The sequence below is a fragment of the Trachypithecus francoisi genome, unplaced genomic scaffold (assembly GCF_009764315.1).
Source record: "Trachypithecus francoisi isolate TF-2019V2 unplaced genomic scaffold, Tfra_2.0 Lachesis_group10, whole genome shotgun sequence".
NCBI classification, from domain to species: Eukaryota; Metazoa; Chordata; class Mammalia; order Primates; family Cercopithecidae; genus Trachypithecus; species Trachypithecus francoisi.
In genome coordinates this window covers 83,063,454-83,340,249 of record NW_022681455.1, presented here as the reverse complement: position 1 = coordinate 83,340,249, position 276,796 = coordinate 83,063,454, and the positions used below count along the sequence as shown (strand labels likewise).

The following is a 276,796-nucleotide window of genomic DNA, read 5'->3' as shown; positions in this document are numbered from 1 at the left end:
AGGCCCCCTATGGTGTTCCCTAGGTGTCCTACACAGGGGTGGCTGACTAAACTGGCACCCAATAAACACTTCCACCAGCACAAACCCAGGGGGCCATGCTCTGCACTCAGAAGGCACCACCAGGGATGGGGCTGTGTGACCGTGGGTGGGTCCCAGCTTCTCAGAGCCTCGTTTTCTTCCATCCGTAAAATGACAATAATAGTTCCCTGCTCTGGTCGGGCACGGTGGCTCACGCCTGTAATCCCAGCACTTTGGGAAGCTGAGGCGGGTGGAGCACTTGAGGTCAGGAGTTTGAGACCAGCCTGGCCAACATGCTGAAACCCCGTCTCTACTAAAAGTACAGAAATTAGCCGAGTGTGGTGGTGCGCACCTGTAATCCCAGATACTTGGGAGGCTGAGGAGGAAGAATTACTTGAACCCCAGTGGTGGAGGTTGCACAGAGATCGGGCCTCTGCACTCCAGCCTGCGTGACAGAGCGAGACTCCATCTCAAAAAAAAAAAAAAGAAAAAAAGTTCCCTGATCACAAGGTTGTGGGGAGGACAGAGGATGGGAGGCATGGGTGCCTAGACCTTCCTCCACATTTGGGGTGCCTGCTGGCACCATACACCCGGTCCTTCTGGCTCCACTGTGGAACCAGCTCTCGGGGGTCCCATGCAGGATGCATGCCAAACACATTTCAATCTCCATTGTGTCTTTCTCTTTTGTGACAACACCAATCTGGATGTGAATCCTGACTGCCACTCAGCAGCGGTGGAAACTCTGGTTTTCACCAGTTTCCACATCTGGAAGCCCCAGTTTCCACATCTGGACAATGGAGTTGGTGGCACTGGTCTCACGGAGTTGTAATGAGGATTAAATACCTTAGCAGATGTTAAGGAGTCTCGACCTGATTCCTTCAGAGCCAGGATTCTTTACTGAGGGATCATGGATGGGCTCTGGGGGAGTTCATGAACCCCAGAATTTGCACTTGAAATTGCGTGTCTTTGTGAGAACACAGTTATGCATTTTTCTGGGAAGGAGATCCATAATTTTCATCAGATTCAGATTCTTTTTTTTTTTGAGACAGTCTCGCCCTGTCGTCCAGGCTAGATTGTAGTGGCATGATCTCTGCTCGCTGCAACCTTCACCTCCCAGGTTCAAGCGATTCTCCTGCCTTAGCCTCATGAGTAGCTGGGACTACAGGCATAAACCACCATGCCCGGCTAATTTTTGTATTTTTAGTAGAGATGGGGTGTCACCATGTTGGCCAGGCTAGCAGATCCAGATTCTTTTTTTTTTTTTTTGAGATGGAGTCTCACTCTGTCGCCAGGCTGGAGTGCAGTGTCGTGATCTTGGCTCACTGCAACCCTCGCTTCCCGGGTTCAAGTGATTCTCCTGCCTCAGCCTCACAAGTAGCTGGGACTACAGGCACGTGCTGCCACGCCCAACTAATTTTTGTATTTTTAGTAGAAACGGTTTCACCATGTTGGCCAGGATGGTCTCGATCTCTGGATCTTGTGGTCCGCCTGCCTTGGGCTCCCAAAGTGCTGGGATTATAGGCGTGAGCCACCGCACCCAGCCCAGATTCTTAATAGAGTAAATGAAAACCTCAAAAAGTCAAGGATGGAAGCTGGGCACAGTGGCTCACGCTTGTAATCCCAGTGCTTTCGGAGGCTGAGGCAAGAGGATACCTTGAGGCAGGCCAGGAGTTTGAGACCAGCCTGGGTAACATAGTGAGATCCTGCTTCTAAAAAGAAAAAACATGTCAGGGTTGCTCAGGGATGACATACCCACATTGTGGCTTTCCCACCATGTAATTCTTCTGTTGGGTTTTTGTTTTTTAGAGACAGGGTCTCACTCTGTGGCCCAGGCTGGAGTGCAGTGGCAGGATCACTGCAATCTAGAACTCCTGGGCTCAAGTGATCCTCCCGCCTCAGCCTCTTGAAATCCCAGGCTCAAACGATCCTCCTGCCTTGGCCTCCCAAAGTGCTAGGATTATAGATATGAGCCACTGTGACTGGCCCACTGTGTAATTTAGAAATGACCCTGGAGCCAAATGCCTGGGTCCCAGTCCCATTCCTGCCACCTGCTAGCTTTATGATCTTGGACAAGATGCTTAGCCTTGCTGTGCCTTGATTTCCTCATTGAAAAAGTGTGAGTGTGCCTTCCCATAGGATTGTGGTGAGGATTCAATGAGATGACATGTGTCTGGCACCTGACAGACAAAAATCACTTGGTGAGCCAGGCGCAGTGGCTCACGTCTGTAGTCCTAGGACTTTGGGATGTCGAGGCAGGAGAATTGCTTGAACCTAGGAGTTCGAGACCAGCCTGGAAAACATGGTGAGACTCTATCTCTACAAAAAAATCCAAAAATAAGCCAGGCGTGGTGGCACATGCCTGTGGTCCTAGCTACTCGGGTGGCTGAGGTGGGAGGATCACCTGAGCCTGGGAGGTTGAGGCTGCTGTGAGCCATGCTTGTGCCACCACACTGTAGCCTGGGTAACAGAATGAGACCCTGTATTAAAAAAAAAAAAAAAAATTGTCACTTGGCAATGGTTTTGCTATTGATTTTATTGGCTCCTCACATTTGTTTCTCCGGCTCTGAGCCCTCCCCAGGCTTCAGTTCTGTTCTGATTTGTTTTGAGACAGAGTCTAGCTCTGTTGCCTAGGCTGGAGTACAGTGGCACAATCTCGGCTCACAACCTCCGCCTCCCGGGTTCAGGCAATTCTCCTGCCTCAGCCTCCTGAGTAGCTGAGATTGCAGGTGCACACCACCACACCTGACTAATTTTTTTGTAGTTTTAGTAGAGACGGGGTGTCACCGTCTTGGCCAGCCTGGTCTTTTTTTTTTTTTTTTTTTTTGAGACGGAGTCTCGCTCTGTCGCCCAGGCTGGAGTCCAGTGGCCGGATCTCAGCTCACTGCAAGCTCCGCCTCCCGGGTTTACGCCATTCTCCTGCCTCAGCCTCCGGAGTAGCTGGGACTACAGGCGCCCGCCACCTCGCCCGGCTAGTTTTTTGTATTTTTTAATAGAGACGGGGTTTCACCGTGTTAGCCAGGATGGTCTCGATCTCCTGACCTCGTGATCCGCCCGCCTCGGCCTCCCAAAGTGCTGGGATTACAGGCTTGAGCCACCGCGCCCGGCCATGGCCAGGCTGGTCTTGAACTCCTGGCCTCGTGATCCACCTGCCTTGGCCTCCCAAAATGTTGGATTACAGGCATGAGCCACCGTGCCTGGTTTCCTGTTCTGTTTTTAAAACCCCTGACTGTCCATTTCTACCTGACATCTCTCTGATGTGTCACATTCAGAATCCTCTCTTGCCACCAGCTTTTCCTTCTGATATCTCCATTTCTTTCTTTTTGAGACAGAGTCTTACTCTGTTACCCAGGCTGGAGTGAAATGGCACAATCATGGCTCACTGCAACCTCCGCTTCCCTGGTTCAAGTGATTGTCCTGCCTCAGCCTCCTAAGTACGTGGGATAACAGGCGCGTGCCACCATGCCTGGCTAATTTTTGTATTTTTAGTAGAGATAGGGTTTCACCATGTTGGCCAGGCTGGTCTCAAACTCCCGACCTCAAGTGATCTGCCCACCTCGGCCTCCCAAAGTGCTGGGATTATAGGCATGAGCCACAGCGCCTGGCCTGATGTCTCCATTTCTGTTCCTGCCTTACCAGCCTCCTACTCAGACTGGAAACCTCAAGGTCATCTTTGACCACTCACTCTCCCTTGTACCCCAGGATCCAAAGAGTCCTCACATGTTCCTTGGACTTACCTTCATGGCATCGCCTGACCCTCTTCCTTTGTTTCCACACCCCCTCCCTCTGCGGGAGCAGCCTGTTTGAAGCTTCCTTCTCCTTGCTGCCTTCACGCACGTGACGACAGCTGATGCTGAACTCTGGGCTGGGCCAGGAGGGTTGGCGCTGGGATCATGGACCCAGGAGAGAAGAGATGAGCCCGGGGATGGGGCAGAGGCTGGGAAGTGACGGGTGAGTCCAGCGTGGGTACATACCAATGTGAGGCCAGTGGGCAGAGGCAGAGTGGTCCACCAGGGGCCAGGTGTGGGCAGCAGGGTCAGTCACATCATCTTATGGATATGGAGTCCAGGTGGCCTTTTCCTACACTTCACCCTGGCTCACAACAGCTTTCCATCTTGTATGCATCAAGAACTCCAGACACAGTTTAAATGTTTAAATTTCAAAGTTGGCTGGCCGTGGTGCTTCACGCCTGTAATCCCAACACTTTGGGAGGACAAGGTGGGCGGATTACTTGAGGTCAGGAGTTCAAGACCAGCCTGGCCAACATGGCGAAACCCTGTCTCTACTAAAAATACAAAAATTAGCCGGGCATGGTGGTGGGTGCCTATAGTCCCAGTTACTCAAGAGGCTGAGGCAGGAGAATCGCTTGAACCCCAGAGGCAGAGGTTGCAGTGAGCCAAGATTGTGTCATTGCACTCCAGCCTGGGCAATAGAGCAAGACTCCATCTCAAAAAACTAAAATAAAATAAACAAATAAACTTCAAAGTTTTTTTTTTTTTCAAAGAGACAAGGTCCTTCTCTGTTGCCCAGGCTGGAGTGCAGTGGCAAGATCATAGCTCACTGCAGCCTCCAACTCCTGGGCTCAAGAGATCCTCCTGCCTCAGCCTCCTGAGTAGCTGGGACTAACAGGTGTGCCCCACGATGCCCAGCTATTTTTAAAAATTCTTTGTAGAGACGCGGTCTTTCTATGTTGCCCAGGATGGTCTTGAACTCCTGGGCTCAAGCAATCCTCCTGCCTTGGCCTTCTGAAGCGCTGGGATTACAGACACGAGCCATTGGACCAGCCCAGTTCATTTTGATCGTGTGACTTCTGATAGAAATTTTGTAGTGACTTCCCATTGCCTAGTGAGAGAAGCCTAACTCTTCCTCTCAACCACGGCCTGCTCAGTCTGGCCCCATCCTATGATGCGGCCTTCTTTCCCCACGCCCAAGACTGGGCACCGTCACCTGCATGTGCCCTGTGCCTCTGCTGCCTGACCTGTGCTCTCTCCATTCTCTCTGCTTGGCGAGCCGTCCTCTCCTGTCAATTCCAGCCCATTCTCAGAACCAGGCTTTCTGGCTTCTCTTATTCATACTCAGATTCTGTGGCTCATTCTACTATATGTGTGCAGGGCGGTCACATTTGGCCATATTTGGAGGTCACTTCTCTTCTCCAGGGAGTGAATGGAGGGGAAAAGGACATTTATCCGGGACCTGAGGTGCTGACCAGCCTCTGTCTCCACCTGGTGTTTGCCAAATGAGTCAACAAATGAACAGATGGAAGAACAGAGCTGCCAGAGTCAGACCCCTGGGTTGAGGCTTCTGGCCAGGCACTGACTCAGGCGCTTTATGTGAATTGCCTCTTTTGGTCCTCCCAGCAGCCCTGGAATTTCCATGTGAAACTGACACTCAGGCAGGTTAGCGCCTTGCTGGAGTCACCCAGCCTGTAGGTTAGGTGTAGCATAGAAACACGGTAAAGAGCTGAACATGATGGTGTGCATCTGTGGTCCCAGCTGTTCGGGAGGCTGATGCAGGAGAATCGTTTGAGTCCAAGAGGTTGAGGCTGCAGTGAGCCGTGATCACACCACTGCATTCCAGCCTGGGCGACAGAGCGAGACCTTGTCTCTAAAAACAAAACAAAAACAAAAAACAGTAAACAACAACAACAACAAATCAGTAAACAATCCAGAATAGAACAGCAACAGTGCCAGAGGGGGGAAAATCTTTATCTATTATGTCAGAGTTGTCAGTAATCTGTATCTTTACATGATTTGAAAAGAGAGAAGATGGCAAATAATATCCCAGGATACCCTGATCCCCTCTGAGCAGAGATGCCAATTTTTTTTTTCTTTGAGATGAAGTCTTGCTCTGTCACCTAGGCTCGACTCACTGCAATCTCCGCCTCCTGGGTTCAAGCGATTCTCCTGCCTCAGCCTCCCAAATAGCTGGGATTACAGGTGCCCGCTACCACACCTGGCTAATTTTTGTATTTTTAGTAGAGATAGAGTTTCACCATGTTGGTCAGGCTGGTCTCAAGCTCCTGACCTCAAGTGATCTGCCCACCTTGGCCTCCCAAGGTGCTGGGATTACAGGCATGAGCCACTGTGCCCAGCCTTAAATATGCCAATTTTATTAGAGTTTTATTAACTCTGGACAACCAATTAAGAAGGGATCGCCTTGAGGGATCAAGGTTATATCCCACAGAATAAAACTCGAATCTCTGAAGTCCAGGCATCTTGGGAGACCTTTTACATGTCCAGCCACAAGGCTAGGAGGCCGCTGGACAGGGAGGGTGCAGCTGCCTCCTCCATGCACATGGCAGCCTGCCTGGCATTTCTCTGATGGGCCAGCTCTCTCCTTGCCAGCTGTAAAAGTGGCTTCCCCTCTCTGAAGTGCCTTTCAGTAACAGCTGCTAATTAGGGGAGCCCCGTATTTTCAAAGCTACCCACAGGAATTCCTCTTGTTGGAAATGCATGAGAGAGTCAGGGCCTTAAAAAAAAAAAAACACCCAGATGTGTTTATTTATTTTTACAAATAGAACATGGAATGTGTAACTGTTCCCCTCTCTATTAGACAATCAGAAAGACTGAGCTCCAAGAAGGGGGAAAGAGGGGAACCCTGCACATGGAAGCAGCTTTGAGGTTCTTTTTTTTTTTTTTTTTGAGACAGAGTCTCACTCTGTTGCCCAGGCCAGAGTGCAGTGGTGTGATCCAGGCTCACTGTAGCCTCAACCTCCTAGACTCAAGTGATCCTTCTGCCTCAGCCTCCCAAGAGTAGCTGGGTCTACAACTGCATGCCGTCACGCCTGGCTAATCTTTTAAATTTTAATTTTATGTATTTGATTATTATTTTTTAGACTGCATCTCCCTCTGTTGCTCAAACTGGAGTGCAGTGGCACAATCACGATTTGCTGCAGCATCAACCTTCTGGGCTCTAGCAATCCTCCCGCCTCAGCCTCCTGAGTAGGTGGTACCCCAGGTGCATGCCACCATGCCCGGCTAATATATATATATATATATTTATTTTTAGATAAGGATCTTGTCATGTTTGCCAGGCTGGTGTTCAACTCCTGGGCTCAAGTGATCCTCCTGCTTCAGCCTCCCAAAGTGCTAGGACTGCAGGCATGAGCTCCCGTGTCTGGCCTCAGGAGCTATGATGTTCTTTTTTTTTTTTTTTTGAGATGGAGTCTCGCTCTGTTGCCCAGGCTGCGTGTACCACCATGCCTGGCTAATTTTTGTGTTTTTCTGTAGAGATGGGGTTTCATCATGTTGGCCAAGCTGGTCTCGAACTCCTGACCTCAAGTGATCACCCACCTCGCCCTCCCAAAGTGCTGAGATTATAGGCATGCGCCACCATGCCCAGCCAGCAGCTGTGATGTTCTACAGTACCCAGCTATGGAACGGGAGGACCTGGGCTCATACTTACCATTGTCTAGCTGCATCATTTTCTAGCTCTACTCTTTAAATAATTCCTCTTTATGTTTCTGAGCCTCGGTTCTCCACCTATATTTTTTATTTATTTTTATTTTATTTTATTTTTTGAGATGGAGTCTTGCTCTCTCACCCATGCTGGAGTGCAATGGTGTGATCTCGGCTCACTGGAACCTCTACCTCCTAGGTTCAAGGAATTCTCCTACCTCAGCCTCCTGAGTAGCTGGGATTACAGGCGTGTGCCACTGCGCCTGGCCAGATTTTTGTTGGTTTGTTTGTTTGTTTGTATTTTTAGTAGAGACGGGGTTTCACCATGTTGGCCAGGCTGGTCTCAAACTCCTGACCTCAAGTGATCCACCCGCCTTGATCTCCCAAAGTGCTGGGATTACAAGCGTGAGCCACCACGCCCGGTCTTAGTTTTCCACCTATAAATACAAACGGCATCCACCTTGAGGCCCTGTAGGTGAGGTTTGGGAGGAGGTATGAGAAGCGCCAGGCACATAGTAGGCACCAATGCATGGTAGCTATTATTGTCTTCCTGTGGCTCAGAAGCTCTCAATTCTTTTTTTTTTTTTTTTTGAGATGGAGTCTCGCTCTGTCGCCCAGGCTGGAGTGCAGTGGCCACACTTTAGCTCACTGCAAGCTCCGCCTCCCGGGTTCACGCCATTCTCCTGCCTCAGCCTCCCAAGTAGCTGGGACTACAGGCGCCTGCCACCTCGCCCGGCTAGTTTTTTGTATTTTTTTAGTAGAGACGGGGTTTCACCGTGTTAGCCAGGATGGTCTCGATCTCCTGACCTCGTGATCCGCCCGTCTCGGCCTCCCAAAGTGCTGGGATTACAGGCTTGAGCCACCGTGCCCGGCCAGAATTATTTTGCCATATTTCAGACCAATTATATCAGAATCTCTAGGGATGGGGCCTGGAGCTCCCCCATATGATTCCATTGTGCAGCAGAGGTTGAGAACTACTGCCCTACCCAATGGTGTTATGATTTATAATAAGAAATGTGTATTTTACTCTTTGTCCTTGGTTCCTGGCATAGAGCTCCTGGAATCCTTGGAATTTCCTGAACAACAGAGGGGCAAGGAGAATCCTTTGTTCTAATATTTGATCTTTGTTTTGTTGTTGTTGTTGCTGTTGTTGTTATTGTTGAGACAGAGTTTTGCTCTTGTTGCCCAGGCTGGAGTGCAGTGGCGTGATCTCGGCTCACCACAACCTCCGCCTCCCAGGTTCAAGCAATTCTCCTGCCTCAGCCTCCCAAGTAGCTGGGATTACAGGCATGCACTATCCTGCCCGGCTAATTTTGTATTTTTAGTAGAGACGGGCTTTCTCCAAGTTGAGGCTGCTTGGCCTCCTAAAGTGCTGGGATTACAGGTGTGAGCCACCGTGCCTGGCCGTTGTTGGTTTTTTTAAATTGAGACAGGATCTCACTTTGCTATCCAGGCTGGGGTGCAGTGGTGTGATCACGGCTCTCTGCAGTCTCAAACTCCTGGGCTCAAGGGATCCTCCCACGTCAGCCTCCTGAGTAGCTGGGACTACAGGTGTGTACCACCGTACCTGGCTAATTTTTCTGTAGATATGGGGTTTTGTTATGTTGCTCAGGCTGGTCTTGAATTGCTGTGCTCAAGTGTTCTGCCTGCCTCGGCCTCCCAAAGTGCTGGGATTACTGCCATCAGCCACCATGACGCCTAATTTTTGAAATTTATGTAGTTGGCTAGGTATGGTGGCTCACGCCTGTGATCCCAACACTTTGGGAGGCCGAGGGGGGAGGGTCACCTGAGGTCAGGAGTCTGAGACCACCCTGGCCAACATGGTGAAATCCCGTCTATACTAAAGATACAAAAATTAGCTGAGCGTGGTGGCCGGCGCTTACAATCCCAACTACTTGGGAGGCTGAGGCAGGAGAATCGCTTGAACCTGGGAGGCGGAGGTTGCAGTGAGCTGAGACTGCGCCATTGCACTCCAGCCTGGGCAACAAGAACAAAAACTCCGTCTCAAAAAATAAAATAAAACAAAATAAAATTTATGTAGTGATGGAGTCTTGCCATGTTGCCAGGCTGGTCTTGAACTCCTGGCCTCAAGCGACTCCCTCTCCCCAGCCTCCCAAAGTGCTGGGATACAGATGTGAGCCACCACACTGGGCCTAATACTTGATTTTGACCCAAGTTCCTGACAGAGCTCCTAATCCCTTGGAATTTCTGGCTGATCAGAGGGTCTTTTGTTCCAATGAGGTGATTCTTGGTGGGCTTCTGGAAGGGGGCCAGTCACCAGAGAGGTACTACTGCAATGATTAGAAGTTTGGTACCCTCAGCAGTATCCTTCATCTTCTGGGAAGGGGAGAGGGGCTAGAGATTGATTTAACTATCACGCCTGTGAGATGACACCTCCATAGAAATCCCTGAAATAAGATGTTAGGAGAGCTCTTGTGTTATAGGACAGATAAAGGTGCCAGGAGGAGGGTGGTACCCAGGAGAGGGCATGGAAGCCCTTTCCCCCGTACCCTGCCCTATGCATTTCTTCCAGCTGGCTGTTCATTTGTGTCATTTGACAATGCAGCCAGGTGTGGCAGAGCACCTATAGTCCCAGTTACTCAGGAGGCTAAGGCAGGAGGATCACTTGAGCCCAGGAGCTCAAGAGTGTTCCTGTAGTGTGCTATCCTCGAGCCTGTGAATATCCACTGCACTCCAGCTGGGCAACACAGAAAGACACTGTCCAAAAAACAAAACAAGCTGGGCGCGGTGGCTCACGCCTGTAATCTCAACACTTCAGGAGGCAGAGGCGGGTGGATCACTTGAGGTCAGGAGTTCGAGACCAGCCTAGCCAATATGGTGAAGCCTCATCGCTACTAAAAATACAAAAATTAGCTGGGTGTGGTGGCGTGTGCTTGTAATCCCAGCTGCTCGGGAGACTGAGGCAGGAGAATCGCTTGAACCTGGGTGGCAGAGGTTGCAGTGAGCTGAGATAGCGCCACTGCACTCCAGCTTGGGCAACAGAGTGAGACTCTGTCTCAAAAATAAATAAATAAATAAAAAACAAAACGATACGAAACAAACAAAAAGTGTTGTAATACACCAGCAATAGTAAGTAAACTGTTTTCCTGGGATCACTGCTTTAGTAAAGATCAAATACAAGCAGGAGTCATGGGAACGTCTGATTTGTAGCCAAGTCACACAGAAGTTGTGGGTAGTCTGGGAATTTCTTACTACTTGAGGCTGACGTCTGAAGTGGGGGACAGTCTTGTGGGACTGAGCCCTTTTGCTATGAAGTCTGCACTAACTCTGGTTATGGTCACAGTTGAAGTGAATTGTAGGACACGCAGCTACTGTTGGAGAATTGGTTGATGTGGGAAAAAGAAATGTCATACCACTGGTCGCAGAAGCGTTCTGTGTTGAGTGAACATACAGAAAAGAAACACTGTTGGTTTTTTAATCTACGTCACCCTAAAATAACGTTCCATGACTCAGTCTCAAGTGGGGACCCTCTCTCTCTCCTTTCCTTATTTTTCTCACTTTTTATTATAGAGAATTTCAAACATACACGAAAGTAGATAGAAAAGCATGGTGAACCCCCACGAAACCACCACCAACCTCAAAAAACGTCAATGTGCGGCTAGCCCAGTCTCACCCTCCCTCCCTCTACCTTCCAGTATTATCTTAAAGCAAACCAGCTCTTGAACTCTTTGTTTGTTTGTTTTTTTGTAGACCGAGTCTCGCTCTGTCACCCAGGCTGGAGTGCAGTGGCACAATCATGGCTCACTGCAACCTCAATTCAAGTGATTCTTTCACCTCAGCTTCCTCAGTAGCTGGGATTACAGGCCCGCACCACCACACCCAGCTAATTTTTGTATTTTTTTAGTAGAGATGGGGTTTCACCATGTTGGTCAGGCTGGTCTCGATCTCCTGACCTCAGGTGATCCACCCCACTTCGGCCTCCCAAAGTGCTGGGATTACAGGTGTGAGCCACCGCACCCAGCCTCTTTTGTTTTTTAGACGGGGTCCTGTTCTGTCGCCGAGGCTGGTTGGTGTGCAGTAACATGATCATAGCTCACTGTTTGTAGCCTCCAACTTCTGGGCTCAAGTGATCCTCCTGCCTCAGCCTGTGGAGTAGCTGGGACTACAGGCGTGTGCCACCACATCTGGCTAATTTAATTTTTTTTTTTTCTTTTTAGAGATGGGGTCTTGCTGTGCTGACCAGGCTGGCCTCAAACTCCCAGCCTCAAGCGATCCTCCTACTTCAGCCTCCCAAAGTGTTGGGATTACAGGCATGAGCCGCCGTGCCTGGCTCAAATCTTTTCATATGTGAACATCTCAGCATGTTTTTCTTCTTTTTTCTTTTTTTTTTTTGAGATGGAGTTTCGCTCTTGTCGCCCAGACTGGAATGCAATGGTGTGATCTTGGCTCACTGCAACCTCTGCCTCCTAGGTTCAAGCGATTCTCCTGCCTTCCTCTCCCAAGTAGCTGGAATTACAGGTGCCTACCACCATGTCCAGCTAATTTTTTTACATTTTTTCTTTTTTAGTAGAGATGGGGTTTTGCCATGTTGGCCAGGCTGGTCTTGAACTCCTCACCTCAGGTGATCCACCCGCCTTGGCCTCCCAAAGTGCTAGGATTACAGGCGTGAGTCACTGTGCCCAGACTCACGTTTTTTTCCTAAAAGATAAAGACTTTTTCTTTTTACTACAACCACAATACTGTTGTCAAAACAACTCTAAAAATTTCCGTGGTATTATCAAACATTCAGTCAATGTCCAGATTCCAATGGTTTCATAAATAGCCTAATTTGCTGGTTTGTTTGAATTAGGATCTAAGTAGAATCTACACTTTGTGATTGGTTAGTATATGTCTTAAGAGTCTTTGAAACTTTCTTTAACTTTATTTTTTCGATTAAAAAATGTTTAATTTAGAGATACTTTTTGTCTGGCCAAGACTACCTCAGCCTTCTTTTGCCTCCCAATCTGTCTCCAGTTGGTGGCTGAAGTGACCTTTCTGGAGTAAAACTATAGTCTCTTTTAAAATTCGGTGATGGGTCAGGCATGGTGGATCACACTTGTAATCCCAGCACTTTGGGAGGTCGAAGTGGGAGGACTGCTTGAGCCCAGGAGTTCAAGACCAGCTTGGGCAACATAGCAAGATCCCTCCCATCTCTACTTAAAAATAATAAAATAAAATGAAAAAAAATTTTTTTGAGATGGAGTTTCGCTCTTGTTGCCTAGGCTGGAAGACAGTGGTGGGATCTCAGCTCACTGCAACCTCTGCCTCCCGGGTTCAACCGATTCTCCTGCCTCAGCCTCCTGAGTAGTTGGGATTACAGGCATATGCCACCATGCCCGGCTAATTTTGTATTTTTAGTAGAGACAGGGTTTCACCATGTTGGTCAGGCTGGACTCGAACTCCTGACCTCAGGTGATCAACCCACCTCAGCCTCTCAAAGTGCTGGGATTACAGGCATGAGTCACTGTGTCTGGCCAATAACATGAAATTTTATGATGGCTCCTGTGATCTGGCAAATTCCTCAGCTAAATAGTTTAGTTTTTTCTCCCTGTGGCCTCCTCTCCCACCATGTCACCTGTGAATCTCACACTGCCCCCACCCCGCCACTGTCTGCAGGTGAACAGATCAGTTTTCTCAGCCCCAAATGTCGGCCCCACCCCACACCTCTGCCTGGCAAACATCACTCACCCGTCCTCAGAGACACCTAGTCATTTATTCTGTGAGTCCACCACACTTGAGAAACGTTTCACTTCTTAGCGAACACGCCTACCCTGTGCTGGACAGTGTTCCTAAGGGCTTTCAAATATAGTCTTTTGTTTTTTGTTTCTGAGACAGAGTTTCGCTCTGTCGCCCAGGCTGGAGTGCAGTGGCACAATCTTGGCTCACTGCAACCTCCACCTCCCAAGTTCAAGCAGTTTTCTGCCTCAGCCACCCTAGTAGCTGGGATTACAGGTGCCCGACTAATTTTTTTTTTTTTTTTTTTTTTTTAGTAGAGATGGGGTTTCACCATTTTGGCCAGGCTAGTCTTGAACTCCTGCCCTCAGGTGATTCGCCCGTCTCAGCCTTCCAAAGTGCTGAGATTACAGGCATGAGCCACTGCCCCCGGCCACTTTCTTGTTTTTATAACAGCACGAGGAGGTCATTATTGTCATCCCTGTCACAGATGAGGAGCCCAAGGCCCCCAAGGGTTGAGTCTCTGGTCCACAATCACTTAGTGAGAAGTGGCAGAGCCAGGGCTGGTGTGTGGTCCCAGAGCCTGGGCTCTGATTCACTGTGCTATGCGACCTCTCTGATAGGTAAGTATCCTAGCTCGCATACTATGAAGCTAAACAATATAAAATTGCCAATATTTGGCCGTTTTGACCAATAAAAGCAGCAATGGTTGTATGGTTCAGTATGCGAAGTGCTTGAATATAGCAGAAAACTCAATGGCCAGACACAGTCTTTGCCCATTGAGAGGAAACAGCTGTAGACTGCGATGATGGGGGAAGAACAGGAAGCAGAGAGGGACCAGATCTAATATGGGGGGTGGGGTGTCTGTGAGGCCCCTGCTGAGGAAGTGATGTTTAAGGGAAGACCTGTAAGTAGAATAAGAGCTGAAGGGGGAGATTGGGGACAAGGGAAGGGCCTTCCAGGCCGAGGTACAGTCCTGCAACAGCATAGGCTAAGGCCTGACAGGTAAGAGAAAGAGCTGCCCACGCTGTTGCCTTTATGCCTAGCAATTATTAACACCCCGCACAGTGCAGGTGCTGATGAGGATGTGTCAGAGAATCAGTGAAAAATGGAAAGAAGTTGCCAGGTGTGGAGGCTCATGTCTGTTAATCCCAGCACTCTGGGAGGCCAGGGTGGGAGGAAGACAAGGCCAGGAGCTGGAGGCTGGGCATGGTGGCTCACGCCTATAATCCCAGCACTTTGGGAGGCCGAGGCGGGCGGATCACTTGAGGCCAGGAGCTCAAGACCAGCCTGGCCAATATGGTGAAACGCTATCTGTATTAAAATACAAAAATTGGCCAGGCATGGTGGCACGTGCCTGTAATCCCAGCTACTCCGGAGGCTGAGGCAGGAGAACCCAGGAGGCAGAGGCTGCAGTAAGTCTACAGTTACTGCCAAAGCTCAGGGCTCCATCCCTTTTCCATTGCATGCCACTGCACTCCAGCCTGGGCAGCAAAGTGAGACTCTGTCTCTAGAAAAAGAAAAAGAAAAAAATGTTTAAAAGTCCAGGAGTTTGAGACCCTGTCTCTACAAAAAATTTTTTAAAAAAATTACCTTGGCATGGTGGAACAGGTACTCAGGAGGCTGCGGTGAGAAGACCACATGAGCCCAGGCATTCAAGGCCGCAGTGAGCCATGATTGTACCACTGCACTCCACTCTGTCTCAAAAAGAAAGAAAAAAGTCAAGAGAACTGGAACTGAAACCGTGAAAGGTCAGTTTTCAGCAGGAGAGTGATCAAAGAAAACCAGAACTAGACAGTTGTTAAAATAACTAAAACATATTGCATTCCAGACTATTGCTGTAGGGGAAGAGTGACCTTAGATCAGAACTGGGCTGAACTCTGAGTACACCATGGGGTTATAGCCAACGAGCAGAGTGGGGGACAGTGGATGAGACATTACCATGAGAAAGCACTGGGGGCTGGGGGGATTCCGGCAAGAACAACCTAAAGGGATTCTTGCTGAAGGCAGGCCAAGGTGGTCAGACAACGCCTGGGGGAGGGTGGAGGATGAGGACCCCCATCAGGGTTCAAGGGGCAATCAGATGTGGAGGATGAAGGACTGGCTAAGCTGACTTAGCAGGATTCTTGCTAAAATTGGACGATGCAGAGGTAAACACGGAAGTCCAAGGCCTCACTGTAAAAGAGCTGAGGGAACCTGAGTGAGGTTTGGCTATAAACAGAACCTCTGTCCGAGTGAGCCCATCAAACTTACTTTATTTATTTATTTATTTGAGACAGACCCTCACTCTGTCGCCCAGGCTGGAGTACAGTGGCGTTATTTCGGCTCACCGCAAACTCTGCCTCCCAGGTTCAAGCAGTTCTTGTGCCTCAGCCTCCCGAGGAGCTGGGATTACAGGCATCCGCCACCATACCCAGCTAATTTTTGTGTTTTCAGTAGGGAGAGGGTTTTGCCATGTTTGACAGGTTGGTCTTGAACTCCTGACCTCAGGCTAATTTTTTGTTTGTTTTTATTCTTTTTTTTTTTTTTTTTTGAGATTGAGTTTCGCTCTTGTTGGCCAAGCTGGAGTGCAATGGTGCAATCTCAGTTCACCGAAACCTCTGCCTCCTGGGTTCAAGCGATTCTCCTGTCTCAGCCTCCCGAGGAGCTGGGATCACAGGCGCATGCCACCATGCCTGTGGAGACAGGGTTTAGTAGAGACGGGGTTTCATCATATTGGTCAGGCTGATCTAAAACTCCTGACCTCAGGTGATCCACCTGCCTCAGTCTCCCAAAGTGCTGGGATTACAGGCATGAGCCACTGCACCCAGCCTTTTGTTTGTTTTTAAATTTAACTTTTTTTTTTGTGACCGAATCTCGCTGTCACCCAGGATGGATTGCAATGGCACAATATCAGCTCACTGCAACCTCTGCCTCCTGGGTTCAAGCGATTCTCCTGCCTCAGTCTCCCAAGTAGCTGGGATTACAGGTACCTGCCACCACAGCTGGTTAATTTTTGTGTTTTTAGTAGAGACAGGGTTTTGCCATGTTGGACAGGCTGGTCTTGAACTCCTGACCTCAGCTGATCAACCCACTTTGGCCTCCCAAAGTGCTGGGATTACAGGCGTGAGCCATCATGCCCAGCCTTAAATTTAACTTTTATCTTAAGTTCAGGGGTATGCATGTGCAGGTTTATTACTTAGGTAAACTTATGTCATGGGGGTTGTACACATTATTTAGTCACCCAGGTATTAAGTGTAGTACCCATTAGTTATTTTTCCTGATCTTTTCCCTCCTCCAAACTTCCACCCTCTGATAGGCCCCATTATGTGTTGTTCCCCTCTATGTGTCCATGTGTTCTCATCATTTAGCTCCCACTTATAAGTGAGAACATGTGGTATTTGGTTTTCTGTTCCTGCATTTGTTTGCTAAGAATAATGGCCTCCAGCTCCATCCATGTCCCTGCAAAGAACGTGATCTCATTCTTTTCTATGGCTGCATAGTATTCCATGGTGTATGTGTACCACACTTTCTTTATCCAGTCTACCACTGATGGGCATTTAGGTTGAATCATGTCTTTCCTATGGTGAATAGTGCTGTGATGTGTCTTTATAACAGAATGGTTTACTTTGGGTATATACCCAGTAATGGGATTGCTGGGTCGAATGGTATTTCTGGTTTTTGGTCTTTGAGAAATTGCTGCACTCTCCTCCACTATGGTTTAACTAATTTACACTCCCACCAACAGTGTATAAGTGTTCCTTTTTCTCTGCAACCTCACCAGATCTCAGTGGTCAACTCCTCCCACTCGCCAGGTAACACTGATTTGCTCTGTGCCTACAGTTTTGCCTTTCCCAGGATGCTGCATGAATGGGATCATACGGCCTTTTGGATCTGGCTCCTTTTAGTTAGAATGATACATTTGAGACACGTCCCTATTGTTGTGTGTATCAGTAGTAGGTTTCTTCTTTTTTTGAGATGGATTATCACTCTGTCATCCAGGCTGGAGTGCAGCGGCATGATCTCAGCTCACTGCAACCTCCGTCTCCCTGATTCAAGCGATTATCCCGCCTCAGCCTCCTGAGTAGCTGGGATTACAGGGACGTGCCGCCACGCCTGGCTAGTTTTTGTATTTTTTCATAGAGATGAGGTTTCACCATGTTGACCAGGCTGGTCTTGAACTCCTGACCCTGTGATCCGCCCACCTTGGCCTCACAAAGTGCTGGAATTACAGGCGTGAACCTTGGTGCCCAGCCTGCATCACAGGTTGTTTCCCCAATACTTACCAGTTGCAGAATTCAAATTCACTTTTAAAAAATCAGCCTGAAAAAAAGAAAAAAAAATCAGTCTGGCCAGGTGTGGTGGCTCACGCCTGTAATCCCAGCACTTTGGGAGGCCGAGGCGGGCAGATCACCTGAGGTCAGGAGTTTGAGATCAGCCTGGCCAAAATGGTAAAACCCTGTCTCTACTAAAAATACAAAAATTAGCCTGGAGTGGTGGTGGGCACCTGTAATCCCAGCTACTTGGGGGGCTGAGGCAGAAGAATCGCTGGAATCCGGGGGATGGAGGTTGCAGTGAGCCGAGATCACACCACTTCACTCCAGCCTGGGCAAAAGAGTGAAACTCTGGATCAAAAAAAAAAAAAAAAAAAAATCAGGATTGGCATAGTAATCCCAGGACTTTGAGAGGCTGAGGTGCAAGGATTGCTTGAGCCTGGGAGCTCAAGACCAGCCTGGGGAATATAGTGAGACCCCTATCTCTACAACAAAACATATACAAAAATTAGCCGGGCATGGTTGCTGTGCGCCTGTAGTTCCAGTTCCTCGGGAAGCTGAGGCGAGAAGATTGCTTAACACTGGGCAGTTGAGGCTGCAGTGAGTCGTGATCGCGCCACTGCACTGCACCTAGTTTGAATGGAGTGGGAGTGGGGGATTAGGCTCTCACTCCCTGCCGTTTGCTCCCAGGCCTTTTCCGTAGCTGGATGTGACCAACAGAGACAGCGCCCAGCCTCAGTACAGCTGGCTCTTAGTGGAGGGGCAGGAGCCATCTGGGGCAGATGTGGGAGAGAACGTGGCGAAGGAGAGCCCGGTGCAGTCAAGGAGGCTTGTAGCTCGGAGGGGAGGTGGGGTGAGTGGACACTCAGCAGCTTGGCTCTGGGGAAGTAGACAAGAGAGGGCCTGCTTCGGAGAGCAGACCAAGCCAGGATGTCTGGCCTTCACTTCCACTTGGAGCAGAAGTGTGCTGTGTGCGCGTGCGTGTGCGTGTGCGTGTGCGTGTGCGTGCACGTGTGTGCGCGTTAAATCAAACACCCTCGCTGGCTCTGTGTCCCCTTCAAGGGGAAGCCAAGTCCACGGATGGTGAAGGCCCATGAGGCTGCAGGTCTTCACCCCGCAGATAGATGGCGCTGTTGCACCGCGCCTGGGTTTGCCTCTGCCCACAGCCATGCAGGGCCCATCTCGGCCTATGCCTAGGGCGTAAGGGACCTTCCCCATGTCCACCATCCTTATATATATATATATATATATATAAAGTGTGGGTACATAGTAGGTGTATATATTTATGGGGTACATTTTTTTTTTTTTTTTTGAGACGGAGTCTTGCTCTGTCGCCCAGGCTGGAGTACAGTGGCCGGATCTCAGCTCACTGCAAGTTCTGCCTCCCAGGTTTACGCCATTCTTCTGCCTCAGCCTCCCGAGTAGCTGGGACTACAGGCGTCCGCCACTTTGCCCGGCTAGTTTTTTGTATTTTTTTAGTAGAGACGGGGTTTCACCATGTTAGCCAGGATGGTCTCGATCTCCAGACCTCGTGATCCGCCCGTCTCGGCCTCCCAAAGTGCTGGGATTACAGGCTTGAGCCACCGCGCCCAGCCGGGTGCATATTGATAAAGTATGCAATGCATAATAATAACATCGTGGGCCAGGCACGGTGGCTCACGCTGAGATTGCACCTCTGCAGTCTCCAGGCCACTGCAGGCACCACAGTGGCGACAGAGCGAGACTCTGTCTCAAATAAATAAATAAATAAATAATCAGGTTAGGCCGGGCACAGTGGCTCACACCTGTAATCCCAGCACTTTGGGAGGCGGAGGCGGGCGATTCACAAGGTCAGGAGTTCGAGACCAGCCTGGCCAACATGGTGAAACCCCGTCTCTACTAAAAATACAAATTTTAGCCGGGTGTGGTGGCAGGTGCCTGTAACCCCAGCCACTCGGGAGGCCGAGGTAGGAGAATCGCTTGAATCTAGAAGGCTGAGGTTGAAGCCAGCCGAGATCACTCCATTGCACTCCAGCTAGTCAACAAGAGTGAGATTCTATCTCAAAAAAAAAAAAAAAAAATTACATCATGGAGAATAGGGTGTCCATCCCCTTAAGCATTTATCCTTTGTGTTACAGTCCAACTGCATTCTTTCAGTTATTTTGAAATGCACAGTTATTGTTGACTGTAGTCACCCTGTTGTGCTAGCAAATAGTAGGTCTTATTCATTCTTTCTATTTTTTTTTGTATCCATTAACCTTCCCCACCTTCCCATCATCATCCTTTTTTTTTTTTTTTGAGACAGAGTCTTGCTCTGTCACCCCAGGCTGGAGTGCAGTGGCACGATCTCAGCTTACTTCAACCTCTGCCTCCTGTGTTCAAATGATTCTCCTGCTTCAGCCTCCCCAGTGGCTAGGGTTACAGGCATGCCCTACTACACTCGGCTAATTTTTTTTCAGGTTTTCGCCATGTTGGCCAGGCTGGTCTTGAACTCCTGACCTCAGGTGATCCACCTGCCTCAGCCTCCCAAAGTGTTCGGATTACAAGCATGAGCCACTGTGCCCAGCCCCATCATCCTCATTTTATTTACTTTCTATTTTTTAGATAGAGTCTTGCTCCGTCACCCAGGCTGGATTGCAGTGGTGCGACCTCGGCTCACTGCAACCTCCGCTTTCCAGGTTCAAGCAAATCTGTTGCCTCAGCCTCCCGGGTAGCTGAGATTGCAGGCACCTGCCACCACGCCCGGCTAATTTTTGTATTTTTAGTAGAGACAGGGTTTTACCATTTTGGCCAGGCTGGTCTCAAACTCCTGACTTTGGGTGATCCGCCCGCCATGGCCTCCCAACGTGCTGGGATTACAAGCGTGAGCCACCACGCCTGGCCAGACTGATTTTTTTTTTTAAAGTGAATTTGAATGCTGCAACTCGTGAGTATTGGATAAACAAACTGATGGGATTAAAGGTGCCCGCCCCCACGCCTGGCTAATTTTTGTATTTTTAGTAGAAACTATGTTGGCCAGGTGGGTCTCGAACTCCTCACCTCAAGTGGTCTGCCTGCCTCGGCTTCCCAAAGTGTTGGAATTACAGGCATGAGCCACCGCACCTGACCAGAAGTTTAAATTTTTTTTTTTTTGAGACGGAGTCTGGCTCTGTCACCCTGGCTGGAGTGCAGTGGCACAGTCTCTGCTCACTGCAAGTTCCACCTCCCAGGTTCACACCATTCTCCTACCTCAGCCCCCTGAGAAGCTGGGACTACAGGCGCCCCCCACCATGCCTGGCTAATTTTTTTGTATTTTTAGTAGAGACGGGGTTTCACCATGTTAGCCAGGATGGTCTCGATCTCCTGACCTCGTGATCCGCCTGCCTCAGCCTCCCAAAGTGCTGGGACTACAGGAGTGAGCCACTGTGCCCGGCCCAGAAGTTTAAATTTGACTAGGTGCCCAGTGACCTCGTCCAGCCCACAGCACTCCCCAATCCTCGCCCCCACAAACCCCCTTCCCCCCACACCTCCTTTCCTCACTGCAGCCCCTCCACTGGAACCCCTAGATCTTGAGGCTGATGGGCCAGTGCCCAGTTTCACTGGTTGTTAAATATTTTGACAATGATCCCAGACAGCAGGAGAGGCAGCCAAACTCAACAGCTGTTCTCTGTTTCCCCCCAGGCCTGGCACTGCTGCTGCCGCCCGTCACCCTGGCAGCCCTGGTGGACAGCTGGCTCCGAGAGGACTGCCCAGGGCTCAACTATGCAGCCTTGGTCAGCGGGGCAGGCCCCTCGCAGGCGGTGCTGTGGGCCAAATCCCCTGGGGTACTGGCAGGGCAGCCTTTTTTCGATGCCATCTTTACCCAACTCAACTGCCAAGTCTCCTGGTTCCTCCCTGAGGGATCGAAGCTGGTGCCGGTGGCCAGAGTGGCCGAGGTCCGGGGCCCTGCCCACTGCCTGCTGCTGGGGGAACGGGTGGCCCTCAACACGCTGGCCCGCTGCAGTGGCATTGCCAGTGCTGCCACCGCTGCAGTGGAGGCTGCCAGGGGGGCCGGCTGGACTGGACACGTGGCCGGCACGAGGAAGACCACACCAGGCTTCCGGCTGGTGGAGAAGTATGGGCTCCTGGTGGGCGGGGCCGCCTCGCACCGCTACGACCTGGGAGGACTGGTGATGGTGAAGGACAACCATGTGGTGGCCGCCGGTGGTGTGGAGAAGGTGCTCTTCCTGCCTGTCCCTGGTCCAACCTCACCCTCAGCACACCCCTCCCCTCCCCTCCCCAGAGCCTCCAGCCATGACCTGGTGAACAGCCATGGCCTGGAGTCAGCAACACAAGACTCTTCCCACCTCAGCTCCTCCATCTGAGCTGGGCTCAGTTGAGCTCATCCAGCTAAGCTAAATGTGGAGCTGGGCTTGCTTTTCTTTTTCTGGAGACGGGGCCTCAGTCTCTCCAGTAGCTGGATATACAGGAATGCTCCACCCCACTGGCTAATTTTTGCTTTTCCTTTTTTGAGATGGAGTCTCACTGTTTCACCCAGGCTGGAGTGAAGTGATGCCATCTCGGCTCACTGCAGCCTCCACCTCCCGGGTTCAAGCAATTCTCCTGCCTCAGCCTCCCGAGTAGCTGGGATTACAGGCGCCAGCCACCACACCCGGCTAATTTTTGTATTTTTTTGTAGAGACAGAGTTTCAACATGTTGGCCAGGCGTGTCTCAAACTCCTGACCTCAGGTGATCCACCTGCCTTGGCCTCCAAAGTGCTGGAATTACAGGCGTGAGCCACCTCGCCCAGCTGCCCTTTTTTTTTTTTTTTTAAGAGATGGGGTCTCACTGTGTTGCCCAGGCTAGTCTCAAACTTCAGGACCCAAGAGATCCTCCCACCTTGGCCTCCCAAAGTGCTGGGATTATAGGCATAAGCCACCGCACCTGGTTTTGGAATTGATTCTTTATCTTTGTTCTGCTGCTGTGTGGTGTAATGTTTAAGAACAAAGGACAACCCGGGGGAAGCCAGTGTCACTGGCACCACAGCCTTGAGCCCATCTCTCTAGCCCTCTGCACCTAATTTCCCATCTGTGAAATGTCCTTAAAGACCCCTTCTAATTTTAATATTTTGAGTCAAATTGAACTGAGGTCCGAATGCCAAATATTGCTGATATTCATCCGCTTTTTGACCCACAAAAGTGGTCATTTTAGCCTACAATGAAACATCCTGGCTCAGTGGCTCATGCCTGTAATCCCAGCACTTTGGGAGGCCCAGGTAGGGGGATTACTTGAGGCCAGGAGTTTGAGACTAGACTGGGCCATATAGCAAGATTCTGTCTCTACAAAAAATGAAAAAATTAGCCATGCTTGTGGGCAAGCCCCTGTAGTCCCAGCTACTCGGTGGCTCACGCCTGTAATCCCGGCACTTTGGGAGGCTGAGGCGGGCGGATCACGAGGTCATGAGTTAGAGACCATCCTGGCCACCATGGTGAAACCTCGTCTCTACTAAAAATAACAAAAATTAGCTGGGTGTGGTGGACGCACCTGTAGTCCCAGCTACTCGGAAGGCTGAGGTGGGAGAATTACTTGATCCCAGGAGGTGGAGGCTGCTGTGAGCTATGATTGCACCACTGCACTCCAGCCTGGGCGACAGAATGAGACCCTGTCTCAAAAACAACAAAACAAAACAAAACCCCAACGTCTGGTTTCCTTATTAACCCCAAGCTCATGGTCCATCCGGAGCTTTTCAAATGCCAGTCCTGGCTCCCTGGGCCCCAGCTTCAGTGCTGGGCCCTATCCTCACCCTTGCCCTCCCGGCTCCCTGCGCCCCAGTGCCAGGTGCTGGGCCCAGTCCTCACCCTCGTCCTCCCGGCTGCCCAGCAGGCGGTGCGGGCGGCCCGGCAGGCGGCCGACTTCGCTCTGAAGGTGGAGGTGGAATGCAGCAGCCTGCAGGAGGCAGTGCAGGCGGCTGAGGCGGGTGCCGACCTTGTCCTGCTGGACAACTTCAAGCCGAAGGTGAGGTGGGTTCTGCCTCCTGGGAGGGGTCTGTGGTGGGCTCTCACCTCCCCTCCGCTTGTGTCCCGCAGGAGCTGCACCCCACGGCTGCCGCGCTGAAGGCCCAGTTCCCAAGTGTGGCGGTGGAAGCCAGTGGGGGCATCACCCTGGACAACCTCCCTCAGTTCTGTGGGCCGCACATAGACGTCATCTCCATGGGGATGCTGACCCAGGCGGCCCCAGCCCTTGATTTCTCCCTCAAGCTGTTTGCCAAAGAGGCGGCTCCAGTGCCCAAAATCCACTGGTCCTAAAGCGGAAGAGGATGACACCAGCCGTGGGTTAACGTGGCTCCTGAGGACCCTCCAGATCACACATCTGTTTTTTTTTGTTTTTTTTTTGTTTTTTTGAGACGGAGTCTCGCTCTGTCGCTCAGGCTGGAGTGCAGTGGCGCAATCTCGACTCACTGCAAGCTCCGCCTCCCGGGTTCACGCCATTCTCCTGCCTCAGCATCCCGAGTAGCTGGGACTACAGGCGTCCACCACCATGCCCGGCTAATTTTTTGTATTTTCGGTAGAGAGGGGGTTTCATTGTGTTAGCCAGGAAGGTGTCGATCTCCTGACCTCGTGATCCGCCCGCCTTGGCCTCCCAAAGTGCTGGGATTGTAGGCATAAGCCAGCACGCCCGGCCTGGGTCACACATCTTTAGGGTCAGTGGCCAAGGGGGCACACTTGGCATTAGCTTGAGCCCAACTCTGGCTCTGCCACCTGCTGCCCCTGTGGCCCGGCAGGGCTGATTTCACCTCTGTTCATCTCAGTTTCCTAATCTGTAAAATGGGTCTAATAAAGGATCAACCACATGGGGTTCTGTGGTGATATGAGCACATAGTGAGGGGTCAGCAAATGTCAGAAGTTACCTAGGACAACCAGGCACGATGGCTCACACCTGTAATCCCAGCACTTTGGGAGGCTGAGGTGGGCAGATCACTTGAGGTCAGGAGTTTGAGACCAGCCTGGCCAACATGGTGAAACCCCATCTCTACCAAAAATAGAAAAATTAGCTGGGTGTGGTGGCATGTGCCTGTAATCCCAGCTACTTAGGAAGCTGAGGCAGGAGAATCGCTTGAACCCAGGAGGTGGAGGTTGCAGTGAGCTAATGATGCCACTGCACTCCAGCCTGGGTGATAGAGCAACACTCTGTCTCCAAAAAAGAAAGAGAGAGAGAGGGAGGGAGGGAAAGGAAGTTTGGAAAGAAAGGAAGAAAGGCAGGCAAAAGCCCCAGACAGGCCATCCTGCACCCTTCATGCACCCAACCTGAACCAAACACCAGCATGACCTGGCTCTGAATGCACAGCAGACGGAGGTTCGCTGAGCAGAGATGCTGCGCGGACCTAGACGCTGCCTTTGGTGATACCCTAAACAAAAGGGGCCAGTCCCACAGTAAGGAAGGAGACCACTACTCCTCCTGCTGCCCTCCTCCCCCAACCTTGCCTAGTTTACAAGACAGGAGGAAAGAGAGAAAGCAAAGTGTTAGAAAAAAAAAATACGGAAGTAAGATAAATAGCCAGAAGACCCTGGCACCACCACCCGGCCCTGGTAGTTAAAAAAAAGTAATAATAATATCAACTCCTGACTTAAACTACTTGTGTTATCTGTAAATTCCCGACATTGTATGAAAAAGCATTGCCAAACTTTCTGTTCTGTTAGCTGATGCGTGTAGCCCCCAGTCACGTTCCCCACGCTTGCTCAAAATATCATGACCTTTCACGTGGACCCCTTAGAGTTGTAAACCTTTAAAAAGGCCAAGTATTTCTTTTTTAGGGAGCTCGGTTATTAAGACACAAGTCTGCCGATGTTCCCAGCCGAGTAAACCTCTTCCTTCTTTAATCTGGTGCCTGAGAAGTTTTGTCCGCAGCTCATCCTGCTACAACAGGACACAGCCCAGAGGTGCCACCTGCGGCTGCCCCGTTCCCTCTAATCCCAGCTCCACCCTGCCTGCTCCCGTCCTTCCTCTGGGGAAACATGGACACACTCAGGTGAACCCCAGCTTCTCATGCTTGAACTGGGGAAACTGAAGCCCCATGGGACCGGGGCACCATTGGGCATCAAGGGAGGAAAGTTGAGCCCAGGGGTGATCTGGGAACCGGAAGGGAAAACATGTGGGATCCAGGCAGACATTGGGGCCTGATAGAGCAGAAGTGAGGAGTGCGTCCCAGGAGCTGCAAACTCAGTGTCTCCAGGACCCATTTGGAAAAAATAAATGGCTAGAACTGGAATAAGACAAAGTGGGCGTGAGCTGTGACCAACTGGAAAATGCTCGTTGCAACCACAGCATTCCATTAAAAAAGCAAAAGGAACCTGCCTGGCTGAGTCTTAAGCTCCCCCTGAACCCAGAAATGGGTTAGCCTTCCAGGAACCTCCAGATCTGAGAGCTGGGGAGGGCACTCCATTACTGGGGGAAGAAGGAATGGATCTTGGGCACTCAAGGGCAACACACGCCCTCCTTGCAGGGAAATGGATTTCCAGGCAGGGGAGACGCATGGGCAGAGGCCCAGAGGTAGGAAACGGCTCAGATTGTCTACTGTAAGATTTGAGGCTGTGATCAGGAGGTGACTAGGAGTTGGGTTGGGTCCAGACCACAAAATGGTAGGTCAGAGGATTTGGACTCTGTCCCGGGAGTGAGCTGGAAATCAAACTGGAAAATCAGATAAGCTTATTTGCAGCTTCAATCCAGTCCGTTGCAGAAGGATGCATTTGAGGGGGCTAGAGAGGCTGCAGGGAGGCCAGGAGGAGCTATGGAAGAGGACTTGAGCATGGGTCATGGCTATGGGGTTTGGAGAGAAGTGATATAGCATCTTCAGAGCCTCAGAAGGCAAGGGGAGTCCGATGGCTCAAGGCAGTTGGAAGAGTTGGGTGTGACTGAGGGAGTGGGGAAATGGGGCGTGTATGGCACGCAAGGACTCTCATGCATCACCTCCCCGTCCCTTGTCCATCTGGTTATACTTCCTCTTTGCCTGGTCAGCCTAGGACCAAACTGGGATCATTTTCCCCAGGATGCCCCACACCCAGCGGCAAATGTGCCCATCCTAGCAGTTTGTTTAATGAAAATGATGTGCTGTTTTGAGTACGTGATGTGCCAGCAATGCTGGCTACTGCATGAAATGGGAACTAGCAGGGAGCACCTTCATCCAAGGTGTGCAGGTCCCCTTCCCTCAGTTAATGCTCGTGGGGGTGGGCGTTAGCCTCTCCACTTACCCAAGAGGAAACTGAGGCTTTATGAAGTTAAGAGAGCTGCTTAGGGTCACTTATCAATAAAGTGGTGGAGGCCAGGCACGGTGGCTCACACCTGTAATCCCAGCACTTTGGGAGGCTGAGGCAGGAGGATCACTTGAGCCCAGGAGTTCAAGACCAGCCTGGGTGAGACTCCATTTCTATTTTTAAAAAATTATCCAGCTATGGTGGTGCACACCTGTAGTCCCAGCTACTCAGGAGGCTGAGGTGAGAGGATCACTTAAGCCTGGGCAGTTGAGGCTGCAGTGAGCTGTGATTGCACCACTGCACTCCAGACTGGGTGACAGAGGCCCTGTCTCAAACAAAAGAAGTAAATAAAAAATATATATAAAGTGGTGGAGCAGTTTGAATTGTGTCATTCACTCATTCAATATTTAACTGAGCATCTACTATGTGCCAGGCACTACTCTAGACAATGGACATACAACGAGTAAACGGATAAAAATCTCTGTCCTCAGGGAGTCTGTATGTTGGGGTTGGGGTGGGAGCGGGGAAGAATAGACAATGAAAAAATACTTAAGGAAAATATGCAGACACCAATTGTCAACTCCTTCATGGCCACCAGAGGGCACTGCAACCACGCGACCCTCCGTTCCTCTTTAATTCCAGCTCCCTTTCCGGATTCCGAAGACAATAGCCAGAGAGGCTATGAATACCCTGCACAGCATCTACTCAAGAACGAATGCGAGGAGGCATTGGCAGCAATTTTTCCTCCACCCATTTTTCCAGCCTCATCCCCTCATCAGACCCCCATCCAACCGCCCAGGGTACCCCAGTGACTTTTCAAAGCTCCGTGTACTCCAGATTCACCAGCAACTCGCATTCACTCCCAGCCACCCATCCCCTCCTGAATACTGTAATACTGTCTGGGTTACCCACCAACCCCATCCATCCGCTCAGCTGATGCCTCTTCTCCTCCTCACCCACCCACCCGCGCCCCTTCCACCTGCTGTCCTGCCCACCTGAAACTGGCCAAATTGTCCCACAGATTTTTTTTTTTTTTTTTTGGATAAACACAGAAATTGACCTTCCTGGTCCTAAAGCTTGAAACTTAAATTTGCCTTATCTGAGTTCCTTCCCCAGGAAACTGACCTTCAGGCCTCCTAGATATCATCAAGGAACTGAAAGTCCTTTTGTTTACCCCCTTCTAATTCCTGTTTTTCCGCACGCAGCTACATTTGCTCCCCACTATATAAACCCCCAACTGGAGTTTGTTGGAGAGATGGATTTGAGACTTATCTCCTGTCTCCTTGACTAATGTCACCTGAATAAAGCCTTCTTTCCTGGCAATACTCATTGTCCCAGGATCCCAGATCAGCTTTCTGTGTGGTAAGCAACGGGACCTAGACTGAACCCCTGGTGTTTCGGTAATACACCCATCCATCCTGTCCACCCCCAACCATCCTGTCCACCCCTTGTGCTTCCATCCACTCATCCCTCTTCCCACCTCTCCGCCCACCCACCATCCAATGTTACAGAAGCCCAGAGCTGGGGCACTCAATCTAGAGGTCAAAGATGGCAAGAGGTCAAACCAGACTGACAGTGAGTCGCCTCAGTGGATATGAGTTTTAGTGTGCTGAGGCCGTGAAAGATAAAAGCATTTAAAAACAGCAAGGCCAGGCCGGGCGCGGTGGCTCAAGCCTGTAATCCCAGCACTTTGGGAGGCCGAGACGGGCGGATCACGAGGTCAGGAGATCGAGACCATCCTGGCTAATACGGTGAAACCCCGTCTCTACTAAAAAATACAAAAAACTAGCCGGGCGACGAGGCGGGCGCCTGTAGTCCCAGCTACTCGGGAGGCTGAGACAGGAGAATGGCGTGAACCCGGGAGGTGGAGCTTGCAGTGAGCTGAGAGCCGGCCACTGCACTCCAGCCTGGGTGGCAGAGCAAGACTCCGTCTCAAAAAAAAAAAATAAAATAAAATAAAATAAAATAAAATAAAAAAATAAAAACAGCAAGGCCAGGCATGGTGGCTCACGCCTGTAATCCCAGCACTTTGGGAGGCCGAGGCAGGTGGGTCACCTGAGGTCAGGAGTTCAAAGCCAGCCTAACCGACTTGGTGAAATCTCATCTCTATTAAAAATACAAACTCAGCTGGGCATGGTGGCATGCGCCTGTAGTACCAGCTACTGCTACTTGGGAGGCTGAGGCAGGAGAATCGCTTGAACCTGGGAGGCGCAGGTTGCAGTGAGCCAAGATCACACCATTGCACTCCAGCCGGGGCAACAAGATCGAAAATCTGTCTCAAGAAAACAAAAACAGGCCGGGCGCGATGGCTCACGCCTGTAATCCCAGGACTTTGGGAAGCCGAGGCGGGCAGATCACAAGGTCAGGCGATCGAGACCATCCTGGCTAACATGGTGAAACCCCATCTCTACTAAAATACAAAAAATTAGCTGGGCATGGTGGCGGGTGCCTGTAGTCCCAGCTACTCGGGAGGCTGAGTCAGGAGACCGGCATGAACCCGGGAGGCGGAGCTTGCAGTGAGCCGAGATTACGCCACTGCACTCCAGCCTGGGTGACAGAGCGAGACTCTGTCTCAAAAAAAAAAAAAAAAACCATAAAACTTAGCCAGGCCTAGTAGCGGGTGCTTGCAATCCCAGCTACTCAGGAGGCTGCAGCACAAGAATCACTTGAACCTCAAAGGCAGAGGTTGCAGTGAGCTGAGATCATGCCACTGCACTCCAGCCTGGGCGACAGAGTGAGACTCTGTCCCCCAAAATACCCAAAACAAACAAACAAAAAACACAACAACGAGACATTCTTAGCAAACCAATTATCTGCGAACAATTCAACGTCGGCTCTTTAAAAAAATCCCGCTGTGGCATTATGCTCTGGACACATACATTAATTTATGGCTAGCCCTTCAAGACAACCGGGTGGGTAAAATTATATAAATGTTCACCGCCTCTATACTTTGTTCCAGTGACTCCCTGAGTAATGGATTGTTTTGCCAATTACTCAGCAACATTTAAGACCTGCTTCCGGAGGCCCTAAGTAGCTCAGCATTGTAAGACCGAAGTACTGAAGAAAATCCGCCTGTGTGGCTGTGAATAACATCTCCATCCATCACTGTACACATCAGATAGGCCAGACAATGCAGGCTTTATTTATTTCAGGTATGCCTTGTGCTTCAGATCATGGGACTCTAGTACAGCACCCCCAGAAAATTATCAAGGGCAAAGAAATCATAATACATACCTCTAGTTCAGTGGGTCCTTGGATAACCTCTTTCCTCTCTCCTAGTTCTTTAGCTAAAAGATTCAGGAGCCTTAGCAACAAGAAGGAGCTATCCTACAAGTTGCATTATTCTAGATATTTGGATGCTTTTTTTTTTTGAGACGGAGTCTTGCTCTGTCGCCCAGGCTGGAGTGCAGTGGCACAATCTTGGCTCACTGCAAGCTCTGGTTCCCGGGTTCACACCATTCTCCTGCCTTAGCCTCCCAAGAAGCTGGGACCACAGGCGCCCGCCACCACGCCCGGCTAACTTTTTGTGTATTTTAGTAGAGATGGAGTTTCACCTGTTAGCCAGGATGGTCTCGATCTCCTGACCTCATGATCCACCCGCCTTGGCCTCCCTAAGTGTTAGGATTACAGGCGTGAGCCACCGTGCCTGGCCTTTTTTTTTTTTTTTAAGCGATGGGGGTCTTGCTATGTTGCACAGGCTTGTCCTGAATGCCTGTCCTTAAGTGATCCTCTTCCTTGGCCTTCCAAGTAACTGGGATTACAGCAATGAGCCACCATAGCAGGCTTTTGGATGCTTTTTTTTTTTTTTTTTTTGAGACAGAGTCTCTTTTTTGTCACTATGGCTGGAGTGCAATGGTGTGATATTGGCTCACTGCAACCTCTGCCTCCCAGATTCAAAAGATTCCTCTCCCTCAGCCTCCCAAGTAGCTGGGATTACAGGTGCGAGCCACTACACTTGGCTAATTTTTGTATTTTTAGTAGAGATGGGGTTTCACCATATTGGCCAGGCTGGTCTCGAACTCCTGACCTCAGGTGATCCGCCCACCACAGCCTCCCAAAGTACTGGGGTTACAGGCGTGAACTACTGTGCCTGGCCAGATACTTTTTAACCAGAGGAAAAAACAAGCCTCTTTATTGGAATAATATATCAATATATGCAGATAATCAGACAATACCAGTCAGACAACAATGACTTCTTAAATGGATACAGATCATGCTTTCCACGTTAAAAAAAAAAAAAAAAGAAAAAAAAAAAAGGCCAAGCGCAGTGGCTCATGCCTGTAATTCCAGCACTTTAGAAGGCTGAGGCAGGCGGATTATGAGGTCAGGAGATCGAGACCATCCTGGCTAACACAGTGAAACCCCATCTCTACTAAAAATATAAAAAATTAGCCGGGCATGGTGGTGGGCACCTGTAGTCCCAGCTACTCAGGAGGCTGAGGCAGGAGAATGGCGTGAACCCGGGAGGCGGAGCTTGTGGTGAACCAAGATCACGCCACTGCACTCCAGCCTAGGCAACAGAGCGAGACTCCATCTCAAAAAAAAAAAAAAAAAGGAAAGAAAGAAAAAGAAAGGCTGGAGGTGGTGGCTCATACTTATAATCCCAGCACTTTGGGAGGCCCAGAAGGGAGGATTACCTGAGGCCAGGAATTTGAGACCTGCCTAGGCAATGTAGAGAGACCCTGTCTTGACAAAAAAAATTAAAAATTAGCCAGGCATGATGATGTGCACCTACCTGTAGTCCCAGCTACTCAGGAGGCTGAGGTGGGAGAATTGTTGGAGCCCAGGAGGTTGAGGATGCAACAAGCCATGACTGCGCCACTGCACTCCAGCCTGGGCGACAGAAAGATACCCTTTCTCAAAAATAATAAATAAAGGCCAGGTGTGGTGGCTCACATCTGTAATCCCAGCACTTTCGGAGGCAGAGGCAGGCCGATCACCTGAGGTCAGGAGTTCCAGACCAGCCTGGCGAACATGGTGAAACCCCATCTCTACTAAAAATACAAAAATTAGCCAGGCATGGTGGCAGGCACCTATAATCCCAGCTACTCGGGAGACTGAGACAGGAGAATCACTTGAACCCAGGAGGCAGAGGTTGCAGTGAGCCAAGATTGTGCCATTGCATTCCAGCCTAGGGAACAAGAGTGAGACTTTGTCTCAAAAAATAATAATAATAATAACAATAATTCATAAAAATGTAAAAAGTCCCTTAACTGAGGCCAGGTGCAGTGGCTCATGCCTGTAATCCCAGCACTTTGGGAGGCCGAGGTGGGTGGATCACCCGAGGTCAGGAGTTCAAGACCAGCCTGACCAACATGGAGAAACCCCATCTCTACTAAAAATACAAAATTAGCTGGATGTGGTGGCGCATGCCTGTAAGCCCAGCTACTCAGGAGGTTGAGGGAGGAGAATCGCTTGAACCCAGGAGGCGGAGGTTGCAGTGAGCAGAGATCACACCACTGCACTCCAGCCTGGGCAACAAGAGTGAAACTTTGTCTCAAAAAAGCCCCTTAACTATAATCTCACTAAGAACCAAAAAATATTTAATTTTTACTTTTTGCATGATCTGCTTAGTTTTCTTAATAAAGCTGTGAAACGGAAGGGGAATTTGCTGCAGTTTGGCAGTCTTTTAGGTGGAGGATTATAGTGAATACATTTTTAGATTATTGGTATTGTAGCAGGACAAGGCGCAAACAAAACTCCTCAGACACCTAGTTAAAGAAGGAAGAGGTTTATTCAGCCAGGAACATCGGCAGGACTCCTGTCTCAAGAGCTGAGCTCCCTGAGTGAGCAATTCCTGTCTCTTTTAAGAGCTCACAACTCTTAAGGGGGTCCGCATGAGAGGGTCATGATCGATTGAGCAAGCAGGGGTACGTGACAGGGGCTGCATGCACCGGTGGTCAGAGTGAAACAGAACAGATCTGGAAATTTTACAATGTCTTTCTATAATCTATAGATAACATCAGTTGCTAGGTCAGGGGTCGAGTTTTAACTACCAGGCTTAGGTCAGGCAGGCCCAGGCCTGGTTTCGGGTCTGGTTCCTTGGTTTCAGGTCTGATTCCTAGGCACCAGGCTACTTGCCTTTAATTTTGCTTCTCTTTCCTTTTCTGAGTATAAAACAACGAGAGGGTCTCTCTCTTCCCTCATTTCTCCCCTTTGAGACTCTCACTTTTTATTAGCGGGAGTTCTCACTTTTATTTTCACTACTTAGTCTTCTTGTGCAATAGATTGGTAGTGATTCATATAGTACACTTGTGCTGAAGCATTTTGGTGAACTAAGGTAGCGATGAAGCTTTTTATCATTTGAAGAAGTCCACAGGTAGCAAACAAGGAAGCACTAAGCAGGTTCTTACAGCTATTATAACTTCTATTATAAGAGTTTTAAATCTTCCTAGTGCTGGGAACTAATTTCTAAACATGACCCTAGGATCTAATCCATGCCACACTTGCATGGGCACATGTGCCAGTTTTGTTATATCTTTAACTATGTCTTCAACTACTTGCCCTGATCATGTGTAGACATCATTTAGTAAGGTTAAATTTTCCATAAACCTGTTTGGACCAACAGAGGCAAGATGGCGCAGTTCCCGGTTCTTCACCTTCAGCTTTCCCGCACCCGGGAAAGACACAGGTCGACTGCGCAGGTGCAATCCGACCTCCCACTGAGAAAACCTGCAACCCGCCTAGCCACGCCTACCACCCGGCCCCCAACCCGCCTACATCCCGCCCACTGCCCGCCCACTCCCAGGCCCAGGACATAAAAGCCGCTCCCAGCAGGCGCAATGTGCCCACTTCCTCAGCCCTCACTCCTGTCGGGACTGTAGGAACTCCGCCCAAGAGCTCCCCGGGGTGACTCCCCTGGCCTCCCCTGCCGGAGACCGAGGGACCTCACCCCTCCCCCACACCTTCTTTCCTGAAGCTGGGGGACCAAAAATAAATGTGCAGTTTTGCTCCTAGCCTTGCCTACTTGCTGGTCATTTAATACTAGCCCTGGTTTCCTGGAAAGCAAATCAGCTTCCTAGAAAGCAAATCAGCTTCCTGGTGAGCCTAGAAAGCAAATCAAAACCTTTCCTTCAGCTGCTAGCAAGTAGTCGAGAGCTAGTCTATCTTGATAGATGGCATTCCTCATCTGAGTTTCTTGCCGGGCTAGAACAGTCAAGGCTTGACCGGTTTTATTAGTGATGATTTCTAAAACAGCTTGCAACCATATGATTCGGTTGAGCATGTAAATGGGGGTCTGATATCCGTATGAGCCATCTTGTGCCTAAGTAGCAGGCCTATAGTATTATATGATTCTCTTAGGGGGCTATTCATTATTTTTCCATGTTTTTATAGCTTTGCTTTTCATTTTGCAGGAATCATAGACAGGGAAGCCCAGGAGTTTGCCTGTTTTTATGGGCAGTAGGAAGAAAGATGGTTTAATAGTGCTAATAACACAACTACCTGTCCACTGGTCAGGCAGCTTAGTGTAGGTTCTATGTCCACATATCCAGTATTGCCTAGTGGTGGCCGTCTAGTCCTGGTGGGATTCTGGGTGGGCTTAAATGGTCTGCAACTTTGGAAATTTACTGATGGATTTTTATCTGTGTGGTTTGAACTCCATCATGTAACTGTTTTTGTGGTACCATTATACAGTTTTTGTCCTAGGCAACTAAGTCATCCTACGGAATGAGTGAATTCTTTCCTTTTTCTAGCTATGCAATATTGTCCAATAATTGAGACTTTTAGAACCTAGAAATGATCAGGGTGATTCTTTAGGGCTGGGAATTCATCAGGAACTGGGTCTGTAGGCACTAATTCTGGGGCTTCTTATGGCCACTGATCTCCTATTACTTTTCCTCCACAAACATAACATTTAGAGACTGGGCTACATACCTTGGATAGAATAACATTATACAAACAAGTTTCTTTTAGAGTCCCAGTACACTTATAATGACCATAAAATAATAGGACCGTAGCAATCTTTTGTCCTACCTCAGTGACTTGATGTATATACTGGGAACAGTCCTCAGTCTGAGGAAGGTCAGTTGAAGTCCTTACAGTACAAGTCCAAATTTTAAGGAAAATGAATCCCGCGATGAGTTTCTTCATGCTTCGGCCATGCGTGGACCAGTCAGCTTCTGGGTGTGACTGGAGCAGGGCTTGTCGTCTTTTCCAGAGTCACTTTGCAGGGGTGAAGCTGCTCCCATCCACGTACAGCTCCTAGTCTACTGATGTTTAAGGATGGTCTCCGAGGTTGGGCCCACTAGAATAAACTGAGCCCAATACCTCTACACAGTTATGTTTAACTGGGCTCTCTGATACCAGAAGTAAGGTGACAGGGTTTAGGGTGTTGCAAACTTCAATGGTTATGTGGGGATTTTCATAGAGCAAGCTTTGGTATCTAGTTAGTCTAGCATCCATTAGCTAATGATGTCCTTTGGTATTTATTAAAGTCACCACAGCATGGGGGGACTTTATGTTTAGGTTTTGCCTAAGAGTTAGCTCATCTGCCTCTTGTGCTAACAGGGCCATTGCTGCCAGGGCCCTTAGATATGGGGGCCAGCCTTTGGAAACCCTGTCTAGTTGTTTTGAGAGATAGGCCACTGGCCTTGGCCAGGGCCTCACAGTCTGGGTTAAAACTCCAACTGCCATTTTTTTTTTTTTTTTTTTTGGACACATGGAGTGTAAAAGTTTTGTCAGGTCAGGTGGCCCCAGGACTGGGGCAGACGTGAGTTTTTCTTTTAACTCGTGAAAAGCTTATTGCTGTTTCTGTTAACTCATGAAAAGCATGTTGCTGTTGGTTGTAATAGATGTAGCTTATCTGATTTACATTTTCATTAACTGTTACCTACTAAAATATTGACTTAAATCCTGTAGCTATTTGATTTCAAACTTTAAATTGATCTGGTGTTCCTCATGGGACTCCAATTGCTTCTAAATGGATGTGAGAGTTGAAAGACCTATAAGGAGCTTCTCTCACTTTATGATGTCTTATTTTTCCTCCCTCTTGTAGATGAAATGCCAGGGTGAAAGGGATAGCCAATTGGACTAAAGTATAAGTGCCACTCCAGTTACTCGGCAGAGTGCCCAGTAAAGGTCCACCACAATACCACCACACATCCGCTTGGGGATGAACAAGGGCTGACTGATTGATAAGGTCTTGAAAATTCTTTTTTTTTTTTTTTTTTTTTTTGAGATGGAGTCTTGCTCTGTCGCCCGGGCTGGAGTGCAGTGACCGGATCTCAGCTCACTGCAAGCTCCGCCTCCCGGGTTTACGCCATTCTCCTGCCTCAGCCTCCGGAGTAGCTGGGACTACAGGCGCCCGCCACCTCGCCCGGCTAGTTTTTTTTATTTTTATTTTTTTTATTTTTTTTAGTAGAGACAGGGTTTCACCATGTTAGCCAGGGTGGTCTCGATCTCCTGACCTCGTGATCCGCTCGTCTCAGCCTCCCAAAGTGCTGGGATTACAGGCTTGAGCCACCACGCCCTGCCAAGTTCTTGAAAATTCTTAAACTCATCACATCCCTTCAGGTCTCCAAGGAATGCTAAGTTTCCTTCCTGTTATGAGAGACATGAAGTGAGCTTAATGTTGGGAGATGAATTCTGGATGGCCCTCAGGGGCTGAACTGCAAGGTGCCAGACTTTGGGATATAGCAGAGAGAGCTTGGCATGACTTATTACTCCAGGCTGTAGAATCCTGGAAAAGAGCTACCATGCAGCCCACGCCCGGTCGACTGGAGGACCACCTTAGTGGAAAGGGGGACAATCAGGGCCTCTGGCCTGCCATGTGCACAAGCATAACAACTGCTTTTGTTTGACGTGTGGATGGAATATTTGATCCATTTCAACCAGGCATTTGCATCTTGGTATGCTGTCTTAATTGTCAAAGTTTATTTTAAGTTTTTAACTTTTATGATCTTCTAGTAAAATGAATGTTTCCTTTAGCACCTATTTTTGTTAGTTTTTAAACCAGAGAAAGCAAAATACCATTTTACATTTAACAATGCTTTTTGTATGATCTTTATACTAGATAAGCTAAATTTTACCTTTATATTAGTGTGTTATTAATGTTAAACTTAATTTTAATAAAACCTTGTAGACATATTTATCTAATTTTTAATGTTTGATCATAAGGTAAGATTTTATAGACTCTTTTTAACCTTTTATAATTTTTGTTAACGAGCAGGTTGGTGCTTTAAGAAAAACCTGTTGCGTTTTGACTTTAATGTCCAGTTCACAGAAAAACTGGATATATCTTTTTAACTTTAGCTAATATGTTTACACACAGAATTTACACACAATTAATGTTTTAAAACTTGCTTAAACTTTTAAAACAAAATATACATATTTTTAACATTCTAATGTAGGTAAAAATCCACATTCTTATGCCTCCTTATAATCATTTTATCAAAGGTGTACTTTACTTTCCTTATACACCTTGCACACAAACTGACTCTTCAATAGTTTTACATTTAGGAGGCCTAATTACTTTTAAATTATACAACATTTCTTGCATAAATTATTTTTTAACACACTTTTTTTTAATAACTTTTTTTTTCTTTCACGACTTTTACAGGCAATTTTTTGACATGTCTTAACTTTCTGACTTACTATAAACATTTCTTTCTTTCTTTTTTTTTTTTTTTTTGAGGTGGAGTCTCGCTCTGTCACCCAGGCTGGAGTGCAGTGGCGCCATCTCGGCTCACTGCAAGCTCCGCCTCCCGGGTTCACGCCATTCTCCTGCCTCAGCCTCCCGAGTAGCTGGGACTACAGGCGCCTGCCACCGCGCCCGGCTAATTTTTTTTTGTATTTTTAGTAGAGACGGGGTTTCACCATGGTCTCGATCTCCTGACCTTGTGATCCGCCCGCCTCGGCCTCCCAAAGTGCTGGGATTACAGGCGTGAGCCACCGCGCCCAGCAAACATTTCTTTCTTTAAACAACCAGTTAATTTATTTGTTTCAGGACAAGAATTTACCCTATAACACTCTTTTTATATAAATCCCATCCCCTCTTTTTTTCCCCCTTTTTTTCGAAGATGATAACCATTCTTTTCTAAAGAGAATCTTTTTTTTTTTTTTTTTGTCTGTAGACTCACTGTCTAAGGCCACAAGAATAGAAGTTACTATAATACATGCTACACTGTTAACTTTTACCAAACTTTACTTTTGTTGAAAACCTTACAAGTTTGTGATTTTAATTATCCTTTGCTATTAATAAGACCTTGTTTTGTCCAAATTAACTTAGAATTGGTATAGATGGCCTTTTTTTTTTTAACTCCTTGTGTATCTCTTTCTCTCTTTTTTTGTCTCTGACTTTGTCTCCCTCTCTGACTTTCCTTTTGACTCTGTCTCTTCCTCTCTCTCTCTGCCTCTCTCTCTCTGCCTCTCTCTCTCTGCCTCTCTCTCTGCCTCTCTCTCTCTGCCTCTCTCTCTCTTCCTCTCTCTCTCTGCTTCTCTCTCTCTGCCTCTCTCTCTCTGCCTCTCTCTCTCTGCCTCTCTCTCTCTGCCTCTCTCTCTCTGCCTCTCTCTTTCTTTCTCTCTCCTTGACTCCTTCTTTCCCTCTTTTCCTCTCTGTCTCTTTTCTTTCTCTCTGCTGGTCTTTCCTTGCTTTTGCCAGCTGCTTATGCTGCTGTTCTCTCAACCACTGTGTGTTGCAGGCGAGGGGTCTAAAACCATCTGTAACCAGTGTCTATGTATAGGAGCTGGTCTGGGTGTCCTGGCTTACAGGTTACCTTGTGCCATACCTCTGAAACAACGGACCCGTCTAGGCTTCCTTTTAATGGCCAAACTATCTCTAATGCTGGCCAGTCTATCTTGCACAAAGTTTTAAGTTTTCCTGGTGTCATAGTACTCCATAGTCTCCCTTAAATCCTTTTTTGAAATTTTTCAACATAGTTCCTAGGAGAGTGGGCTTATTTGTGCCTGACCCATGCTTTTTCAAGACAAAACACCATGCTCACATCACACGCACAGCACAAAACAAAGAACGGGTAAAAAGGGCACATGCATACTTTTGCAGTTTACACCAAACTAAAATCAAAACTAAAATAAGAGTATCCAGAAATCTAAGCCAGGTCAAAACCAAAACCAAAGTATCAAGCAATCCAAGTCAAGTCAAAAACAAAAACCAAAGTGCCGGTACAGGCGCACCATGGGTGATCAAGCCACACTTCCACTCAAAAGGAGTGGGCAAGTTCCTAAGACCGGTCCTGTCAAGCAATTCAAACCAAGTCAAAACCAAAACCAAAACCAAAGTGCCAATAAAGGCATGCCGTGGGTGATCAGGCCACGCTTCCACTCAAACGGAGTGAGCAAATTACAAAGACTAGTCTTACCAAATTTTAGATATCCAGACTCCTAGTGCCCATTCTTTCCCGGTGTTCAGCCACTGTGTTGATCCTCCATGGGGACCTGCCACACACTGCTCTGGCGAGGCATCCCACTGGGGCAGGTGCCTACCCGGGAGCGCTCTCAGGATCCGTATCACTCCAGCTGGTCAGAGTCTCCCACAGGGATGTTCCACAGGGCAGGCTTAAGCTGCCTAAGGAGCTGCCTTAACCATCACTAATCACCTTGCTTCCCAATCAGGGAACCAAGAAATGTAGCAGGACAAGCCACAGACAAAACTCCTCAGACACTGAGTTAAAGAAGGAAGAGGTTTATTTGGTTGGGAATATCAGCAGGACTCCCACCTCAAGAGTCGAGCTCCCCGAGTGAGCAATTCCTGTCCCTTTTAAGGGCTCACAATTCCTGTCCCTTTTAAGGGGGTCTGCACGAGAGGGTCGTGATCAATTGAGCAAGCAGGGGGTGCGTGACAGGGGCTTCATGCACCAGTGGTCAGAGTGAAACAGGACAGACCCAGAAGTTTTACAATGTCTCTCTATAATCTATAGATAACATCAGTTGCTAGGTCAGGGGTCAAGTTTTAACTACCAGGCTTAGGTCAGGCAGGCCCAGGCCTGGTTTCAGGTCTGGTTCCTTGGTTTTGGGTCCGATTCCTAGACACCGGGCTACCTGCCTTTAGTTTTGCTTCTTTCCTTACTGAGTATAAAATAATATGAGAGGGTCTCTCTCTTCCCTCAGTATAGTAACTTCCCCAATGGATGTAAAATTTTGAGGACTAAACCAAGTCCTGCACTTTCCATTCCAACCTAATTAATTCCAGTGAATGAAACATTCATTGGGGAAAATATAGAAGATGCAGAAGAGTTGCTTACATGACCTGAGTCAACAATTCAGTGACGCTCTGCATATAATAATCAAAATAGGGCCAGGCGCAGTGGCTAACGCCTGTAATCCCAGCACTTTGGAAGGCCGAGGAGGGAGGATCACAAGGTTAGGAGATCGAGATCATCCTGGCTAACATGGTGAAACCCTGCCTCTACTAAAAATACAAAAAATTAGCCGGGTGTGGTGGTGGGCGCCTCTAGTCCCAGCTACTTGGGGGGTTGAGGCAGGAGAATGGTGTGAACCTGGGAGGCAGAGCTTGTGTGAGCTGAGATCGTGCCACTGCACTCCAGCCTGGGCGACAGAGGGAGACTTCGTCTCAAAAAAAAAAAAAGGTCATGTTTTACTTTTTCAGGAACTGCCACACTGACTTTCCAAGCTGCTGCTTTGTACATTCCACTAGCAATGCACAAGGGTTCCTATGTCTCCACATCCTTGTCAGCACTTCATCTTTTTAATTATAGCCATCCTAGTGAGTGTGATGCCGTATCTAATTGTGGTTTTGATCATTGAACATCTTTTCATGTACTTATAGAAGTTACTAAAAAATTACTTTAGGCAGATGGAGAGGAAAAGGGGTCCTTGGAAACTTGTCTATTTTAAATCAACTCCAGAAACATTTCTGGTTTACCAGGAAAGCCCCGGCTCTCAGATCCCAGCCAGCAACCTTTGACATGCAAATGCATATCATTTGCATATCAATCGCCCCCCAAACATAGCGATTCCCACCTTTGTCCTCTTGCCCTTGCCCCCACATGTGCCTGGCAACAGGGCTGCCCCCACTTATCCCCACCTGTGTAAAACATCATGGTGCCCTGTATTTGCACATTAAAAGGCTAGGGTGAGCGGGCCAGTTTTTTCGTGGGCTATGTGAATGACGTGCCTGGTTAAACCAATCCCCTAAGCCCTATGCAAATTAGAGACCACCTCCTCCAGCTTCCTCATATTCCTGGCTGGTATGGAGCCCCCCTCCCCCTGTCTCTGTACAGGAGACCTTCTTCCTTTTTTCTTCTCCTTTCTTGCCTATTAAACTCTCCACTCCTTAACACCACTTCACTTGTATCTGTGTCATTTCATCCAATGTGCATGAGACAAGAGCCCTGGTGTTCCTCCACTTATCAGAGCCCTATCATTTTGGAACATGGGTCAGAAAAATGCAAAGTACAGCCTTCGTTGGAGTGGTGAGTTTGGGAGCAGTCCTAAAATCTGTTCTATCATTGTGAGGCACTCTTAGCCTCTATATTAAAATAAACGAACGTCCGTCAGCCTAATACATACGCTTAGCATTGGCTGCGGTACTAAAGACTCGGATGTGAGGCTTGCTGGGGAGAACATGGAGAACCCCCCATTACCCACAGGTACTGGAAATGTTGGCCATGTTTGAACTAGCTTCTTGTGTTAGGGATAATGCTCAAAATCCTAAGGAAATTGAACACTAGAACAAAGGATTCTTAGCAAAGCAATTTTACTTCTGTGCAGAGGGTTGCCTCCTTGGCCAGTTGCCATGAGAGCACACCTGAACAAAGGGGCATAAGAGCCTTTTACTCCTGACGCAAGTCCTGCCCCCTGTACCCTTTCCCCATTGGCTGGGGTTGGGTCATACAATCTAAACTGATCCTGGTTGGCTAAACATTACTTTTTTTTTTTTTTTTTGAGATGAAGTCTCGCTCTGTCGCCCAGGCTGGAGTGCAGTGGCCGGATCTCAGCTCACTGCAAGCTCCGCCTCCGGGTTTACGCCATTCTCCTGCCTCAGCCTCCCGAGTAGCTGGGACTACAGGCGCCCGCCACCTCACCCGGCTAGTTTTTTGTATTTTTTTTTTTTTTTTTTTTTTTTTTTTTGAGACGGAGTCTTGCTCTGCCGCCCAGGCTGGAGTGCAGTGGCCGGGTCTCAGCTCACTGCAAGCTCCGCCTCCCGGGTTTACGCCATTCTCCTGCCTCAGCCTCCCGAGCAGCTGGGACTACAGGCGCCCGCCACGTCGCCCGGCTAGTTTTTTTTTTTTTTGTATTTTTTAGTAGAGACGGGGTTTCACCATGTTAGCCAGGATGGTCTCGATCTCCTGACCTCGTGATCCGCCCGTCTCGGCCTCCCAAAGTGCTGGGATTACAGGCTTGAGCCACCGCGCCCGGCCGTTTTTTGTATTTTTTTAGTAGAGACGGGGTTTCACCATGTTAGCCAGGATGGTCTCGATCTCCTGACCTCGTGATCCGCCCGCCTCGGCCTCCCAAAGTGCTGGGATTACAGGCTTGAGCCACCGCGCCTGGCCTACATTTTTTTTTTTAGACGAGTCTCGCTGTCTCCCAGGCTGGAGTGCAGTGGCGCGATCTCGGCTCACTGTAAGTTCCGCCTCCCGGGTTCACACCATTCTCCTGCCTCAGCCTCCCCAGTAGTTGGACCTACAGGCGTCCACCATCATGCCCAGCTAATTTTTTGTGTTTTTAGTAGAGATGGGGTTTCACTGTGTTAGCCAGGATGGTCTCGATCTCCTGACCTTGTGATCCGCCCACCTCGGCCTCCCAAAGTACTGGGATTACCGCGTGAGCCACCACCGGCCCATTTCATTTTTTAAGATAGAGTGGGCTCCCAAAATCAAGTGGAGAGGAAGGGCAAGGGGTGTCTGTAATGAGTTAGAACGTTAGTCCTCTTTCCAAATAAGGAAAGGAATGTGAGCTGGTACTGATAACGCTTGGTACTGTGGTGTGCCTGGGCATCTAACAAAGGCAAAAAGGAAAAAAGGAGAAAAAAGGCAGGGAGTACTATGAATTAAAGAATAAAAGATTGATCAGATTATTTGAAGAGAAACCTCATCATATCCCACATTTTCGCGGGGACACGTTGCCATCAAGTGAGGCTGGGAAAAGTTCTGAGGCAACTGGGAATTTCTGGCCAGGGCACATCCTGGCATGATTCAAAGGCCTCTGGACTGGACGCAGCCTGCAACAGCCGGGTGTTGGCAGAGAATCTTCAACTATCCTGTGGCCAAACTTTCTGTCTCTATCCATGGTCTCTTACCCTCTCTGTGTGTCTAATGTGCAGGAATCTTTACGGTTCAGGGAAACAGGTCTGTTAGAAGAGATCATGAATCACGGCAGCCAGTAACTCAATAAACGTCTCTCTACAGTTTCTCTGGCAAGCACGTGGTATTTCTAAGCCACCTAGTGGAAATAAAAATCCTCTTCATGAGACACATTGCTGGTTCTCTATGGTAAATTGCAGCTTCACAACTTTTCCATTTTGCGCTTTTCTACTGCTACTTCTGTGAACGGGAAAGCTCTGCTTTTAATAGTTAGGAGTAAAATGTCTTCTGCAGCCAGATGTTCGACCTTATATTGTCCCATCAATAGAAAAATGGCCATTTGGTTCCTACATTCTTTTAAGGCACCTATTCTGTCTCCAGTTAAGATAGTACTTAATTAGTAAGGAAATTTTAAGTCTGGAAGTTAACCAGAACCATTTTCCTATGGGTAAATGCTTTATCATAGGCCGTAACAGCAGGATATAGAGTTCAATGTAGCATGCCCCCTCTGTTAAAGGGGTCTTGCCCAATTACATGATTTTTCTTGAAATGCATTTTCTTAGGAAGGCGCAAAGACCACACCAGTGTAGGAGGTCAAAGGGAAACAAAAGGCAGAGCACTAAGACTGCTTGGGGAAAGCATGACTAAGGCCCAAAAGTTGAGTTCCTCTGGTGTCATGGCTTGGAGGGTCACATCTGCAGTCACAGGTCACGGGCAGCACATTTAAATAGGTGCTGGGAATCCAGAAACCGTGGAGAGAAGGTAGTTGGGGGAACGTCCCCTACTGCTTTTGTCTCCATCCTGGATCACATACTGAAAGGAAGGAGACCAAAAGAACGCTTTTAGTCTCACTTCTCTTTCTAAATGGGAAATAGATCATGTATAACATGCACTCCCCTTGAGTGTATTTTAAAGCACTGGGACTCCTTCAACCCTGAAACTTTGAAGAAAAAGTGGCTTGTTTTCTTTTACACAGGGCATGGCCTTTTTTTTTTTTTTTTTTGAGATAGAGTCTCACTCTGTTGCCCAGACTGGGCGCGATCTTGGCTCACTGCAACCTCCACCTCCCAGGTTCATGCCATTCTCCTGCCTCAGCCTCCCAAGCAGCTGGGACTACAAGCGCCTGCCACCACGCCCGGCTAATTTTTTTTGTATTTTTAGTAGAGACGGGGTTTCACCGTGTTAGCCAGCATAGTCTCGACCTTCTGACCTCGTGATCCACCCGTCTTGGCCTCCCAAAGTGCTGGGATTACAGGATGAGCCACTGTGTCTAGCCGGGCATGGCCTTTTTACTAAACTTTTGCAAATGTTGCAAAATCAAGCCAGCTCTTTTAGCAATCACATCAGGCAGGCCCAAAGAGAATAATTACCCAAAATTAGAGAAGCCAGTTCCAGGGGAACCATCTGAGGATTCCTTTATTTGGGGCCCCTTCAAGTTCCCTTCTCATTATAGGACCTTAGGCAAGTAAAGGGAGACTTAGGCCGATTTTCTTTTTTTTTTCTTTTTTTTTTTTTGAAACATAGTTTTGCTCTTGTTGCCCAGGCTAGAGTGCAATGGCATGATCTTGGCTCACTGCAACCTCCGCCTCCCGGGTTCAAGCAATTCTCCTGCCTCTGTCTCCCAAGTAGCTAGGATTCACAGGCATGCGCCACCATGCCCAGCTAATTTTGTGGGTTTTTTTTTTTTTTTAAATAGAGACGGTTTCACCGTGTTGGTTAGGCTGGTCTTGAACTCCTGACCTCAGATGATCCACCTGCCTCGGCCTCCCAAAGTGCTGGGATTACAGGTGTGAGCCACCACACCCGGCCAATCTTCTAATGACCCTGATAGGTATACAGGAGGTTTCCAAAATTTAACTCAGGTATTTAACCTCTCATGAAGGAATGTTATGCTGCTCCTAAGCCAAACCCTAACTGTAGCTAAAACAGGCAGCTCTGCAAGCAGAAGAAAATTTTGGAGATAAGCAATAGGCCTCCTACAATAGGCCAAAAGGGGAAAGAAAAAATAGGGAAGGCGAAGAAATAGGGGAAACAATATTTCCAATAGGAAAAGAGGCAATACCTCTTGACAACCCTAATTGGAACTCCTTTCTATGGTGTTTTTCCTTCTTTCATGGTTTAAAATGGCTTCTCTCTCTTTTATAATGTTCTTCCAACCCAGGAAAAGTTAATTTTCCAAACGTTAAAATGTTTGGCTTACAGTTGAGCTGGGGGAAGGGAACACAGAAGCCTGGTATGCTGGCAAAAGGGTAAACGTTTCTTATCAGATGGGCTTTTGGCTTCTCTCTGTGCAAACCGGTAAAAGGGATAATAAGGATCATTGTTTATATTCTCTGTACATTTATAATTAATATAAAAGGATTTGTGAGGTTGGTCTTAAGCTGTAAACAATCTGGTGTGCTTTTCGTGTCTTTCTGTATAGTTCTGTCAAAGAGAGGGTATCTTAGGTTAGGATGCAGGCTCAGGACCCCATAAGCCTGGTGTTCCAGCTAGCCCAACAATACGGTCACTAACAAACTTGGCTACAGGCCTTCATCTTGTTTCATGTCCTTGCAAACATGACCTGTGACCACATGGCAATACTTTGAGCCTCCACCATTTTACGATGGTGGCTATCTTCTGGTGCTAAGTCACTACCTGGGTGAGGGCCACAAAATCAGATAAACCAGTTTATCAATCTGGGTGGTGCCAGCTTATCTATCAAGGGCAGGGTTTACAAAATGTCTTAAGCACTCATTTTAAGAGTAGTTTAGGGAGTGTCAAAATCTTTTTTTTTTTTTTTTTTTGAGACGGAGTCTTGCTCTGCCACCCAGGCTGGAGTGCAGTGGCCGGATCTCAGCTCACTGCAAGCTCCGCCTCCCGGGTTTACGCCATTCTCCTGCCTCAGCCTCCAGAGTAGCTGGGACTACAGGCGCCCGCCTCGTCGCCCGGCTAGTTTTTTTGTATTTTTAAGTAGAGATAGGGTTTCACCGTATTAGACAGGATGGTCTCGATCTCCTGACCTCGTGATCCGCCCATCTCGGCCTCCCAAAGTGCTGGGATTACAGGCTTGAGCCACCGTGCCTGGCCAGGAGTGTCAAAATCTTGTAGCCTCCAGGTGCATAGCTCCTAAGCCATGGTTTCTAATATATATATATTATATATATGAATATATATACGTATATATATTATATATATGAATATATATACGTATATATATATATACTTTTTTTTGAGATGGAGTCTTGCACTGTTGCCCAGGCTGGAGTGCAATGATGCAATCTCAGCTCACTGCAACCTCCGCCTCCCAGGTTCAAGCGATTCTCCTTGCCTCAGCCTCACAAGTAGCTGGGATTACAGGCGTGCACCACTACGCCTGGCTAACTTTTGTATTTTCAGTAGAGACGTGGTTTCACTATGTGGGCCAGGCTGGTTTCAAACTCCTGACCTTGTGATTCGCCAGCTTCGGCCTCCCAAAGCGCTGGGATTACAGGTGTGAGCCACCGTGCCCAGCCCAGTTTTTAATCTTATGGCAAGATTCTTGGTCTGGTCCCTAGGCAAGAGGGAAGTATATCTTAAAAGGGGCCGTTATCATCTTTGTTTTAAGCCATAGACTGTAAACTCTCCCCTCCCAAAGTTGGTCCAGCCTATGCCCAGGGATGGGCAAGAACAGCTTGGGGGCTGGAAACAAAATGGAGTTGTTTGGGTCGGATCTCTTGCACTGTTTCAGTCACAATTTTGCAATGACAGTTTCAAAAGCTGCCTATCACTCCTTTGAAAATACTTGTACACTTGTGGTTAAGTCATAACCTAATTAAGGCTCATTAGTTTCACCTGTGAGGTTACTTTTTGTTTTTTTTTTTTTTTTTTTTGGAGACAGAGTCTCGCTCTGTCATCCAGGCTGGAGTGCAGTGGCCGGATCTCAGCTCACTGCAAGCTCCGCCTCCTGGGTTTACACCATTCTCCTGCCTCAGCCTCCCGAGTAGCTGGGACTACAGGCGTCCGCCACCTCGCCCGGCTAGTTTTTTGTATTTTTTAGTAGAGACGGGGTTTCACCGTGTTAGCCAGGATGGTCTCGATGTCCTGACCTCGTGATCCGCCCGTCTCGGCCTCCCAAAGTGCTGGGATTACAGGCTTGAGCCACCGCGCCCGGCCCTTTGATTACTTTTTTATTTAACTTAATGAATTAATTTTTGAGACAAGGTCTCACTTTGTCACCCATGCTGGAGTGCAGTGGTACAGTCTCGACCTCCTGGGCTCAAGCGATCCTCCTACCTCAGTCTCCCTAGTAGCTGGGAGTACAGATGCACTCCACCATGCCCGGCTAATTATTTTATTTTTTGTAGAGATGGTGTTTTGCCATGTTGTCCAGGCTGTGATGGATTTTTTAATTTGGTCAGTCATACTTGTAACGTCCAGAACTTTGTCTTGTTCTCCATTGCAGCATCTTCCCGGAAGCCTCTTCTTGGTTCGTGGTGCATTATCTTATTCATTCCTTTCCTCCAGGACTAGTGTTCTGCTGTTCTTCTTTCTTTCTTTTTTTTTTTTTTGAGACGGAGTCTCGCTCTGTTGCCCAGGCTGGAGCACAGTGGCGTGATCTCGGCTCACTGCAAACTCTGCCTCCTGGGTTCACACCATTCTCCTGCCTCAGCCTCCCGAGTAGCTGGGACTACAGGCGCCCACAACCATGCCCGGTTAATTTTTTTGTATTTTCATTAAAGATGGGGTTTCACCATGTTAGCCAGGATAGTCTTGATCTCCTGACCTCATGATCTGCCTGCTTTGGCCTCCCAAAGTGTTGGGATTACAGGCTGCAGCCAAGTGATCTTGGCTCACTGCAACCTCTGCCTCCTGGGTTCAAGCAATTTTTGTGCCTCAGCCTCCTGAGCAGCTGGGATTACAGTCACGTGCCACCATGCCCAGCTAATTTTGTATTTTTACTAGAGATGGGGTTTCACCATGTTGGCCAGGCTGGTCTCAAATTCCTGACCTCAGGTGATCCACCCGCCTCAGCTTCCCAAAGTGCGGGAATTATAGGTGTAAGCCACTGCACCCAACCAACTGCTATTCATCTTACTCCTCTCTGGTGGCACTGAAATGAAGAGGAGACCCAAGTGGATCTCCCTGGGAGCCAGGTGGGTCTGGTTCCCCAGGAGGCCTGTTCCTGAACTGGCTGCAAGCTCTATGGGCAGGTCTGTTAATTGGTTAAAATGCTTCATTCAGATAGGTGGGTTTTGTTCCTTTCTCCCCACCCAGGGGACATTTGGGAATGTCGGGAGATATTTTTGGTTATGGCAGCTAGGGGGATTCTTCTGATACCTAGTGGGTGGAGGCCAGAAATGCTACTAAGTATCCTGGGACATGCAGGAGAGCCTCTCACAATTGAGAGTCAGCTATCTCAACATGTTAATAGCACCTAGGTTGGAGACACCCTGATTTAAAGCCATCTGAGTGCAGGCTCCCCAGCTCTCACCACCAAAGGCCAAGATAAGGAGGGTCCCTCCACAGCCACTTCAGGAAACGTCCAAGGGAGCTTGTTCAATTGTGTTTATTTATTTTATTTTATTTATTTATTTTTTTGAGATGGAGTCTTGCTGTGTTGCCCAGGCTGGAGTGCAACCTCCACCTCCCAGGTTCAAACGATTCTCCTGCCTCAGCCTACCAAGTAGCTGGGATTACAGGCGCCTGCCACCACACCCAGCTAATTTTTGTATTTTTTGTAGAGAAGGGGTTTCATCATGTTGCCCAGGTTGGTCTTGAACACCACGACTGTCCCCAGTTGTGTTTAGAAGACATCTCCAACGGGCCAGGTGCAGTGGCTCATGCCTGTAATCCCAGTACTTTGGGAGGCTGAGGTGGGTGGATCAGGAGGTCAAGAGTTTGAGACTAGCCTGGCTAACACGGTGAAACCCCATCTCTACTAAAAATACAAAAAGTCGGCCAGGCATGGTGGCACACGCCTGTAGTCCCAGCTACTCAGGAGGCTGAGGCAGGAGAATCACTTGAACTCGGGATGTAGAGGCTGCAGTGAGCCAAGATTGCACCACTGCACTCCAGCCTGGGTGACAGGCCAAGACCCTGTCTCAAAAAATAAAAATTAAAATAAATAAAATAAATAAATATAAATTTTTTGTAGAGATCAGGTCTCACTACGTTGCCTAGGCTGGTCTCGAACTCCTGGCCTCAAGCAATCCTCCCACCTCAGCCTCCCAAGTAGCTGGGATTACAGGTGCGAGGCACACATCCGACCCTTCTAAGCATTTTTTTTGAGGCTTACTCCAAGTGCAATGTGGAAAATGGAGACAGGGACCATTTAAGTGCACTTTAGGAGCAATGAGTGGAGCAGAACCCGGATGGAAGAAGTAAGCATGAGGAGAAGCAGGCAGAAGTCAGGGGTGTTTGGAGGTGCTGACGGGGCAGAAAGGAGCCGAGGAGAAAGGAGAGTATCAGGCTTGGTGGGGGTGGTCACGCATCCTAAGATAATTTTGAGGTCTTCACAGGGGGATATTGAGGCGGCTGTTAGAGAGATAGGGTTTGAAGTCAGGAGACAGACATAGGTTAAGATGTAGGTGTGGGTTTATGTTACAGAGACCCAGGACGACAGTGATTTATACAAAAGAAAGCGTTAGTTCTCTGTTGTGTAATTACACTGAGGCAGGCAGTTCAGGGCTGCTGTACTGGCCACAGGGATTCAGGCTCCTTCCATCTCCTGGCTCAGCCAACCCTGGGATGTTGCCCTTGTCCACGATATCTCACCATCATGTGTGGATTCTAAATAGCAGGAGACAGAAAGAAGAATGGGGAAGAGGGGCCAGAACCAGTCACATGGATGCCCTTAGCCACAAGGGGGTCTGGGAAATGCAGCTTTTCCTCTGGGTGGCCACAAGCCCAGTTAAAAATAATGGTGCTGGCATTGTGCATGGCACACAGCTGGAATCCCAGCACTTTGGGAGGCTGAGGCAGGTAGATCATTTGAGCCCAGGAGCTCAACATCAGCCTGGCCAACATAGTGGGACCCCATCTCTACAAGAAATACAAAAATTAGCCAGGTGTTGTGGCACATGTCTATAGTCCCAGCTACTTAGAAGGCTGACACGGGAGGATTACCTGAACCTGAGGAGGTGGAAGCTGCAGTGAGCTGTGATTGCACCACCGCGCTCGTCTCGGCAACAGAGCAAGACTCTGTCTCAAAAAAGAAAGAAACAAAGAAGAGGTTGTATTAGTCTATTCTGATGCTATTAGTAAAGACATACCCGAGACTGTGTTTAATTCATAAAGGAGAGGTTTAATTGACTCACAATTAAGTATGGCTGGGGAGGCATCAGGAAATTTACACAGTCATGGCAGAAGGGGAAGCAAACACATCCTTCTTCACATGGTGGCAGCAAGGAAAAGTGCTGAGCGAAAGGGGGAAAAGCCCCTTATAAAGCCATCAGATCTTGTGACAACTCTCACTATCACGAGAACAGCATGGAGGTAACTGCCCCCATGATTCAATTGCCTCCTACAACATGTGGAGATTACTGGAACTACAATTCAAGATGAGATTTGGGTGGGGACACAGCCAAACCATATCAGAGGTAGTGCTGTTCCTTTAAAATAATGGGAGAATAGATCTAGGAGGACCACATCTGCCACCGTTGGAGATGGAGACATGGGGATCATCAGGGTATGAGATAGCAATTGGGGCCAGGTGCGGTGGCTTGCGCCTGTAATCCCAGCACTTTGGGAGGCTGAGGTGGGTGGATCACTTGAGGTCAGGAGTTTGAGACCAGCCTGACCAACACGGTGTAACCCCATCTCTAGTAAAAAAATACAAAATTAGGCTGGGCGCGGTGGCTCACGCCTGAAATCCCAGCACTTTGGGAGGACGAGGTGGGCGGATCACCTGAGGTCCAGAGTTCAAGACCAATCTGGCCAACATGGTGAAACCCCGTCTCTACTAAAAATATAAAAATAACATGGGAGTGGTGGTGGACGCCTGTAATCCCAGCTACTTGGGAGACTGAGGCAGGAAAAATGCTCAAACCTGGGAGGTGGAGGTTGCAATGAGCTGAGATCATGCCATTGCACACCAGCTTGGGCGACAAGAGCGAGACTCCATATTAAAAAAAAAAAAAAAAAGCTTGATATGGTGATGTGCGCCTGTAACCCCAGATACTTGGGAGGCTGAGGCAGGAGAATTGCTTGAGCCCAGGAGCCGGAGGTTGCAGTGAGCTGAGATCATGCCATTGTGCTCCAGCTTTGGCAACAAGAGTGAAACTCCATCTCAAAAAAGAAAAAAGAAAAAGAGAGAGAGCAATTGGAGCCTTGGGCCTGGTTGAAATTTCCCAGAAGGAGTGCAGAGGGAGGGGAGAAGCAGCCCAGGACTGACCTCTGAGAAGGCATGCTGCCAGCAAAGAGAGTCAGGGAGGACGGCTGGGGAGCGGGGAGGGAAAGCAGATGTGTGTAAAGCCACAGAGCCATGGGGAGAGAACGTTTCCAGAAGCGTCCAGTGCTGTCTGCAGGAGGCTTGAAAGTGTCCTTTGATTAAAATAGGAAGTCATGATTTTAATGGTAGTCGTTTCTGTAGAGTGCTGGAAGCCCACGGAAGCCTACAACCAGTTGCAGAGAGAGGAAAGATGAGAAAGTGTAGACTGCTGGGACAGATGGCTCTTCCCAGACATTTGGCTGTGAAGGAGGTGAGAGGTTGTGCTGTGTGTGAGGGGTAGGGAATGAGTTGTTGGAGCTGGACATGGTGGCTCACCCCTGTAATCCCAGCACTTTGGGAGGCCAAGGAAGGAGGATCGCTTGAGGCTAGGCAACATAGTGAGACCCTATGCCTACAAAAGTCAAAATACTAGCTGGATCTGGTGGCATGTACCTGTAACCAGGTACTTGGGAGGCCAAGGCAAAGATGGCTTAAGCCTAGGAGGTTGAGGCTGCAGTGAGCCGTGACTACACCACTGCACTCCAGGCTGGGTGACAGAGTGAGACCCTATCTCTGGAAAAAAAAAAAAAAAAAAGAGTTGTTGGTTGGCTGGTTGTTTTAAGGTGGGAGAGATGTAAACTTATTTATATGGGGAAATAGCCTTTTCGATTATATTGTGAATGGAATAAACTGACAAGCATGTCCTCACCACTATGCATCTAGAAGCACTGCATAAAACCAAACAAACATCCTTTAAAATATGCAGCTTAGTTGCAAGAAAGAAAGGGAAATACCCATGAGGCATGAAGAGGAAATCAAACATTAGAGCTGTGCAAGCTGCTGGGTGGCTGTGATCTTGGCATTGAAGGGCTTTACACCTACCTAGAGATTGGAGATGAGGCCTTGTCTGGGGAACTGAAAACATAGACAGGGGTTACATCCTTGATGAAAGAGTAAACTAGGAAAAAAATCTGCCTCCAGTTCAGGAAGCATAAAAGGACCTTGTCTGTTTCACTCTGAGATTTGGTGACAATAAACAGTCTCTTTTGAGAATTCATAACCAAAGGCTTGGCCTCACTTGGATTTGGGGTTCAAGTTTACATCATCTGCATGGCCTGGGAAGCCCAAATGTCAACAAACAATATAGTCCAGGCCAGGTGCGGTGGCTCGTGCCTATAATCCCAGCACTTTGGGAGGCTGAGGCGGGCAGGTCACCTGAGGTCAGGAGTTCAAGACCAGCCTGGCCAACATGGTGAAACTACATATCTACTAAAAATACAAAAATTAGCTGGGCATGTTGGCGGGCGCCTGTAATCCCAGCTACTCAAGAGACTGAGGCAAGAGAATTGATTGACCCTGGGAGACGGAGGTTGTAGAGAGCTGAGATCGTACCACTGCACTCCAGCCTAAGCAATAGAGCGAGACTCTGTCTCAAAAAAATTAAAAAATACATAATAATAATAATAATAATAATAATGCAGTCCAGGGTTGGTAACACCCATGAAGAGCTCTTGGCAGAAGCAGATGTGAAACCTCTTTGAACCTTGGCGGGCATGTGCGTTCCCACTGATAACGCCCTGCTGAAGCTGAATTCACAGCTCAAAATTACAAAACATAAGAGGAAACAATCTTCATGAATGACAGTAAGCAGACACAGCATGTAGCAGGATTAGCTCAGATTCCAAAACTCCAGAGAATAGCATTATTTGGTAAAGAACCATACAGCAAGTATAGTTTAAATTTCTAAAAATATGAAAGAAGGCATCAATATGAGAAAGAAATAAGATGGTGTTAAAAATAAGTGGGATTCTGGTCAATGAATACGTCTAAAAACAGTGATAGGAGAGGTTTAAAATAAAAAGAAGAAAGAGTAAAACGAATGCATCTGTTAATCTATGAACTTATTCATTCCCCGTTCATTAGGCTCCTATTATGTTTTAGAACATGTTCTGGGTCTGGAAATATAAAGATGACTCTGCAGATAGCAATTTAGACTCTGCCTCAGGAAGATCTCATGCACAAATCCATGTATCGATGCATCCATTATCTATCCATCCACTCATCCATCCATCCATTTATCCATCCATCCACCCATCCATCCATCCATTCATCCATCTATTTATCTATCCATCCATCCATCCATTTATTCATCCATCCATCCATCCATTCATCCAACCATCTTTCATTTTACTCATTGTGGGGGAAAGAGAGATCAGACTGTTACTGTGTCTACGTAGAAAGAAGAAGACATAAGAAGCTCTATTTTGTTCTGTACTAGGAAAAATTCTTCTGCCTTTAGATGCTGTTAATCTGTAACCCTAGCCCCTGTGCTCACGGAAACATGTGCTGTGTTGACTCAAGGTGTAATGGATTTAGGCCTGTGCAGGATGTGCTTTGTTAAAAATGTGTTTGCAGGCAGTATGCTTGGTAAAAAGTCATTGCCATTCTCCGGTCTCGAGTACCCAAGGACACAATGCACTGCGGAAGGCCACAGGGACCTCTGCCCAAGAAAGCCTGGGTATAGTCCAAGGTTTCTCCCTACTGAGGCAGCCTGAGATATGGCCTCGTTGGAAGGGAAAGACCTGACTGTCCCCCAGCCCGACACCCGTAAAGGGTCTGTGCTGAGGAGAATTAGTGAAAGAGGAAGGCCTCTTTGCAGTTGAGATAAGAGGAAGGCACCTGTCTCCTGCTCGTTCCTGGGAATGGAATGTCTCCGTGTAAGACCCGATTGTACATTCTATTTACTGAGATAGGAGAAAGCTGCCTTATGGCTGGAGGTGAGACATGCTGGCGGCAATAATGCTTTTTACTGCACTGAGATGTTTGTGTAAAGTCAAACATAAATCTGGCCTATGTGCAAATTGAGGCACAGCACCTTTCCTTAAACTTATTTATGGCACAAAGGCCTTTGCTCACGTGTTTTCCTGCTGACCCTCTCCCCACCATTACCCTATAGTTCTGCCATATCCCCCTCACCGAGATAGTAGAGATAGTGATCAATAAATACTAAGGGGGCCGGGCGCGGTGGCTCAAGCCTGTAATCCCAGCACTTTGGGAGGCCGAGACGGGCGGATCACGAGGTCAGGAGATCGAGACCATCCTGGCGAACACAGTGAAACCCCGTCTCTACTAAAAATACAAAAAACTAGCCGGGCGAGGTGGCGGGCGCCTGTAGTCCCAGCTACTCGGGAGGCTGAGGCAGGAGAATGGCGTAAACCCGGGAGGCGGAGCTTGCAGTGAGCTGAGATCCGGCCACTGCACTCCAGCCTGGGTGACAGAGCAAGACTCCGTCTCAACAAAAAAATAAATAAATAAATAAATAAATAAATACTAAGGGAACTCAGAGACCGGTGCCGGCGCGGGTCCTCCGTATGCTGAGCACCGGTCCCCTGCGCCCAATGTTCTCTCTCTATACTTTGTCTCTGTGTCTTATTTCTTTTCTCAGTCTCTCGTCCCACCTGATGAGAAATACCCACAGGTGTGGAGGGGCTGGCCCCCTTCACTCCTCCTTAAATGTCACAGCTAGAAAAGTCCCAGTAGAACATCTTGTTCAACTTTCAGCTCTCTTTTTGTACATGAAAAAAGCACATGAGGCCCCATAATACAAAACTCTCGTTTCTGAAGTCTCTAAGTGAATAAAGTGATGGAGCCAGATCATGAACCGGGGCCTTGTCCTTGTATTTCTTCCACACTGCAGTGCCTTTCCGGAGCCCAGAGCATGGAAGCATCTAACCTCTGAACTCCTGCCTCTATCTTCTGTTTCTCTGAGGTCTGTTCACTCCTCGTGGGCAGAGTCCCTACAACCCAGTGCTGTCAGCTGATGGTGATGATAAGGGATGTTGTTACCCAGCTCATGAGTTGATAGAGATGAGACAGGGCCCTGGTCTCTACCTGGTGTCAGTTTTGTGTCCATATCTTAGCTCACCCCTACCTTTGTCCCCCCACTCTGCTGCTAGAGAGACTGTGAGCCCCTTGAGGGCAGGGCCCAGGTCTGATTCCTCCCCTCCCAGTGCCCAGCTTAGAAACAGTGCTTAGGATGCTGGCCAGTGAGTACACCTGGGGGAAGAGGCTGGACTAGGCTCTCAGTCCCTCTGCCTGGGGCTTCTGGCTGCTCCATCAACTTCCAACATCCCAAAAATCAGAGGGGAGGTCAAGGGATTGAATGAGAGGCTCCAAGCGCTCCTTAGCCCGCTGTGCAGGAAGAAGTGAGTGTTTCCTGGCTATGGGTGAACTTCCCGGCCAGCATTAAACAATACAGCATCCCGCCCCCTGTGCGGGGCTGTCTGTCTGCCTCGGCACTTCCAGGTCTCAGTGTGGTGCTAGAGTATCTAACACTTTCTGACTTGCAGATCATCATTCCCTTTTCTTGTTAACAAAGAGCAGTGCCGGGCACAGTGGCTCACACCTGTAATGCCCACACTTTGGGAGGCTGAGGCGGGCAGATCACCTGAGGTCGGGAGTTCGAGACCAGCCTGGCCAGCATGGTGAAACCCTGTCTCTACTAAAAATACAAACATTAGCCGGGCGTGGTGGCAGGCACCTGTAATCCCAGCTACTCAGGAAGCTGAGGCAGGAGAATCGATTGAACCCGGGAGGCGGAGGTTGCAGTGAGCAGAGATCGTGCCATTGTACCCCGGCCTGGGCAACAGAGCGAGACTCCATCTCAAAACAAAACAAAACAAACAAACCAAAAAAAACAGCTGAGTTTTAGGTCAATGCTTCCAGCAGGGAACAGAATGTAGATCTTAACAATTTTGTTTACATTATATTTATTTTCATCTTTTACCTTCTATTGATGGCAAATGAGACTGATTTTCCATTTACAGAAGTGATACAAAAAAAGAGTCCTGTTACAATAATTTTAATAAGTGAATAATGAGCCAATTTAAAGAAAAATATAAAGCAAATAATAGTACAGGTGGTAAACTAATATGGCAAAATTACTAATATTCAAGGCTGAAGTTTGGCCGGGCATGGTGGCTCATGTAATCCCAACACTCTGGGACTTGGGGATGTGTGGCTCTCTTGAGCCCAGGAATTCAAGACCAGCCTGGGCGACACAGCAAGACCCCGTCTCTAAAAAAAAAAAAAAATAGCCAGGTGTGGTGGTATATGCCTGTAGTTACACCTATTGGGGAGACTGAGGTGGGAGGATCACTGAAGCCCAGGAGTTCAAGGTTGCAGTGAGCTGAGATTGTGCCACTGTATTCCAGCCTGGGCAACAGAGTGAGACCCTGTTTCAAAAAAAAAAAAGTGGCCGGGTGCAGTGCTCATGCCTGTAATCCTAGCGTTTTGGGAGGCTAAGGCTGCTGGATCACTTGAGCCCAGGAGTTGAAAACCTGCCCGGGAAGTATGGTGAGACCCTGTCTCTACAAAAAAATCCAAACATTAGCTGGGCGTGGTGGTATGTACCTATAGTCCCAGCTATTCTAGAGGTTGAGGTGGGAGGATCGCTTGAGCTGCAGTGAGTTGAGATTGCATCACTGCACTCCAGCCTGGGTGACAGAGTTGAGATTCTGTCTCAAAAAAAAAAAAAAAAAAAAGATGAAGTTTGGAAAATTAGACCCCCAGGGAAATGGAAACTACATCTGCTGCTCACCCACCTGCCTCTCCTAAAGGGAAGATTGGGTACTTGGGGTCCCATTTCTGTGGGGTGGAGCATTATAAGTAAGCCTAGCTTGTGGCAAATCTGTCTCTCTGGACACTCCAGCAAGCTGGAAGGGACGATGATCAGAGGGCACAGTTTGGGAGCTGCCCTGCTCTGGGACTCCTCTCCACATTGGATGAAACTCAGTTCTCCCTGGCCATGGCGTCCTCACCATGGAGTGGTGAGGGTCCTAAGCTGAGACGTGTGCAGATGGAGAAGGACGGGCAGAGGAGCCTGTGGGTTTTCTCTGACTCCAGGTCCCCACTCCAGCAAGACAGCACCGCTTCATCTTGGCCCAGCACAGTTCCTCCTTGCACTTTGGGGGTCAAAGCCGCAGTTCATTTGAAACAAAATGCTCCTCTGCCTGGTCTGGTCCTCTCTTTGCGTATTTTCCTAGAGGACCTCACAGTGGGTGAGTGGACAAGGAGAATAGGATTCGTGCCTCTGGGAAACTGGATTTCTGTCATCTCCTGCCAGCTGTCATCGCCACACCGAGGCTGTTCAGCACCGCGGGACCCTTTCTCTTTGGTATTGGCGGCTTCGGTAAATACTGAGGGAAGGTGGAGGTGGTGGTCGATGTCTTTTCCTGCCTATCTGGTACCTTGGGTTCTTTATCTGGATGCGATCTTGAAAGCTTCTGGCCTGGTGTTGGCTCCACCCCCAGGTCTCTGAACCACAGCCCAGGCAGCTGAGCAGAGGCACTGCTGGGCTTCCCCTAGTCCACACAGCCTGGCCACCACCCCGACCTGGGGAGGGGGACTCCAGGTGGAAGGGGCCTGGGAGGGGCATCTTCCCTGGGGCAGTCTCAATCCTAATGCTGGACCCTGGGTCCCCGGTCCCACTGAGGCAGGGCCTTCCTCGGGGGTCTCTCGGGAACCCTGGAGATTCAGAACCCCACACTGGTCCGGCCTTCACGCTTCCAGAAAGCTGAGATCTGCTCCAAGGTGATCCGTGGCTGGAGGCCCCACTCGGGATCCGGGCTCTGTGGCCGCTGCCTCCTGGCCTGGGGACTCCCAAACTGGGCTCTGCCCTCTGGCCTCTGCTCGGGTTCAGCCCAGCTCACCAGGCCTGTGGCGGGGGGCCTCCCCTCCCAGGGCTGGGGCCCCCAGAAGGTGCTCTGGGCTGGGACCTCCTGTGGGGTCTGGGGGCTCAAGGAGCTGGGAGCAGAATTTGGGGCTGAGGGGGCATGTGGGGCAGTTGCTCGGGCCTCCAAAACACCCACCGGGGTGGGAGGCTCAGGGGCCCGGTCTGTCAGCAGGGGGACCGCAGAGCCGTACCAGTCCTCAGAGCGCTCTCGGGCGGTGCCCATGGGCTCAATCCACAGCTCTCCTCCTGGGCGCCACACCAGGGTGGGTGCATGGTGGCTGGGGTCTGGGCGGAGAGCGCGGCGGAACAGGCGTTCAGCCAGCACAGCGGTGGTGAGGATGAAGAGCGCAGCCAGGGTGGCCAGGGCCAGCATGATGGGTATGCAGGGCCCACAGGGCAGTGAGGGCCATGGGGCTGCCTCCCACGTGGGGGGCCCCTCCACGCGCCCAGAGGGCGGCTCTGGAGTCGACGGCATCTGGGAGACATGGGGCGAGAAGAGGAAGTAAATGAGGGAGAGGGGGTACAACCAACATGAGAGAGAGACAGCAGGTGTCCCAGAAAGCCTGGGAGAGGGGCTGGGCTCGGGGGCTCATGCCTGGAATCCCAGCACTTTGAGAGGCCGAGGCAGGATGATCGCTTGAGCCCGGGAGTTCAAGACCAGCCTGGACACACAGTGAAACCTCATCGCTATAAATAATTTAAAAACTAGCTGGGCGTGGTGGCTCACACCTGTAGTCCCAGCTACACAGGAAGCTGAGGTGGGAGGATTACTTAAGCCCAGGAGTTTGAGGCTGCAGTGAGCCCAGATTGCACCACTGTCCTCCAGCCTGGGTGACAGGGCAAGACCCTTTCTCAAAAAAGAAAAAGAACATTCTGGAAAGACAGAGGAGCAAGGGGGACCAGAAAGGGTAAGCGTGAGCCAGGTGGGGCGGGAGGACAGTCAGCCTACCTATGCGCACAGCCAGGCCCTCTTGCCCAGCTCTCCAGGCCGTTCCAGAAGCCCCATTTCCCTCCCGGACCCCAGGGTGCCTCAGACCAGAAAGATCTTGAGGGCCTCTTTCCTCCCCACTCGGCCCCCTCAAGTCTTGCTCAGGCCTAGAGAGGAAGTGGTGGGTGAAGAAATGAGAACTTCCCTTCCCACCGGCTCCCCTGTGTGTGTCTCCCCTACCGCCTCCCGCTGGCCACCTCTGCTGGCCCCTTGGGGCTCCTTTGCCCCTCACCAGTCTCCTTGGACTTGATCTTGTTCTCATAGGCTCCGTGAAATCCTGGAATCTGCTGCCAGGCCAGGCCAGGCCTCCGGAGGCGCCTCTGCACCCCTCCCAGGCTCCCCAGCTTTGCCCAGGCTCTGGCCTGTCTCTATCTGTCTTGTTTGTCTCTGCATACCTCTCTCTGTCCCCCACATCCTCTATCTGCAGGGGCCTCCTGCACCCCTCAACTCACCTTGGGTCAGTCCCTGGGTGCCTCTGCCTCCTAGAGCCACTCTTCCTGGTGCCAGACTAAGAGATGCAGGCTCGGAAGGTGCAGGGCAGTCCGCCTTTCAGACATAGAGGCCAGGCCTCGGATGAAGGCGGAAGGGAGGGCACCGCCTGTCGCTGAGCAACTGTGCCCCAGCTCGCCTGCTCCCCGGGGAGTGTTTGTTTCCAAAGCAACCCAAGGGGATGTGGTCACTGCGGTGAGGAGGCTTTTCCTGGGGTAAGGTGGGGCTGGAACGGGCAATGGCTCTGTTGAACTTAGTGTCACCCCATAGCCAGGCCCTGGGCCCCAGAACATTCACCCAGAAGCTGAGAAAGAGGATGCAGGAGCTAGGCACAGTGGCTCACCCCTGTAATCCCAGCATTTTGGGAGGTCAAGGTGGGCAGGTCACCTGAGGTCAGGAGTTCGAGACCAGCCTGCCAATATGGCGAAACCCCATCTCTACTGAAAAATACAAAAGTTAGCCGGGCGTGGTGATGGGCACCTGTAATCCCAGCTGCTCGGGAGGCTGAGGCAGGGAGAATCACTTGAACCTGGGACTCGGAGGTTGCAGTGAGCTGAGATTGTGCCACCACACTCCAGCCTGGTCGACAGAGAGAGACTCCGTCTTTTTTTTTTTTTTTGAGACGGAGTCTCGCTCTGTCGCCCAGGCTGGAGTGCAGTGGCCAGATCTCAGCTCACTGCAAGCTCCGCCTCCCGGGTTTACGCCATTCTCTCGCCTCAGCCTCCCGAGTAGCTGGGACTACAGGCGCCCGCCATCTCGCCCGGCTAATTTTGTATTTTTTTAGTAGAGACGGGGTTTCACCGTGTTAGCCAGGATGGTCTCGATCTCCTGACCTCGTGATCCGCCCGTCTCGGCCTCCCAAAGTGCTGGGATTACAGGCTTGAGCCACCGCGCCCGGCCAAGACTCCGTCTTAAAAAGAAAGAAAAAGAAATAGGACATAGGTAATCTAGCCCGTACATTCCTAGAGAACCATGGTGCCTCCCCCTGCTCCTCCTGGGAGGATGCCCCATTCCATCCTGCCTTGTCCTATCCACGGTGCCTCCCCAGATCCGCTCCTGCCATCCAGCCCCCACAGGCACCCGCTGCTTGACCAACTTGCTTCACACTTTTTTTTTTAATTTTTTTTTTTTGGTAGAGATGGGCTCCTGCTATGTTGCCCAAGCTGGTCTCAAGCTCCTGGCCTCAAGATAAGCTCCTGCCTCAGTCTCCCAAAGTGCTGGGATTACAAGTGTGAGCTACCACACTGGCTCCTGCCTCATACTTTTAATTAACATAAGTCTCTCTTCAGACCATTTAGCCCCCATTCTGGTTGGAAAATATCAGTGAGGTGAGGCTTGGGTAACAAAAATGTCAGGCCTCTGGGAGGAGTCCAGGGTATAAGAACAGGCGTGGGCTTGTTTCCAAAACACTGACTATCCTCATGTCTGTCCCTCTTTGCTGGGGCTGAAGGTGGGAGGAGTCTAGAGCAGAGTGTGACGAGATGTCATCAGGCTTTGGAGTCCAAGAGACTTTCTGAGATTCTCTAGTTTGACTCACTTATCCACAGATGACAAAGTAAGGCTTAAAGAAAGGAGATGACATGACCAAAGTGTCATGACCAATGTATGTGTGGGACAGCATGTGGCGGCCGGGGTGGTGGAAGAATAGTTAGAAATCCCTGGGCTGGGCGAGGTGGCTCATACCTGTAATCCCAGCACTTTGGTGGGCGGATCACCTGAGGTCAAGAGTTTGAGACCAGCCTGACCAACATGGCAAAACCCTGTCTCTACTAAAAATACAAAAATTAGTCAGGCGTGGTGGCACGTGCCTATAATCCCAGCTACCCAGGAGCTGAGGCAAGAGAATCGCCTGAACCTGGTGCAATGAGCCGAGATCGCGCCATTCCACTCCAGCCTGGGCAACAGAGCAAGACTCCATCTCAAAATAAATAAATAAAATAAAATAAATGAATGAAAAGGCATTCTCAGTCAGACTGCCCCGTCCTGGTGATTTTGAGCCCTGGCAGGAGGAGGTGGAGATGGAGAGTTCGGGGGAAACCACCTTTGCAAAATTAGGACTGAGACCGTGAAAGAGATCTAACTTAACCGACACCATCTTGCTTCTAACCTCCAAGCTGTCTTTGTTTATTCCTGGGTGTAGGCTGAACTAACTTTGGGAGAAACTTAGTTTGTAGTTTATAGTTTAAACAAAGACAGTAACAGCCCTTTCCCAAAGCAGACCTCCTTCTTGCCTGGGGACTAGACTGACATTAGTCATTGGGTTAGAAATTATGGTTTAGGAGTCATGCAGCTGCAGGCTACAAGATTCTGACCCTCCCTACTGCTCCTAAGATCAGTGCTTGAGATATTTTGCACACCCTGCACTTGATGGATCAGCTGGCACCGCCCAGATCAATAAACTGGCTCATTTGGTCTTGTGGCCCCCACCCAGGACTGACTGCAAGAAGACAGCTCTGACTCTCCATGATTTCATCTCTGACCAGTCAGCATTCCCAGCTCACTGGCTCCCTGCCCACGCACCAAGTTGGCAGTGGCTCACGCCTGTAATCCCAGCACTTTGGGAGGCCGAGGCGGGCGGATCACAAGGTCAGGAGATCCTGACTAACACAGTGAAACCCTGTCTCTACTAAAAATACAAAAAATTAGCCAGGCATGTTGGCGGGCGCCTGTAGTCCCAGCTACTCAGGAGACTGAGGCAGGAGAATGGCGTGAACCCGGGAGGCGGAGCTTGCAGTGAGCCGAGATCATGCCATTGCACTCCAGCCTGAGCGACAGAGCGGGACTCCGTCTCAAAAAAAAATAAAAAATTTTAAGAAGTCAACCAAAAACAATTTCAGTTCAGCAATTTGTTTCAGTTATTTCTTCTTACTTGGAAATAATCCACACATCTAATGAATATCTAATAGTTAATTTAATAGAACATAATAGAATATTTAAAATTACATGAAAAATTTATTTATAAGAAATTATCCATTACATAGTTTATTTTTAACAGTTTCCCTAGATTATTTATGAAAACTGAGATATTAGGCAAGGATAGTCATTATTTCAGGTTACTTCCCCGTTAATCATTTTTATAGCCTGTGACAATCAGGTGTTCACCTAAGTAAGAAGCTTAAACATATGAGTAATTTCTTGATAACTCAGGAGACACAGATTTTTTTTTTTTTTTTTTTTTGAGGAGGAATCTCGCTCTGTCTCCTAGGCTGGAGTGCAGTGGTGTAGTCTCGGCTCGCTGCAACCTCCGCCTCCCAGGTTCAAGCAATTCTCCTGCCTCAGCCTCCCGAGTAGCTGGGACTACAGGTGTATGACACCTGTATTTGTAGTAGAGATGGGGTTTCACTATGTTGGTCTCAAACTCCTGACCTTGTTATCCACCCACCTCAGCCTCCCAAAGTGCTGAGATTACAGGCGTGAGTCACCATGCCCTGCCTCACTTTTTCTTTTAATTAATTTTTTAAAAAGTTTTTTTAGACAGAGTCTTGCTCCGTTGCCCAGGCTGAAGTGCAGTGGCTCAATTTCAGCTCACTGCAATCTCCACCTCCTGGGTTCAGGTGATTCTCCTGCCTCAGCCTCACAAGTAGCTGGGATTGCAGGTGTGCACCACCATGCCTGTCTATTTATTTATTTATTTTTGAGACAGAGTCTTGCTCTATTGCCCAGTCTGGAGTACAATGGCATGATCTCGGCTCACTACAACCTCTGCCTTCCAAGTTCAAGTGATTCTTTTGCCTCAGCCTCCCAAGTAGCTGGGATTACAGGCACCCGCTACCATGCCCAGCTAATGTTTGTATTTTTGGTAGAGATGGGGTTTTGCCATGTTGGTCAGGCTGGTCTTGAACTCCTGACCTCCAGTGATCTACCCGCCTCGGCCTCCAAAAGTGCTGGGACTACGAGTGTGAGCCAGCATGCCCAGCCATTTTAAGTTAAATAGAGATGGGGTCTCGCTATGTTCCCCAGGCTGGTCTCAAACTCCGGGCCTGGAGCAGACCTCCCACCTCAGTGTCCTGAAGTTCTGGGATTATAGGTATAAGCCACCATACCTAGCCTAATCCAAACACTTTGGGAGGCAAGAGGATTGCTTGAGGATAGTAGTTCAAGACCAGCCTGGGCAATACAATGAGACTCCATCTCCACCAAAAAAAAAAAAAATTAGCTGGGCATGGTTTCATGTGCCTGTAGTCCTAGCTACTCAAGAGGCTGAGGCAGAGGATAACTTGAGACCAGGAGTTCGAGGTTACAGTGAGTTATATCATGCTACCTGGACAGCAGAGCAAGATCCTGTCTCTTAACAACAACAAAAAATTATACAAACACAGGTCATTATGTTTGAAATTTGATTTATAGTCTATAACCCGTGTGTCAGACCCTGAAACCTTAAGACATCTAGTGGAGATAAATATAAAACTGTCTGACCAGTGAACCCAAGCAAAAATGTATGCTGACAATTCTGAAGACATTTCTATTTTTATTTTACCAATACTTTATTTATTTATTTTATTTATTTATTTATTTATTTATTTATTTATTTATTTATTTAAAGAGTTTTCCTCGGCCATGCTGGCTGGAGTGCAGTGGCACGATCTCAGCTCACTGCAACCTCTGTGCCCGGGTTCAAACAATTCTCCTGCCTCAGCCTCCCAAGTAACTGGGATTACAGGCACTTGCCTCCACACCCGGCTACTTTTTTTGTATTTTTAGTAGAGACAGGGTTTCCTCATGTTGGCCAGGCTGATCTCAAACTCCTGACCTCAGGTGATCCACCCACTTCACCCTTCCAAAGTGCTGGGATTACAGGTGTGAGCCACTGAGCCCCGCCTATTTTACCAATAGTTTTAAAACCAGCTTATTTATTAAAGATTAAAGATTTACTTAAGTCACAGGAAGTAAAAGACATCTGGATTAATTACTCTCTCTCTCTATATATATATACATAAACACACAAATACACACACACATAGTAACTTGTATATATTTTCTTTTTTAACAAAGGGAATCTTACTCTGTCACCCAGGCTGGAGTGCAGTGGCACAATCATAGCTCACTGTACCCTCAGACTCCTGGACTCAGGTGATCATCTCACCCCAGCCTCCTGAGTAGCTGGGACTACAGGCACAGGCCACTATGCCCAGGTAATTTTTTTTTTTTTTTGAGTCGGAGTCTCGCTCTGTCGCCCAGGCTGGAGTGCAGTGGCCGGATCTCAGCTCACTGCAAGCTCCGCCTCCCGGGTTTACGCCATTCTCCGGCCTCAGCCTCCGGAGTAGCTGGGATTACAGGCGCCCGCCACCTTGCCCGGCTCGTTTTTTGTATTTTTTAGTAGAGACGGGGTTTCACCGTGTTAGCCAGGATGGTCTCGATGTCCTGACCTCGTGATCCGCCCGTCTCGGCCTCCCAAAGTGCTGGGATTACAGGCTTGGGCCACCGCGCCCGGTCGCCCAGGTAATTTTTAAATTTCATGTAGAGTTGGGGTCTTGCTATGTTGCACAGGCTGGTCTTGAACTCCTGATCTCTAGTGATCCTCCCACCTTGGCCTCACAAAATGCTGGGATTATAGGTGTGAGCCACTGCACCCAACAATATTTGCAACTATATAAGCACCCAAATATATAAGTAGAATTTCTTAAAGGATTTCTGGCCAACTATGCCAGATATTTTGCATAATACACGTACATATGCATAAACACATCTAAACACACATACAGGCCTGGCATGGTGGCTCATGTCTGTAATCCTAGCACTGTGGGAGGCCGAGGCAGGAGGATTGCTTGAGCCCAGGAGTTCTAGACCAGCCTGGGTAAACACAGAGAGACCCCGGCTGGGCATGGTAGCTCATGCCTGTTAATCCCAGCACTTTGGGAGGCCAAGGTGGGCAGATCACCTGAGATCAGGAGTTCCAGACTAGCCTGGCCAACCATGGCCAAAATGATGAAACTCGTCTCTACTAAAATACAAAAACTAGTCGGGCACAGTGGCAGGTGCCTGTAATCTCAGCTACTCAGGAGGCTGAGGTGGGAGAATCGCTTGAACCTGGGCGGTGGAGGTTGCAGTGAGCCAAGATTGTTCCACTGCACTCTAGACTGGGCAACACAGTGAGACTGTATCTTAAAAAAAACAAAAACAAAGAAACCCAAAACTAAGACCCCCATCTGTACTTAAGAAATAAAAATTTAAAGAACACAAAAAGCAAAAGCAGAACAAAACAAAACAAAAACACGTATACACACACATAAAGGTCTTATAACTTTCATTTTAGAATGTAAGTCATGAGTTAGTAACACAAGCTCACCAGTTTATTTTATTGGCTCACTGCAACCTCTGCCTCCCAGGTTCAAGCGATTTTCCTGCCTCAGCCTCCCGAGTAGCTGGGCTTACAGGAGCGCACCACCACGCTCGGCTAATTTTTGTGGTTTTTAGTAGAGACAGAGTTTTGCCTTATTGGCCAGGCTGACCTCAAACTCCTGACCTCAGGTGATCCACCTGCCTCAGCCTCCCAAAGTGCTGGGATTACAGACGTGAGTCACTATGCCCAGCAAGCTCACCAGTTTATAAAAGACAGTTGGATCCAAATTATACTTCTGATAAAACTGGACCTGTTCACATGGCTAAATTTTATTTCCCCCAATAAGTAATCTGATGAAGGCTGCAGACCAAAATTTTGAGTAAAGCAGTTCCAAGGCAGTTTAATTTTTTAAAAAAACAAAAAACAAAAACTTTTTTACACATTAAAAGAAATTTTTTTTTTTTCCGTTTCGGCTGAGTGAGGTGGCTGGTGCCTGTAACCCCAGCACTTTGAGAGGTTGGTGTGGGAGGACTGCTTGAACCCATGAGCTCAAGACCAGACTGGGCAACAAAGTGAGATCTCATCTGTACAAAAAATAAGAAAATTACCTGGGCGTACTGGTTCATGCCCATAGTCCCAGCTCAGGATTCAACTGGGGAGGTTGAGGCAGGAAAATTGCTTGAGCTCAGGAGGTTGAGCTGTGTTTGTGCCAGTGCATTCCAGCCTGGGCATGAGAGTGAGACTGTCTCAGAAAACAATTTTTTTCTCAGTTTCAAATGAGTTTAGTATTAAATTTTCAATTGTTTACATTATAGCCAGGATTGGCTAAATTGCATAAGAAATACAAAATATCTAAGTACCCTGGAACTAGTAACTCACTGTTTGCTGGTCTGGTTTGATTAGCAAATGTGGGCAGGAAAGAATTTTGACAGGTGTTTTGTTCTGTTTTGTTTTTGCTTTTGCTTTTTGGCCTCTGTGTGGCAGAAAAAGTGACATTTTTGCTGGACAGAGATACCTTACATTATTGCTCTGAGCTCAAGGTTTCAACTTCTTTGATCTGAGATAGTCTAACTTTTATAAACTTTTTTTTGGTGTTTTATTTTATTTTATTTTATTTTATTTTATTTGAGATGGAGTCTTGCTCTGTTGTTCAGGGTGGAGTGCAGTGCCGTGATCTCGGATCACTGCAACCTCCGCCTCCCGGGTTCAAGAGAGTCTCCTGCTTCAGCCTCCCGAGTAACTGGAACAACACACGATTGCCACTGCGCCTGGCTAATTTTTCATATTTTTAGTAGAGGTGGAGTTTCACCATATTGGTCAGGCTGGTCTCAAACTCTTGAGCTCGTGATCTGCCCGCCTCAGCCTCCCAAAGTGTTGGGATTACAGGCGTGAGTCACTGCGCCTGGCCTTATAAACATTTGTCTAGCTATTTTTCTTTCTTCCTTTCTCTCTTTCTTTCTTCCTTTCTCCCTTCCTTCTTCCTTCCTTCCTTCCTTCCTTCCTTCCTTCCTTCCTTTCTTTCTTTTTTTTTTTTTTTTTTGATATAGAGTCTCGCTCTGTCGCCCAGGCCAGGGTGCAATGGCGCGATCTCAGCTCACTGCAACCTCCGCCTCCTGGTTTCAAGCAATTCTCTCACCTCTGCCTCTTGAGTAGCTGGGACTATAGACATGCGCCACCACACCTGGCTAATTTTTGTATTTTTAGTAGAGATGGGGTTTCGCCATGTTGAGCAGGAACATGGTCTCCAACTTCTGACCTCAAGTGATCAGCCTGCCTCGGCCTCCCAAAGTGCTGGCATTACAGGCGTGAGCCACCACGCCCAGCCTTTTACTTCAGGTTATTAATTTTTCAATTAAGTATTTCATCACTCTAAGCAATTGTCAGGCAAACCTAATTTTATGTTTTTAAAAAATGGCTAGCTGTCACGCCTGAAATCCCAGCACTTTGGGAGGTCGAGGTGGGCAGATCACGAGGTCAGGAGATTGAGACCATCTTGGCCAACATGGTGAAACCCCATCTCTACTAAAAATACAAAAATTATCTGGGTGTAGTGGCGTGTGCCTGTAATCCCAGCTACTTGGGAAGCTGAGACATGAGAATCACTTGAACCAGGGAGGCAGAGTTTGTAGTGAGCCAAGATCACGCCTGGTGACAGAGCAAGACTCCATCTCGGAAAAAAAAAAAAAAAAAAAAGGGCTAACTGGTCTGAATATTGTGCACCAGTTAGTACTAGCTACAAGGGAGGCTGAGGCAGCAGGATTGCTGTAGCCCAGGAGTTTGAGGTCACAGTGAGCTAAGATCGTACCACTGCACTCCAGCTTGTGCAACGTAGCAAGATACTATCTTTTAAAAAAAGTTGTCTAGGTTGTTGGTTACCATGGAGTTGTAATTCAAAAGCCCTTTAAGACTTTTATTTAACCTTGACTTGAATGCCATACGCAGTGAGTTTTATCTCAACACTGGAGGAAAAGTTAGCAGATTCAAAGCAGGCAGAAAAAAAATAAAATAAAATAAAAGGGAGAGAAAGAGAACTTAGAAGGCTCTCCATGCTAACTCTATAGTTGTAAGTTTTATGAATAATGACCATTTGAGCTCTGAATTTTCCTTGATGTAATTTTGTTCATCAGTTTTAAAATGTGCACAAGAATGAGCCATAATATGTAGCTAACTGGAGTCCTAGAAATCCTGGCATTGACCAGGTGTGGTGGCTTAAACCTGTAATCCCAGCACTTTGGGAGGCTGAGGCGGGTGGATCACCTGAGGTCAGGAGTTCGAGAGCAGCCTGGCCAACATGGCGAAACCCTGTCTCTACTAAAGATACAAAATTAGCCGGGTATGGTGGTGCATGCCTGTTATCCCAGCTACTCTGGAGGCTGAGGCAGGAGAATCACTTGAACCCGGGAGGCGGAGGTTGTGGTGAGCCAAGATGGCACCATTGCACTCCAGCCTGGGCAACAAGAATGAAACTCCATCTCAAAAAAAAACCAAAACAACAACAACAACAACAACAACAACAACAAAAACCAAAAACCCTGGTATGCCTTCATGTTTGAGAATCCCATTCCATTTCTTTATCTTTTTTTTTTCTTTTTTTTTTTTTTGAGATAGTGTCTTGCTCTGTCATCCAGGCTGGAGTGCAGTGTCGCAATCTCAGCTCACTGCAACTCCTGCCTCCAGGGTTCAAGTGATTCTTCTACCTCAGCATCCCAAGTAGTTGGGATTACAGGTGCCCGCTACCATGCCCAGCTAAATTTTTTTTTGGTATTTTTAGTAGAGATGGGGTTTTATCACGTTGGCCAGGCTGGTCTCGAACTCCTGGCCTCATGTGATCCACCTGTCTCGGCCTCCCAAAGTGCTGGGACTACAGGTGTGAGCCACCACGCTGTCCCCATTCCATTTCTTATTTATCACTTGAGAGCAAAGACAACCCTATAAATGCTGTAATTTATGGGATATTAGGAGTTTAGTCTGGTGTTTTAGACAGCAGGAACTACCCTAGTGGCTTACGTTAGCCATCCTGAACCCACTGGTTGGAATGTTTATTTTTGCTCTTGGGAGATTTTTAGAAATAAGCAGGAGAAAAGAGTCAAACCAAATCCAAAGAAACCAAGATAAGAGTGTTCCCAAAAATGTTAATCCAAACTGGGCACACAGACCAAAGCAAAAGTAAATTTACCAGAAGATATCCCTCACCAACAGAATGTAATTTTTTTTTTTTTTTTTTTTTCTGAGAGGGAGTCTCGTTCTGTCGCCCAGGCTGCAGTGCAGTGGCATGATCTTGGCTCATTGCAACCTCCACCTCCCAGGTTCAAGCAATTCTCCTGCCTCAGTTTCCCAAGTAGCTGGGACTACAGGCACCCACTACCAGACCCAGCTAATTTTTGTAATTTTTAGTAGAGACAGGGTTTCCCCATGTTGGCCAGGCTGGTCTTGAACTCTCAGCCTCAGGTGATCCATCTGCCTTGGCCTCCCAAAGTGCTGGGATTACAGGCGTGAGCCATGGCACCCAGCCTAGAATGTAAATTCTGTATAGATCAGAGTACTCAACCCAAAGAACACTTGTCTTTATATCAAAAAGTATTTATCAGAAAAGACAGAAAGTCATTTATCAGTTGGGTGGCGTTGCTTATGCCTATAATCCCAACACTTTTGGAGGCCAAGGCAGGATAATTGTTTGAGTCCATGAGTTCAAGACCAGCCTGGGCAACATAGCAAGACGTCATCTCTACAAAAATAATAAAAAATACTGTCTGAATGTGGTGGCACACACCTGTAGTCCCAGCTACATGGGAGGCTGAGGCAGGAGGATCACTTGAGCCCAGGAGTTTAAGGCTGCAGTGAGCTGCAATCACACCATTGCATTTGGGCCTGGGCAACAGAGCAAGACTGTCTCAGAAAAAACAAAAATATTTTATCATCCCAGGAGAGATGTATATTATTTTATTAAGGCAGTCTTATCCAAATCAGATCCCAAATAAAGTTATGAGCTTCTATCAAAAAGAGAGAGGTGGCCGGGTTTTGTAGCACACGTCTGTAATACCAGCACTTTGGGAGGCTGAGGCAGGTGGATAACAAAGTCAAGAGATCGACCTGGCTAACATGTTAGCCACCCTGGCTAACATGGTGAAACCCCGTCTCTACTAAAAATAACCCAGGAGGCGGAGCTTGCAGTGAGCTGAGATCGTGCCATTGCACTCCAGTCTGGGCGACAGAGCAAGACTCTGTCTCAAAAAAAAAAAAAAAAAAAGTTTGCAAAATTTTTAACACTCCTCCTATTGAAAAGATTAAGTCTAATTCCCCTCCTCTTGAATATGGGTTGGCCTTAGTGACTGAATCCTTGAAAGCAGAATGCCTCTCAAGCAGAATGCATCAGGAGTGTCACACTATGACTTCCAAGGCTAGGTTGAAAATATAAAAGACATAAAGCTCTCTTTCCTCTGTCTCTCTCTTTCTTTCTCTTTCTCTCTATCCCCACCCTTTTCCCTCTCCTCCCTGTACTCACCCTTGGAACCCAGCCACCATGTTGTGAGGGAGCCCAACACACATAGAGGTTCCCTGGTTAAAGTCCTAGCTAGGGTCCCAAGTGACAGACAGCATCAACTATAACATGTAAAGGAGCCAATCTTCAGATCATTCCAGCCTCAGCCTTCAGGCCACTCAGCTGGTGCCAAACAGAGTAGGGACGAGCTATCCCCACAGAGCCCTGCCCAGTGCAAATTGTGAGAAGGATAAGTATTGCTATCTGAGGTCATTAAGTTTGGAGGTGGTTTGTGGCATAGAAATTGGTAATTGGAGGACTCAACTTCAAGGGTTCTCACCGGGTGTGTGAGGGTGAGGGTGGCCCTGTGGAGTGGCCTGTTGGGGCTGGTCATATTTCATCCCTAGGCTCCCCCCACCCCGATCTGCCAGATTCTTACGAGGATGAGGGCATGGACTGGGGAGGAGGAGGGGGAGTGCAGCAGCAGCAAGGGCATGGAGTTGGCTGAGAAATTCCACAGGAGGCCAGTGCGGTGGCTCACACCTGTAATTCTAGCACTTTGGGAAGCTGAGGCAAGTGGATTTGAGGTCGGGAGTTTGAGACCAGCCTGGCCAACATGGCCAAACCCTGTCTGTACTGAAAATACAAAAAAGTCAGGTAGGTGGTGGGTGCCTATAATCCCAACTACTCAGGAGGCTGAGGCAGGAGAACTGCTTGAACCTGGGGGGCGGAGACTGCAGTAACTGAGATTGCACCACTGCACGCCAGCCTGGGTGAAAGAGACAAACTCCGTCTCATTAAAAAAAAAAAAAAAAAGAGGCTGGGCATGGTGGCTCATGTCTGTAATCCCAGCACTTTGGAAGGCCAAGTCAAGCGGATCACTTGAGGTCAGGAGTTCAAGACCAGCCTGGCCAACATGGTGAAACCCCCATCTCTAATAAAAATACAAAAATTATCCGGGTGTGGTGGTGCTGGCCTGTAATCCCAGCTGCTCTGTAGACTGAGGCAGGAGAATCTCTTGAACCCAGGAGGAGGAGGTTGCAGCAAGCCGAGATAGTGCCACCGCACTCCAGACCAGCCGACAGAGACAGATTCTGTCTCAAAAATTAAAAAAAAAAAAAAAAAGAACAAAAATAAACTGGGAAACTGGCAGGAGTTATTTCCAGGTCCCAAAAGGATAAGGTAAAAAAACTGGCAGGCCAGCAGATGGCCAAAAAAGCCATCCCTAGCTGCCCTCATTGCTCATTAGCTTAAGACACTCTCACCAGAGCCATGACAGTGTACAAATGCCATAGCAATGACCCAGAGGCTATTGTCCTTTTCCATTCAATGACCCAGAAATTACCACCCCTTTCCTAGAAAGTTCTGAATAGCCTGCCTCTTGATTTGCATTAACCCACCCCTTGATTTGCATGTGATTGAAAGTGGGTATAAATACAGTTGCCACCAACCCACAAGCCTGGTTCTGGGCACCCTGCCTATGAGTTAGCCTTGCTCAGCAAGGAGCAGCTCCAGTTCAATAAAAGATTGCTGAAGATTTCACCCCTGAATTTTTTTCTGGGCAAAGCCAAGGACCCTCTTGGGCTAAGCCCCGGTTTTAGGGCTTGCTCGCCTGCCTGCATTTATTCCAGAAAGTTCTGTTGGACATTGTTGATGGGTAGGATGTTGGGCACTATCCAGAGTGTGGTCTTAGAATCAGCAACATCAAGGCCAGGCGCGCTGTCTCGCGCCTGTAATCCCAACACTTTCGGAGGCCGAGGTGAGTGGATTACCTGAGGTCAGATGTTTGAGATCAGCCTGGCCAATATGATAAAACCCCATCTCTGTTAAAAATACAAAAAAAATTAGCCGGACATGGTGGCGGGTGCCTGTAGTCCCAGCTATTTGGGAGGCTAAGGCAGGAGAATCGCTTGAACGTGGGAGACAGAGGTTGCAGTGAGCCGAAATGGCACCATTGCACTCTGGCCTGGGCAACAAGAGCGAAACTCACACACACATACACAAAAAAAGGAATCAGCAACATCAGGATCTCCTACCCCCCACCCCTGGCAATTACCCATCTATTTAATGTCCCTGTGGCTGTATCTATTCTAGACGTTTCACATGAGTGGAATCATGCCCTGTAATCCTTTGTGCCTGGCTGGGTTCAGGTGGCCTGATGCTTCACAGTTCACCCGTGCCACTGCACGATTGCTTGTCCGTGACATGGATAGATTGCATTTTGTTCATTCATCAGTTGATGGATATGTGGGTTGTTTCCACATTTTGGCTGTTACGAGTAATGCTGCTATGAAAATTGATGTCCCAGTTTTTGTGTGGACATATATTTTCAGTTTATCCTGGGTATATACCCAGGAGTAGAATGCTGGGTCATATGGTAAGTCTATGTTTAACTTTTTGAGGAACTGTGGGTGGCCCAATTTACAACTGCTAAGTTCATCCACTTCTTACTTTCTCCTGGGAACTCACACTTCTACAGCAGTGATAGCTTTCACACCTCCCTCGTCCACACTGTTAAGCACTACCACAAACCAGGCTGCTGGGAAAAGCCTGGAGGCCACCAGCCTCCTGCAAGAAAAGCACCAGCAGGCTGGGTGCAGTGGCTCACGCCTGTATTCCCAGCACTTTGGGAGGCGGAGGCATGTGGATCACCTGAGGTCAGAAGTTTGAGATCAGCCTGACCAACACGGCGAAACCCTGTCTCTGCTAAAAATGCAAAAATTAGCCGGGCGTGGTGGTGGGCACCTGTAATCCCAGCTACTCGGGAGGCTGAGGCAGAAGAATCGCTTGAACCTTGGAGATGGAGGTTGCAGTGAGCTAAGATCGCGTCATTGCACTCCAGCCTGGGTGACAGAGCAAGACTCCCTCTCTCTTAAAAAAAGGAAAATGGAAAAGCACCAGCAGGCATGGGGGAGACGCAGGTCCTCCAGGAGACCATTTTGGTTCTGCCACACTCATGCCATTCATGCCGCTGAAGCCAAAACACCTCCTCCTATGTGACCAGAATTCTAGGTCACTTTTTGCTTTCTTTCTTTTTTTAAATTAAAAGAAAAATATATTTTTAGACACATGATCTCCCTATGTTGTCCAGGCTGGTCTCAAACTCCTGGGCTCAATCGTCCTGTCTCAGTCTCCCAAAGTGCTGGAATTACAGGCATAAGCCACCAAACTAGACCTTTTTTTGTTTTTATTTTTTAGGGACAAGGTCTCGCTCTGCTACCAAACCAGAGTGCAGTGGTACGATCTCAGCTCACTGCAGCCTTAACCTTCTAGGCTCAAGTGATCCTTCCACCTCAGCATCCCAAAGTGCTGGGATTACAGGCGTGAGCCACCACACTAGACCTCGTTTTTGTTTTATTTTTTTAGGGACAAGATCTTGCTCTGTTACCCAAGCCAGAGTACAGTGACATGATCTCAGTTCACTGCAGTTTCAACCTCCTAGGCTCAAGTGATCCTCCCACCTCAGCCTCCCAAAGTTCTTGGATTATAGGCGTGAGCCACTGCACCTGGCCTGAATAGTACTAGTTTAGATAAACCACTTCATAAAGTGGGCACGCAATGCTTTGTTTCCTCTCACCTTTACCCAGCATTGCTTGTCATCTCTGAAAGACCAAAAAGGAACCTGCCCCTCCACTTCAGGGACCCACTTAAAACCTTGTTACCATCCAGGCTTGCTCTGCCTTGGCCATCAAGTTTCCTAGGCACCAAGCCTCTCCTTTCTCCCGCTCCACCTGCCAGACCATCTGACAGCACCAAATCCTGCACCCTGGAGTCCGTCTGGACTCACCTGCCCTGACCTTACTCGGCTTCCTCTGTGATGTTGACTTTATCAACCACTTTTGCCAGCCTGGTTTGTCTGCCAAACCCTACCCATAAATCTCCTACCTTGGATCTATACAACTGCCTCCCTTTTGTCCTGTCCCCAGGGTAGTGAGCCCTCCAGGGCCTGCAGCCCCAGCTGTCCTGATCCTTTTCTACTGAAGCAAAGGAAGATGTGTTCGTTCTGTACCCACTGCTGATCTTTCTCCTCTGTCCAAACGTCTCCAGTCCTGTGCTACTGCCTTGGACTTAATTGTTTTTGTTTTTTTGTTCTTTGACACAGGGTCTCACTTGGTAGCACAGGCTGGAGTGCAGGGGCGTGATCTTGGCTTACTGCAACCTCCGCTTCCCGGGTTCATGTGATTCTCCTGCCTCAGTCTCCCAAGTAGCTGGAATTACAGGCACGCACCACCTCGCCCAGCTAATTTTTGTATTTTTAGTAGAGATAGGGTTTCACCTTGTTGACCAGGCTGGTCTCAAACTCCTGACCTCAGGTGATCTACCCACTTTGGCTTCCCAAAGTGCTGGGGTTACAGGCATGAGCCACTGTGCCCGGCCTGCCCCAGCCATATTAGATTCTGAGTCTTCTATGTCCCTGACAATTGGCTAAGCACATTTTAATATGTCTTGTCTTTTATTTTTTTTGAGCAGAGTCTCGCTCTACTGTCCAGGCTGGAGTGCATTGGTGCAGTAGTGGCTCACTGCAACCTCCACCTCCCGGGTTCAAGCAATTCTCCCTGCCTCAGTCTCCCGAGTAGCTGGGATTACAGGCTCATGCCACCACATCTGACTAATTTTTGTACTTTTAGTAGAGACGGGGTTTCACCATGTTGGTCAGGCTGGTCTTGAACTCCTGACCTTAGGTGATCCACCCACCTTGGCCCCTCAAAGTGCAGAGATTATAAGTGTGAGCCACTGCGCCCAGCCTTAATCAGTCTTTATCTTGATTTAGTAAACACTGCACCAGGCAATTGTTGGTTAGCTTTCTCGTTTAACCTTTGCCTTCAGATTTTTTTTTTTCATTTTCTTCAAATTGGGGAAAATACAGAAAACTGGTTTGGTGTCCTTTAATGTTGGAAGACCAGAGGAGCTTCTTTTGGCTCACCCAACTTTCAACAGTGGTGTATTAAGACCTTTGTTTTAGGCTGGGCACAGTATCTCATGCCTGTAATCCCAGCACTTTGGGAGGCCAAGGCAGGTGGGTCATTTGAGGTCAGGAGTTCAACCAGCCTGGCCAACATGGTGAAACCCTGTCTCTACTAAAAATATAAAACATGGTCCAGGCATGGTGGCTCACACCTGTAGTCCCAGCTCTTTGGGAGGCCACGGCGGGCGGATCACAAGGTCAGGAGATCAAGAACATCTTGGCTAACATGGTGAAACCCCGTCTCTACTAAAAATACAATAAATTATCCAGGTGTGGTGTCGGGCACCTGTAATCCCAGCTACTCGGGAGGCTGAGGCAGGAGAATGGCGTGAGCCCGGGAGGTGGAGCTTGCAGTGAGCCAGGATCGAACCACTGCACTCCAGCCTGGGCAACAGAGTGAGACTCAGCCTCAAAAATAACAACAACAACAAAAAAGCTTTGTTTTTTGTTTTTGTTTTTGAGATAGTCTCACTGTGACGCCCAGGCTGGAGTGCAATGGCGTGATCTCAGCTCACTGCAATCTCTGCTTTCTGGAAAACCCTTTGTTTTAATCCCAATTTCCATTTACTTCTTTTCTTTTTTATTATTATTATTATTATTTTTTTTTTTTTTTTGAGAAGGAGTCTCGCTCTGTTGCCCAGGCTGGAGTGCAGTGCCATCTCGGCTCACTGCAAGCTCCACCTCCCAGGTTCAAGCGATTCTCCTGCCTCAGCCTCCCGAGTAGCTGGGACTACAGGCGCGTGACACCACACCCGGCTAATTTTTGTATTTTTAGTAGAGACAGGGTTTCACCATGTTGGCCAGGCTGGTCTCAATCTCCTGACCTCATGATCTGCCCTCCTCGGCCTCCCAAAGTGCTGGGATTACAAGTGTGAGCCACTGCACCTGGCCCTAACCTGATGTTTTTATCAGCATCTGTAAGATAAGGCTTCAGGAACTGGTAGATTCTGCAGGAGTAACATGGGGTGCCCATAGAGAAGGGGCCCTCTTATGACCACAGCATTTACCATAACCTGTGTAATGGGCATATTCAGTGGGTGAATATTCCTGTCACCACAGAGCCAGTAGCACATGACTTGTATACAAAGCATATCAGCTGCTTCATCGGGGTGCTCCAATTGGCATTTATAGGGGAAGTTGGGCAGTTCCCTTCTGAGGGTAAACAGATTTTTTTTTTTTTCGGAAGACAAGGTGTCACACTGTCATCCAGGCTGGAGTACAGTGGTGCGATCACAGCTCACTGCAGTCTCAACCTCTCAGGCTCAAGCAATCTTCCCACCTCAGCCTCCTAAGTAGCTGGGACTACAGGGGCTCACCACTATGCTCAGCTAATATTTGTATTTCTTGTTGAGATGGGATTTCACAATGTTTTCCAGGCTGGTCTTGAACTCCTAAGCTCAAGTGATCCACCCACCTCAGCCTCCTAAAATGCTAGGATTACAGGCGTGAGCCACTGTACCTGACCAACACACTTGGCAGTGGCTTTTATCCAGTCCACCAGGCTATGAGCATGCTGGCCCTTCATGAATATTCATAGGTCCTCTTACAACCTGTTGAATACGTACACCTTGTCAACCCATTCAGCATAAATTCCTGTCTCATCTTTCTCTCTCTCAAAATGATCTACGCCAGAGGCTACACTTCCCAGTCTGTCAAATGGCCACCTTACCACTGCAACCCCGATAAGAAATAATGTCTCCTCTCCAAACTTGTAGATTTCCACATATTTTGTTTTTGTTTTTGTTTTTGTTTTTTTTCCTGAGACAGAGTCTCAACTCTGTCCCCTAGACTGGAGTGCAGTGGCAAAATCTCGGCTCACTGCAACCGCCGCCCCACCGGTTCAAGCGATTCTCCTGCCTCAGCCTCCCGAGTAGCTGGGACTACAGGCACCCACCACCATGCCCAGCTAATTTTTGTATTTTTGGTAGAGACAGGGTTTCACCATGTTGGCCAGCCTGGTCTCAAATTCCTGACCTCAAGTGATCTGCCTGCTTTGGCCTCCCAAAGTGCTGGGATTACAGGTGTGAGCCACTGTGCCTGGCCAAATCTCCTGATTTTAAGTTGATGCCTTAGAATATCACGTTATCATATGTTCTGCAGAGTGATCACTCTTCTGAGGAGGAAAACAAAGGGAACAAAGGGGAAATAAACTAAACAAAGGTCAAAATCAAAGCATTGCAGTTGGGAAGCAATTCAGTAGGAGATGTGGAAATTGTGAAGCAAAAACTCCAAAGTTAAACAAAGTTACCATGTAAATTACACCATAATAAAACAAAAACAAAAACAAAAAATTAAAACCAGGAGCTTCAGTTGTCTAAATCAACGTATACAACATTCTTCTTCCGGTCTTATGATGCATTTGACAAGATCTCTAGTATCTACTCAAGCTAACCCATGAAATATAGCTAATGGTAGATGCGTAAGATAAAGGCTGTCCAGATCTTTATCTGAAAGAGGCTGAAAAGAAAGACCAGAGTATTTCGTGAAAATCTGAGGCCGGGCGCGGTGGCTCAAGCCTGTAATCCCAGCACTTTGGGAGGCCGAGACGGGCGGATCACGAGGTCAGGAGATCGAGACCATCCTGACTAACACGGTGAAACCCCGTCTCTACTAAAAAAATACAAAAAACTAGCCGGGCGAGGTGGCGGGCGCCTGTAGTCCCAGCTACTCGGGAGGCTGAGGCAGGAGAATGGCGTAAACCCGGGAGGCGGAGCTTGCAGTGAGCTGAGATCCGGCCACTGCACTCCAGCCTGGGCGACAGAGCGAGACTCCGTCTCAAAAAAAAAAAAAAAAAAAAAGAAAACCTGAAGGGAGAATAAACATTTCACTCACTACCTACCACGTGCCAGGCCTGTACCAGGGGATTGACAAAAATTGGTGGGTCTTATTATCTCCAATTTACAGATGAAAAAACTGAAGCTCCAGGCTGGGCGCGGTGGCTCACACCTGTAATCCCAGCACTTTGGGAGGCTGAGGTGGACAGATCACCAGGTCAGGAGTTGGAGACCAGCCTGGCCAATATGGTGAAACCCCATCTCTACTAAAAATACAAAAATTAGCTGGATGTGGTGGCACGTGCTTGTAGTCCCAGCTACTCGGGAGGCTGAGGCAGAAGAATAGCTTGAACCAGGGAGGCGAGGGTTTCAGTGAGCCGAGATTGCGCCACTGCACTCCAGCCTGGGCAACAGAGTGAGACTCCATCTCAAAAAAGAAAAAAAAAAAAAGCTGAAGCTCAGTGGGTTACATGGTAGGTAAGGTCTGGAGCCAGGTGTTAAACCCATGTATCTGTTAAAAGAAAAACTTAAGACAAATTAAATTTAACAGAGTTTAATTGAGCAAAGAACAATTAGCGAATCAGGCAGCTCCCTGAACCAGCGTAGGTTCAGAGAAACTCTGGGGCTGCCATGTGGTTGGATAATAATTATAGACGGAAAAAGGAAAGTGACATACAGAAAATGGAGATAAGGTACAGAAATAGCCGGATTGGTTAAGGTGTGGCACTTGCCCTTATTTGAACATGGTTTTAACAGTGACCACTTGTGATTGGCCAAAACTCTGTGATTGGTATAAGAGGGAGTTATAGTCTATTTAACCTCCAGTTAGGCCATTAGGTGAGGAGAAATCTTTAGGCCTAAATTGAAATATGTAAGGAGGCAGCTTTAGGCTAAACTTAATTTAACAATTCTCTTGGCTGGGCGCCGTGGCTCATGCCTGTAATCTCAGCACTTTGGGAGGCCAAGGAAGGCGGATCACCTGAGGTCCGGAGTTGGAGACCATCCTGACCAACATGGTGAAACCCCATCTCTACTAAAAATACAAAATTTAGCTGGCTGTGGTGGCAGGTGCCTATAATCCCAGCTACTTGGGAGGCTGAGGCACAAGAATGGATTGAACCCAGGAAGGTGGAGGTTGCAGTGAGCCAAGATCGTGCCGCTGCACTCCAGCCTGGGTGATAGAGCTAAGCTCAGTCTCAAAAACACAAAACAAAACAAAGAAAACCAATTATCTCTTTTTGACCAACTTTCAATTTTGAGAGATTGATAAAAACTTTAGGCATTGATGTCAATCTGTCACCATCGTGAATAGACTTTTTTGGTCTAAAATCCCACTGGGAAACAGAGCAGTGGGTTTTGTAAGGTGGGAGTAAGGAAATAGAGCAACAAGGAAAAACCTCGTTATTTCAGGTGACTTTTTTGGGAAGGGTTGGAGCAGAGGGGAGTTTCTTACTATGCTGGAATTTCTTGTTTTCAGGAGGAAAAAACTGGTCTGTTTTGGGGTCTCTCTGCTTTCTTTAAAGTTTCCGTTTGCTTATGTAGCATTTAGCATGGGTGACTCCATTTTGGTTTGGTCTTTTGGGGTCTAGTTCAGGAGCTCAGGCCAGAAAAACAGCCTCCCATAACTTTATTTAACATTTCTTTGTAATATAACATTCTGTCCACAAATGCTTGGTACATGGCTATAGGTTTCTGGCTTAAAAAATGATTAACAATGTACCCTTACCTATCCTGAATCTGGGCCCTGCGGCCTCTCTCATACTACCGTGGCCACCCAAGCTGCCCTGAGGTTTCCCGATGAAGGTGGCTCACATCCGTATTCCCAGCACTTGGGAGGCTGAGGTGGGAGGATCACTTGAGCCCAGGAGTTCAAGACCAGCCTAAGCAACACAGTGAGACCTCATCTCTACAAAAAATAAAAATGCAAAAATTTGCTGGGGATGGTTCCAGATACTTGGGAGGCTGAGGTGGAGGATCAATAGAGCCCAGGAGGTCGAGGCTACAGTGAGCTGTAATAGTGGCACTGCATTCCAGCCTTGGGTACAGAGTGAGACCCTGTCTCAAAAAAGAAAAAAATAATTAAAAGTGAATAAGAAAGCAAAGAAAACCCAAATACAAACCCTGCAAGAGGAGAGACAGAGAGGTGTGGAAAGACAAAGGAGGAACAGTTCATAGAAGTCTCGTTGTAGCCTGGACCCAAGGTGCTGTATTCACTGGACAATCATCCATGGATGCTTACTCTGTACCAGGTGCTATGCCAGATGCTGGGAATTCGGAGATGACTGAGCCATGGCCCCTGCCTTAGAATGAGCTCTCAGTTTAGTGGAGAAGGCTTACATGTAAACAGATAAATTACAGTGCAGGGTAATTAGAACCATAATAGAGTAATGTAGGAAACACACAGAAGCCAAAGAAAGGAATGATGAATTCTATTTGAAGAGGAGGAGCTGGGAGGAGAAGAGAGCTGAGGCCTTCCTGTGACAATGGTGGGTGGTGGTGCAGGGTGGTGGTGTTCCCCTCTGAATAACCTGGAGGCTGCCAGGTGGGCAGAAGGAAGAGAGCATTTTAGGCAGCTGGAGTATGCATGGGCAGAGTTGAAGATTAGCAACTGCAGGCCACTGTGGAGGGAGTGCAGGACTCCCCTTGGCAACCTGGTGAAGTCACTTCTGCCCATTACACTTTATTCACTGGAGCAGCTAAGAGTGAACAGAAAAGCAGCGTTCATGCCATCAGACCCTTCGTCCAAATGAAAACATGCACAGCATGCACCAAGGCCCAGGGTGTAAATAGGAAGCAGATAATTTTTTTTTCTTTTTTTTTTTTTTTGAGACGGAGTCTCGCTCTGTCCCCCAGGCTGGAGTGCAGTGGCTGGATCTCAGCTCACTGCAAGCTCCGCCTCCCGGGTTTATGCCATTTTCCTGCCTCAGCCTCCCGAGTAGCTGGGACTACAGGTGCCCACCACCTTGCCCGGCTAGTTTTTTGTATTTTTTTTAGTAGAGACGGGGTTTCACCGTGTTAGCCAGGATGGTCTCGATCTCCTGACCTCGTGATCCGCCCGTCTCGGCCTCCCAAAGTGCTGGGATTACAGGCTTGAGCCACCGCGCCCGGCCGATAATTTTTTTTTCTTATCGGGAAACAGATCTCCCACTGTTTGGAAATATGTTTTGAAACATTCTCTTTTTTTTAAGATGGAGTTTCACTCTTGTCGTACAATGGCGCGATCTTAGCTCACTACAAACTCCGCCTCCTGGGTTCAAGTGATTTTCCTGCCTCAGCCTCCCAAGTAGCTGGGATTATAGGTGGTTGCCACCATGTCTGGCTAATTTTTGTATTTTTAGTAGAGACAGGGTTTCACCATGTTTGCCAGGCTGGTCTCGAACTCTTGACCTCAGGTGATCTGCCAGCCTCAGCCTCCCAAAGTGGTGGGATTACAGGCGTGAGCCACACCGCAACCGGCCAAAACATTCTTTTTTATTATTTTATTTTATTTTATTTTATTTTTTTATTTTTTTGAGACATGGTCTTACTCTGTCGCCCAGGCTGGAGTGCAGTGGCATGGTCATAACTCTCTGCAGCCTCAAACTCCTGGGCTCAAGCAATCCTCCCACCTCAGTCCTCCAAGTACTGAGACTGCAGGTGTGCACCACTATGCCCAGCTAATTTTTTTTTTTTTTTTTTTGAGACGGAGTCTCACTGTGTCGCCCAGGTTGGAGTGCAATGGTGCAATCTCTGCTCACTGCAGCCTCTGCCTCCCGGATTCAAGCCATCCTCCTGCCTCAGCCTCCCAAATAGCTGCAGCAGATTACAGGAGTCCACCACCACACCCGGCTAATTTTTGTATTTTTAGTAGAGACAAGGTTTCACCATGTTGGTCACACGGGTCTCGAACTTCTGACCTCAATGATCTGCCTGCCTTGGCCTCCCAAAGTGCTGGGATTATAGGTATGAGCCACAGTGCTCAGCCCTCAAATAATTTTTTTAAATTCGTTTTTTAGTTTTTGTGGGGATGGGGGGGATCTTGCTATGTTGACCAGGCTGGTCTCAAATTCCTGGCCTCAAGTTATTGTCCTGCCTTGGTCTCCGAAATTGCTGGGATTACAGGCATGAGCCATAGGTGTCCGAAACCTTCTGGATGGGGGTGGAGAGGCAGATCCCCACCATAGGTCTGAAATTGCATCAAAACTTTGAAAAGAGGGCAAAGCTGCTTCAGCTGAGAGAGGGAGGAGCTTTCAGGGGAATTCTAAAGGGGAGAGGAGAGAGTCACACCACATCTGCCATGGCCTCCTGTCTCCACTCTTACCCTGCCCAAGTCCCTCCTCCACTTTATCAAAATCAGGAGACAGCAATCCTTCTAAAATGCAAACATGAGCATGTACCCCTCTGTTCAAAATCCTTCCATGGCTCCCCTCACTGTGAGAAAAGAAGCCAAACTCCTCCAGTCTGGGCGTGGTGGCTCACGCCTGTAATCCCAGCACTTTGGGAGGCCGAGGTGGGTGGATCACGAGGTCAGGAGTTCGAGAACATCCTGCCAACATGGTGAAACCCCGTCTCTACTAAAAATACAAAAATTAGCTGTGCGTGGTGGCACATGCCTGTAATCCCAGCTACTCAGGAGGCTGTTGCAGGAGAATCGCTTAAACCAGGGAGTCAGAGGTTGCAGTGAGCCAAGATTGTACCACTGCACTCCAGCCTGGTGACACAGCGAGACTCCGTCTCAAAAAAAAAAAAAGCGCCAAACTCCTGACCACACCTCCCAGGGCCTGTACCCTCTTCCCACTGGCTGCTGCCCAGGCCTCATGGGTCAGCTTCCCTTATTTCCCTCCAGTCACCCTTCTCTCTTCATTATTTCCAAATTCATCACACTTCCAGCTCGTTATCTATCGCAGATCACCTCATTATCTATGGCAGAAAATGAGACTGAAGAATGCAACCAAACGTAGACAGACTTTTTCACAAGATAGTTGGTCTCTTGGGCTTATTCAAATTCCAAGGGAATCATTTACAAGTTAATTCCTATCTCTCGGGTCCATTCATTTCTCCTTTTTAAATAATTTTTATATTTTTGAGACGGAGTTTTGCTTTTGTTGCCCAGGCTGGAGTGCAATGGTGCAATCTCGGCTCATTGCAACCTCTGCCTCCCTAGTTCAAGCGATTCTCCTGCCTCAGCCTCCCAAGTAACTGGGATTACATGCATGTGCCACAACACCCGGCTGATTTTTGCATTTTTTAGTAGACATGGGGTTTCACCATGTTGGTCAGGCTGATCTCGAACTCCTGACCTCAAGTGATCCACCCACCTCAGGCTCCTAAAGTGCTGGAATTACAAGGTGTGAGCCACTGCGCCTGGCCCCATTTATTTCCCCACAAAATCACATACTACCTCTCAACATTGCTGCACCCCCATTTCCCCTCCCCTGTGAGGAAGGAGGCTACATAAGCATCTGGACCACGCTGGGTTATTAGGTCATCATTCTCCTGTGGTTCCCTTGAGCTTGTACATGTGACATAAATTTTGTACACCTTTTTCTCCTATTAATTTGCCAACTGTCAGTTCCTTTTCGGGGAGCCTTTATAGGGCTAGAGAGCAGAGAGGAAGCTTTCCCTTGGCCCTACAGCTCCTTGAGGTTGGCTGTTGACTCTTTTCCTCATTGCTATCTCTTCAGTATCTAGAATGGTGCCTCCAATGTAGAGATGCTTGATAAACATGTGTTGAGCCGGGCACGGTGGCTCAGGTCTGTAATCCCAGCACTTTGGGAGACTGAGGGTGGATCAAGAGATCAGGAGTTCGAAACCAGCCTGTCCAACATGGTGAAACTCCGTCTCTACTAAAAATACAAAAATTAGCAAGGCGTGGTGGTGGATGCCTATAATCCCAGCTACTTGGGAGGCTAAGGCAGGAGAATCGCCTGAACCTGGGAGGTGGAAGTTGCAGTGAACCGAGAAAGGGCAGTAGAGCAAGACTCCATCTTGAAAAAAGATTAAAAACAAGCAAACAAAAAACAAAAACAAGCAAACCAAAAACATGTATTGAAGTGCTTTCTGTTGAGTGGCAGAAAGCTCTGGAAGGGCTTTGGACATTTATGCGTCCAGGCCCGGGAACCAGATGAGGTTTAAGGCAACTTCAGCTAGAGTTTAAAAGGGGCAGGTAGGCCCACAGCTAGCACATAGGTTAAATGTAAAGTGGCTCAGACAGGATCTGATGAGGCAGAAGCAGAGATGGGGGCCTGGTGTCTCACTGCCTTCACGTTCTTCCTTCTGCCTCAGGCCCCACATCAGGGTGCACCCTAAAGGTACCAGCATTAGCGATAGGGCAGCTTTCCTTGTTTCTGGGATGGACAGAAAATGGGCCTTGAGACCCTTCCCACCATAGGAAGGCATCTCTTGCACCCTGGAGCCTGAGGACTTGCTATGGTGGAACAAGGAGCAGCCTCCAGCAATGGAAGAGATGCTGGATCTCCATACAGGCAGGGTGGGTGCAACGAAGTGGAGCTGTGGCAAATGTGGGCGCCTCTGTCCTGAGGGTCCTGGATGTGTCATGCCTGGAAACATGAGGACGTCCTTCCAAGGTGCCCACCTCAACCTCTCTGAGCTGCAATCTTTGACTTCCTGTGTTTGGTCACAGACTAGGGGTGGTCTGTCCTTAAACAGAAGAAGACAGGCAAAGATTAGAAAGGAGAGAGGAAAGAGCTAGAGAGAGAGCTTGAGAGAGAGGTAGGGACAGGAAAGAAGAGGCAGAAGGAAAAAGGCATGGAGAGAAGGAATATAAAGAAAAAACCTTAGGCCAGTTGTGGTGGCTCACACCTGTAATTCCTGCACTTTGGGAGGTGAAGGTGGGTGGTTCACCTGAGGTCAGTTCAAGACCAGCCTGGCCAACATAGTGAAACCCCATCTTTACTAAAAATATAAAAATTAGCCGAGCATGGTGGTGGGTGCCTGATTCCAGCTACTTGGGAGGCTGAAGCAGGAGAATCGCTTGAACCCTGGAGGCGGAGTTTGCAGTGAGCTGAGATCGGGCCACTACACTCCATCCTGGGCAACAGAGCGAGACTCTGTCTTAAAAAAAAAAAAAAAAAAGATAAAGAAAAGGCCGGGTGTGGTGGCTCATGCCTATAATCCTAGCACTTTGGGAGCTGAGGAAAGCGGATCACAATTTCAGGAGATCGAGACTATCCTGGCCAACATGGTGAAACCCCATCTCTAGTAAAATACAAAAAATTATCTGGGTGTGGTGGCATGCACCTGTAGTCCCAGATACTCAGGAGGCTGAGGAAGGGAATGTGTAAACCCTGGAGGCGGAGGTTTCAGTGAATCGAGATCGCACCACTGCACTCCAACCCAGCTACAGAACAAGACTCCATCTAAAAAAAAAAAAGGAAAGAAAAATCCTCCTCAGAGCAGGGAAAGATGAAGACATAAAAGGAAGAAGAGTCACTGGGAAAGAGAGAGGGAGAGAGACACAAAACAAAATGGCTGGAATGAGGTGAAAGTTATAGCAGCAGGATGTGCTGACCTTGACCTTGGAGAAAAAGAGAGGGGAAGGGAGGAGTGAACGTGGCATCTTTGGCTGCTGTTCTGTTTCACTCCCAGAACTCATCCCCCTGGAGTCCCCACCATTTCCAGATCCTCAGGGCGGGACTGCCTTTGCTATCTGGGATGAGTTCTTGGTCCCAGATGGTAAACCTGTGAGGGGTGGGGTGCTCTGAATGCCTGACTAGTCATTTATAATTGAGAGTACTTATTCCAACCCCTTCCAGTCCTCTATCCTTCCCTCTTCTTGGACCTGCTGAATCAGAGAGGTCAGAGGGCCAGTCCAGGAGGGGTCAGGTGCTAGGTCCCTGGAGTCGGTCCTAGGGATTTTAGGCTGAGAGGAATCAGTCCTGAAAGTGAAGGGCCTACAGAGGAAAAAAAAAAAATCTATGGCATCACCCCTGGGGGTGTTACAGACCTAAGAAAGAAGCAATGGCCCGGGTGGCCTATAGCCCCAGGAAGATTCAGCCATGGTACCCAGGAGACTTGAGGGCCCAAAGCCCAGAATTACCCCCAGAGGGACACCTGTAGACCTTCGGATCCTCAGCTTCGCACTTCCCACCGAACTGACTCTGTTTCCAGCAGGGCAATAGGCATGTGTTCACTGTGTACCTGCAGCCCCAGGCATCCTTCTCAGAGAGATATGGTTTGGGAAGGGTTTGGCATATTGAGGATAAATAGATGAGTGGATAAAAAAAAAATGCAGGGCAGGTGCGGTGGCTCATGCCTGTAATCTCAGCACTTTGGGAGGCCGAGGCGGGCGGATCACAAGGTCAAGAGATTGAGACCATCCTGGCAAACATGACGAAACCCTGTCTCTACTAAAATTACAAAAATTAGCTGGACGTGGTGGTGCGTGCCTGTAATCTCAGCTACTTGGGAGGCTGAGGCAGAATTGCTTGAACCCAGGAGGCAGAGATTACAGTGAGCCGAGATTGTGCCGCTGCCCTCCAGTCTAGGGGATAGAGCGAGACTCTGTCTCCAAAAAAAAAGAAAGAAAAAAAAAGCAATTACAGCAAAATATTAACCATAGTATAATCTATACGGTGGTTATATGAGCGTTCACTACACAATTCTTTTTTTTTTCTTTTCTTTTTTTGAGACATGATTTTTTTTTTTTTTTTTGAGGCGGAGTCTCGCTTTGTCGCCCCGGACTGGAGTGCAGTGGCCGGATCTCAGCTCACTGCAAGCTCCGCCTCCCGGGTTTACGCCATTCTCCTGCCTCAGCCTCCCAAGTAGCTGGGACTACAGGCGCCCGCCACCTCGCCCGGCTAGTTTTTGTATTTTTAGTAGAGATGGGGTTTCACCGTGTTAGCCAGGATGGTCTCGATCTCCTGACCTCGTGATCCACCCGTCTCGGCCTCCCAAAGTACTGGGATTACAGGCTTGAGCCACCGCGCCCGGCCGAGACATGATGTTTTAATCATGGCTCACTGCAACTTTGACCTCCTGGGCTCAAGTGATCCTCCTGCCTCAGCCTCCTGACTAGCTGGGAGCACAGGTGTGCACCACCATCCCTAGCTAATTGTTTTATGTTTTTGTAGAGATGAAATCTCCCTATGTTGCCCACATTGGTCTTGAACTCCTGAGCTTAAGCAATCCTCTTGCTTCGACCTCTCAAAGTGCTGGGATCACAGGCATGAGCCACTGCACCCAGCCTCACTATACAATTCTTTCTTTCTTTCTTTCTTTCTTTTTGAGATGGAGTCTCACTGTGTTGCCCAGGCTAGAGTGCAGTGGCGTGATCTCAGCTCACTGCAACCTCTGCCCCTCAGGTTCAAGTGATTCTCCTGCCTCTGCCTCCTAACTAGCTGGAATCACAGGCACCAGCTATTACACCCGGCCACTTTTTGTACTTTTACTAGAGACAGGGTTTCACCATGTTGGCCAAGCTGGTCTCAAACTCCTGACCTCAGGTGATCCACCTGCCTTGGCCTCCCAAAGTGTTGGATTACAGGCGTGAGCCACCGTGCCCGGCCACTGTACAGTTCTTTAAACTTTTACATGTGTTTGGATTTTTCATAATATTAGAAAAAGGAAAGAAAAAAATGTCTGGCAAATAGTCGGCACTCCTAAGTATAAGGTTTTGGGAATATATTCCCTTTCTGGGAGAATCTACATTTCAAATGCCTGGGAGGGGCTCTGTTTGTCCTGACAGATGGCAGATTTCAGGGGAGGGCATCTACCAAGCCTAGAGGTGATATGCTACTTTGCCCACCCAGAGCTGCTGGTGGTGACCTTAAGTTTACTATGTTCCTCCTGATATATGGCACTTGGCCCAGAGTGGACTCCACCTTGCCACCTGTCACCTAGGCTGGAGTGCAGTGGCATGATCTTGTCTCACTGCAGCCTCAATGTCCTGGGCTCAGGCGATCCTCCCCACCTCCCTCCTGAGTAGTTGAGGCTACAGGTGCTCGTCACCTTGCCCAGCTAATTTTTGTTTTTGTTTTTTGTTTTGATAGACATGGGGTCTCACTATCTTGCCCAGGCTGAGCTAGAACTCCTGGCCTCAAGCGATCTGCCTCTGCCTCCCAAAGCATTGTAATGACAGGAGTGAGCCACCATGTACAGCCAGGAACTCAAAGAATCTTACCATATGCTGTAGTATCTGTTGACTATGGTGTGAGCCACCATACCCAGCCAGGAACTTAAAGAATCTTCCCCTATGCTGTAGTATCTGTTGACTATGGGGGAGAGGCAGGATAAGGTGTTCCAGACCTCGCCTGACACCTGATCCGAAGAGATTGCTCATGTTTGCTCAGGAGGTGAGGTTCACACAATAAAGGGCAGGGGGAGGGCTTGGACCTGGTATAAAACGTCTGTAAGTTTTCAGGGGGCTGCTTTGCATCTGAAACTGCCAGGTGAGGGGTGGCAAAGATGCCTGAATCTGAGTTGGGGGGGAATTCAAATCTGAGCTGGTGAATAGGATGCCTGGAAGGAGTGGCAGGAAAGACTTGAGTTAATTGGGGCTCCTGGGTCTGCACTAATCTTAGGTGCAAAGCTGTCTAGGTCTCTGCTGAAGGACTGGAGACACCTGGGATGTTCAGGGGAATGGACATGGCCAGATATGTGTTAGTGGAGAAAAGAATAGTGACACATAGACCAGGTACCTGGGGTCTAATATCTTGAGCTGGTCCCAACTCCTTCTGCAACTTCTCTGTCTGTCCTAGTTCCACCAGCACTGCTTGGATACTGGTGCTGGCACAGTCCCTTCTGTCACCAACTCTGCTCCCCAGATGACATAGAGGCACCTTGAAAATTCTTCTTTCCTCGAGACCAGGTGAATGCTAGGGATTTAAACCATGCTTCAGGTGCCCCGTAAGTCAGGCCAATTCACCACAGATGGTGAGGCTTTCTTTGCTCAGCCTCTGGGCTTGGTAAACTCAGCTATCTCTTTGCTTGCGAGAGGTCCTCTACTCCCTCCTTAGAAAACTTCTTTCCTGGCTATGGCCACACCAACCCAAATGTACCTGAGCTTGGCTGATTTCAGAAAACTTTTCTGCTTTGTGCTAGGATGGAATAAGGCTTAATCTAGATAGTTAGGGTTCATTTTCAGGCTTGAGAGAAAAGAGGAGGGCTTGGCTACAGCCAGACCAGGGAGAGCTGGAGGGATCAGGAACATAGAAGGTAGCATCAGGGAGGAACAGGACTACTGGCTATGGACAGTCGTTTCTAAGCTCAAGACTGGGTCTGCTAGGTCTGAGTTGAAGGACGAAGAAGCCTTGGTCTGAGCCACAGGTCAGGAGTGTCTGGGTCAATCAAGTCCACAAGGAAAAAGGTGAATCTTCATTTGCTCTTTTCTTCCCACTCCAGCCTCAGAATGTTGACAGTCGCTCTCCTAGCCCTTCTCTGTGCCTCAGCCTCTGCCAATGCCAGTAAGTGAGATACCAGAGCCTGGTAATGGGGACATGGGAAGGCAGCCTTGGGCACTGCTGTTGGCCAAGGCTTTTGGAGGCTGGTTTCAGGAGCTGAGTTGTGGGAGGAACAGGGGTGGTGCAGAGAAACTGAACACCTGGAAGATTTCTCCCTCCAACTCCTGCTTGCCCCTCCAGTTCAGGCCAGGTCTTCCTCCTATAGTGGAGAGTATGGAGGTGGTGGCGGAAAGCGATTCTCTCATTCTGGCAACCAGTTGGATGGCCCCATCACGGCCCTCCGGGTCCGAGTCAACAACTACTTCATCGTAGGGTAAGATTCTTTGAGTTGCTGGCTGGGTGCAGTGGCTCATACCTGTCATTACAATGCTTTGGGAGGCAGAGGCAGATCACTTGAGGCCAGGAGTTCTAGCTCAGCTTGGGCAAGATACCAAGACCCCATGTCTACCAAAGAAAAACAAAAACAAAAACAAAAATTAGCTGGGCATGGTGGTGGGCACCTGTAGCCTCAACTACTCAGGAGGGAAAGGCGGGAGGATTGCCTGAGCCCAGGATGTTGAGGCTGCAGTGAGCCAAGATCATGCCACTGCGCTCCTGCCTGGATGACAGAATCTCTTTGCTAGCAAAATAATTGAAGTTCCCTGTAGGATCTTCCAGGGCTCACCCAGGCTTCACAGTCTGTAGGACTAGCAGGAGACTTGTCATCCCTGTCATCACCCTTCTTTCTCCTTCCTCCTCCCCTCTTTCTCAGTCTCCAGGTGCGCTATGGCACTAAGTGGAGTGACTATGTGGGTGGCCGCAGTGGAGACCTGGAGGAGATCTTTCTGCACCCTGGGGAATCAGTGATCCAGGTTTCCGGGAAGTACAAGCGGTACCTGAAGAAGTTGGTCTTTGTGACAGACAAGGGCCGCTATCTGGCTTTTGGGAAAGACAGCGGCACAAGTTTCAATGCTGTCCCCTTGCACCCCAACACCGTGCTCCGCTTCATCAGTGGCCGGTCTGGTTCCCTCATTGATGCCATTGGCCTGCACTGGGATGTTTACCCCAGTAGCTGCAGCAGCTGCTGAGTCCCCTCTCCTTGGCAGGGACACTGTGATGAGGAGTAAGAACTCTTTTATCACTAACCCCCATCCAAATGGCTCAATAAAAAAATGTGGTTAAGGCTAGTGTGTGGGGGCATATGTGGCTGGGATATCTGCCTCCTGACTCAGCCGGGGACGTGCAAATCTCACTTCTGGCTGGCTTTGGACATCTGTCTGGAAGAGTGGGAAGATGAGGGAGAGGTGTGTAAGAATCCTGGGCTTGTACTATGGTTTATCAAGAGGAGATGAGATTCTGGCTTCCATCAACGCTCTTCAAGGACAGCTCCTTACAACATTGATCCAAACTGGAGTCCTGGGTCTGAGGGGAAGGCCCAGTTGTGGCTTATACCAAAACCCCAGATGTCTCTCTCTCCAGCTTTCCTCACCCCTGGTCCTCCCCTTGAGAAAGTGCTGAACTCACTTGCTGTGTGTGGGTGGCCAGGACCATTAGCCTTTGTTCTTTCCTGGAACCCACCTAACTCCTGAAACTTAGCTGAAGTCTGTGCCCGAGGACCCTGCCCTGTTGGCAGGCCTAGTTCCTCCTCACCTCTACCCATGAGCCCCAGTGTCCTGCTAAGCCCTCTCAGATCTGGAATTCCTCCTTCCTCAGGAAGCCACCACCTTCTCAACAGTGGAAAGCCTGCCCACAATATGCTCTTACGCTTTAGACATCAGAAGGTTACAGTGGACTGGGGGAGGCTAACACTAGGCTGAACTCATTAAGGAATGAATGGGAGGTGAGAAAACACAGGCAGCAAGAATCGAGTGTTTCAAGAAGTTTGGCTCTGGTTTGCCAGAAATAGGCAAGTCAGTTATCGGGGGTGTAAGGAAAAAGGGTTTTGTGTCTTTTTAAAATCCTAGACAGGAGAGTCACAAGCATGTTCACATGATAAAGAGGAAGAAAGAGAAAGAGGCTGGAGATTCTGAAAAGAGATCACTGATGAGGTCTCAAAAGAGATGGAAGAGGATGGTTTATGCAGTTGGGGAAAGAAATTTTAAGAAGGGAAGAAAATTAAAATGAGTGAAGGTATGTGTTAGTTTTGTGAAAGTTATCAGTATATGGCCGGGCACAGTGGCTCACATCTGTAATCCCAGCACTTTCGGAGGCCAAGGCAGGTGGATCATTTGAAGTCAGGAGTTGGAGACCAGCCTCCAACATGGTAAAACCCTGTCTCTACTAAAAATACAAAAATTAGCCAGGTGTGGTGGCCCACGCCTGTAATACCAGCTACTTGGGAGGCTGAGGCATAAGAATCACTTGAATGCTGGAGGCAGAGGTTACAATGAGTTGAGATAGTGCGACTGTACTTCAGCCTAGATGACAGAGCAAGACTCCATCAAAAAAAAAAAAAATTTAAAAAAAGAATGTTATCAATATCAGAATGGAGTCACATATGTCATATCCTAACGAAATGGAACCAAGCTGACACCTAAATTAAGCGTCGCACCCGATAATACCTTGGAGGACTGGGTGGAGAATCAGCAGACAACAGCAAGGAGTGGCAGAGGCTGTAGACCAAGGTCAGGTAAAAGGATCACCCATCATGTTGGGCGTCAGATGAGGCAGGTTCATACACTACCTGACGAAGCTGGTCTTTGTGACAGACGAGAGCTGCTCTGCCTCTTGGGAAACACAGGCACCAGTTTTAGTGCCACCCTGTTGCACCCCAGTGCTGTCCTTTAACTCATCAGTTATGGTGCTCGATCCCTCATCACTGACAATACGGGGCTAGCAATATGTCCGCCCCAGTGACTGCAGCTGCTGCGGAGCCCTAGCCTCCTCTCTGGCAGGGGCCCTGTGGTGGGGAATGAGGACTTCTCTATCATTAACCTCCATGCAGTTGACTCAAGAAAAGGATATAGTGGTTGGGTAAGGGGGCTCACGCCTGTAATCCCAAGACTTTGGGGCTCAAGTCAGGAGGGTCGTTTGAGCCCAGGAGTTCAAGACCAGCCTGGGCAACACAGCCACCTGTTTGTAGGCAAAATGAGGAGTTGAAGTTCCCTGTAGGATCTTCTAGGGCTCAACCAGCCTTTATGTGCAGGGGGACTGGCAAGAAATCTGTCATCCCTGTCACCACTTTGAAGGTCTCAGGGTGTATGTAGTTCCTGAAAAGTTCAAGTCCCACCTGAGACTCTGGTCTTTTTGAGGGACAAGGGCTGCTAACTCCTTTTGGGAAAGATGAATGTCAATGTTGGCATCTGGCAACACAGCATCATGCTCTGATTCATCAGTGATTCCCTAATCAATGCCATTGGCTTGCATTGGGACTGTCTATCCTAGCCTATCCAGTGACTTCAGCAGCTGCAGAGCCCCAGCTTCTTCTTTGGCAGGGGCACTGTGGTGAGGAGGGAGGATTCCCTTATCATGAATCTCCATCCAATTGGTTCTATAAACTGATATGGTGGCCCAACTGTTGCGGGAAGTCAGGGACCCTGAACAGCGGGACTGGCTAGAGCCACAGCAGAGGAACATAAATTGTGAAGATTTCATGGACATTTATCAGTTCCCAAATAATACTCTCATAATTTCTTATGCCTGTCTTTATTTTAATCTCAATCCTGTTATCTTCATAAGCTGAGAATGTACATCACCTCAGGACCCTGTGATGATTGCATTAACTGTACAAATTGATTGTAAAACATGTGTGTTTGAACAATACGAAATCAGTACACCTTAAAAAAGAACAGAATAACAGTGATTTCAGGGAACAAGGGGAGATAACCATAAGATCTGACTGCCTGCAGGGCCGAGCAAAAAGAGCCATCATTTTCTTCTTGCAGAGAGCCTATAAATGGATGTGCAAGTAGAAGAGACATCACTAAATTCTTCTCCTAGGAAGGAATATTAAATATTAAGACCCTAGGAAAAGAATTGCATTCCTGGGGGGAAGTCTACAAATGGCCCTTCTGGGAACATCTGTCTTATGCGGTTGAGATAACGACTGAAATACGCCCTGGTCTCCTGCAGTACCCTCAGGCTTACTAGGATTGGGAAATTCCAGCCTGGTAAATTTTGGTCAGACCAGTTCTCTGCTCTCAAACCCTGTTTTCTGTTAGGATGTTTATTAAGACAATATGTGCACAGCTGAACACAGACCCTCATCAGTAATTCTAATTTTGCCCTTTGCCTTGTGATCTTTGTTGGCCTCAGAAGCATGTGATCTTTGTGACCTACTCCCTGTTCGTACACTCCCTTCCCTTTTGAAATCCTTAAAAAAAATTTGCTGGCTTTGTGGCTCAGGTGGGGCATTATGGACCTACAGATATGTGATGTCACCCCCCGCGGCCCAGCTGAAAAACTCTTCCCTTTGTACTCTTTCTCTTTATTTCTCAGACTGGCCAACACTTAGGGAAAATAGAACCTACATTGAAATATTGGGGGCTTGTTCCCCCGATACCCAACACCATGGCTCACGGCTGTAATCCCAACACTTCCAGAGGCCAAGGCAGGAGGATTACTTGAACTTTGGAGTTTGAGGTTGCCATGAGCTATGATTGTACCAGAGCACTTCAACCTGGGTGACACAGTGAGAGCTTGTCTCTAATAAGGTATTTTAAAAATACCATTTTAAAAGTGTACACTTTCATGGTTTTTAGTATATTCACTGTGTTGTACAATCACTACCACTACCTCATTCCAGAACATTTCCACCACCCCCAAAAGAAGGCAGTTACATCTGTTCACTGTAGTGCCAATTACTCAACCCCTCATCATCCCCTGGCAACCACCACTCAGGTGTACTTTCTATGTCTGTGGGTTTGTTATTGTAATTTGAAAGTTAATTGATGTTACTTTGATTTCATTTTGAATACAGTAAATATGAATCAAAACCCTATATATGGAGCATCTTCACAAGCCTCATTTTTTTTTTTTTTTTTGAGATGGAGTCTCACACTGTTGCCCGGGCTGGAGTGCAGTGGCACGATCTCAGCTCATTGCAACCTCCGCCTCCCAGATTCAAGCGATTCTTCTAGATCGGCCTCCCGAGTAGCTGGGAATACAGGCGCCCGCCACCATGCCCGGCTAATTTTTTGTATTTTTAGTAGAGACGGGGTTTCACTGTGTTAGCCAAGATGGTCTCGATCTCCTGATCTCATGATCTGCCTGCCTCAGCCTCCCAAAGTGCTGAGATTACAGGTGTCAGCCACTGCACCTGGCCTGGAAGTTATTTTTTAAAAATCAATTGTTTCTTTCTCTGTCATCCAAGCTGGAGTGCACAGGCATGATCTCAGCTCACTGCAACTTGCACTTCCTGGGTTCAAGTGATCCTCCTGCCTCAGCCTCCCAAGTAGCTGGGACTATAGGCACATGCCATCACATCTAATTTTTTTTTTCTTTCAGATGAAGTCTTGCTCTGTCCCCCAGGCTGGAGTGTAGTGGTGCAAACTAGGCTCACTACAACCTCCAACTCCTGGGTTCAAGCAATTCTCCTGCCTCAGCCTCCTGAATAGCTGGGATTACGGGCATGCGCCACCATGCCTGGGTAATTTTTGTATTTTTAGTAGAGATGGGGTTTTGCCATGTTGGTCAAGCTGGTCTCAAACTCCTGACTTCAGGTGATCCGCCCGCCTTAGCCTCCCAAAGTGCTGGGATTACAGGTGTGAGCCACCTCACCCAATCCTTTTTTTTGTTTTGTTTTGAGACAGAGTCTTGCTCTTTTGCCCAGGCTGGAGTGCAGTGGTGCAATCTCAGCTCACTGCAACCTCTACCTCCCAGGTTCAAGCCATTCTCCTGCCTCAGTCTTCTGAGTAGCTGGGATTACAGGTGCCCGCCACAGCACCCAGATAGTTTTCTGTATTTTTAGTAGAGACAGGGTTTTGCCATCTTGGTCAGGCTGGTCTCAAACTCCTGAGCTCAAGCGATCTGCCCGCCTCAGCCTCCCAAAGTGCTGGGATTACAGGCGTGAGCCACTGTGCCTGGCCTACCTCCATCTCTTAAAAAAAAAAATTAACCAGGCATGGTGGAACACACCTATAGTCCCAGCTACTTGGGAGGCTGAGGTGGGAGGATTGCTTAAGCCCAGGAGGTTGAGGCTACAGTGAGCTGTGATGGTGCCACTACACTCTGGCCTGAGTGACAGAGGGAGACCTTGTCTCAGAGACAAATAATAAAACTAGATTCTTATATCTGCTTCTGCATTCATGCGGTTATGATGTCATATACAATATAGTATTTTGAAAACTCCACTATATACTTGAGAAACAATGCAAGATAAGTCAAATGGTATCTTTGTTTTATTATGAAAATAATTTTGAACTTGCAGACCCACTGAAAGTGTCTCAGGGACTCCCAGAAGTCTCTGGACCATACTTTGAGAACCTCTGGCATTGGCAATTGGCAGTTTGGTCTTCCTTGCCCTTCAGAAAAGGCTATTCAGTTTTCACGCTTGTTGCTAACTCCAGATATTTGGTAAGAAACCTGCCAGAAATAGTGAAAAGAGCATAGATCAAGGAGATAGGGCTTCTGTTTGAATAAATCATTTAGTTACAGGGCCTTGGTGCCAGGCCACCCAGACCAAAGATTTAGCCTCTTTGTACCTCCATTTCCTCAGATATTAAAAGGGAATAATGGTTGAAATACCTCCTAGGGTTGTTTTAAGGATCTGCATCTGGCTGGTAGAAATTAGCGTGGTTTGGCCAGGCGTGGTGGCTCACACCTGTAATCTCAACACTTTGGGAGGCTGAGGTGGGCAGATCATTTGAGGTCAGGACTTCAAGAGCAGCCTGGCCAACATGGGGAAACCATGTCTCTACTAAAAATACAAAAATTAAGGCTGGGAGCAGTGGCTCACGCCTGTAATCGCAGCACTTTTGGAGGCCGAGGTGATCCACCTAAGGTCAGGAGTGTAAGACCAGCCTGGTCAACATGGTGAAACCCTGTCTCTAATAAAAATACAGAAATTAGCCAGGCATGGTGTTGCAAACCTGTAATCCCAGCTACTCGAGAGTCTGAGGCAAGAGAATGGCTTGACCCTGAGAGGTGGAGGTTGCAGTGAGCTGAGATGGTGCTGCTGTTTTCCAGCCTGGGCAACTGAGCGATACTTTGTCTGAAAATAAAATTTTAAAAAATTAATTGCCAGATGATTTATATTTATTCCTAGAAGCGAGACAGCATTTGCTGGGCGCGATGGCTCAAGCCTGTAATCCCAGCACTTTGGGAGGCCAAGACGGGCGGATCACGAGGTCAGGAGATCAAGACCATCCTGGCTAACATGGTGAAACTCCATCTCCACTAAAAATACAAAAAATTATTTGTATCGGGAGGCTGAGGCAGGAGAATGGCGTGAACCCAGGAGGCGGAGCTTGCAGTGAGCCAAGATTGAGCCACTGCACTCCAGCCTGGGTGACAGAGAGAGACTCTGTCTCAAAAAAAAAAAAAAAAAAAAAAAGGAAATGGAGGTCTAGGCCGGGCTTGGTAGCTCACACCTGTAATCTCAGCACTGTGGGAGGCCAAGGCAGGTGGATCACCTGAGGTCAGGAGTTTGAGACCAGCCTGACCAACATGGAGAAACCCTATCTCTACTAAAATTACAAAGTTAGCTGTGCACGGTGGTGCATGCCTATAATCCCAGCTACTCGGGACGCTGAGGCAGAAGAATCACTTGAACCTGGGAGGCGGAGGTTACAGTGAGCCGAGATTGTGCCACTGCACTCCAGCCTGAGCAACAGAGTGAGACTATGTCTCAAAAAAAAAAAAAAGTGCACACCTCTCTGGTTTTTAGTATATTTACTACGTTACACAGCCATTATCACTACTTCATTCCAAAATATTTAACATTTCCATCACCCCCAGAAGAAATTCATTATATGTTGTGGGAAGTCAGGGACCCCGAACGGAGGAACCAGCTGAAGCCATGGCAGAAGAACATAAATTGTGAAGATTTCATGGACATTTATTAGTTCCCCAAATTAATACTTTTATAATTTCTTATGCCGGTCTTTACTGCAATCTCTGAACATAAATTGTGAAGATTTCATGGACACTTATCACTTCCCCGATCAATACCCTTGTGGTTTCCTATGCCTCTCTTTATTTTTTATTTATTTATTTATTTTTTTGAGATGGAGTCTCGCTTTGTCGCACTGACTGGAGTGCAATGGCGCAATCTCGGCTCTCAGCCTCCGAGTAGCTGGGACTACAGGTGTGCACCACCACGCCTGGCTAACTTTTTGTGTTTTTAGTAGCCACGGGGTTGTTAGCTAGGATGGTCTCGATCTCCTGACCTCATGATCCGCCCGCCTCGGCCTCCCAAAGTGCTGGGATTACAGGTGTGAGCCCAGCTGCCTGTCTTTACTTTAATCTCTTAATCCTGTCATGTTTGTAAGCTGAGGATGAATGTCACCTCAGGGCCCTGTGATGATTGGGTTAACTGCACAAATTGTTTAATCAATATGAAATCTGGGCACCTTGAAAAAAGAACAGGATAACAGCAAGGTTCAGGGAATAAGGGAGATAACCTTAAAGTCTGGCTGCCTGTGGGCCACGCGGAACAGAGTCATATTTCTCTTCTTTCAAAAGCAAATAGGAGAAATATTGTTGAATTCTTTTTTTTTTTTTTTGAGACGGAGTCTCGCTCTGTCGCCCAGGCTGGAGTGCAGTGGCCGGATCTCAACTCACTGCAAGCTCCGCCTCCCGGGTTTATGGCATTCTCCTGCCTCAGCCTCCCGAGTAGCTGGGACTACAGGCGCCCGCCACCTCGCCCAGCTAATTTTTTTTTGTATTTTTTAGTAGAGACGGGGTTTCACCGTGTTAGCCAGGATGGTCTCTATCTCCTGACCTCGTGATCCGCCCGTCTTGGCCTCCCAAAGTGCTGGGATTACAGGCTTGAGCCACCGCGCCCGGCCTGAATTCTTTTTCTCAGCAAGGAACATCCCTGAAAAAGAGAATGCGTTCTTTTTTTTTTTTTTTTTTGAAACGGAGTCTGGCTCTGTGGCCCAGGCTGGAGTGCAGTGGCCGGATCTCAGCTCACTGCAAGCTCCGCCTCCTGGGCTTACGCCATTCTCCTGCCTCAGCCTCCCGAGTAGCTGGGACTACAGGCGCCCGCCACCTCGCCCAGCTAGTTTTTTGTATTTTTTAGTAGAGACGGGGTTTCACCGTGTTAGCCAGGACGGTCTCAATCTCCTGACCTCGTGATCCGCCCGTCTTGGCCTCCCAAAGTGCTGGGATTACAGGCTTGAGCCACCGCGCCCGGCCGAGAATGCGTTCTTAAGGGGAGGCCTCTACAATGGCCGCTTTGGGAACATCTGTCTTTTACAGTTGTAGATAAGAGATGAAATAAGCCCTGGTCTCCCCTAGCACTCCCAGGCTTATTAGGATGAGGAAATTCCCACCTAATAAATTTTGGTCAGACCGGTTGTCTGCTCTCAAACCCTGTCTCCTGATAAGATGTTACCAATGACAACGCATGCCCAAAACTTCATTAGCAATTTTCATTTTGCCCGGTCCTGTGATCTCACCGTCTCCATTAGCCTTGTGATATTTTATTACCTTGTGAAGCATGTGATCTCTGTGACCCACATCCTATTCATACACTCCCTCCCCTTTTGAAAATCACTAATAAAAACTTGCTGGTTTTGCGACTTGGGGGGCATCATAGAACCTCCTGATTTATGATGTCTCCCCTGGACACCCAGCTTTAAAATTTCTCTCTTTTGTACTCTCCCTTTATTTCTCAGACCAGTTGACACTTAGGGAAAACAGAAAAGACCCACGTTGAATATCGGGGGTGGGATTCCCCGGATAGTTATATCTATTGCTGTAGTGCCAATTCCTCAGCCCTTCACCATCGCCTGGCAACCACCACTACTAAGATGTATGTTTTGTGTCTATGGGTTTGTTACTGTAATTTTTAAATTCATTAATGTCACTTTAATTTGGTTTCATTTCACATACAGTATATATGGTCAGGCCTGGTGGTTCACACCTGTACTCCCAGCACTTTGGGAGGCCAAGGCTAGTGGATCACTTGAGGTCAGGAGTTTGAGACCAGCCTGGCCAACATGGTTAAACCCTGTCTCCATAAAAATACAAAAATTAGCTGAGCGTGTTGGTGCATGCCTGTAATCCCAGCTACTCGGGAGGCTGAGGCAAGAGAATCATTTGAACCCGAGAGGCAGAGGTTGGAGTGAACCGAGATTGAGCCACTGGGAGATGGAAATGAAATCCTATCTCAAAATCAAAAAAACAAAAACCCTCATATACACAAAACATCTTTGGAGGCCTCATTTTTAAAAACTGTAGTGGGATCCCAAGGCAAAACGTTTCAGAAACACTGATGTAAGATTTGTGTTGTTTTGAGACTGGGTCTCACTCTGATGCCCTGGCTGGAGTGCAGTTGCACCATCTCAGCTCACTGCAACCTACACCTCCCAGGTTCAAGCGATTCTGCTGCCTCAGCCTCCCGAATAGCTGGGATTACAGGTGCGACACCAACCCCGGCTAATTTTTGTGTTTTTAGTAGAGATGGGGTTTCGCCATGTTGGCCAGACTGGTCTCGAGCTCCTCACCTCAGTGATCCTCCCGCCTCAGGCTCCCAAAGTGCTGGGATTACAGACAGGACTGAGCCACCAAGCCCGGCCTGGGTTTTGTTTTGTTGTTCAGTAGGGTGGAACATAATGTCTAAACCTGGGCCCTACCTACCTGGTGCTCAAAAGTGGAATGACGGTCCCTAGCCAACCTTTCACAAAGGACAGAGAGCTACTCAACGGACCGCTGTACCCTTAAGGACTGGGAACCAGTGAGTGGGCCTGAATCACAGAACAAGCGTTTTCCACGCTTCGCCGACGTGCTGAGTGCCAAGTTATAAAGACAGGAACATCCAAGCTGCTCTCCTGGGCTGACATGGACGCGAAGGGACCTACAGTGGTCTTGGGCCCAGCAGGCAGCGAGTGCAACGTGACAGCCCACAGTCCAGCCCCTGGGGCCCAGATCTACAGAACCGACCAGACGTGACAGCCCTTTGGCTGGGGCTGCAGTCCCACGATCCACACAACGACCTTGGCTCCGCAGACGCGCCAACCACCCACGGAGGCAAGAAACTGCAGAAAATGAAGGGAAAGGGAGCCCAGGGCCGGGCGGCGCCCAGCAGCTCCCCCAGCGGCCACCGTCGTCAACATCTCCGCGTAGGGGTTTGAACCACAGCGCGCTTCCAGAGGTCAACGGTTGCGCGGCCCACGCGCGCGCATGCGTCCTGACCAGGGGAAACCTTTTCTTGGGGACCCGGAGGCGAGCGCTGGAGGGCGGGATAGTGGCGAGCTACACGCAGGAGCTTCCGGTGGCGCGTAGTCGTGATTGGTGGAGCCTGGGAGAGGGGGCGGGGCAACGGGGAATTCGAATGGGAGAGGCGGGCCCAAGGAGGGAGGGGAATGTCCGCTGGGGTCTCGACGCAGCAGAGGCGACGCGAGATGGCGGCAGCGGCGGCTACCTCAGGTACTTGAGCCCGGCCTGGGCAAGGCGGGCACGGACGTCTGGAGCTTAGTGGGAGTCATGCGTCGGAGTGTGGTCCAGGTTTCGCGGGTTGTCGCGGAGAGGCGGCCACAGCGCAGGGGCGGGGAGTGGTGGACGGTGAGAGTGAGTGTGGGGTCGCGAGTTGGTCGGCCAGCCTGACTCCTGCCTTCTCCCTGTTTCCTGCTCTCTCCTTGGGTCAGTAGACTCAGGTCTCCGGCCCAGGCTCTTGGCTTGAACCCCGCGCACTTTGTGAGCTTCGGTTTCTTCGTCTGTGAAATGGGGGTCATGGCCTCGTCCCTGGAGATGACCTGAATAAGCAAGAGAAGAGTGGCGGACGCTCTAGCCACGAGGACGAGAAGGGAGCCGGAGGCGTGTTTTGGGAAGGGTTCTGTGTGGGACATGGTGTTTGGGTGCAGAGACATCCCTGAGAGATGCAGGAGGGCGGATTGAGGATCAGACCCGGCTGCTGCTGTGTTTGAGTTGACAGCGTAAGATGCTCTGCGATTACAATAAAACGAAATAAAAGACTGAAGTTTCCTTTCACTCTAGCATGGAAGTGAATGCTATTTTAGGGTTAGAAAGGCTGTTAGGACACCCAAAATCTTGTATGTGAGTATTTGTTTACATGTGCCTCTCTAACCAGGAGACTTAGTCCTTGTCAGCGATGATGGTGGGCGCCATAGTAATTCATTGGAGCCCTCGTTAGCCTCGTGGGGAAACGACATTTAGGAGAATGCCTAACATGTAGAGCTCTTGCTATGTGCCAGGCACAGTTGTAGGCATTTTATGGTGGTGAACCATTTATTGTCCACATAATGCTATGAGGTTACTATTACTGTCTTCGTTTTATACAGGAAACTGAAGTTAGTTTTTTCAGATTTCACGCAACTAGTAAATATTGGGGCCTGAATTCGCTCTGAATTCAGGAGTCAGAGTGTAGAGTCTCTGCTCTTAACCATTATGCCCAAGTACATGGTGTCCCTGCTGGCTGAGCGGAGTCTCCCCTTACCCTGATGTACTGTGTCCAGTGCATGGTAGATATGAAAATGCCTGAATGAATAATATCCCTTCCTCGAGGAACTTAAAATCTGTTTGAATAGAGTGTCACATACGCAGATGTAATACGAAACACAATGAGAGATGTGTATAAACTGAGTGTGTAGAATCTGAAGTAAACCCTTGAGTATTCTGGGAGGACTTCATTCAGGGAGTGATACTTGAGATGGGTTTCAAAGGTTGGATAGGAGTTTGCCAGGCTTTGACTAAGAAGACAAGAACAGCAAGTGTTTTATTTATGATGTAAAAGGCCGAAGATGCTCTCTTAGCTCAATTTCCTCATCAAGAAAAGGGAGAAGAGTGAGTGAAATTTAGGAATTGTAGAAGAAGGGAAAATTAATAATAATTGCTAGTCTGGTCCAAGCTCAAGGTTGCTTTTATCATGAAAGGGCTAGACTCTTGTGCTGTAAATAATTGTTTACATGTGGCCCTCCCTCTTCCCTCCTCCCCTGGACTGTGAGCTCTGGGGCAGGAATGGCAGTGAGCCACTTTCATGATGGAAATGAACAAGCCAGTGAGTAGAAGTTTATTCACTACATCTTAATTTTTTTCAGCAAATACTTCCTGAGGGCCTGCTCTGCGCCAGGTGTTGGGGTTAGAAAGGTGAGCAGGATAAAACTTGTTCTCACAGTTGGCAGTCAGGTGGAGAAAGTGACAAACACGCAATAGTGGGGCGTGACAAATGCTTATGGAGGGGCTAACAAGAGCTGTGAGTGCACCTGATAAAGCCTTAGTGTCTACCAGGAAAGGGTTTTTTTTTTTTTTTTTTTTTTTGAGACGGAGTCTTGCTCTGTCGCCCAGGCTGGAGTGCAGTGGCCGGACCTCAGCTCACTGCAAGATCCGCCTCCTGGGTTTACGCCATTCTCCTGCCTCAGCCTCCCGAGTAACTGGGACTACAGGCGCCAGCCACATCGCCCGGCTAGTTTTTTTGTATTTTTTTTGTAGAGACGGGGTTTCACCATGTTAGCCAGGATGGTCTCGATCTCCTGACCTCGTGATTCACCCGTCTCGGCCTCCCAAAGTGCTGGGATTACAGGCTTGAGCCACCGCGCCCGGCCAGTTTTGTTTTTTAAGAGGAATTAAGATGTGTTTACCTCAGTCACTCCAGGGTGGGGTGGGGAGCAGTGCAGATATTCTAGGGAGAGAGATTAACATGGACAAAAACCCAAAGGTGCAAGAGAACTTAGAGTGTTGTAGGACGTGAAAGAAATTCATCATGACTGGTAACTTACACTGCAAGGAAGGAAACAGAGGGAATGACTAGAGGGCAGGGAGACACCTTGCTACCACCAGCAAGGAAGGCTGTAAAGACCATGACCTTGGGCAGAGGTAGTGCAGTGGGAGTGGAGAGAAGTGGACTTGTTCAAGAGATTTAAAGGAATAGACTTGACAGATGTTAATAATGAACTGATGTGGGAGGTAAGAGACGTTGGAGTTAAAGACTCCCACTTTTGGGGTTGTTGCCATTCATTTACATCAGATCAAAGGAGGAGGCTGCAGAGAGATGGGGAAGGGAGGGTTCAGTTTAGGACAGGTGGAGTTTAAGAGGAGCTGTCGGCTGGGCTCACGCCTATAATCCCAGCATCCCAGCACTTTGGGAGACCAAGGCAGGAGGATCAAGAGATCGAGACCATCTTGGCCAACATGGTGAAACCCCGTCTCTAAAATTAGTCAAAAATTAGCTGGGTGTGGTGGCATACGCACCTGTAGTCCCAGCTATTCGGGAGGCTGAGGCAGGAGATTGCAGTGAGCCAAGAGTCAAAAAAAAAAAAAAGGAGCTGTCAGGGCAGCCGTTCAGAACATGGGTCTGCAGTAGAGAGCTTTTGTGCAGAACGTACAATAGGACTTATCAGCTGTAAGATGTTACTGAAGCCAAGAGGACAGGTGACCTGCCTACTGAGTGGTCTCAGCTGGGGACAACTTTGTCCCTCACAGGACATTTGGAGATGTCTGGAGAGATTTTTAGTTGTTACAACTTGAGGGTGAGGGTGGAGAATGCTACTGGCATCTAGTAAGCATGTGCTAACAGCCTAAATGCACAGGACAGCCCCACAACAGGAATTAGCCAGCTCAAAATGTGAGTAGTGCTGAAGTTGAGAAATGCTGGTCTAGAGAAAGGATAGACAGATCCTAGGAAAAGCACTGGAGACTGGTAGAACTGAGGAGTGAACAGAGAACTAGGTAAGACAACCAGGAAGGTGGGGGGCATGGAAATGAAGGGAAAAGTGTGTTTCCCAAGAGTGTTGCATATTTCTGGGAGGTCCAACAGGATTGAGGCTGAGTACGCCTACTGGATCTAGCATTAGGGAGGCCATGGGTGACCCTGCTGAATAGTGAGGGCAGAAGCAAGTTGCAGGGATGGAGGAGTGGGTAGCAAGAGAAAAGGTGTAATAATAACAGCTAAGGATTGAGCAGTTGCTGCCAGGCACTGTGCTAAACATTGTATGTACATTATTACTTTGAATCCTCACATTCTTATGAGATGCAAAGGTGAAGGGGCTGAGGAGCCTGAGGAGGGTTCATATAAAGCACATTGGAGTTAGATCTTCATTTGAAGCTGTCACTCACTAGCTGTTGACCCTGGGCCAGTCAGCTAACCCCTCTATACTGAGATTTCCTCATCTGGAAAATGGGAGATAGACATTAAAAAGCACTTACTGGCCTTTTACCAAATACCAGATAATGTTCAAAGCACTTTTACATGAATCACCTAAATTACTGTCCTAACAACCTAACAAGGAGGTATTTTTATTCCCATTTTGCAGGTAAGGAAATTGAGGCACTGGGATGGAAAATAATTTCCCTAGGTTACTTAGCTAGCTGTAAATGGCAGAGCTGGGATTTCAACCCAGGCCATTTTACCTTGAATAATGAACCTACCTACTATGTGCTAGTCACTGTGCTGCCTGTATTTTAATTATCTTTTTTTTTTTTCTGAGATACAGTCTTGGTCTGTCACCCAGGCTGGAGTGCAATGGCACAATCTCTGCTCACTGCAACCTCCACCTCCCGCATTCAAGCAATTCTTGTGCCTCAGCCTCCCAAGTAGCTGTGATTACAGGTGCACACCACCATACCTGACTAATTTTTGTACTTTTAGTAGAGCCAGGGTTTCACCACCAGGCTGATCTCAAACTCCTGACCTCAGGTGATCCACCCACCTTGGCCTCCCAAAGTGCTGGGATTACAGGCTTGAACCACCACGCCAGGCCAAATTCTCAAAAAACCCAAGGCCTACCCCCAACCTTATTTTACAGACAAGGAAACCTAAGGTCCAAGGTCACAAACTAATAAATGTCAGAGCTGGAATTGAAGTCCAGTTCTGTCTGACCAGCGTCTACACTCTACCTCATCACTGACTTCCCCTTCCCCTTAGATTGATCACTGCGCTTCCTTAAGTGCCTCTACATCTGCCATCTTTCTGTTCTTTCGGCTCTCCTGTGAAAGCAGGCAGAGGAGGGTCCTGCACACATTTTTGACAAGTCAGTGCACCTTAATTTTCTGTCTGCACACATGCATTTGCAGGTTTTTACTTGCTTGCTCCTGACTTTCAGGATTACCATGAGGAACAAATGAGAACTACATGTCCAAGCGCTTTGCTACCATAACGTGAGAAATAGTATTAGTAGCCCCATTTATCAGATGATGGAATGGAGGTTCAATTTTTGAAACAGGCCATCTGCTTATGGGCATGCCTGCCTTACTTAGATGTAAGATTCTTTCTTTTTTTTTTTTAGACAAAGTCTCGCTCCGTCGCCCAGGCTGGAGGGCAGTGGCGCGATCTCGGCTCATTGCAAGCTCCACCTCCCGGATTCAGGCCATTCTCCTGCCTCAGCCTCCCGAGTAGCTGGGACTACATTGCGCCTGCAACCATGCCTGGCTAATTTTTTGTATTTTTAGTAGAGATGGGGTTTCATCGTGTTAGCCAGGATGGTCTCGATCTCCTGACCTTGTGATCTGATCTGCCTGCCTTGGCCTCTCAAAGTGCTGGGATTACAGGCGTGAGCCACCGTGCCCGGCCTAGGCGTAAGATTCTTTCTAGGCGTCATCTATCTGCCTTTTCGTCTTGCTGTTTCTGTGTTGACTACATATACCAGCCAGCCTTTTGCCTTCTGCAAGGCCTATGGCTCCTAGCAACCAGCTACTACCACCAGCAAGGAAGGGAAAGAGCTGCCAGGAGCTTTCCCAGTTAGTACATAATAGGGAAGCAATACAGCATCCTATTAAAAGAGTTTTAGAGGGGAAGAGATCTAGGTTTGAATTCCACTATGAGCTACAGTATGTTATCCTCCAACATAAAATAGAGTAATACTGTCCTTAGATGTTTTCAACTCACTTAACCCCCACAAAAATAGAGGCCTTGGCCGGGCGCGGTGGCTCAAGCCTGTAATCCCAGCACTTTGGGAGGCCGAGACGGGCGGATCACGAGGTCAGGAGATCGAGACCATCCTGGCTAACACTGTGAAACCCCGTCTCTACTAAAAATAAAATACAAAAAACTAGCCGGGCGAGGTGGCGGCGCCTGTAGTCCCAGCTACTCGGGAGGCTGAGGCAGGAGAATGGCGGGAACCCGGGAGGCGGAGCTTGCAGTGAGCTGAGATCCGGCCACTGCACTCCAGTCCGGGTGACAGAGCGAGACTCCGTCTCAAAAAAAAAAAAAAAAAAAAAAAAAAAATAGAGGCCTTTTCTTTTTTTAAGTTTTATCTTCATTGTCTTTTCCGATGATACAAAATAATTCAGTTGTCAATTCTTTAAAAAAAAAAAAAAAAAGGCCGGGCGCGGTGGCTCAAGCCTGTAATCCCAGCACTTTGGGAGGCCGAGGCGGGCGGATCACGAGGTCAGGAGATCGAGACCATCCTGGCTAATACGGTGAAACCCCGTCTCTACTAAAAAAATACAAAAAACTAGCCAGGCGAGGTGGCGGGCGCCTGTAGTCCCAGCTACTGGGGAGGCTGGGGCAGGAGAATGGCGTGAACCCGGGAGGCGGAGCTTGCAGTGAGCTGAGATCTGGCCACTGCACTCCAGCCTGGGCGGCAGAGCGAGACTCCGTCTCAAAAAAAAAAAAAAAAAAAAGACTTGATTTAATCATCTGAAGCAAATTCAGGGATAGGTTTACATGAGAGAAGAATTGCATGTCGGTGGTTTTTGCAGAACCCACATAATTCCCCATGTTAACGAGAAAGATCATCGTTAACAGTTTGCAGGGGGGGTGGGTCTGTGAGTGTACATACATCTCAATACATATTAGAAACCCCAGTTAAGAAACAGAGTTACACAGGCTGGATGGGGTAGCTCACACCTGTACTCCCAGCACTTTGGGAGGCCAAGGCGGGCAGATCACTTGAGGTCAGGAATTCGAGACCAGCCTGGCCAACATGGTGAAACCCTGTTTCTACCAAAGATACAAAAACTAGCCAGGAGTGGTGTTGGGCACTTGTAATCCCATCTACTCAAGAGGCTGAGGTAGGAGGATCGCTTGAATCTGGGAGGTGGAGGTTGCAGTGAGCTGAGATCATGCTACTGCACTCCAGCCTGGATGACAGAACAAGATTATCTCAAAAAAAAAAAAAAGCACAGAAAAGTCTGGCAATTCACTGTCTGGTTTAGGTTTCGGTCAGATGTCAACCCTTTTAATCCTTAGAACAACCCTGTGAGGTGCTGGTCTACTTCACCCTTGGCAATTCAAAACATGTCCTGGGGCAGGCATGGTGGCTCCTGCCTATAATTCCAGCACTGTGGGAGGCTGAGGTAGGAGGATCACTGGAGCCCAGGAGCTGAAGACAAGCCTGGGTAACCTAGTAAGAGTCCATCCCTCTCTCCCTCTCTCTCTCTATTTTTTGTTTTTTTTTTTTTTAAGTGCCCAGTATCACCTGGGAGCTTGTGAGAAAGGCAAAATCTTGGGCATCACCCCAGGGAGACTGAGACCAAATCCGCGTTTTCACAAGATCCTCCAGGTTATTTTGTCTGAGAAGCCTGCTATACACCCCGCTGGACTTGCTTGTAGAGCAGGGAAGGCACTGAGGCCAAGCTTAGGGGTGTCCACAACATGACCAGGGCAGAATGAACTTCTCCAACATGAGCTGTGGCCCCCAGCCTGCCCAGCAAAGTTGGTCCCTGCTTCTTCTGCCACCACCATACTTCATGCCTAAAAGTGATTTTCTGTCCTCCAGGAGCTGGTCGCTGTCGGCTAAGCAAGATTGGGGCTGGTCGTCGTCCACCTCCAGCTCGCGTAAGGGTAGCTGTGCGACTGCGGCCATTTGTGGATGGAACAGCTGGAGCAAGCGATCCCCCCTGTGTGCGGGGCATGGACAGCTGCTCTCTAGAGATTGCTAACTGGAGGAACCACCAGGAGACTCTCAAATACCAGTAAGTTTCAGGCCACTCCTCTTCCCTCATGCCATCACCTCCGTCTCCTAGGCCTGCCCATGTTATCACTTCCCCAGAGAGTTTCTCCGACCTGCCTGCCCAGGATGCTTGCTCCCTCCTTAGCACCGCTTTGTTCCCTGAGCCTTCACTGTTCACTAGGAAATGTTCACAGGTGTCCCCCGTGATGGGCCCTCTCTGGGATACTGTAGGGAGAGATGAGAGGTTAAATCAGACACGTTACTGTGCACAGAGAGGGAAGAGCAATGAAGGTGAGCAGGTAAGCCCCAAGTAGAGGCTATGGGACACAGAGGGAGGGTTGGGGGAACACAGACCAGCCAGCCAGCCTACCCAAGCTACAGCTGGGTAGTATCAGAGAAGACCACCCAGATATGGGGACAGAACTCACAAGGGCAGCTACTTTATAATCCTACTGGGGATTTCAAATTCAAACTCCTTGGCCTGTTTTTCTAGGCAGGGGCTGGCAAACCATGGCCTGCAGGTCAAATCTGATCAGGAGTAAGATTTTCAGTAAATAAAATTTTATCGTTTATTTACATATTGTCTATAGCTGCTTTCTGACTACAGTGGCAGAGTTGAGTAGTTGTAAAAGGAACACATGGCCCACAAAGCCTAAAATATGTACAGTCTGCCTTTTTACAGAAGTTTGCTAGCTCCCATACTAGACTGTTAACAATTTGGGCTTCAGTTTCTTTCCAGCCTCATTCCCTCAACATATACTAAACCCCTGCTGCGACCTAAGTTGCAGCTTCTCCACCAGAACGCAGTGAATATGTGATTGGTATGTGGAGTCTAGTCCAGTCGTAAGCAGCATCCTCTGTTTTCCCCATTACGGTTTAAAATACAATGTTCTACACGTGTGGCCATGTGAAAAAGATTGGCAAGCCTTGCTTTTGTGCTATTCTTGATTCTTAGAGTTTCTTTCTTTGGTCAAAATCTTCCTTGAGCAGAATCAGTTACTCCTTCAAGAGTGTGTTCTTATCTTCGTTTCCTAAATCACAGCAGTATGGATATCTACCCTACCAGACTGCAAAACTCGAAGAGCAAGGATATCAGATCCATCTCTGTATTCCTAATACCAATAGAGAGATGAGGATGGAGTAGGTGTTAGGTGGATGCTTTTTAAGGTCTTTGTACAAGAAAGCGGATAGAGACATTCTCTTAAATCCAAGATCCAGATGAGAGTAGAATCCCTTACCTACCCCCACCCCACTCCACCCCTTACACACACACACACACATACTAATTTCTTTCTTTCTTCCTGCAGGTTTGATGCCTTCTATGGGGAGAGGAGTACTCAGCAGGACATCTATGCAGGTTCAGTGCAGCCCATCCTAAGGCACTTGCTGGAAGGGCAGAATGCCAGCGTGCTTGCCTATGGACCCACAGGAGCTGGTGAGGGAGCCAGAAAAGAAACAGTTACGGGTTAGAAAGGGCTGGGGAAACAGAGAGGAAAATCTCACAGCTTTCTCCACTCTCTCCCCAGGGAAGACGCACACAATGCTGGGCAGTCCAGAGCAACCTGGGGTGATCCCGCGGGCTCTCATGGACCTCTTGCAGCTCACAAGGGAGGAGGGCGCCGAGGGCCGGCCATGGGCCCTTTCTGTCACTATGTCCTACCTAGAGATCTACCAGGAGAAGGTGAGGCCCCACGCTGGTTGGGAGAGGAGCAACAAAGGGTCAAAGTAAGACCTGGTTCTAGAAAATGAAGCTCTGCTCTAGCAGGGAGGTAAGGTGAGACCTAGAAAGACAGAGGCTGCAGTAGCAGATGGTGCAACTCCGAGAATAGAACAGAGAAAGGAAACTGATCCCCAGAAAGCAGCCGCCTCGGCCGGGCACAGTGGCTCAAGCCTGTAATCCCAGCACTTTGGGAGGCCGAAACGGGCGGATCACGAGATCAGGAGATCGAGACCATCCTGGCTAACACAGTGAAACCCCGTCTCTACTAAAAAAATACAAAAAACCAGCCGGGCAAGGTGGCGGGCGCCTTAGTCCCAGCTACTTGGGAGGCTGAGGCAGGAGAATGGCATAAGTCCGGGAGGCGGAGCTTGCAGTGAGCTGAGATCCGGCCACTGCACTCCAGCCTGGGCAACAGAGCGAGACTCTGTCTCAACAACAACAAAAAAAAGAAAGCAGCCGCCTCTGTATGGAGAATTGCCCTTCCCCTTCACTGCTTACACAGGTATTAGACCTACTGGACTCTACATCGGGAGACCTGGTGATCCGAGAAGACTGCCGGGGGAACATCCTGATTCCGGGTCTTACCCAGAAGCCCATCACTAGCTTTGCTGATTTTGAGCGGCACTTCCTGCCAGCCAGTCGAAATCGGACTGTAGGAGCCACCCGGCTCAACCAGCGCTCCTCCCGCAGTCATGCTGTGCTCCTGGTCAAGGTGAGGCCACAGACGGGCGAGGACCTGGGAAGCCCAGGAGCCTGAGCTAATAAGCATGAGACCTTTGCTCTTACCCCAGGTGGACCAGCGGGAACGTTTGGCCCCATTTCGCCAGCGAGAGGGAAAACTCTACCTGATTGACTTGGCTGGGTCAGAGGACAACCGGCGCACAGGCAACAAGGGACTTCGGCTAAAAGAGAGCGGTGCCATCAACGCCTCCCTGTTTGTCCTGGGCAAGGTGGTAGATGCACTGAATCAGGGCCTCCCTCGTGTACCTTATCGGGACAGCAAGCTCACTCGCCTATTGCAGGTCAGACCCACCTGTCTCAGGGAAGAAGGGGCTGCAGAAGGAGGTTCTCAGGCCTGCTGTGGGGTGGGGAATAGCGGTTGAGGCATAGGAAGGCTGGGCTTCTGACCCACCCACTGCCTGGTCCCACCCTCAGGACTCTCTGGGTGGCTCAGCCCACAGCATCCTTATTGCCAACATTGCCCCTGAGAGACATTTCTACCTAGACACAGTCTCTGCACTCAACTTTGCTGCCAGGACCAAGGAGGTGATCAACCGGCCTTTTACCAATGAGAGCCTGCAGCCTCATGGTGAGAACGAGGGGAGGCAGGAGTGGAAATGCTGGGTCTGGAAATCAGGGAGTTTGTTGAAACCACCAAGCATCAGCACAGAGGCTGACCACCCTCGATCCCTCTCTTCACCCCATCCTCCAATCATCTAGTCTTGGGACCTGTTAAGCTGTCTCAGAAAGAATTGCTTGGTCCACCAGAGGCAAAGAGAGCTCGAGGCCCTGAGGAAGAGGAGATCGGGAGCCTTGAGCCCATGGCAGCTTCAGCCTCTGCCTCCCAGAAACTCAGGTGAGCAGTGGGCCTTGGGTGTATCTCCTTCCTGATGTGTGGCTTAGCAGCAGAGCTGCAATGCCTGTCAGATCATTGAGCAGAGACAGCTGTGATCTTGTTCCTCTCCCATTAAATTCACAATAGGCTGGGTGTGGTGGCTCACTCCTGTAATCCCAGCACTTTGGGAGCCCGAGGTTGGGTGGATCACCTGAGGTCAGGAGTTCGAGACCAGCCTGGCCAACATGGTGAACCCCCCATCTGTACTAAAAAATACAAAAAGTAGTCGGGTGTGGTGGCGTGTGCCTGTAATCCCAGCTACTTGGGAGGCTGAGGCAGGAGAATCCCTTGAACCCAGGAAGCTGAGGTTGCAGGGAGCTGAGATTGTGGCCACTGCACTCCAGCCTGGGCAACAGAGCAAGACTCCATCTCAAAGTAAATAAATACATTCACCCCCAGCTGGGCACGGTGACTCACACCTGTAATCCCAACACTTTGGGAGGCCAAGGCAAGCAGATCACCTGAGGTCAGGAGTTCAAGACCAGTCTGGCCAACATGGCGAAACCCTGTCTCTACTAAAAATACAAAAATTAGCCGGACATGGTAGTGGGTGCCTGTAATCCCAGCTACTCGGGAGGCTAAGGCAGGGAGAATTGCATGAATCTGGGAGGTGGAGGCTGCAGTAAGCCGAGATCAAGCCACTAAATACTCCAGCCTAGGTGACAGAGCAAGACTCCGTCTCAATAAATAAATAAATACATAAATTCCCCCCCAAATTTTACTCCATTGAATCACTAAAGTCTAAGATCAATCTCTCCTCAGTGCTGCTGCCTTGGGGACCTAAGGAGGCCTCCTCCTGGGGATCCTTTCCATTTTCCAACCTCTTTAGCCCTCAGCAAAACTTCTTGCTTTGGGACAGCTGTTTCAAGGATGAGCATTTTTGCTTCTGGTTCAAGGAGTGATCTGGATCAGATCTTTCAGATCCATGAGAGAAAAGCAAAGGAGACTTGGAAGAGCTGTGCCCCTGAGACCACCTGGTCTGTGTGTCAGTGCCCAGCTTCTCCATGACTCTCTGGGGAGCCAGCTGCTGTCCTAACTGCTTCTACCCTCAATCCAGACAAAGCCTCTAAGTCCTTTGTGTCACCTCCTGACCCAACTCCAATCACCCCACCTCATGGCCCAGTATGTACTAATCCTCAGGTCATCTCTATTCAGAGGTCTTGCTTTCTGTGTCTGGCCACTTAGCCCTTGTGCTGTTCCCTCCAACCCCCAGAAGCCAGCTGCAGTTTTAACTTTGCCCTGTTTCTACCCCTAGCCCAAATAAAGCCTGTGAACTACTAAACAGAGGTGACCTGAGGAGGCCAAGGGTTAGTGCCCACTCTGTCCCAGGGGGCTACTGTAGTTAAGGAAGATGCCACACACAAGAAGATGCTTGTGCACTCATGACCCAATCTCTCAGTCTTGTCTTTCCCAAACCATCTGTCAGCACTCTCCACTGCTGTGTGCACCCAGAAATGTGCACAGGTAAGCTCTCTGTCAGATAGGCACTCTGAGTAAGGGGAAGCTCAAGAGTGGGCACAACAGACCCAGCAGAGCTTGGGGGGCTCACAGGAGAGGAAGTTAGATGGGAACATCAGTATGTGATACCAGGTGGACAATTCAGAATCAGGAAGGAGTAGCTGCTGCTGCTATGAGCCAGGAAGGAAGAGAGATGACTTCTAGTGTTTGCCCACATACGTTCTGATCCTCTTTTTCCAAGGCACTGGCGTGGAAAGCACAGGAGTGTCCCTGTCCTCCAGGAGCCAGTTCACAGCATAGGAAGGGAGATGCGAGCATCATGGGAAAGGTGGCATCAAACTGACCTGAAAAGATCATTGATACAGATGTGAGGAGGTGTGGGGCAAGATTCCAGGCAAAATAAATTAATGTTAGACATTGCTGACTGGGCGCGGTGGCCCACACCTGTAATCCCAGCACTTTGGGAGGCCAGGGTGGGTGGATCACTTGAGCCCAGGAGTTCAAGATGAGCCTGAGCAACATAGTAAGATCCCATCTCTACAAAAAAATTAGCTGGGCTTGGTGGCATGCACCTGTGGACCCAGCTACTCAGGAGGCTGAGGCAGGAGGATTGCTTAAGCCCCGGGGGGCCAAGGCTATAGTGAGCTGTGATCTCAACACTGCACTCCAGCCTGGGTGACAGAGCAAGACCCTGTCTCAAAAAAAAAAGAAGACTGTTAAGCCTTACCATGCTCAGTCAGTCAGGACTGTGCTTGAACAAGCCTTCCCTGCTGCCCACAGGATATAGGCTTGGCAGCTGAGGTCTTCAGTGGATTTCAAAGCCCTTCTGGGCCAGGCGCGGTGGCCCAAGCCTATAATCCCAGCATTTTGGGAGGCCGAGACGGGCGGATCACGAGGTCAGGAGATCGAGACCATCCTGGCTAACATGGTGAAACCTCGTCTCTACTAAAAAATACAAAAAAACTAGCCGGGTGAGGTGGTGGGCGCCTGTAGTCCCAGCTACTCGGGAGGCTGAGGCAGGAGAATGGCGTAAATCCGGGAGGCGGAGCTTGCAGTGAGCTGAGATCCAGCCACTGCACTCCAGCCTGGGTGACAGAGTGAGACTCCGTCTCAAAAAAAAAAAAAAGCCCTTCTGAAGATGGCATCTTCTGTGATGTTTTCCCCAACTGCTCCTCCAAATGGTCAAGCACTGCCCTGGCAGTCACCTTATGGTCTCTTGATTTCCTCAGTAGACAGTGCTTCCAGGACAGGGCAGTGTCTTAGATCTCTCATACCTGGCACTCAAGTGTTCACCTGATTTCCTGGCATTCCTGAGCAGTCACTTCACCTGATGAAGACACTGCACCCAGAGAAATTGGATGCCTAGCAAGTTAACATTAGGTTCTGGAGCTACAGGATATGCCAAGTTAAGGTGTGGTGAGGGGAGTCCTGCTGCTGTAGAAGGTGATGAGGGAGAAGGTAGGTGGAGAGCAACTTATTTGTCTGCTCAGCCCCCTGCAGAAGCTAAGCAGCATGGACCCGGCCATGCTGGAGCGCCTCCTGAGCTTGGACCGTCTGCTGGCCTCCCAGGGGAGCCAGGGAGCCCCTCTGTTGAGTACCCCAAAGCGAGAGCGGATGGTGCTCATGAAGACTGTGGAAGAGAAAGACCTGGAGATTGAGGTAGGTGTTTTAGTGATGTGGGAGCTGGGATTCCTGTTGGCCTTGAGAAGCAATACTCAGATCTTCAAACAGGGAAGGATACTCAGGCTGGACTAGAGTCCAGTTTTCTCCCAATACCGGAAGTTCTCCAGTTTCTTCTTGAATGTCCTTAACATGGCTGAAATTTGACAGACAATTGAGATCAGATGTGAGGGGGTGAGAAGAAAAAGTTCAAAATAAAAGCAACAAATGTTAAACATTACATTTCCTAAAGCCCAGCTCAATTAATGGAGGACTCTGCTTTAAAAGCCTTTCCCTTCAATATTTGCAGAAGCTTGTTCCACCTCTGGGTAGCCCCTTGATCACAGAAAGCTCTTAATTATGTTAGGCTCCACCTGTCTCCTGGTAACCTCCCATTGGTCCTAGCCCTGCCCTCTGGGGCCTCAAAGCCTTGCATACTCACCCCGATAACCCACTGCCCTTCAGGCTGCCCTGGAGTTGGGTCTGGGTCACATCTCCCTGATCCTTTCCAACAGAGGCTTAAGATGAAACAAAAAGAACTGGAGGCCAAGGTGTTGGCCCAGAAGGCTGAAGACTCAAAGGAAAAGGAGAACCATTGTCCCACGATACTCCGGCCCCTTTTGCATCGCACAGTCACAGTGGCAAAGCCCCTGAAAAAGGCTGTGGTGATGCCCCTACAGCTAAGTAAGTTTGACTCCAAGGCAGCTGAGATCCCATAAGGCAGGAAGTGTTAGGAGCAGCTGTCTCTGTCATTTATGTTCTCCCACCACATACCAGTCCCTGGGAGGGGTGAGGAGGCTCTAAGGCAGCGCTGGGGGTGCTCTGCCCTCGGGTGTTTAGTACAGTGGGATGGACAAACAAGTAGAGGATTGAAGACAATGGAAGACTGAAATCACTTTAAATGCGGGTATAAAAAAGGTCATGTGGAAACAACAGGTTAACTCAGGGTGGAGGGAAGCTGGGGAATCAGAAATGGAAGAACCGAAGGGCTACCAGGGAGGGTGAAAAGTACCCTTTGCCTTGACTCCAATCAATTCTCAATTCCTACTTTCAGTTCAGGAGCAGGCAGCATCCCCAAATGCCGAGATCCATATCCTGAAGAATAAAGGCCGGAAGAGAAAGGTGAAAGTAGCTGGGGGCTTAGGCTACACCTGGAGCCCAGAAGTAAGGGGGAGTAGGCTCTAGAGGGAGGAGCTTTGGCCTTGGGGTTAAACGAACTGGGTGATGGCCGCCAGCTATTAACAGGCCTCAGCCGGGCGTGGTGGCTCAAGCCTATAATCCCAGCACTTTGGGAGGCCGAGACGGGCGGATCACGAGGTCAGGAGATCGAGACCATCCTGGCTAACACAGCGAAACCCCGTCTCTACTAAAAACTACAAAAAAAAAACACTAGCCGGGTGAGGTGGCGGGCGCCTGTAGTCCCAGCTACCTGGGAGGCTGAGGCAGAAGAATGGCATAAACCCGGGAGGTGGAGCTTGCAGTGAGCTGAGATCCGGCCACTGCACTCCAGCCTGGGCGACACAGTGAGACTCCATCTCAAAAAAAAAAAACCAGGCCTCAAGTTGCTTACCCCTGGAATGTGGTGATGAATGGTTCCTTGCAGGGCATTTAGGGTGGAAGGCAGTGATACGGATGTACCTCACAGAGCGGATGTTCCACTGTGTAGCCTGGCTTCTGCCCTCTACAAGCTTAAGAGGGAAAACTTAGGGAACCTAAGCACTCAAGAATGAAACCACATGCGCGCATACCCAGAATTGAACACCACTAGAACTACCCAAACACTGAGATGGTTGGGGGGGGGGGTATCATTTATTTATATTTTTTCTCCCATGTACTTTTGAAGGAGAGCTTATTTCCCTTTTTGAGATGAAGAACCAGATTTAAGAGCTTATTTTGTGCTTTACATTCATTAACTCACTTGATCTCTACAGCAACTCCATGAGAAAGGTGCTAATATTACCACTGAGTACTAAATAGTACCTCTCTTTCACTAGTTGCATAATGAGAATTAAGCCAGAGTGATCTGAGGGCGGGATTTTGGACACAACTTGAGGAGGAGAGGAAGAGGCTGGAGCGCAGGAGGTCTCTGGTGCTGGGCTCCTAGTTTTGGCAGAGGAGCCCAAAGCACTTGGCTGCCCTGCGTGTCACTCACCTCCCTTTGTCTCCCAGCTGGAGTCCCTGGATGCCCCAGAGCCTGAGGAGAAGGCTGAGGATTGCTGGGAGCTACAGATCAGCCCGGAGCTACTGGCTCATGGGCGCCAAAAAATACTGGATCTGCTGAACGAAGGCTCAGCCCGGGATCTCCGCAGTCTTCAGCGTATTGGCCCGAAAAAGGCTCAGCTAATCGTGGGATGGCGGGAGCTCCACGGCCCCTTCAGCCAGGTAACAGCCCACTGGACTGGGTCAGGGCAGGGAGCTGGGGAGACCAGGCACCCCTGAGACCCCGTCCCCCATCTATCCTGTCCCGCCAGGTGGAGGACCTGGAACGCGTGGAGGGCATAACGGGAAAACAGATGGAGTCCTTCCTGAAGGTGAGGTCACGGCCCTGCCCCTCCTCTGCGTGTCCTGCGCCCCGCGTCCCTCTCTAACATCGCTGCCCCCCTCCCTCCTGTGTTGCAGGCAAACATCCTGGGTCTCGCCGCCGGCCAGCGCTGTGGCCCCTCCTGACCGTCGTCTCTTCACTCCGCCTTTTTAAATCCTTGTATAACCCTGTGTTGTGTAAATACAGTTTTTACTCTGGTGCTTCCGCCTGATTTTTGGGGCTGTGGGGGCGGGACCGAGGTGTGACTGCCTTGGGGTGGGCCGCCAGCGAGGCCGGAGACTCCACCGGGCGCCATCTTCGGGGAGCGAGTCAGCGCTAGATTGTAAACAAACAGCTGGAGTGGGGCGGGGAGGACGGTGGCCGGCAGGACGCAAAAAGCGGAAGCCGAAGCATGAGGTCTGCGACCGTTAGGCGGGCGCGCGCTCAGGGATTAGCCCCGCCCTGTCCGTGCCCCCGGCGCGCGCTCCCCCACTCTCCCGCTCGGCAACGACGCCAGCCTTGTGCGCGTGCGCGCGAAATAACGGCCGCCGGCGGAGGGAGGGGGTGGAATCGTTGGAGGGGGGGAAGAGGAGAGAAGCCGCCCCGTCTCCCGCGCGCCCACCACCTGCGCCATCGTCAGCCAATCAGCAGCCGTCTCAGGGGTCTCGCGCTTGGGGCGACTCGGGCTGCTGGGTGGCTCCCCCGTCCCTCCTCCCGCCAGAGTCCCTCTCGCGCCCGCCCCTCCCGCTGGCCACGCGCGCGCTCGCGCTCGCGCCCGCTCCAGCCTCTTGTGTGTCCTCGCGCCCCCCGCCCGCCCTCCCCGCGCGCAGTGTGCTCCGCTCCCCCCACCCTCCACCTCCCCCCTCCAGCCCGCCCCGCGCGCCTCCTCCCCGGGTTCCCCCTCCCCCACCGCCGCCTCCTCCTCCTCCCGCCCCAGGGTGAGCGCGAGCCACCTCCCTCCCTCCCTCCGCCATGGATCCCAGCAACTGGAGCAGCTTCATCTTCCAGGTAACAACCCCCTCCCCCCGCCCCCACCCCCCTGCCCACACCCCTCCTGCCCGCCCTCCCTCCCGTCCCACCCCCCCTCCGCGCGCCCGGTGCGCGCGCAGCTGTCCCCCTCCCTCCCTCGCGCCCTCCCCCGCCCTCCCCGAGGCGCCGGCTGGGCGCGCGCGCGGCGGGGGCCGAGGCTGCTCCCTCGCTCCCCCCACCCCGCCCCGCCAGGCTCCAACCACCGCCGCCGCCGCCGCCGCCGCCGCCCGGGCCCCCGCCCCCGCCCCGGCCCCGGCCCCGCGGGGCCTCCAGCCCCCACCCAGGGGGCGTCGCCGCCGCCGTCGCCGCGGCGCTCCGCGGCCCGCAAGGCGCCCTCCTTCCTCCCTCCCTCCCGCCGGCCGGGGTGCGCGGGCGGCGGGGCGGCCCGCGGGCCATGCGTTCGGCGCGGCCCAGCCCGGCCGGCCGGGGGCGGCGCCCCGAGCCCGGGCCCCGCGCGGCCCGCGCCCCCGGCCCCCGCTGAGCCCCGGGGGCCCCGCTGCGGCCGAGGCCATGTTCCCGGTGTTCCCTTGCACGCTGCTGGCCCCCCCCTTCCCCGTGCTGGGCCTGGACTCCCGGGGGGTGGGCGGCCTCATGAACTCCTTCCCGCCACCTCAGGGTCACGCCCAGAACCCCCTGCAGGTCGGGGCTGAGCTCCAGTCCCGCTTCTTTGCCTCCCAGGGCTGCGCCCAGAGTCCATTCCAGGTGAGTAGGGCCGGCCGCGGGGGCCCGGGCTGGGGGGGCGCCCGCCCGCACCCGCGGCCCACTCGGCGCCTTGTTTCCGTAGGCCGCGCCGGCGCCCGCGCCCACGCCCCAGGCCCCGGCGGCCGAGCCCCTCCAGGTGGACTTGCTCCCGGTGCTTGCCGCCGCCCAGGAGTCCGCCGCGGCTGCTGCGGCCGCCGCCGCCGCTGCTGCCGCCGTCGCTGCCGCGCCCCCGGCCCCTGCCGCTGCCTCCACGGTGGACACAGCAGCCCTGAAGCAGCCCCCGGCGCCCCCTCCGCCACCCCCGCCCGTGTCGGCGCCCGCGGCCGAGTCCGCGCCCCCCGCCTCCGCCGCCACCATCGCCGCGGCGGCGGCCACCGCCGTCGTAGCCCCAACCTCGACGGTCGCCGTGGCCCCGGTTGCGTCTGCCTTGGAGAAGAAGACAAAGAGCAAAGGCCCCTACATCTGCGCTCTGTGCGCCAAGGAGTTCAAGAACGGCTACAATCTCCGGAGGCACGAAGCCATCCACACGGGAGCCAAGGCCGGCCGGGTCCCCTCGGGTGCTATGAAGATGCCCACCATGGTGCCCCTGAGCCTCCTGAGCGTGCCCCAGCTGAGCGGAGCTGGCGGGGGAGGGGGAGAGGCGGGTGCCGGCGGCGGCGGTGCCGCAGTGGCCGCCGGTGGCGTGGTGACCACGACCGCCTCGGGGAAGCGCATCCGGAAGAACCACGCCTGCGAGATGTGCGGCAAGGCCTTCCGCGACGTCTACCACCTGAACCGGCACAAGCTGTCGCACTCGGACGAGAAGCCCTACCAGTGCCCGGTGTGCCAGCAGCGCTTCAAGCGCAAGGACCGCATGAGCTACCACGTGCGCTCACATGACGGCGCTGTGCACAAGCCCTACAACTGCTCCCACTGTGGCAAGAGCTTCTCCCGGTGTGCACGGGGCCTCGGCCGCCCGCTAGGCCGTGGGGAGGGAGGGACGCGACGGAGGTGGCCTGGCTGTTGCTGGCGGGGAGGGAGGCGGCTGCTGAGGTTGGGGAAGGGGAGCCCCTCCCAGGGTGGAGGAAGGAAGCCTCTCCCGGTTACCAGGGAGCAAGGGGTGGTCCTTTGTCGAGGAGGTGGGCCTTGGGGTTGACGGAAGCTTTGCGTGGGAGGAGGCGGCGGCGGCAGCGGCTGGGTTCCAGGGGAGGGATTTCCTGCCGAAGTGGCGCTGTGACTGCCCGGGCTCCGGGAGGAGGCGCAGGGATCCTCGGAAAGGCCTGTGGTGCAGGTTGGCGGATTTGGGGTGCACCACCTCTACCCTAACCCCAGCCCCAACGTGTCCCCAGGCCGGATCACCTCAACAGTCACGTCAGACAAGTGCACTCAACAGAACGGCCCTTCAAATGTGAGGTAGGAAGCCCGCCTCCTCCTGTGCTGGTTTGCATGATTTTGATCCTCATGGTAGCTGTCTGAGTTCGGCCTCTCAGACCCCCTTTTTCTCTCTCTCCTCTTTGCCTTTTCACTCCATTTTCTCATCCCTTCTTCAAGGCCTCATCATGTCACTCCCATTTCCTACAGATCAAAGATCCCCAAGGCTCTGATACCTTTAACCTCTTGCTTCCCCCTCCCCAGCCCGCCAAGCTTTAACTTTCCTGTGACACCCCCCACGCCCCTCCCCCCTCCCCAGAAATGTGAGGCAGCTTTCGCCACGAAGGATCGGCTGCGGGCGCACACAGTTCGACACGAGGAGAAGGTGCCATGTCACGTGTGTGGCAAGATGCTGAGCTCGGCTTATATTTCGGACCACATGAAGGTGCACAGCCAGGGCCCTCACCATGTCTGTGAGCTCTGCAACAAAGGTACATGCTGAGGACTGCCGGGAGGGCCAGGGGCAGAGGGTGGGCGCCTGGCCAGACGCCCTGCCACAGATACGGGCTAAGGGTGCTGTAGCCAAGAGCTCGTGGCGTCTAGAGTCCTCCAAGAGGTCAAGGGAGCAGCGGGGGACACCTGAATGAACGTTGTTAGACTCTTAAGAAGTCCTGGCTGGAAGAGAGATCTGCCAGAGAGGTTGAACCTCCTGGGCATACGTGGGGAGAGCGGGAGTGGAACTTGGCTGCTCTGGGGAAGGAGTAGTCAAGAAAGCCAGTTTCAAGGGTCACAAGGCAAGGTTTCCGCCGCACAGCCACAAGGTCTTGTCTCCAGCTCCTGGGGCAGGTGGAGTAGTACACGGGCTGGGATTTACCAGCACGCATCCTGCACGGATAGCAGAGAAAACTGCCTTCAGTCAGACTCACCGGTTAACTGGGTTGAGACTGCGGGGCACTGGAGGGAGGGGGACACAGCCGTCTCTGCTGAGGGTCAACCCTGCCAGTGGCTAGGAGTCAGTGTCCTGTCATCCTGGGAGAGGTCTCCCGGCCATGGAGAGTGAGCTCTGTAGGTACCAAGGCTGAGAAGCGGGCACCACGCAAGCCAGGCCCCAGGCTCAGGGAGGGGCTGCTGTGCCCACGAACCCCAGCAGAGCAGTTAACCCCAGGCTACCAAGGATGCCGTGGGAGGAGGACAGGGCCATCTGAGGAGGGCATTCCCCGCCTAGGAGATCAGCCCCGTCTCTGGGGTCTCCGCCTGGCTGACCCCCGCCCCATCCCAATCCACCCCCCAATAGGCTTCACCACGGCAGCATACCTGCGCATCCACGCGGTGAAGGACCACGGGCTCCAGGCCCCGCGGGCTGACCGCATCCTGTGCAAGCTGTGCAGCGTGCACTGCAAGACCCCTGCCCAGCTGGCCGGCCACATGCAGACCCATCTGGTGGGGGCCGCCCCCCCTGTCCCGGGAGACGCCCCCCAGCCACAGCCCACCTGCTGAGGGGGACCCCACACCCACCAGGCAAGGCGTGGGGCATGGCTGGGGGGCGGGATGGGGGTGTGGGGGACAAGGGGGCTCAAAGGGCCCAATAGGGGATCTCAGGAAGGCGAGGGATGCCCATGTACCACTCAGGCTAGGGAGATTTCTGGGCACAGGGAGGACCTTTGAGGAGAACTGCTCTGGCTGGGTGAGGATGCAGGCCGAGGTCTCTGGGAACCAGATAGGAAGTGAGCAACGGCTGTGTCCCAGGGGAAGCAAACTGGGAAGGTCTGGGGTGAGGGCAAGGCTTTTGCCATTCAGATCGCGCTGTGATCCGTGGTGTTTTTCGTGTGCAGGTACTGGTGAGGTTTGTCCAATGGCGGCAGCGGCGGCGGCGGCAGCAGCAGCAGCAGCAGCAGCAGCAGCAGTAGCAGCCCCTCCCACAGCTGTGGGCTCCCTCTCGGGGGCGGAGGGGGTGCCTGTGAGCTCTCAGCCACTTCCCTCCCAACCCTGGTGAGCTCCAAGTTGGTTGCGGGGGAGAGGGGAGAATGGAGTAGAGTTACCTGGTACAGGCTCCTCTCCCCCCTCTTTTCCCACCAACTCCTATTTCCCCACCAACCAAGGAGCCTCCGGAAGGAAAAGAGGAAGAAATGTTTTCTTAGGGGAATTCGCTAGGTTTTAACGATTTGTTTCTCCTGCTCCTCTCTTCTATCAGAACTGACCCCACACAAACCTGTCCCCTCGGTTGTGTTGAAGTCCCCTGGACAGTGGGCAGGGTGGCAGAGGACACGAGCAGCCACTGCCCGTACCCCCTCTCCCTCTCTGTAAGCCCATGCCCTGTCCTCCCAGGGACTTGTGAGCCTTTTCCCTCGACGGTCCTCTTCTCTCCTTCCAGTCCTCTCCCCCTGCTGTCTGCAGCCCCTCCCCGGGGAGTTGGTGCTTTCTTTTTCCCTTTTTTTTTTTTCCAGGGGGAGGGAGGAGAGGAAGGAGGGGGATCAGAGCTGTCCCAGAGGGAAAGCGGTGAGGTTTGAGGAGGGGCAGAAGCAGGGCCGGCAAAGGTTGTACCTTCATAAGGTGGTATGGGGGTTTGGGGTCAAGCCCTGAACATCGTCCTACTTGAGAATCTGTCAGGGGAAAAAGTCAAGGGGAGCAGAAGGAGAAGCCAGGAGGGCCAGAGGCAGAGAAGAGATGGAGTCTTAGGGGCCAGGGTGAGCGAGGGGTCCAGGGCCTAGAGGTGCTTCCTGGGGGCGGGGGAATGCAGCCAGTGTCCCCCTCCCCTTTTCCACCCCAGCTCCAGCCCTGGTCTTGTCTTTTCATCCCTCTTCCCCACGACAGAAGTGGCCCTGGCCATGTCATCGTGTTCCTGTGTCCCCTGCATGTGCCCCACCCTCCACCCCTTCCTTTTGCGCAGACCCCATTACAATAAATTTTAAATAAAATCTTGTTTCTGGCTCTGGATTAAATGAATTGCCATCACTAAGCACCTGCCCCCACCCCCAAGGGTTTCTTCTCAGCCAGGTGTCTTATCAGTCCAGCCTTGCTCTGCCCTGTGCGGCTGTGGGGTTCTGGCTCCGCCCTCCCCAGGGCCAGCATTACTGGCGGCAGCACAGATTTAGGGCGGGGCCAAGGCTGTGGCTGTGGAGAGCAAGTTCCAGGTCTCTGGGGAATTCCCAATCGGGACAGGCCCAGAATAGCCCCTGGAGGTTTGAAGAGGCCCGGTTAGAAACCCAAACAGCTGCCAGACAGGAATGCCGCCATCCCCAGTCCACACCCATGGCCGCTACTCAGCCCCCAGCCGCATCCCTCCCCGGGCGCGTCACATCCCTGAGGCCATGGTGGGTGGATGCGGCTGCGGAAGGGCTGGGGAGTCCGAGCCCTAGGACTGAGAGCAGCAAGGTAGAGAATGAAAGCTGCACCTGTCCCTCATCCTGGGCATAGGCCACCCGTGTTTACACGGGCTTTTCTGCCCAGTCTCTGCTGCCCCTTGGAATTCCCTTTCCTGTCCCCGCTCCGTCCTTTCCAGGGCCCCTTTTTTGAGCCTTCCAGCGCTAGTTTCTGCTGCTCCTTTCTGCAGGGTCCATTCTCTCGAAACCCCACCCTGCTCCTCCTCTGCAGCCTCCCTGTGTCTTGCCCCATCTTCCTTCCCCTCCTCCTGCTCGTAGAGGCGCCTCCACCCGGTCCTGCCTGTCTCACTGGTCCCGTCTCCTCGCAGAACCCTCTCCGTTTTCCCCCAACCCCCGTCTCTTCCAGGGATCCCGGTGACCGTTGGCGGGCGGGGCCCGGGACTTAGGAAGGAGGCGGGGGGCCCCGTCTGGAGGCGCACGTGGGAAGGGGCAGGGAGGGGGCGCGAGTGGTCCACGGGCCGGTTGCCTGGGTAACGCGTGGCTCCCTTGGGCTGGCAGGAGGGGCCGGAGGCTCGCGAGGGGCGGGGGCGGCGCGCGACGGCGGCGGAGCGTAGGGGAGGGGACCGGAGAGGAGGTGATGAGCACACGGGAGGGGAGAGGAGGGAGACCCGCCGCCTCCCTCCCTCCCTAGCTGACTTGCTCTCTCCCGGGCTGCGGCTGCTGCAAAAGCCAGCAGCGGCAGCGGGAGCTGTCCGGAGGCCGGCGTCGAGGTGAGACCCGGGCAGACTGAGGCTGCGGGTAGGAGTGGACCGACCGACGGCCGACGCCGGGCGGGCTGCACGGGAATCTCAGGGGTGGGGTCCTCCTGGGTAGGGAGCACTGGTTGAATGGCTCTAGAGGTGCGGGTGTCTAGAGGGCTGGTGGTGGTGCTGGGCAGGCTGAACCCTCGGGAGGAGGCGCCAGCCCACCGAAGGCGAGGGAAGCCCCGGGAGAGGGGCTGACAGGGGATCGGAGGAGATAACCAGGTCCTCCCGGGAGAAGCGGGGGCGTCCTCGCCCTAAACGCGCAGCAAGAAAACCCGCACCGCCTGGGCGCCCAGGGAGGAGGGGAGAATGCAGAGGGAGTGGAATGCGAATGTCCGGTCCTCTGCCCAGTCTGCCTGTCGGAGTGCCGTTTGCACAGCTCGTTAATTTTGGGGTGCTGGGATCTGAGAGTCTGGATCTTGTTGGATGGACCCAGGGAGAGACCCTGGAGAAGGTCCTGTTTACAAAAGGGTTAATCTTCCCCAGGGCTCTCCAAGCAGAAGACTTTGAGTAGAGCACTCCTCCCCCAGGGATGTCCCACCCTAAAGGAAAGGAAACCCCAACTTTCTTCCTCTTCCTAGAGGCAGTGCAAGGCTGGCCCTGAGATAGGAATGTGGCCCAATTGGGCCTGCAGTGCTGAGCACCCTCTTCCCTCCTCACCCCAAGCCTATCTCCTCCTCTTCCAGGGTTTGCCGCTGTCTCTGCTATTCCATCCTCCCCAAAGGGGCTCTCTCCCCTCTCCCATCTCAAGATGGCAGCCAGCAGCTCTGAGGTCTCTGAGATGAAGGGGGTTGAGGAGAGTCCCGAGGTTCCAGGCAAAGGGCCTGGCCATTCTGAAGCTGAAACTGGCCCTCCCCACGTCCTAGCAGGGGTACCAGACCAGCCAGAGGCCCCGCAGCCAGAGGCCCCACAGCCAGGCCCAGACACCACTGCAGCCCTTGTGGACTCAGGGCCCAAGGCTGAGCTGGCTCCAGAAACCCCAGAGACCCCCGCTGGGGCTTCAGAAACAGCCCAGGCCACAGACCTCAGCTTAAGCCTAGGAGGGGAATCAAAGGCCAACTGCAGCCCCGAACAGCCATGCCAAGAAACAGTGTCCAAACCAGAAGTGAGCAAAGAGGCCACTGCAGACCAGGGATCCAGGCTGGAGTCTGCAGCCCCACCTGAACCAGCCCCAGAGCCTGCTCCCCAGCCCACCCCCAAGCCAGCCATTCAACCAGTGCTCCCTACCCAGGAGGACCCCACCCCTGAGATTCTGCCTGAGACTGTGGAGGAAAAGCAAGAGAATGGGGCAGTGGTGCCCCTGCAGGCTGGCGATGGGGAAGAGGGCCCAGCCCCTGAGCCTCACTCGCCACCCTCAAAAAAATCCCCCCCAGCTAATGGGGCTCCCCCCCGAGTGCTGCAGCAGCTGGTTGAGGAGGATCGAATGGGAAGGGCGCACAGTGGGCATCCAGGATCTCCCCGAGGTAGCCTGAGCCGCCACCCCAGCTCCCAGCTGGCAGGTCCTGGGGTGGAGGGGGGTGAAGGCACCCAGAAACCTCGGGACTACATCATCCTTGCCATCCTGTCCTGCTTCTGCCCCATGTGGCCTGTCAACATCGTGGCCTTCGCTTATGCTGTCATGGTGAGCCCCATGGGACCCTGGCCCAGGCCTGCTGTGGCTCCCAGCTTCCCGCCAGCACTGTGACAGAGCCCCAAGAGTAATCATGCCTTCCTTACCCTCTCCTGTCTGCATGGACCCCACCTCCCCAATTCCAGGGCCTTTGTTTGCTTCTCCCTAGGACTGAACCCTCTGATCCACCACTGCCCTGCCCCTTTGGGTGGGAGGGATATGGAAACACATGTGTCACACAGCCTCGCTGACCTGTGCCCTCCTCCCCCTGCCCCTCCACTCCTCCTTCCTCCCTTACCTGCCATCCATGGGGCTGGCCTCTCTCTTCTGGATGACTTTTCCACCTGATCCCTTCTGGGCTGGCTTCTCCTGACCCCGGCCATGTGCCTCCACCCCTCGCCCTAATCCCAGTCCCGGAACAGCCTGCAGCAGGGGGACGTGGACGGGGCCCAGCGTCTGGGCCGTGTGGCCAAGCTCTTAAGCATCGTGGCACTGGTGGGGGGAGTGCTCATCATCATCGCCTCCTGCGTCATCAACTTAGGCGGTGAGTGGGGGCTTGGGACAGGCAGGGGAGGAATGGAAGGGTTGGCAAGGGCAGCTTTACTAACCCCTGCCCCTGCTCTCTCCTGTCTGTCCTCCTTACCTCTCCTTTGTCTCTCCTTGTCTCCCCCTCCCCCCTGTCTGTCCTTCCCTCTCCTCTCCCACAGTGTATAAGTGAGGGGCTCTGCCCCACATCCCAAGACTTTTCTTCCTGTTGGGAGCTGCCTTGGGCCCATCCCTCCCCTGGGGGGAGCCCAACTGATGGCCCTGGCCCCCACCCCTAAGGACCAAGGGAGCCTGAGCAGCCTTGTTTACAGCTTCTGTCCTGCTCCTGCATCTTGCCAGGCTCCTCTGCCAACTGTAGGCCTCCCTTGTCCCTGCACTGGTTCCAACCTCCCTGCACTTCTGCCTGCATCCCCTCCAGCCTCTTGGTCCCCTATCCCTGCACTTCTGGAAACCTCCCTGCACTCTGGAAACCTCCCCGAACACCTCCCCAACTCTGCGCTCTCAGCCTCCCTGCATCTCTCCTGGCCTCCCTGCACTTCTTCCCGCCTCCCAAATTCTCTGGACCTCCACCTTGGCCTCCTCCCAACTTTCATTGTCTTGGCATCTCTCAAACCTCAGTCCTCTCTTCCCTTATCATCTCCCCTTTCCTCTCCACGTCCCTCCCCCTTCCTCTTCCTGCCTCCTCATCTCCCTTAAGCATCCTCTTCTCCAACCTCCCGTCACCGTTTACTCTGCAAAAATGACAGCACTTAGATGAGGCTTGGGGGCGGGAAGCAGTGTTGGGAGAGGGCTCCCCAACCCGGGGCTCCGACTGTTCTCTGCTGGGACCACCCAGGGTCGGACACCCAAGGGTGTCTTGCAGGTCGTAGAGCTGGCAAGCCGGGCCTCGTGTGGGGACTCGGGCGAGGGTGGCGAGCACTGGTTCCGAACGCACGCAGGGGAGAAGCGAGGGACGCGGCGCTGACCCCTCCAGGTCAGCTGGAGTTGACCCGCCCACCTGGGCTTTTCAACCCCAGTCCACGAGTTTTTTCTTGAAGGTGTCGGGGCTAGATTTATTCACGTGCTTCGTAACGAAAGAATCCAAAAAATAGGACCAAAGCGCTCACTGGCAGGAGCGAGGGCGGGGCTGGGCGGGGCGCTCTATAATTATTTTCTAAGCTGACGGGGGAGGTTTGTTGCACGCGACAGCCCGCTGAGGAGGCGGGGACCGAGCTACAACGCGGTTCGGATTTGGCGGGTTTTTTTTTTCCAAAAAAAAAACTAAAATTCTTAAAAAAAAAAAAAAAAAGGCTATTATCAAACTGATTTCTCCCTTTTTGTATGCCGGATGCTGCTGAGTCTGAAACACCAATAAACGGAGACTGCATGAGACTCGCCTCCAGTCTCGGTTGGTTCCTGCGTTCGTCCCGCCGGCCCGGCGGTGCTGCCTCTCTTCCGGCAGAACCTTACCGCGTGGTATGCGCATGCGCTGTCCCGGTGGCCATCTTTACTGTGGGCTGAAGCCTGCGCACTTATTCGCGCATGTGCAAGCCTTCCCTCGCTTTCCTCTTCCAAGTAGCCTTGACTAGAGCGGAGCCTCCCGCGCCATTTCTGTGCGCCTGTGTAGTGTGACCCTGCGCAGCCTGGGAGGCGGGTCTTAGCTCCAGGTGCGTACGGCGGCTGACTTGACGTGGCCCACAACTGCGAGGTCTGGGGAGAGGGCGCCGCGTCCAGGTGTGGAGAGGGGCGGCGTGGAAGCGAAAAGAGTAGCCCGTCCCTCCCTTTCCCCTTTCCCCCTTTCGGAAAGTGGTTTCTGCGGGGCCCGGGAGCGTCGGAGTACCGGACCTCGATCCACGGGGTGGGGTCCTTGGTGGGGACTGAGCGCCCCCTCCCGGGGACGGGCGGTCTGGCTGCAGCGTCCCCTGCGTCAGCCTGATTGGCTGGAGACGGTCCCGAACCCCCCGGGGAGCTCGATCCCTGGGGGACCCTGGCTTCGGACTCCAGCAGCTGTCATCGCAGGGTCCCTGCCCTAGTGGCCTATGTCACTTGCTCGGGGCCATGGAGACACTGCGGCCACCACGGCGGCGCCTCTGTCTGAAGAAGGGGAAGTGACCTCCGGCCTCCAGGCTCTGGCCGTGGAGGATACCGGAGGCCCCTCTGCCTCGGCCTGTAAGGCCGAGGACGAGGAGGAAGGAGGCCGAGAGGAGACCGAGCGTAAGGGGGCCGGGGAAGAGGAGGCGCAGGGAGAAGTCCCCAGCGCCGGTAGGGAAGAGCCTGCGGAGGAGGACTCCGATGACTGGTGCGTGCCCTGCAGTGACGAGGAGGTGGAGCTGCCCGCGGATGGGCAGCCCTGGATGCCCCCGCCCTCCGAAATCCAGCGGCTCTATGAACTGCTGGCTGCCCACGGTACCCTGGAGCTGCAGGCCGAGATCCTGCCCCGCCGGCCTCCAACGCCGGAGGCCCAGAGCGAAGAGGAGAGATCCGATGAGGAGCCGGAGGCCAAAGAAGAGGAAGAGGAAAAGTAAAGACACACTCTTACACCTTGTCCCGGGGCTGCCCCCCTGATGGTGGGAGGAAATAAGGAGGGAAAAAGTGGGACCCTGGAACCTTTGAAAGTGGAGGGAGGGAAGCCAGCGGGAGAGGAGGAACCGGGCAGGGGAGAAGCACAGGTGTGGGTGGGAGGGGGAACTGCCCTCACCCTTCACTCTGTTCACCTGTCCCAGACCACACATGCCCACGGAATTTGATTTTGATGATGAACCAGTGACACCAAAGGACTCCCTGATTGACCGGAGACGCACCCCAGGTACAAACGAGAGGGGACAGTTGGGGGAGGTGAAGGGCCTGGGCTCAGTTACCCAAGATCGGCTCCCCTAGAGGCCTTTGCTTTCTGCCTCAGGTGTCACACAACTTACAGCTTCAGGAGAGAGTATTCACCCGGTAGCACTATCTCTATGACTTAGATTACTACCTTGTCTTCCTTTTTATTTTATTTTATTTTTTTTAATTTTTTTTGAGACAGAGTCTAGCTCTTGTCTCCCAGGCTGGAGTGCAATGGCATGATCTCGACTCACTGCAACCTCTGCCTCCCGGGTTCAAGCAGTTCTCCTGCCTCAGCCTCCCGAGTAGCTGGGATTACAGACGCATGCCACCAGGCCAGGCCAATTTTTGTATTTTTAGTAGAGACAGGCTTTCATCATGTTGGCCAGGCTGGTCTCGAACTCCTGACCTTGTGATCCCCCCACCTCGGCCTCCCAAAGTGCTAGGATTACAGGCATGAGCCAATGTGCCCGGCCTCTCGTATTCCTTTAAGAGACAATTATAATACAAAAAGTTAGCTGGACATGGTGGCGGGCACCTGTAATCCCAGCTCTCAGGAGGCTGAGGCAGGAGAATCACTTGAGCTCGGGAGGTGGAGGTTGCAGTGACCTGAGATCACACCACTGCACTCCAGCCTGAGCAACAGAGTGAGACTTCGTCTCAGAAAACACAATTACGGCTGGGCGCGGTGGCTCACACCTGTAATCTCAACACTTTGGGAGGCCGAGGCGGGCAGATCACGGTGAGGAGATCCAGACCATCCTGGCTAACATGGTGAAACCCCGTCTCTACTAAAAATACAAAAAATTGGGCCGGGCACAGTGGCTCACGCCTGTAATCCCAGCACTTTGGGAGGCCAAGGCGGGCGGATCACGAGTCAGGAGATCAAGACCATCCTGGCGAACATAGTGAAACCCCGTCTCTACTGAAAATACAAAAAAAAAAAATTGGCCGGGCGCAGTGGCTCAAGCCTGTAATCCCAGCACTTTGGGAGGCTGAGACGGGCGGATCACGAGGTCAGGAGATGGAGACCATCCTGGCTAACACGGTGAAACCCCGTCTCTACTAAAAAAAATACAAAAAAAAAAAACTAGCCGGGCGAGGTGGCAGGCGCCTGTAGTCCCAGCTACCCGGGAGGCTGAGGCAGGAGAATGGCGTGAACCCGGGAGACGGAGCTTGCAGTGAGCCAGGATCCAGCCACTGCACTCCAGCCCGGGTGACAGAGCGAGACTCCGTCTCAAAAAAAAAAAAAAAAAAAAATTAGCCAGGCGTGGTGGTGGGCGCCTGTAATCCCAGCTTCTAGGGAGGCTCAGGCAGGAGAATGGTGTGAACCCGGGAGGAGGAGCTTGCAGTGAGCTGAAATTGCTACTGCACTCCAGCCTGGGCGACAGAGCGAGACTCCGTCTCAAAAAAAAAAAAAAAAAAAAAAAGGCACAATTACAGATAATTCCTTTTTTTAAAAAAACAAGTAGTCATTGATTCTGGAAAATTACAGATAATTTTATCATGTTTCCCATTCCCAGAAGTCCAAGTCCTGGCCTTTCAATATTATCTAGATCCGCATCCCTGTACCATCATGTACATCCTCTAATCACACCAGTGACCCCATTTCCCACCCCACATGCCTTCCTAGAATTTACCTTCAGTCATGCCTTTTTTTGTTTTCTTTTTTTTTTTTTTTTTTTTTTTTTTGGGAGAGACGGAGTCTTGCTGTGTTGCCCAGACTGGTTGGTCTCCAACCCTTGAGCTCAAGTGATCCACCCACCTCGGTCTCCCAAAGTGCTGAGATTACAGGCATGAGCCACTACACCCAGCCTAGAGCCATTCTTTATTTCTCTCTCTTTTACCTGAACATTCACACCAGCGAGTCTTGGTAGCTGTAAGATGTACATTTCCAAGTACCTCTTGTACTCTCCACTTTCAACACCATATCCCCATCCAAGCTACTGTCTTTCTTGCCTGGATAGTTGCATTAGCTCTTAACTGGGCTCTCCGCTTCCAGTTTCTGCAATTCAGATGGTCCTTTAAAAATATAAATCATGTCATTTTTTTTTTTTCTTTGTGATGAAGTCTTTCTTTGTTGCTCAGGCTGGAGTGCAGTGGCATGATCTTGGCTCACTGCAATCTCCACCTCCTGGATTCAAGCGTTTCTCCTGCCTCAGCCTCCTGAGTGACTGGGATTATAAGCACACATCACCACACCTAGCTAATTTTTATATTTTCTAGTAGAGAGGGAGTTTCCCCATGTTGGCCAGGCTGGTCTTGAACTCCTGACCTCAAGTAATCTGCCCACCTCGGCTTCCCAAAGTGTTGGAATTACAGGCGTGAGCTGCTGTGCCCAGCCATAAATCATGTCACTTTTCTTGTTTTTTTTTTTTTTTTTTTTTTTTTTGAGACCGAATCTTGCTCTGTCGCCCAGGCTGGAGTGCAGTGGCGCGATCTCGGCTCACTGCAAGCTCCGCCTCCCGGGTTCACGCCATTCTCCTGCCTTAGCCTCCCAAGTAGCTGGGACTACAGGTGCCCGCCATTAGGCCTGGCTAATTTTTTGTATTTTTAGTAGAGACAGGGTTTCACCGTGTTAGCCAGGATGGTCTTGATCTCCTGAACTCGTGATCTGCCTGCCTTGGCCTCCCAAAGTGCTGGGATTACAGGCGTGAGCCACCGCGCCCGGCCTCATGTCACTTTTCTACTTAAAATTTTCCAAGGGATTCCATCTTGCCAGGGAAGAGCATGTCAAAGGAGAATCCAAGCGCTTCTCCTGCCACCTCCAGTTCTCTGCACTCTTTTTTTTTTTTTGGAGATGGAGTCTAGCTCTGTCACCAAGGCTGAAATGCAGTAGCGTGATCTTGTCTCATTGCAACCTCCATCTCCCGGGTTCAAACAATTCTCCTGCCTCAGCCTCCCGAGTACCTGGGATTACGGGCGCCCACCACCATGCCCAGCTAATTTTTTGTGTTGGCCAGGCTGGTCTCAAACTCCTGATCTCGTGATTCGCCCACCTTGGCCTCCCAAAGTGCTGGCATTAACAAGCGTGAGCCACCATGCCCGGCCTGCACTCTTCTTTGAACAGAACTCTGTTCTTGTCCTGGGGCCTTGACCCTTGCCATTCGCCTGCCTGGTGTCTCCCTGGTCTTCACATTACCTGTGCCTTCCTGTCATTCAAGATCTTTGCTGCTCACTCTCTCTGAGGTCCAACCCTGAACCTCAGGTCCTCCAAGACAGGCCTGGGGACCTGCATGTTTAACCAACTCCCCAAGTGATGAGTGAAGTCCAGGCAGGTCTGGTGCACACCACTTCCATCCCTTCCATGTATCTTACCTTCCCCTTCTCCAGGAAGCTCAGCCCGAAGCCAGAAACGGGAGGCCCGCCTGGACAAAGTGCTGTCGGACATGAAGAGACACAAGAAGCTGGAGGAGCAGATCCTTCGTACCGGGAGAGACCTCTTCAGCCTGGACTCAGAAGACCCCAGCCCTGCCAGCCCCCCACTCCGATCCTCCGGGAGTAGTCTCTTTCCTCGGCAGCGGAAGTACTGACTCCCACTGCTCCTGCCTCTAGGGTGCGGTGTCTGTACCTGCTGGGGCCTGGGCCCTCCTTCCCCAGCCCAGACACTGAGAAACTTGGGAAGAAGAGAAAAACCTCAAGCTCCCAAACAGCACATTGCGGGAAAGAGGAAGAGTGAGTGTGTGTGTGTGTGTGTGTGTGTGTGTGTTTTCTATTGAACACCTGTAGAGAGAGTGTGTGAGCGTGTGTGTTTTTTCTATTGAACACCTATTCGGAGACCTGGACTGAATTTCTGAGTCTGAAATAAAAGATGCAGAGCTATCATCTCTTTTTTTTTTTTTTTTTTTTTTGAGACGGAGTCTCGCTCTGTCGCCCAGGCTGGAGTGCCGTGGCCGGATCTCAGCTCACTGCAAGCTCCGCCTCCCGGGTTACGCCATTCTCTCGCCTCAGCCTCCCGAGTAGCTGGGACTACAGGCGCCCGCCATCTCGCCCGGCTAATTTTTTTTTGTATATTTTAGTAGAGACGGGTTTCACCGTGTAGCCAGGATGGTCTCGATCTCCTGACCTCGTGATCCGCCCGTCTCGGCCTCCCAAAGTGCTGGATTACAGGCTTGAGCCACCGCGCCCGGCCGAGCTATCATCTCTTAAAAGGAGGGGCTGGAGCTGGAGCTCAACATTTAGGCCCCACTTCAAGGGAGAGGCAGAATTGTATTCACCCAGATTGGAAAATGAATGCCAGATGGGCAGAGGCGCCCTCAGGTAGCACCTGCCCCATCTCGGGCCCTCCAAGCCCTCCCAGTCCCACTCCAGTGCAGGCAGCTGGCTCTGAGGCAGAAACTCATGAGCACGCAGGGAGCAGTGCGCCCTCAGCTGCAGCAGAGGCAGCCGGGAGGATAAAATGAGAACCAGCTGCACGGGCTCTTTAACTCCCAAGCCCCACCCCTGGGCCTGGCCTGCTTTGCCCTGCTGGGAAGTGATCCCCCAGGCTGGGTGAGAGTTCCCCATCCGAGGCGTTGGTTGCAGCTAGCTGCACTTGTAGATGTGAGTACATCGTACTAGCCCCCCCAAACCCCAAATCAGGGGCAGATCTTTGTATCCCTTGAGGCTCTCTTTATTCCTGTCTTGCTTTCAAGAGCTGGCTTCTGCTGGGGCAGGGAAAACATGTCTGAATCAGACTGGGGAAGGAGGATGGGCGGTGGCTTTGCTTTGGGAGGTTTCACTTTCCAATAGTTGGGGTTTTCTGGGTTTTGAAGTAAAGGCAGTTTAATTCACCAACACTGTCCCCCAGCCCCCTGCAACTCTCAGGCCTCTCTCTGACTTAAGGGTCCCACATGGGAAATCAGGTGGGGAACCTTACAGGGTCATTCAGACCCCATCTTAGTGCTAGATCAGTGTTTGCTCTACTTGCCTGCACTGTCCTGGGACCTGGGCTCTGACCTGTCACCTTGAGCTCCAAGAATGTGATCTGTCCCCATTCAGGGCCTTTAACTATGACAGATAAGGGTTTGTTCCTGCTCCATGCAGGGCTGGGCCAGCTGTTGGCCTCCGTCAATCATTCAGGAAGTCATTAGAGTGATTTCCAGGTGTAGAATTTAGTGGCCAAGGTTCTTTCCTTTTTGGGAGGAGAAAGTGAAAACTAGGATGCTCAACTGGACCCACCAGCCTGAGATTCTGGGGATCTTAGAGCTGTCCCTTGGGAGTGAAACACTTGGGGGTGGGGGTGATAGCGAGGCTGATGGCCCCTGTGTTCTCAGCTCTCTGCCTGGGTGGCCCCTGGGTGATGGGGGAAAGGCCGGCTGTCACGTGGGGTATCAGGTGGCTCTCTCAGAAACTCCCTTGGCACACAGCACTGGGTTGGCCGTGGGGTGTGGCTGTTTGGGCAGAACAGCCCTCTGTAGCCTTGAGCAGGTGGGGGGCCACCTTGAGTGGGTGGCCCAGAGACAGCCTCAGGGCTCCAAAGTAACGGGGTGCTCAGGTTATCTTGGGTGCTGCCTTCCCAGGTTCTGGGGGAGCAGAGGCTGTGTGCTGGCCCAGCTTATAGGAAACACCTTTGAACTGCCATTGGCGCCATCTGGGCAGTACCCCACCCCACCCAAGTCCTCTAGTCCTTGTTCTCGACCTAGAATCTTCCTGTTTCTACATGAGAAGCCACTGTCTCCTAGTTTGTGGTCTCTACAGTCATACCCAGGTTAGACTTCCGACTCCATCCTTTGATAACTCTGTGCTCTTGGGCAAGTTTTTTAACTTCCAGGTTCTTGTGAGGATAACATGAGTTAGAGGACACTTAACACTGCCTGGCACAGATTAAGCTCATTGGAAATGGGAGTTGTTACTGGGGGGCGTTCGCCTAGAACACAGGGAAAGAGGCTCTCTCCCGGAAACCTAGACCCAGTGGGTCAGAAGTGAGGCCTGCCAAAAGCAGCGGGAGCGGGATTAAGAATTCCAGCCCAGGGCTGGGTGCGGTGGCTCAGGCACCCAGCATTTTGGGAGGCCCGGGTGGGAGGATGGCTTGAGGCCAAGAGTTCCATACCAGCCTGAGCAACATGAGACCCTTGTCTCTGTTTTGTGTGTGTGTGGTTTTTTTGTTTTGTTTTGTTTTTAAAGAATTATAGCTCAGTTCTATGATTAGGCAAGTTTAGAAGATCGGGGTTCTGAAGCCTGGTTCCTGGGTCGCTTCTGATCTAGGAGGTTCTTGCCTCTGGTGACTGGTCTTAATTGGCAGGAGTGGGAGGAGGGAGGACAAGTGGAGGTCTGGGCTGGCTGAGCTGTTCTGTCTCCCCCTCACCTCCCAAAGGCCACCAGGCTGCCTCCCTTCCCACAAAGTGGCCCAGTTAGGCTGGAGCTCACAAACAATTTCCTTAGGAAGAATAGTTCCTAAAACTGGTGCTTTAAAAAAAAAAAAAAAAAACTTACGTGAGACAGATTCTCAATTTCCATTAATGGTCTCCTAAAGGGGGTAAACCAGGAAGCCGCTGGGTGAAAACAGGCTGCTGGCAATTCCTGAGTCATGTGACCCATTCTCTAACGACTACAATATTTAAATCAGTGAGAAACTCCGTGAAGTTGTGTCCTTGTTTATACCAAACTTCATGTGCCTTTTCCTGAAGCTGTGGGAAGGTCTGGGGGCGGGGCCAGGTCACCGACCTCACCTCCAACCTCAGGACGACCTGGAGCAAGAGCCCTGGGGTTGGAGATAAAGGAGGCTGCTTGGACCTGGGTAAGGGAAGGGGCTGGAGGAGAATGAGTGCAATTCCCTGCCCTTGATGAGCAGCCTGCAATCGGAGCTGTGTTTTTGTTTTTGAGACAGTCTCTGCTCTGTCCCCCAGGTCGGAGTACGATGGCGCAATCTCAGCTCACTGCAACCTCTGCCTCCCGGGTTCAGGCAATTCTCCTGCCTCAGCCTCCCGAGTAGCTGAGACTACAGGTGCCTGTCACCATGTACGGCTAATTTTTGTATTTTTAGTAGAGACGGGGTTTCACCATGTTGACCAGGCTGGTCTCAAACTCCTGAGCTCAGGCGATCCTCCTGCTTCGGCCTCCCAAAGAGCTGGGATTACAGCCACAGTGCCTGGCCTGGAACTGATCTTTATCCTCCTCCCAGTTCCTACTGTGCACCAGAAACCTTCCAGTCTCTCATACCTTTGACTTGAAGCGGTCACTTTTTTTCTTTTTTTTTTTGAGATGGCCTCACTCTTGCTCAGGCTAGAGTGTATTCATGTACTCCATTTATGGCTCACTGCAGCCTTGATCTCCCAGGCACAGGCGATCCTCCCACCTCAGCCTCCGAAGTAGCAGGGACCACAGGTGTGCACCACCACACCTAGCTAATATTTTTTATGATTTTTGTAGAGACAGGGTCTCCCTATGTTGCCCAGGCTGGTCTTGAACTCCTGGCCTCAAGTGATCCATCTTGGCCTCCCAAAGTGCTGGGATTACAGGCGGGAGCCACCAAACCTGGTCAATAGTCACTTTTTTTCTCACTTCACTGGAGAGGAAGGCTCAGAGGCTAGTAAGTGGCCCAGGAGCGTGCTGGCAGTGATAAAACCTGCTGGAGTGACATTTTTCCACTGGCTCTCAATCCTGGATATATATTAAGAGTCAGAGGGAGAACTTTTTAAAATAGCAATGCATGAACCCCACCCGGACCAATTAAACAGAATCACCGGAGACCGGTAGCTTTAAAAAAGATCTGCAGAGGCCGGGCGCAGTGGCTCAAGCCTGTAATCCCAGCACTTTGGGAGGCCGAGATGGGCGGATCACGAGGTCAGGAGATCAAGACCATCCTGGCTAACCTGGTGAAACCCCGTCTCTACTAAAAATACAAAAAACTAGCCGGGCGAGGTGGCGGGCGCCTGTAGTCCCAGCTACTTGGGAGGCTGAGGCAGGAGAATGGTTTGAACCCGGGAGGCGGAGCTTGCAGTGAGCTGAGATCCGGCCACTGCACTCCAGCCCGGGTGACAGAGCAAGACTCCGTCTCAGAAAAAAAAAAAAAAAAAGATCTGCAGAAGGCCGCGCGCCTGTTATCCTCGCCCTTTGGGAGGCCAAGGTGGGTGGATCACTTGAGGTCAGGAGTTCGAGACCAGTCTGTCCAAAATGGCGAAACCCTGTCTACTAAAAAAAACAAAGTTACCCAGGTGTAGTGGGGTGTGGTGACATACACCTGTAATCCCAGCTACTTGGGAGGCAGAGGCAGGAGAATTGCTTAACTCGGAGGGAGGCAGAGGTTGCAGTGAGCCAAGATGGCACAACTGCACTCCAGTCTGGGCAACAAGAGCAAAACTCCATCTCAAAAAAAAAAAAAAAAAACAGATTTCCAGATGACCAGTGTGTAGCCTGGGCCAAGAGTCTCTGCTTTAGACCAGAGTTGCTCAGACTTTAATGTATGTGCAAGTCATTGAGAGTCAAGTGAAAATGCCGATGGATTCAGTGCCTCTGGGGTGGGGCCGGAGGCTGCATTGTTAACAAGCCTCCAGGTGGTGCCACTCTGCTCACTGCAGACTCGGTAGGCAGTGTGGTCACTTGGTCAATTGCTATTTAAGACTCACTAGCGGCCGCAAGTGGTGGTTCACACCTGTAATCCTAGGACTTTGGGAGGCCGAGGCAGGCAGATTGCCTGAGCTCAGGAGTTTGAGACCACCCTGGGGTGAAACCCCATCTCTACTAAAATACAAAAAATTAGCTAAGCTTGGTGGCATGTGCCTGTAATTCCAGCTACTTGGGAGGCTGAGGCATGAGAAGTGCTTGAACCTGGGAGGGAGGTGGACGTTGCAGTGAGCCAAGATTGTGCCACTTCACTCCGGCCTGGGTGACAGAGCGAGACTGTCTCCAAAAAACAAAAAACTCAGTATATCAGCTACTCACAGTTGACCCTGAAGATCTCCGGGAAGTAGTGACTCATAACTCGTTTATTAAGTTTTGCTGCAGCAGAAGTTTACTTTTGAGCCAAGAGTCTGTGATCTGGTCTCCCTCCCCCACCCCACTTTTTTTTTTTCTTTCTTTCTTTCTTTAAAGAGATGGGGCCTTGCTATGTTGCCCAAACTGGTCTTGAACTCCTGGCTTCAAGCCATCCTCCCACCCTCGGCCTCCCAAAGTGTTGGGATTACAGGTGTGAGCCACCTCTCTCAGGCAAAAGCCCCTCTTTTAACTAGACAACGAACCTGGTTTCTGCTTTGGACAGGCTATTTAGTTCCTGTCCATTTACCCTCATGGTGGGAGAGACCCTGGTGGGATTTGGGGTGAAAGCTGGCTGTGGTTCTTGCAGAAGCCTCATGACCCCTGAGGGAGGTGTGATCAGGCAAGACTGGGCATCTACACTGAGAGCCGACTAGGGCAGGTCTCAGAAGCAGGGACTAAAGGAAGATGGGTGGATGAGTGGATCTGGGGAGCAGGGGCCAAGCCTGAGGGCTGGGCAGAGCTTTCCAAACGTCAACACAATCCTTGCTATCGTCTTTTGAGGGCCCTGATCTATTTTAAGTAAAATGCTCTAACTGCGCATGTCATCTGGAAGGAAACCACAAAAACCTCAATCTGAGACTTGTCACCAGCATGCTGCCTGAGTCAAAGGGTTTTCCTGGCTCACCTCCATGGATGGCGAGGGTAGAAGGCAAGACCTGTCCTGGGTGAACCTGGCGGGTGGTCTAGGCAGAAGGCCCAGGTTTAGGGCATGGCAGGTGGGTGGTCAGGGAGGTGAGGTGGGGTCCTGGTGCTGATGCAGGGACAGTTGCTGAGGGCTTGGCCTCAGAACAAGCCAGGAGTCCAGCCGTGAGGATGACTCTTGCTGAGTCACTGAGCTGGGCGAGGCGTTCAGCCCACCTGACTGGGTCCAGCTGGGGCGGCAGATGGTGGAGAGGCCTCAGCTGTGGGGGGCGTGGCAGGGATCATCCATTGATGAGCCAATGGAGGGCGTTCCCAGAGCCTGCTTCCAACCTTGCACAGCTTTCTAGAGTTCAGATCTTCCCTGGGGGGCCTCAGAGCCCTGTCCATACCTCCGCTCACAGCCCCAGCCCTTCCTCTTCTCCCATCTGGTTTCCTGGCCAGGTTTCGGCCCTGCAGAGAACCCTCCCAGGGAGCAGTGGAAAAAGCTTCACCTGGCAGTGAAACCCCTACTTGCTGTTCCATCCCTGCAGCTGGGGTGAAACAAGACTTGCCACTGACCAGTAAACAACTGAGGCTTAAACCAGCATGCCAGGTCAGGCGGGGAGCCCCCGGCACTGGTTATATTCCCTAGATCCCTCACTGGATAGGAAAGTTGGGCCTCAGGCACTCTTCCTCCTCTGCAGTCAGAGTGCAGATGAAGAGCCAGGCTCTGTTCTGAGTGCTATATGTGCTAACTCGGTTGATGATGATATCCATTCTCATTTTGTAGATGAGGAAACAGGCACAGGGTGGTCAAGGAACTTGTTCAAATTACTGATCCCATAAGGTTGAGAACCAAGATCCAGGCATCCTGGCTGGGCATGGTGGCTCCACCTGTAATCCCAGTGCTTTGGGAAGCTAAGGCTGGATGATTGCTTAAGGCTGGGATTTTGAGACCAGCTTGGACAACAGAGACTTTATACCCACAAAAAGTTAAAAATTAGCTAGGCATGGCGGTACGTACCTACAGTCCCAGCTACTTGGGAGGCTGACATGTGAGGATCCCTTGAGCTGAGGAGTTCAAGGCTGCACAGTGAGCTGTGATCACTACACTCCAGCCTGGGCAACAAAATAAGACCTTACCTCAAAAAAAAAAAAAAAAAAAAAAAGGCCGGGCGCAATGGCTCACGCCTATAATCCCAGCACTTTGGGAGGCAGAGCCAGATGGATCACAAGGTCAAGAGATTGAGACCATCCTGGTCAACATGGTGAAACCACGTCTCTACTAAAAAAAAAAAATACAAAAAGTTAGCTGGGCATGGTGGTGGGCGCCTGTAGTCCCAACACTCGGGAGGCTGAGGCAGGAGAACGGTGTGAACCAGGGAGGCAGAGGTTGCAGTGAGCTGAGATCGCGCCACTGCACTCCAGTCTGGTGACAGAGTGAGATTCCGTCTCAGAAAAAAAAAAAAAAATCCAGATCTAGGAGTCCCAGCCCTCTGGACTTTCCAGAACAGGGCCCCGTATTGTGGAGCAACTGAGGGGTAGAATCAAAGGTGAGCAGGATGGGGCAATAGGAAGAAAAGACAAGGTCCCCATAAGAGTGGCAAGAAGAACAGAGCCAGGAGATCGGAAAGCAAACCCCTGTGCTCCCAAACTGCAGAAGAGGTTAGACAAGCCACCCTCCTCCAAGCCAAGGGAAAGTAACTTTGAGCAAAAATGAGCAACAGAAAAGTATCAAGGTCAGATCTCATACAAAGTTGCAAGATGAAAGAATGAGCAGGAGAATAACCTCCCTGTGATGTGGAAAGTGTGCCAGGAAAACAAACCCAAACTGTAACCTCTTTCAGAATGAGGCAAGGCAGTGAGGAAACTATATAAAAACATGAAAACAGCCGATCAGAGTTGTAAGCCTGGGCAGTCTGGGTTGGAATAGGTGCCCCGAACCACGGGACTGTGAGGCCTCTCTAGAAAGACAGGACCAGGCATTCCACCAGGGTTCTAGTCCCGACAGTACCACTAGCTTGTGGCCTTGAAGGATTCATTGTCCCTGTCTGGGTCTCAACTATTGAGAGCTCCACTATCCCATATGGGATCAACCAGCCATATTTGGCCATCTAAATTAAAATTAGCTGTGTATGGTAGCTCACACCTCTAATACCAGCACTTTACGAGGCTGAGGATTGCTTGAGCCCAGGAGTTCGAGACCAGCCTAGGCAACATAGCAGCACCTTGTCTCTGCAAAAAAAAAATGAAAACATTAGCTAGGCGTGGTGGCACGTGCCTGTAATCCCAGCTACTCAGGAGGCTGAGGTGGGAGGATCGCTTGAGTCTGGAGGTCGAGGCTGCAGTGGGCCATGATTGTACCACTGACCTCCTGCCTGGGCAACAGAACAAGACCTTGTCTCAAAAAATGATTTTAAAATTTAGTTCCTTAGATGCAGTAGCCACATTTTATTTATGTTTTTCTGAGACAGAGTCTTGCTCTGTCACCCAGAACTGGAGTGCAATGGTGAGATCTTGGCTCACCGCAATCTCTGCCTTCTGGGTTCCAGCAATTCTCCTGCCTCAGCCTCCCAAGTAGCTGGATTACAGGCATGTGCCACCACGCCCAGCTAATTTTTGTATTATTAGTAGAGACAGGGTTTCTCCATGTTGGCCAGGCTGGTCTCAAACTCCTGACCTCGTGATCTGCCCGCTTCAGCCTCCCAAAGTGCGAGATTACAGGCATGAGCCAGCATGCCCGGCCACTAGCCACATTTTAAGTGTTCAGGGGCCACATGTGGATGTGGCTAGTCCAAAGACAGCACAGATTTAGAATATTCCCCATCATTGTAGAAAGATTTAGAATATTCCTCATCATTGGACACTGCTGAGTTAAAGGGTTTTTGTTGTTGTTGTTTTTTCAGATGGAGTCTCGCTCTGTTGCCCAGGCTGGAGTGCAATAGCACGATCTCTGCTCACTGCAACCTCTGCCTCCCAGGTTCAAGCAATCCTCCTGTCTCAGCCCCGCTAGTAGCTGGGAATACAGGCACCCACTATCATGACCGGCTAATTTTTATATTTTTAGTACAGACAGGATTTTCCCATGTTGGCCAGGCTGGGTCTCAAACTCCTGACCTCAGGTGATCAACCTGCCTTGGCCTCCCAAAGTGCTGGGATTACAGGTGTGAGCCACCGTGCCCAGCCAAGTTAAAGGGTTTTTAAACAATAGCCGGGCAGTGCAATGGCATGGCTGTAAGGCAGCAGGGGGTGGTGGGGACTGTGGTAGGTGGGAAAGCTTGTATTCCATCTAAATGGGGCAGCTGCTGCTTGACTGTAGGCTGTATTGCTGGTCTTCTAATTCTTCAAGTGAAGCAGGAATTGGGATTTTGTGAAGACTCACAATTTCTAAACAAAAAGTTGAAATTTTACAGATTGTGGGGCTCAAGTGTAACTCCTCTTGGGCTGTATCCAGCCTGATTCTATAATTTGTGGCTCCTGCCTGTTTGTCCTTGGCCAGGCCACTCCCTTCTTCCCCTCACTTGTATTTTTCACCTGGGGTTAGAGGCTGGGTAGATGGTGGAATTGATGAGGAGCTACTTCTTTTTTTTTTTTAAAGACAGAGTCTCGTTCTGCCTCCCATAATGCTGGGATTACAGGCATGAGCCACTGCACCTGTCCTGGCCAGACATTTTTGAGGCCACCACCAGACAAAAGAGGCTCCTCATCGGCCAGGTGTGATGGCCCATACCTGTAATTCCAGCATTTTAGGAGGCAGAGGCAAGAGGATTGCTTGAGGCCAGGAGTTCGAGACCAGCCTGGGCAACATAATGAGACCTCATCTCTACAAAAAAAAAAAAAAAAGGCTGGGCGCAGTGGCTCACACCTGTAATCCCAGCACTTTGGGAGGCTGAGGCAGGTGGATCACAAGGTCAGGATATCAAGACCATCCTGGCTAACGTGGTGAAACCCCATCTCTACTAAAAATACAAAAAATTAGCCGGGCATGGTGGCGGGTGCCTGTAGTCCTACTACAGCTACTCAGGAGGCTGAGGCAGGAGAATGGGGTGAACCAGGGAGGTGGAGCTTGCACCAAGATTGCACCACTGCACTCCAGCCTGGGTGACAGAGCGAAACTCCGTCTCAAAAAAAAAAAAAAAAAAAGCGGGACATGGTGGCATGCACCAGTAGTCTCAGCTACCCAGGAGGCTGAGGCATGGCTTTTGTGAGCTATGATCGCACCACTGCACTCCAGCCTGGGTGACTCCGTCTCAAAAAAAAAAAAAAAAAAGTCTGACCTGAGTCTCTTAAGGATGAGGCCCTAGAGCACCTAGTGAACTTGGTCCCATTTGTGTGACTCAAAGGGACTTGTCCAAAGTCCAAGGGTTGCTGGGGGCAAGGGTGGGGCTTAGTAAGGGCATGTAACATTCCTGAACAGGCCAGCACTGGGTGAAACCACTCAGGATTCAGAAGCAGGTGGGATGGGGTGGGTGGAACATGATAATCAATCATCCCCCTTCTCCTTCCTTTCCACCCCACCCTTGCTCACAACTGTAGGAGCTAAGGGTGGGAGAGAACTGGGGAGGACGGAGCCAGAGTGATTTGCAGTGTTACTAATGCAACTGGTTCTATGGAAACCTCAGTGCCGTCTGGGATCCCTTTCATGAGCAGTGGACTAGGTCTTCACATTCAGCCCAGGATTACTACAGCGTAAGAACGGGGAGGGGGAGCATAGACACAGCTCATGCAAACATTCCTTTTGTTTGTTTATGGCTGAATCCTAGCCACTGGACTACCTGAGGCATACAGATATTCTTTGGCTGTGGGCTGACGTTTGAATACAGCTGGGGCCTCAGGATTCTCTGAAATAAAGGGCTGCCTCCCTCTGGAGGAGCCAGGCAGCTCCTCAGAGCAGCTGCCCATTGCGTGCTGGACAAGGCCATGTCACTGCCTCCATGGCTCCCCAGTCTCCCAGCTTGCTGTATCTCTCCACCTTAGAAACTGGGAGCGCCTTGATCTGAAAGCTCTTTGCAGTGCTGGTGGCAGTGTAGGGGAAAGTAGTTGATGGGAGCAAGGGAAAGGAATTGGCAAGGAACCCAGGGCCTCTGGTTCACTGCGTCAAGCCATTCTTTAAGGTCAGGATGGGCTGTGTCGTCTTGGGTGGGGTGAAGACAGGGAGCGGTGAGCATGTGGATGCGGACAGGGAAGGGTGCAGTGACCTGGCTGGAGGAGGTAGGGCCGTATCCCACCCAGAGTCTGTCTCCAGACTCATGACGGCCCCATCCCAGGCTCCCTGGGTTCATCCTGTGTCTTCTCCCTCACCTACCAGTCATCTTCTGGTGAGCCCTGGGCTTAAGAGTCACCATGGCAACTGAAGAGTTCATCATCCGCATCCCCCCATACCACTATATCCATGTGCTGGACCAGAACAGCAATGTGTCCCGTGTAGAGGTCGGGCCAAAGACCTACATCCGGCAGGACAATGAGAGGTGGGTGTGGGGGCTGGGCTATGGGGGAGCCTCAGGGATGTGGGGGCCCAGTGGTCTGGCTGGCATGATGGTCCTTTTCCTCCTCCGTTTCCAAGCAGGAATGGCCCTCGCTTGGGTGACAGAGAGGTTTCTCTCTCATTTGGTGTCCCCTTTGGTAGTGGAGACATGGTCCCAGGTCCTCACACCTCTTCTCATCTTCTTGCAGGGTACTGTTTGCCCCTATGCGCATGGTGACCGTCCCCCCACGTCACTACTGCACAGTGGCCAACCCTGTGTCTCGGGATGCCCAGGGCTTGGTCCTGTTTGATGTCACAGGGCAAGTTCGGCTTCGCCACGCTGACCTCGAGATCCGGCTGGCCCAGGACCCCTTCCCATTGTACCCAGGGGAGGTGCTGGAAAAGGTACCTGGCTTTCTCTCTCCCTATGCCCCATCCTACCTGTCCTCCACCTGCCTTGGGCTCTGTACTGCTGCCACCTTCTTCTTCTTCTTTTTTTTTTTTTTTTTGAGGCAGAATTTCGCTCTTGTCGCCCAGGCTGGAGTGCAGTGGCATAATCTTGGCTCACTGGAAGCTCCACCTCCCGGGTTCAAGTAATTTTACTGCCTCAGCCTCCCAAGTAGCTAGGATTACAGGAACCCACCGCCACGCCCGACTAATTTTTGTATTTTTAGTAGAGATGGGGTTTCACCATGTTGGCCAGTCTGATCTCGAACTCCTGACCCCAGGTGATCTGCCTGCCTCAGCCTCCCAAAGTGCCGGGATTACAGGCATGAGCCACTGTGCTCAGCCTGTACTGTTTTCTAAAGGGAAAACAAACCAGGGCAGTGGGAGGGGTGGGGAGAGATATTTGCTGGCTCTCCCCAAGGGTGGAATTGACTCACTGTACTTCCACTCACCTCCAGCCACCCCCATCCTCCACACATGCCCCAAACACACCTGCCTCTTTTCTGAGAACTATTGGTCCATCTCACCTGCTAATCTCCCAGGCTCCAGAGCCTACCAGAAGTGCCCAGTCAGTCTGGCATTAAATGGCGTGTGCCAAGATTAAAGCAGTTCACTCACCCAGTGCCAGACACTGGTGGGCAGTGCCAAAGCAGCAGTGACAAGCCCGGGCCCCGGGCTGTGCCTATTCTAGGAGAAGCCATCGCAGGCCTGAACCTACAGCCAGGCTCTTGTCCCCCTTTGGTCTCAGGCCTGGGCCTGAGCAGGTGGGCGTCCCACCTTCATTCCCTTACCTATTCTTCCACCTTTACCTTCTGGCCATTTAATGGTTTTTTTTACTGACTTTACTAATCAGTGCTGCTTGATCCTGAAAGCATAATAGCAGGACATGGGGAACTTTTAGAGACATTCATGTCCACTTAGGTGCAGACAGTTTGGGGGAAGAAGTGTGTGGGTAGAGAGAAAATGAAGAATGATTAAGACAATAACCCTTAAGGAATCCAAGTGAAGAGTATATAGGGATTTTTGTGCCTTTTTTTTTTTTTTTTTTGAGATGGAGTCTCACTTTGTCGCCCAGGCTGGAGTGCAGGGGCGTGATCTCGGCTCACTAGAAGCTCCGCCTCCCGGGTTCACGCCATTCTCCTGCCTGAGCCTCCCGAGTAGCTGGGACTACAGACACGCGCCACCATACCTGTCTAATTTTTTGTATTTTTAGTAGAGACGGAGTTTCACTGTGTTAGCCAGGATGGTCTCGATCCACCTGCATTGGCCTCCCAAAGTGCTGGGATTAGAGGCGTGAGCCACTGTGCCGGCCTTTTTTTTTTTTTTTTCTTCTTCTTTTATTGAGACTGGATCTCCCCTGTTGCCTAGACAGGAGTGCAGTGGGGTGATCATAGCTCACTGCAACCTCAACCTCCTGGACTTAAACGATCCTTCCACCTCATTCTCCCAAAATGCTGGGATTGCAGGTGTGAGCCACCACGCCCTGCCTAAGCTTTCATTTTAAAGAATACGTTCGACTGGGCACAGTGGCTCACGCCTCTAATCCCAGCACTTTGGGAGGCCAAGGTAGTCAGATCACTTGAGGTCGGGAGTTTGAGACCAGGCTGGCCAACACGGTGAAAACCCATCTCTACTAAACATACAACAATTAGCCAGGTGTGGTAGTGCGTGCCTGTAATCCCAGCTATTTGGGAGGCTGAGGCATGAGAATCACTTGAACCCGGGAGGTGGAGGTTGCAGTGAGCCAAGATTGCACCACTGCACTCCAGCCCGGGCGACAGAGCAAGACTCTGTCTCAAAAAAAAATAAAATAAAATAAAAAATAGCTGGGGGTGACACCTGTAATCCCAACCACTCAGGAGGCTAAAATGGGAGGATCACATGAGCCTGGGAGGTTGAGGCTGTTGTGAGCCATGGTTGTACCACTGCAGTCCAGCCTGGACGACACAGGGAGACCCCGTCTCCCAAAAAAAAAAAAAAACCAGCCCTTCCTTTGAGCGCCCCCGTTTCAGTTCAAAGGGTCTTCTCTAACTTCTCCTTCATCTGAACTCCTGAAGACCCTCTTGCCTTGACAGTATTTGTAGTCTACTGGGACAGAATGGTTAGTGTCTGTATGTTATCACCTTGCTGGAACTTAAATTTCATGATACGTTCTCTCCACCACAACCAGGGTGCCCTGCAGCAAGGAGATGAGCAAGGAAAGCCTCTCTGAGCAGCGAGCCTCCAGCCCTGCTCGCCATCCAGTGTGTGGCCAGCGGGTGGAGTGGAGTCGCTCTGCCTGCTCCTTCAGCCCGGGACCAGCCTCATCAGAGTCGGGCGCGGTGGGCAGGCTTCACTCAAAACCAGAGTTCAAGTCTTGATTCGGTTTCTCACTAGCTGTGTGACCTTGGTCATGTCTCCTGATTATTTATTTATTTATTTATGAGACAGGGTCTTGCTCTGCCACCCGGGCTGGAGTGCAGTGGTGCAATCATAGCTCACTGAAGCCTTAACCTCCTGGGCTCAAACGATCCTCCCACCTCAGCCTCCAGAGTAGCTGGGACTACAGGTGTGCGCCGCCACCATGCCTGGCTAAATTTTTTTTTTTTAGAGATGGGGTCTTGCTATGTTGTCCAGGCTGGTTCTTGAATGAGGTCAAGTGATCCTCTTACCTCAGCCTCCCAAAGTGCTGGGATGAGTGGTGTGAGCCACTGTGCCCGGTCTCCACCCTCGTCTTATTTCAGGACATACAGAGATGGATGCTGTGGACCCGCCTCCAGAGCATCAGGCATGGGGGGGTCACAGCACTGATTGTTCTGTGTCCCCACCTTCTTCCCCACTAGGACATCACACCCCTGCAAGTGGTTCTGCCCAACACTGCTCTCCATCTAAAGGCGCTGCTTGATTTTGAGGATAAAGATGGAGACAAGGTGGTGGCAGGAGACGAGTGGCTTTTCGAGGGACCTGGTAAGTTCTGTCTCCATAGGGCTCCCTGCCTTCCTGCCACAGCCCTGATACCTTCTGACCATTACCTTCCCTCCCCAGGCACGTACATCCCCCGGAAGGAAGTGGAGGTTGTGGAGATCATTCAGGCCACCATCATCAGGCAGAACCAGGCTCTGCGACTGAGGGCCCGCAAGGAGTGTTGGGACCGGGACGGCAAGGAGAGGGTGACAGGTGGGTTCACCAAGGGGCGATGATGGTGGGGTGGGCAGGAGGGGTCCCCACTGCAGGGGAAGCAGGGGAAGGTTGGGGAAAGTCTCCTGTAGTCTCAGAGAGGCGCTTTCCTGGTATCTTTTGAAAGCTGTTGAGGGCCACCCATTGTCCTTCCTTCCCCACCGCCACTTCATGCTGTTTCCACTTCGTTTGGAAAATGTAACCATGACCATGAGGATGCGGCTTTTCCTTCCCCCACCTTCACCATGAGCTGTGGGCAGTGGCCATGTCTTATCTGATTCTGGATCAACAAAGCAGATGTTCAAATACAGTTGACAAATGTAGGCCAATAGGTATAGTGGCTCACACCTGTCATCCCAGCACTTTGCCAAGGTGGGTGGATCGTCTGAGCCCAGGAGCTCAAGACCAGCCTGAGCAACACAGTGAGACCCCCTCTCTACAAAGAGTTTAAAAATTAGCCGGGTGCTGTGACATGCACCTGTGGTCCCAGCTACTCAGAAGGCTAAAGAGGGAGGACTGCTTGAGCCCAGGAGTGGAGGCTGCAGTGAGCTGTGATTGCACCACTGCACTCCATCCTGGGCAACAGAGGTACTACCTCAAGGTACTACCATTACCACTCTCTATATATTAACACTGGGATACAGAATGCAGGTTGCTTGCCCTGGGGTGTGGCCAGGCAGGGCGAGGCTGGGACCTGCATCCAGGTACTCTGACTTCTCCAATAAACCAAAGGACATCCACAACTCCAACAGAGGCAGTTCTGCTGCCCATTTTAGTGGAAGGACAAAAGTTGGTCTTTGGAGCTTAGAGAAGGCAGAGCAGGCTGTTATAGCAGCAACTTGGGTATCTTAGGAAGGCTTTTAGGCCGGGTGTGGTGGCTCACGCCTGGAATCCCAGCACCTTGGGAGGCCAAGATGGGCAGATCACTTGAGGCCAGGAGTTCCAGACCAGCTTGGGCAACATGGTGAAATACCATCTCTACAAAAAATACAAATATTAGCTGGGCTTGGTGGCACGTGCCTGTAATCGCAGCTACTCAGGAGGCTAAGGCATGAGAATCACTTGAACCCAGGAGGCTGAGGTTGCAGCGAGCTGAGATCCCAGCCTGGGCAACAGATGGAGACTCTGTCTCAAAAAAAAAAAAAAAAAAAAAAAAAATACTGGGGTAGGTTTGTTTTCCTCTGGCCTCAAAGAAGTGAATAAGAGGACTGCAGTCAGCTGGGTGCAGTGGCTCACGCCTATAGTCCCAGCACTTTGGGAGGCCGAGGCGGGTGGATCACGAGGTCAGGAGATCAAGACCACGGTGAAACCCCATCTCTACTAAAAGTACAAAAAATTGGCCGGGCGCGGTGGCTCACGCCTGTAATCCCAGCACTTTGGGAGGCCGAGGTGGGCGGATCAGGAGGTCAGGAGATCGAGACCATCCTGGCTAACACAGTGAAACCCCGTCTCTACTGAAAAAAAAAATACAAAAAATTAGCCAGGCGTGGTGGCGCGCGCCTGTAGTCCCAGCTCCTCGTGAGGCTGAGGCAGGAGAATGGCGTGAACCCGGGAGGCGGAGCTTGTAGTGAGCCGAGATGGCGCCACTGCACTCCAGCCTGGGCGACATAGCGAGACTCCATCTCAAAAAAAAAAAAAATTAAAAAAAAAAGTACAAAAAATTAGCCAGGTGAGGTGGCGGGCACCTGTAGTCCCAGCTACTAGAGAGGCTGAGGCAGGAGAATGGCATGAACCCGGGAGGCGGAGCTTGCAGTGAACTGTGATACCACCACTGCACTCTGGCCTGGATGACAGAGCAAGACTCCGTCTCAAAAAAAAGAGGACTAAAAGGACTGCAATCAGGACCTTGAGCCTGGGGTCAGCGGTGTCTTTTTGCCTATGAAATCTGTCAATCCCGTGTCTAGGCTGTGGGGGAGGGCAGGTGGGGAGCAGGCTGGGGGACTCTTGTCCCTTACCCTCCACTCTTGGCCCAGGGGAAGAATGGCTGGTCACCACAGTGGGGGCGTACCTCCCAGCGGTGTTTGAGGAGGTTCTGGATTTGGTGGACGCCGTGATCCTTACGGAAAAGGTTGGTGCTTTTGGGGCTGTGGTTTAAGGGACCTGGGGCTAGGGAACCCTCTGAGTGGCAGAGAATGGTGGCAGAATGGCATGAGAGTGAAAGAGAAGCAATAATTTTAGGGTCACTTAAAAAAATTCAGAGTTCAAATTGCCTGAGGAGTATTCTGGATCATCTGAAGAGTTAAATAGTCTTTCTGGGGCCAGATGCAGTGGCTCACCTCTGTAATCTCAACAATTTGGGGCCGGGCGCGGTGGCTCAAGCCTGTAATCCCAGCACTTTGGGAGGCCGAGGCGGGCGGATCACGAGGTCAGGAGATGGAGACCATCCTGGCTAACACAGTGAAACCCCGTCTCTACTAAAAAAATACAAAAAAATATCTAGCCAGGCGAGGTGGTGGGCGCCTGTAGTCCCAGCTACTCGGGAGGCTGAGGCAGGAGAAGGGCGTGAACCTGGGAGGCGGAGCTTACAGTGAGCTGAGATCCGGCCACTGCACTCCAGCCTAGGCGACAGAGCGAGACTCTGTCTCCAAAAAAAAAAAAAAAAAAAAAAATTGGAAGGCTGAGGCAGGAGGATCACTTGAGCTCAGGAGTCTGAGACCAGCCTGAGCAACACAGAACTCATCTCTACAAAAAATTTAAAAATTAGCTGGGTGTAGTGGAGCACGCCTGTAGTCCCAGTTACTCCAGAGGCTGAGGCAGGAGAATCGCTTGAACCCCAGAGGCGGAGGTTGCAGTGAGCCATGATCATGCCACTGCACTCCAGCCTGGGCAACAGAGCAAGACCCTGTCTCAAAAAAAACAAAGTCAGGCCGGGCGCGGTGGCTCAAGCCTGTAATCCCAGCACTTTGGAGGCCGAGACGGGCGGATCACGAGGTCAGGAGATCGAGACCATCCTGGCTAACACTGTGAAACCCCGTCTCTACTAAAAAAAAAAAATAGAAAAAAATAGCCGGGCGAGGTGGCGGGCGCCTGTACTCCCAGCTACTCGGGAGGCTGAGGCAGGAGAATGGCGGTAAACCCGGGAGGCGGAGCTTGCAGTGAGCTGAGATCCGGCCACTGCACTCCAGGCCGGGCAACAGAGCGAGACTCCGTCTCAAAAAAAAAAAAAAAAAACAAAGTCAGCCGGGCACGGTGGCTCACGCCTGTAATCCCAGCACTTTGGGAGGCTGAGGCAGGAGGATCACCTGAGGTCAGGAGTTGGAGACAAGTCTGGTCAACATGGTGAAACCCCATCTCTACTAAAATTACAAAAATTAGCTGGGTGTGGTGTCATGTGCCTGTAATCTCAGCTGCTCAGGAGGCTGAGGCAGGAGAATCGCTTGAACCCAGGAGGTGGAAGTTGCAGTGAGCTGATATCGCACCATTGCACTCCAGCCTGGGCAACAAGAGCGAGATTCTGACTCAAAAAAAATCCCTGGATTGGTAGAAATTGTCCCTGAGACCTGGGAGCATTGGGAGAGTTTGGTGGCCAATCTGGCTCCCAGATCCCCTGAAGTTGGAGGCAGGTCACTCAAATACCCAACACCTTGCTCTGCAGACAGCCCTGCACCTCCGGGCTCGGCGGAACTTCCGGGACTTCCGGGGAGTGTCCCGCCGCACTGGTGAGGAGTGGCTGGTGACGGTGCAGGACACGGAGGCCCATGTGCCAGATGTCCACGAGGAGGTGCTAGGGGTTGTGCCCATCACCACCCTGGGCCCCCACAACTACTGTGTGATTCTCGACCCTGTCGGACCGGATGGCAAGAATCAGCTGGGGCAGAAGCGTGTGGTCAAGGTGAGGTCCCTACACCCCCCACAGAGGACTGTCCTGGGAGATGTATGCCCTCTAGTGGCACGAGGCCCTCGGCCCTCTCTCCCTTCTCTCCTTTCTCTCCTCCAGAGGCACGTTCTGGGAACACCTTCTGTGCCTTTACACGCTTAGTTCTTACACGCCTGAGACACTGACCCATTTGGTTCCTGGCAGCCTCTAACCCCTCAGACCTGAAGTTAATTCCCCTTCTGGGAAGGTCTCCTGGCTACCCTCTGCCTGAGACTCTGAAACTCTCTGATACAGTCATGTGCCACTTAATGATAGGGATACAGTCTGAGAAATGGTCCTTAGATAATTTTGTCTTTGTGCAAAAGAGTGCACTTATGCAAACCTAGATGGCACAGCCTACTATCACCTAAGCTAGATGGTGTAGCCTGCCCCTAGGCCGCCAACCTGTGCAGCATGTGACTGTCCTGAATACTGCAGGCAGCTGAACACAATGGTAAGTACTTACGTATCTAGCCATAGAAAAGGTAAGGTAAAAACACAGTATGAAAGCTTCATTATCGGCCAGCAAGTGGCTCATGTCTGTAATCCCAGCACTTTGGAAGGCCAAGGCAGGTGGATCACTTGGGGTCGAGTTCAAGATCAGCCTGGTCAACGTGGGGAAACCCTGTTTCTACTAAAAATACAAAAATTAGCCGGGTGTGGTTGTGGGTACCTGTAATTCCAGTTACTCGGAAGGCTAAGGCACAAGAATCGCTTGAACCCCGGAGATCAAGCCTGCAGTGAGCCGAGATTGTGCCACTGCACTCCAGCCTGGGCGACAGAGTGAGATTATCTCAAAAAAAAAAAAAAAAAGAAGAACTCCATTATAATCTTACAGGACCACCATGCACAGTCTGTAGTGGACTGAACTATCACGCAGTGACTATACTTCACATCTTTTATATTCTGGTGTGCACTTTGCTTTGTCATCTTTTGTAAAACAAACCTCTTGGTTTACCCTCTCCCACCCGCTACCTCATCCCCTCTCTGAACTATATGTGGGAATACCAGCAGTTGCCAAACTCATTCTGTAAAGGGGGCTGGATGGTAGATATTCCGGGCTCCGTGAGTCATCGTTTCTGTGGAAGTTCTTCAACTCTGCTGTTATGTCGGGAAAGCAGCATGGGCAGTACGTAAACAAGTGAGTACTGCCATGTTTCTGGAATATTTTATTTGCAAAAACAGGAGGCAGAAAAAGTAGAAATAGGCCAGACACGGTGGCTCACACTTGTAATTCCAGCACTTTGCGAGTCCAATGCAGGTGGATCACTTGAGATCAGGAATTGGAAACCATCCTGGCCAACATGGCGAAACCCCTTCTGTACTAAAAATACAAAAAACAATTAGCTGGGCATGGTGTCAGGCACCTGTAAACCCAGCTTCTCTGGAGGCTGAGGCAGGAGAATCGCTTGAACCCAGGAGGCGGAGGTTGCAGTGAGCCGAGATAGCACCACTGCCCTCCAGCCTGGGTGACAGAGAAAGACTGTCTCAAAAAAAAAAAAAAAAAAAAAAAAGTAGAAATAACCCAAATGTATGTATTTAATGAATGGATAAAAAATTGTAGCATATTCATACAATGGAATATCATTTAGCCATAAGAAAGAAATGGCAGGCCAGGCGTAGCAGCTCGTGACTATAATCCCAGTGCTTTGGGAGGCCGAGGTGGGAGGAATGCTTGAAGCCAGGAGTTCGAGACCAGCCTGGGTAACATAGTGAGACCCCATTTTTACAAAAACTTTAAAAAATTGGCGAGGTATGGTGGCACACCTGTAGTCCCAGGTACTTGGGAGGCTAAAGTGGGAAAATCACTTGATCCCAGGAAGTGGAGGCTATAGTGAGCTAGGACTGTGCCACTGTACTCCAGCCTGAGGCAATAGAATGAGATCCTGTCTCTAGGGGGGAAAAAAAAGAAAGAAATGACATACTTATAGGTGATACAACGTGGATAAAATTGAAAACGTTATGCTAAGTGAAAGAAGCTGGCCGGACACGGTGGTTCACGCCTGTAATCCTAACACTTTAGGAAGCTGAGGCGGGCACATCCCCTGAGGTCAGGAGTTCAAGACCAGCCTGGCCAACATGGTGAAACACCATCTCTGCTAAAATACAAAAATTAGCTGGGCATGATGGCGGGTGCCTGTAATCCCAGCTACTCCTCGGGAGGCTGAGAGGGGAGGATCCCTTGAACCCGGGAGACAGTAGTTGCAGTGAGTCAAGATCCCACCACTGCACTCCAGCCTGGGCTGCTGAGCGAGACTCCATCTCAAAAAAAAAAAAAAAAAAAACTAGACATCAAAGGCCACATATTGCATGATTCCATTTATATGAAATGTCCAGAATAGGTAAACACATAAAATAGACTCGTGATGGGTGGGGTGGGTAGGGAGTAGAAGTAACTTCTAGGTACAGGATTTCTTTTCAGGGTGATGATGAAAATATTCTAGACTTAACATAGTAGTGATGGTTGGACAACTCTGAGAATACTAAAACAACTGAATTGTGAATTGTATACTCTAGATGGGAAAATTTCATATGTGGATTATATCTCAATAAAATTTTTTTTTAAAAGGCAGTGCTGGGCATGGTGGCCCACGTCTATAATCCCAGCACTTTGGGAAGTTGAGGTGGGCAGATCACTTGAGTCCAGGACTTTGAGACCAGCCTAGGCAACATGGCAAAACCCCATCATCTACGAAGCACACAAAAATTAGCCGGGTGTGGTGACGCGCATCTGTAGTCCCAGCTCCTTGGGAGGCTGTGCTGGGAGGATTGCTCGAGCCTGGAAGGTTGAGGCTGCAGAGAGCTGAGATCATGCCACTCACTGCACTCCAGCCTGGCCAACAGAGCAAGACTGTCTCAAAAAAAAAAAAAAAAGGCAGAATCCAGATTTGGCCTGAAAATCAGAGTTTGTTGAGCCCTAGGTTACACCATCTCTAGAAAACAAAGCCCGGAGAAAGAAGAAAAAACAGGTTTTTTTTTAAGGGTTTAGCTTGCGTGGATCCAGGTTCTGACAGTTTATGGAATCTTTCAAGGACACGTTTGAGCAGATGAGATTCGGCAGACGTTTGTGTAGAGCCTCCCAGTCCAGACAGTGCCTCACTGTATTATGTGGGGGTGGTGGCGGGCTTCTGGGGCTCCTGTCCTCCACACAGGCCTGAGGCAGCACGGGGCTGGGGAGGTGCCATCGGAGGCACCCGCAACCCTAAAGGCACTGCCCCTAACCGGACGTCTCCCCACTAGGGAGAGAAGTCTTTTTTCCTCCAGCCGGGAGAGCAGCTAGAACAAGGCATCCAGGATGTGTACGTGCTGTCGGAGCAGCAAGGGCTGCTGCTGAGGGCCCTGCAGCCCCTGGAGGAGGGGGAGGATGAAGAGAAAGTCTCACACCAGGCTGGGGACCACTGGCTCATCCGTGGACCCCTGGAGTATGTGCCATCTGCCAAGGTGGAGGTGGTGGAGGAGCGCCAGGCCATCCCTCTAGATGAGAATGAGGGCATCTATGTGCAGGATGTCAAGACTGGAAAGGTAATGGCTGGGGGTGGGTGGTGGTGCTGCCACGTGGCCTTGGCCTTGGTGGTGGCTTTTTCTGGGTGTGTGGGAGAGGTGGGCAGGGACTTCAGTAGCATGGAGAGCCACATCAGGTTGACTGTATGGTTGGGGGAAGGTACTATGTGGAGTGTTTGCCATCCTGACTTAAATATCTCATTTGAAATGTTAGAACCGACCAGATGCGGTGGCTCACGCCTGTAATCTCAGCACTTTGGGAGGCTGAGGCGGGCGAATCACCTGAGGGCAGGAGTTCGAGACTAGCCTGGCCAACATGGTGAAACCCTGTCTACTAAAAATACAAACATTAGCCAGGCGTGGTGGTGGTCCGAGTAGTCCCAGATACTTGAGAGGCTGAGCCAGGAGAACTGCTTGAGCTGGGAGGTAGAGGTTGCAGTGAGCCAAGATCACACCACTGCACTCCAGCCAGGGCGACAGAGTGAGACTCCATCTCAAAAAAAAAATTAGAACCTCTACTAAGAGGACAAGCGGGGGTTTAGGACAGGGACCCTGTCCCACAGCAGACCTGGTTCCCAGCATATAAAGGTCTGTTGGGGTGGCCAGGGAACAGGAAGGACCTCCTCCCTCATGCCCATATCCCAGTGGAATCTTTCATTTTTGCTGCTTCATCTAAAACCTTGACCTTGATTTGACCTCGGGCCACATCTCCAACCTTCTCTAAGAATCCAAGCTGGAAGTCCAGCTCGGAATCCGAGGGAGCATCCATGTACATGACCTACTTCACCGTCCCTGGGGTGCCCTCCAAACTGCCCCATGAAGGAAGATTCTAGAAATAACATTGAGCACCTTCTCTGTGCCAAGAGCGTTTGAGCTAGACATGTGAGATGTCATTCACCCCTAGACCCTGCAAGGTAGCCACTGTCAAGTCCACTTGACAGAGGAGGAAACTGAAGCCCAAGGGGTGAGGTAGTTAGCCCATGATGATAGGGCCAACAGATGGCAAACCCGGGCTGGTGCCTGGCCTCCCGGCAGAGAAGGTGTTTAACCTCGCACCACGCCTTCTATGGACGGGCTGTGCTTCAGGACAGCTGGGTGGATCTTCCTCCCTTCCACCCTTACGGGCAGCGTCCCTCCCTGTCCTTGTCTCAAGGTACGCGCTGTGATTGGAAGCACCTACATGCTGACCCAGGACGAAGTCCTGTGGGAGAAGGAGCTGCCTCCCGGGGTGGAGGAGCTGCTGAACAAGGGGCAGGACCCTCTGGCAGACAGAGGTGAGAAGGACACAGCTAAGAGCCTCCAGCCCTTGGCGCCCCGGAACAAGACCCGCGTGGTCAGCTACCGCGTGCCCCACAACGCTGCCGTGCAGGTGTACGACTACCGAGAGAAGCGAGCCCGGTGAGCGCTGGCAGGGCAGGGTGTAGGGGGCGGCTCTCCACAGGTCTGACTCTGACTCCTGGCTGTCTCTGCAGCGTGGTCTTTGGGCCTGAGCTGGTGTCGCTGGGTCCTGAGGAGCAGTTCACGGTGTTGTCCCTCTCGGCTGGGCGGCCCAAGCGTCCCCATGCCCGCCGTGCGCTCTGCCTGCTGCTGGGGCCTGACTTCTTCACAGACGTCATCACCATTGAGACGGCGGATCATGCCAGGCTGCAACTGCAGCTGGCCTACAACTGGTAAAAACGGGGACAGGGCACGGGGGTGCACTCCTGGAATCCTAGCACTTTGGGAGGCTGAGGTGGGAGGATCGCTTGAGCCTAGGAGGTCCAGGCTGCAGTGAGCCGTGATGGCCCCACTGTACTCCAGCCTGGGTGACAGAACAAGATCCTGTTTCTAAACAAAAAAAAAAACAGATAAGCAGTGGGTGATGGTTCCTGCTGGGTGCAGCCTAGGAACCCCAAAAAAAGGAGGTGCCTGCTCAAGTGCTGGGCTCCTCATGAGGGCAGGACACCTCATTCAGTGCCAAGGTCAAGAGGGAACCCAGGAGTTCACGCAAATCCAGGGAAGGCTTGGGCTCACCTCTTGGAGTCAGGACTCATGGATCCAGTAGCAGGACACTACCCCAGCTAAGCTCCCAGTGTGCATGCAGTCAAATGTTTAACTGCCAGGCTGTTAAAAGATGCATGGGACACAGCCGGCGGGAGTGGGCAGTGCGAGTGAGTAGCGAGAACACAAGCTCTGAAACTGACCACCCTGGCCTGCACCCCAGCCCTGCTGTTTGCAGCCTATGGACCTGGACAAGGGACAGGGTGCTTTCCTCAGTTTCCCTATCTGTAACATGAGGAAGACAGCATTACCTCCTTCACAAGGCCATTGAAAGGATGCAATGAGCATTAGAACAGTGCCTATATTGGTCAGAGCTCAATAGCAGCTATTAGGATTGGGTGAGATAAGTCATATACAGAAACAGTGTTCATGACCAGGCACGGTGGCTCACACCTGTGATCCCAGCACTTTGGGAGGCTGAGGCGGGAGGACTGCCAGGAGTTTGAGACCAGGCTGAGCAACATAGCAAGACTTTCTACAAAAAAATTTTATAAACTAGCTGGGCATGGTGGTACATGTCTATAGACCCAACTACTTGGAAGGCTGAGTTGGGAGAATTGCCCGAGCCCAGGAATTTGAGGCTGCAGTGAGCTATGATTGTGCCTCCACACTCCAGCCTGGACAACAGAGACCCACAGAGACCCTGTCTTGAAGGAAGGAAGAAGGAAAAAAGAAAAGTCGGGCGTGGTGGCTCATGCCTATAATCCCAGCACTTTGGGAGACTGAGGCAGGCAGATCACTTGAGGTCAGGAGTTTGAGACCAGCCTGGCCAACATGGTGAATCCCTGTCTGTACTAAAAATACAAAAATTAGCCAGGAGTGGTTGTGGGCACCTGTAGTCCCAGCTTGTAGTCGCAGCTACTCAAGGGGCTGAGGCAGGAGAATCGTTTGAACCCAGGAGGCGGAGGTTGCAGTGAATCCAGTTTGTGCCACTGCACTCCAGCCTGGGAGATGGAGCGAGAATCTGTCTCCAAAAAGAATGTTCAACACTCCCAAGCATGCCCCTCGCCTCTTAGCTTAGAGCAGTCAGTGCCCTGATGGCGGCAGGCAGCTGCTGACGTATTCCCAAGTACTATAGCATCATAGTTAAGAGCACAGGCCCCAGAAGCAGGTGCCTGGTTCAGTTTTCTGGCTTGTCACATGTTATATGGCAAGTCTTGGGCCAGCCACTTGACTTCTCTGGACCTCTACTTCCTCATCTGTAAAATGGGGGTGGTGATCATCGCCATCTCATAGGGTGGCCGAGCAGATTAAAGGAGAACATGTGTTAAGTTTTTAGGATCTTACCAGGCATATATTAGCACTCTCTATTGTGAGGGACCCTGCCCAGCCACACAGGGTGAGTGTTGAAGTTCTTCTCGGAGAGAGTTGCTGGCTGGGCATGATCACATGTGTAGTCCCAGCACTTTGGGAGGCTGAGGTGGGAGGGTTGCCTGAGCCCAGGAGTTCAAGACCAGCCTGGGTAACATGGCAAGACCTTGTCTCTTCTAAAAAAGAGAGAGATTCCTGGGTAAAAGCAGCTTCCCCATTCTGGGCCTGTTTGTTCACAGGCACTTTGAGGTGAATGATCGGAAGGACCCCCAAGAGATGGCCAAGCTCTTTTCAGTGCCAGACTTTGTAGGTGATGCCTGCAAGGCCATCGCATCCCGGGTGCGGGGGGCCGTGGCCTCTGTCACTTTCGATGACTTCCATAAGAACTCAGCCCGCATCATTCGCACTGCCGTCTTTGGCTTTGAGACCTCAGAAGCCAAGGGCCCCGACGGCATGGCCCTGCCCAGGCCCCGGGACCGGGCTGTCTTCCCCCAAAACGGGCTGGTGGTCAGCAGTGTGGACGTGCAGTCGGTGGAGCCTGTGGATCAGCGAACCCGGGACGCCCTGCAACGCAGCGTCCAGCTGGCCATCGAGATCACCACCAACTCCCAGGAAGCAGCGGCCAAGTGAGTGAGGCTGGGAGCTCGGCTGCCCATAATGCCCATGGCAGGCCACTGCTGGGACCTGGATAACCTGGCATCCCCTATGGACTGCCTTCTGCCATCTCTACCCCCAAGGATCTATTCTCTACCCGACAGATCTGGTGACCCACTTAAAATGTGAATTAGGCTGGGCGCGGTGGCCCATGCCTGTAATCACAGCACTGTGAAAGGCTGAGGCAGGAAGATCACTTGAAGCCAGGAGTTTGAGGCTGCAGTGAGCCATGATTACGCCACTGCACTCCAGCCTGAGCAACAGGCCTGGGAGACTGACCCTGTCGCAAAAGAAAAAAAAAAAAAAAAGCACATATCAGATGTGATTCCTGCAGCCTCTCATCTTGCATGTGATAAGACCCAAACTCTGTCCTGCAGGTCCAGCCGACCTCCCGCAATTTGCCTTCTAGCCTCCCCCTTCCATGTTCCTTGCCCCCAGAACTTGTTCCAGCTGACATGTTCCAGCGCCACTGGCTTCCTCTGCTCCTTCAATGCACAGCTTGGACCTACCTGAAGGTCTTTTGCAATGGCTGTTCCTGCTGCCCAGAAAGCTTCCCCCCACCGGCCCCCAGGCTCCCTTCCAGGCAGGCTCCTCCTAGTTTCAGCCCAAAGATCCCCTCCTTGGGGAACCGTTTTCTTTCTCTCACAGCTGCATAGCAACCTCTTTGCCTGGTCTCTCCCACTTTACTACCTTCAAGATACTTGTCACTGTCTGAAATCCTCCTTGTGTACTTGTTTTTTCCCCCACTCAAGGGGCGTGAAAGCAGGGACTATGGTCATGCCTGCATTTGTCGGGCCTAGAATGACACTGGCTTGTGACGCATATACCATTCTGGGTTGAGTTGCGTATCAGGTGCCTTCTAGGGGCCGGGGTCTGTCCCGGGCACCGGTTTCGTTGGTGGTCTCTGCCCTTGGTGCTCCTGTTCCTGCTCCAGCCCAATGCCAGCCTCTCACCTGCACTCTGTCTCCTCCAGGCATGAGGCTCAGAGACTGGAGCAGGAAGCCCGCGGCCGGCTTGAGCGGCAGAAGATCCTGGACCAGTCAGAAGCTGAGAAAGCTCGCAAGGAACTCTTAGAGCTGGAGGCTCTGAGGTGGGTTGAAAACTAGAGGAGGAGACTGGCAGCAGCTGAGAGTCTTGGGACGGCAGCCGGTGGGGGCAGCAGGCCAGGGTTGGGGGGTGTGGATGAGACAGTGCACGGCTACAGCATAAGTCAAGGCCATGAGGGGACTGGGCTGTCTCCCGGGTCTTACCTGACTCTGCCTTCTCTCCAGCATGGCCGTGGAGAGCACCGGGACTGCCAAGGCGGAGGCCGAGTCCCGTGCAGAGGCAGCCCGGATTGAGGGAGAAGGGTCTGTGCTGCAGGCCAAGCTGAAAGCACAGGCCTTGGCCATCGAGACGGTGAGTAGGAGGAGGCATCAAGAAGGGAGTGGCCTTGAGACCTGGAGAAGACCCATTGCCTACAGTCCCTGAGACTGTATAGGACACCAGGTCCCCCAGCATCCCATGCAAGTATTTGTATTTGACAAAGTCCATTGCCTTGTAGGATTCGTTGACTCCATTGCTGGAAGGTAAGGATTAGAACACCCATTTTGCAGCTGGGCGCTCATGCACTGTCCACCTTGGCACAAGCGCTGCGTGTGCTTCACACGCATGATCTTATTTAATGCTCAAAATCCCATTAAGAGGCCGGGTGCTCACGCCTGTAATCCCAGCACTTTGGGAGGCCGAGGTGGGTGGATCACCTAAGGTTAGGAGTTCAAGACCAGCCTGGCCAATATGGTAAAACCCCATCTCTACTAAAAATACAAAAAATTAGCTGGGTGTGGTGGCATGCGCCTGTAATCCCAGCTACTCAGTAGTCTGAGGCAGGAGAATCGCTTGAACCCAGGAGGTGGAGGCTGCATATTGCTAACATTGTGCCACTATACTCCAGCCTGGGCAACAAGAGCAAAACTCCACCTCAAAAATAAGTAAATAAAAATAAATGTAAAAAGAGACCTAGGCCGGGCACAGTGGCTCAAGCCTGTAATCCCAGCACTTTGGGAGGCCGAGATGGGCGGATCACGAGGTCAGGAGATCGAGACCATCCTGGCTAACATGGTGAAACCCCGTCTCTACTAAAAAAAATACAAAAAACTAGCCGGGCGTGGTGGCGGGCGCCTGTAGTCCCAGCTACTCGGGAGGCTGAGGCAGGATGGCGTGAACCTGGGAGGCGGAGTTTGCAGTGAGCTGAGATCTGGCCACTGCACTCCAACCTGGGTGACAGAGCGAGACTCCGTCTCAAAAAAAAAAAAAAAAAAAAGACCTAGTGTGGTGCCTCATACCTGTAACCCCAGCAGTTTGGAAAGCTGAGGTGGGAGGATCATTTGAAGTCAGGTCGAGACCAATTCAAGACCAGTCTGGGTAACATAGCAAGACCTCATCTCTACATAAAACAAAATTTAGTTGGTTGGGTGTGGTGGCATGTGCCTGTAGTCCCAGCTACCCAGGAGGCTAAGGCAGGAGGATCCTTTGAGCCAGGAGTTCAAAGCTGCAGTGAGTCCTGATCTGCATTCCAGCCTGGGTCAAAAAATAATGCTGGATTTTTCCCCTTCCAGGAGGCTGAGCTCCAGCGGGTCCAGAAGGTCCGAGAGCTGGAACTGGTCTATGCTCGGGCCCAGCTGGAGCTGGAGGTGAGCAAGGCTCAGCAGCTGGCCGAGGTGGAGGTGAAGAAGTTCAAGCAGATGACAGAGGCCATAGGCCCCAGCACCATCAGGGACCTTGCTGTGGCTGGGCCTGAGATGCAGGTGAGAGTTGGGGAAGGCGTGTTGGTTTCAGGACCAACCTTGGAACCAGGAAGGCAGAGCCAAGGCGGAAAACACAACATCTGGAAAGATGGTGGGGAAGGGAGGGGTGAGTGACCTGTCCCTGCATCACAGGTCATTCACGCAGTGTCACGCTGCATCAACATCAGGCACTTTACTAGACCCAGCAGTGAGCCAGAGCTTGGAGGAGACAGGAAATGGATGGGACACCAGTCTGTGACAAGCGTTTCCAAGGCAGTCAAGCAGGGTGGTCAAATGCAGGGGAGATGACCCTTCAAATCAGCTGACTTGGCCGGGCGCGGTGGCTCAAGCCTGTAATCCCAGCACTTTGGGAGGCTGAGGCGGGCGGATCATGAGGTCAGGAGATCGAGACCATCCTGGCTAACACAGTGAAACCCCGTCTCTACTAAAAAATACAAAAAACTAGCCGGGCGAGGTGGCGGGCGCCTGTAGTCCCAGCTACTCGGGAGGCTGAGGCAGGAGAATGGCGTAAACCCGGGAGGCGGAGCTTGCAGTGAGCTGAGATCCGGCCACTGCACTCCAGCCCGGGCAACAGAGCGAGACTCCGTCTCAAAAAAAAAAAAAAATATATATATATATATATCAGCTGACTTAAGGAGGGTCACTTTGAAGTGGCCAGGGTTTGACACCCATCTAAACTTCCTCTTGTTCTCGCCTTCCAGGTAAAACTGCTCCAGTCCCTGGGCCTGAAATCAACCCTCATCACCGATGGCTCCACTCCCATCAACCTCTTCAGCACAGCCTTTGGGCTGCTGGGGATGGGGCCCGAGGGTCAGCCCCTGGGCAGAAGGGTGGCCAGTGGGCCCAGCCCCAGGGAGGGGATGTCCCCCCAGTCTGCTCAGGCTCCTCAAGCTCCTGGAGACAACCACGTGGTGCCTGTACTGCGCTAACCCCTGATTAATACAATGGAAGTTTCTGGGCATTTAAAATCTCAACGCTTTTCTCTTGTCTGACATTGGTTGGGGTCAACAGAGAGCTTAATGGTGGGGAGGGGAGGTGTTCCTGACATCTTTTTGTTTTTCGAGATGGAGTCTTGCTCTGTCACCCAGGCTGGAGTGCAATGGCGCCATCTCTTTTCACTGCAACCTCCGTCTCCCAGGTTCAAGTGATTCTCCTGACTCAGCCTCCTGAGTAGCTGGGATTACAGGCACGTGCCACCACGCCCGGCTAATTTTTGTACTTTTTAGTAGAGACGGGGTTTCACCATGTTGGCCAGGCTGGTCTCGGACTCCCAACCTCAGGCGATCTACGTGCCTTGGCCTCCCAAAGTGCTGGGATTACAGGTGTGAGCCACCATGCCCGGCCGACATCTTTAGATAGTTACAGGAAACTGTTCTCCATAAAGGGGAGAAGACCCCAAGGCAGGGGGAGGATGAGCTGGAAGTCACCCAGTAGGAATGTGGCCCCAAAGCCTTGTGCACGGAGTGGCTGCCGGCTTCCTAGAGCCCAGATAGGCGCGGTGATGCCACGGGTGGGGCCATGGGGCCCACAATGGCCACATCTCACCACCGGTTCTCCAGGAGCCCAGCTGCGCGGTAGCTCTCAGCCTCTAACCCTTCAGCTGTGTCAGATGCAGCCCAGCTTCCCATCGGGGAGGCGCTCTCCGGCGCCACCGGCTGGTAGCGCCCGCAGCGCCATTGGACGTGCCAGGCTTGCACCTGGTGCTGTGCACTTCTCCCTTCCTAGGTCGGGGTGTCAGGTTGGGGAGGAGGACCCTGCCTAGGGCAGTAGAAATTGGGCATCTCCTTGAGCTTCTGGTCTGGGCTCTTTGGGAGCACTGAAGGGGGGGTGCCCTTATCCTACTCTCTCCCCGACAACCAGTAAGGGGTCCTCATTTGAAAGAAGGATCCAGGTGCAGTCAGGCTGGGTGCACCAGCCCTTTAGGGCCAGGTAGAGTTGTAGGTGGCAGGCCCGCCCCGTCTCTGCCGAGGAAGTAAAAAGATTCTAGGGACCCAGTGCAGGAGCTTAGGCCTGTAACCCCAGCACCTTGGGAGGCCAAGGAACGAGGATCACTTGAGACTAGGAGTTCGAGACCAGCCTGGGCAACATAGCAAGACCCCCATCTCTACAAAAAAAAAAAAAAAAAATATTGTGGCATGCATCTGTGTTCCCAGCTACTTGGGAGGCTAAGGTGAGAGGATTGCGTGAGCCCAGAAGTTGGAGGCCACAGTGAGCTATGATCATATCACTGCACTCCAGCCTGGGTGACAGAGGGATACCCTGTCTCTATAAAAAACCCCTAAAAGCCTCCCTAACTCCCTCATCTTCCCCTCCCTGTAATATTTAGTGGAAAAAGCCCTATCCCCACTGAAATCACTTCCCTCCCTCTCTGCCCTGCCCCTGACCAGCTGCACGTTGCTGGAGGAGGAACACCCCACGGAGCTGACTGATCTTATTTTAAGCTCATGGGAACAAATATTGAGGGAGGTGCAGCTCCTCGGACTGTGCTGCTCTGTCTTGTGTGCGATCCGCTTCGAGACAACCATTCACACCACCTCTCCTCTCAGCCACCTACACCCCTGCCCACTTTCTCTCACCTCTTTGAGAAAATAGAAGCAAATTGGGTAGGAAGGCCCTTCCCAGCAACAAACCTAACAAACTGCTGGCATCTGTACTCTGTCCTCCTTCCTGTTCCCACTCTGGGTTCCTCTCCTTGGGCTCTAGGAGGGAGGGCTGCATTCCTTCCCTGATTGCCGTCCTCTCCTGTGCTGTCAATTTTTTTTTCTTTTCTTTTTTTTTGAGACTGAGTCTCGCTCTGTCAACCAGGTTGGAGTGCAGTGGTGTGATCTCAGCTCACTGCAACCTCTGCCTGGTGGATTCAAGTGATTCTCCTGCCTCAGCCTCCTGAGTTGCTGGGACGACAGTCATGCACCACCATGCCCTGCTAATTTTTGTATTTTTCGTAGACATGAGGTTTTGCCATGTTGTCCAGACTGGTCATGAACTCCTGATCTCAAGTGATCCACCTGCCTCGGCCTCCCAAAGGGTTGGGATAACAGGTGTGAGCCACTGCACCCAGCTGATATGCCAACAATTTCTTCTGTCCTGCATCATCATCATCAGGATATAGACATGTCTACTCTGTCCATATAAAACAACTCCCTTAACCCTATGAGCCCCTCTACCTCCCACCTCTCCTTTTTCCATCACAGCTAAATTTTTCCAGAGTTCTCTGTGGTCTCACTTTACATTTCTCATCTCTCATCTCTTCAAACCACTCCAGATAGGGCCAGGCATGGTGGCTCACACCTGTAATCCCAGCACTTTGGGAGGCCAAGGCGGGTAGATCACCTGAGGTCGGGAGTTTAAGACAAGTCTGCCCAACATGGTGAAACCCTGTCTCTACTAAAAATACAAAAATTAGCCAGGTGTGGTGGTGGGTGCCTGTAATCCCAGCTACTTGGCAGTCTGATGGAGGAGAATCGCTTGAACCCAGGAGGCGGAGGTTGTAGTGAGCGAGATCGCGCCATTGTACTCCAGCCTGGGCAACAAAAGCAAAACTCCAACTCAAAAAAAAAAAAAAAAAAAACCACCCCAGGCAGCTTCTGTTTCTGCCCCTTACGTTACAGAAACGGCTCTATTCGGTGTCACCAGTAATGTCCCGTTGCTAAATCCAGTAGTTGATCGGTCACTTGGCACAGTTGGCCATTCCTCCCATGCTGAGCTTTCCTGATGTCACCTGTTCTAGTTTTCTTTCTCGCTTCTCTCAGCCTCTAATTTGTGGTTTCCCTGAGGCCCACTTCTCATGCCGACATTCTTGTCCAGTCGCATGACCTTAGATGGTCTCTATACCACTGACCTCCGAATCCATTACTCCAGCTCTGACCTCACCTAAGAGCCCTGGACTCATTTCCAATCCATGCCTTGATGTCTCCACGTGGACCTCAGTTGGTGATCAGGCTTTGGCTCTCCCCAGTGAAATGGGGAGACGACATCCCCGTTTCAGGGAATGGGGGAATGACATCACATGCCCGCTCTTCCCTCTTCCATATAAATGGGTGACCAGCAATGTTCCCAGTGGAGGCTGCTCCAACTGCCTGGGTCCCAGGGAGAAGATGGCGTGAGGCGCAGCCACGGCTGACCTGCAACAGACGTGTGGCAGGAGTGAGAAATGTTTGCTGTATTAAGCAACTGAGACTTGGGGGGTTTTGTTACCACAGCATAACCTAGCCTATCCTGACTACTTCGTATACCTCACAGGATTGTAAGATCCCATAGGTCACAGGGGAAACTGCTCTAAATTGTATGCACGGGGCTGGGTGTGGTGGCTCATGCCTGTTATCCCAGCACTTTGGGAGGCCGAAGCAGATGGATCACCTGAGGTTGGGAGTTCAAGACCAGCCTGGCCAATATGGTGAAACCCCGGCTCTACTAAAAATGCAAAAAAAAAAAAAAAACTAGGCTTGGTGGCACATGTCTGTAATTCCAGCTACTCAGGAGGCTGAGGCAGGAGAATCGTTTGAACCCGGAGGTGGAGGCTGCAGTCTGCCGAGATCACACCACTGCACCCCAGCCTGGGAGAGGGCAAAACTCCATCTCAAAAAAAATTATATGCATGAAGAGGGGCCCAGCACAGGCCATAGAGTGGGGAAGACGGGACTTGCTGGAAATATAGTGAGCCTCTCTCTCAAAATATATATATTTTTTTAGATTAATTTTTTAATTTTAAATTTATTTTGAATTTCATCCCAGGGGCTTGGGGTTGCCCAAAGCAACCTGTTTTCTGAAAGAAGCCTGAAATATAACATATATTGAATTTTTTTTCTTTTTTTTTTTAGAGTCTCGCTTTGTCACCCAGGCTGGAGTGCAGTAGTATGATCTTGGCTCACTGCAACCTCTGCCTCCCAGGTTCAAGCAATTCTCCCACCTCAGCCTTCTGAGTAGCGGGGATTACAGGCATTTGCCACCACACCTGGCTACTTTTTGTATTTTTTGGGTTTTTTTTTTTGAGACAGTTTTGCTACTGCTGCCTAGGCTGGAGTACAATGACACGATCTTGGCTCACTTCAACCTCTGCCTCCTGGGTTCAAGCGATTCTCCTGCCTCAGCCTCCCAAGTAGCTGGAATTACAGGTGCTTGCCACCACACCCAGCTAATTTTTGTATTTTTAGTAGAGATGAGGTTTCACCATGTTGGCCAGGCTGGTTTCGAACTCCTGACCTCAGGTGATCTGCCCGCCTCGGCCTCCCAAAGTGCTGGGATTACAGGCATGAGCCACAGTGCCCAGCCCTAGTTTTTTATACCTTAAAAATTGGGCCTATGTCTAATCCAAAAAAAAAGTTATTTTAGATTAAATTAGCCAGGTGAGGTGGCATGTGCCTGTAGTCCCAGTTACTCAGGAGGCTGAAGCAGGAGGATCACTTGAACTCAGGAATTTGAGGCTGCAGTGAGCTATGACGGCACCGTTGGACTCCAGCCTGGGCAACAGAGTGAGACCCTGTCTCAAAAAACATACATACATAGAGAACAGTGTGAGCTCTGATGAAGTTCAACACAGCCTGTTTTTGTCTAGCGCTAGAACAAATGACTTTTCTTTGGTCGAATACCGAAGTAATTGATGTGTGGAAGGACCGCTTTTATAAGAAAAATCTGTATCTTTCAACAGGAAACACATTCAGCATGGTAAGATGTTGTTTACCAAGTCAGTTTCCTCTTCCTCTTAGACCCACAACTAATCTGTGTCCCAGCTTCCCTTGTCCTTAGACGCTGCCGCGTGGTGATCGAGTTGTAGCCAATGGAATGGAATTGGAAGTAACAAGTGCTAATTTCCTGTCTTTCCATAATAACTTGGCTCCGGCAACCTCCAGGCACATCATCTGCCTACATGATGCAAACAAGCCCGGCAGTCCCAGGAGCCACGTGTTGAAAATGGCAGAACCACAGAACAGGAGATGCCCAAATCCCTGAATCACAACTTGCAGGAGAGCTGTCTCCCAGTCGCCAGCATCTGATTAAGATTTAATATGAGTTAGAAATAGTGTTCTTTTTTTTTGTTTTTGAGACGGAGTCTCACTCTGCCACCAAGCTAGAGTGCAGTGGCACGATCTCGGCTCACTGCAACCTCCGCCTCCTGGGTTCAAACGATTTTCCTGCCTCAGCCTCCCAAGCAGCTGGGACTACAGGCATGCACAACCACACCCAGCTAATTTTTGTATTTTTAGTAGAGATTAGGTTTCACCATGTTGGCCAGGCTGGTCTTGAACACCTGACCTCAGGTGATCCCCCGCCTCGGCCTCCCAAAGTGCTGGGATTATAGGTGTGAGCCACCACGCCCGGCCAACTTTTTAACTTTTTTGTAGCGATGGGGACTTGCTATGTTGCCCAGGCTAGTCTCAAGCTCCTGACCTCAAGTGATCCTCCTGTTTCGGCCTCCCAAAGTGCTGGGATTACAGGCGTGTGCCACCACACCCAGTCTAGAAATAAACTATCACATTTGAGGCACTACACATCTTGAAGTTTGTTACAGTAGCTAGGGTTATTTTTAATCACAGAAGGAGAGCCTTGAAGACTGAAGACTGCCTAGGGAAACAGCAGATGTACAGTACAGGTACCGATCTCCTGCCCTCGGAGGCGGAGTCATTGAGTGAAACAAACAAATGAAACTTCTTTCATAGTGGCGTGGTGCTCATTCATTTATTCTGAAGGCATATAGCTAAATTCCAGAAGGCTATTACTGCACATATAATGTGACTCCACCGTGTTCCCTAGATCAAATATAGAGACTCCAGGGTCCAGGTCAGCTCAGCTTTTCCCCACTCCCCACCTCCAGATCAAGGGCTCTGCAGGTTCCTCCTGAGCCCAGGCCAGCCACTAGACGTGGAACGCAGGCACCAGACTGACTTCAAGCCATGTCCCTGTAGGCCAAGGGGACTTAAAAGCCCTCCTGTGAGTCTTCAGTGCTACCCTACAAGCCTCAGGATGCTCGGGTGCAGATGCTTTTAGACTGCCGTGCTCACACTCTCCTCCCCAACTCTCTTTTTTAAGATCACATATGGCCGGGCGCAGTGGCTCACGCCTACAGTCCTGGCACTTTGGGAGGCTGAGGCGGGTGGATTACCTGAAGTCAGGAGTTCGAGACCAGCCTGACCAACATGGAGAAACCCCGTCTCTACTAAAAATACTAAATTAGCTGGGTGTGGTGGCGGGTACTTGTAATCTCAGCTACTCAGGAGGCTGAGGCAGGAGAATCGCTTGAACCCCAGGGGCAGAGGTTGCGGTGAGCCGAGATTGCACCACTTCACTCCAGCCTGGGCAAAAGAGTGAAACTCTGTCTCGGGGAAAAAAAAAAAAAAATCACATATGGCCAGGCATGGTGGTTCATACCTGTATTTGCAGCACTTTGGGAGGTTGAGGTGGGAGGATCACTTGAGCCCAGGAATTCAAGACCAACCTGAGCAACATAAGGAGACCCCATCTCTACAAAAAATACAAAAATAATTAGCTGGGGGTGATGGTGCCGCCTGTAGTCCCAGCTACTCAAGAGGCTGAAGCTGGAGGATCACTTGAGCCCAGGAGGTGGGTGTTGTGAAGAGCCGAGATGGAGCTACTGCACTGCAACCTGGGCGACAGAATGAGACCTTGTCTCAAAACAAAACAACTCAGTGTAGCTGGATCTACACAGTCAGTCTTCTGATGTCACTGTAGATGGTTAGCGCCTAGGAGCCAGTCAGGGACATGGGAGTCAGGCAGGCCAAGGGCTCTGCGCTCTGGGACTGGAGTGTGCGCAGAGGACTCAATGTGCTGGAGGAAGAGCTGACAGGAAGGAGAAAGGGCTGCAGGGCAGGCGCAGGGACAGCCCCTGACCCAGTCTCCTACCTTGACTGCACCAGGCCAGGTAGGGGGTACTTCATGAGCTGGAAACACACCTCAGTTTTTTCTTTTGTTTGTTTTTTGTTTATTTGAGACAGAGACTCATCTGTCGCCAGGCTGGAGTGCAGTAGGGCAAACTTGGTTCACTGCAACCTCCGCCTCCCGGGTTCAGACGATTCTCCTGTCTCAGCCTCCTGAGTAGCTGGAACTACAGGTACGTGCCACCACGCCCAGGTAATTTTTAGTAGAGACAGGGTTTCACCGTGTTAAGCAGGATGGTCTCTATCTCCTGAACTCGTAATCCGCCCACCTTGGCCTCCCAAAGTGCTGGGATTACAGGCGTGAGCCACTGCACCTGCCACACCTCAGTTTTGTGCAGCAATACCTTCTTCAAGCACAGGTCTGTCCCTGTCACTGTCCTGCTTTAAGCCCCTCAACATTCATCCTACACGTGTCCCCCAAAAAGTGCGAGATGATTTACCACAGCACCATTCACAGTGGCAGGACCAGGTTAAACCGATTTTTTTGTTGTTGTTGTTTTTGTTTTTGAGACAGAGTCTCACTCTGTCACCTACGCTGGAGTGCAATGGTGTGATCTCAGCTCACTATGACCTCTGCCTCCTGGGTTCAAGCAATCCTCCTGTCTCAGCCTCCCAAGTAGCTGGGATTGCAGGTGCCTGCCACCACGCCCGGCCTTCTATGCAACCGTTCAGAAGCCCGCTGGTGTGAAAGTGCTGTACAGTTAAGTGTTCAGGTACAGGCTCTGGAACCAGACTGGCCAGGCTGCCACCTCTCTGGGCCTGTTTCCTCTCTAGGGAATGAGGACGGTAACAGGGCTGTCGTATTGTGTACAACTGTACAATCGTGAGATAAGATGATGCATGCAAATAGCACTTAGAGCAGGGTAGCTTGTGTTAGCAGAACAGGACATACATAAAGTGAGTGTTAAGATATGGAAATGGGCTGGACACAGTGGCTCACACCTGTAATTCTAGTGCTTTGAGAAGCCAAGGCAGGAGGATCACTTGAGGTCAGGAGTTTGAGACCAGCCTGTGCAACACAGTGACACCCCCATCTCTACAGAAAAAAATAAAAATTAGCCTGACATGGTGGTGCATGTCTGTAGTCCCAGCTATTCAGTAGGCTGAGGCGGGACTGCTTGAGCCTGAGAGGTCGAGGCTGCAGTGAGCTATGATCATGCCACTGCACTCTAGCCCAGGTGACATAGAGAGACCCTGTCTCCACAATACAATTTTAAAAAGTCCTCTGGGCTCCTAGGCTGCCCCAGCTGGCTTCTGCCTCGTCTCTCACCAGCTCTCCCAGCCCCCAACCTCCAGCACTTAGTGCTCCAGGCCCTGTGATCCAGATCCGTTTCTTTTTTTTTTTTTTTTTTTTTTTGAGGCGGAGTCTCGCTCTGTCGCCCGGACTGGAGTGCAGTGGCCGGATCTCAGCTCACTGCAAGCTCCGTCTCCCAGGTTTACGCCATTCTCCTGCCTTAGCCTCCCGAGTAGCTGGGACTACAGGCGCCCGCCACCTCGCCCGGCTAGTTTTTTTTTTGTATTTTTAGTAGAGATGGGGTTTCACCGTGTTAGCCAGGATGGTCTCGATCTCCTGACCTCGTGATCCGCCCGTCTCGGCCTCCCAAAGTGCTGGGATTACAGGCTTGAGCCACCGCGCCCGGCCCTTTTTTTTTTTTTAACCCACCTTGACTGGAGCAGACCAGGTTGGCGGGGATGGGGGGATGCCTGATGCGCTGGAAACACACTTGCTTTGTGCACCAGTATTATTATATATATTTTTTGAGACGGAGCCTCGCTGTTTGGTTGGCCTGGAGTACAGTGGCATGATCTCGGCTCACTGCAACCTCCACCTCCTGGGTTCAAGCAATCCTCCCACCTCAGCTTCCTGAGTAGCTGGGACTACAGGCGTGTACCACCATACCTGGCTAATTTTTGTATTTTTTGTAGAGATGGGGTTTCACCGTGTTGGCCAGGCTAGTCTTTAACTCCTGACTTCAAATGATCCACCCCTCGGGGTTCCAAAGTTCTGGGATTACAGGTGTGAGCCACTGTGCCCAGCCTAGATCTGTTCCAATTTCTGATGTCACTGTAAATGGTTAGAATCAAGGAGCCCAGGAGCCAGTCAGGGACGTGGGACCCAGGCGGACCGAGGGCTCTGTACTCTGGGGCCGGAGAGTGCTCAGAGGACCCACCATGCTGGAAGAAGAGCTGACAGGAAGGAGAAAGAGGTGCAGAGTCCAGGGGCCTCTCTGGTCTCCCTGCCTTCCCATGCCATTCCCTCAGCTAAGAACCAATCTCCTCTGCACTAACCCTCTCCAATCCCTACCAGCCTTCTACATGGGATACCCAGCCCCTTCACCAAACCCTAGATCAGGTCCTAGGTGTCTTCTACTCCCACCCCCAGCGAGCACTTTCCTGTGTTGTTGTAGGGGAAGCCAGCTGCCCAGTACCCAGTGAATCCCCTGGGCCTAGCACAGGAATTGAGGTTCAGTACATGTCTGGTAAATTTTCACTCTCTTGGACACAGGGGCCTCTTGGGCCACTTGACTAAGCTATTATGCAGATAAAATGAGTAACATCTGCAAAGAACCCCAGCACAGAGTCTGGCATACGGTACACTAGTTTAAAAACCACAGATGGCAGGGGATAGATGCCCAGAACAATGCCTAGTATAAGAGCCCACAAAAAGAGGGAACAGTGTTTCTCAATATTACTGGAAGAATTCCCTGGCATTCAAGTTGCAGGCTTCTGGGCCCATCCCTAGAGCCTCTAACTCTGAAGATCGGCTGCAAGGTCCAAGAAATTGCACCTATTTTATTTTTTGAGACATCTTGTTCTGTCATCCGGGCTGGAGTACAGTAGCATGATCATGGCTTACTACAGCCTTGACCTCCCAGGCTCATTCAGTCCTCTCACTGCAGCCTCCCCAGTAGCTGGGACTAAGGCATACACCACCACACTTGGCTAATTTTTGTATTTTTTTTTTTTTTTCATAGAGACGCGGTCCTGCCATGTGACCCAGGCTGGTCTTGAACTTCTGGGCTCAAGTGATCCTCCCACCTCAGCCTCCCAAAGTGCTGGGATTACAGTCCAGGTGTGAGCCTCCAAGACGGGCCAAAGTTGTTTTTTTGAGACTGCCTGGCTCTGCCTCCCACGCTGGAATGGCACCATTATGGATCACTGCAACCTCTCCCTCTTGCCTCCCAGGCTCAAGCCATCCTCCCACCTCAGCCTCCTGAGTAGCTGGGACTACAGACACATGTCACCACACCCGACTAATTTTTGTATTTTTTGTAGAGATGGGGTTTCACCATGTTGGTCAGGCTGGCCTCGAACTCCTGCACTCAAGCAATCTACCCAACCTTGGCCTTCCAAAATGCTGGGATAACAGGCGTGAGCCACCACACCTGGCTTGAATTTGCATTTTAAAGAAATATCCAGCCAGGCTTGGTGGCTCACACCTGTAATCCCAGCACTTTGGGAGGCTAAGGCAGGAGGATCACTCAAGGTCAGGAGTTTGGGGCTACAGTGAGCTATGATTGCACCATTGCACTCCAGCTTGGACAAGAGAGTAGGACTCTGTCTCTAAAAAAAAAAAAAAAAAACAGAAAAGAAAAGGAAAGAAAGAAAGAGAAATAGAATATTCCACAGGCAGTCTAAGGACCACACTCTGAGAAACCAACTCATTGACGGACGAATATTTATTAAGCAGCTACTATATGCCAGGTTCAGATTGGTCTTATTCTAGGGATACAGAAGGGAACAAGAAAAGTCTGTGCCTTCATGGAGTTTACATTCCAGTGAGGGTAGAAAATACCAAGAATATAAATACATGTAGACGGTCAGTGAGATCAAACAAGTGGGGGACACCGCATAAGCATGGGTGGCAGGAGGGCCTCTCTGTGAGGTCACTGTGGATAGACGGAGAAGCCAGCCAGCAAACTGGAGGAAAAGCACCCAGACGGACGTCCTTCCCTAAGCTCCCTCAACCCAGGCCCTGAGCCAAGAATATCTGAAAGGAAAGCAAGTCAAATAGTGAAGTCCCGCCAGGACCAGGGTAGACAGGACAGAGAAGCCGGCGATGGGGAAGGCTGTGGACGGTTTCTTCCCTCCTAGGCACAGTGTCCCAGACTTGCTCTAGCTGGGGGCGGAGGTCTGACTACCCTGCCTTTCGGGAAACGCGGCCCTCACACCATCTCCCTCACTCAACTGTCCCTAGCATCTCGGACCCCAGGGCTGAGCCAGCAGGGCGTGACACTGCCCGGTCCTGGCACCCCAGGAGCACCGCCTGTATGCATGGGGACTCCCGCGTAACCTCGCTGATTTGAGGCCTGGGTTCTCGGGATCCCAGAGAACGTGACGTCACCAAAGAGAGGCTGACCCCCATCCCAGCAGGTAGAACAACACATGAGGAAGGTGTGAGACTGGGACCTCCTAGCAGGGGGTGGGGAGCTGTGTGGCACAGCAAGACTCCCAGGGCAGGTGGGCAGCCAGGACCCAGGGCTCCTGTGTCACTTCTTCTTGGCGCGGTCTGCTGCGTCTAGGGCAGCCATGTTGCGGGCAGCCGTGATCAGGTGGATGACACTGATGAGCGACTTCAGTAAGGCGATGGGGGCAGTGACCCAGAGGCCCATCCGGAACAGTCCCACGGAGCCAACTGCAGGAAGGCAGCAGGGAAGTTTGGGGCCCGAAGGAGGGGACCTCCATCTCCCTGGGGGAGGCCAGATCCCCGTCCCATCCTCCTGCCCCGCCCCTCATCTCATACCTAAAGGTCCCTCAGAGAAATGGAACAGGTAGAGGAGGCAGTAGAAGAGCTCATTCCCAGCACACAAGGTGAACAGAGCAGGCTGCACACACAGCAAACAGGCCACATTAGCAACAGGCAGGCGTGTGCCACCCCCTGCCCCCCAGCACTAATGAGGGTGCAATCTCAGCATATTATTATTTTTTTTCTTTTTTAGAGACAGGGTCTCGCTCTGTCATCCAGGCTGGAATGCAGTGGTATGATCATAGCACTGCAGCCTCAAAACTCCTGGTCTCAGCCGGGCGCGGTGGCTCACGCCTGTAGTCTCAGCACTTTGGGTGGCTAAGTCAGGCAGATCACCTGAGGTTAGGAGATTGAGACCAGCCTGGCCAACATGGCGAAATCCCTCTCTACTAAAAATACAAAAATTAGCCGAATGTGGTGGTGCATGCCCGTAGTCCTAGTAGTCCTAGACTCCTAGTAGTCCTCAGGAGGCTGAGGCACAAGAGTCGCTGGAATCCAGCAGGCAGAGAGGTTGCACTGAGCCGATAACGTGCCACTGAACTCCAGCCTGGGTGACAGAGTGAGACTCTGTCTCAAAAAAAAAAGAAAAAAAAACCTTGGTCTCACACAATCCTTCCACCTTAGCCTCCTAAGTAGAGACTACAGGCGTGCACCACTGTGCCTGGCTAAGCTAATTCAAGGTTTTTTGTGTGTGTGTGTGTGGAAACAGAGTCTCACTTTGTTGCCCAGGCTGGTCTCAAACTCCTGGCCTCAAGCAATCCCCCCACTTCAGCCTCCCAAAGCGCTGGGATTACAGGCATGAGCCACCATGCCCAGCCATTATCTTTTTAAAAATCCTTCCAGAGGCTGCCTGTGTTCCTGAAATCAAGTCCACACTCCAGCCCTGCAAACCTCTCTGGCTTATTTCCCTCTCCTCTTTCAGTCCCTCCTCATTGCAGGCCTCATTCCCACTTGTTCCCTGGAGTAATTTACACAGGCCTTCCCCACCAATCCTCCTCCTCCACACCTCAGCTTACAGGCCCCTCCTCCTGGAGTGACTGGGCAGGCCCTGCTCTGTGCCCTTGCCTTCTCCTAGTCTAGGACCAGGGTTCAGCTCAGGGCTTCCCACAGCCAAGAGCCTGAGGGGCGGGGTGTGCAGGAAATGCTTACCCTCGAGGTGTAATAGATCCGAAGCACTGGATTCCCGGACAAGTCGATCATCTTGTGACTCTCACTGCCTCGGACCACAGAACTTGGGGAGAAAACAGGGGAACCCATGAGGTTTCACGACCACTACTGTGCATCCGATCCTCATGTTAACACCTATTGTACAGATGGAAAACTGGGCACGGCTAAGGACCAATATCCTGCCCAAAGCCAGTTACCTATTTCGGGGCAGAGTCAGGATTCAAATGACACATTTGAAAGCTCCCATGCCCCTTCCTATGAGCTGTCACCTATTTGGAATCCTAGAATATCCAGCTAGAAGAGTCCTAAGAATTGCTTAATGCAACTGTAAACATGACTGAAGCTTTAAAGAGAGGCGTGTTTGCCTGGGGTCCTTCTACAAAGCAGAGCTAAAAAGGAGCCCTTCCAGGACGCCTAGTGCTATCCCAGACACCCTTCCATCTAAGCTCAGCCCACCCCACTGTAGTGTCTCTAACTGGCCAAGGCCCCCAGAATCGCGGCAGACCTGTGGAGGTGCAGCCAGTGACTGGCCACATCCAAACTCATGCTGAGTTGGAAGAACAGCGTGGCTCGAGGGTACAGCAGGGCCAGATTGACCAACAGGCACATGGTGGAGCAGCGGTCCGTCAGCATGTCCAGCATGGCCCCAAACCGGGTTCCTGGAAGATTAGGTGGGCAGGGGCTATTATGGTGCAGAGGATGCAGGACAGGTGTCCATATTTGGTTTATCACTCTGATGGAGGGTGTAAACGAAGACTGGAAGTGTCCACCTGCCTGGGGAGGAACGCAGGTTGGAAAACAGGCTGTGTGTGAGGTTAGTGGGCAAAGGTCAGCATGGCATGAACTGAGAAAGGCATGAGAGTGAAGGGAACAGGGTAGGAGGAGAGCAAAGCTATGTCTGCAGCTCATAAACCCCAGAACCAAGGCTCCAGGGCTAGAAAAAGAGACTTGATGCCTCAGGTGAAGCCTTAGAGTTGGGTCTGGAGAATAGATTAAAAAATTAGTGAACCCTCCAAAAGCCATCACCCTTCCCTCTCCATCCTCCCTCTAAGCATGCCTTCTGGAACCCCAACTACTTATGCAGGGCACAGTAGGACTCCAGGAAACACCTGTTGATAGGACTTTTTTTTTCCTCCCCGAGACAGTCTTGTTCTGTCGCCCAGGCTGCGGTGTGATGGCACAATCTCGGCTCACTGCAACCTCCGCCTCCCAGGTTCAAGCAATTCTCCTGCCTTAGCCTCTTGAGTAGCTGGGATTACAGGCACACGTCACCAAGCCGGCTAATTTTTGTATTTTTTGCAGAGACGGGGTTTCACTATGTTGGTCAGTCTGGTCTCGAACTCCTGACCTCGTGATCCGCCCGCCTCGGCCTCCCAAAGTGCTGGGATTACAGGCGTGAGCCACTGCCCCTGGCCTGAATGGACTTGTGTTCAGAGAGACCTCCAACAGCACCATGGCCATGTCATGTCTTGCTAATCCACACCTCTCACAAGCAGTGAGTTCTCAAGAGCTAGCTTAAATCCCTTCTGCTACAAAATCAGTCCATTCTTGCTGGGCGCAGCACTTTGGGAGGAAGGCAGGAGGATCGCTTGAGGCTAGGAGCTGGGGACCAATCTGGGCGACACTGCAAGACTCAGTCTCTACAAAAATTTAAAAATTAGCCGGGTGTGGTGGCACGCGCCTGTAGTCCCAGTTAATCAGGAGGCTGAGGTGGGAGGATTACTTGAGCCCAGGAGATGGGGGCTGCAGTGAGCCATGATCGCACCATTGCACTCCAGCCTGTGACAGAGCGAGACGCTGTCTCAAAAACAAAACACAAAACAAAACAAAAAACCCCAGGCCATCCTGTTCTGTTTTTTTCAGAGATGGGAATGACAGCCCTCTGACTCTGAGGTCCCGAGGAGGCAGGGAAGGGAGCAGGGGGTTGTTGGGCCCCAAGGCTGGCTGAGAGGGGTGTCTGTCACCTTGATTAAGAGCGCGAGCAGCGTGTCCATCGAAAGCGTCCAGCAGGCCGCTGAGCAGGTAGAAGGAGGAGGCCGTGAGGGGGCAGCAGGGCATGAAGTAGAAAGAAATGATGGCGAAGACAATCCGGGCATAACCTTGGAACGGGTCGCGGGGAAACGGCAGGATTAGGGAGCCCGCCAAGGCCCCTCGCCCTCTCGTCCGGCCCGGGGCCGCGGGCAGCACTCACCGATGAGGTTGGGCACGAAGAGGAAGATATTTTCGTCTGGCATCGCAGCGCCTCCCTTGCTGCCCCGGGCCTGCTCTGAAGATGCCAGCGCTGTCCCAGCCCCGTCGCGCGGCCTCAGCCTCCGGCCCGGCTCATCGGCCGCACCACCTGCGCCCTGGACCCCGCCGCCCCAACCCGGCCCCAGATGCTGAATCCCGCAGCCGTCGGGAGCATGGGCCGGCCCCGAGACGCGCGGGGCGCAGGGGGCGCACGCAGCCCGCCCTTCCTACCCGCAACCTGCCTCGCCTCTGCCCGCCCCGCAGGCGCTCCGGGCCTCCAGCTGCGGTCGCCGCTGCTCCAGCTGCGCGTGGCTTTCGGGAACCTCCTCCTCCGCGCCAGTCGTTGCAAAATTGGAGAGAGAAAAAAGTGGCTTAAAAAATAGTTGCGGCCCCTTTAAGGCCTGTTAGCTTCCTTCCCCTTTTCCTCCCTCCGCTCCTCGCCCTTGGCTCGTACCAAGGCGCAAAGGGGAGAGGGAGGAAACAACCATTGACGTCGAGCAAAGGCAGAACGGAAAAGGAAAGAGCAAAAGAGAAAGAGGCCGAATAAAAATATCTACTTTCCTTTTCTGGAGGGTGTGACTTCTTGGAGGCAAAAAAAAGGCGATAAAATTTCTCCTCCTGAGTCTTTGCATCCCTGAGAGGCCAGGATATTTGGTGCAGTCCTCACTTTTCTCCCCGCCCCCTAAGTCTGCAGCCGCCTTTGCTCTCGCAGGCTCCAGGCGGCTAGAGAGGCTCCAGAGCGCCCTGAAGCTGGCTTGCTTCTCGCGTGTCGCTTGTGATGGGAGGATTAGGTCGCAGGCTCCACCCTGCGTCATCCTCCCAAACTTCTCAAGCGTCTGGCGCTTGGGGTCACTGCCCCCAAGGAGGCACCTGGAGGGGTACTCAGGGGATGCTGGAGGAGCAAACGGGGCGACCTAGGAAATTCCTCTGTCTTTAGTTCTAGAACCCCTGATCTCCTAGCAACCAGGCTGCGGAACCTCCGCAGACTTCAAGGGTTTTATAGCGGCAGGTGGCGACACGGAGCCGGCTCCCCCTTTTCCAGCCTTCCTCCCCATCTCCCATTCCCCGTCCCCCACGACCTATACCAGAGGTCCTTAGGCCTCCACGTCTCCCCTTCTGCCTAGTAGCCCAAGGTTTCCACCCATCTGCCAGGTCTGGGTCGTCAAGTTGGCTGCCTTAGCTTGGGAAGGGGCTTGAGAGGGAAGAAAGGAGAGGCCCACCAGGCGAAGGGGTGAGGGGTGGGGGGTTGCGGGAGTTCCCTCTCACTCCCGAAGATATAAAGCAACGTTTATTATTATTATTATTTTTTTTTTTCTTGAGAGAGAGAATGAGGCAGCGGGATGTTTCCTCTAAAGGCCTTGTTTAAACCTGGGCCCGGGGAATGGTGGTGAGCTGGGTTCTAGGGTACAGCGGGCTGGTTTCTCAGGTCAACACAGGCCTCGACTGTTCCCAGGGGGATGGCGTCCACTCCGATGGGGAATGAGGGGGAGAAGAAGAGCAGCTGGCCGTCTCAAGCTGCACCCTCCTTGAGAGGAGGTCCGGTGAGCACTGCAGGGGGCCCTGGAGGTGGGAGTGTAATGAAGTGAAGGCCTCCCAGGCAGAGGCACCCCGTCCCGGGTCTGAGCCACAAGCCCTGAGACTCTAGCTTCAACCCTGAGTCCTGAAGCCCAGACCCATAGCTCTGAACACTAGGCCCTGACTCTAAACCTCCACCAAACCCCACTCCTCCAGATTCAGAGCCTTCTAGCTAAATCTCAAGGCCCAGTCCTTCAAGAGCAAGCTCCTTGGACCCACAGGCCCCAGCCTGGGAACTCCTACACCCAGCACTTCCATGTGGGAGCTCCCAGGCTGAACCTCTCCGCCTTTTCCTTTCCCAGGCTTCGTTGTCTGGTTCTGAGGAATACTTGTCCCGGATCAGTGCAGAACTCACGGAGGAGGCTTTGTGCACTGCTTGTTGCCACTTGAACCCTGTGCCCATCAAAAAAAAACAGACACAAGACCGAGCGACTCAGATATTCAAACGTGGTAACCCCCTGCCTCAGGACCATCGTGTCTAGAGAACCGCAGCCCCCATCATGCCTGGTTCCAGTCCCTGACCCCTCCCACCCCTAGCTGAACTCTCCAGGAGTCTGTGCCCATCTCGCCCATCTCACAGCCAGCCCTAGGACCTGTGAAGTGCCCCTGCTACCCGCTAACCCAGTACCTACTCCTCACTGCTGGCTGAGAATCCCCTTACCCCGTCTGCCCTGACCACACCTCTTCCTGGCCACGGGGATAGTCCTTTCTCTGACTAGGTCCTCTGCTTCCAGCATTCTTCACCAAGACCTGAGGCACAGACACCCGGCGAGTGAGGCTTCAAGGGAGATGCTCTTTGTCCTGGGAGAGAGATGAGGAACCTGGAGGGGAGAGAGCGAGGGTTTCACATCCCAGCAGGGTAAGGGAATTTTTGAACCCTGCACTTCCATTCTGTTCTGCCCTGATCCTCAAATTCTGAGTTCTCAGCCCTCTCCCCTCTCTTCCACCATCTGCCGCTCCGACAGAAACCGTACCCGCAGCAAGGCACACCTCCTGCCAACTCCTCGTGAAAAGGTACATGCAGGGTCCATGCTGCCAAGGCTATTCGATATTAACTAAACCTTTTGAGTTTGCACTATATGCTGGTCCCTGTCTTAGGAGCTTGGGACACAGAAATTAATGATACAGTCTCAGCTCTTGAAGAGTTCAGTTCAGTGTGGGGACAGACAAGGAAATGGCCAATTATAATACAGTATGGATAAGTTTCCATAATAGAAATGGACACAGTGGGATATTACTCTTATCCCAACCTTAACTGGGACAGGAAGGAAAGGAACCATGGAGCTTCTTCTTTTTTTTTTTCTTTTGAGACAGAGTCTTGCTCTGTCACCCAGGCTGGAGTGCAGTGGCACAATCTTGGCTCACTGCAAGCTCCACTTCCTGGGTTCACACCATTCTCCTGCCTCAGCCTCTCGAGTAGCTGGGGCTACAGGCACCTGCCACCGCACCTGGCTAATTTTTGTGTATTTTTAGTAGAGACAGGGTTTCACCGTGGTAGCCAGGATGGTCTTGATCTCCTGACCTCATGATCTGCCCGCCTCAGCCTCCCAAAGTGTTGGGATTACAGACTTTGGAGCTTCTTGAAGGAGGTAACACCTAAAGAAAGAATTTTCCACAGGGCGCATTGGCTCACGCCTGTAATCCCAGCATTTTGGGAGTCTGAGATGGGCCGATGACTTCAGGGCAGGAGTTTGAGACCAACCTGGTCAACATAGTGACAGAGGTTGCAGTGAGCCGAGATTGCACCACTGCATTCCAGCCTGGGCGACGGTGAGACTCCATCTCAAAAAAAGAAAAAGAAAAAGAAGAAAAGAAGTTTCCAGGAAAAAAAGAAAAAAAAAAAAGAGGTTGGTAGGAGTCTTTCAAACAGTTGGGGTTGCATGAACAAAGGCAAAGAGCAGTCTTCGCAGAGCCACTGTGAGCATCTGTGTGTACTTAGGGCAGGGAGAAGCAGTTTAGCAGCTGGAGTCTACAGGCAAGGTAAGAGGGGACTCAAGAGACTTTGTGTGCCTTGTTTAGAGCCATACACACTTTCCTGGCTGGGTGTGGTCACTCATGCCTGTAATCCCAGCACTTTGGGAAGCTGAAGCAGGAGGATCGCTTGCATCCAGGAGTTTGAGACCAGCCTGGATAACATGGTGATACCCCAGGCATGATGGCATGTGCCTGTGTTCCCAGTTACTTGGGAGGTGGGAGGATTGCTTGAGCCCAGAAGTTCAAGAACAGCCTGGGCAACATAGAGAGACCCCATCTCTATAAAAAGTTAAAAAATTAGCTAGGTGTAGTGGCATGAACCTGTGGTCTCAGCTACTCAAGAGGCTGAGGCCAGAGGATCACTTGAGCCTAGCAGGTTGATGCTGCAGTGAACCGTGATCATGCCACCACACTCCAGCCTGGGTGACAGTGCAAGACCCTGTCTCAAAAAGGCAATTTTTTAAAAAAGTAAAAAAAGAAAGAAATAGGAGGAGGAGCTGGGCGTGATGGCTCATGCCTGTAATCCCAGCACTTTGGCAGGCCAAAGCGGGCGGATCATGAGGTCAATAGTTCAAGACCAGCCTGGCCAACATAGTGAAACCCTGTCTCTACTAAAAATACGAAAGTTAGGTCAGGCGCGGTGGCTCATGCCTGTAATCCCAGCACTTTGGGAGACCGAGGCGGGCAGATCATCTGAGGTCAGGAGTTTGAGACCAGCCTGGCCAACATGTAAAACCCTGTTTTACAAAACCCTGTTTTGTAAAAATACAAAAATTAGCTGAGCATGGTGGCATGCACCTGTAATCCCAGCTACTCAGGAGGCTGAGGCAGGAGAATCACTTGAACCCAGGAGTTGGAGGTTGCAGTGAGCCGAGATCGCACCACTGCACTCGAGCCTGGGCTGCAAAGCAAGACTGTCTCAAAAAAAAACAAAAACAAAAACAAAAATTAGCCAGGCATTGTGGTGCACACCTGTAATCCCAGCTACTCAGGAAGCTGAGGCAGAGAATCACTTGAACCTGGCAGGCGGAGGTTTCAGTGAGCCAAGATCACGCCACTGCACTGCAGCCTGGGCCACAGATCGAGACTCTGTCTCAAAAAAATAAAATAAAATAAAAATTAAGCACTTATTATGTGTCAGCACTGCTTGAGGGACTGGGGTGTTGCAGTAAGCGAAACAGAGTTCTTGCTATCAAGAGGTTTAAAAAATTTGCAGGGCATGGTGGCGCACAGCTGTGCTCCCAGCTACTCAGGAGGCTGAGGTGGGAGGATCGTTGGAGCCCAGGTTGAGGCTGCAGGAAGATATGATTACGCCACTGCACTCTAGCCTGGCTGACAGAGGGAGACCCTGTCTTGAGAAAAATAAAAAAGACATGAGCCTTGGGTCTAAAGAGTGAAAAGGCTCTTTCTTGTCTCTTTTATGGAGCTCTTCCTAACAGTCAGTTTGGAAGATAAGCCCGCCCCTCTTTGATGCTCCTGGCTTCTCATGCCTCCCCCCGTTTTTGTCCCTAGAACATGCCTCAAAACTCCTCTTTTGCCACTCGTTAATCACTTCCATTTGTGGGAACCTCCTGGTCATGAGCAGCATCATCCCGAAGCCTTCAAAGTGTTCTGGATTCATCACACAACCCTCCAACCTCAGCCAGCAAGGACACCACCAGGAATGAAAGCGCTTTAATAAAGAGACAGGGATCGTTCCCTCCCCCAGCTTGTGCAGTGCTCATGTGTGGTTTCTCTAGGGTGGAGGTGTGGAACAGGGTACCTTTTTTTTTCTTCCTAGATGTGAGTGCTGGATGTGGGCATACATTGGAGTGTTTAGTTTTTTAAAAAAATTTTTGTGGCCATGAGCGATGGCTCATGCCTGTAATCCCAGCACAGATCACGAGGTCAGGATATCAAGACCATCCTGGCTAACACGGTGAAACCCTGTCTGTACTAAAAATACAAAAAATTAGCCAGGCATGGTGGCACGTGCCTGTAGCTCCAGCTACTCAGGAGGCTGTGGCAGGAGAATTGCTTGAACCTGGGAAGCGGAGGTTGCAGTGAGCTGAGATCGTGCCATTGCACTCCAGCCTGGGCAACAGACGGAGACTCCATCTCAAATTTTTTTTTTTTTTTTGTGGAGACAGGGTCTCACTGTGTTGCCCAGGTCTTGAACTCTTGGCCTCAAATGATCCTTCTGCTCGGCTTCCCAAAGTGCTGGGATTACTGGGATCACTGCACCTGGCCTGTTGACACAGATGAGCACATGGGTCCAAATCCAGCCTCCTGGCCACACTCCAGCACCTTAAGGTCTAGGCCTGTGGCATCTGGCAGGACTCCTCTTACTTCTGAAGAGCCACCTCTGCCACCACTGTTGGGGATGGGGACACTGAGCTACAGCCTCTCCCCTCTGATCTTTGGGCTTCATGCCTGCGAGAACATATCACACCCATTACTAGCCAGAAAGCAGTGCATTAGGCTTTGCACAGTTTGCATTTAGCAATGCAAATGCTAAATTCATTTTAGCATTTAGTATTTGCATTGCTAAACGCAAACTGCACAAAGTTTGGCCATTTATTGGAGCCTCCTGAGGAAGTCAATTCCCATCTCTGAGCCTTAGTTTCCTTATCTGAAAAATGGGATTAATAAATGATCCCTGTCCGGTGGGGTCCTTTGGAGAGTTAAAAGACATAATTCAGTCAGGCGTGATGGCTCATGCCTGTAATCCCAGGGACATACCGGACAGTATGGTGGGAGGATCACTTGAGGACAGGAGTTCAAGACCAGTTTGGGTAACAGCGTGAGTTAGCCAGGTGTGGTGGAGCACACCTGTGGTCCCAGCTGCTCAGATGGCTAAGGCTGGAGGATCACTTGAGCCCAGGAGGTTGAGGCTGCAGTGAGCTATGATGGTGCCACTGTACTCCAGCCTACACTACAGAGACACCGTCTCTAAAGAATAAAACAACATAGGCCAGGTGTAGTGACTCACGCCTGTAATCCCAGCACTTTGGGAGGCCGAGGTGGGCGGATCTCTTGAGGTCAGGAGTTCAAGACCAGCCTAGCCAACATAGTGAAACCCTGTCTCTACTAAAACACAAAAATTAACCGAGTTTGGTGGCAGGCTCCTATAATCCCAGCTACTCAGGAGGCTGAGGCAGGATAATCGCTTGAACCCGGTAGGCAGAGGTTGCAACGAGCTGAGATTGTACCACTACACTCTAGCCTGGGTGACAGAGTAAGACTCAGTTGCGAAAATGAAAAAGAAAAAAAAAACATAATCCATACAGTTTGCCTCAGATTCTCCTAAAAGTCCACCCCTTTCTGAATATTTCAGCATCCTTTCAAGTGTCCTAAAAATGTTTAATTGCATTTAAATATAAAATTTTAATTAGGCCAGGCAAGGTGGCTTACACCTGTAATCCTGGCACTTTGGGAGGCCCAGGCGTGCGGATCACTTGAGGTCAGGAGTTCGAGACCAGCCTGGTCAACATGGCAAAACCCGGTCTCTACTAAAAATACAAAAATTAGCTGGGCATGGGTGCCTGTAGTCCCAGCTACTTGAGAGGCTGAGGCAGGAGAACGGTTTGAACCCAGGAGGTAGAGGTTGCAGCCATTGCACACCAGCCTGGGTGACAAGAGTGAAACTCCGTCTCAAAAAAAAAAAAGATAAAGTGGAAAAGGACACCCCCAAGGATATAAAACAAGTTCAAATTGGTAGATGGGTCACAGTAGATACGCCTAAAATGCTAAAAAGATTGGGGTGGGGGGAAGAAATGGTGTACTTGAATAGATACAAAAATCCTCCAAAGGGGGTTGAATTTTAGGCAAACTGGTCATAAGACAAATTGAAAAGCCAGGCTTGGTGGCTCATGCCTGTAATCCCAGAACTTTGAGAAGTCGAGGAAGGAGGATTGCTTGAGGCCAGGGTTTCGAGACCAGCCTGGGCAACATAACATCTCATTTCTACAAAAATTTAAAATTTAGGCAGGCACTGAGTCCCAGCCACTCAGGACGCTGAGGTGGGAGGATCCCTTGAATCTAGGAGTTTGAGGTTGCAGTGAGCTGTGATGGCACCACTGCACTCCAGCCTGGCCGGCAAAGCCAGGCCCTGTCTCTAAAAAGAAAGAAATTGAAAGCTGTTTGCCTCCTGCCCAGCAGTAAGAGAAGATGGGTGGCTCCTGTCAGTTCTCTTCCAGCTGGAAGAGGCCCACAAGGTCAAACAAGGCCTGGTGGAGAGGCCAGTGCGGCCTGGAGTGAGGCTGGTCACAGGGAGGGCTTCACAGAGGTTGAGCCTAAAGCCAGGCTTTCTGACCCCAGGCCAGGCCTCCGGACACTGCCCTCTGCCCACTTTCGCATTTCCTCTTTTTTTTCAAATTGTTCCCCTTTCCCCAGCCCTCTCCCCAGAGCGGTGGTCCAGCGCTTGGTGGCCACCTCCCCACACCCCACCGGCCCGATTACAAGTCATGATTTTCTGTTTATTGCTCAAAAACAAGAATTCAGAAGCAAAGGTGGAGAGACTGTGGGTTGGGGAGATGGCAGGAAGGGGGCAAGGCCTTGTCCCAGCTCTCCCCTTCATCCTTCTTCTGACCCTCCTGGCTGGAGTCAGGCCTAGGGCCAGGGCATCTGGGAGGGGGGTGCCTTCAAGGGAACAGTAGAGCTATCGGGGGCAGTCCTTGAGGGGTGCCCTGGGCAGGAGGTGCAGCAAGATTTGCAGGGGGCAGAGTTCCCCTCCCAGAATCCAAAAGCCAGTAGGGTGGGGGGCAGGTCCCTCGTTTGGCAACTGAGAAGAGGCGGCTTTGGGCGGCAGGATGCTGGTTTATTTACTGTAGGATCTCCAGGGCCATCGAAGCCCCCTCATGGGACGGGGAGACTATTTACACAGCCAGGGAGGAGGGCAGCCAGGAGGCAGAGACCGGGTCCCGTACTTCCCCCGGCCCGAATGAGGAGGGAAGGGGCGTCCTGGGTCCTGCAGCTGTAGTCTTGGGGTTCAGATGGAAACTTCATACTCCCGCGTATCCTGAAGACAGAGAGATCAGGTCAGTTGTTGGAGTCTGATAGGGGTGGAAGAGGCAGTCGAATGGGAGGAGGGGCAATGACCCTGGGTTTTAAAGTAACATTGACCACTGGGGACTAGGCGGCCACAGGGGCTAATCTGGCCAGTGAAAGTGTTTGGTTCATCCTATAGTGTCGTAAAACGACACAAGAATCTGAATTTCTGGCTTGTCTTGAATAATTGGAAGATCTGCCAATTGTGCCTCAGTTTCCACTATGGGGTAGAGCTGTATTCTTCAGATGGGGCTCAAGTCCTCCACTTAGCCACGGTCCTCACTGCTCCCTATTGTCCACATGTGGCTTGCTGTGCTCATTGACATGGCCTCTGTGGGCAGCTGAGTTTGAAATTCCCAAGACAGAGATTCCAGAGACCTTGCGAGAAGGTTATGGAGTCCTGGGAGAGCCAAGTGGTGGCTCTTCAGGGGCAGGGGAGGTGCTCACCCCAGCTTCATACAGCGGGTTGCTGAAGTCCGACTCCACGGTGATGGGGCTATAGGAGTGGGAGCCCGAGAAGCCGAAAAGGGACTTTCCCTGAAGCCTGGGAAAGGGAGAGGACAGAGGAGCTTATCAACAGGGTTCGGTGCCAGGCCCACAAGATGTCTGCCTTGGCTGGCAGCCCCCAAGCAGGCTACTTACTTGGTGTAGTATATGTAAACGCCACTGCCGAGAACAATGACCAAGCCTAGAGGCAGCAAGATGGCTAGGGCCAGGTTCCCCCCTTCCAGCTGCCGTGATGGATCTGTGGTCTGGGTCACTACAGGAGGAGGAGAGGCTGGTGAGCTGTGGTTGGGCCTGGTCCTGGGCTCTCCCAACCTCCTGCCCTGTGCCTCAAACCCTGGGCTTCATCCCTCCAAGGCCTGGCCTCCTGCCCCGGCCTCTGCCTTGCCCTCCCGACCTGGCCAGCCTGGGTCTCCACCTGTGCCCTCACTGACCTTCCAGTTTTCGGTTGTCCAGGAGCTCCTCATAGGCAACTGCAGGGAGAGGAGGGGGAGGGGATGGGGTCTGAGCCAGGGAGGGGACGAGGCTGGGAGGGGCCGGGAGCCCAGTGGGGCTGGGCTGGACAGTCTGGTTCTCTCTGCCCTCTGCTCAACTTCAACTTTCTCTCTCCCTTGGTGGGGAAGAGAGAGGAGTGACCAGCACAGGGCCTTTGTCCTCTTTCTCCAGACCCCTAAAAAGTCAGGGTTCCTGGACGGTCTGAGCCAAACTTTAGAATTTGTCAGAGATAGGGAAACTGAGGCCTATCCAGAGAGAGCAAGGGACTTCCAAGCCAAGGCCCCCTCTACTACACCCCTGAGCCAATCCCATGACCTCACACGACCCAGGGCTTCTGGACACACCCGTGAGGACGTGAGGCCACAGGAGGAGAACCGGGAGCTCTGTAGGGTCGCCCATTGGTCTCAAATGTGCTACCTGACTCTCCCAACCCTGTCACTTCCCAGACACTGGTGTGCCCCTCCTGCCCTGTCTGGCCAGGCACCTTTGCAGAGTGGGGGCTGGCTGGTCCACTGGGAGGGGTGGCCGGGCACACAGGTGATGGTGACCTCGCCGATAAGCTCAAAGCCCTCATAGCAGAAGAAGCGCAGAGACTCGCCCGCCTGGTAGTGGTGCTTGTACAGCGTCTGGTAGCCATTCTCAGGAACCCCTGGGTTCAGGCACGGCTCGTACTTCACTGCGGGGAGCATGCCAGTCACATGCCAGCTGCACTACTGCGCACAGGGCAGACAGGCTCTCCCAGGGCTACCCAGCCACCCTCCCAGGGTGTGCTCCAGACTCACAGGCGCATTTGGGGACCCTGTCGCTCCACTTGGGTGTGCCTGTGTCCCGGCTGTAGCAGGTGAGCATGGCTGCCCCCTCGAGGCTGTACCCTGGCAGGCAGCGGTACTGGACGTGGGAGCCAACGGGGAAGCCAGCGTCCGAGGCAGTGCGGTGCCCGTTGGCAATCTCGCCGGGGTCAGCACAAGTCATGACTGGTGGCAGAAGAACAAGGTCACAGAGAGTGAGGGCCTTAAAAAATCAGCCTGGGCAACACAGAGAGACCCCATCTCTACAACAAATTGAAAAATTAGCCAGGAGTGGTGGCGTGCTCCTGCGGTCCCAGCTAATCAGGAGTTGGAGGTGGGAGGATCGCTCGAGCCCAGCAGGTCGAGGCTGCAGTGAATGGTGAGCGCACTACTGCCCTCCAGCCTGGGTGACAGAGTGAGACACAGTCTAAAAAAAAAAATAAAAGAAAATCTCCCAGAAGCCTAGGGCTGGGAGAGGCCTGAGCCTCGGGCCATTTCCTCTGAATACTTCTGCACACACACGCACTTCCCACCAATTCCTCAGAAGGAAGAGAGCATGAATTGGAAAAACTTAAAATGCAGTGCATTTATTTTCGGACCAGAATGACAGGCTTAATTTTTTTCAAAATTCAATGTATGTTGTATTTCAGGCTTCTTTTAGAAAACAGTTTGCTTGGGGAAATCCCAAGCCCCTATCCTGGGGTGAAATTCAAAATATTTAACCACCATACCAGAGCATATGGGCCAAATCCCAGCAGGGTGAGCCCAACATGGCTTGTCATCTGTGGAACAGTAGCTGCCCTTTTTAAAGAGGGCCCAGCTCTTCTGTCCCCAGTATTCTCATTATGCCCAGCCTAGTTCACTCACTTACACTGCCTGACTGCAGGGGTTTGAGTTTACAACCCTGTTGTGAAGGAATCATAATCATAGCCATTTCTTGTATATAAGCCTGAGCTAGGTACCCTGCTAAACATTTTACAAACAAATATAATTCTGTGTGTGTGTGTGTGTGTGTGTGTGTGTGTGTGTTTGAGACCGAGTGTCTCGCTGTCGCCCAGGCTGGAGTGCAGTGGCGCTATCTCGGCTCACTGCAAGCTCTACCTCCCGGATTCCCAGGCCTCAGCCTCCTGAGTAGCTGGGACTACAGGTGCCCGACACCACACCCAGCTAATTTTTTGTATTTTTAGTAGAGACGGGGTTTTACCATGTTAGCCAGGATGGTCTTGATCTCCTGATCTCATGAACCACCCGCCTTGGCCTCCCAAAGTGCTGGGATTACAGGCGTGAGCCATGGCGCCTGGCCTTTTGTTTTGTTTGTTTGTTTTTGAGAGTCTCGCTCTGTCACCCAGGCTGGAGTGCAGTGGCGCATCTCAGCTCAGGGCAACCTCCGCCTTCTGGGTTCAAGAGATTCTCCTGTCTCAGCCTCCTGAGTAGCTACAGTTATAGGCGTTCGCTAGTACACCCAGCTAATTTTTGTATTTTTAGTAAAGACAGGGTTTCACCATGTTGGCCAGGCTGGTCTCGAACTCCTGACCTCAGGTGATCCACCCACCTCAGCCTCCCACAGTGCTGGGATTACAGGTGTGAGCCACCACGGCTGGCTCCAAATATAATTCTTTGTTTTGGAGACGAGAACTTGCTCTGTCACTCAAGCTGGAGCGCAGTGGTGAGATCACGGCTGACTGCAGCCTCAAACTCCTGGGCTTAAGCAATTCTCACACCTTAGCCTCCTGAGTAGCTGGGACTATAGTCATATACCACCATGCCTGGCTATATTTTTTATCATTTGTAGAGACAGGGTCTCCCTATGTTGCCCAGGCTGTTCTCAATCTCCTGGGCTCAAGTGATCCTCCCGCCTTGGCCTTCCAAAGCACTGCAATTTCAGATGTGAGCCACCACACCTGGCACAAACATAATATTTAATCCCAATTATCTTGAGAGGCCAATGTCACTGTCATCTCCCTTGGAGCCCAGGGCTCTCAGGGCAGTCAAAGGACTTGGCCCATGGTCACTCGGCCAGGGAGTGGCAGAGCAGGAATCTGCCCAGGGTCACAGCCATGGAGCACAGGACAGGGACTCAGAGATGTGGGTCCTGGCACACCTTCAGGCTCAATCTGCTGCCTTGGGCAGGTTCCCTCCTAGCCCGAGGCAGCAGGGCCAGCCGAACTCTTAGCCTCATCCAGGCCTAATATCCTGTGAGTCCTTCCAGGGGCGGGGAGCTGTGTCCAGCCCAAATCTGGCTACCTGAGGTTTCTCCCCTGGGTCCCACCATTGCTTTCAGATGCCACATGGAACTACAGCCCCACGTCCTTGGGGCTGGCTTCCCAAAATTTGAAGAAAGTGACCAGCTGCCATTCCTTTCTGCTCTTCAATTTTCTTTTACTTTTTTCTTTTTTTTCTTTTTGAGATGGAGTATCACTCCCGTGGCGCAGGCTGGAATGCAGTGGCATGACCTCAGCTTACTGCAACCTCAACCTTCCGGGTTCAAGCGATTCTCCTTCCTCGGCCTCCTGAGTAGCTGGGATTACAGGCGTGTGCCACAACGCCCAGCTAGTTTTTTATTTTTAGTAGAGATGGGGTTTCGCCATGTTGGCCAGGCTGGTCTTGAACTCCTGACCTCAGGTGATCCACCACACCCGGCCCTTTCTGCTCTTCTAAAATATACACACTCCCAGCTCCTTTAAATGTCACCTCCTCTGTGAAATCTCCTGCCCCAGCCCTGAGAAAATTAGCCCACTGCTCTCCCCACAGTCCTTCATCACACCCAGGGCAGCATGCGCCCTGTGAAGTTTCCATCTGCGCTTCACAACCTGAGTCCTACTCCACCGATGGGGAAACCAAGGTTCAGAGATGCTAAGTGCCTCGCCCAAAGTCACCCAGTGATCACCATCCTGCGTATCACTCCCAGATTGTGACCTCCACAAGAGTATGGAGGGGCTTGAACCCCCTTCTCCTAACCTCAACCCAGCACGGGGCTTCAGTGATGGCATTCAAATAAACCAAGTGCTCTGACAACCTTGGTCCTAGCAAAGTGGCTCCCTACAATTTCAACTGAGAGGACTGCGGGATTGCGGCGGGGCGTAGGACAGGAAGGATGGAGCCAAGTGTGGACACGGGGAGCCCAGTGGGAACCTGGTCGGAGCCCTGTTAGGAGCGAAACTCAGACGCCGCAGAGGAGGGATCAGGAGCGGACGGAGCGGGGCCATGAGACGAGGAAACAGGGACCGAGCCCAGGTCGGTGCAAGAAAGAAGAGGGATGCAGCCTGGAGAAGGTGAGAGGGAGACGCAGAGGGGACAGTTTCGGGGAACCGGGCGGAGGAATGAGAGCTAAAGGGCATGGTGTCAGGGCCTGAAGAAGATCCAGGAAGGACCCGGAGCGAAGGGACGGAACACAGAAAGCAAAGGGGCCGGTACAGGACAGGGCAGGGGCGGGGCCGACAGGACGCGGGCGGGGCCGGCTCACTCTTTTGGCAGGCTGGCGGCGCGGCGCTCCAAGAGAGGTCCCACTGGCAAGTGAGAATGTCGGAGCCTAGCAGCTCGTAGCCAGGCTCGCACTGGTAGGTGAGCACCGTGCCCCGGATCAGGTCCCCGTGGGATGCCGTCCTCCAGCCCCACTCCGGAGGTGGCAGCTCGGGGCACGTGTCGTTCCTCGGGACCTCTGCAGGGGAGGGAGGGCGAGTTTGGAGGCTGCCGTTTTAACTCTGGGCTCCCTTCCAGCCTCGGAGGCTTTGCTCTGTGCCCCCTCCCGGGATCTCTCTCTCTCTCTCTTTCTTAGAGACAGGGTTTCCTCTGTTGCCTAGGCTGGAGTACAGTGGTACAAGCATAGCTCACTGCAGCCTCAACCTCCTGGCTTCAAGCGATCCTCCCACCTCGGTCTCTCAAGGCCCTGGGATAACAGGCGTGAGCCACCACGACCGGCCACCTCCCGGGATCTCCGGCTTGCCCGACCCCTGCCCATTCCGGGACTCTATCCCTCAGTACCTTTGAAGTGCAATACAAAGCCCTGGCCCAGGCCTGGATTTGGGGGCCCGGGCGGTGCCTGAAACTGCAGTGTGAGGTCGGGCCCAGAGGAGAGGAGGCGGCGGCGCGGTTGAGGTCCCCGCAGCTGGGCCAAGACTCGGGCGCTGGGACCGTCCCCGTCGAACAGTGTCAGCATGTCCCCCTCCCGCACATTCAATCTGCAGGGAGTGGGATCAGACAATGGGGCGGGGCTGCGACTGGCCCCTCCCATCCAGCTCTGCCCCAATCTCAACTCTGCTCATTGGTAGCCCCGCCTACTCTCCAGCCCCGCCCATAATTTCCTCTAGTCTATGGCTCCTCCCATGTCCTACCTCCCAAACCCTAACCTTGCTCAGTACTAACTCCGCCCACTGTCCAGTCCCTCCTTCATCACCATGGGATCCAAAGCCTAGCCCAACTCTTGCTCTGGCCAAGCATAGACCAAATTCGCTACTACCCTACACAACTCTAGGCTCTGCCTGAGTGCCTGCTCTGAAGCCACGCCCACTTCAGCTTCTGTGCGGTCTCAAGACCCTCTGATACCAATTCAGCTCACTGGATTCTCCTCAGCCCTCCCCAATTTGTTGGTGATACCGCAACAGTTTGGATCTGTGTTCCTGGAAGTAGCTCCACGGGCAGTCTCAGAAACCTCCAAAGAGTGAGAGGCACCAGGCCGGAGCCCCTTGTTCACAATAGCCCCCAAGGAAGGCTGCATTGCCCTATTTATTTGTCCGAGGTTGCCTGGCTAATACGTGATTTGAGCCCAGCTCTCTCACCTCTATCCTGAACCCTTAGTGCACCAGCCTATCCACCGAATTCTGGATAGATACGCAAGAGCCAGGCAGGCTCAGAATGCAGGCTAGTGCATTGGCATACCACACTTTCCTGAGCCTACACCCGTCGCACCCTCTGCAGGACCCAAACATACATCTCAACTTGGAGCAAGATGCGCTTCTCTTCCTGGACGTGTAGGCCCCACACGCAGTCCTGGCCCGGGCTATAGCTCTGGGGCCAGTCGGGAGAGAGGACCACGCCAGCTGGCTCCGACAGCTCCCCTCCACACATGGCTAGGGAAAAAGGGGTGTCAGGTTCGGGACCCGGGTAGGCATGCCGTCTCCATTTCACCACGGTCCTCACTACTCGTGATGCATGCACCACATCACCTCACTTGTTTCCTATTACCTATGATCCACCTGCTTCTTTTATTCTTTTATTTTTATTTTTATTTATTTATTTTTTCACTTTTTTTTGAGACGGAGTCTCGCTCTGTCGCCCAGGCTGGAGTGCAGTGGCGCAATCTCAGCTCACTGCAAGCTCCATCTCCCGGGTTCACGCCATTCTCCTGCCTCAGCTTCCCGTGCAGCTGGGACTACAGGCGCCCACCACCACACCTGGCTAATTTTTTTTGTATTTTTAGTAGAGATGGGGTTTCACCGTATTAGCCAGGATAGACTCCATCTCCTGACTTCGTGATCCGCCTGCCTCGGCCTCCCAACGTGCTGGGATTACAGGCATGAGCCACCACGCCCGGCCCCTATTTTTATTTTTTTAGACGGAGTCTCACTGTGTCGCCCAGGCTGGAGTGCAGTGGCACAATCCCGGCTCACTGCAATCTCCACCTCCCAGGTTCAAGCGATTCTCGTGCTTCAGCCTCCCAAGTAGCTGGGATTACAAGCATGCACCACCATGCCCGGTTATTTTTTGTATTTTTAGTAGAGATGGAGTTTCACTATGTTGACCAGGCTGGTTTCCAACTTCTCACCTCAGGTGATCCGCCCGCCTGAGCCTCCCAGAGTGTTGGGATTACAGGCCTGAGCCACTGCGCCTGGCTTTATCCACCTGTTTCTTTTTCTTTTCTTTCTTTTTTTTTTTTTTTTTGAGAAAGAATTTCACTCTTGTTGCCCAGGTTGGAGTGCAGTGCCGTGATCTCGGCTCACCACAACTTCCACCTCCTGAGTTCAAGCGATTCTCCTGCCTCAGCCTCCCGAGTAGCTGGGATTACAGGCATGCACCACCACACCCAGCTAATTTTGTATTTTAAGTAGAGACAGGGTTTCTCCATGTTGATCAGGCTGGTCTCGAACTCCTGACCTCAGGTGATCCACCTGCCCCTGCCTCCCATAGTGCTGGGATTACAGGCATGAGCCACTGCACCCAGCCATGATCCGCCTGTTTCTTGCCACGTCTAGGTCCTTTTGTGTTCAATATCCAGTCCTGCTCTTAACAAACCCCACCCACTCTCCAGCCTGCCCAATCTGTACTTAACCCAACAGCAGTTATTGCTCTTGAAGACATTTGCGTTTGTGACCCCTGCATTCAGTAACAAGCCCACCAGTCATTCAGCTAAGAAAACAGTCTCTGAAGGGACAGGGATTTACTCAAGGCTTGGGTCGATTAGGTCTGGATATGCAGCCTTCCTTTCTGAATGGCCTTGCTGGGATTTCCAGTTCAGGGGGCATCATGGACTGAAGGACCTACCTGCGAAGAAGAAGGCTCACCTTTGCAGGCCGGCTCTGTGTCGTTCCAGTGGGGTTCTGTGGGATCCACACATTCGATGGCATTGGGAGGTCCAGGGGGCTCCAGCGCGTATCCTGGGAGGCACGAGAAGGTTGCCAGTGCCCCTGGGCGATACTCAGGGTCCGTGGTAGTGACGTTTCCGTGTGCCAGGAAGGGGGCGAAGCAGCGATCCTCCTCAAAGGCTGGGAAGGAGTCAGTCATAACAATTAAGCATTAGGGCAGGCCTCAAGGGATCTCAAACTGGGGATGTGAGCTGAATTGGGGTGTTGTTTGGCCACTCACTGGGCTTTTTTTTTTTTTTTTTTTTTTTTTAGACAGAGTCTTACGCTGTCGCCCAGACTGGAGTGCAGTGGTATGACCTCGGCTCCCTGCAGCCTCTGACTCCCAGGTTCAAGCAATTCTCATGCCTCAGCCTCCCAAGTAGCTGGGATTACAGGTGTGCAGCACCATGCCCAGCTAATTTTTTTTTTTTTAAGATGGAGTTTCACACTTGTTGCCCAGGCTGGTGTGCAATGGCACCATCTTGGCTCACCACAACCTCCGCCTCCTGGATTCAAGCGATTCTCCTGCCTCAGCCTCCTGAGTAACTGGGATTACAGGCATGTGCTACTACGCCTGCCTAATTTTTTTGTATTTTTAGTAGAGACGGGGTTTCTCCAGGTTGGTCAGGCTGGTCTCAAACTCCTGACCTCAGGTGATCTGCCTGCCTCAGCCTCCCAAAGTGCTGGAATTACAGGCATGAGCCACTGTGCCTGGCCAATTTTTGTATTCTTAGGAGAGATAGGGGTTTCACCATGTTGGCTAGGCTGGTCTTGAACTCCTGGCCTTAAGTGATCTGCCTGCCTCAGCCTCCCAAAATACTGGGATTACAGACATGAGTCACTGCGCCCAGCCTGGGTTTTTTTTATTTTTTACTTTTTTAGAAACAGGGTCTCACTCTGTTGCCCAGGCTGGAGTGCAGTGGTGTGATCACAGCTCATTGCAGCCTAGATCTCCTAGACTCAAGTGATTCTCCCACCTCAGCCTCTCCAGTAGCTGGGACTACAACATGCACACCCTACCCAGCAGCTCATTTTCCAATTTTTTTTTTGGTAGAGATGGGGTTTCACCATGTTACTCAGGCTGGTCTTGAACTCCTGACCTCAGGTGATCCACTGGCCTCGGTCTCCCAAAGTGCTGGGATTACAGGTGTGAGCCACTTCCCTGGAGTCGGTGAGTTTTTAAAAACTGAATGCCACTGGGTTTAGCATTCACTCTCCAGATTGTCAAAAAATTTCTAACACTCCTCATTCACTTATTTATATTGCCTCCCTGGCCTCTTGAGGGAAGCCGCTGGGCTAGCCAAATCCCAGCCACCATTCTACAGAGAGGAAGTTCATAGACAAAAAAGCCACTTGCTCAAGGTCACCCAGAAGACAATGGCAAAAGCAGGTCTCAAACCCAGATGGCTTGATTCCCAGCCACAGATACTTGGCTCTGGAAACGGCAAAAATGGGCGGGTAAGGGTAGGGGTGCCTTTGGAGAACTGGCTGGCGTAGGTGTATTCTCTCCTCGGAAATAACAATTGGATTCTGATCATCCATGCTGTTGCTAGAACCCAAAATTTCAGCTAATGCAAAAACTACTCAGTTTTTACTTTAAGTCAACAAAAGTGAACATTTGTAGAGCATTTGAGTTTCTGTGCACCTGATCAGATCTTAGCTGCAAAACTCCCTGTGAGTTAAGATTTAGGTGCCTATGATACCAATGAGGAATCCTTTTCTTTTTTTTTTTTGAGATGGAGTTTCACTCTTGTTGCCCAGGCTGGAGTGCAATGGTATGATATCGGCTCACTGCAACTTCTGCCTCCCAGGTTCAAGTCATTCTCCTGCATCAGCCTCCCGAGTAGCTGGGATTACAGGCACCCACAACCACCCCCAGCTAATTTTTGTATTTTTTTAGTAGAGATGGGGTTTCACCATGTTGGCCAGGCTGATCTCGAACTTCTGACCTCAGATGATCCACCCGCCTCAGCCTCCCAAAGTGCTGAGATTACAGGCATGAGCCACCACACCAGGCCTTTTTGCTTTTTTTTTTTTTTTTTAGATTTTTAATTTTATTTTAATATTTTATTTTTATTTTTTGAGACTGAGTCTCGCTCTGTTGCCCAGGCTGGAGTGCAGTGGCATGATCTCACTTCACTGCAACCTCGGCTTCCCAGGTTCAAGCGAGTCTCGTGTCTCAGCCTCCTGGGTAGCTGGGATTACAGGCACGTGCCACCACGTCTGGCTAATTTTTGTGTTTTTAGTAGAAATGGGGCTTTGCCATGTTGCCCAGGCTGGTTTCAAACCCCTGGGCTCAAATGATCCACCTGCCTCAGCCTCCCAAAGTATGGGGATTATAGGCATGAGCCACTGTGCCCGGGCTATTTTATTTATTTTTAAAAATGAGGTCAGACACGGTGGCTCACAACTATAATTTCCACACTTTGGGAGGCCGAGGCAGGTGAATCATCTGAGGTCAGGAGTTCGAGACCAGCCTGACCAACGTGGTGAAACCCCATCTCTACTGAAAATACAAAAATTAGCTGGGCGTGGTGGCTAACACCTGTAATCCCAGCTACCCAGGAGGCTGAGGCAGGAGAATCACTTGAACCCGGAAGGCAGAATTTGCAGTGAGCCGAGATTGCGCCATTGCACTCCAACCTGGGTGACAAGAGCGAAACTCCATCTCAAAAAAAAAAAAAGAAAAAAAGAAAAAAAATGAGACGGAGTCTTGCTTTGTTGCCTAGGCTGGAGTGCAATGGTGGGATCACAACTCACAGCAGCTTTGACCTCCCGGACTCAAGTGATCCTCCTGCCTCAGCTTCCTGAGCAGCTGGGACCATAAGCGTGCACCACCACACCTGGCTAATTGTTTGTTTCGTTTTGTTTTGTAGAGACAAAGGTCTTGCTATGTTGCCCAGGCTGGTCTCAAACTCCCAGGCTCAAGTGATCCTCCCATCTTAGCCTCCCAAAGTGCTGGGATTACAGGCGTGAGCCATTGTGCCTGGCCACAGTGAAGAATCTTAAACTCGTAGAACAGCAGTGGCCTACAACTATGGAGGCATGTCTCAAAACTTGCCATTTTCACTAAAAGACGTGGGCTGTTTGCTCTTTAACACTCCCAGAATCTATCCCGCAGTTGATTTTTGCAGATCCACTGTTCTATTTCACTGTTACTTAACCTGCAAGGTATCATGTCCAAATCCTAAGCATCCATTATAGCCCAGTGCCAATTCCATTTCTTCCATGATTCTCATCAAACACTAGACCCTCCCATCTCTGAGCACTTCACTTCACGTTTTTGGTCTCTCTCTTGCTACTGTTTATACAACTCCTCTGTTTTCAGCCACAGTGAAATTCTGTTTCCCAAACATACCAGGCATTTCTCTACTTGCTGTTTCCCAAAGTTCCTTTCTTTCCTTTCCTTTCCTTTTCTTTTGTTTTTCTTTCTTTTTTTTTTTTTTTGACAGGGTCTTGCTCTGTTGCCCAGGCCGGAGCACAGTGCTGCAATCATAGCTCACTGCAACGTCTTGGGTTCAAGTAATCCTCCCACCTCAACCTGCTATGTAGCTGGGACTAGAGGTGTGTGCCACCACACCTGGATATATATATATATATTTTTAAATTTGCAGACACAGGGTCTCACTATGTCGCTCAGACTGGTTCTCAAATTTCCGGCCTCAAGCAATCATCCCACCTTGGCCTCCCAAAGTACTGGGATTAGAGACATGAGTCACCACAACTGGCCTTGATCTTCCTCTTTTAAAATATCCTCTGTTGAGCTGGGCGCGGTGGCTCAAGCCTGTAATCCCAGCACTTTGGGAGGCCGAGGCGGGCGGATCACAAGGTCAGGAGATCGAGACCATCCTGGCTAACACGGTGAAACCCTGTCTCTACTAAAAAATACAAAAAACTAGCCGGGCGAGGTGGCGGGCGCCTGTAGTCCCAGCTACTCGGGAGGCTGAGGCAGGAGAATGGCATGAACCCGGGAGGCGGAGCTTGCGCGAGCTGAGATCTGGCCAGTGCACTCCAGCTTGGGTGACAGAGCGAGACTCTGTCTCAAAAAGAAAATAAAAATAAAATAAATAAATAAAATAAAATATCCTCTGTTGGTTGGGCAGGGTGGCTCAGGCCCGTAATCCTAGCACTTTGAGAGGCCGAGGTGGGAGGATCACTTCAGCTCAGCAGTTAGAGATCAGCCTGGGCAGCATAGTGAGATGCTGTCTCTACAAAAAATTAAAAAATTACCCAGGCATGGTGGTGCACGCTTGTGGTCCCAGCTACTAGGGAGGCTGAGGCAGGAGGATCACTTGAGCCCGGCAGGTTGAGGTTGCAGTGAACCATGACTGGGCCACTGCACTACAGCTTGGGTGATAAAGCAAGACCTGTTTCAATAATAATAATAATAATAAAATACCTTCTGTCCTATAAGGCCAAGCTCAAATGCTTCTTCCTTCACGATCACTTCCTTGTTTCTACCCCTTCACATTCATTCCCCTTCTTCTGGTAACAGCACCCCAATTTTAATTTTGGGACGCATGCCTACCCCACTCCCAGTCCACAAGGTTGAGTCGAAGCCCACCAGGGGCGGCCATGTGAGGCAGATTAGCCTATCCCAATACTGTCTTCTCCTAGCTCGGTGATTGGCTCAGGCTAAGGCCAACCAGGACCTTAGCCAGGTCAATGAGTGCCTCTCCTGGCATTTTTGCTGAGCTCTCAGGAAATACATGAATGTTCTCTCTGGTGAGGTTACTAAGTTGGTGGTATGGGCTGGGCAAGGTGGCTCACGCCTGTAATGCTGGCACTTTGGGAGTCCCACGGGGGCAAATCACTTGAGTCCAGGAGTTCAAGACCAGCCTGGGCAACATGGTGAAACCCTGTCTCTACTAAAAACACAAAAATTAGCTGGGTGTGGTGGTGTATGCGTGTAGTCCCAGCTACTCGGGAGGCTGAGGCATGAGAATCACTTGAACCTGGAGGAGGGGGCTGCAGTGAGCTAAGATCCCACTACTGCACTCCAGCCTGGGCAACAGAGAGGGACTCTGTCTCAAAATAAATAAATAAAAATGAATAAAAGTTAACAAAAACTTCCAGGCGTGGTGGCTCACGCCTGTAATGCTGGCACTTTGGGAGTCCCACGGGGGCAAATCACTTGAGTCCAGGAGTTCAAGACCAGCCTGGCCAACATGGTGAAACCCTGTCTCTACTAAAAAATACAAAAAACTAGCCGGGCGAGGTGGCGGGCGCCTGTAGTCCCAGCTACTCGGGAGGCTGAGGCAGGAGAATGGCGTGAACCCGGGAGGCGGAGCTTGCGCGAGCTGAGATCTGGCCAGTGCACTCCAGCTTGGGTGACAGAGCGAGACTCTGTCTCAAAAAGAAAATAAAAATAAAATAAATAAATAAAATAAAATATCCTCTGTTGGTTGGGCAGGGTGGCTCAGGCCCGTAATCCTAGCACTTTGAGAGGCCGAGGTGGGAGGATCACTTCAGCTCAGCAGTTAGAGATCAGCCTGGGCAGCATAGTGAGATGCTGTCTCTACAAAAAATTAAAAAATTACCCAGGCATGGTGGTGCACGCTTGTGGTCCCAGCTACTAGGGAGGCTGAGGCAGGAGGATCACTTGAGCCCGGCAGGTTGAGGTTGCAGTGAACCATGACTGGGCCACTGCACTACAGCTTGGGTGATAAAGCAAGACCTGTTTCAATAATAATAATAATAATAAAATACCTTCTGTCCTATAAGGCCAAGCTCAAATGCTTCTTCCTTCACGATCACTTCCTTGTTTCTACCCCTTCACATTCATTCCCCTTCTTCTGGTAACAGCACCCCAATTTTAATTTTGGGACGCATGCCTACCCCACTCCCAGTCCACAAGGTTGAGTCGAAGCCCACCAGGGGCGGCCATGTGAGGCAGATTAGCCTATCCCAATACTGTCTTCTCCTAGCTCGGTGATTGGCTCAGGCTAAGGCCAACCAGGACCTTAGCCAGGTCAATGAGTGCCTCTCCTGGCATTTTTGCTGAGCTCTCAGGAAATACATGAATGTTCTCTCTGGTGAGGTTACTAAGTTGGTGGTATGGGCTGGGCAAGGTGGCTCACGCCTGTAATGCTGGCACTTTGGGAGTCCCACGGGGGCAAATCACTTGAGTCCAGGAGTTCAAGACCAGCCTGGGCAACATGGTGAAACCCTGTCTCTACTAAAAACACAAAAATTAGCTGGGTGTGGTGGTGTATGCGTGTAGTCCCAGCTACTCGGGAGGCTGAGGCATGAGAATCACTTGAACCTGGAGGAGGGGGCTACAGTGAGCTAAGATCCCACTACTGCACTCCAGCCTGGGCAACAGAGAGGGACTCTGTCTCAAAATAAATAAATAAAAATGAATAAAAGTTAACAAAAACTTCCAGGCGTGGTGGCTCACGCCTGTAATCCCAGCACTTTGGGAAGCCGAAGTGGGTGGATCACCTGAAGTCGGGAGTTCGAGACCAGCCTGACCAACATGGAGAAACCCTGTTTCTACTAAAAATACAAAATTAGCTGGGCATGGTGGCGCATGCCTGTAATCCCAGCTACTCGGGAGGTTGAGGCAGAAGAATCGCTTGAACCCAGGAGGCGGAGGTTGCAGTGAGCTGAGATCACACCGTTGCACTCCAGCCTGGGCAACAAGAGCAAAACTCCATCTCAAAATAAATAAATAAATAAAGGCCAGGCGCGGTGGCTCACACCTGTAATCCCAGCACTTTGGGAGGCCGAGGCGGGCGGATCACAAGGTCAGGAATTGAGACCATCCTGGCTAACAAAGTGAAACCCTGTCTCTACCAAAAATAAAAAAAAATTAAAAAAAAAATTTAGCCGGGCGTGGTGGCGGGCGCCTGTAGCCCCAGCTACTCGGGAGACTGAGGCAGGAGAATGGCGTGAACCCAGGAGGAGGAGCTTGCAGTGAGCCGAGATCGCACCACTGCACTCCAGTCTGGGCAATAGAGCGAGACTCCATCTCAAAAAAAAAAAAAAAAGAAAAAGAAAAAGAAAATAAATAAAAAAATAAAATAAAAACTAAGTTGGTGGTAAATCAGCAGCTATGTCCATCACACAGGGAAAGCCTGCCTGAAAATGAAGCCAACACAGAGGAAAGAACTGAGATACTGAGATAACTGGTCTCTGGGCTGTGTACCTGGATCCAGGCATGCATGAAGCTTAAACAGAGAAGGCTGCCTCGGGAAAGGAGAAGGGGTCCCTAGAAGAGACCCTTGCAGTTTTGGGGCAGGGAGGCAAGTCACGTTTCAGGAATCCCAGCATGGAGATGAACAGGCATGGAGTTTGTGCTTCCAACTATGCTTGGTGTCAGGAAGAGGGGAAGGTGTGGCGGCTGGGGTCCATTGGGGGAGTGGGTCACTTACCTTCAAATCGGAGGCTTAACAGCAGGGGATTGGCAGGTGTCTCCGACAGCAGCTCCACATAGAGGGACTGGGCGTCACTGATGAGGCCCCGCTCAGGGACATCGTCCATGTCTGAATCATAGATCACGGGGGATAGGGGGCTGCCCCCTGAGCGCACCATCAGCCTGGGATGGACAGAATCGTGACCAGGAGCTCAACCTCCCTCACAAGCTGCCTCACCCCTTGCCCGCTCTCCTAATTTATTTTTATAGCTGTTATCATCACACATTAACTATATGCCACACACTCTTCTAAGCACTTACCCATTCTTTCTCATTTAATTTTCACAAGAACTCTTGAGTCAGACACTATTATCCCTTATTTTATAGAGGAGGATATTGGGGCATAGAAAGATCAAGTAACCTGTCCAAGGTCACAGAGCAAGTAGTGGCAGGGCTGAGATACCTAGTTGCTAGGTAAAGGATGTTAATGATGATGAAGATAGCAGATGCTTGACCAGGTATGGTGGCTCAGCTCACACCTGTAATCCCAGCACTTTGGGAGGCCAAGACGGGTGGATCACCTGAAGTCAGGAGTTCAAGACCAGGCTGGCCAACATGGTAAAACCCCATGTTTACTAAAAATACAAAAATTAGCCAGGTGTGGTGGTGCATGCTTGTAATCCCAGCTACTCAGGAGGCTGAGGCAGGAGAATCGCTTGCATCTGGGAGGTGGAGGTTGCAGATAGCCGAATTCATGCCACTGCACTCCAGCCTGGGTGACAGAGTGAGACTGTCTCAAAGAAAAGAAGAAGAAGAAGAAGAAGAAGATAGGCCACATGTGGTGGCTCATGCCTGTAATCCCAGCACTTTGGGAAGCCAAGGTGGGCAGATCATGAGGTCAGGAGATCGAGACCATCCTGGCTAACACAGTAAAACCCCATCTCTACTAAAAAAAAAAAAAGTACAAAAAATTAACTGGACGTGGTGGCACGCACTTGTAGTCCCAGCTACTCGGGAGGCTGAGGCAGGAGAATCACTCGAGCCCAGGAGGCAGAGGTTGTAGTGAGCCAAGATCGTGCCACTGCACTCCAGCCTGGGCGACAGGGTGAGACTCCATCTCAAAAAAAAAAAAAAAAAAAAAAGAGGATAGCAGACACTTTTATAGTGCTTATTGTCTTAGGCTCCATTCTAAGGACTTTATATAACTTCAGCACTTATCCTCACAGAAACCTGAAGAGGGAGGTACTGTTATCTCCATTCTACAGATGAGGAAGCTGAGGCACAAAGAAGTTAAGTGATTTGTCTCAGGTTGCACAACTACACTTCCTAAGAAAGGCTTAGGACTGGCCGGGCACAGTGGCTCATGCCTGTAATCCCAGCACTTTGGGAGGCCGAGGCGGGCAGATCACCTGAGATCGGGAGTTCGAGACCAGCCTGACCAACATGGAGAAACCCTGTCTCTACTAAAAATACAAAATTAGCTGGGCATGGTGGCGCATGCCTGTAATCCCAGCTAATCAGGAGGCTGAGGCAGGAGAATTGCTTGAACCCAGGAGGCGGAGGTTGCTGTGAGCAGAGATCGCGGCACTGCACTCCAGCCTGAGCAACAAGAGTGAAACTCCGTCTCAGGGGGAAAAAAAAAAAAGGCTTAGGTCTAAACTGTGATGCATATCTCAACCAGGACCCACCCCAGCTGTGTCCAAGTCCCCACTTAGCCTCCCTACTTCCCTGAGGTGGGGACTTTTTTTTTTTTTTTTTGACAGAGTCTCGCTCTGTTGCCCAGGTTAGAGTGTAGTGGCCCGATCTTGGCTCACTGCAAGCTCCACCTCCTGGGTTCATGCCATTCTCCTGCTCAGCCTCCCGAGTAGCTGGGACTACAGCTGCCCACCACCATGCCTGGCTAATTTTTTTTTGTATTTTTAGTAGAGCTGGGGTTTCACTGTGTTAGCCAGGATGATCTCGATCTCCTGACCTTCTGATCTGCCCGCCTTGGCCTCCCAAAGTGCTGGAATTACAGGCATGAACCACCACGCCCACCCAAGGTGGGGACTTCTGACCCGGGACCCAGACCCTCACCGGTCATTGTCTTCATCCAGCGAGACCCTCTCGAAGTGCAGGTGCAGCCGGCGCCCCTCAGCTGCTTCAATGACCCAACGGCAGGTGAGGTTGGGCCCTACAGCTCCCCCAGGCTCTGGGGACACGATGCGGCCCAGTGTGGCATTGTGGATGGTGCCACCACAGGATGCTGTGGGCAGATGAGGGGCAGGTTAAGGTAGCCTGAGGTGGTTTGTCCTTCTCCTCGAGGCCTTGGCCTGTTTTCAGAGCTGTTGCATTCACACCTTTGGCTGGGACCCAGCCCAGGGCTGGCCTCTGTCCCATGAAGTCACCCCAGAGGACGGGACCTTCTCCAAGCATGAGCCAGGAGAGAAACCAACCCTGGTACAGGAGAACCCCAGGATTGACACCTCCTAGGATGGAGACACCACTAAAATGAAGACTCTCCAGCTATGGATACTCTAGGATGGGGAGTTACGAGGATCCCTAAAATTGAAAGCCTTAGCTGGGAAAGCTTTAAGATAGGACTTTCAGAATGAAGACGCCACGGGATGGGAATCCCAGTATGAGGCTCTCCAGGACAGAAGCCCTCTAGACATGAACCCTAAGAATGGTTTCCTCTAGGATGAGGACGCTACCCTAGAAGGGACCTCCAGAATGGTGACTCCCAAAATAAAATCTCTAGTGGGACACCCCGAGATGGAGACCACCCAAGGATGGAGACACCTGAAGGAGAGAGACCCTCTGCATAAAGAGCTCTGGCTGCAGACCCCAGGATGGGGATCCCTCAGAGTAGATAAATACCCCTTCAGAATGGGTTTTTCCCAAAGGTGGACACCCCTGAGATAGGACCCTCCCAATGTGGTTCCGAGAACAGATGCCCCCACCCACTGTGGCAGGCAACTCACCCATGCAGCTGGGGGTTTCGCCATTCCAGGATGGCCGGGTGCCATTGAGGCAGATGAGGGTCTCCTCTCCTTGCAGCTGGTAGCCCGAATCACAGTGAAAGGTGGCAGTACCCCCGGGGTGCAGGTCCGTCACACTCACGTCCCCATGGGCCGGCCGGGGAGGGAAGCCACAGCTCAGGAGGTAGGCTGTACCAGACAGACAGGGGGTAGCAGGGCTCACTTTCCCATGCCACCCTTTCGGACTGATCCCCCAGCACTTCCCCCTCTCCTTTCAGGCCAGCCTGCCAGGGGCACAGTGGCTCCACACTGGCGTACATACTGAGAAGTAAGAGCTCCTCACACAGGCACCTTGACTCACGAAGAGGAAATTCCAACATCCCTTATCTCCCCCACTCATTGTAATTCACCCTCGTTGGCCCCCATTTAATAGATGAGGTAACTGAGGTTCAAACAAGTTATTCTAGACCCTGCTACTCATTTGTTGTGTGACTTCAGGCAAATCAATGAACTACTCTGAACTTCATCCAGCTCTAATAACAGATAGTATTTGCAGAGCTTGTTCAGCTCCCAAAGTGAGTCCACACAGAGATTTTGCGGTAAGCAGACAAAGATTATGTGACCTGGCTAGGTATGGTGGCTCACACCTGTAATCCCAGCACTTTTGGAGGCTGAGGCAGATGGATCACGAAGTCAGGAGTTCGAGACCAGCTTGGCCAACATGGTAAAACCCCGTCTCTAAAAAAATATAAAAATTAGCCGGGCGTGGTAGTAGGTGCCTGTAATCCTAGCTAATTGGGAGGCTGAGGCAGGAGAATCACTTGAACCCAGGAGGCAGAGGTTGCAGTGAGCCGAGATCGTCCCATTGCACTCCAGCCTGGGCGACAAGACCAAAACTCTGTCTCAAAAAAAAAAAAAAGATTATGTGACCTGTTTTGCAGATGTGAGCACTGAGTCTCCAAGTTATTAAATGTTTCTCTTTGCATTTTTCTCCCCTCCACACATACAGCCTTTCTTCCACCAAGACACCCTGTGGTATACCCTCAGCTTCCATCCAGAACAACCAATTGAAACTTCTTTTTTTTTTTTTTTGAGATAGGGTGTCACTCTGTTGCCCAGGCTAGAGTGCAGTGGCACAGTCATAGCTCACTGGAACCTTGAACTCCTGGCCTCAAACCATCCTCCTGACCCAGCCTCCCAAGTAGCTGGGACTACAGGTTTGTGCCACCATGCCCCACTAATTTTTAAATTTTTTGTAGAGATGACATTTCAGTATGTTGCCCAGGCTGGTCTTGAATTCCTGGCCTCAAGCAAACATGAAACTTCTTGAGGACATTTGACTATTTTGTCTTTTTGTTTTTGTTTTTGAGGAGGAGTCTCACTCTGTTGCCCAGGCTGGAGTGCAATGGCATACAATCTCGGCTCACTGCAACCTCCACCTCCTGGGTTCAAGCGATTCTCCTGCCTCAGCCTCCTGAGTTGCTGGGATTACAGGTGTGCACCACCATGCCCAGCTAATTTTTGTATTTTTAGTAGAGATGGGATTTTACTATATTGGCCAGGGTGGTCTCCAACTCCTGACCTCTTCAGATCTCCTGACGTCACTTTCACTGGGGGATTCATTTACAGGCCACTGAGTATTAAGGTCTTTAAAGACAAAATAATCTCTAAAGGCACAGTGGCTCACACCTGTAATCCTAGCACTTTGGGAGGCTGAGGCAGGTGGATCACCTGAGGTCAGGAAAAAGACCCAGGCCTTGTCCTCAGGAGTCCATCGTCTACTGAGATAAACATAAGAACAACCTTCTAGAACACAGTGGCTTCAATAAATGGTAGTCTCGGTAATGGCTGCTGCCAACAGAATCAAGTCTGAATGCTTTAGTTTGACATTCAAGCCCCTTCCACAGTTAAATGCAGCCCAGCACATTCCAGCTTCAGGGTTGAGCTTCCAAGACCAATATAGCCTACACAACACAGTTTTGTGACTCCTTAAGTTTCCACCTCCATATTTTCGCTTGTGCTCTCCCCCTACTTTCTCGTGTTTTAAGAGATCAGACTGGGAGGCTTACGTACCACCTCTTCCAGGAAGCCTTCCTGACTCTACATCTCTCCAACAGTTACTTGTTCTCTTACCTATACACAATCCTGCATGCATGATTTTGTCATCACATTAACCATTGTATTTTTTTTTTGAAACAGAGTCTCTGTCACTCCGTCTGGAGTGCAGTGGCTTGATCTCAGCTCATTGCAACTTTCACCTCCCGGGTTCAAGTAATTCTCCTCCCTCAGCCTCCCAAGTAGCTGGGGTTATAGGCGTGTGCCTTGACTCCTGGCTAATTTTTGTATTTTTATTATTAGTATTTATTTTATTATTATTATTTTTTGAGGCAGAGTCTTGCTCTGTCACCCAGTCTGGAGTGCAGTGACATAATCTTGGCTCACTGCAACCTCCGCCTTCCAGGTTCAAGCAATTCTCCAGCCTCAGCCTCCTGAGTATCTGCGATTATAGGCATGCGCCACCACACCCGGCTAATTTCTGTATTTTTAGTAGAGACGGGGTTTCACCACATTGGTCAGGCTGGTCTCAAACTCCCGACCTTGTGATCCGCCTGCCTCGGCCTTCCAAAGTGCTGCGATTATAGGTGTGAACCACCGCGCCTGGTCAATTTTTGTATTTTTAGTAGATACAGTGTTTCACTATGTTGGCCAGGCTGATCTTGAACTCCTGACCTCAGTGATCCACCCACCTTGACCTCCCAAAGTGCTGGGATTACAGGTGTGAGCCACTGTGCCTGGTCTAACCACTGTCTACACTGGCCCAAGACTTATTTATTTTGTGTCCTAAAAGGCTAGTCTATCTGGTCAGGAGTTCAAGACCAGCCTGGCCAACATGGTGAAACCCTGTCTCTGCTAAAAATACAAAATATTAGCCGGGTGTGGTGGCACACGCCTGTAATCCCAGCTACTCAGGAGGCTGAGACAGGAGAATCACCTGAACCCAGGAGGCGGAGGTTGCAGGGAGCTGAGATTGTGCCATTGCACTCCAGCCTGGGCAGCAGAGCAAGACTCTGTCCCCCCTCCCCTCCCCCCCAAAAAAAGGGCTAGCCTGGCTGATCAATGGGTGCAGCCAAGAGGCAGCATGGAACCACTGGATTTGTCGTCAGGCAGACTTGAGTTCCAGTTCTAGCTCCAGAACTTACTAACTACATGACTTTGAGCAGGTGACTTCATCTCTAGGGATCTCTCACCTATTAACGGCAATAATAATTCCTGTCAGGGAAGATTGGCCTGAAAATTAAATAAAAGAAACACGCAAAGCACCTGGCACATAGAAGCTGCTGAGAAAACGTTAATCACACGCCCCTCAGCCTCAATTAATGAATGACTGGGAGCCAGGGACTCGGGGATCTGGTGTCTGGCTGCAATAAACGTGCAGGTGGCTGAGCAATCTACATGACCTTTGAGTCTTTTTCTTCCTTTGAGAGATGGAACTGACAATGGCCACTCTCAGGGTTTCTGTGAGAAGCAAATGAAACTACGGTTGGTGAAAGGGCTTTGTAATGGGAAAGTTTGCTGAACTTGGGGTGAGGGGTGAGGGAGCCTTTGGCTTTTCAGAGAGAAGCTAATGAGGCCACTCTGGGCCAGAGGCCCCAGCTAGTGCAGGTTGGGAAGGGCTGAAACACGGCCTCGCTCCCAAAGGTGCCTGGTGCAGCTGCGAAGCAGGGAAGACTGAACAATGAAGGCCAATTTATGCAATAGTCCTGCTTCCCCAAATGTTCCACTTAGCCTAAGGAGTCCTATTTTCAGTGCCCTGGGGAAGTGTCTGCTTAAAGGAGCCAATGGGGAACCGTATCTTCAGATTTCATAACATCTGAAGTCCAGCACTCGGCCTGGGCCTTCCAGGCATGCTCTTGCTCCCCAATAACCAGGTCCCTACTGCCAAATACATGTCCCCTAGCTCGCTGGCCCCCCAACGAATAGGCACCTTTGCTATGCACACATGAGCCCCTAGGGCAGGTCCTGAGCAGAGGCTTCAAAAGAGGCTGGAGAGGATGTGAGAACAGGATTCAGGGTGTACCCTGGATGAGGCACACAAGGCATCTGAGGTCAGCAGAGCTTTCAAGGAGGGCAGAATGCACAACACCAGCCAAGGCCATGCGGTGATGTGAAGCGAGCATTGGCCTGACACAGTTCTTTCTGTCTCCACGAAGCATAGGAAGACAGTGGTGTCTGGAACAGGGCACTGGCTGGGCCCTTTCCTTGTGCACACGTGTATGCTAGAACATACCCTTGTACTGTGGGAAGGTTCCCGCACACACAGGTAAGTGTGGATGTACACACGTGTGCAGGTTATGTGTCATAGGTCCTAACAAATGCAGTCATGCGTGAATACAGCCCCGCTTCCCTGCCCCCAGATGTCAGAGGATCTTTCTAAGTTGCAAATCCGAGGCTCTCACTTTCCTGCTTAAAACATTTCAGGCCAGGTGTCGTGGCTCACGCCTGTAATCCCAACACTTTGGGAGGCCAAGGCGGGAGGATCACTTGAGATCGGGAGCTCGAGACCAGCCTGACCAACACAGAGAAACCCCGTCTCTACAAAAAATACAAAGTAAGCCGGACGTGGTGGCGCATGCCTGTAATCCCAGCTACTCAGGAGGCTGAGGCAGGAGAATTGCTTGAACCTGGGAGGCAGAGGCTGCGGTGAGCCAAGATTGCACCATTGCACTCCAGGCTGGGCAACAAGAGTGAAACTCCATCTCAAAAATAAATAAATAAATAAATTTCAAATTAAGAGGCCTGGTGTGGTGGCTCATGCCTGTAATCCCAGCACTTTGGGAGGCCAAGGCGGGTGGATCACTTGAGGTCAGGAGTTCAAGACAAGCCTGGCCAACATGGTGAAACCCCATCTCTACTAAAAATACAAAAATCAGCCAGGTGTGGTGGCAGGTGCCTATAATCCCAGATACTTGGGAGGCTGAGGCAGGAGAACTGTTTGAAGCTGGGAGGCAGGGGTTGCAGTGAGCCAAGATCACGCCACTGCACTCCAGCCTGGGTAACAGAGCGAGACTCTGTCTTTAAAAAAAAAAAAAAAAAATTCAAATTATCTCCCTGTCACACCTGCAGGTTGAAGTAGTCTGAACTCCTTACTGAAGCAGGTAAGGCTCTTTATGGTCTGAATCTGACCTGCCTCCCAGCCTGGTCTCTGGCCCATTTCCCCTTCACCCCTTTCTGTGCTTTGAAGGTAATAGCATGACTGACAGTTTTGAGCTCTCACTGTGTACACACGCTGTTTGTGTTTTTGCTTGTTTGTTTTGTTTTTTTGTTTGTTTTTGAGATGGAGTTTCGCTCTTGTCACCTAGGCTGGCGTGCAATGGCACAATCTCAGTTCACTGCAACCTCCACCTCCTGGGTTCAAACAATCTTCTTGCCTCAGCCTCCCAAGTAACTGGGATTACAGGTGCCTGCTACCATGCCTGGCTGATTTTTGTATTTTTGATAGAGACGGGGTTCCGCCATGTTGGCCAGGCTGGTCTTGAACTCCTGACCTCAGGTGATCCACCTGCCTCGGCCTCCCAAAGTGCTGAGATTACAGGCGTGAGCCACCATTCCAGGCCACACACTGTTTTAAACACTTGACATGTATTAATTCATTTGATCTTCCACATAATACCAACTATTGTGATCCCTGTTTTTCAAATGACATCATGAGGCACAGAAAGGTTAAGTAACTTGTCCCAGGTCACACAGCTAGGACAATTCTATTTTCCATGCTCAATTCCTTCACCACATCTGGGGGTCACATCTTCTCTCTCTGGGTCTTGGAGTGTGCTTTTTCGTCCACCTAGCCATCTGCCTCCCTCCTCTCCCTCCCTCCCACCCTTTCCCTGGCGAATTTATCCTTCAGGTCTCAGCTTAGTCATCATCTCCTCCAAGAAGATGTCCCCATATTCCTTGGGAGAAATTTAGGTCCCTTGGCTATGTGCTGCCCCCGCTGGTGTTTCTGCCATCATATTCCTTATCTCCTTGAATTGTAACCATCCTGATTACTCATCTGTCTTCCTACCTAGATTCTGAGCTCGTTGAAGCCAGATTTACACCTGGTTTGTTCATTCCTCCTCCAAGGCTAACATAGGGCCTGGTATGAAGCAAGCACTTGATCAACATTTGTTGAGTTCAATGGATGAATTGTCCCTTGGATGTGTGCACAGATCTGTGAGTGTGTGAGATAAGTATGCATGGGTCTCCTCTGAGGGCCTGGCCCCCCAGGGTCACAGTCAGGAGGAAAAGCCCCCCTCAGCACCCTGTGCTTCGATGGTTCTTAAAGATGTCCCCTGTATAGGCCAGGCACAGTGGCTCATGCCTGTAATCCCAGCACTTTGGGAGGTTGAGGGGGTGGATCACGAGGTCAGGAGATCGAGACCATCCTGGCTAATACGGTGAAATCCCATCTCTGCTAAAAATACAAAAAATTAGCTGGACGTGGTGGCGGGCGCCTGTAGTTCCAGCTACTCGGGAGGCTGAGGCAGGAGAACGGCGTGAACCTGGGAGGTGGAGCTTGCAGTGAGCTGAGATCGCGCCACTGCACTCCAGCCTGGGTAATAGAGCAAGACTCTGTCTCAAAAATAAATAAATAAATAAAGATGTCCCCTGTATGCAGTATGGCCCCTGCCCTTCCAGCAGCACCCTCAAACTCCTCACCCTGATAGTGGATCCTGAAGCCACCGCCCCTTGGGACCCGTGGGCTCTGGAAGTGCAGAAGCAGCCGGTTGGTTGGGCTCCGAAGGACTTGTCCTTCTCCAAGCATGGACGAATTGGCCAGGAGTCGGGGGGCCAGGCCTGGGGATCCCCCACCAGCCAGCACCAGGAGCTCCTCCTCCTGCGACAGATTCAGCGTCTGCACCTAGAGAAGCCAGACACAGACCTGCCAGGGCAAGTCAGCCAGGGGTTTGACTTCCAAAGCCCCTGTCCTGTGCCTTTTCCCTGTGTGTAGCAGCCCAAAAGGCACCATGCTGCTGCCCAAGTTGTAGAAATCTGGAAGAGCTTTTGAGGTAACCTGAGTCATCAAATAGGTTCTTTGGCTCCCAGGCCAAACCCGTGCACACCCACAACCCAGAGGAAAAGGCTTGGAAGGTGCATAGTCACATGCTTTGGTCCAGTTACCTGGATCTCAATGCCGTAGCCAGGGTAGACATGGATGCTGTAAGTGCAGTCCAGGAGCCCCAGGGTACGGCTGGCGGGGCTCTCCAGATCTGGAGACTCCACATACCCTTCGCCCTCGGAGATGTTGTTATTACACAGAACTGAGGAGATACAAATGGCTGGGATGGAAGGAATGCCTGTGCTCTTGCCTTCCCAGCCAAGCAACTCTGAAGGCCTTCATCTGCCTTCTCCTTAGCACCTCTCATTATTTTTTTGTTTTGTTTTGAGACAGGGCCTCACTCTGTCACCCAGGCTGGAGTTCAGTCGCGCAATCATGGCTCACTACAGTCTGAAACTCCTGGGCTCAAGTGATCCTCCCTCCTCAGCCTTCCGAGTAGCTGGGGCCACAGGTGTGCGTCACCACGCTGAGCCAATTTGTAAAACTTTTTGTAGAAATGGGGTCTTGCCATGTTTCCCAGGCTGGACTCAAACTCCTGGCCTCAAGTGATCTTCCTGCCTTGGCCTCCCAAAGCACTGGGATTACAGGTGTGTGCCGCTGTGCCCCCTTACCATCTTTTTTTTTTTTTAGATGGAGTTTCACTCTTGTTGCCCAGGCTAGAGTGCAATGGCTGGATCTCAGCTCACCACAACCTCCACCTCCCTGGTTCAAGCAATTCTGCTGCCTCAGCCTTCAGAGTAGTTGGGATTACAGGCATGCGCCACCACGCCCGGCTAATTTTGTATTTTTAGTATAGACGGGGTTTCTCCATGTTGGTCAGGCTGGTCTCAAACTCCGGATCTCAGGTGATCCACCCGCCTGGCCTCCCAAAGTGCTGGGATTACAGGCATGAGCCACTGCACCCAGTACCATCTTTAAGCATACTCCCTCTCCCACCTGAGCCAGAACTCCCTTTCCTAACTGTTATATAGCTGAAACAATTGGAACACTGCCTGGTACTTAGTAAGGGTACAGAAATGCTACCTTTGTTATTTTTATTCTCCCATCTGTACCCAGGACTCCTTCCACAGTTCCCAGGAGCCTCTTTCCCATCCATCCCCAGTGTGTACCTATCCGGTGCTCCCACCCCCATCCCCTTGCCTTCGCCTCACCTGGGCTGGTCACCGTAGTGGTAACAGTTGTCGTGGTGATGATGGTGGTCGTGGTCTCCTCCTCTCCTCCCTCAGGCCCAAGGGGAGGCCCTGGGGAAGCAGGGCTGGGTGGGGGTGGGGCTGTGGTTCCTGGGGGCGGGGTCAGCAGCTCTGGCGCAGTGGGGCCTGCCCCCCTGACCCCCTTAGGGGTGACGGCTGTTGTCAGAGGCCCTGTCCCCGGCTCAGTGGCCCGTGGCAGGGAGGGCACTGTGAGAGTCTGGCCGGCCGGAGGGGTGGCTAGTGTGGGGTCCGGATCAGATCCTGGGACAGTGCAGGGAATGTCAGAACACAGGAAGAGCACACGGAGGACCTTGGGTGGGGAGCAGGGCTGAGGGAAGCTAGGGGTTCCCCTGCCATACCCCAAAAGCCTCCCCCACAAGGTACAGCAACCCCCACCTTTCCCTTTCCCACTCCAGTCCCCACCTCCTCCCAAGGCTTCCACAGCCTGGGTCCCCCTCTTTCTCTTCTGGTCCCTTCTCTCCACCCAGCCCCTTCCACCCTGCTACTCCTCTCCCTGAGCCTCTCTCTCTGCCTCCTCACTCAGATCACGTTCTCTCTGGTTATCTCCTCTCTCCTCTGTCTTGCTCTCTCTGGAACTCTTTATTTCCCCATTTCCCTGTTTAGTATTCTGATTGCACTCTGATTTCATGATTCGAGATCCACTAGTTTTTGTGTTTCATTCTCTCTCTCTTTCTGTCTTCCACCATTTCTCTGACTCTGATTCTCTGAATTTCCATCTCTCTTTCTATGTGTCTGTTTTTCTGTCTGACCGTCTCCCAATCATTCTGTCTCTGTCTCTCTGGTTCTGTCTGTGCCCAGGTTTGACTTCCTCCCACGATCTTGATTTGTGTCCCCTGAATCTCACAGGCCTTCCTGCAGGCTCTTTCCGCCTCTGCAGTATCTCTCTGCCTGCTCTTGTCTAGCCTGGCTCCCCATCTCCCTCAGCCCATTCCCTCCCTCTGCCTCCAGGCCACTCCTGCCACTCTGGGGGCCTCACCCGGCAGGTAGCCCATCTCTGGGCCCCTCCTCAGCAGGGCCCCGTGGAGCAGTTCAGCCAGGGCCTCAGAGGCCACCGTGGGGGTCTCACTTCCAGGCTCTGGCAATATCTCCTCCTCCTTCAGGGGCAGACCTAGGAGGTGAACTTGTGTGAGCTTCTCCACTCCCCCATATCCCTTCCTTCTTCAGAGAGATATTTTCTAGAACTCTTCTTCCCTCCTCCATCAGCTGGGCCTGCAGGGGCTCAGAGGGTCCCAGGCTCGACTGAGGGCCAAGATTGGAGAAGGGACTCCCAGCTGCCCTCATATTCCCACTCCCACACCTCTTCTCTCCCGTCCCCTCTCCCTTCTCCCCGGCCTGTGTGGGCCTTCAGTGAACATCTTAGCTCTTATGAACCCTGGACAGCGCCAGCAAGGCAGAGGGGTTGCCTGTGCTGCCTTCCCTTTCACCTCAGTGGTGATCTCCCCAATAACCTGGGGCTCTGCAGAGGGTCTGGCGGCACCTCCCAGCCCTTGCTTCCGCAGTGCCTGGCTTTCTCTCTGGGCTTCTGTCTCTGCAGTGTGGCTGTCTTTTTTCTCTCCCTCTCCTTCTCTCTCTCTCTCTCTCTCTCTCTTTCCCTCTCTCTGGTCCTCTGCAGTCTCTGCCTCCTTCCCTGGAGTCTGGCTGGGGGTCAGAGTGGGGGACTGAAAATCTGGTCTTTGAGCCCTGCCTCTGCTCATCTGTCTTTGTCCATTCATCCAAGAACATTTGTGTGTACAGCGCCTGGCATCTCTCTCAGCATCTCCATCTCCCACCCGGGTCCCTCCGTGCTTCTACCGCCTCCGCAGACATCCCCCCAACTTTCCCAGCCCTCCTTTGTGGATCTAGCTCCTGAGACACTGCTAAAAGCTTCTCTCATTCATTTCCCTGCCTTCTCAATATTGAGGCTTAAGGGGCTTTGGGTTCAATCCAGAAAGCTCTGGCTTGCCCTTTCCCCATCAGTTGTGCCTCTCCCCTCCCCCATGTGCTCGGAAGACCCAGGATGTTAAGAGAAAGGAGGGTGGAGGACCCCGCTGGGTCCTTCCTGGGGCCCACCCCCACACTCTCATGTCCTTACCCTGGATCCAGGGACAGCTCAGCAGAATTAGGAACAGCAGCTGGGGAGGCGGCGGGTGCTGGGCCCTGGGAGTCCCCATGGCGACTCACCCCGATCTCTCTCCTCTGTGCCTCTCTAAGTAATCTGGCTGCCACCTTTCCTCCGTCTCCGATTATCTTTCCCTTTAATTCTTTTTTTTTTTTTTCCTGGTAGGAGTCAGCAAAGAGAGACAATTTCTCTGCCCCTTGGGATGGAGGGGCAGAATTGGGCTAGGGGTCGCCTGGAGCCCACCCCCCTTTGCTCAGTCTCCTCTGTCCTCGTCTCCCGGCTCTGTGGTAGAGGGGGCGCGGCTCCGGCTGCAGGGGGTGGGGCCGAGAGGGCCGAAGGGGCCGGGTGGCCTGGGTTACCCTCCTGCTCAGGCGCCTGGGTCCACCGGGCTGGCTGGACCCCAAGCTAAGGGACTGGGGAGGAGAAAGGCAGCTTCTGGGGGCTTAGGGTGGGGTCGAGGATCGGAGGGTTCCCCACTGGGCTCTAGCGGGGATTGTCGGGGAGGGGAAGGGGTGGGTTGGGGAACTGGGAGAGCCGAAGCTCGGGCACTGGAGCTGCGGGAGGGAGAAGCTGAGAAAGGTATCAAGCCCACGTCAGATCCTGGGGACGGGCGGAGGGAGGGGCCTGGGATTTATTTGACGGGGAGGGAGGAGGAGGAAGTGCAGATGGAGGAGGGAGGGATCATACGAGCCAGGGCCGTAATCCTCACTCCCGCGGCCCCTAGGGGAGGCAAAGGAAACTCTCTGGTCTCAGCAGTAATTAGCCCCCTCCGCCTGCCATTCCAGCACATCTGGAATCTGAATTTCCTCTTCCCAGGGCGCCGAGAGGCTGCACAGCTTGGTTCGCGCCTGCTCGGCCCCCCATTATGCCCCCTGTTCACATCCAGACCTCCCACGGGGCTTCCCTTTGCCTTTTACAGCAGCTCGGGTGGAATGGGCTCTCCCTCCTCCGGGAGAATGGCGAGCTTCCACGATTGTGAGAAGTCTCGTGAGTGACGGGCCGGGGTTTGGGGAGGAGAGACAGACCCCTCCTCTTCCATTAACCGTGACCCTGGCCAGTTAACAGACGGCCTCGGCTCTGATTTTCTCTCTGCAGCGCCCTTTTCAGCACCAGCGATGCGCGGACAGCTCCCCTCGCCCCGCCGGGGCGGGCCCGGCACGGCGCCGCCCGCGATTGGCTGAGGCCGCTTTTGGTGTTTGCCGGGCTCGTGGGCTCCTGGACTGGCCTAAGGCCAGCGGGAGTCACAGGCCGACCGACTGAGGGACCGGCCGTCGGACGGACTGGCCTTGGCATCCTTGCCCGCAGTCTCGGGGGCCTGCCCAGCCATTAGTCCGCGCTCGCCCCGCCCCTCGTGCCCCGCCCCCTCGTGCCCCGCCCCACGAGACCCGCCCCTTCTTTCGCATTGCGGGACGGCTGGAGGCTGGCACCCCGGCCTCTGCGCCCCACGTGGCGCCCTTTCCGGGCTGGGGGGGTGGGGAGGCACATCCAGAGACGACTCTCCCCCTCCCCCGGCCCCCGACTGACTTGCGGCGCCACTGGGAGGGTTCGGGGGTGGCTGAGCTGAGAGGGCTCCGGGAAGGAGTGACGTCAGGGTGAGTGGGAGCCAAGGAAGGAGCTAGTAGGAGAGAGGGAGCGAGAGCCAGGCAGGACCGCAGGGTCGTGGCTAGTGAGGAGCGAGGGCAAGGAGAGAGCAGTGTGGCCGGAGAAAAAGAAGCTGCCACGGAGAAAGACAGGCTGCGGGTTCCCGAGACTGCAGGTCCAAGCGGGGTAGGAACTGCTGCCCAGGGGAGCTAGAAGGTAGCAGGAGAGAGAGCGAGCGAAAAGCGGGGGTGGGGAGGAAAGGGGGAGATTGAGGCGGGAGAGAGAAGCAGAGCGAGAGAGAGGAGGCTGCTGGAAGGCGAAAGAAGAGGGAGAGCAGGCGACAGAGGGAGAGGAGGAAGAAGAGGTAGAAGGAGAGAGAAGAGGGGAGAGAAAGGAGAGGAGGGTTAGAGGTGCATGAAGGAGGGGAGAGGGAGCTTCAACGTGGAGAGAGGACCGCGGAAGGAGAGAGAGAGCCCAGAGTGGAATGTGGAAGGGAAATAGTCCAGCGGGGAGCCAGGGGGCAGCCATGGAAGGGACAGGTGGGGAGCTGGGGGTACAGGGGAACTGGGGTCCGGAGGACGCCCCAGGCCTCTTGGCCAGGGCCTCCCTGACCATGCTCCCGTGGCCACTACCCCTGGCCTCCTCGGCCCTCACCTTGCTCTTCGGGGCCCTCACTTCCCTGTTCCTCTGGTACTGCTACCGCCTGGGCTCCCAAGACATGCAGGCCTTAGGGGCTGGGAGCCGGGCTAGGGGTGTTCGTGGTGGGCCTGTGGGATGCTCGGAGGCCAGCGGGCCAAGCCCAAGGGGTCCTGGGGATCCCGGGGAAGGACTTAGAACAGAAGGCCTAGTGAGCCGGCGGCTTCGGGCCTACGCAAGGCGCTACTCCTGGGCTGGGATGGGTAGAGTGAGGCGGGCAGCTCAGGGTGGCCCAGGCCCTGGGAGAGGGCCAGGGGTCCTAGGTATTCAGCGCCCAGGCCTACTTTTCCTACCAGACCTGCCTTCAGCCCCCTTTGTGCCGCGGGATGCCCAGCGGCACGACGTGGAGCTCCTGGAGAGCAGCTTCCCTGCCATTTTACGGGACTTCGGGGCTGTGAGCTGGGACTTCTCAGGGACTACCCCTCTGCCTCGGGGCTGGTCCCCACCTCTGGCCCCCGGGTGCTACCAGCTCCTGCTGTACCAAGCAGGCCGGTGTCAACCCACCAACTGCCGCCGGTGCCCGGGGGCCTATCGGGCACTGAGGGGGCTTCGAAGCTTTATGAGTGCCAACACCTTCGGCAATGCTGGCTTTTCCGTTCTCCTGCCTGGGGCCCGGCTCGAGGGCCGCTGTGGGCCCACCAATGCCCGGGTCAGATGCCATCTGGGTAAGTAGCTGCCGCCTACTGACAACCTCCTTGCCTTGATGATTTTCCTCCCAGACCCTTCTCTCCGGCACAGAGCTGTCTGCTCTTCGGTTCTCATTGTGCCTCTCTGCTTCCGTGGCTCCCTGTTGCCACCCACAGCAGCATTTCCTGAGCCTCGGCTATCTGCACACCATATTCATAAGCTTTGCTGTAGTCATTCCCACCTGTACTGCGTTTCTTCACCTTGGCTCTCCCCTCGACCTTTTGTTCTTCATATTTAAAAGAAATATTTATAGCACTATCATCAGTATTACTTGCCCTAAGTAGAAGTACTCATAAAAAGCCTGGACAACATAGTGAGACTCTGTCTCTACAAATAATAAAACAATTAGCTGGGCATGGTGGCCCGTGCCTATGGTCCCAGCTACTGGAGAGGCTGAGGTGGGAGGATCACTTGAGCTCAGGAGTTTGAGGCTGCAGTGAGCTGAGATTGTGCTACTGCACTCCAACCTGGGTGACAAGAAAGTACTCATAAACACAAGCTGAAATTTAAAAAAGAAAGCTTTCAACAGTCTAGAACATTCTAGTTAAGTGCTCTAGTCTCTCTGATCCTGAAGCCTACACTTTTTTCTTTTTTTTTTTTTTTTTTGAGACGGAGTCTCGCTCTGTCGCCCAGGCTGGAGTGCAGTGGCATGACTTCGGCTCACTGCAAGCTCCGCCTCCCAGGTTCACGCCATTCTCCTGCCTCAGCCTTCTGAGTAGCTGGGACTACAGCTACAGGCAGGCACCTGCCACCTCGCCGGGTTAATTTTTTGTATTTTTAGTAGAGACAGGGTTTCACTGTGGTCTGGATCTCCTGACCTCGTGATCCGCCCGCCTCCACCTCCCAAAGTGCTGAGATTTCATGTGTGAGCCACTGCGCCCGGCCTTTTATTTTTTTTTTGAGACAGGGTCTCGCTCTGTCACCCAGGCTAGAGTGTGCAGTGGCACAAATATGGCTCACTACAACCTTGACTTCCTGAGATCAAGGGATCCTCTCACCTCAACCTCCTGAGTAGCTGGGACCACAGGTGCCCACCACTATGCTTGGCTGATTTTTTAAAAATTTGTGTAGGCCGGGCATGGTGGCTCACACCTGTAATCCCAGCACTTTGGGAGGCCGAGGCAGGCGGATTACCTGAGGTTGGGAGTTCGAGACCAGCTGACCAACATGGAGAAACCCTGTCGCTACTAAAATTACAAAAAATTAGCTGGGTGTGGTGGCGCATGCCTGTAATCCCAGCTACTTAGGAGGCTGAGGCAGGAGAATCACTTGAACCCGGGAGGCGGAGGTTGCAGTGAGTCGAGATCACAACATTGCACTCCAGCCTGGGCAACAAGAGTGAAACTTCATCTCAAAAAAAGAAAAAAAAAATTGTGTAAAGACAGGCTGGACCCGAACTCCTGGGCTCAAGTGATCTTCCTGTCTTGGCCTCCCAAAGTGCTGAGATTACAGGTGTGAGGCACCGCACCTGGTACTTCTTGATGTCTTAAAGACTGGAAAAAAATGGAAAAGGAAATAATTTTCTGTTATTCCATGCCATGACCTTGTTTTGCCCCAAATTATCTCCTGTGCTGCCAGCTGGATATGCCAGCTGGATGTGTCAGGGCACACTGGCCTCAGGATCAGTTCCCGATCCTTCCTCTCCTCCCTCTCTCTGTGCTCTAAATCATGAAAGCCTTCTGGCCAATCCTGACAGATGCCACACGTGCTGTTCTTTTCAACCTAGAATCCCCTTCCCCCGTACCACCTCCTGGAAAACTCCTACTCAGCCTTCAGGATTCCAGTTTTCAAGTGCCACACTTCCTCTGGGATGCCTTCCTGTTCCCCCATCATTTGACTTGGCTGCTCACTTTCCTCACCGCACTCGGCCATGTGGTCCTTGGGCCAGGATCCTCTTTAATCTTATACCTCGTGGGGAGACAGCACCTATCACACAGTAAGCTCTTGAGTCAAACTGTCAGGAAGCCCAGGAGGAAACGCCATTTCCTCCAGGAAGCCTTCTCTTTTCTCTAAAATGAGAGGTTGCTGCCAGGCGCCGTGGCTCATCCCTGAAATACTAGCACTTTCGGAGGCCAAGGCAGGAGGCCAGGAGTTCATTGCTTGAGGCCAGGAGTTCAAGACCAGTGCTGTCTGTATAAGAATAAAATAAAATAAAAATAAAATAAAATAAACAAAATAAAATAAAATGGATCTGGCCAGGCACAGTGGCTCACACCTGTAATCCCAGCATTTTGGGAGGCTGAGGTAGGCAGATCACTTGAGCTCAGGGGTTCGAGACCAGCCTGGCCAACATGGCGAAACCCTGTCTCTACTAAAAACACAAAAATTAGCCAGGCGTCGTGGTGGGCAGCTGTAATCCCAGCTACTTGGGAGGCTGAGGCAGGAGAATCGCTTGAACCCGGGAGGCGGAGGTTGCAGTAAGCCAAGATCATGCCACTGCACTCCAACCTGGTGGCAGAGCAAAACTACATCTCAAAAAAAGGAAAAAAAAAAATTAGCCCGGAATTGTGGGACGTGCCTGTAATCCCGCAGCTACTCAGGAGGCTGAGACATGAGAATCACTTGAACCTGGGAGGCAGAGTGAGCTGAGATCACACCACTGCACTCCAGCCTGGGTGACAGAGTGAGACCTTGTCTCAAAAAAATAGATGGGTCACACTACCCACAGCAGCATTTTGCTAATCTCCCAGCACTTCCCTCCTCCAGGACTGTATTATAATTATACTGTGGCCACTTTCTGGAAAGAAAGGAGGACGACCACAAAACCTGGCATTTAAGACGCTTAGAGCTGTAAACTGACTGGCCAGAATGGGCCCCTGGCTTGGAGGCAGGAGTGCTGGATGCCCGCATCTCTTCTTACAGGCCTAAAGATCCCTCCTGGCTGTGAGCTGGTGGTCGGCGGTGAGCCCCAGTGCTGGGCGGAGGGGCACTGTCTACTGGTGGACGACTCTTTTCTACACACAGTGGCTCACAATGGTAACGGGGTGCCCATTCTGTAGGGGGGATGAGGGACTCAGGAGCAAAGGAGCGTAGACTAGAGGACAGCAGAATCAGGCCCAACAGACTTCCTGTCCTATCACCACCATCTTCCAGCTGCATGACTTGAACAAGTCACACAACTTCTCCAATGCCCTAGGACCACCACTTTCTTCATCAAGTGACTGCAAGGATTAAATGAGATAATGTTAAGTGCACAGAAAAGTGGTTACCAGCATAGGACTCTGGGTTCCTGTCCTACCTCCTGCACTTGGGCAAAGGACTTAACCTCCTTATGCTTGTTGCTTTGTATAAAATAGGGATAATTATGGTAATACCAGTTTGTTTTGATTAAGAGTTGATACATATCGGCCGGGCACGGTGGCTAACGCCTGTAATCCCAGCACTTTGGGAGGCTGAGGTGGGCGGATCACCTGAGGTCAGGAGTTCGAGACCAGCCTGGTCAACATGGTGAAACCCCGTCTCTACTAAAAATACAAAAAAATTACCCAGGCGTGGTGGTGAACGCCTGAAATCCCAGCTACTAGGGAGACTGAGGCAGGAGAACTGCTTGAACCTGAAAGGCAGAGGTTGAAGTGAGCTGAAATCACGCCACTGCCCTCCAGCCTGGTGACAGAGCAAGACTCCATCTCAAAAAAAAAAATTTTTTTTTTAAATACATTTAAAGGGTTAGAACAGGGCCTGTCACTTATTCACTGTTTGCTTTTATGGTGTTTGGTGAGTGCTCTGGTGTGGAAATACCTAATGTCAGTGGCTCTGCTATTCCTGTCCCATGTGCCCTAGGCTCCCCTGAAGATGGGCCTCGAGTGGTCTTCATCGTGGACCTCTGGCACCCCAACGTGGCAGGGGCTGAGCGCCAGGCCCTCGACTTTGTCTTCGCACCAGACCCCTGAAGGAAGGTGCTCCCTTCACACACCTGGGCTGGAGAGACACTGCGCTCAGGGACGGCTTGATGGTAGCCAGGACCTCCTCTCTACTGCGGGGGGTGGGTGGGTGCGGGGGGTGGGAACTGGCTAGTGAGCACTGAAATATAAATTCTGAATCCTCTCCTAACTCCTGACTACTTCCTTCCCAGGGAGAGGTTGGGACAGGGCCTTATGTCTTCTCCTGGTACAATCAAACAGGTACCTCCTCTTTTTTTTTTTTTTTTTTTTTTTTTGTAGAGTCAGGGTCTTGCTTTGTTGCCCAGGCTGATCTTAAACTCCTGGGCTCAAGTGATCCTTCTGCCTCAACCTCCACAGTCGTTGGGATTACAGGTGGGAGCCACCATGCCCAGCTAGATACCTCCTAACACAGGCATCTCCCCATCCCTCTCCCCAGGAGCCAGCACCAGTTCCTCAACTCATTTCAATAATTTAATAGAAAATTAAAATAATAAATAATATGAAACAGACTGAGAACGCTGAGCTGGGCAGGCCCAGGCCAGTCTAGTACAAAGTTAAGGAGGTAGGGAGGATGGTGGGGAGGAGGGTGCGGACTACCCTGCATGACGTGGGAGGCGGCTCAGACTGCGGTAATGTTAGGAAGGGCCGCACACTTTGGCATGGATGATGCACTGAAAAAAGAGAAAGGGAATTCTAAATCCCTCTTAACCAGCTGGAGAGGGAAGGACGCAGGGCCAGGATAGGGACAAGTGTTGGCTTCGGAAGGCTCTGAGTGGCGGGGCCGGAATGTACCATGTTGTTAGCAATGGGGTCGGGATGGATGGAGAAGGGCCAAAGTGAGCTGTGCCATGCAATGAAGGGACAGAGGAGGACCCACGACTTGGCCAGCAGAGCCGGGGCAAAGGTCTGGGAAGGGGAGGGAAAGAGAGAGGGACTGGGCCCCAAGGCAAGAGGAAGGCAGGGGGAGGGTCAGAGGTCAGTCCTTGAAGACAATTTGTTGGCCATGAGGACGCTCATCGTGGGTGATGTGCCGCCGGACATGGATCCTCCGGACACGGTGCTCTCGGTTCTCTTCATCCTCCCCACGGCCAGCCCCACCAGCTCCAGCTGCTCCCCCTGTGGCCTCCAGGAGGGCTGGGTCTGGGCCCCGGGGAGTCTCGTAGATCAGGATGTTCAGGGTCTCCTCAAAGATCCGGGCTTCTGGAAATTCCACCTGCAAAAGGCCAGCCAGCCCCAGCTCTTCCTTTCTGGTGCAGTCACACAGGGCCATCCCCTGCATCAACACACCTTCTAGCCCTGCAGTCAGGTCCTTGGGCCTGGCCTGGCCTCTCTGCCACTCCTTTACTCAGCAAAGTCATACTTCAAGGCTCAGCTCTGAAGTCAGGCAGGCAAAATCATTTGTTTTCTCTCCCTCATCTCCTTCCCTGTCTAGTCTCTTGGTACATTTTTTCATTTGACAAATACTGAGTGAGTGCACTGTACCAGGTATTGTTCTAGGCACTGCAGAAATAGCAGTGAACAAAACAAGGGTCCTGTCCTCAGGAAGTTACATTCTAGTGGGAGGACTCAGTCATACACTTAAGAAAATATGAACTAGCCTGGCATGGTGGCTCACACCTGTAATCCCAGCACTTTGGGAGGCCAAGATGGGAGGACAGCTTGAGGCCAGGAGTATGAGTCCAGTCTGGGCAACATGGTGTAACCCCATCTCTACAAAAAAATTAGCTCGGTGTGGTGGCCCACACCTGTGTTCCCAGCTACTCAGGAGGCTGAGGTGGGAGGATCACCTGAGCATGGGAGACAGAGGTTGCAGTGAGCCGAGATTGCACCACTGCACTCCAACCTGGGTGACAGTGAGATGCCATCTCAAAAAAAAAAATGAATAAAATAAAATATAAATGAAGTCAAATGATGATGTTTAGAAAAAGAAATAGGCTGGGTGTGGTATCTCCTGACTGTAAGCCCAGCACTTCGGAAGGCTAAGGCAGGAACATCCTTAGAGCCCAGGCGTTCAAGTTCAATGTAGCAAGACCTCATCTATTAAAAAAAAAAAAAAGAGAGAGAGAGAGATACATCAGGAAAAGGGGATGTGATGGCCAGAGACAGGAGTATTACAACTTTAAGAGGGACTCCAGGGAAGGCCTCACTGAGAAGGTGATATCTGACCAAAGGAGTTGGGGAGGGGACCAGGCACACAGACCAGAAAGAGCAGCCTGGGGAGGGCCAGGGCCAGTGTGAGAGCTGTGGGTCAGGAGTGCACCCAGTGTCTTACTGGAAGATCAAAAGGGAGGCCAATGCAATAGAGGCAGAGATGAGAGGGAGTGGAAAGGGATGAAGTCGAAGAGGTGACTGGGGTGTTCCCTTGTGTGGCCTTGGAAGCATCTAACACAGCTCTTAGCAAACTGGTTTTTTTAATTTTATTTTTAATTTTTTCCTGAGAAAGAGTCTTGCTCTGTCACCCAGGCTGGAGTGCAATGGCGCCATCTTGGCTCACTGCAACCTCTACTTCCCAAGTTCAAGCGATGCTCCTGCTTCAGCCTCCCGAGTAGCTGGGATTACAGGCATGTGCCACTATGCCCAGCTAATTTTTGGATTTTTAGTAGAGAAAGGGTTTCACCATGTTGTACAGGTTGGTCTCAAACTCCTGACCTCGTGATCTGCCCACCTCAGCCTCCCGAAGTGCTGGGATTACAGGCGTGAGCCACCACGCCCGGCTTTTTTTTTTTTTTTTGATCGTTGTTTGTTTGTTTCTGAGACAAGATCTCACTCTGTTGCCTAGGCTGGAGTGCAGTGGTGTGATCATAGATCCCTGCAGCCTCGACCTCCTGGGCTCAAGTGATCCCCCCACCTCAGCTTCCTGAGTACCTGGGTGTGCCACTATGCCTGATTAATTTTTTTTTTAATTTTTTGTAGAGATGGGGTCTTGCTGTGTTGCTCAAACTTCTGGCCTTATGTGGTCCCCTGCCTCAGCCTCCCAAAATGTTGGGATTACAAGTGTGAGCCATGCACTCTAATTATTGGTTTATCTTCCTATCTTCCCAATTACAGAGGATGTTTCTTGGAAGCTAGGTCACTGATTCATTCATTCATTCAAGAAATGTTTCCTAGCCTCCAATGTGTGAAAAGTACCCGGCTAATGGGAGATAGGAAAGAAAAAGACATGGCCCTGCCCTCAAGAAACTAACAGCCCACTGCTGATGCAAACCCCCTCCCCTCTACCACACATGATAAAACACTGTCTTTAGCTATGAAGGGAGTGTGACCAACTTTGGGGTTGTTGGATTGAAAGTTCATGAGTGAAGGTGACCCAAAGAAAGTGATGCTTAGCTTGAGTCTTAAGATTAAGTACAAGTTCATTAGGCAGATAGAAGGAAAGAATTCCAAGAGGCAACGGTGTGTGCAGAGGTAAGAGGTGTGAAATAGCACTGAGTGCTTAGAGACTTGCGATGACTGTGGTGTACCTGAGGTATGTGGCTCATGTAAGCTCGGAAGGGACCAGATGAGGAAGGGCATGAGGCAGGGCTTGTACTCTGCTCAGCACTTCATTCCCCTTGATTTCCAGCCTGGTACAGTACTTAGCACAGAGCAGGGGCTTGGGGAATATCTGCTGATGATTGCCACATTAATGACTCAGGATCTACAAACGCAGAGGATGTTCTAAGAGACATCTGGTCCTGAGGTTTTAAGAATCTATTTTTGGCAATGGGCCTTTCTGAGTTTCCTTTTTTTTTTTTTTTTTTTTATTAGAGTCGGGGCCTCACTTGGTCTCCTAGGATGGAGTGCAGTGGCATGATCACAGCTCCCTGCTGCCTCAAATTCCTGGGCTAGGCCAGGCCCGGTGGCTCATGCCTGTAATCCCAGCACTTTGGGAGGACGAGGAGGGTGGATCACTTGAGGTCAGGGGTTCAATACCAGCCTGACCAACATGGTGAAGTCTCTATTAAAGAGACTTTCTACTACATTTAGTCTCTACTAAAAATACAAAAATTAGCTGGGCATGGGGGCGGGTGCCTGTAGTCCCAGCTACTTGGGAGGCTGAGGTAGGAGAATCACCTGAATCCGGGAGGCAGAGGTTAAGTGAGCTGAGATCACGCCATTGCACTGCAGCCTGGGCAACAGAGCGAGACTCTGTCTCAAAAAAGAGAAAAAGGCAGTGGCTCACGCTTGTAATCCCAGCACTTTGGGAGGCTGAGGTGGATGCATCACAAGGTCAAGAGACTGAGACCATCCTGGCCAACATGGTGAAAACCTGTCTCTATTAAAAATACAAAAATTAGCTAGGCGTGGTGGCATGTGCCTATAGTCCTAGCTACTGGGGAGGCTGAGGCAGGAGAATCTCTTGAACCTGGGAGGTGGAGGTTGCAGTGAGCGGAGATTGTGCCACTGCACTCCAGCCTGGTGATAGAGTGAGACTCAGTCTCAAAAAAAAAATAAATAAAATAATAATAATAATAATAATAAATAAATAAATAAATAAATAAATTCCCGGCCTCAAGCAATCCTCCTGCCTCAGCCTCCTGAGTAGCTGGGATTACAGGTTCATGTCATCATGCCACCACACCACCATACCTCGCTACATTTTTTGAGTTCTTACAGAGATCAGATCCCACTATGTTGCCCAGGCTGGTCTCAAACTCCTGGGCTCAAGTGATCCTCCTACCTTGCCCTCCCAGAGTCCTGGGATTACAGGCTAAGCCACTATTCCTGGCCCCTTCTGAGTTTCTAATGACAACTGTGGACCTCCTATGCAGAACAATGCATACGTCCCCATTTCAGGAGTTGCAAACAGCCTTGAAACACATTCAGCAGGTCTAGGCGAAGCGCCCTGCTCTAACCCATGACCCCCATTTCACAGAGAAACAGAGACCCACAGGGATAGGGTGGCGTGCCCACTGCTGTGCACCCCAGGTCCCAGGATCTGGCTCCTGCCTCCCGGGGGTGGGCTCTTTCCCCTGCCAACCTGCTTTTGTCCAGGGTCCTGGTCATCCCCAGCCCCCCACATAGGCTCTGGAACCCCTCTGACCTTGGTCTGCTTCTTCTCCGTAGCATAGACAATGGAGGTACAGCACACCTCGGCGATTTTGCGGCCCTGCCCGTAGAAAGACCAGCAGCAGATCTCGTCCCCCAGGACATCCTTGAGGAAGAGCAGCCGCCCGTGGAAGCGCAGGGCCAGCTTGTCAAACAGCTCGATGTTCTTAAGTAGGTTGTCATCTGAAGTGCTGGGGACCAGGGGACCAGGAGGCCTCAGCGTTGGCACCCCTTCCTCTATAACCCCAGGACAGGGGCCTGGATGCATTCCTAGTCCTCTGCTCCTGCCCAGGGCTTTGGTGCTCAACAGGAAGCCTCCTCTGCCCCTGGGGCCAGGCTAAACAGGCCTCAGAAGGGAAGCCACATGCACTGAGCAAATCCCAGCATAGCAGAGCAGCTGCCGTGCGGGACCTGGAGCCAGGCTGCCTCCCTGGGGGTCCTGGCACCCCATTTTTTAACTGGGCGACACTAGGCAAGTTACTTCACCTCTTGGTGCCTCAACCTCCTCATCTATAAAATGGAGCTCACAACAGTGCTGACCTCAAGGGGGAGGACTCTGCCAGTTCCTAGAGAGAAAGCACTTGGGACAGGCTCACCATTATCACTTCATCCTCACCCAAACCCATTTACTGATGACTAAGCTGAAGGTGAGAAGTGGAAAGGACCTGCCCAGAGTGCCAGGGGTAAGAGGCAAAGCTAAATCTGCAAGCAGGCAGGCAGATGTTCTTGTAGGCCCTCTGCGTGGCTGTGGCCCTCGCCTTGGGCAGGAGCAGGGCTGTGCTGCATCCCAGGGTCCCGCCCAGTGCCCCGCACCCTGGTGGTCACCTGGTGTAGGAGTACTTGTTGTTACTGCGGTTGTGCAGGAGCTTCACCACGGGCTAGCAGGGGAGAGAGGATGGAGGAGAGGAGTGAGGCTGCAGCAAGAGGCTCCCGCAGTGAGCCTCCACCCTGCAGGGCTTGGGGGCCTCACCTTGGAGGTGCTGGCCAGGAGCTGCTGCTCCTCCCGGGGAGATGTCACCGTGGGAATGAGGCACAGCGGGGACAGCGTCTCCCTTTTTTGCTGGGGAAGAAGCGGAAGGTGGTTAACAGCACAACCAAAGGCCACATACTCCCTCACTTAAAAGCCTTCAAAAGCTGGTTGGGAACAACTCCAGTCTCCTCAGTGGTCCGCAGGGCTCTGCAGGCTCCAAGCTCCGCTGACCTCTCTGCCACTCTCCCTTGGCTTGCTGGGCCTTGGTCCCATGGACACCTTGCTGCTTTACACATCCAGCTCGTGCCCACCCCAGCCATTGGCTGTGCCCCTGCCTGGGATGCTTCTTTGCTCAGCTGTCAGCGTGGCAGCTCTGTCATGCCATTCAGATCGCAGCTCACATAGTGCCTCCTCAGGGCCAGCCCTCCCCATGCCCACTGGCTAAACAGCCTCCTCTACATCCTGCCTTTTGTGTTATCAGTTCATTTTCTTTTCTTTTTTGAGACAGAGTTTCATTCTTGTTGCCCAGGCTGGAGTGCAATGGCGCGATCTTGGCTCACTGCAACCTCCGCCTCCCAGGTTCAAGCGATTCTCCTGCCTCAGCCTCCCGAGTAGCTGGGATTACGAGCATGTGCCACCATGCCCACTTGATTTTATATTTTTAGTAGAGATGGGGTTTTTCCATGTTGGTCAGGCTGGTCTCCAACTCCTGACCTCAGGTGATCCCCCCCGCCTCCGTCTCCCAAAGTGCTGGGAATATAGGCATGAGCCACTACGCCTCGCCTATCAGTTCATTTTCTGTACGGCACTTAGTGCCTGACTTTTTCTAATTTTTTGTATTTATGATCTGTCTCTACCCACCTAGGAATAACTACCTAGTATACAACTGATGCTCTGTGAGTATTTGTTGAACAAATGAACGTATTTGTTGAGTGAATGAACTTCATTGGCTGGGATGATGTTGGAGAAACAAATCAGAAGCAAATGCATGGGCTTCTTTCTCTTCTGTCTTCTAGAATCTTCATGCCAAAATCCCTCTCAGTTCTCCCAACCTTGAAAACCCTATGTGCAATTCTAATACAAATTCCAGATTTGTTTTTTGTAGAAACTCGTAAGACCCTCTAAAATTAACATAGAAGAATAAAAGTCTACAATTACTTAGGTCTTTTTTTTTTTTGAGACAGGGACTTGCTGTCACCCAGGCTGAGTGCAGTGGAGTGATCACAGCTCACAGCAGCTTTGACCTCCTGGGCTCAAGCCATCCTCCCATACTTAGGTCAGTTTTTAAAAACAAGAGCAAAGAGGAAAGGCAGATCCTGCCAGACATGAAGATAGGCTTCAAAGCCACAACAGTGAAAGAGGTGTTAGTTCGGGCACAAAAACAAAAACACCCGAGAAACACAACAGAGAGATCAGAAACATACCACTGTGTATATGAGAACTGGTAGTTTTAAAGACACCACAAATGTACAAGGGGAATTATGGAGTATGAATTCGTTATCTATCACTACGTAATGAACTGCCCCCAATTTAGGAAGTTAAATTAACAATATTTATTACTTCCGTTTCTGAGGGTCAGGAACTCAGCAGTGGCTCAGCTGGATGGCTCTGGCACGGGGTCTCTTGTGAGGCTGTGGCCAAGATGTCAGTGGGGCTGTGGGCATCTGAAGGCAAGACCGCCCCTAGAGGATGCATTCTGAGAAAGCTTGTTCATGTGGCTGGCAAGTTTGCACTAGCTGCTGGCAGGAAACAGCAAATCCCTGCCATGTGGATCTCTCCACAGGGTTGCTTGAGTGTCCTCACAGCATGGCAGCTGGCTTCCCAGAGCAAATAATTCCAAAGAGGAGAGGGTGGAAGCCTTGTTGTCTTTTTTATTTTTGAGATAGAGTCTCACTGTGTCACCCAGGCTGGAGTGCAGTAGCGTGATCTCGGCTCACTGCAACCTCCACCTCCCAGGTTCAAGCAATTCTCCTGCCTCAACCACCCAAGTAGCTAGGATTACAGATGTGTGCCATCACGCCCAGATAATTTTTGTATTTTTAATAGAGATAGGGTTTCACCACGTCGGTCAGGTTGGTCTCAAACTCCGGACCTCAGGTGATCCCCTCGCCTCAGCCTCCCAAAGTGCTGGGAATATAGGCATGAGCCACTACGCCTCGCCTATCAGTTCATTTTCTGTACGGCACTTAGTGCCTGACTTTTTCTAATTTTTTGTATTTATGATCTGTCTCTACCCACCTAGGAATAACTACCTAGTATACAACTGATGCTCTGTGAGTATTTGTTGAACAAATGAACGTATTTGTTGAGTGAATGAACTTCATTGGCTGGGATGATGTTGGAGAAACAAATCAGAAGCAAATGCATGGGCTTCTTTCTCTTCTGTCTTCTAGAATCTTCATGCCAAAATCCCTCTCAGTTCTCCCAACCTTGAAAACCCTATGTGCAATTCTAATACAAATTCCAGATTTGTTTTTTGTAGAAACTCGTAAGACCCTCTAAAATTAACATAGAAGAATAAAAGTCTACAATTACTTAGGTCTTTTTTTTTTTTGAGACAGGGACTTGCTGTCACCCAGGCTGAGTGCAGTGGAGTGATCACAGCTCACAGCAGCTTTGACCTCCTGGGCTCAAGCCATCCTCCCATACTTAGGTCAGTTTTTAAAAACAAGAGCAAAGAGGAAAGGCAGATCCTGCCAGACATGAAGATAGGCTTCAAAGCCACAACAGTGAAAGAGGTGTTAGTTCGGGCACAAAAACAAAAACACCCGAGAAACACAACAGAGAGATCAGAAACATACCACTGTGTATATGAGAACTGGTAGTTTTAAAGACACCACAAATGTACAAGGGGAATTATGGAGTATGAATTCGTTATCTATCACTACGTAATGAACTGCCCCCAATTTAGGAAGTTAAATTAACAATATTTATTACTTCCGTTTCTGAGGGTCAGGAACTCAGCAGTGGCTCAGCTGGATGGCTCTGGCACGGGGTCTCTTGTGAGGCTGTGGCCAAGATGTCAGTGGGGCTGTGGGCATCTGAAGGCAAGACCGCCCCTAGAGGATGCATTCTGAGAAAGCTTGTTCATGTGGCTGGCAAGTTTGCACTAGCTGCTGGCAGGAAACAGCAAATCCCTGCCATGTGGATCTCTCCACAGGGTTGCTTGAGTGTCCTCACAGCATGGCAGCTGGCTTCCCAGAGCAAATAATTCCAAAGAGGAGAGGGTGGAAGCCTTGTTGTCTTTTTTATTTTTGAGATAGAGTCTCACTGTGTCACCCAGGCTGGAGTGCAGTAGCGTGATCTCGGCTCACTGCAACCTCCACCTCCCAGGTTCAAGCAATTCTCCTGCCTCAACCACCCAAGTAGCTAGGATTACAGATGTGTGCCATCACGCCCAGATAATTTTTGTATTTTTAATAGAGATAGGGTTTCACCACGTCGGTCAGGTTGGTCTCAAACTCCGGACCTCAGGTGATCCCCTCGCCTCAGCCTCCCAAAGTGCTGGGATTACAGACGTGAGCCATGGCACCTGGCCCCTCCATTGTCTTTTACAACCTAGGTCTGTTGGTCCTATCCAGTGTGGAAGGAGATAACACACAGGAACGAGCACCAGGGGACAAGAATCATCAGGCTGCCTTGGCGGCTGGCTCCACAGGCCATCACTGGCCCTCAGTGATTTCCTCCCTCCCACATGCCAAATATACTCACCACCTCCCAGGATCCCCCATCATCCTATTACAGCATCAGCTCAAAGTATAGAATCTCGTCATCTCCATCAGGTCCAGGTGGGGATGTGGCTCTAGCATGCAGTTCCTTAACTATGGCTCCTTAAGTCCATTTCTTTTTTTTTTTTTGAAATGGAGTCTTGCTCTGTCTCCCAGGCTGGAGTGCAGTGGCACCATCTCACCTCACTGAAAACTCTGCCTCCCAGGTTCAAGTGATTCTCCTGCCTCAGCCTCCTGAGTAGCTGGGATTACACGCATGCACCACCGCCCCAGCTAATTTTTGTATTTTTAGTAAAGACAGGATTTCACCATGTTGGCCAGGGTGGTCTTGAACTCCTGACCTCAAGTGATCCAACTGCCTTGGCCTCCCAAAGTGCTGGGATTACAGGCGTGAGCCACCGCATCTAGCCCTTAAGTACATTTCCTATTTGCAGACCTGTGAACTAAAGACACAGGTTATTTCCTCCACACTCCCAGTGTGCAGTGGTAGAAGCAGGCACAGGATAACCAGTAACAACACTCTTGCTCAAAAGCAGGGGAAGCTGGATGTGGTAGCATGTGCCCGTCATCCCAGCTACTTGGGAGGCCAAGGTGGGAGAATTACTTGAGCCTAGGAGTTCGAGACCAGCCTGGACAACATAGCAAGACTCTGTCTCAAAAAAAAAAAAAGAAAAAAAAAGGGCAGGGGACAGCAGGCACATAGAAGTCACTGGTCTGTAGAAATTCTGTAATCCAGTTGGAGAAATGCTAGGAACTCTTTGATGCCTACTCCTGTTCAGGAATGATTCTCCATGGCTCTCCCTGAGTCATCCCACCTCTTCCATAAAAGATGTTTGCAGCTTCACAGTTTCATCTGCCTGCTTCCTGCCTGTAGAAGTTCGGGTGTGCAAAGGCCTCTTGTCCTTTTGCACTGGCTCTGTCCCTTCCGGTCCAAGCTGGCAGTGTTTCTGCCAATACAATTCTCTTCATAACTTACTGGGTATCTTGCATGTCTTAGGGTTCACTACATTAGAAAAAAGCCACACCTAGAAATATCTGCAAGTGGCCAGGCACAGTGGCTCACGCCTGTAATCCCAGCACTTTGGGAGGCTGAGGCAGGTGGATCACCTGAGGTCAGGAGTTCGAGTGGTCTGACCAACATGGTGAAACCCCATCTCTACTAAAAATATAAAAATTAGCGGGGCGTGGTGGTGGGCACCTGTAATCCCAGCTACTCGGGAGGCTGAGACAGGAGAATCGCTTGAACCCAGGAGGTGGAGGTTGCAGGGAGCTATCTCAAAAAAAAGAAAAAAAAACAAAAGCCGGGCGCGGTGGCTCACACCTGTAATCCCAGCACTTTGGGAGGCTGAGGCGGGCGGATCACAAGGTCAGGAGATCAAGACCATCCTGGCTAACACAGTGAAACCCCGTCTCTACTAAAAATACAAAAAATTATGGCCGGGCGCGGTGGCTCAAGCCTGTAATCCCAGCACTTTGGGAGGCCGAGACGGGCGGATCACGAGGTCAGGAGATCGAGACCATCCTGGCTAACATGGTGAAACCCCGTCTCTACTAAAAACTACAAAATCTAGCCGGGCGAGGTGGCAGCGTCTGTAGTACCAGCTACTCGGGAGGCTGAGGCAGGAGAACGGCATGAACCCGGGAAGCGGAGCTTGCAGTGAGCTGAGATCCGGCCACAGCACTCCAGCCTGGGTGACAGAGCGAGACTCCGTCTAAAAAAAAAAAATTAGCCGGGCTCGGTGGCGGCGCCTGTGGTCCCAGCTACTCGGGAGGCTGAGGCAGGAGAATGGCGTGGGCCCGGGAGGCGGAGCTTGCAGTGAGCCGAGATCACGCCACTGCACTCCAGCCTGGGGGACAGAGCAAGACTCCGTCTAAAAAAAAAAAAAAAATCTCTGCAAGATAAGCCCTTCTCTACTTTGGGGTTGTGTTAAGATGCTGAGAGACAACACCTTTAACCTTCTCAGAAGCGTGATTATTATTTGATTTGACTGGAAGATCCCTCTGAAGCATGTTATTGGTATTTCTGAGGTCTTAACAAAGGACTCTTTCATCACATCCTCAGCTTCACCTTTAGACCACATTTTCCTGTATTTAATGCCTTGTATTTAATCTTTGCATGGAAGCTATTTGATTTTTTTTTTTTTTTTTTTTAAGACGGAGTCTCGCTCTGTCGCCCCGGCTGGAGTGCAGTGGCCAGATCTCAGTTCACTGCAAGCTCCGCCTCCCGGGTTCACACCATTCTCCTGCCTCAGCCTCCCAAGTGGCTGGGATTACAGGCGCCCGCCACCTCACCCGGCTAGTTTTTTTTTGTATTTTTTTCTTTTTTTAGTAGAGACGGGGTTTCACTGTGTTCGCCAGGATGGTCTCGATCTCCTGACCTCGTAATCCGCCCGTCTCGGCCTCCCAAAGTGCTGGGATTACAGGCTTGAGCCACCACGCCTGGCTGGAAGCCATTTGATTTTAACATCACTTGTTATCTGGAAAGGCTGGGGATTTTCAAACCCAACAATTTCAGGCTCCTTTTCATTCAAGTGGTTTTTTCTTTAACTTACTCTCTCCTCTTCAATTTTACTATAAGCAGCAAGAAGGCAGGTGGCACCTTCAACATTCTGTCTGGAAAGCTCCTTAGCTAGACCATCTGTTCATTAGGTATGTTTCCTACCCTCCACACTAATGCAGGAGACAGCGTTGCTAAACTTTCTGCCGCTACACAAGGATGTCCTTTCCATCAGTTTTCCTAACTGGTTTTTAAGCCCTTATTGCAGCTTTCTTAAAGGTCACTGGACTCTTATCAACAGACTTTCTTACCTTTTTTCTTTTAATTTTTTTAGAGACAAGGTCTCACTATATTGCCCAGGCTGGTCTCGAACTCCTGAATTCAAGTGATCCTCCCACCTCGGCCTCCAAAAGTTATGGTATTACAAGCGTGGGCCACTGTGCCCAGCCAACACTTTTTAACACTCCTTAAGCTTTTACTAACAATCTCCTCAAAGTCCTTCCAGCTTCTTCCCACTTCTCAGTTGTAAAGTTACTTCTACATTTGAGGTTTCTGTTATGGCAGACCCCCATTCCAGAAACTGAAATCTGTTCTCTGTTGCTGGGTAACAAATTACTACAAACTTAGCAGCTTAAAACAATAGTCCAGGTGTGGTGACTCATGCCTGTAATCTCACCATTTGGGGAGGCCAAGGCTGGAGGACTGTTGGAGGTCAGGAGTTCGAGACCAGCCTGGCCGACATAGCAAGACTCTGTCTCTATTTAAAGATAAATAGCCGGGCGCGGTGGCTCAAGCCTGTAATCCCAGCACTTTGGGAGGCCGAGATGGGCGGATCACAAGGTCAGGAGATTGAGACCATCCTGGCTAATACGGTGAAACCCCGTCTCTACTAAAGAATACAAAAAACTAGCCGGGCGACGAGGCGGGTGCCTGTAGTCCCAGCTACTTGGGAGGCTGAGGCAGGAGAATGACGTAAACCTGGGAGACGGAGCTTGCAGTGAGCTGAGATCTGGCCACCGCACTCCAGCCTGGGCGACAGAGCCAGACTCCGTCTCAAAAAAAAAAAAAAAGATAAATAAATAAAAATAAACATTATCTCACATAGTTTCTGTGGGTCAGGAATTTGGGATGGGCTTAGCTGGGTGGCCCTGGCCCAGAGTCTGTCACGAAGCTGCAGTCTCGATTTTGGCTAGGGCTGCAGTCATTGGAAGGTTTGCCTGGGCCTAGAAGCTCTGCTTCTGAGACAGGTCACCAGTATGGCGGGGAGTCTGTGCTGGCTGTTGGCAGGGGCTTCAGTTCCTCACCAAGTGGACCTCTGCTTAGGGGTGCCTGAGTGTCTCACATAGCACTTTTCAGAGTGAGTGACCCCAAAGAGAGGCAGAAGCTGGAATGTCTTTTATGACCTAGCTTCAAAGTCACATGCTGTCATTTCTGCAATGTCCTATTGGTCATACACAAGAGTCTCCTTGGTGAGGAACTGAAAAAGCCGTATTTCGTGTGGAAGGGGATTAAACAAGAGCCTGGAAACCAGGAGGCAAGAACCCCTGGTGGCTGTCTTGGGTGCTGGCTACCTCTGGACTGTTTAAATAGCTGGCACTGGGAAAACTACCTAACCCTACAGAAGACAAAAATGAGCTAAATTCCTTCACAATTCATATTTACAAAAGTGAGCTCCACTTAGATTAAAATACCCATATATGAAAAAAATCCATATTTAAAACCATAGGCCAGGCATGGTGGCTCACGCCTGTAATCCCAGCACTTTGGGAGGCTGAAGTGGGTGGATCGCTTGAGCTCAGGAGTTTGAGACCAGCCTAACCAACATGGCAAAACCTCCTTTCTACAAAAAATACAAATATTAGCCGGGTGTGGTGGCTCATGCTTGTAATCCCAGCACTTTGGGAGACAGAGGCAGGCAGATCACAAGGTCAAACACAAAAATTAGCCAGGCATGGTGGTGCACACCTGTAATCCCAGCTACTCAGGAGGCAGGGGCAGGAGAATCGCTTGAACTCGGGAGGCAGAGGTTGCATTGAGCTGAGATCATGCCACTGCACTCCAGCCTGGGCAACAGAGTGAGACTCCGTTTAAAAAAAAAAAGAAGAAAAAAAATCAGCCTGATGTCATGGCGCATGCCTGTAATCGCAGCTACTCGGGAGGCCTGAGACATGAAAATCATTTGAACCTGGGAGGTGGAGGTTACAGTGAGCGGAGATGACACCATTGCACTCTAGCCTGGGCAACAGATCAAGACTCAGCCTCAAAAAATAAAAATAAAACTATAAAGTTAACAAGAAATAGAAAATCAGAAAAACATTTTTAAACAAGAGCATAAGGATACAGCATCAGGCAAAAAATGATGAGGAATTGGTGGACCACGTCAAAATCAAGAATTTTTCAAGTTGACAATGGAAAGCATGACTTTACAAATAATCTCATGTAATACTGTTGAAGAGATAAGACTTATAGGTATTCTATGGCACAAATGTAATTACTGGTTCAGGTAAAGATTATCAATTTGTATGTCATTGATAGGTAACTGCCTTAATACAGTGGCCAAATGATACCATATGCATTATTTTATAGTTGGCAACAAGGAAATGTAACGACGATAGATAAATCAAACCACCATCCCCTAGATCCAGAGGCCAATTATGAATGTCATTAATGACGAGTCATGCTAACAATATTACAGGTTGCCTGATGTGGCCCAACGTGAAATACATACATAATATTACCTAAAATGTATTCTAACCAAAATGTTTAATATCAGTCATTTGATTTTATTTATTTTATTATTTATTCATTTATTTTGAGACGGAGTCTTGCTCTGTTGCCCGGGCTGGAGTGCAGTGGTGCGACCCTGACTCACCGCAACCTCCGCCTCCTGGGTTCAAGCAATTCTTCTCCCTCAGCCTCTTGAGTAACTGGGACTACAGGCACTCGCCACCACTCCCAGCTAATTTTTGTAACTTTTCTTTCTTTCTTTTTTTGAGATGGAGTCTCGCACTGTCGCCCAGGCTGGAGTGCAGTGGCGTGATCTCAGCTCACCGTAACCTCCACCTCCCGGGTTCAAGCAATTCTCCTGCCTCAGCCTCCTGAGTAGCTAGGATTACAGATGCACACCACCATGCCTGGCTAATTTTTTTGTATTTTAGTAGAGACGGGGTTTCACCATGTTGGCCAGGCTGGTCTTGAACTCCTGACCTTGTGATCCGCCCGCCTCAGCCTCCCAAAGTGTTGGGATTACAGGTGTGAGCCACCATGCCCGGCTTAATTTTTATATTTTTAATAGAGACAGGGTTTCACCACATTGACCAGGCTGGTCTCGAACTCCTGACCTCAAGTGATCCACCTGCTTTGGCCTCCCAAAGTGCTGGGATTACAGGCATGAGCCACTGCACCCACCCAATATCAGTCATTTAAAATCTATGGTCTGGTTTATAGGAAATTAAGGATATGGCTGGGTAATAAACCAAATGATACTGGGAGTAAACAACCAGGCAAAGTTGGAAAGCGGGTCATTGTGCAGGACAACTGGCAGTCTCTTTGTGAGGACACAGGGACCCCTTGGACTGTAATAAAGTAATGCATGTGGTATTATTTCACCACTGTATTAAGGCAGTTACCTATCAATGACACACCAATTGATAATCTTTACCTGAACCAGTAATTACATTCGTGCCATCGAATACCTATAACTCTTATCATCTCTTCAACATTCTTTCATGAGATTATCTGTCAAGTCGTGCTTTCCATTGTCAATGTGCAGATAACCAGGCGCAACGTGAAGATCTAGACTGGGTTCTGGTTTGATGAACCAGCTATAAAAACACATTTCCGGAACAATTGGAGAAACCGGAGTATGCCCTGGACTGGATATTAAATAAAAATTTATTGACATGTAAAGATGGCAATTATTAACAACAAAAAAGCAGATTATAAAACATTCATACAACACGATTGTATTTTGGCAAGCAAACACACACACACACACACACACACACACACACACACATATACTCTCACACAGGAGAGGACCTGGAAGGATATTTGGTGCTTTTATTTTTATTTTTTATTTTTTATTTTTTTTTGAGATGGAGTCTCGCTCTGTCGCCTGGGCTGGAGTGCAGTGGCCCGGATCTCAGCTCACTGCAAGCTCCGCCTCCCGGGTTTACGCCATTCTCCTGCCTCAGCCTCCCGAGTAGCTGGGACTACAGGCGCCCGCCACCTCGCCCGGCTAGTTTTTTTTTTTGTATTTTTAAGTAGAGACGGGGTTTCACCGTGTTAGCCAGGATGGTCTCGATCTCCTGACCTCGTGATCCGCCCGTCTCGGCCTCCCAAAGTGCTGGGATTACAGGCTTGAGCCACCGCGCCTGGCCGGTGCTTTTATTTTTTAGATTATTTGTGTTTCCGAAATTTCTACAATTAATAAATGCTGCTTTAAAATAATAAATGATTATTTGCAATTTTAAAAAATCAAGATTTCCATTCAATGCTAGATGCCACAAGCAGGTGACATTCTAAGAGAAAATATTAGCGATATCTACATTGACTAGAAATTTTTACCTAGAACAGACTTTTTCAACTGGAGTTCCTCATCTGAATCTCAAAAACCAGCAAATATGGCCGGGCACAGTGGCTCATGCCTGAATCCCAGTACTTTGGAAGGCCAAGGCAGGAGGATCACTTGAAGTCAGGAGTTCGAGACCAGCCTGGCCAACATGGTGAAACCCCAACTCTACCAAAAATGCAATTAAATTAGCTGGGTGTTGTGGTGTGCACATGTAGTCCCAGCTACTTGGAAAGCTGAGGCAGGAGAATCACTTGAACCCCAGAGAGGGAGGTTGCAGTGAGTCAAGATCGTGCCACGGCACTCCACCCTTGGCAACAGAGTGAGACTCCATCTCAAAAAAAGAAAAACAAAAACAAAAAAACAGCAAATAATTTGAGTATTTTCTGAACTTTGCTGAGGACGGTAGGTAAATAGTCCCATGCTACAGGCTTAGAGGTTAATTTGTTATGTACAATCCATGCTCCAGGGCATGTATAAGACATGCCCATATGCAATAAGGTTTAATTATCCCTAGGAACTGAACTAAAATATGCAAGGATCTCTTGTTAAGCAACATGAAAAAGAAAAAAGCAGAAAATCTGGTAAAGAACATGAATAAGCAATTCACAGGAAGGGAAACAAAAAAACACTAGTGAGTATAGGAAAAGATGCTGAACCTCATTAGTAATCAGAGACATGCAAATGAAAATGAGATCACGCTACATTCATCGGATTGGCAAAATTAGAAAGCTGGATGATGCCATGTTTTGATGAGGACATGCAGAAATGGGATCTCTTATGCACTGCTCATTATGAGGATAAAGTACTATAACCATTTGGGAGAGCAACTGGATGATATTTACTAAAACGCCGTTTGCAGGTGTCCTGTTATCCAGCAATTCTACTCCCAGTTACAATCACGGGAGAATGGCACAGAACCAGAAGGGAACATGTACCAGGATGCTCATGGTGACACAGTTTGTAGGGGCAGGATCTGGAAGGCAATCTAGGTCTCCAACCTCATGGGAATGTATGAACAAAATATGGTGAATGAACACCATAGATTCCTCTGCAGCTGTCAGAAGCAAAGAACTAGATGTACTTGGAGCAACATGAATAGATCTTGAAAAAAGTGCTGAATTAAAAAAACACAATGCAACAGAAACTGATTCACAGCTTCAAGGCCATTTATGGACATTTTAAATGCACACATATGCAGAACAATGCTTTAGCTTTTCGAGCATATGTATCAAAACATCAAAACTGGATGGGTGCCCCTGGGGAAAAGGAAAGTAGGAATGAAGGGAAAGGCCGGGCGCGGTGGCTCAAGCCTGTAATCCCAGCACTTTGGGAGGCCGAGACGGGCGGATCACGAGGTCAGGAGATCGAGACCATCCTGGCTAATACGGTGAAACCCCGTCTCTACTAAAAAATACAAAAAACTAGCCGGGCGACGAGGCGGGCGCCTGTAGTCCCAGCTACTTGGGAGGCTGAGACAGGAGAATGGCGTGAACCCGGGAGGCGGAGCTTGCAGTGAGCTGAAAGCCGGCCACTGCACTCCAGCCTGGGCGGCAGAGCAAGACTCCGTCTCAAAAAAAAAAAAAAAAAAAAGGAATGAAGGGAAAGAAATAAAATTAAAAGACAAAAGGTTTGCATGGACCAACACTGATGAAGTGCCACACACTGAGGCATGTGCTGAGCTGTGTGAGGTGTGGAGGGAACCTGGAAAGGAGAGAGCAGAAGTACAGAAAAGTACTGCCCTCGGGAGGCTGAAGGTCAGATAGTCAGATAGCCTGGGGTCAAATCTGAGCTCTGCTGCTTCCCAGCTCTTTGACCTTGGACGCATCATCCAAGCTCTCTCACGTTTCTTTTTATGTCAAACAAGGGTACAAGACGTATACACAAGCAGATAGCAGAATTGCTCCTGACACACAGTGGGTACATGATAACATTAGTAAATTTAAAACTACACACTGGGTACAGTGGCTCACGCCTGTAATCCCAGCACTTTGGGGGGGGCCAAGGCGGATGGATCACGTCAGGTCTGGGGTTCGAGGCCAGTCTGGCAAACATGGTGAAACCCGGTCTCTACTAAAAATACAAAAAAGTAGCAAAGCGAGGTGGCAGGTGCCTGTAATCCCAGTTATTCGGGAGACTGAGGCAGGAGAATTGCTTGAACCTGGGAGGCAGAGGTTGGGGTGAGCCAAGATCACACCATTGCACTCCAGCCTGGGTGACAGAGAGACTCTGTCTCAAAACAAAACAAAACAAAAATGCTACAGAGCAGGAATGCACTTCCAAGATCTAGTCCAATGAATGTTTCTCAAATGCAAGTGGTAATTTATTAATGGGTCATGAAATAAGTGATGGGTCCCAAACAGCATTAAAAAGAAAGAAGATTATCAGAGTACATTTCACTAAAAGTATCTTTTTATAGAACTGTTATTTCAGTTATATACAATGAGCACTAAAATGCATTTTTTCCCTATGGGGGGCAATCGAAAAGTTTGAAAAACATAGATATTGTCCAAAGGAGATCTACACCTTTGGGTTTCAAGAACCAGTAAGCATTCCCTGAGACAAAAGTTGTTCAGAGAGGCCACCTTTTAATCTATAAAGGGCATTCGAAAAGAAACGTTTATAATCTCCTCTCACTATTGTATCATAAAAGAAAGGACATTTTTAACACTGTAAAAATAGAACAGAATAACAGGCTTTATGTAAAACTTACTACTTTGTACTTATTTTTCTCCCTTCCCTATCTTTTGGAACATGAGGACAGAATCCCAGAGGTAGGAATGGACTCACTGAAGGTCACTGAGTCAGCTGTGACAGAGGTGACACGGAACCCTTATGTCCTGGCTTCACTTTCCAAGCTCTGCTCCTCAGAACCCTAAGGGGTCCACAAGACTGGAGCCCAGCAGGTGGGGTCTCTAGAATCCCCAACCCTGTTTTACTGGGAGTGGCCCTGCTTCTGTGAGATTTCATTTGAATAAAGAATTTCACCGTTAAAAAAAAAAAAAAAAAATAGAAAGCCCGTGGGGGGCGGAAGCCATGGGAGAATGCTGCCTCCCAGGATACCAGATCACAGAGGTTATTATATTTCAATTTAAATTTAGATGTTTTTCCCTAGGGACATGAGGGAGCTATTTAGGATTTCTGAGCAAGAGAGAGAATAGATCAGGGTTGTGTTTAAAGATAATTACTCAGGTGCGAGTGTAACAGCTGGACTGGCTGCATAAGAAGAGTGGGAAGCAGAGAGTAGCTATTTAACCATTGCAAACGTCCTGGCATGAGGTTGGGGTGGGGATGCTGCCTGAGGCAGCAGGGATGTAGAAGATGGCACCTCAAATTCTCTGGAGTTATGGCCAGTCAGAGCCAGGCTCTCCAAGCCATACCCCGTATCTCCTTTTTTCTGCCCTAATACCTGCTTGGGCAGCTCTCCCAGGAACATAGGCACAGGGACTCGGAAGGCCCTCACCTGCAGCGCCAGCTGGCAGTCCTCAATCAGGCCCTGCACCAGGTAGTAGCGTGCTTCGCCCAGTAGCTCCCCCAGTTCTCTGGTACTCTCCGGCAGTGGCACAGACCCATCCCGCAGGTAATTGAGGATTGTACCAAAGTGGCGGCCGCTCCGGTCAATCAGCACCCAACCTAGTGGGGTGGGGAGAAGCAGGGGGAAAGATGGCTTTGCTGAGTGACCGGAACTACTAAATTAAAAAATTTTTTTTTGTAGAGACGGAGTCTCACTATGTTGCCCAGGCTGGTCTCAAACTCCTGGACTCAAGTGATCCTCCCATCTCGGCCTCCCAAACACTTGGATTATAGGTGTGAGCCACCAAACCTGGCCTAAATTATAAGAAAAAAGGATTCCAGCCAGGTGCAGTGACTCACACCTGTAATCCCAACACTTTAAGAGGCTGAGGCGGGCAGATCACCCCAAGTCAGGAGTTTGAGACCAGCCTGACCAACATGGAGAAACCCCATCTCTACTAAAAATACAGAATTAGCTGGGCTTGGTGGCGCATGCCAGCTACTTGGGAGGGTGAGGCAGGAGAACAGCTTGAACCCGGGAGGTGGAGTTTGCAGTGAGCCGAAATCCCGCCACTGCACTCCCTGGGCAATAAAACGGAAACTCCGTCTCAAAACAATAAAAAGAAAAAGAAAAGAAGAAGGCCAGGCGCGGTGACTTACGCCTGTAATCCTAGCACTTTGGGAGGCCGAGGTGGGCGGATCACCTGAGGTCAGGAGTTTGAGACCAGCCTGACCAACATGGAGAAACCCCGTCTTTAATAAAAACACAAAATTAGCCGGGCGTGGTGGCGCATGCCTGTAATCCCAACTACTCAGGAGACCAAGGCAGGAGAATCGCTGGAACCTGAGAGGTGGAGGTTGTGGTGAGCCGAGACAGCCTGGGCAATAAGAGCGAAACTCCGTCTCAAAAAAAAAAAAAAATAGAAAGCCCGTGGGGGGCGGAAGCCATGGGAGAATGCTGCCTCCCAGGATACCAGATCACAGAGGTTATTATATTTCAATTTAAATTTAGATGTTTTTCCCTAGGGACATGAGGGAGCTATTTAGGATTTCTGAGCAAGAGAGAGAATAGATCAGGGTTGTGTTTAAAGATAATTACTCAGGTGCGAGTGTAACAGCTGGACTGGCTGCATAAGAAGAGTGGGAAGCAGAGAGTAGCTATTTAACCATTGCAAACGTCCTGGCATGAGGTTGGGGTGGGGATGCTGCCTGAGGCAGCAGGGATGTAGAAGATGGCACCTCAAATTCTCTGGAGTTATGGCCAGTCAGAGCCAGGCTCTCCAAGCCATACCCCGTATCTCCTTTTTTCTGCCCTAATACCTGCTTGGGCAGCTCTCCCAGGAACATAGGCACAGGGACTCGGAAGGCCCTCACCTGCAGCGCCAGCTGGCAGTCCTCAATCAGGCCCTGCACCAGGTAGTAGCGTGCTTCGCCCAGTAGCTCCCCCAGTTCTCTGGTACTCTCCGGCAGTGGCACAGACCCATCCCGCAGGTAATTGAGGATTGTACCAAAGTGGCGGCCGCTCCGGTCAATCAGCACCCAACCTAGTGGGGTGGGGAGAAGCAGGGGGAAAGATGGCTTTGCTGAGTGACCTGGAACTACTAAATTAAAAAATTTTTTTTTGTAGAGACGGAGTCTCACTATGTTGCCCAGGCTGGTCTCAAACTCCTGGACTCAAGTGATCCTCCCATCTCGGCCTCCCAAACACTTGGATTATAGGTGTGAGCCACCAAACCTGGCCTAAATTATAAGAAAAAAGGATTCCAGCCAGGTGCAGTGACTCACACCTGTAATCCCAACACTTTAAGAGGCTGAGGCGGGCAGATCACCCCAAGTCAGGAGTTTGAGACCAGCCTGACCAACATGGAGAACCCCATCTCTACTAAAAATACAGAATTAGCTGGGCTTGGTGGCGCATGCCAGCTACTTGGGAGGGTGAGGCAGGAGAACAGCTTGAACCCGGGAGGTGGAGTTTGCAGTGAGCCGAAATCCCGCCACTGCACTCCCTGGGCAATAAAACGGAAACTCCGTCTCAAAACAATAAAAAGAAAAAGAAAAGAAGAAGGCCAGGCGCGGTGACTTACGCCTGTAATCCTAGCACTTTGGGAGGCCGAGGTGGGCGGATCACCTGAGGTCAGGAGTTTGAGACCAGCCTGACCAACATGGAGAAACCCCGTCTTTAATAAAAACACAAAATTAGCCGGGCGTGGTGGCGCATGCCTGTAATCCCAACTACTCAGGAGACCAAGGCAGGAGAATCGCTGGAACCTGAGAGGTGGAGGTTGTGGTGAGCCGAGACAGCCTGGGCAATAAGAGCGAAACTCCGTCTCAAAAAAAAAAAAGAAAAAAGAAAAGAATAAGGATTCCAAAGCCACGAAAAAGTCTGAATACTGATCTGTCTCAAACCTGTGCCACAGCCAAGAAATCTCTTTAAAACATCTCCAGCGAGTTCTCTCATAAGTTTATACATATCCAGCCAGAGAATTAATTCATCCAACTCTGGTCTACAGTCAGAAGACTCACCATGAGAAAGTTCTTGCAGAATTACCTTATCAATAAACTGCTAACCCCTGATGTTAATTCTCACCATTCTATTTAATTAAAATGTCTACCTCCCTCCGTCCAGTTCACTGCCATTTTAACTTTTATATTCTTCATAGAACTTACTATCAAAAAAAGAAAAAAGAAAGAACTTACTACTATCTGCAACTGCATATGCATATACATTTTGTTTACTTGCTTATTGGTCTTCTGATCTCCCACCTCCCTAAAAAAAGGGAAGTTACATAATTTTGTCAGGTGCATTTACCTATCTCCAGCACTAACTGATATTTTACAAATACTCATTGGACAAATGAATTCTTCCTTTTTTATTCTGAGACAGAGTCTCAACTCTGTCGCCCAGGCTGGAGTGCAGTGGAGCCATCTGGGCTCACTGCAACCTCCGCCTCCCAGGTTCAAGCGATTCTCCTGTCTCAGCCTCGCAAGTAGCTGGGCTACAGGCTCACACCACCACGCCCGGCTAATTTTTGTATTTTTAGTAGAGACGGAGTTTCGCCATATTGGTCAGGCTGGTGTCAGACTCCTGACTTGGCCTCCCACAGTGCGGGGATTATAGGCGTGAGCCACCGTGCCTGGCCGAATTCTTCACCTTTGATACTTGAAGGCAGATCTCCGCCTCCCAAAATTTTTTTTTTTTTTGCGACGGAGTCTCAATGTCTCCCAGGCTGGAGTGCAGTGGCATGATCTCGCCTCACTGCAAGCTCCGCCTCCCAGGTTCACGATTCTTCTGTCTCAGCCTCTCAAGTAGCTAGGACTACAGGCACCTGCCACCATGCCCGGCTAATTTTTTGTATTTTTAGTAGAGATGGGGTTTCACCGTGTTAGCCAGGATAGTCTCGATCTCCTGACCTCGTGATCCGCCCATCTCGGCCTCCCAAAGTGCTGGGATTACAGGCGTGAGCCACCGCGCCCGGCCCCAAATTTTTATTCTCCTGCTCTCACAGTCCTTGTTAACCCCTCCCTTAAGACTCTCCCACTCCCAAACTCCAAAACTTCAAGGTCTCACTTGGGCACGAAGGGTCCAAACTTGAATGCAACACTCCAAGAAGGTAAGGTTCACCTGCCAAGAACACCTGTCCACCCTCCACTCTGGTGTCCCTGGCAAACCCAAAGCAGCCTCCTTCTGCAATGTGTATATACAGATGGATTCCTAGAGTGTACAGGGACCTGTGTCAGGGGAACACAGAAGCAGACAAGATCTCCCAGCTCTCCTGGCTGGTTGTTAGCAGTTCTGAAGCAGAGAGGGAAACAAAAGGCTGGGGGGGTCAGAGGAAACTGATGAAGGCTGCCAGGAGTAGTACTGCAGGCAGCAGGGCTGGTTCCCAAGTCTTGAGCTGAGGCGTGAAGGGTGGGAGAGGTAGTCACGAGGATTATGAACTGACACGTTCAATCACTTACCACAGCGCCTGGCAGAGTTAGGGGTTCCGTAAGTGTTGGTTATTGCTGGGGGTAAAGGATTAGGGGAGAAGAGAAATTATGAATGAGAAAAGGCGAGGAGATGGGATGTCGGGGCTGGAGGGAGCTGAGAATGAGTTGACGGGACAGCAGCGGGCAGAAAGAAGGGGCATGAGGAGCCCCGTTGGTGAGAGACTGATGGGGACGGGAGTTGGGGATCTGGGGATAGGGGCACAGTGGGGGCGCCGCTCGTACCTCCGGCATCGGTCAGCACCTCCACGCGGCCGCTGAACATGGCCTTCAGCATGGTGTCCTGTCCCGTGAGGGTGCGCAGCGTGGTGTAGTGCAGCGAGCCGCCCACGTTCAGCTTCACGTATTTGCTGTTCGGGGTCAGAGGCTTGAGACCGTAGGCGGCGGGGCCAGACTCGAGACCCGAGGGCTTGGGGGCTTCCAGGGACGGGGCCGCGGGGGCCGCCGGGCCCGAGGCCTCCGCCGACATACCGGGTAGCAGCGGCAGACGGCGATCCCAGGCTCTCTCCGCGCCCTGCGACCTGCTCCCGAAGACCCTCGGCCGGCCCCTAGCCCTCAGGCCAGACCGCTCCGCGAACACGCCCACTCACCGCCTCTACTCGGCGAGACCGGCCCTCCGCCCCATCTCGCTCGCACCACCCGGAAGCCAGAGCCGGGTAGCTGCGCAGGCGCGGCCCTGCCCCTGAATGGGGGGCGGGGCTGGAGTATGGAGCATGCGCAGTGGGCTTGCTGGGGAAGCCGGTGGATGGGTGGCGTGTGGCCGTAAGGTCCCCCGGGCAGGTCGACGTGCTCTTCCCTCTGGTCTCGAGTCCCCAAGACCAGATCGAGGATGCGGCCGACCCGCTGCCCGATGTGGAAAGCGAAGTCTCCGCCTCGTGATTGGGTCTCTGCTGTCAGCTTCACGAGCTTGAGGGGAAACAGACCGTGAAGTCTGGGCATTGGGCAGTTTCCCGCCTCCCAGCCCCGCGCACTGAACAGACCGTGACGAGAACTGGAACAAAGCGCGGAGGGAAGCTCTTAAAGGAGGCCAAAGCGGCCGGGCGCGGTGGCTCACAACTGTAACCCCAGTCTGTAAGCCTAGCTACTCGGGAGGCCGAGGCAGGAGGAGCGCTTGAAGCCAGGAGTTGGAAGCTGAAGTTAATACATGATCGGACCACTGCACTCCAGCTTGGGCAACATAGTATCCTTAAAAAAAAAAAAAAAGAGGCCAAAAGGGGTAGCAGTGGTGCCCGGGCACCAAGGATAGAAGGCCTCTCTGAGGAGGTGATGCCGAGCTGAAACTAGGAAGCGGATGTGAGGGAAGAGTTCCAAGCAGAGGGAAGGTAAATGCAAAGATCCTCAAGGCAGGAACACGCTCTCTGTATTTGAGGAGCAGAGTGCGTATCAGTGGTGGCAGCAGCAGCTGAGCAAAGGTCTTAGAATCCTAGCTAATGTCATGGGACCTAGCACCCGATCCCAAAAGAAAGAAGAAAAGATAGGAACCCACTGTTAACAAGAAGGTGCACTGAGAAGTGTTTTTATCTGACCTGATCTGCATCCAGTTTAGAAGCCGATACATCAGGGATTTAACAATCTGCTTTAATGTCTGGCAAGGGAAGTTGCTGGAGGGAAAACTCAGAGTCAGAGTTCTATCTTCAGCCCTGCCAGCAGGTCCCTGGGAGATGTTGGACAAGTGACTTTTCTCTGGGCGTGGTTGGTGTAATCACCAACCTCGCAGGAGCGAGGTCAGAGTGTAAATGAGTGACGTAGGCCCGTTACTGGGTATAAGTGGGCTTATAGTGACTGGGAGCTCATGTTCTACCAAAGGGGTTGCCAATTCTGATTTCGAGTGTGGCGGTGTAAAAGAGAAAAGCTGGTTTGCACCCTCACTCCAGAAGCCTTGATGTTGCTAGGAGCTGGCCTGGCACCATCAGCGAGGCCATGGTGGTGTCCTGTTGAGCATAATAATTTCACAAAAAACATCAGACAAGGTCCCTCTTGACTGATGATAGAGAAAAACACCATTCCATAATTAAGCCTCAACACAGAAACAAGAACATTGTCCAAACCACGAAAGTTACCAACACAATCCTCGCTCCCACAGCGTTAAGTCACTGCTGTTTCTTTTTTGGTTGTTGTTTTTGTCTGTTTTGTTTTGTTTTTGAAATGAAGTCTTGCTCTGTTACCCTGGCTGGAGTGCAGTGATGTACTCCAGCCAGGGTAACAACCTCCACCTCCAGGTTCAAGTGATTCTCCTGCCTCAGCTTCCAGAGTAGCTGGGATTACAGGCACCCACTATCATGCCCAGATCATTTCTGTATTTTTAGTAGAGATGGGGTTTCACCACGTTGCCCAGGCGGGTCTCGAACTCCTGACCTCCAGTGATCTACCCGCCTCGGCCTCCCAAAGTGCGGGGCCTACAGGCATGAGCCACTGCACCTGGCCACTGCTGCTGCTTTACTAAGTACAGTTTTAGCTTGATTCATTCCTGCCATCTGCTAGATAAGAATTATTAAGATAACCAAAAATAATTATCCCTACCTCCTGATAGCATCCAATCCAGAGCAAATGACCCCCTTCTTGAACCTGCCTAAGAAGTCCCCTAATGAAAGCTCCAATCCTGTAATAAGTCCTTTCACACATGCTCTTGCTGAGATGTCCGTGTTGTTCAGCCTCCCTTGTTCAACTACAGGTGCTTCCTGGTGGTCCTTGGTTGGCAGATACTATCAGAAATGGAGAAGCAACAAAGATTCAGCTGAAGCCCTCACTGCCTGGGACTGGGACCCTTGACGCATCATTGTATGTACACCTGAAACTGCTTATGTCTCTGAGGTGCCATCCTACTGGTGTTTGGGAGCTAATTGAATTGAGTTCTGATATTTTGTTGATATCCTTAAGCATTGGGTTTACTATTTATTTATTTATTTATTTATTTTTGAGACAGAGTTTCGCTCTTGTTGCCCAGGCTGGAATGCAATGGCACGATCTCAGCTCACCGCAAGCTCCACCTCCCAGGTTCAAGCGATTCTCCTGCCTCAGCCTCCTGAGTAGCAGGGATTACAGGCATGCACCACCATGCCCGGCTAATTTTGTATTTTTAGTAGAGACAGGGTTTCTCCATGTTTGTCAGGCTGGTCTCGAACTCCTGACTTCAGGTGATCCACCCGCCTCGGCCTCCCAAAGTGTGGAATTACAGGCGTGAGCCACCACCGCGCCTGGCAATGCCAGTTAATTTTTATATATTTTTTTGTAGAGATAGGGTTTCGCCATGTTGCCCAGGCTGGTCTCAAACTCCTGAGCTCAAAGCGATCCTCCCACCTTGGTTTCCCAAAGCACTGGGCTTATAGGCATGAGCCACCATGCCCTGCCAAGCATTGGGTTTATTTGGTTTTTCAGTTTTTTTACTCCTGGAATAAGGCCCCCATGCTGGATTTTTGGTTATCTGATCAGGTATTTATTTTGTCCTTCTGTTTGTCCTTAATTGTTTTCTGTCCTTCTACACTCATTTCTACGGTGTCTTCTTGTCTAGTATTTTGAATATCGTTTGTCTGTAAGAGGCAAAGTCAATATAAAAAGGATGGATGTAGACTGGGCGCAGTGGCTCAGGCCTGTAATCCCAGCAACTTTGGGAGGCTGCGGTGGGTGGATCACCTGAGATCAGGTGACCTGGCCAACATGGCAAAACCCTGACTCTACTGAAAATACAAAAAATTAGCTGGGCATGGTGGCAGGCGCCTGTAATCCCAGCTACTTGGGAGGCCGTGGCAGGAGAATCGCTTGAACTTGGGAGGCGGAGGTTGCAGTGAGCTGAGTTCGTGCCATTGCACTCCAGCCTGGGCGACAGAGCAAAAAAAAAGTCTCTGTCTCGGAAAGCAAAGGAGAAGGGAGGGGAGGGAAGGGGAGGGAAGTGGAAGAAGGGAAGGGAGGGAAGAGGAAGGGGAGAGGAGAGGGGAGGGGAGGGGAGGGAGAGGGGGAGGGGAGGGAGAGGGGGAGGGGAGGGAGACAGGGGAGGGGAGGGGGAAGGCGAGGGAGGATGTGTAACCTCGGATTACAGGCATGAGCCACTGCACCTGGCTTAATTTTTGTATTTTTAAAATAGAGACAGGGTTTCACCGTGTTGGCCAGACTGGTTTCAAACTCCTGACCTCAGATGATCCACCTGCCTCGGCCTCCCAAAATGCTGGGATTACAGGTGTGAGCCACTGCACCCAGCCAACATCAACAGTTTTATAGAACACCATGATACAGACAAGGCCACTCTATGACTGTGGTGGATCAGACAAAAACAAGGCCACTGTGTACTCATGATGATTGGCCAAACTATTTAGTTCTGCTCCTTTTTCCCACCTTTCAGTTGAAAATTAAGATACTCAGACATAGAATTACCCCTTCCTGGCCGGGCGCGGTGGCTCATGTCTGTAATCCCAGTACTTTGGGAGGCCAAGGTGGGCGGATCACGAGGTCAGGAGATCAAGACCATCCTGACTAACATGGTGAAACCCCGTCTCTACTAAAAATACAAAAAAAATTAGCCGGACGTGGTGGCGGACGCCTGTGGTCCCAGCTACTTGGGAGGCTGAGGCAGGAGAATGGTGTGAACCTGGGAGGTGGAGCCTGCAGTGAGCCGAGATCGTGCCAGTGCACTCCAGCCTGGGTGACAGAGTGAGACTCCGTCTCAAAAAAAAAAAAAAAGAATTACCCCTTCCTTCGTGATGCATCTAAACCAGAGCAAACCCTCTTGCCTTGAATCCTCTCCTGAAACATAACATGAGCATAAGTCCTACAATAAGTCTTTTTTTTTTTTTTTTTTAATTAGACGTGGGGTTTCACTATGTTGCCTAGGCTGGTCTTGAACTCCTGGGCCTAAGCGATCTTCCTGCCTTGGCATTCCATATTGCTGGGCTTACAGGCAGGAGCCACCATGCCCAGTCTAAGTCATCTTCAATACCTCTTTCTGAGATGCCTTGCGGTTCCCCATATTATGTGGTCTCCTTCACTGCAATGAGTCCGTAAAACTGACTTTGTTTTTTTGTTTTGGGTGTTTGTTGTCATTGTTTTGGGTTTTTTTGGTTTGTTTGTTTGTTTGGTTTTGTTTTTTTGAGACATGGTCTCATTCTCTTGCCCAGGCTGGAGTATAGTGGTGCAATCATGACTTACTGCAGCCTCAACCTCCCAGGCTCAGGTGATTCTCCCACCTCTGCCCCCTTGAGTAGCTAGGACTACAGGCACATGCCACCATGCTTGGCTAATTTTTTGTAATTTTTATAGAGATGGGGTTTCACCATGTTGCCCAGGCTAGTCTCAAACCCCCACGTTCAAGCAATCCTCCCACCTCAGCCTCCCACATGCATGAGCCACCACACTCAGTCCCCCAACTTCGTTTTAAAACTTTCTTTTAAGTGTGTTCTTGGTGGCCCTTAACAGAAGGACATTGACACTGGAATCTGGATGTTTGTTTGTTTGTTTGTTTTGGAGACAGGATCTCACTCTGTCACCCAGGCTGGAGTGCAGTGGCACAATCTTGGCTCACTGCAACCTCTGCCTCCTGGGTTCAGATGAATCTTGTGCCTCAGCCTCCCAAGTAGCTGGTATTACAGGTGCATGCGACTACACCTGGCTAATTTTTGTATTTTTAGTAGAGATGGGGTTTCACCATATTGGCCAGGCTGGTCTTGAACTCCTGGCCTCACGTGATCCACCCACCTCGGCCTCCCATAGTGCTGGGATTATAGGTGTGAGCCACCGTACTGGGCCTGGATTTTTTTTTTTTTTTTCAGTGAAAGATACTGATTTTTTAAAAGTTGACTCAGAACAAGTTTTAAGCACTCTGTGTCCACTTCATGTTGCTATCACAGAATATCACAGTCTGCATAGTCTAGAAACAATAGACATTTATTTGACTTATAGTTCTGGAGGCTGTGAAGTCCAAGATACAGGAGCTGCCTCTGGTGAGACATCATCATGTGGCAAGACAGCATGAGAGAGAGGGAGAAGGGGCTGAACTTGCTTTTATAACAAACCCATTCCTGAAATAATGGCATTAATCCATTATAATCGCCTCCTGAGGATCCCACCTCTCAACAGTATTACATCAGGGATTAACTTTCCAACACCTGAGCTTTGAGGGACTCATTCAAACCATAGTACTCTGAAATTGGATAAATAGGTCTATGGGTGAGATTCCGGCTGAGGGTTGCCAATTTGCAACCTTTCAGTTGAATGGTCTCCCTTCTGAATGTCAAGGTTAATACTGCTATGAACAGCTATTATGCACCTAAGTTGAACCAGGGAGAGAACACATCCTTCCACATGTACCATTTTATTTAATGTTCTTTTCTACTAAGTCATTCAGAACTCTCTGGACTCTCTTTATGCTGTGTCATTTGCAAGGTTGCCTGCTGCATGTTTGGTTATAAATGAGGTCAAATCCCAATTTTGCAGGAGGACATGGATGTATGCCCATTCCCTTCACACTGTGAGCCAGTAGCCATGGGAACTATGATCAAGTACACAATAACTCCCCCATGAACAAATCCTCGGGGAACAAGGTTCATTTGAATGAAACTGGCTTGACCACAGAGGAATCTGGGGGACTTTCGGAGCTTCGCGGCCTTGTGCCGCCTCCTGACTTTAAGCTGGCTCTGGAGGAGGAGGAAGTGGAGGTATCTCAGGTATGGACCTCTTTCTGGGAGCTGGTATTTGGACCAGGCAAAGAAAGGAGGCGGTGGGGAAAACTCCCCCAGAGGAGGCAAGAGTGGGCCCTGCATACCAGGTCCCCAGGTCTCTGAGGGCTTTACTAGTTCTGGGAGTGTGTGGATTGAGCCTAAAGTCTAGGAGGAATTCCAGCATTACCCAGGGCATTGGCTGGAATATCTTTAGGGACCCTTCCAGCCCTGGAATCATAGCAGCAAAGGACCCAATTGTATGACAGCTGCTTTGGCCAGTGAAGATGGAAAGACCAGGAAAAGCTTTAGGCTAAGCGATGGGGTTCGTACCCCACTAATTCACCTCCTTTGCCGCATCCCTGACATTTCCCACACAATATGTCCTTCACTCTGTTCTCCAAAAAGCCATTGCCTTCCTCTAACTGCCGAGATGAGCCCTGGAAACCCTGATGCCCACCAGACCCCTGCCTTTCCTCTTCTCTGCTCTGTTAGCCAAGGTTTCTGCCTCAGTTGCCCTGTCTGACAATAGTTTCCCTAGGAGTGGAGCTAACCCTGGCATCCCAGAATTCCCAACAGGTGCTAGCTCCTAGAGTCAGGACTGTCTTCCTGTGCGCCTGTGCTTGCTGCAGAAGAAACTGATTACTTGTAACTGCCATTCTGAATATAGTCACTACCAGGAACCGCTGGCTACCTGTGACATACCATCTAGCATGGTACCACAGCACCTGGCCCAGCACCTTGGGAGGCCAAGGTGGGAGGATCACTTGAGGGCAGGAGTTTGAGATCAGCCTGGGCAACAACATAGTGAGAACCCCACCTCTACAAAAAATTTAAAAATTAGCCGAGTGTGATAGCACATGCCTGTAGTCTCAGTTACCTGGGGAGGCTGAGGCAGGAGGATCGCTTGAGCCCAGGAGGTGGAAGCTGCAGTGAGCTATGATTGCACCACTGCACTCCAGCGTGGGAAACAAAGGGAGATTCTGTATGTAAATAAACAAATAAATAAAAAACAAAGGAGATGGATTTTTCTACAAGAGAGTTAACATGCAGGGTGCTATGTACTATGAGGGGTGGAGACTCGCCAAGGTTCAGTGGGAATGGGAGCTCCATCCTGAGAGTGGGGGAAGGCATTATAGAGGCTGTGACCTTTGAAATTGGTCTTGAAGAAAGAGAAAATGTGTACAAGGCAGAAAGAAGAGAGAGCTGCACCAGCCAAAAATATGGAGGTATGGAGTAGGTAGAATTGTGAGACATTTATGTGACTGGAATGAAAAATGAGAGCTGATGCTGGAAAGGAGGGTTAAGGCCAGGTTTTGAAGGATCTCTTAAAAAAATAATAGGCTGGGCACAGTGGCTCACACCTGTAATCCCAGCACTTTGGGAGGCTGAAGAGGGCAGATCACTCGAGGTCGGGAGTTCGAGACCAGCCTGGCCAACATGGCAAAACGCCATCTCTACTAAAAATACAAAAATTAGCTGGGCATGATAGTGCACGCCTGTAGTCCCAGCTACTAGGGAGTCTGAGGCAGAAGAATTGCTTGAACCTGGGAGGCGAAGGCTGCAGTGAGCAGAGATTCTGCCACTGCACTCCAGCCTGGGCGACAGAGCAAGATTCTGTCTCAAAAAATTAATAATAATAATGCATTAATTTTGAGACAGGATCTTGCTCTGTCACCCAGGCTGGAGTGCAGTGCTATAATCACAGCTCACTGCAGTCTCAAGCTCTTAGGCTTAAGCGATCCTCCTGCCTCAGCATCCCAAGTTGCTGGGACTATAGCCATATGCCACTGATGGAGCAGGAGCACCGTGATCTAGGACAAACATCACCACTTTAAGTTCCAGCTCCCTTTCTAGCCTCATGCATTTCAAGGAAATCACTTCTAACTATAGGCAGACAGAAAGAGCAGACAGTAAAACACAGATAAGACAGTTTGGATACAGAGGGAGGTGGAGGCAAAGTCTCTCGGGTAACTGCCAAACTTCACTCTCATACAATGGGCCCCAATAAAACAGTGGGCTTTAGGCCGGGCGCGGTGGCTTATGCCTGTAATCCCAGCACTTTGGGAGGCTGAGGTGGGCAGATCACGAGGTCAGGAGTTCCAGACCAGCCTGACCAACATGGTGAAACCCCATCTCTATTAAAAATACAAAAATTAGCCGGGCATGGTGGTGTGCACCTGTAATCCCAGCTACTAAGGAGGCTGAGGCAGGAGAATCCTTTGTACGTGGGAGGCAGAGGTTGCAGTGAGCTGAGATCACGCCACTGCACTCTAGCCTGGACGACAGAGAAAGACTGTCTCAAAACGAACAAACAAACAAAAAATAATGGGCCTTAATAAGCACATTTATTTCCCTTCAGGTGAACTAAGATATAGAAGTTAAAAGCAGACTCAGGGGATATGCCTGTAGCTGCAGAAAAAAGATAAGCACAAGATAAGTACAACAAAGAGACACAGAAGCAGTCCAAGCCTCTGATAAACTCTCCCACCCTGAATCCTTACAAACTCTTAGTCTGTAAGAGAGGGTGGCTCTGACCTAACCCTGCCAGCCACCCCTCTTCTCTTCTCTTTCCTTAATTCTTTTTTTTTTTTTTTTTTTTTTTTTTTTTTTTTTTTGAGGCGGAGTCTCGCTCTGTCGCCCGGACTGGAGTGCAGTGGCCGGATCTCAGCTCACTGCAAGCTCCGCCTCCCGGGTTTACGCCATTCTCCTGCCTCAGCCTCCCGAGTAGCTGGGACTACAGGCGCCCGCCATCTCGCCGGCTAGTTTTTGTATTTTTAGTAGAGACGGGGTTTCACCGTGTTAGCCAGGATGGTCTCGATCTCCTGACCTCGCGATCTGCCCGTCTCGGCCTCCCAAAGTGCTGGGATTACAGGCTTGAGCCACCGCGCCCGGCCTCTCTTTCCTTAATTCTTACAGCCACCACGCCTGGCTAATTTTTTTGAATTTCAGTGGAGGTCTTGCTGTGTTGCCTAGACTGGACTTGAACTCCTGAGCTCAAGTGATCCTCTCACCTCAGCCTCCCAAAGTGTTGGGATTACAGGCGTGAGCTACGGCACCCCAGCTGGAGGATCATATCTGTTTCAAAAGGTGGAGCTTTCGCCGTGCACAGTGGCTCACGCCTGTAATCCCAGCACTTTGAGAGGCTGAGGTGGGTGGATCATGAGGTCAGGAGATCGAGACCATCCTGGCTAACATGGTGAAACCCCATCTCTGCTAAAAATACAAAACATTAGCCAGGTGTGGTGGCGGGCGCCTGTAGTCCCAGCTACTCGGGAGGCTGAGGCGGGAGAATGGTGTGAACCCTGGAGGCAGAGCTTGCAGTGAGCCTTGATTGCGCCACTGCACTCCAGCCTGGGCGACAGAGCGAGACTCGGTCTCAAAAAAAAAAAAAAAAGTGGAGCTTTCTGCTGGAGGCAGCAGAGTTCTTCAGGCAGAGCAGCTGAGTCTTGAGGTTGCTCTTTCAGGAAACAAACTCAGGAGGCAATGTGGAGGGTGCATTGAATGGAGGAGAAAGTGGAGGCAGCGAGAAGGGTGAGGAGACACTGCTGAGTCCTGGTGAGAGACAAAGAAAGCCTGAAGGAAGCAAAGGGAATGGAGAGGAGGGGAAGGCTTCTGGAAGACTGTGATGCATGGATTGCGTGGGATAAGGGCAGAGGGTGGAGTCCAGGCTGACTCAGAGGTTTCTTGCTTGGGAGACTGAGTAGATGATCATACTGTTACCTGAGATGAAGACACAGTAAGAGAAGTTTACATGAAAAAAAAGTAGGCCAGGCGCAGTGGCTCACGCCCATAATCCCAGCACTTTGGGAGGCTGAGGTGTGTGAATCACCTGAGCCCAGGAGTTCTAGACCAGCCTGAGCAACATAGCAAAACCTCATCTGTACTAAAATTCAAAACAATTAGCCAGGTGTGGTGGTGCAGGCCTGTAGTCCCAGCTACTTGGGAGTCTGAGGTGGGAGAACCACTTGGGCCCAGGAGGTTGAGGCTGAAGTGAGTCATGATTGTGCTACTGCACTCCATCTTGGGCAACAGAACAAGACCCTGTTTCAAAAGGAAAAAACAGAAAAAGTAAAAAGCTCAGTTTTTAAAAAGAAATTGTGGTAAAATAAACACAATGTAAAATTTACCATTTAACCATTTTACAGTGTACAATTCAGTGGCATTAAGTACATTCATAATGTTTGCAAGCATCACCTTGATCTAGCTCCAAAACATTCTCATCACCCGGAAGGGAACTCCCAAACCCGTTAGGCAGTGATTCTCTATTCCCCTGTGTGCCCAGCCCCTGGCAGTCCCTAATCTCCCTGTAGCTTTGCCTGTTCTGGACATTTTATATGCATGGAATCATACGATATGTGACTATAGTTTATGTCTGGCCACTTAGCACAATGTTTTCAAGATTCATCCATGTTGTAGTATGTATCAGAATTCTTCTTCTTTTTTTGTTTTTTTGGAGACTCAGAGTCTCATTCTGTCACCCAGGCTGGAGTGCAGTGGTGCAGTCTTGGCTCACTGCAACCTCCGCCTCCCAGGTTCAAGTGATTTTCCTGCCTCCGGAGTAGCTGGGATTATAGACGCACGCCACCATACCTGGCTACTTTTTGTATTTTTAGTAGAGATGGGGTTTCACCATGTTGGCCAGGCTGGTCTCGAACTCCTGACCTCAAGTGATCTACCCACCTTGGCCTCCCAAAGTGCTGGGATTACAGGCATGAGCCACCGTGCCTGGCCCCTTACCCATTTTTCAATTGGTCTATTTGTCTTTTTGTTATTGAATTGTAAGAGTTATTTATATGTTTTAGGTAGAAGTAGCTTATCAGATGTAGGATCTGCAAATACTTTCTCCCATTCTGTGAGCCGTCTTTTCACTTTGTGGCTGGTATTCTTTGAAGCACAAAACTTTTTATTTTGATGAAGTCCCATTTATCTATTTTTACTTTTGTTGCTTGTGCTTTTGGTATCATATCTAAGAAATCATTGCCAAATACAATATGATGAAGATTTCCCCCTATATTTTCTTCTGGGATTTTTATGGTTTTTGCACTTAAGTTTAGATCTTTGATCCATTTTGAGTTAATTTTTTGTATGTGAGCTAAGCGTTCTATGTGGGGGTACAGAAAAGGTCTAACCTCATTATTTTGCATGTTTCCCCCACTGCCCACCAACATTTGTCAAAAATACGAATGCTTTCCCCATCGAATAGTCTAAAAAACTATTTTCAACAAGGGAAAATAGTTGAAAATCAATTGTTGAAAATCAGTTAACCATATATGTGAGGGTTTATTTCTGGGTTCTCTATTCTACTCCATTTGTTTCTCTATCTACCCTTAGGTCAGTATCACACTGGGTTTTTTCCTTTGTTTGTTTTAACTTTTTAAATTTCTTGTTTTTAATTTTTGTGGGTACATAGTAGGCATATATATTTATGGGGTACATGAGATACTTTGCTACAGGCATGCAACACATAATAATCACAACATAATAAATAAGCATTTATCCTTTGTGTTACAAATAATCCAGTTATATTCTTTAAGTTATTTAAAAATATACAATTAAATTACTATTGACTGGCCTGGCGCAGTGGCTCGGGCTGTAATCCCAGCACTTTGGGAGGCCGAGATGGGCGGATCATTTGAGGCCAGGAGTTCAAGACCAGCCTGGCCATGGTGAAACTCCATCTGTACTAAAAACTTGAACTTCCTCAAAATGTGAATCTTTGTGTCTGGTTCCCACAAAGGCAAGTTGTCACTTGCATTTTACTAGCGTTTGACATAGCCTGCACTGTGCAAATAAATTTTTTGAGTATACACTGTAAAAAAAAAAAAAAAAAAGACAAAAAAGTTAGCCAGGCCTCAGGCACCTGTAGTCCCAGCTACTTGGGAGGCTGCGACAGGAGAATGGTGTGAACCCAGGAGGCAGAGCTTACGGTGAGCTGAGATCGCGTCACTGCACTCTAACCTGAGTGACACAGCGAGACTCCATCTCAAAAAAAAAAGTTAGCCAGGTCTGGGGGTGCATGCCTGTAGTCCCAGCTACTTGAGAGGCTGAGACAGGGTAATTGCTTGAATCTGGGAGGCGGAGGTTGCAGTAAGCCATGATCACACCACTGCACTCCACCCTGGGTAACAGAGCTAGACTCCGTCTCAAAAAAAAAAAAAGAATGGCTGGGCCCTGTGGCTCATGCCTATAATCCCAGCACTTTGGGAGGCCGAGATGGGCGGATCATTTGAGGCCAGGAGTTCAAGACCAGCCTGGCCATGGTGAAACTCCATCTGTACTAAAAACTTGAACTTCCTCAAAATGTGAATCTTTGTGTCTGGTTCCCACAAAGGCAAGTTGTCACTTGCATTTTACTAGCGTTTGACATAGCCTGCACTGTGCAAATAAATTTTTTGAGTATACACTGTAAAAAAAAAAAAAAAAAAAGACAAAAAAGTTAGCCAGGCCTCAGGCACCTGTAGTCCCAGCTACTTGGGAGGCTGCGACAGGAGAATGGTGTGAACCCAGGAGGCAGAGCTTACGGTGAGCTGAGATCGCGTCACTGCACTCTAACCTGAGTGACACAGCGAGACTCCATCTCAAAAAAAAAAGTTAGCCAGGTCTGGGGGTGCATGCCTGTAGTCCCAGCTACTTGAGAGGCTGAGACAGGGTAATTGCTTGAATCTGGGAGGCGGAGGTTGCAGTAAGCCATGATCACACCACTGCACTCCACCCTGGGTAACAGAGCTAGACTCCGTCTCAAAAAAAAAAAAAAGAATGGCTGGGCCCTGTGGCTCATGCCTATAATCCCAGCACTTTGGGAGGCCAAGGCAGGCAGATCATGAGATCAGGAGTTCAAGACCAGCCTGACCAACATGGTGAAACCCATCTCTGCTAAAAATACAAAAATCAGCCAGGCGTGGTGGCGTGTGCCTGTAGTCCCAGCTACTCAGGAGGCTGAAGCAGAAGAATCGCTTGAATCTGGGAGACAGAGGTTGCAGTGAGCCAAGATGGCACCACTGTACTCCAGCCTGGGGAACAGAGCAAGACTCCGTCTCAAAAAAAAAAAAAAAAGAAGAAGAATCATATTGCTAAAAAAAAACCATACTCATTCTGTCTATATGTCATAAGTGAGATGACTTGAACTCCCTGAGCATATGTGTCCATTATTTCCACCATTAAAATGAATGAAGGTGCTTGGCATGACTGTCCCCCGTTTATTAGTTCTAATAGTTTTTTGGTGGAGTCTGTGTTTTTTCCAAATATAAGATCCTATCATCTGCAAACAAGAATAATTTTTACTTCTTCCTTTCCAATTTGGATGCCCTTTGTTTCTTTCTCTTGTCTAATTATTCTAGCGAAGGCTTCCAGCTCTGGAAGTGACAGTGTTGTTGAGTAACCGTGGTGAAAGTAGGCATCCTTGTGGTGTTCCAGATCTTAGAGGAAAGTCTTTCAGGTTTTCCCCATTCAGTATGGGTCTGTCATACATGGTTTTTATAATGTTGAGGTATGTTTCTTCTATACCCAGTTTTTTGAGGGTTTTTATTATGAAGTAGTATTGAATTTTATCAAATGCTTTTTCAACATCAATTGAAATGATCGTATGGTTTTTGTCTTTCATTTTGTTGATATGATGTATCACGTTAATTGATTTGTGTATGTTGAACCATCCTTGCATCCCTGGGGGAAACTCCACTTCGTCATGACGATCTTTCTTTTTTTTTTTTTTGAGACAGAGTCTTGCTCTGTCACCCAGGCTAGAGGGCAATGGCACAATCTCAGCTCACTGCAACCCCTGCCTCCTAAGTTCAAGTGATTCTCCCGCCTCAGCCTCCCTAGAAGCTGGGACTACAGGTGCATGCCACCACAGCCAGCTAATTTTTTTTATTTGTGGAGTCAATATTTTGCCATTACCCAGGCGAAATGAGTAACATTTTGAACTCCTGAGTTAAAGTGATCTTCCTGCCTTAGCCTACCAAAGTGCTGGGATTATAGGTGTGATCTACCATGCCCAGCCAAATACTATGTTATTACCCATTATTTTAAACTGATGACAACTTAACACTGGCTGTATAAACAAACAAGCAAAATGAAAAATAATAAAAACTCTACACTTTAACTTCATCTACTCTGTTTTGCTTTTTTTTTTTTTTCGAGATGGAGTCTCACTCTGTCGCCCAGGCTGGAGTGCAGTGCCGTGAGCTCAGCTCACTGCAACCTCTGCCTTCCATGGTTCAAGCAATTCTCCTGCCTCAGCCTCCCAAGTAGCTGGGACTACAGGTGCGCATTACCACGGCTGGCTAATTTTTGTATTTTTAGTAGAGACGGGGTTTCACCATATTGGTTATGCTTGTCTTGAACTCCTGACCTCATGATCCACCCGCCTCGGCCTCCCAAAGTGCTGGGATTACAGGTGTGAGCCACCGTGCCCAGCCCCCACTACTTTTTTTTTTTTTTTTTTTGAGGCAGAGTCTCACTCTGTTGCCCAGGCTGGAGTGCAGTAGTGCAATCTTGGCTCACTGCAAGCTCTGCCTCCCGGGTTCATGCCATTCTCCTGCCTCAGCCTCCGGAGTAGCTGGGACTACAGGTGCCCGCCACCACGCCCGGCTAATTTTTGTTGTTGTGGTATTTTTAGTAGAGACGGGATTTCACTGTGTTAGCCAGGATGGTCTTGATCTCCTGACCTCGTGATCCGCCCGCCTCGGCCTCCCAAAGTGCTAGGAGTACAGGCATGAGCCACTGCACCCGGCCCCCACTGCTTTTTAATTTGGTTCCCTTTATGTCTTATTGTACTATGCCTTGAAATGTTGTAGTTATTATTTTTTATTGGTTCATTGTTTAGCTTTTCTACTTCAGATAAGAGTAGTTGACCGGGCACGGTGGCTCATGCTTGTAATCTCAGCACTTTGCGAGGCTGAGGTGGGCGGATCACCTGAGGTCGGGAGTTCAAGACCAGCCTGACCAACATGGAGAAACCCTGTCTCCATTAAAAATACAAAATTAGCTGAGTGTGGTGGTGCGTGCCTATAATCCCAGCTACTCGGGAGACTGAGGCAGGAGAATTGCTTGAACCCGGGAAGAGGAGGTTGCAGTGAGTCAAGATTGCACCATTGCACTCTAGCCTGGGCAACAAGAGTGAAACTCCGTGTCAAAAAAAGAAGATAATGGTAGTTTATGTACCAAAATTACAGTGTTATAATATTCTGTATTTTTCTGTGTGCTATTACCAGTGAATTTTGTACCTTCAAATGATTTTTTATTGCTCATGAACATCCTTTTCTTTCAGATTGACGAACTCCCCTTAGCATTTCTTGTAGAACAGGTCTGGTGTTGATGAAATCCTTCATTTTTGTTTGTCTGGGCAAGTCTTTATTTCTCCTTCGTGTTTGAAGAGTATTTTTACCAGGCGTACTATTCTAGGGTAATTTTTTTTTTTTTCTTTTAGCTCTTTCAATATGTCATGCCATTCTTTTCTGGCCTGTAAGGTTTCCACTGAAAAGTCTGCTGCCAAATGGGAATTGGAGCTCCATTGTTTTGTTCATTTGTTTGTTTGTTTGAGATGGAGTCTTGCTCCGTCGCCCAGGCTGGAGTGCAGTGGCACAATCTCAGCTTATTGCAACCTCCACCTCCCAGGTTAAAGCAATTCTCCTGCCTTAGCCTCCTGAGTAACTGGGACTACAGACATGCACCAATACGCCTGTTTGTGTGTGTGTGTGTGTGTGTGTGTGTGTGTGTGTATTTTTAGTAGAGATGCGGTTTCACCATGTTGCTCAGACTGGTCTCAAACTCCTGACCTCAAATGATCTGCCTGCCTCGGCCTCCCAAAGTGCTGGGATTACAGGTGTGAGCCACCGCACCCAGCCTCCATTGTATGTTATTTGGTTCTTTTCTCTTGCTGCTTTTAGGATCCTTTATCTTTGACATTTGAGAGTTTGATTATTAAGGTAGTCTTCTTTGGGCTAAATCTGTTTGGTGTTCTATAACCTTGTACTTGAATGTTGATATCTTTCTCTAGGTTTTAGAAGTTTTCTGTTATTATTCCTTGAATAAACTTTCTACCCCTATCTCTTTCTCTACCTCCTCTGGTAAGGCTAATAACTCTTAGATTTGCCCTTTTGAGGCTATTTTCTAGATCTTGTAGGTATTTTTCATTATTTTCTATTCTTTTTTCTTTTGTCTCTTCTGCCTATATATTTTCAAATAGCCTGTCTTCAAGCTCACTAATTCTTTCTTTTGCTTGATCAGTTCTGCTATTAAGGGACTGTAATGCATTCTTCTTTTCTTTTTCTTTCTTTCTTTTTTTTTTTTTTTTGAGACGGGGTCTCACTCTGTTGCCCAGGCTGAAGTGCAATGGTGAAATCTCAGTTCACTGCAACCTCTGCCTCCCAGGCTCAAGTGATTCTCCTGCCTCAGCCTCCTGAGTAGCTGGGATTACAGGTGTGTGCCACCATGCCCAGCTAATTTTTGTATTTTTAGACAAGATGGGGTTTCACCTTGTTGGCCAGGCTGGTCGCAAACTTCTGACCTCAGGTGATCCACCCACCTCAGCCTCCCAAAGTGCTGGGATTACAGGCGTGAGCCACCACACTTTCTGATGCATTCTTTAGTATGTCAATTGCATTTTCGAACTCTAGAATTTCTGCTTATTTTTAGTTATTTCAATCTCTTTGTTAAATTTATCTGATAGAATTCGGAATTCCTTCTCTATGTTACTGTGAATTTCTTTGAGTTTCCTCAAAATGTCTTTTTTGAATTCTCTGTCTGAAAGTCCCATCTGTGTTTCTCCAGGATTAGTCCCTGGTGGCTTATTTGGTTCATTTGGTGAGGTCATGTTTTCCTGGATGGTCTTGATGCTTGTGGATGTTCATCAGTATCTGCACATTGAAGAGTTAGGTATTTATTGTAGTCTTTGCAGTCTGGGCTTGTTTGTGCCCATCTTTTTTGGGAAGACTTTCCATGTATTCAAAGAGAGTTGAGCTCCAAGCCCAATAACACTGTGGTTCTTGTGGACTCATGTAAGTACCACCTTGGTAGTCCTAGATAAGATCCAGAAGAATTCTCTGATTACTAGGCAGAGACTCTTGTTCTCTTTCCTTACTGTCTTCCAAATAAATGGAGTCTCTGTCTCTTTGCTGAGCTTCCTGGAGCTAGGGATGGAGTGATGCAAGCCTTCTTATGACCACCACCACTGGGACTGTGCTGGGTCATGCCTGAAGCCAGCATAGCAGTGGGTCTCACCCAAGGCCCACTGTAACCACTACCCGGATACCACCTGTGTTCACTCAAGGCCCTAGCGTTCTACAATCAGCAGCTGGGGCCACCAGTCAGCTTTCTATCTTTCCCTTCAGGGCAGTGAGTTTCCCCAGGCCCTGGGAGGGTCCAGAGATGTTATCTGGGAACCAGAGATTAGAGTCAAAAACCTTAGAAATCTACGTGGTGTTCTATTCTACTGCAGCTAAGCTGGGACTCAAACCACAAGACAAAGTGCCTCCCATTCTACCTTCCCCTTTCCATAGACAGAGGAGCCTCTCCCAGTGGCCACCACCACCACTGGCCCACAGAGAGTTCTGAACACTCACTTAAAGCCCAAGGGCCCTTCAAGTCAACTTGTGGTGAATGCTCTCAGGCCTGGGACTCACCCTTTAGGGCAGTGGGTTCCCCTCTGGCCCACGGCAGGTCCAAAAATGTTGTCCAAGAGCTTAGGTCTGGAGTCGGGGGGCCCCAAAAATCTGCTTGGTACTCTACCCCACGGTGGCCGAGCTGGTACCGAAGGTGCAAGACAAAGTTCCTTTTACTTTTCTCTCTGCTTTTCTCAAGCAGCAGTCTTTCACCAGAGCCACCACAGCTGGTAATGTGCTGGGCCTTACCTGAAGCCAGCACAACTCAGACTCTTATTCAAGGTCCACAGATACTACCTGGGTATCGCTGTTGGCTATTCAGGGACCAAGGGCTCCTTAGTCAGCAGGTGATAAGCCCTTCCAGGACTGGATCCTTCCCTTCAGGACGGCAGGCTCCCTTCTGGCCCAGCATATGTCTAAAAATGTCATCCAAGAGCTAGGACCTGGAATAAGGGCCTCATGACTCTGCCTGGTGCTCTATCCTATTGTGGCTGATCTGCTATCCAAGGTGCAAGACAAAGCCCTCTTTACTCTTTGCTTTCCTCTCCTCAAGCAGAAGGAAGGAGTTACTTTCGTTGCTGTGAGCTATGCCGCCTGGGATGGGGGAAGGGTGGTACACGCACTCCTTTAGCTGCCCCAGCTAGTGTTTAGCTAGGTCATGTGCCATCCTAGTCCCCTGGCTCTAAGGCCAGCCCAGCACTAGGACTTGCCTAGAAGTTGCAGTCCTTGTATCCTAAAATGCCTTTCAAATTTATCTAGGACCCCAGAGCACTTTAGCCTGAGGTGGCAAGGCTTGCCACAACTTGAGTTCTGACCACTAGGATGGACAATTCCCCTCTGGTTCAGGCTGATACAAATGCTCCTTCCTTGGGAAGGCACTGGCTGAGTCCAGCATGGCTTTGCTCTCCACTGTGACAGGGCAGCACTGAGTTCATTGTCAAGTCCCTCAGTTCAATGTGCCAAATCCCCCAGTCCATGTGCTCTCTCTCCTCCAAGTGCACAGTTTCTCTCTGTGCCACGCAGCTACTGCTCGGGGGTGGGGGAGGAGTGGTGTCAGTGATTCAAGACTGTTTTTCCTGGCTGGCGTGGTGGCTCACACCTGTAATCCCAACAATTTGGGAGGCCAAGGCAGGCGGATCACTTGAGGTCAGGAGTCACTTGAGGTCAGATCACCTGAGGTCAGGCCAACATGGTGAAACCCCGTCTCACTGAAAATACAAAAACTTGCCGGGCATGGTGGCGCACGCCTGTAGTCCCAGCTACTAGGCAGGTTGAGGCAGGAGAATAGCTTGAACCTGGGAGGCAGAGGTTTCAGTTAGCCAAGACTACACCATTGCACTCCAGCCTGGGTGACAGAGGGAGACTTTGTATCAAAAAAAAAAAAAAAAAAGACTGTTTTTCCTACCCTCTTCAGTGCCTCTTTCAGTGATATGAAGTTAAAATCAGCTACTGTGACCACTCACCTGATTTTTGGTTCTTATGATGGTTCTGAGGAGGCTTCTATTCTGCCATCTTGCTCTGACCTCCCACTACATCGTTTTTTGCTTGTTAGTTTGTTTGTTTTTGCCACTCTGTCACCTAGGCTGGAGTGTAGTGGCCAAATCTCGACTCACTACAACCTGTGTCTCCCAGGTTCAAGCAATTCTTGTGCCTCAGCCTCCCGAGTACCTGGGATTACAGGCACTTGCACCCACTCCCAGCTAAATTTTTGTACTTTTAGACTGGGTTTCACCATGTTGCCCAGGATGGTCTTGAACTCCTGGCCTCAAGCAATCCTCCTGCCTCGGCCTCCCAAAGTGCTGGAATTACAGGCATGAGCCACCACGCCTGCCCCCACTACAGTTTTTGTTGGTTTGTTTGTTTGAGACAGAGTCTAGCTGTATCCCCCAGGTTGGCGTGCAGTGGCGCAGTCTTGGCTCACTGCAACCTCCATCTCCCGGGTTCAAGCGATACTCCTGCATAAGCCTACCGAGTAGCTGGGATTATAAGCACTCGTCACCCAGCTAATTTTTGTATTTTTAGTAGAGATGGGGTTTCGCCATGTTGGCCAGGCTAGTCTCAAACTCCTGACCTCAGGTGATCCACCTGCCTTGGCCTCCCATAGTGCTGGGATTACAGGCGTGAGCCACTGCACCCAGCCCCTACACTGTTTTGATTATGATAGCTTTGTAGTAAGTTTTAAAATCAGGAAATTGAGTCCTTCGATTTTTTTTTCAAGACTGTTTTGGCTATTGAGGGTCTCTTTAGATTCTCTATGAATTTTAGGATGGGTTTTTCCATTTCTTTAAAAACCATCATTGAGATTTGATATGATTTGTTAGGAATTTGCATTGAAACTGCAGATCACTTTGGGTAGTATTGCCATCTTAACACTATTAAGTCCTTCAATCTATGAATGTGGGATGTTTTCTCTTTTGGGAGTCTTCTTTATTTCAGCAGTATATTGTAATTTTCAGTGTACAAATCTTTGAGCTCCTTGGTTAAATTTCTAAGTATTTTATTCTTTTGATACTATTGCAAAGGAAATTATTATTTAAATTTCCTTTTCAAATTGTTTGCTGCAAGTGTATAAAAACTGAATTGATTTTGTGTCCTGCAACTTTGCTGAACTTAATTCTAAAATTTTTGTGTGGATTCCTTATGAGTTTCTATATATAATTATATCATCTGTGAAAAGAGATCCTTTTATTTCTTCCTTTCCAATTTGGAAGTCTTTTATTTCTTCTTGGCGAATTGCTTTGCCTAGAACTTCTAGTACTATGTTGAATAGAAGTGATGAGAGCAGGCATCCTTGTCTTGTTCCTGGTTTGAGGGGACAAGCTTTTAGTCTTTCCTTGTTGAGTATGATGTTAGCTGTGGTTTATGGCCTTTATCATTTTGAGGACGTTCCTGTGTATTTCTAGTTTATTGAGAGTTTTAATCATGAAAGGGTGTTGGCCGGGCACGGTGGCTCACGCCTGTAATCCCAGCACTTTGGGAGGCCAAGGCGGGCAGATCAGTTGAGGTCAGAAGTTCGAGACCAGGCTGACCAACATGGAGAAACCCCGTCTCTACTAAAATACGAAAAAATTAGCCAGGCATGGTGGTGCATCCCTATAATCCCAGCTACTCAGGAGGCTGAGGCAGAATTGCTTGAACCTGGGAGGCAGAGGTGGTGGTGAGCCAAGATCACGCCATTGCACTCTAGCCTGGGCAACAAGAGCGAAACTCCATCTCAAAAATAAATAAATAAATAAATAAAATCATGAAAGGGTGTTCATTTTTTCAATGCCTTTCTGCATCAATTGAGATGACCATGTGTTTTCTCCCTAGTTCATTCTATCAGTGTGGTGTATTACATTGTTTTTGTTTTGTTTTGTTTTGTTTTTTTAAGACAGAGTCTTGCTGTGTCACCCAGGCTGGAGTGCAGTGGCTTGATCTCAGTTCACTGCAACCTCTGCCTCCCGGGTTCAAGTGATTCTCTTGCCTCAGCCTCCCAAGTAACTGGTATTATAGGCACCCGCCATCACGCATGGCTAATTTTTGTATTTTTAGTACAGTGAGGGTTTCACCATGTTAGCCAGGCTTGTCTCAAACTCCTGACCTCAGGTGGTCTGGCTGCCTCAGCCACCCAAAGTGCTGGGATTACAGGTGTGAGCCACTGCACTCAGCCACGCTTTGCATATTTTGAAGTGCATCTATTTACTTAGCATTCATGACTTGAATAATTTCACCAAATGAATAATTTTGGGTAGTTTGAAATTCGTTCTTCCAATTGTTAAAGTTTGTTTGGTGTTTGTAATAAATATGTAAAGGTAAAAGAAACAGTTTTTCTGTATTCTGCCAATCATGTTTTTATATAATAAATGATCCATTTTTTTTCCCAGGAAAAAATAAAGTTATTGCTTAATGTTACAGAATTTCTGTTTGGAGTGATGAAAAAGTTTTGGAAATAGTGGTGACAGTTGCACAAAATTGTGACTATAATTAATACCACTGAACTATGCGCTTAAAAATAGCTAAAATGGCCAGGCGCGGTGGCTCACGTCTGTAATCCCAGCACTTTGGGAGGCCAAGGTGGGTGGACCACCTGAGGTCAGGAGTTCAAGACCAGCCTGGCCAATATGGTGAAACCCCATCTCTACTAAAAATACAAAAAATTAGCCAGGTATGGTGGCAGACTCCTGTAATCCCAGCTACTTGGGTGGCTGAGGCAGGATAATCACTTGAACTCAGGAAGCAGAGGTTGCAGTGAGCCAAGATTGCACCATTGCACTCCAGCCTGGGCAACAGAGTGAGACTCTGTCTCAAGAAAACAAAAAACAAAAAAAGCTAAAATGGCAAGTTTTATATTATATATGTTGTTTACCACACACACACATACACACACACACACAAAAACACTAAAAAAAAATCAGGCAGATACTCCTCTAATGACACTTACAGTCTATTAAGTGAATGTGGGCATTTTAAAGAAAAAAACTATATGTGGTTACGGAATCAGGATAGTAGTTGCCTATGGACACGGGCAGTGGGGACTGACTAGAAAGGGGAGGGAAGGAAGTTTTCTTGGAGTGCTAGAAGTGTTTTATATCTTTTTTTTTTTTGAGATGGCGTGAGCCACCGCGCCCAACCCGTGTTTTATGTCTTGATTGGGGTGTTTAGATAAGCATTACATTTGTCAAAACTCAAGAAATTTTATACTTTAAGATCTGTGCATTTCACTATATGTAAAATTTTTGTTTGTTTGTTTTTTGAGACGGAGTCTCGCTTTGTTGCCTGGGCTGGAGTGCAGTGGTGCGATCTCGGCTCACTGCAAGCTCCGCCTCCTGGGTTCACGCCATAAGTAGCTGGGACTACAGGTGCCCGCCACCACGCCCAGCTAATTTTTTGTATTTTTAGTGGAGACGGGGTTTCACCGTGTTAGCCAGGATGGTCTCGATCTCCTGACCTTGTGATCCGCCCGCCTCAGCCTCCCAAAGTGCTGGGATTACAGACGTGAGCCACCTCGCCCGGCCTATATGTAAATTTTACCTTAGTAAAAAAACAAAACAGACTGGGCACGGTGGCTCACGCCTGTAATCCCAGCACTTTGGGAAGCCGAGGCGGGTGGATCACTTGAAGTCAGGAGTTCAAGACCAGCCTACCAACATGGTGAAACCCTGTCTCTACTAAAAATACAAAAGAAATTAGCTGGGTGTTGGCAAGCGCCTGTAATCCCAGCTACTCAGGAGGCTGAGGCAGGAGAATCGCTTGAACTCACAAGCTGGAGGTTGCAGCGAGCCGAGATCGCGCCACTGCACTCCAGCTTTGGCGACAGAGTAAGACTCCATCTCAAAAAAAAGTTTAGATGGGGCTGGGCAGAGTGGCTCACACCTGTAATCCCAGCACTTTGGGAGTCCGAGGCAGCTGGATGGCTTGAGCTCAGGAGTTCGAGACCAGACTGCACAACATGGTGAAACCCCGTTTCCACTAAAAATACAAAAAAAAAAAAAAAAAGCTCAGTGTGGTGGTGCACACCTGTGGTCCCAGCTACTTGGGCGGATGAGGTAGGAGGATTGCTTGAGCATGTGGGGGAGGGAGGTTGCACTGAGCCAAGATTGTGCCACTGCCCTCCAGCCTGGGTGACAGAGCAAGACCCTGTCTCAAAAAAAAAAAAAAAAGAAAAAAAAAAAAGGCCAGGCTCACTGGCTCACACCTGTAATCCCAGCACTTTGGGAGGCTAAGGTGGATGGATCACTTGAGGTCAGGAGTTTGAGACCAGCTTGGACGACATGGCAAAACCCCGTCTCTACTAAAAATACAAAAAAATTAGCTGGGCCTAGTGATGCATGCCTATAGTCCTGGCTACTAGTGAGGCTAAGGCAGGACAATTGCTTGAACCCAGAAGGCAGAGGTTGTTATGAGCTGAGATCGTGCCATTGCACTCCAGCCTGGGCAACCAGAGTGAAACTCTGCCTCCAAAAAAAGAAGAAGAAAAAAAGTTTAGGCAAACATGCACTTTTCTTGTTGCCTTTTTTTGAGATGGAGTTTTGCTCTTATTGTCCAGGCTAGACTGCAATGGCGTGATCTCAGCTTACCACAACCTCTGCCTCCTGGGTTCAAGCGATTCTCCTGCCTCAGCCTTCCGAGTAGCTGGGATTACAGGCATATGCCACCACGCCCGACTAATTTTGTATTTTTAGTAGAGACAGGGTTTCTCCATGTTGGTCAGACTAGTCTTGAACTCCCCACCTCAGGTGATCCTCCCACCTTGGCCTTCCAAAGTGCTGGGATTACAGGCGTGAGCCACCGCACCCAGCCTGAACATGCCAGATTGTAGTTCCAGGAGGCCAGATATCATGAATACTTTGTCCACCACTATATTTCCAGCCCACAGAATACACAGCCTGGCAGCCAACAGATGCTTATTGAATGAATGAGCCTCAACAGGGCTTTCTCATTCCCACATGCCATGCTGTGGTCAGGCTTAAATCATAATCCAACTTCTGCCACCTAATATATGTATGACCTTGGTTAAATTAAACCAGCAGTCCCCAACCTTTTTGGCACTGGGGACCAGTTTCATGGAAGACAATTTTTCCACTGGGGAAGGAATGGTTTCGGGATGATTCAAGCACATTGCATTTATTGTGCACTTTATTTCTATTACTATTACATTATAATGTATAATACAAATAATTATACAACTCATCATAAAGTAGAATCAGTGGGATCCCTGAGCTTGTTTTCCTGCAACTAGGTGGTCCCACCTGATGTTGATGGGAGACAGTGACAGATCATCAGGCATTAGATTCTCATAAGGAGCAACCTAGATCCCTCGCATGCGCAGTTCACAATAGGATTCATGCTCCTATGATAATCTAATGCCGCTGCTGATCTGACAGGAAGCAGAGCTGAGGCAGTAATGTAGGCAATGGGAACAGCTGTAAATACAGATGAAGCTTCGATCACCAGCCATTCACTTCCTGCTCTGCGGCTCAGTATCTAACTGGTACTGGCCCCACGGCCCAGGGGTTGGGGACCCCGACTTAAACTAAGGCCCAGGTTTCCAGAATAACATCCACTTTGAGGGCTTGTTGAGCGGATTAAGTCATAAATGTTGGTATACTTGGCCGGGCATGGTGGTTCACGCCTGTAATCCCAGCACTTCCGGAGTCTGAGGCGGGTGGATCACTCGAGGTCAGGAATTTGAGACAAGCCTGGCCAACATGATGAAACCCCATCTCTACTAAAAATACAGAAAATTAGGCCGGGCGCAGTGTCTCATGCCTGTAATCCCAGTACTTTGGGAGGCTGAGGTGGGTGGATCATTTGAGGTCAGGAGTTTGAGATGAGCCTGGCCAACATGGTGAAACCCTGTATCTACTAATAAATACAAGAATTAGCCGGGTGATAGTGGCATGCACCTGTAATCCCAGCTACTCGGGAGGCTGAGGCGGGAGAATCCCTTGAGCCTGAGAGGCAGAGGTTGAGGTGAGCTGAGATTGGGCCACTGCACTCCAGTCTGGGTGAGAGAGTGAGATCCTGTCTCAAAAAACAAAACAGAATAAAATTAGCTGGGCGTGGTGGTGGGCGCCTGTAATCCCAGCTACTCAGGAGGCTGAGGCAGGAGAATCACTTGAACCCGGTAGGCAGGGGTTGCAGTGAGCCGAGATTGCGCCATTGCACTTCAGCCTGGGCAACAAGAGTGGAAACTCCATCTCAAAAACAATGCAAAAGAAAAAATGTTGGTATACTGTTGGAGCATTATAATGCACAACTAATTTTGTGTCCTCTCCTGCTCCCCCCCTACCACTTTACTTTCTCTATGTAAGTCGTTCGTTCTCGGGCCTCAAGGCAGTTCCTTGCTCTAACCAGTTTGCCTCTACTAGTCCATAGAATTGCTTAGTTTGGCCGAATGAGTAAATCAATTATGGTCATTTACAAGAACCATTGCCCAAATATGCCTACTTACTCCAAAGCACAAGAATCATGAGGGGCAGTTCACATTTGTTGACCTCCCATGATGTACAGGTCCTATGCTGGACACTTTCATGCTTTATCCCACAAATTAGGCTTGTCCTTAAGTAGAAGCATTGACAAAGTTTTTGCTACATGGATATTAATTTTGTGCCCAGATCATAGCATTTTTTAAAAAAATGTTGACTTGGCCGGGCGCGGTGGCTCAAGCCTGTAATCCCAGCACTTTGGGAGGCCGAGACGGGCGGATCACGAGGTCAGGAGATCGAGACCATCCTGGCTAACACGGTGAAACCCCGTCTCTACTAAAATACAAAAACTAGCCGGGTGAGGTGGCGGGCGCCTGTAGTCCCAGCTACTCGGGAGGCTGAGGCAGGAGAATGGCGTAAACCCGGGAGGCGGAGCTTGCAGTGAGCTGAGATCCGGCCACTGCAGTCCAGTCCGGGCGACAGAGCGAGACTCCGCCTCAAAAAAAAAAAAAAAAAAAAATTGTTGACTGAATAAACGCTGTTTTAGTTTTCTTTTTTTTTTTTTTTTTGAGATGGAGTCTCACTCTGTCACCCAGGCTGGAGTGCAGTGGCACCATGTCCACTCACTGCAACCTTCGCCTCCCCAGCTCAAGCAATCCTCCTGCTTCAGCGTCCGAAGTAGCTGGGACCACAGGCATGTGCCACCATGCCTGGCTAACTTTTGTATTTTGTCATGTTGGTCAGGCTGGTCTTGAACTCTAGAGCTCAAGCAATCTGCCCGCCTAGGCCTCCCAAAGTGCTAGGATTACCAGTGTGAACCACCACACTGGCTTCTTTTTTACTTTTTTTTTTTTTTAAATACAAATTGCCGTACTATTTTCCATAGCAGCTGCACTATTTTATTTTATTTTGAGACAGAGTCTTGCTGTGTCGCCCAGGCTGGAGTGCAATGGTGCGATCTCGGCTCACTGCAACCTCTGCCTCCCAGGTTCAAGCGATTCTCCTGCCTCAGCCTCCAAAGTAACTGGAATTACAGGCACCTGTCACCGCACCAGGCTAATTTTTGTATTTTTAGAAGAGAAGGGGTTTCTCCATGTTGGCCAGGGTGGACTCAAACTTCTGACCTCAAGTGATCCGCCTGCCTCAGCTTCCCAAATGCTGGGATTACAGGCGGGAGCCACCATGCCAGGCCAGCTGCACTATTTTATATTCCCACCAACGGTGCACAAGTATTCTGATTTCTCCACATCCTCACCAACACTTGTTATTTAGTGATTTTTGATAGCTGACATCCTAATGGGTATAAGGTGGTATCTCATTTTGGCTTTGATTTTCATTTACCTAATGGTTAGTTTTGTTAAGCATTTTTTAATTTGCTTGTTGGTCATTTCTACAGTATAGTATATTTCTTTGGAGAAACGTCTACTCAAGTCCTTTGCCCTTTTAATTGAGTTGCTTGTTTATTGTGGTTGAGTTGTAGGAGTTCTTTATATATTATAGATATTAACTCCTTATCAGATATATGATTTGCTATTTCCTCTCATTCTGTTGGTTGCCTTTTCACTGTCCTTTCTTTTTTGTTTTGTTTTGTTTTTTGGGGGGTGGGGGTTTGAGACGGAGTTTTGCTCTTTTGCCCAGGCTGGAGTGAAGTGGTGCAATCTCAGCTCACTGCAACCTCTACTCTGGGGGTTCAAGCGATTGTCCTGCCTTAGCCTCCTGAGTTGCTGGGAATATAGGCGCCCGGCACCATGCCTGGCTGATTTTGTACTTTCAGCAGAGATGGGGTTTCACCATGTTGGCCGGGCTGGTCTCAAACTACTGACCTCAGGTGATCCACCCGCCTCGGCTTCCCAAAGTGCTAGGATTACAGGCTTGAGCCACCATGCCCAGCCTGTTGTGTCCTTTGATGCACAGAAATATGCTTTTCTCTACTGAATGGCCACGGCACCCTTGTCAAAAATCATTTGACTAGTCAGGGCGCGGTGGTTCACGCCTGTAATCCCAGCACTTTGGGAGGCTGAGGCGGGAGGACTGTTTGAGGCCAGGAGTTTGAGACATACCTGGGCAACATGGCAAATGGCAAAACTCCATCTCTTACACACAGTGCAAAAGTTAGCTGGGCATGGTGGGTGGCGTGTGACTACTTGCTGTCTCAGCTACCTAGGAGGCTGAGGCAGAAGGATCTCTTGAGCCCAAGACGTCCAGGCTACAGTGAGCTTTGATTGTGCCACTGAACTCCAGCCTGGGCGATGACGGAGCAAGGCTCTGTCTCAAAAAAAAAAAAAAAAAAAAAAAAAAAAAAAATCAGCTGGGTGCGGTGGTTCAGCACTTTGGGGGGCAGAGGCGGGCAGACCACGAGATCAAGAGATGGAGACCATCCTGGCCAACATGGTGAAACCCCGTATCTACTAAAAATACAAAAATTAACTGGGCGTGGTGGCGTGCGCCTGTAGTCCCAGGTACTCGGGAGGCTGAGGCAGGAGAAACGCTTGAACCCGTGAGGTGGAGGTTGCAGTGAGCCGAGATTGCGCCACTGCACTCCAGCCTGGCTACAGACCAAGACCCCGTCTCAAAAAAAGAAAAAGAAAAAGAAAAAAAATCATTTGACTGTATATGGGAAGGTTTTGTGCCACAAACTTTTGTGGTTGGTGATATAAACAACATGGTCTCTGCCTTAAGGAAGCCACAGTGGAATTAAATAGATTCCGTTTCAAGTAGCATCTGTCCTGTGTGCTCAGTGGGCACTGGGCCCATGTTTTCCCACATTTTGCCCCTTAAGCTTCTGATCTAACCGGTGAGATAGGTAGGATGATCCTCTTTAGCAGAGGGGTAAGCTTAGTCCCCTGAGAGCGCGGCCATGGCTTACGCGAGGGTACGGACAGTCAGGATTTGAACCCAAAGTTCCTGGCTCCATGTGTCATGCTACCTCCGGTGAGATGTTCTCACCTCTAAGACTTGGGTAGAAGTGAACCGAGATGCTCTCTCCTGAGCAACTCTTCAGCTCCAGCATCCTATACATTAAGGAGTTACTAAAAGCCAGGGTCCACGAAAAAGGTGCAGACATTAAGCATGATTGGGGTGCACAGAAGAGCGGAGCCCAAAACATCACTTCCAGTCCCAGTGGACGGAGTCCTACAGCGGCAGCCCTGCAGCTCTGAGCGGTTGCCGAGTCCTCACCGGGAACCCGGGCGCGGTTGGGCTGTGCTATTGGCGCGGGTGGGGGACGCACAGC

The 276,796-nt window shown here is 50.5% G+C and overlaps 12 protein-coding genes and 3 long non-coding RNA genes across 37 annotated transcripts in view; 10 read left to right on the top strand and 5 right to left on the bottom strand.

The window, feature by feature from the left end:
• Window positions 1–23,699, top strand: part of QPRT (quinolinate phosphoribosyltransferase) — a 25,391-nt gene extending 1,692 nt beyond the window's left edge. Inside the window, exons 2-4 of one of the 2 annotated variants that reach the window (XM_033218099.1) lie at window positions 20,978–21,513; window positions 23,157–23,291; window positions 23,363–23,699. In XM_033218099.1, the coding sequence (XP_033073990.1) occupies window positions 20,978–21,513; window positions 23,157–23,291; window positions 23,363–23,581 (890 nt within the window). In that variant the 3' untranslated portion in view covers window positions 23,582–23,699. The remainder of the gene's footprint in view (window positions 1–20,977; window positions 21,514–23,156; window positions 23,292–23,362) is intronic. The other variant, XM_033218100.1, reaches the window with a different exon arrangement.
• Window positions 23,700–55,888: 32,189 nt separating this feature from the next.
• On the bottom strand, window positions 55,889–59,472 carry CUNH16orf54 (chromosome unknown C16orf54 homolog). Its single transcript, XM_033218094.1, has 2 exons — window positions 59,310–59,472; window positions 55,889–58,344 (listed from the first exon to the last, which is right to left on the bottom strand). Exon 2 carries the CDS (start codon window positions 58,342–58,344, stop codon window positions 57,670–57,672), a length of 675 nt encoding a protein of 224 aa, XP_033073985.1. The 5' UTR covers window positions 59,310–59,472; the 3' UTR covers window positions 55,889–57,669.
• ZG16 (zymogen granule protein 16) lies at window positions 58,673–90,909 on the top strand. 3 transcript variants are annotated; one of them, XM_033218096.1, is made up of 5 exons: window positions 88,653–88,732; window positions 89,042–89,151; window positions 89,685–89,746; window positions 89,924–90,056; window positions 90,495–90,909. In XM_033218096.1, exons 3-5 carry the CDS (start codon window positions 89,692–89,694, stop codon window positions 90,808–90,810), a joined length of 504 nt encoding a protein of 167 aa, XP_033073987.1. In that variant the 5' UTR covers window positions 88,653–88,732; window positions 89,042–89,151; window positions 89,685–89,691; the 3' UTR covers window positions 90,811–90,909. The 3 variants fall into 3 exon arrangements, with proteins under 3 accessions (XP_033073989.1, XP_033073987.1, XP_033073988.1); XM_033218098.1 differs by lacking the exons at window positions 88,653–88,732; window positions 89,042–89,151 and adding an exon at window positions 58,673–58,777; XM_033218097.1 differs by lacking the exon at window positions 89,042–89,151 and having other exon boundaries at window positions 88,668–88,732.
• Window positions 90,910–100,466: 9,557 nt separating this feature from the next.
• On the top strand, window positions 100,467–117,866 carry KIF22 (kinesin family member 22). 4 transcript variants are annotated; one of them, XM_033218079.1, is made up of 16 exons: window positions 101,162–101,254; window positions 101,476–101,760; window positions 102,883–102,931; window positions 108,499–108,694; window positions 109,980–110,107; window positions 110,199–110,353; window positions 110,895–111,104; window positions 111,184–111,414; window positions 111,548–111,701; window positions 111,833–111,968; window positions 114,956–115,124; window positions 115,640–115,808; window positions 116,179–116,246; window positions 117,294–117,506; window positions 117,596–117,655; window positions 117,744–117,866. In XM_033218079.1, the coding sequence occupies exons 4-16, from the start codon at window positions 108,633–108,635 to the stop codon at window positions 117,789–117,791; spliced, it is 1,803 nt and encodes a 600-aa protein (XP_033073970.1). In that variant the 5' UTR covers window positions 101,162–101,254; window positions 101,476–101,760; window positions 102,883–102,931; window positions 108,499–108,632; the 3' UTR covers window positions 117,792–117,866. The 4 variants fall into 4 exon arrangements, with proteins under 4 accessions (XP_033073969.1, XP_033073970.1, XP_033073971.1 ...); XM_033218081.1 differs by having other exon boundaries at window positions 101,240–101,254; window positions 101,473–101,760; XM_033218080.1 differs by lacking the exon at window positions 102,883–102,931.
• Window positions 117,867–118,504: 638 nt separating this feature from the next.
• Window positions 118,505–123,660, top strand: MAZ (MYC associated zinc finger protein). Of its 5 annotated transcripts, XM_033218082.1 has the most exons (7): window positions 118,506–118,653; window positions 119,290–119,376; window positions 119,459–120,309; window positions 120,705–120,768; window positions 121,046–121,217; window positions 122,021–122,244; window positions 122,559–123,660. In XM_033218082.1, exons 1-6 carry the CDS (start codon window positions 118,618–118,620, stop codon window positions 122,221–122,223), a joined length of 1,413 nt encoding a protein of 470 aa, XP_033073973.1. In that variant the 5' UTR covers window positions 118,506–118,617; the 3' UTR covers window positions 122,224–122,244; window positions 122,559–123,660. The 5 variants fall into 5 exon arrangements, with proteins under 5 accessions (XP_033073974.1, XP_033073973.1, XP_033073975.1 ...); XM_033218083.1 differs by lacking the exon at window positions 122,021–122,244 and having other exon boundaries at window positions 118,505–118,653; XM_033218084.1 differs by lacking the exon at window positions 118,506–118,653 and having other exon boundaries at window positions 118,860–119,376.
• A 910-nt stretch (window positions 123,661–124,570) lies between these two features.
• Window positions 124,571–128,375, top strand: PRRT2 (proline rich transmembrane protein 2). 4 transcript variants are annotated; one of them, XM_033218092.1, is made up of 4 exons: window positions 124,582–124,816; window positions 125,536–126,470; window positions 126,870–127,002; window positions 127,166–128,375. In XM_033218092.1, the coding sequence occupies exons 2-4, from the start codon at window positions 125,601–125,603 to the stop codon at window positions 127,174–127,176; spliced, it is 1,014 nt and encodes a 337-aa protein (XP_033073983.1). In that variant the 5' UTR covers window positions 124,582–124,816; window positions 125,536–125,600; the 3' UTR covers window positions 127,177–128,375. The 4 variants fall into 4 exon arrangements, with proteins under 4 accessions (XP_033073979.1, XP_033073983.1, XP_033073981.1 ...); XM_033218090.1 differs by having other exon boundaries at window positions 124,635–124,816; window positions 125,536–125,621; window positions 125,709–126,470; window positions 126,870–128,375; XM_033218088.1 differs by having other exon boundaries at window positions 124,571–124,816; window positions 126,870–128,375.
• Window positions 128,376–128,656: 281 nt separating this feature from the next.
• On the top strand, window positions 128,657–133,634 carry PAGR1 (PAXIP1 associated glutamate rich protein 1). Its single transcript, XM_033218093.1, has 3 exons — window positions 128,657–129,504; window positions 129,707–129,789; window positions 133,137–133,634. Exons 1-3 carry the CDS (start codon window positions 129,023–129,025, stop codon window positions 133,334–133,336), a joined length of 765 nt encoding a protein of 254 aa, XP_033073984.1. The 5' UTR covers window positions 128,657–129,022; the 3' UTR covers window positions 133,337–133,634.
• Window positions 133,635–134,201: 567 nt separating this feature from the next.
• MVP (major vault protein) lies at window positions 134,202–163,568 on the top strand. The gene is made up of 15 exons (XM_033218077.1): window positions 134,202–134,345; window positions 144,688–144,847; window positions 145,053–145,248; window positions 148,113–148,236; window positions 148,315–148,446; window positions 150,420–150,514; window positions 152,042–152,278; window positions 155,543–155,824; window positions 156,957–157,201; window positions 157,276–157,473; window positions 159,394–159,780; window positions 160,782–160,898; window positions 161,080–161,206; window positions 162,406–162,594; window positions 163,296–163,568. The coding sequence occupies exons 2-15, from the start codon at window positions 144,723–144,725 to the stop codon at window positions 163,521–163,523; spliced, it is 2,682 nt and encodes an 893-aa protein (XP_033073968.1). The 5' UTR covers window positions 134,202–134,345; window positions 144,688–144,722; the 3' UTR covers window positions 163,524–163,568.
• Window positions 158,802–166,988, bottom strand: LOC117087634. Its single transcript, XR_004438871.1, has 2 exons — window positions 166,465–166,988; window positions 158,802–161,247 (listed from the first exon to the last, which is right to left on the bottom strand). It is a non-coding gene; the product is annotated as an uncharacterized LOC117087634 (long non-coding RNA).
• Window positions 166,989–174,145: 7,157 nt separating this feature from the next.
• CDIPT (CDP-diacylglycerol--inositol 3-phosphatidyltransferase) lies at window positions 174,146–179,503 on the bottom strand. 4 transcript variants are annotated; one of them, XM_033218073.1, is made up of 6 exons: window positions 178,589–179,503; window positions 178,362–178,496; window positions 176,903–177,056; window positions 176,380–176,461; window positions 175,228–175,309; window positions 174,146–175,119 (listed from the first exon to the last, which is right to left on the bottom strand). In XM_033218073.1, exons 1-6 carry the CDS (start codon window positions 178,629–178,631, stop codon window positions 174,974–174,976), a joined length of 642 nt encoding a protein of 213 aa, XP_033073964.1. In that variant the 5' UTR covers window positions 178,632–179,503; the 3' UTR covers window positions 174,146–174,973. The 4 variants fall into 4 exon arrangements, with proteins under 4 accessions (XP_033073964.1, XP_033073966.1, XP_033073965.1 ...); XM_033218075.1 differs by lacking the exon at window positions 178,362–178,496 and having other exon boundaries at window positions 178,589–179,000; XM_033218074.1 differs by lacking the exon at window positions 178,589–179,503 and having other exon boundaries at window positions 176,903–177,171; window positions 178,362–178,491.
• Window positions 179,366–180,974, top strand: LOC117087627. Of its 3 annotated transcripts, none has more exons than XR_004438867.1 (4): window positions 179,366–179,504; window positions 180,080–180,167; window positions 180,504–180,651; window positions 180,936–180,974. It is a non-coding gene; the product is annotated as an uncharacterized LOC117087627 (long non-coding RNA). The 3 variants fall into 3 exon arrangements; XR_004438869.1 differs by lacking the exon at window positions 179,366–179,504 and adding an exon at window positions 179,587–179,778 and having other exon boundaries at window positions 180,053–180,167; XR_004438868.1 differs by lacking the exon at window positions 179,366–179,504 and adding an exon at window positions 179,598–179,778.
• A 186-nt stretch (window positions 180,975–181,160) lies between these two features.
• Window positions 181,161–183,882, top strand: LOC117087628. The gene is made up of 2 exons (XR_004438870.1): window positions 181,161–181,215; window positions 183,688–183,882. It is a non-coding gene; the product is annotated as an uncharacterized LOC117087628 (long non-coding RNA).
• Window positions 183,883–186,611: 2,729 nt separating this feature from the next.
• Window positions 186,612–216,884, bottom strand: SEZ6L2 (seizure related 6 homolog like 2). Of its 4 annotated transcripts, XM_033218067.1 has the most exons (18): window positions 216,246–216,883; window positions 215,151–215,282; window positions 214,115–214,414; window positions 213,026–213,165; window positions 212,564–212,765; window positions 205,868–206,053; window positions 204,981–205,149; window positions 202,924–203,087; window positions 195,488–195,688; window positions 193,918–194,056; window positions 192,972–193,168; window positions 192,454–192,648; window positions 188,985–189,176; window positions 188,687–188,878; window positions 188,142–188,180; window positions 187,846–187,963; window positions 187,651–187,747; window positions 186,612–187,174 (listed from the first exon to the last, which is right to left on the bottom strand). In XM_033218067.1, exons 1-18 carry the CDS (start codon window positions 216,322–216,324, stop codon window positions 187,145–187,147), a joined length of 2,772 nt encoding a protein of 923 aa, XP_033073958.1. In that variant the 5' UTR covers window positions 216,325–216,883; the 3' UTR covers window positions 186,612–187,144. The 4 variants fall into 4 exon arrangements, with proteins under 4 accessions (XP_033073958.1, XP_033073961.1, XP_033073959.1 ...); XM_033218070.1 differs by lacking the exon at window positions 215,151–215,282 and having other exon boundaries at window positions 216,246–216,884; XM_033218068.1 differs by lacking the exon at window positions 188,142–188,180 and having other exon boundaries at window positions 216,246–216,882.
• Window positions 216,885–218,218: 1,334 nt separating this feature from the next.
• ASPHD1 (aspartate beta-hydroxylase domain containing 1) lies at window positions 218,219–223,286 on the top strand. The gene is given in 4 exon segments (XM_033218064.1): window positions 218,219–218,323; window positions 218,325–219,214; window positions 222,099–222,212; window positions 223,017–223,286. Coding segments are annotated over 4 exon segments (1,170 nt in total). The 5' UTR covers window positions 218,219–218,267; the 3' UTR covers window positions 223,127–223,286.
• Window positions 223,287–223,563: 277 nt separating this feature from the next.
• On the bottom strand, window positions 223,564–248,096 carry KCTD13 (potassium channel tetramerization domain containing 13). 2 transcript variants are annotated; one of them, XM_033218065.1, is made up of 7 exons: window positions 247,639–248,078; window positions 247,387–247,431; window positions 244,801–244,970; window positions 229,116–229,205; window positions 228,971–229,023; window positions 228,141–228,336; window positions 223,564–224,330 (listed from the first exon to the last, which is right to left on the bottom strand). In XM_033218065.1, the coding sequence occupies exons 1-7, from the start codon at window positions 247,880–247,882 to the stop codon at window positions 224,094–224,096; spliced, it is 1,035 nt and encodes a 344-aa protein (XP_033073956.1). In that variant the 5' UTR covers window positions 247,883–248,078; the 3' UTR covers window positions 223,564–224,093. The 2 variants fall into 2 exon arrangements, with proteins under 2 accessions (XP_033073956.1, XP_033073957.1); XM_033218066.1 differs by lacking the exon at window positions 247,387–247,431 and having other exon boundaries at window positions 247,639–248,096.
• Window positions 248,097–276,796: the final 28,700 nt, after the last annotated feature.

Bases quoted from the DNA above. Each gene is read 5' to 3' on its own strand.
- MAZ (XM_033218084.1), top strand. From the start codon at position 119,185: ATGTTCCCGGTGTTCCCTTGCACGCTGCTGGCCCCCCCCTTCCCCGTG. The intron at 119,377-119,458 runs GTGAGTAGGGCC...TTGTTTCCGTAG, and splicing joins GCGCCCAGAGTCCATTCCAG to GCCGCGCCGGCGCCCGCGCC. The intron at 120,769-121,045 runs GTAGGAAGCCCG...CCCCCTCCCCAG, and splicing joins AACGGCCCTTCAAATGTGAG to AAATGTGAGGCAGCTTTCGC.
- KIF22 (XM_033218078.1), top strand. From the start codon at position 101,191: ATGTCCGCTGGGGTCTCGACGCAGCAGAGGCGACGCGAGATGGCGGCA. The intron at 101,255-108,498 runs GTACTTGAGCCC...TCTGTCCTCCAG, and splicing joins GGCAGCGGCGGCTACCTCAG to GAGCTGGTCGCTGTCGGCTA. The intron at 117,656-117,743 runs GTGAGGTCACGG...CCTGTGTTGCAG, and splicing joins AGATGGAGTCCTTCCTGAAG to GCAAACATCCTGGGTCTCGC.
- ZG16 (XM_033218098.1), top strand. From the start codon at position 89,692: ATGTTGACAGTCGCTCTCCTAGCCCTTCTCTGTGCCTCAGCCTCTGCC. The intron at 89,747-89,923 runs GTAAGTGAGATA...TTGCCCCTCCAG, and splicing joins CTCAGCCTCTGCCAATGCCA to TTCAGGCCAGGTCTTCCTCC. The intron at 90,057-90,494 runs GTAAGATTCTTT...CCTCTTTCTCAG, and splicing joins AACAACTACTTCATCGTAGG to TCTCCAGGTGCGCTATGGCA.
- CDIPT (XM_033218072.1), bottom strand. From the start codon at position 177,420: ATGGCTTTTGGAGGGTTCACTAATTTTTTAATCTATTCTCCAGACCCA. The intron at 175,310-176,379 runs GTAAGCATTTCC...CTGTGTGTGCAG, and splicing joins GGATCTATTACACCTCGAGG to CCTGCTCTGTTCACCTTGTG. The intron at 175,120-175,227 runs GTATGAGATGAG...GCCTTCCTGCAG, and splicing joins TTTCTCTGAGGGACCTTTAG to TTGGCTCCGTGGGACTGTTC.
- SEZ6L2 (XM_033218067.1), bottom strand. From the start codon at position 216,324: ATGGGGACTCCCAGGGCCCAGCACCCGCCGCCTCCCCAGCTGCTGTTC. The intron at 203,088-204,980 runs GTGAGGGTCTGG...TGTCCATCCCAG, and splicing joins CTGGATGAAGACAATGACCG to GCTGATGGTGCGCTCAGGGG. The intron at 187,175-187,650 runs GTGAGCACCTCC...CTCTGTCTTCAG, and splicing joins ACCCGCTGTATGAAGCTGGG to GATACGCGGGAGTATGAAGT.
- CUNH16orf54 (XM_033218094.1), bottom strand. From the start codon at position 58,344: ATGCCGTCGACTCCAGAGCCGCCCTCTGGGCGCGTGGAGGGGCCCCCC.
- PRRT2 (XM_033218088.1), top strand. From the start codon at position 125,601: ATGGCAGCCAGCAGCTCTGAGGTCTCTGAGATGAAGGGGGTTGAGGAG. The intron at 126,471-126,869 runs GTGAGCCCCATG...CCCTAATCCCAG, and splicing joins CCTTCGCTTATGCTGTCATG to TCCCGGAACAGCCTGCAGCA.
- MVP (XM_033218077.1), top strand. From the start codon at position 144,723: ATGGCAACTGAAGAGTTCATCATCCGCATCCCCCCATACCACTATATC. The intron at 145,249-148,112 runs GTACCTGGCTTT...CTTCCCCACTAG, and splicing joins CAGGGGAGGTGCTGGAAAAG to GACATCACACCCCTGCAAGT. The intron at 160,899-161,079 runs GTGGGTTGAAAA...CCTTCTCTCCAG, and splicing joins TTAGAGCTGGAGGCTCTGAG to CATGGCCGTGGAGAGCACCG.
- KCTD13 (XM_033218065.1), bottom strand. From the start codon at position 247,882: ATGTCGGCGGAGGCCTCGGGCCCGGCGGCCCCCGCGGCCCCGTCCCTG. The intron at 244,971-247,386 runs GTAAGTGATTGA...CCACCCCACTAG, and splicing joins TAACTCTGCCAGGCGCTGTG to GTTGGGTGCTGATTGACCGG. The intron at 229,024-229,115 runs GTGAGGCCCCCA...CTCCCCTGCTAG, and splicing joins TCCTGGCCAGCACCTCCAAG to CCCGTGGTGAAGCTCCTGCA.
- PAGR1 (XM_033218093.1), top strand. From the start codon at position 129,023: ATGTCACTTGCTCGGGGCCATGGAGACACTGCGGCCACCACGGCGGCG. The intron at 129,505-129,706 runs GTAAAGACACAC...CACCTGTCCCAG, and splicing joins AAAGAAGAGGAAGAGGAAAA to ACCACACATGCCCACGGAAT. The intron at 129,790-133,136 runs GTACAAACGAGA...CCCCTTCTCCAG, and splicing joins TGACCGGAGACGCACCCCAG to GAAGCTCAGCCCGAAGCCAG.